This window comes from Ambystoma mexicanum, chromosome 1q (genome assembly GCF_040938575.1).
Source record: "Ambystoma mexicanum isolate Mex_15411 chromosome 1q, UKY_AmexF1_1, whole genome shotgun sequence".
NCBI classification, from domain to species: Eukaryota; Metazoa; Chordata; class Amphibia; order Caudata; family Ambystomatidae; genus Ambystoma; species Ambystoma mexicanum.
Window position 1 is genome coordinate 658,043,543 of NC_090922.1, and position 288,358 is coordinate 658,331,900.

Here is a 288,358-nt window from a genome sequence, read left to right on the forward strand (position 1 = left end):
TTTAGGGAATATATACTCCACAAGACAGACTCTTCTTTCCACCTCATCCATTATGTTTCAAAGCCCTTCCATCTGTCATCTAATGGTTGTAATTTTAAATTTGTGGTCTCAGTGAAGGGTTTAAGTGAGCTCATTTTTGATAGTATGGCTTCAATAGCAGGATCGGAGATAATGAGCGGGGTGGTGTCATTTTTGGGTGTCTTAAGGTTAGTAGATGAGATATTAGATTCTTTTGGAGAAGGCCCACATTGTTTAGTGTTTTTATTGGTGGCCATGGTGGTAGCAGAAGGAATATGTTGAAGGTGAAGATACTAATATGATAGTATACAAACTTGAGAGCAGAGCAGAATGCATATCAACGAGAGAAAAAGGCACTGTTCAGCAATAGTGTGGTTCCGCCTCAATTAGTTGTAAGGAGTAAACTTCCAGATAGCATAGAAGTCTCTTTCTGGTTCAGTTCTGACTCTGGTAGTTGGTAAAGTTACGTTATTTCTGATAGTTTACAACTTTTATGTCCATATTATGCAAACTGCCTTTCCCCTGTTAAAAGGAGATCAAATGAAAATGACAGCGGATAATAAGATGTAAACTAAGGGGCTGAGATTTAAGGCGCTGCAAGTAACGTCTTACCAGTGACACGTTGAGCCTCTGCACTCAGATATTTAAATTGGAGTCAGCGTAGGTTTATATTTACCACGGTGAGGGAGCATAGAAAAATAGTCCAGGTATATTCAATAATGCTCCAAAACAAAATGTAAAAAGTAGCGCAGGTATGTTCAGTGGTGGTCAGAGGATAATTCAAGAAGTCCACACATGTTCAGATATGTTCAGAAATAGTCAAAAGATAGTAGGAAAAAAGGCTGTACATTTTCGTATCATGTAATGCCACTATGCAACTGGCAGCAGAGTTAGAATGCTGAAGTACAGGTTGCCACGCAGTAAAACAAAATCCTTAATAAGCAGTGAGGAAGTGCATAAATAGAGAGGAATAGATGACTTTAATATATATTATGAAGAGATGAAGTGCTATGGGCAATGCAACACTTCTGCCAGAGGTGCCGTAAGGAGAGATGGCGCTGAAGACGTTAGCAATAAAAATGTTTAATTTTCACTAGAGTCTTCGCATACATTAAATTAAAATGAGGAGCCGTGTATCACGAAGAAATCTCACTTGTGTTGCCGCATATGCAATGTTACCCTGGCACCAGAGGCGGCGATGCTGCAGAGGAGGGTCCACCAGGCAACAACCGGCACGTCACTGTGGGTGTGACGCCGGTTGTCTCCACAGGAAGGCCGGATCTCTGAGGAGGCTGTAGTCGGAGTTGAAGCGCCAGAACGACAACTGACTCGGAATACAAGGCAGAGCGGCACCAGAGCTTAGGCGAGAGCCAGTGAACTCAAAATAGTTTGTAAGGTAAGGGAAATGAGCTGCAGAAATGGAAAATAATGCCTTATATCATAGTAGATGGGACGGAGCTAAGCGGCCATCTTCGTAGGAGTTCGACCACGCCCCCACTGCACCTTTTTTAAAGGCTGGCATGGCTCCATTAGCAGCAGTTAGGTCCAGGGAAGAAAGGAAGAATGCACTTACCTCCTACCCACATACCTCCAGGGCACATGAAGGGGTAAAGGACATGCTGCTCGAAAAATGGGGGATAAAAGCACCCTCTATGTGCTACTGGCCTCTATTGACGTGCTCCACATGAAGGTTGATGAAGCTGAAAACACTGCAACATATATGGAGGTCAGCATAGAGAAAATGGAGGTCTGGGTTTTGGGGGTGGAGATAGGAATCTGAATAGGGGAAACTCGAATGCAAATGCTGGAGAGCCAACTGGATATTGCTGAAGCAAAATTGGCAGGTTGTAGTGCTTTTCAAAACAAGATGGCCGAAGCTTTGGTACTAGTGGACACTTAGCTGGAGCAATGTCAAAATCATGGAAGGGCAGGCAATGAGAGGGTCCTTTTTGCCCCCCAATTGGGGAAAGGCACGGATTTACATCAGACCATGCAGACCTTCCTTGATAACCTCCTTCAAAGGGCGAGAGGAACATGCATCATAAAAAAAGCTTTTTTAACTACACTTGAAGGGAGCTCATGACACTGAAAAATGCAGCTTAGAAAACGGTGGTGATGTCCCTTTGTATTCCTGAGGACCGAGATGAGCTCCTTCATAAAGATGCTGAGAACAGACATTTTGCCTACAATGGTAGCAAGCTTCTCTTGTTACCAGATCTCAGTTTGTGTACTATGTGCAAGGGGGAAAAGAAGTAAGAATCGGTGTCTCTTGGGATGGTGGCCTCGGTTTGGTACCCAGCTTAGCTTAACTTGGTTGTGTTTGTTGACCATGAAGCGGCGAAAGATTTTGTTGAAAGGTCACAGGATGACTAGGGTTGATATTCAACTGTAGGATTATCTTGCCTGGACACTTACGTTGTTGCTGTTTTACCACGACAACCTCAATATTCTCCACCTATATGTGAGCAGGATGTGGTATGTTTGTACTCAAACACATTTGGTGATTGCTTTTAGGGTCGACTGTTTCTTCCTGTTGATATCATGGATGCTCTTACATGCATACCAATACTCCCTAGCACTTCCTTCTTTGGTACACCTAGCGATTACCCCCCCTTCCCGACTCCCCCACAATCCCTTCTCTCTCTCTGCACTTGAAGGTTCCGAATGATCATAAGTCCTAGTAGGTCGGCCTCTATCTTTCATTGTTATATTTGCTTTATTTCCCATGTTCCCTCGCTGTTGTCCTGTGGGCGCTTTGAAACACAATTTACTTGATGTATAAGCGCAAAAAAGCACAATAAAATAAATAAATAAATACCCCGATCTCGCATTTTTTGGTGTTTATTTTCGTGATGTTCTTTAGAAAATCTATGGACCTATTTACTAAACATAGAAAAGAGTGTTATGTAGATATGGATGTGTTCTCTTTTGTGATCATTTAATTTTTGTATGGCCAAATCTGTACCTTTTGCCAACACAAATTGTTAAACTCAAAAAAGATTTGCGCAGTCATGCCACTGTAAATACACTGATGTCGTCTGCAGCCACTGGTGGACACTGGGAGCAGGCATCACTAACTAATAGCCCAAAAGGCTGGGGGCTAAGGGTTTGGTATGTGGTCCCTTTGCCCATGACAGCCACAGCTAAAACTAATCAGGCATTGGACAAATATGCAAGGGAGATGGGAGGATTGTAGTAGGGTTCACTGGGAATGGAGGAATTGAGTATTTTTCTTGATGAAGTTTCCTCTTTAATTTTGTTTGCTTTAAGTAGTTCAAACTTTTCATTTGCCAACATGTAATACAATTATTACTTAGTACATTAGCTTCCAAGACCACACAGGCCTCTTCTTCAGACAAAAGGCAAGTTGCTAAATAAACCTTAACCAAGATCGGTTAGCAACTCACACACTTTTCATAAATCCTGAAGGGATGCAAAGAGGTGCATATTTGGATATTTTGACTGGGCCATGGAAACGTCTTCCAGTGATCTATATGCCGCCATGGGCTTTGCTTCCTGCCCGCCCTTCTAATCTCGAATTACTGCCAAATTCATTTACCATTACTTCCACGCAGTCCAGTGGAATGACCACTGGATTAAGAGTATGTAACAGCAGTGTTTGTTCCCCTTTTTCGGGATCCAAAGGACTCCATGAGGATTTTGGAGTATTCACTGCGAGCGAGAATTCTGCTGTGAAAAATCCTCCAAATCGCCAAAGTCAGAATACGACAGTGCAGTAAATCTAGTGGTAATTATGTTACCACCAATAAGTCACCACACTGCAAAACTCTTAACGAGGCCCAGAATAGGCTAGCATATTATTAGCTGGACCCATTAGTGTGTGATGAAATATGTTTCTTAAATTAGGCCCAGCGCTGACTGCGATGTGGCCCCCAGCAGGAGTGGGATTTAGCTGTGGCTACCTGGAAAGACCAGGCAGCCAGCATGTGGGGGGCAGGGGCGGTTCAGAGACTTTGGGGCGGGGGGGGGAGGGACTTGCTTAATGTGGTGTTTGAGGCTGCCAACTCTGATAAACCAGCAGCAGGCGGGGCCTGTTGGACAGGCTAGCTGTGAGTGGAGATTTTAGGGATTTGAACCGAACTATCTCCATTTAAACCAATACGAAAACAGTGCCAAGAAGAATGGGGAAAACATTGTCTATATGATGTAACAGAAAATGTATATCAGCCTCATCTTGTTTCTGTTTTTAAAATGTGTGTTTAACATCTGTTGCTTTTGGTGTAGGGATGTGTGCAAGGAGGAATTTATTCTGCAGGCTCATGCTCCATCTTCGTGGTTTGTTAAAACTCGCCTTTTTAAAATGGCGTGGCCATTTCATTTTAGTGTACGATCGGTTTTAAATCAGACAACAGAACTCTTAAATCTACCTTCAGTTGATCATGTGATGCTATCAGCGGTCTGCTAAAGACTGCGTATAGCAGATCAATCCCAACATCGGGTTGGACACTAGGGTTCCTCTTTTTCCAGAGCAATGTACCTCACTTATATTTACAGGCGTTGCTGTGGGTGGGGGGCCACGGGGGCGGGGGGCTGTAGGCCCGGGTATTTCGGTTATAGCCCCAGATAGAAGCTCAGGGGCTATAACTAAAGGCTAGCTAGCCCCAAGTACCGACAGTCCCGACATTAGAGTAGCCCCGGATATTTTCCAGACCTGGCAACACCCCTTCTCATATTGCCAATGAAATGGGGCTCCTAAGTGACACAATGTGACCAGAGTCGTCACATTTCCCCTTGCCATGTGGGAAGGCAATGATTTCTGGTTTTTCTTGGAATTCTGGCACTTGTAGTATACCTACATTTTAAAGAGGAAAGCGAAAAAACAGAACTGTATGCCCTTCTTACGCATGGCAAGGAGAAACTTGAGACACAAGTAAATACGTGCTGTCCTGGAAAATGTTATCGGCACCCTCCCATAGCTGCGAGGCTGGAAACGTTTCTGTAACTATTCAGATACCTGTGAAAAACTTCAAAAGGCTTTTACAATTCTGTTTCCAAGATAAAATCACGAGGAAGCAGAGGTCTGCGATGTTTGACAGATAACTCGCGGAATATCATGATGAGACAGGTCGGGCACATTAGATAACCAATCAGGGCACAGGCATTCTCAACATTCCAGACCTCATTACTGTACAGGGAGAGTGAAGGCGCCTCACGAGCCCTGCGCGCGATGCAGTGTTCAGAGAAATAAAGGTATTGCTTCAAAAATTCTGTTCACGTTCCACCATTGGACTGGCCGCTCTATTAATTAGTAAGAAAAGAAACCAGTTTTAAATACAAATTTATTTATTTATATATATATATATATATATATATATATATATATATATATAAAATTGTATTTTTTATTTATTGTTCTCAATTCAAGTACAGAATTATATACAATAAAACAAAAACAGGATTGCATATAAAATTCACAGTACAATTATCATCACACAATTCATTCTATCTGTAGAGAATTAAAAAAAAAACCTGTAACTGCTAATACTACTGAGGTAGTACCTGCCAAACAAAATTTCATGAAAGAATCACTCTGCAGTGTAGCTAACATTGTTAAAAAGCATCTAAAATGTGTCTCGCGATTACCCCTTAAGAAAGGACAGGCTGTTATCAAGTGTTCTATTGTTTCTCCACAGAACCTACATTCCCCAGATCGACCGATAGCATCTTATACTGTATTAATAATCGCCTCACTATCTTATGTGGATACACAGTTAAATAAGGGGCTTCCTTACCATTTAACATTAACCTGTTATGTTCCTCATAGGGATTGCGTGCAAGGGGGACACCAACATTTTCAATAGCTATTTATTAAATGAATATACATGAAGCTGAAAAGGCTTTGTATATACAACATACAGCAACACTTTATAAAATGACAATAAAACAATGAAACAATATAACGTAACATGCATCACCAATTAAAATCAGCATTTGAGAAACTAAAACCTGAATAAAAACAACAGTTCATAGTATATCAAAAATCTCTACACACGTCCAGTAAAATTTCGACATAAAATACATTAACTTTAGATAATTTCCCTCCATAACAGCTTGCCAAAGCATTGATGTATCAGTACAGTCCATTTGATTGTTATATGATTTCATAAATTTAGCTCTGATAAAATTAAGGCTCTCACATTTTGCCATCACGTGTTCAAGTGATTCTATTGCGATCTCGCTGCATAATCTACAATTTCGTTCAGAGCGAGGAAAACCTAATTTTGCACTGTTCATTTCCAGCACGTCACACTGATTGAATTTAAGTAATAAGTACTGTTTTATAATCCCGAACTCGGGAAAAGCATCCATATATGTTGGATTACTGCTGCTGCGATTTCTGTATAGAATAAATGGGCCACTACTGGCTTTGGTTGATAGTTGAACTACATGGTTATCAAGACTGAAACTGGTTATCCACTGCTTTAGCCAACATTTGGTCCTATACAAATGAATTGATACCGAGTGAAGGTCACATCCAATCTGCCTTCGGTTAAAAAAAAGTTTGTATTTTACCCAAAGTACCCATCCAATTCCAATTCTCAAGACACATAAAAGCCTTTACATAGTCAACCATTGCTGTACCATTATTCAGAGCTTGTAATTTCACAAAGCACATATATGTTCTTGATATAAATATTGATACAATTCCAGTAAGATTTAGTTCAAGATATAGATATTCAATGGGAAGTGCTTGCGACATATGGAATAGTTTGCGCAACAGTTTTGCTTCGAATTTAATATGGTCTGTCGTGAACGCATGGCCCCAGATCTCAATCCCATAGGTCAGTACAGGAACAATTGGGGAATATAAAAGTACGACGTTCTTAACCGAATAGCCACCATTACTCCCAGTAAAGGCACTAATAGCGTTTGCCATTTTCAGACATTTGCTTTTAGTTTCCTCCCAGTGCAATTTCCAATTAAGCGTATCCTCCACATGAAGACCTAAATATTTATGTGATTTAACACATTCAAATCTTATTTCATCAAGGAGCCAGTTAGTTCTCGCCTTCGGTCTCATTATACCAGCAAATACCATGACTTTACTCTTAGCACTATTCCCCATAAGGTTATTTTAATTCGCAAATACACCAAGTCCGTTGACCAAAGACTGCAGCCCCTTAGATGTATGATTTAATAAAATAGGTCGTCGGCGTATGCTAGACAGCTGAGACGGTGAGTGCCAACTGTGACTGGACACATTTCTGAGTTATTAAATGACAATTGCAAGTCAGCTAGATACAGATTGAATAAGGTGACAGCTACAATAAAGCCTTGCTTCACCCCCCCCTACCAGTGGGGATAGAAGTGGACGAATGAACTACACCATCAAGGCAACTCTGACAGTAGTATCAGAGGGAAGCAGCATGATCATTGTAAGCAGCCCTGGTGGGATGTTCAAGGCCACAAGTTTCCACCATAAATTATTGCTTAGAACAGTATCAAAGGCAGCACTGAAATCTATATAGGCTCAGTATACTGGTGTCCGCCTTCGTAGCCAAGAATATTACAGGACACTAGCATGAGAATATTGTGAAAAGCTGAGGAGTTAGTTCTAAAACCAGTTTGGTATGCATTTGATATAGCATTTGCATTAATACATAAGTTTGCTTGATCAGGTAGCACCCTTGCAAACTTTTTTACTGGGATGTCCAGCATTGCAAGCATGCAATAATTTCTTGGGTCAGCTTGCTGCCCTTTCTTGTATGTGGATAGGATGTGACTCTCATGCCATGTAGTAGGTAATATGCCTGACCTTCCGATATCAGAAAATAATAAATGTAAAGCTCAAGCCCATAAAACAGAAGACATTTTCAGTAAACCATTGCTTATACCATCTGGTCCCACTGCACGTGACCTATTTAATGTCTCAATTATGAATATAATGACAGGTATGGTTACTTTGCAGAACCATGTCATACAGGGTATAGACATTACTTCATCAGATGAATCACATGACCCCAAGGTGGAATTAATGTGAGTGACCCACCTCTCCTCCGGGACACAATTTATAGAGAGGTCACTCTTGGATGCTTCCTTTATTACTCTCCAAATTTCTGTATTAATGTTTGATCTAGCCAACTGAGCAATGCATAACCACCATTCTTTTTTCGCATCTAGATGTATTGTCCTTAAGCCATTGGCAACAGTTCTTTTTAACACCTTTAATCTGAGTGTTAATTTCGACAGCACTATAGACGCATGATGGGGGAAGCAGCAAGGCCACAGTATCCGCCCGTAGTTGTTTTTTAGCAGCATTGATTTTTGGGTCATAGTTATTAGGCTTAGTATAATTTTCATTGGTACACTCATAAGGGCTTTAATAGATCTTTGCTTATTTATTGTGTTCTTTATACTGCAATCAGGGAAGAAAACGCTTCACCTTTACCGATAGGTGAAGTCGCCCACCACTCGAAAATGTCTCCAGAAAGACAGGTATAAGTTTTTCAGAAGCTAATTTTTCTTTATCCAAATTGTGAGGGTGCCATTGAATACGGTTACCCCCACTATTAACAAATATGTTGCCATTTCGGTGCTATGACCTTCCAATTTTCAGTGTATCAAAAGGCTTAAAAAGAACACATAAAGGTAAATGATTGCTTTTGTCACGTGATGTTATTGCCATATCTTCCACCAGAGCTAGGCCAAGTTGGTTCACGAAAACATAATCAAGAGTCGACACACTCTTGCCACACACCTGCATGAATGCCCTCTGTGCATCACCTGCACTGTGACCAAATACAGTGATAGGCACTTCCACTGAGCCCGGCCTTTAAGAGAACGTAGACCAAGTTCGTATTGAATTGCTGATACTGGAGTCCCCTGAGACACTTGGAAGTCCTCCACATCCGTCCTTCTATACCTGAAAGCAATTCTAGTGCCTAGAACGGGAGGATCTCAAATCCGCAAATAAAATGTTGGCTACAATCTTCCCCTCATAAACCTTTAATGAGGGTAACATTGAGTATCTCCCATACTTTGTGTCCACACAAAGTAATTGATTGCTCAACGCCATTCCCGTTGAGAATAACCATTCCTTAGCAAATTAAACATTTTCTTTCACTGCAATGGAGAAACCCAAGTACACAAAACCTGTCACTTTTACAATGGTCTAATGTTCAAAATTCCACATAAACGAATTAGGTCTACGTTTTAGGGAAAGTTTTAGATTTGCTAGAATTGGTTTTCAGCTTGTGTTCAGTTGAAAATTTAGAAAAAGCCGACAGTAAATGCTGTAGTCCAATCAAAGTTTGATCCAAGATCAAAAAATCATCAGCATACGCCCGCCAAACTAACTTCAGATATTGTATCTTTGGTGTGGCGAGGGCAGCTGGAGTAAAATAATTGCTGATATTGCTGAGATATAAATTAAATAGGATTGGCGCAAATACACAGCCCTGCCAAACCCCTCTAAAAGTTGGTGTACATCTTGATAGGTTGCCCTCATGATCCAATACAACCGGTATCTTGGACTTTTAGTACAAACCAATTATCAACCGAGGCAAGCCCGGTGGGATTCCCCATTTCAGTAACTTATTCCTCAATAGGCCTCGTTTCACTGTGTCGAACGCTGCTGACAAGTCGATAGTTACTACACATTGAGAGTCAAATTGACGAAGATCGACCTGTCGGGCAGCTACCCTCAGTAAAAATCTGTTAAGTGAGGTGGCATGATGTTGCCTGAACCCTGTCTGCCATAAAGGAATTATATTGCATGATTTCTGCCATGTTTCCAGAAGATCTAAGACTAAGGTAGCAAATAACTTACTACCAGCATCAATTACTGCAATTGGCCGAAAATGTAGGGGATCAGCATGTGAGCCCTTTTTGAACACTGCCAATATGTATGTACTCGACCGGGATCCAGGATACATACCATTAGAAATTATGTTATTAAATAAAACCAGTAGTATCAAGTCCCAGGTTTCAGGATCCCCTTAAATAAGATATTGCACAGATTATTAGGTCTACTGGCTCTCGAAGAGCTGATCCTATTGATAGCTACTAACATTTGAGCCCTTCTTATGGTCATCACCCAAGAGGCATGGATTGGGGCCGGGAGGAGAGGTTCTTCTGGTTCCTTGTCAGAGTGATTCCCAAAGACTGTGGTGAATTGAGAGACCCATTGATGTTCCACAACTGATCAAATTCTATGTGTTCAGGTTGCGAGCATGCAAGGTCATTCATTAAGCGCCAAAAGGATCTATTTTTTTTTTATTTCTAAGGATCAAGAGCATTGTTTCTGCATCTCTCTGGTACCATACATTTTGATTAACCTTAGTCCAATTCTTATATGTTTGCTTAGGCTTTTTTATCTGCTGTTTAAGGTTGCAGGAAAGAATCATGTTGTTCCTTATACTTTTGATCTTAAAGCAGAGAGCCTTCTTTTGACTAACCACTGTTGGATCAAAAACATGGCATTGCTTCTTATGAGTCACAAGTCTGAAAATGTTTACCAAAACTGGCAGACAGTTGCTCTTCCAAGAATTTGCCATCATTTTCCACAATAAACCCTAGTGACCCAGTAATTCCGGAGGCGGAAATCGGTAAATCCCCATTCCCATGGAGTCCGATAGGACTCCATGGGGATGGGGACCATGGGAACACTGGCTCCGTCTATGACAGAGCCGGTGTTTCCATGTCCGCCTGCAGGCGTGTGGTGTTAAACCTCCCGCCTGCAGGACTCGGTATCAGCCGGTCCGGAAACAACAGTGGTGGCGGATTTGCTACCACCGTTGTTTCCAGACCGGCTGACTCGTAATGAGGCCCTGTAACTATTATGGAAATCATGTACAAGGGGGTTAGTGCAGGAGAGGGTGGAGGTGTGGTGGTTCTTTTCTTTAGGTTTGTTGCAGTAAGCAGGAAATATGTGGTAAGTGATGCATGACATGACACCATGGCTGCATGATATCTGTTTGTATTCAGACATAATATGATGTTGTGACTGCACTACTGTTTGGCCTACGCCTTTATTTTTTCTGTTATTGTTATTTTTATTTTATTTTATGGCTTATATGGTTTCCACTTGGAAAACCTTTAGCCCGTTTGTAATATAAGCATACATACAAATCATTAAAGCCCAGCAAATAACATGAGAGAGATAAATAAATAAATAATGACATTATTCACAGAAAGTTGCGAGGAGAGGCAAAAAGAAGAAAAAAAACAAAAGATAAAAGAGAAGAAGATACAGCATAAAAATTCATCGAAATAAAAAAAATCATCTTTTCAGTACTACTTATCAAAAGGACAATGGGCCTCATTACGACCCTGCCGGTCTGGAAACAACAGTGGCGGTAAATCCACTGCCACCGTTGCTTCCGGACCGGCTGATTCTGAGTTCTGCAGGCGGGAGGTGTCACGCCCCGACCTGCAGGCAGAAATGGAAACACTGACTCCATCATAGGTGGAACGGTTGTTTCCATTGTCCCCATCCCCATGGAGTCCTATTGGACTCCATGGGAATGGGGATTTATGGAATTCTGCCTCCAGAATTACCGGGTCACCGGGGTTGTAATGCCCCAGTGATTCTGGCAATCACGGAGGCGGAAGGGTATTTTGTGTTTGGCGGCATCTTGCCGGTTTTTCCAGCACGGCTACCGCCAGACTCGTAATGAGGCCCAATGTCTTCATGGCTCTTGATTACTATAGAGCAACTCTGCAGTTTCTAATTTAGATTAGAAACTGCAGAGATTAATAACAGAAATTTCATCAAAGCAATTATGATATTAGGTTTCTCTCCTTCAACCAATATAGTCCACCATAATATTTCTGAAGACGCCCCGTGTTTAGCAATGGTCTCTCCCATGATATTAAGTCTTTCTGGTCTCAGGAGCACACAATTCATAACTAGATGTTTGATTGGAGGGATGGTGAATTGCTCCTTACAAAGGCTGCAAGCAAATGTTGACTCTTGACCAGTTAGGTTTGTTTTAGGAAATCTAGGTAGGCATATGTTTAAACGAAATCTCAGATATTGCTGACGGAGGAAACAGTTAGGTAAAATGTGTAGATATCGTGGAGAATCATTAAGCTTTCTCGCAGCTGCCCAAAACTCGTCCCGATTTTTATATTGGATTATATCTTCCTGAGTATCGATCCAATCTTTCCGGTAAAGCTTTTTCTTTAAACGACCTGGGTTTTGGAGCAGTGATTTCTCAGATTCATTCAGATATTCAATTATTTTCTGGCAGATATCCCTCCACTCTTTAAAAATAGTTTCTTTTTCAGATCTATCATAGTTTTTTTTAGGATCTTAAAACCTCCCTTTGGGATGTCTTCAAGGCATTTTCTATAGAGGAGATTGAGTTCCATCTAGCAATGGTTTTTAAGGATGTTAACGCCAATTCCCTTCTGACGATCTGAATTGGGATAATTTTCGGTAAACCCAATACAGACTTCTAGAGGATTCCCTCCAAAAGAGACCAAATATCTTCGGTCAACATGAGCAAGGTTTCTGAACCATATGTCAAAATCGGCACGACTTTGGCTCTGTAGAAAGAGATTAGTGGCATTAGTGAAAAATTGCAGAATTTCTTTAACAGAATTATCCCTTGTTCTGCAAGATTTTTAGCTTTTTTGTGCAAGGCAGCTATTCGGGGTGCTTCACATCTACTGGTGTTGATGTTAACTCCCAAGTAGGTCAACTCATTTGCCACTGTAATTGATTCTCCCTTAGAGAACGATGCAAATCTTTTGCCTCTTCTTCACAGATCATGGTCACCAAACACCATTACCCTTGATTTCTCTGGGTTTATTATTAAGTTATTTGCTTCAAGATATCTTTCCACGGCGGATATCTGGCGTTGTAACCCAATGGGCATTTGATCAATGATCACAATATCATCAGCATATAGGAGTCTACAAACACCCTTATTTGCAATCTTTGGTGGATAATAGCGCATATCCTTGAATGTATCTTCAATGTCTGATAGGAACAACTTGAAGAGCTCCAGGGCAAGTGGGCATCCTTGTTTTAGTCCCACGTTTGTGGATATTGCATCTGACAGATGCCCCTCCTGTTCTAACTTCACTCGGATAGAGGTTAACAGGTGCAGATATTTAATGTATTCAAGTAGCAACCTCGGGCATCTCCAGTTCTGCAGCTTTGCCCTGAGTTTCTCTCTTGGTATGGAGTTGAAGGCTTTCGACAGGTCAATAAAAGCCATATAGACCTTACCTCCATTTTTCATTTCGGCTTTAGCTTTCAATAGCTTTCAATAGATTGATTATAAAGATGTTGCATCCTGTTCCAATGCCTTTTACAAAGACTGATTGTCAGGGGTCACAAAGCTTGTTATCCCTACAACATCTAGAGAGCTCCTTTAGCATAATAGAGCCGAAGACTTTGCCAGGGAGATCCAGGAGCACATTTAAAACAAATTGGGACAACTACTGCCGATTTCCACGAGGCCGGGATCTTAGCAGTCTGCGCTATGCCCTTGAATAAATGATGCAAAAACTTCGCCCATAGCTTTCATAAGGGCATTTGTTAGTTCATCTGGGCCTGGAGCTCTTGAATTCATTAAGTTCTTAATAATATCTTCAAGTGTTGAAGTTGTGTCAAGTGTGTAGTCCTCCTGGTCCAGTTCCATATCTCTAATTGCTGATGGTGATTGTGATAGCTCATGTTCTTTCTCAATTTGCAATTTCTGATGATACAATTGCCAGGTCTTTGTCGGGACTGGATTAGGCAGTAGCGCATCTTGTGGTGCGTCTAAAGCGTTTATAATTGACCATATTTCAGCTGTGTTTTTTGTTTTAATATGGTATAGCATTCTTTGAGCGTCTTGATTCAAGATAGTCTTTTTATGGAGCTTCAGTCAATTATGGTATTTCTGTTTTAACTTGTGGATTTCTGATGACTCTTCCACAAGCTTCTGATTTTTCAATCTGCCTATTGCTTTCCTAAGTGCTCTTTTTTTTAAAAGAATCTAGTGGTCGAAAACATGTTGGTGGATCATTTTATGTCTTCCCTTCATCCCACTTTTAGTTACTGCAAATTGTTGTAATAAAGGACCATAATGTATACGCTAGTTTCCTCCTTCGCAGTTTATCAAAATTTCTCTTGCCAAGTTCTTCGTCAAGCAATCCATGTTTTTCGTTTGAATTTGTAGTGCCTTGCCATATGAGTTTACATCGGTTTTATGATCATACTGTGAGGCTAAGTGGGTGGTACTATTATGGCAGAACAATTTTAATTGATTATGATCACTCTTATCAGCAGTAACAACTTCCATGGTTTTTAGGATCCCACTCATATTAGAAGAGACGCATATATAGTCCAATATTTGGTTCGTTGCTGCTCTCCTCCAAGTTGGTTGCACCAGGGAATCCACTTTTATCCTGCCATTCAATACAATGCAATTCCTAGACTGCATGATGGTTCGCCATCTTAATCCCCTCTTTTCTTTGTTATTACTGATAAAAGAGTTACCGAGGATACGGTTATTGGCCAGATCCAAACATGTGCACTTTAAATCACCTACTAGCAAGATCATCGGGTCGTTCTATTTTAATTTTGCTTTGTTAATTAGATCTGCTTTGTTTCTTGGTTCAGCCGGATTCCAATACCGGTTTAAAAGTATCAAAGTTCTTGCTTTAGTTAACTGGGAGGTTGGAAGTTGTATTTCAACCTCCTCGATGAAGGGCGTAGGATTAGCAGAGTCAATCAGCGTCCAGCCAAGATCATTTTTTACAGCCACCAACAAACCACTACTCGGTCTGCCGGTTGAATTTTTGTTAGCCGGATTTAATAAAACCCAATAGCCCTCCATCATGGGGGGGTCCACCAGCCAAACCTCTTGAAGACATATTACATCAACTTTTGGAAGTTGGCTTCAGTTTTTGCAAAACAGGTGTAGATGTATATTCCAACTCACGAGTGACCATTCTGGTTTGTATGGTGGATTATGGCATTATTGGTTAGGTAGTTTATCTGCCAACAAATGTGCTAGCCATTTCCAATTGGCTTCATCCCCCTCCCTACCAGCTTTAGAGTTGCGTTCTGTTTTTTTATGGCGATCTCCTTGAGGTTCATCTTTTTATTCCAGTTGATAATAACGTTTGTTACTCACCCCATCAGCTCTATCGTCCTGCAATTTGGGCTTTGATGGTTTTAAAGGTTTATAATCCTTCATATCAAAACCTAATGGTCTCAACAGATGGGCTTATTTGAGCAGGAGATGTTTGGTCAATTTTGAAATTAGATGAACTATTACTTTATCAGTACACCTCTCCTCAGGAAATTCTATGACCGCAAGATCTTTTGAAGTCACCAGTTCAAGGATTGCGGTATGGTGTAGGAGACGCACTACGTTCACTCTATTGAGCACCAATCCATCATCAAAGAAGCACATTCACTCCAGAGAAATCTTCAGACTGTCGTATTTATTTTCTTCCCCATCTCGCTGCATAACCTCTTCCACCAAGGCGGAGGCTGCTAGAGGTTTTTTCATTTTACATTTTGGTGGAGGGTTAAGCTTCACTTTAGACCATGCTCCCCCATCTTGCCAATTTACGGATTTCTCTGTCTTCTTAGTAGTAGGTTCCACTTCCTTGCCAGTAGATTGGTGTAAATTATTTGCTGGCAAACCACTTAAGCTAGCTGGTTTCCTTAATGATTCTTCATGAACATGAGATTCACTAATGAGATTAATTGCTGGCTGTTGCTCTTTCTGTTTCTGTAGAGCCTTAATCAGCTCTTGGATCTGTTGTTTAATTTCATCCTCGACTACTGGAGGTTGAGGTACATTCAGCTGAATCTTATCCTGTTCCTGCGAGCACTGTCCTCCTTCTATAAGAAGGCGTCCTTATATAAGAAGATGGGTTTTGATTTTTTCATCAGGATTTCATCATCATGGTCAGAGGATTCAGATCCCGACTCTTCAGATGATGTGGACTTGTTTGCTGGTTCGTGTTCCTCGTGTAAGTTATTTTCTTCATCCTAAATACTGTAGGTGGACAAATCCATAAGGTCTGGCTCACTAGGTTCATCGCCCTCTTTGGTCGCGTTATCGTTCCCTTCCCAAGATTCGATTTAATCAATGATGTTTACTACTGCTGGATTTTTGGGTTTATCAGTTGGTGCCTGCTGTGCTGGGGGAAGAGATAAGTTATTTATAAGCAGGTGGCTTCTGTTCGACTTAATTATGACAGGTGTAGCTTGATTTTTGGGTTACTTAGCAGGCGTTAAGATGTCACGATTCCTAGTAAGGTGGGCTGGTCCTTTTTTAATTTTATGTTTCTCTCCTTCCATTGATTCCACATTTTTGTCTTGGCTTCTGTTTCTTACGAAGATTTGGCACAATTTAGGATCCGTGGCTTCAGATGATGAAGGGCGTGGCCTTTCCATCCCATGATCAATAGGAATTGAGGCAGGCTCTTCTTCTGTAGGAAGCACTGTATTTAACTCCTTATTAGCTTCCAATATCGACACCTGTGTACTCCTATCTAGCATTAATTTAGATGTAGTGTTGTTGCCTGGAGTATCGCGGGAAAGATGGTCTCTCGCTTCTGAAGCACCAGTGGGGAGGTCAAAAGGATTAGAAGCTCGATCTCCCTCCGTTGATGGATTACTTATACTCACAGATAGACGTGACAATCTTCTTTCTGTTTTTTCTTTAATAATTGGATCAAGGATATTATGAAGAAGTTGAGTTACAGCAGCACAGAAGTTCTCCATATTTGTTTCAATGGCTGTGACAAAGCCTTCAATGAAGATCATTTTAGAATGTACCATAGCCAGCATGGTTGACTGGTCTTTAATTGTCTCTTTCATTGTTTCATGTAACTTCATGTAAGGGGCTAGTATATTCGTTAGCGTTCAGACTAGGAGGAAATCATTCTTGTTCATGCCAATGTGATCGTTCATATTTTCATTTACATTTTCTACCATAGTCTGAGCTTGAGAAGATGTGGCTATTTTTTCCTTTGGGCTGTGTAGCGTTCTCCCACTGGCATCTCTCAAGTCAATCGACAGTGTTTGGACACTTTGGTCATAAAAGTCAGCTGCAGCAAGGTGTTTCCAAGCCCGAGGGGTAGACCCTCTTGCATCTTGAGATGCTAGTGCTTTATCATTTTCCATCTCCATGTTCAGAGACTTTTCCAATAGTATATCAAAGTCATTAGTAGCGTATTCTGAGGGCGGTGTCTCCGGACCTGTTGTTAGCCCCTTTTGCAAAGAAAAAGCAGTGCCCTCTGGGACGTTCTTCTAGGGCCAAACCAGGGCGTTTCCAAGTGCTATGGCAACAAGCCATAGAATTATTTATAGATACAATTTGCCTCATTTGGCTACCTGTTCTTGTTCCTGGGCCATTTCTGTCACTTTCCAGATTGGGATTAAAGTCAAACAAGTCCCACTTCGATTTCTTCCCAATTACATTGGCTATTTGGGGCAGTGAACCCGCTCCAACCAAGTTTGTCATAGTCCCCTGTTTATGTGTTCCACCATTTTCTAAAAGGAATTCAATGTCCGACTGTGCTTTACTTTTAGCAGTGAATTTCGCGTTATTGCTTATGGCAAGATTTCTCAAAGCCACTGCACCCTTTTGGACGAGGGGGGTTGGTGGGGTCATGTAATTTTTTAACTGGACCAACCGTTCCCTCATCATTATTAGGGCCCAATATTGTTTGGTTCTCATTTTCTTTGTGTTGAGAGTCCAGTTGTTTTTATGCATTGCCACATTGTACTGATTTGTGGATACTGTCGTTGGGAGACAGTGTCAGTGTAGAAACAACGAAAGGTGTTTCCTCAGGTTGGTCTGTCTGTATTGGGGCTAAAGTGTTCAGATGGCTCGTAGTAGAAGCACACACTTCAACTACTATGTTAAACGGGCAAGCTACAGCCCCGTGTAGAAGGGAAGCCTCATCATTTTTAAGCAGCTGAGGCAGGATTACGGGCCCAGGAGGTTGAGGGGTACCCACCTCCTTTGTCTCAGCTAAACATATGCCAGTAGGACCGGTCCTCAGAGAAGTGGGGGAAGCTGCAAAACCCCCATCTAGTACTGAGCTGGTCTCCACCATTGCAGGCAAACAGTGGGCTAGGGTCCTCTTCCCCCTGCAAATCCTGCGCTTACCGTTTGTTTAAGTGTAGCGTTGTCCTTGTTCCTCGCCAAACGCCAGACACTCTGCAAACACTCCGCTACTCTTCGCTCAGGGGGCAGGTTTTGTAGCAAGAGCGAGTGTAGCTGGAGGTGTGTCTTGGTATGCAAGTGGCCAGCCACATTAGATCGGGTTTGTAGTCCTCAATTGTAGTCCTTTACCAAAAGGCATATATTCTCAGGCGTCTGCGGCGCGAAATGCTGCTTTTAATTCCCAGCAGCTTTTTTTACCAGGCGCAGAGTCAATTCTAGCACAGTCCTCGTAGCACACCAGACACTCTGTATGGTTTGAAAATAAAAATAAAAGATTAAGGGGCTGATTCATGGAATTATTTGCGCCGAAAATGGGGATTTGTGCACCATTCTGCCCGCAAACCCCATTTGTTAAACAGGGATTTGCGGGCAGAATGGTGCACAAATCCCCGTTTTTTGGCGCAATTAATTCCATGCATCAGCCCCTAAATCCTCACAAATTTTTACAGAAGGCTACATTTTCCTACTCCCTTACTCCCTTACTTGTGCAGTGACTTTGAAGAACTCACTTGCCAGCACGGAGCATGGGCTGGGTGGGATGTAAGTAGAATTCCTGGCATAATGCCTGCCCACATGGGATTTTGGTGAATTTAGCCCCCAATCAAGTTTTGCACATCTGCAGGGCTTATGCTTATGCCTTAATGCGAACATCCAAGGAGAGAGAAGGAGCTGAAACAAGAGGGAGAGCACTTGGGCTGCGGTGTCAGAATGATTGAGTAAAGAGTTTGATGGGGGGGGGGGGGTTCAGCAGGTGATACTGATGCATATAGTCAGCTGGCCACAAAAGTGATGGGTGGAAGGTTTCGAATGAATCTAAACCACTGGTAATTGCTCTGGGCAACCTTCCACACCACCGTTTTTAAGCCCGTCTGCGCCATTGCCAAAGGGGACCAGCCATGTGCAAATCAGTCAGCAGCTGCCGCCACCGAAGGTAGCAGCCCAGCCCGAACTGCTAGGCCAGGTCCCCTCTGTACAGAAAACCAAGCAACCCCAGACATGTTTCGGCCTTGTTGGACCTCCTCAGTGAGGTGCAGCCTGGTTCCCTGTGGCGCAGCGAGCAAGGGACCCATGTCTGGGCATACCCTCTCTCACAAGGAGAAACAAACTGACCACAAAAGTGATGGGTGGAAGGTTTCGAATGAATCTAAACCACTGGCAACTGCTCTGGGCATATATTCAGCTGGCATGGATGTGGTAAGCAGAGATGGGAGACAAGTGGGGAAAGTGGCACACCATGCTGGTGTAACATTTAGAATGTTCTCAGTGGGGCAGAGGAGTAGAGAGAGGAGTAGAGAGAGAGCGGGCAGAGAGGCCCTGGAGGAGGCTTGAACTGGAGAAGTCGACTGAGCACAGGATTGGGGAAGGGAGTTTATGTGTCATGAATGGTGAGAAAGGAGTGGATTTTCCGGGTGGGCTAAGTATGCATCAGTGGCAGTGGAGGCTGAGATCACTGTTGCACAGCACCCCAATACTGCGGGGCTGAGAAGTTCAGGGGGACATGATATGCAGATTGAAGGAGATTAATAATCCAAACAGAAACTAAATATAGCGTCTCCCTTTCACAGTTATGAACTGAAAAGAAAGAGAAATATTAACTGAAAAGAGAGAAATATACAAGTATAGTGAATGCAATGCGTAGTCACTCAATTCAGCTAAATATATATTTAACTGAATTGAGTGACTATGCATTGCATTCACTATACTTTTATATTTTCCTTTCTTTTCCTTTTCATGTTTTATCGACTCTGTGATTTCGGTCATTAATGTTTCATGACTGGATTCTGGGTCATTTATATTATGATGTGAATTGATATACACGTATTTCTCAATGTATGCGTTACACATGATGGACGTATTTTGGAATTGTTAACGCTGCACAATGAACGTGATTGCGCCGTATGGTGACAAATGCATAACCATGATGGGTAATTTTGTGGAAATTTATGTTTTTGTTGATGTACTTGTACATATATATTTTTGATAACTTGACCGAAGGATATATGTAGATGTATGATCACAGGCCCCGCAGAAGGGCATTATGCCCGAAATGCATAGGCCAAATATGTGATATATCTGCTGCAATAAGCAATTATTTCAATTGATTGAGATTATTGAATTACATCACTAGATTGTGGTTTTAAGGTGTGCAGCCCACACCGCTGGCCTCACGGCCAAGGTCTTTTTCTTGCTTGTCTATACAGTGCCATATCACGGAGGCACGTTTTTTCAGGGGGGTTGCACCCCAAACTTAACAAGTTATATTGATCTAATGGAATGAAACTGTGTTGGAACACTTAAGTAGTGCAAAGCTCACCACCATCGACAGTGTAAAAGTGTCACTTTGCCTTGCAAGGCAGTGGCGAAAATCAGGGTGGCGCCATGCAAAGTGTATTTTTGCAGTGCAAAGTGACTGCACGGTGAAAATACACATTGCACTGTTCCATGAATCAGGGTGTTTGTTGGCAGTGCAAAGTCACTTTGCACCAGTGAAAAGTCACTTTGCACTGTGCAAATAATTCCATGAATCTGGCCCACAGGGTCTGCTGCAAGTACGCAATTCAAGAAGAGTGGTAGCAGCCATTTTAAAAGGTGTGGCGCACAGCCTTTTTCCATCCAAGTCAGGGTATTTATATTGACGGATACTGGCTGTACTGATGTACGTGTGAAGAGGGGGACAGAGCAGGCTCATGGTTTGGGACGAGGTCGATGACAGTGTTTTGGAGATGATCAAAAAAAAGAGACAGACGCAGGTATTTCATGGCCAACACAACAGTGGGGAGGAGTTTACAACAGGAAAATGCTTTCTTCAAACACCCTGGAGCTTCCATGAAATAGAAAAACGATGCACTGACCTCAAAAGGCTGGTCATGAGTACTGTGGCAGGCCATCTCCGGCAGTCCATGGCCACAAGCTTACCAGTGTGACACTGAAGCCAGGGGAGGAGGTGTCAGCTGTGCTCCTGTACAGAGATGGCCTGGATGCACAGGAGCAAACTATCCCAAAGTGTGCACATGACCACAAGGTAAGTGGCGAGCACCACAGCTGTCCTTAACAAAACACCAATGGCGCTGCATGATTTTCCCCATTACCAAACACATATGAGCTGCTAAATGTCCGTAATGGACACCCAAATGATTAAAGACCTCCTATCCCCTTAAAACCTAGATGTTCACCAGCTCACAACCAATCATGTTTATGCGTGCGCAGAGGATACGCATCAATCAGGCCTTGTGTGGGGCCGCGGACCGCTTGACTACGCCCACCTTTGTGCAGAGTGAGCGAGTGGGAGACGCCGCTGGTGAAATAGGTCAGGCCTTAGCGATTATTTCCTGCATTATTGAGTAGCAAAGCCTGATTGCTGCCCAGAAGGCACTTTCCTTGGGGAGGGAGCTGGTCGCTGAGCACTGCCAGGTAGTCATCGCCTGCATATCCAGCTGTGTCGGGCAGCCTGCGTATATATACTGGCGAGTGGCTAAGGCAGCAGGACTCTCCCCCACATCATCAGCGCAGTTTGAAAGACAGAAAACGGCAAAGCCTCCCCGGGTGTGTTTGGTTAAGATGGCAGTAAGATGGGGTTTCTGCGATGCATTGTGTTTCGCTATTGCAGGAGAGAGTTGATGTGCACTTTTCTTTCATATTTATTTTCAAATTAATGTTTTCTTATTCATCACTTTTTTTTGTTTGACAAAGTTTACCTCTACCTTCTCCGAGAAGGTAAAAATCTGAAATATTTGCATAGATTTTCATTTTGTATTTCAGCTCATAGTCATGCTGCATAAGTACCACATGCGGAGGTATCATGCGATGTCGGTGGTCGGTATGCGGCAAATGTAATACTCCATATTTTTACTGTTACTCCCTCACGCATATGGAAGGCCTAAGTCAGATAAAGGGTGACGGATGACACTCAGCTCTACCTCATGATATCCTCCATGGAAGACATCCACAGGCTCAAGGGCTGCCTCTCATTGATCAAGTCCTGGATGTCCTGTGCTTATTCAGAAGCCCAACCACTCCAAGTCTGAATTGCTACTGCTGATCAACAACACAGAACACCTGGACATCCATACCTGGCTCTCTGCTAGACATCTCGCCAGCTTCATATTACAGCTGGCCACCTGATCCAGGTCCCTTTGTTTTGACATCGACAGACAGCTCATCTTCAAACAGTAAAGAGCAAGGAAGACACAAACGGCGTGGTACCAACTTTCAAACCCTTCATCCCAGAAAACAACTTCCATTCTGCTGTCCAAGCATTGGTCCTCTCCCACCTGGATGGTGAAAATGACCTCTTGGAAGGCCTTCTGGCGACTACCTTTGCTCCCCTGAGATGCGTCCTGCATGCTACTGTACTACTCTTCAAAGGACTACGCACCTCATTTGTATTTGTTTATTTATAACGCGCAAAAACCATCAGGCCCGGAGGCATCAGGATGCAATTTGTACAAGGTTGCAGTAAAATACAGACAAAAAATTACAACAGAAAATTTACAGTAACAGCATATTAACCGTCTTTCTAATTACATATATTACATAAGTTACAGTGCCACTGGATTAACAGAAGGTAAGTCCTAGGGTGTGCAGACATAGTAACAGAGGTAGCGGCCCAGGAATGGTATCAGAGGAGGCAGGCCAAAGTATGTCAGGTAGAGATGCAGAGCATGTCTTAATGCTGGTCAAAGAGCCAAGATTTGGTTTTGGTCTTGAAGGTGTTGAAAGAGTCTTCAGCTCTGATAGTAGCAGGAAGGGTGTTCCATAGTTTGGAGGCTAGGACAGGGAAGCTGGTGCCCCCCGCTTTTTGAAGCTTAAACCTGGGGATCGAGAGACAATGGGCATCATTACACGGATGGCGGTAGGGATTTACCGGTACCGGTAAAATACCGGTACCGGTAAATCCCTCCCGCCTTACTACGAGGTCCCTTAGCGGGTTGGTGCTTTAACGCCTGCTTTTTGCAGGCGTTAAAAACCAACCCGCTAAGGGACCTTGGTGCTAATTACGGCACCGCAAAATTGCGGTGCCGTAATTAGCGCCTTCCCCATTCCCATAGAGCCCTATGGGGCAGAAATGGGAATGGGGAAGGGCAATGGCGGAAGGGGGATTTACCGCCCCACCAACCTTGGAATGGGGCGGTAAATCCCCTTTCCGCCAAGGCGGTGCCGGTATTTTACCGGCATGAGCCATGGCGCTAATAGCGCCATGGCTCACCGCCTTCCGTGTAATGAGGCCTAATGAGTCTGGACAGTTCTAAGTGGTCGAGTGGTAGAGTGGCGGGATAGCCGACTGCAGAGGTAGATTGGGGCTTTGTTAGCCAAGCATTTGTGTGTGAGGGCGAGTGTTTTTAAGGAAATTCTCTGCTTGACAGGTAACCACTTTAGGTTGGTTCTGGATTCTGAGATGTGGTGGTTGCGGGGGATGTTTAAGGCCGCTCAAATGGCATTATTCTGGGTGGTTTGGAGTTTGTTCAGGTTCTCTTGGCTAGTACCTAAGTAAAGAGCACTGCAGTAATCAATTTTTGCCATAATGAGGGTTCTAGCCAGTGTGACACTGTTGGGGGTGGTGAGAAACGGTCTGCAGGCTGCAATGAGTTTGCACGTGTAAGCAGAGGCAGACCTGACAGCATTTATTTGTTTCGATAGGGATAGATGGCGTTTTGGTGTCTTTCGAGACTCGAATGACATTACCGTCTATGGTGAATGACTGATAAAATGGCTCAAGTTTGCTCAGGCGTTGTGAGGTACCCAAGATAAGGAGCTCCGTCTTATCGTCATTTAGACATAGCTGGTGTTGGGCCATCCAGGCTTGGATGACCAGGTAGACGTCATTGAGGGCCTTGGTGTCAGCAAGATAATCACCTGAGATTGGAATGAGTATCTGGGTGTCATCCGCATAGTTAGTGTAGGAAACACCCAGACAGTCAAGCACATCAAAAAGTGGTTTCGTAAAAATATTGTAAAGTGTAGGTGACACGCAGGATCCCTGAGGTAGGCCGCAATGAATAGGGGAGGGGTCCGCGGCTGCGGATGGTGCAAAGACCCTCATGGATCTGTTACTCAGGAAGGATTTGATCCATGCCGCAGCGGAAGATGAGAAGTTTGCAGCTGAGTGAAGGGGCCTGCAAAGGATCTGGTGGTTGACCAAATCAAATGCGGCGGAGAGGTCAAGGAGTAATAGAATTGCTAGTTTTCCCTTGTCCTTCAATACTTCAATCTGGGTTTTTAGGTCTATTAGAGCAGTTCCGGTCCCGTGTCTGGGCCGGAAACCGGATTGTCGTAGGCCTGGCAGATTGTTAGATTCCAAATAGTTTTGGATCTGAAGGTAAGCTGTGCGGTCCAGAATCTTGAGCAGAAACGGTACTGTAGTGATATGTCGGAAGTTCGTAGGTATGCTTGGGTCTAGGGAAGGTTTATTGAGTAGCGGGAATACCCACGCGTCCTTAAGGTTATCCGGGACAATACCTGTTTTAAAGGAGGAGTTGATGAAGGCCGTAATGAATGGGGCTAGATCATGGGCAGAGTCCTTAATAATGGGAGCGGGGCAAGGGTCACCTTGGCAGTTGGATGGTTTAATTCTCCGAATGATATTTTCAACCTCAGTAACGGTGAGCGGTGAGAAGGCGAAAGGTTTAGTGTTGGTAGTGTCTAAAGGGGGGGACCTAGCAGGGGAGAGTGAGCGGTTGTCAGACTTCAGGCTGTCCTGCTTGTCTTTAATTTTGGATTGAAGCGTGGAGATTTTGTTTAGTAAGGCTGCTTGAATGTTAGCACACCATTTACTATCTTTCGTGCATGTGTCTGGAGGGGAGACTGGAGTTTCGAGCTCTTTTAGAATTCTAAAGCGTTCCTTAGAGTTTGAGTCAGCTTGCAAAATACGATTGTTGAGCGACTCTTTTTTAGCAGTGATGATGGCATCTTTGTAGGTAAGGGAAGCAAGAAGGAAGCCATCTTTATGCCCATCAGACGGGTAGCTTTTCCAGCGATTTTCCGCACAGCGTTTAACTTTGCGGAGGATTCTTAACTGAGGGGTGAACCATGAGTTAAGATGTGCTTGTGGTTTGGCATTAGCTCCCACTGCAAGCCTGCATCTTCAAATCCTGCTGCTTTATCTAAAAAGCTTTCACCCTGAAGTCCCCAAGCTACTTCTGAGAAACTCGGCATCTCCGGAGGCTCATGATCCAGCAGAAGTAAGGACATGTGTAGGCTTTGAACTCTGCTGGTGCGGGAAGGAAAACAATAGAATACAGGCCTTCTCTGCCTATGCCCCAAGACTCTGGAACCTCCTTCCCATCAACATCCAACTCGCCCCTCGCTTCTACTGCTCAGGATGGACCAAAGACTCACCGTCTTGTGGCCAATGTTGGACTTGACTTTTATGGACTTCATTAATTCACTGTGCATCATCCTTTCTCAACTCTCATGCTGACTTCCTTTGCATCTTGTTCTCATGGTGGCCATGAATAATGCTGTTCCCATCTTCATCGTGTCACCTTGTATCCTGGCTTGCAACATTGTGTTACTACTGACTTATGCAATTGTATTTGTTCTCCCCTCTTGCTTCTCCACTCTTTTTGACTGCTTATTCTCTGTTCTATCTTCCTCCCCTTCTCCCTTTTCCTAGCTCTCCCCCTTACTTGTTTTTTTCCTCCCCATTACCCCTCCAGCACTATCTGAAATGTTGTCAGGCCTAGTACGATAGTCGCTTGTTTTGTTCCTCCCCACCCTTTCTGCAACCCTCTCCCTCACCTTGTGTTTTTCTCCAGCTCTACCAGAAATGTCGTCAGGCCTAGTACCGTAGTCGTCTGTCTGTTTCCATTCCTTCCAACTCTCCCCCTCCCTTGCTTATCTATGTCTTACCTCTTGCACTATCTGAAATATCGTCAGGCCGAGTACAATAGTTAATTTCACATCCTTACTGTTCATGGCCTGTAAGAATGTCATTGGGCCTCATTACAAGGGTGGCGCTCCCGGAATGAAGGGTGCTGGTACGGGACCGGTACCCTTCATTATGGGAGCGCCTATTACGAGGTTCCCTTTGCGGGACCTGGAAAAAACGTCTGGTAAAACCAGACGTCCTTTCCGGGTCCCGCGAGGGGAAGAGGGAGCTAATAACGGGCCATTTGTAATGTGCCCGTTATTAACTCCCTCCCCATTCCCATTGAGCCCTATGGGGGCTCAATGGGAATGGGGAATGGTTCCTTCAAGGAGGAATTACCGGGTCCTCCAATGTTCGAATGACCTGGTAATTCCCCATTGAAGGAACCCGGTATAGTCGTCTGTCTGTTTCCATTCCTTCCAACTCTCCCCCTCCCTTGCTTATCTATGTCTTACCTCTTGCACTATCTGAAATATCGTCAGGCCGAGTACAATAGTTAATTTCACATCCTTACTGTTCATGGCCTGTAAGAATGTCATTGGGCCTCATTACAAGGGTGGCGCTCCCGGAATGAAGGGTGCTGGTACGGGACCGGTACCCTTCATTATGGGAGCGCCTATTACGAGGTTCCCTTTGCGGGACCTGGAAAAAACGTCTGGTAAAACCAGACGTCCTTTCCGGGTCCCGTGAGGGGAAGAGGGAGCTAATAACGGGCCATTTGTAATGTGCCCGTTATTAACTCCCTCCCCATTCCCATTGAGCCCTATGGGGGCTCAATGGGAATGGGGAATGGTTCCTTCAAGGAGGAATTACCGGGTCCTCCAATGTTCGAATGACCTGGTAATTCCCCATTGAAGGAACCCGGTATTGGAGCCAGGTATGGAGGCAGCCATGGCGCTAATAGCACCATGGCTACCTCCATACTCGTAATGAGGCCCATTGTGTATAAGCGCTATATAAATAAACTATCATATCATATCCTCTTCAATGAATGGCTCCTCCCTAACACCAAGGCCCATAAAGCATCCATTCTCCACTGTTCCTGAGACTGGTTGATCTGATCCCCACTGTTTCGTCCCCTGGTTACTTGTAGACCCATTACTGACAATAGCCCCCCCCACCTCTCTTTTGTTAGATCCTCACTTCTTTGTTTCTCTGCTCCCTAACCTTGTTCTTTCACATATGATTGTAAAGCGCTCTGTTGTTTCCTGAAGCTAGGTTCGCGCTCAATAAATACTTTAATAATAAAAGGGAGGAGACAGAGTCCAAACACACAAAACTCTCATGTTAGTGAGCAATAAAGGTATCAGTGTGATTAAAAGGAAAACTTTCCAACATCAAACTATAAAGACAGGAAATTGGGCTGATTACCTCTAGACGTGGTATGCAATGGGACATGCTCCACCAATGAATGCCACATGCCACATGACTAAATATGGTATTACCCAATTTGATCGAATATTATTGATCGAATGGTACATCTGACCGAATTCGGTCAGTACCACTCGATCGATTTGATTCAATCAAATTGGGTCATAAATACCAAATATGGGGAGCAGGGGTTGCGGGGGTGTCCCCCACTCCTCAGTTCGGTATTTTTGGCCTTGGGGGTTTGCAGGGCTGTCCCCCAGTTTCCTGAAGATTGGAGGCAGGGGACAAAAAAAAAGAAAAGGGGACCCTGCGGCATCGAATTCAACCCGCGTTAGAGGGACGGAACTGATGCTGCAGGGTCGGGAGAGGCAGCAGATGTGGAAACGGTAAGTGGGGGATGAGGGGATGTATTGGGGGTGTGGGGGTACATATATTTGGGGAGTTTGGCTGCAGTAAAATTTTATTCATGGTGGAATTGACTACTGTCAATTCCGCCGCAAGCAATTCTGCCACGGCCAAATAACCTAGACCCCTAAATCTAGCTTCAAAGACATTGCTGATCCATCCAAAGTAAACAGTGCACATTCACCATGCAAACACTTCCCATAAGTCCCATGGGCAAGTATGGCGTCCTGAATTTCCATAAGGAATCATTGTAATCTCTGCCTACTTCAGATGTTGCGTGTTAAGAAAATTGACGGGGCAGAAAACCCTAGGCCCCTGAAAAGAGGTGATCACACCCACTCTCAGAAAATGTTAGAGCCTTTAAACCTACATTGGAAATATAGTTTGCATACAGCCAGCTCTGTACGTTCAGACATTCAGCACACTTCAACATGCGTATCACAAAATGTTTTTGTTGGCAAGCATATCCAACAATAGCAATGCAACCAGGTCACACAGGCATTTGCATCTTGCTTTAATATGAGATTAAGACGAATCTGCATTACGTAGGCAATCCAGAGATGATATCCAGAAGGGGTCATTTAGAAGATGGAATTCGCAATCAGTGATAACCTTCCTGGGGACAGCTGGCGTGCAATTAAATAATTGCAGGCTTCTGCCCCTTTGCAAGGAAACCACCATCACGTGTGTCGCAATATTTCTGGATGTGCAACAGGGATTAGATTACTTCAACTTTGTACTAATGCAAAAGAAATGGCGCAGATGATTCACTGTGTTGCACTCACAATCACAACAAAATGTTTAATTTGCTTAATCTGTGCACTAGTGCAAGCATCTGTATGTAATACGGATCTGACACAACATGGTTGCCCCATTGACCATGACGTAAGCAGCAACACTGGGTCCTCGGTATTAAAGCATCCCCGTGCGTAATGCTTCCTTTATGACAATTTCTCTGCAACCTTTCTCTTCTTGATATGTTTAGTTCTTCTTAGGCAGATTTTTACTTGACTTGTGTTGTGCACAGGTTTTGTGTGCTAGTTTTCTTAGTTTAAAGATCTGTGGATATGCAAACCGAAGTGGCACACGGGCAGGATCCTGCTTGGCATGATCGTAGTGGTGTGGTGAAGGTCTCTATTCCAAAGTTGCCTTTTATTTCCAATTGGCATCACTAAAGCAGACCCCCGCCCCCTTCACTCCCTAGACCTAGCTACCCGTCGCGACGCCCCACTGCTGCCATGACCAGGTCACCCCAAACCACAGAATCCTGATTTTAAGTACCTATCTCAAGAGATCTGGAAGCAGCCGATCTGAAAGATAGGGATGGACAGAATTTGGACACCATTCCGTGGAGATACCCCAGTAGGGATATGATAGGTTATTTATAACGTGCTTAATACGCAGAGGCTTCTAAGCTCGGACCCGGGGATCGAACCTGTGGTGCTCCGTGTCCTCTTGCTTCCAAGGCGAGCACATTGCCAATGAGCTATCTTCTAGGGACAAATGCAGAATGCAGTGAGATCTGATCCATGCCTAAACTGGGAGCCAGTAAGAGACTTCTGAGCGGGAACAATGCATCAGCAGGTGCTAGCATATTTTAGAAACACTCTTAAAACGAGCTGTGATTTAGATTATCTGCACTATCCTTACATCACAATCAATCAGCACCTTCATTTGTTCGACTTGAAAGTCATTACATACACAATTCAACACGAGTTAAACACATATAGATGTATGTACAAAAGGCCAAGGAACACTTGAAAGCAAAATACAAAGTACAATCAGGTTATTACAAATCATATTACAGTTCTGTATGTAAAAGAGAGAAGTATGCAGGAGGAGGGACGTATGCATGTTACTGATTCCTTGCAGTCCCCCTAAGATGGCTTGTGAGTACCGCTAAACAAAAGAAATGCCTGCCCATTCCAAGCCTTGCAGATGTAAGTAGTAGCTATGCCAAAGCCCACAACAGAACTCACAGTGCAATAGGCGGAAACCCTGACCATCTTGAGTAGGCTAATTCTAGCTTTAAGCAAGAGAGGCCTGAGAAGGCTGCACCTGAGATAACACTAGTGGGCGCACGAACAAAAGAAAATGGGTTACAGATTCCTGGCCTGGCCACATTAGCAGAGTCACTCATTGGGCTCACATCTTGCCACCCTCCCGTTCTGTCAAATTCAGGGGGAGGACGCCCAGATGATATATTGCATGAAGAGAGCAGATGTCTGAGGGCCAAATGATGTCCAAATAGACTGCCTGTCCCTTAAAACATTTCAGTTTGTAATATAAGCTTAGCCTATTGTTAGAGAGCGCCTCCTCAGGTGTAGCAGCAGTTTCTGCCGCCCAATGCAATTCCTTGATAGGTTTTATGGGGAAAGGGTTGGAGGAATCTCCCATTAGTCAGTAAGACCCAATGAGCCTAACAGCCTTTTACTGTGACTGAACAAGGGCTATGGCACCTCTCAGACCGAGCATCTTCTGCAAATTAACTTTGGAGACTGTACCATCCTCGGCAGCCCAGACCCGAGCCTGTAGAAGGATGGGCCTTTATGCCGCCTCTTTACATATCATATTTAGGCCCATTTCTTCAAGCACCTAAATTGACGGAGAATGTTAATGGATTTTTAATAACTTTTGCACAAATCCATTTTCGGCTGTTTGTAAAATATCAGCTTTAGTGTGTCCTTAAGGCTCACTAGCAGATAAGGCACTTGCCACAGCCTGGGCTTTGTATGCTTTAAAGGGGGCAAGTCATTGCATGGCCCCAAACCTTTGGCTAAAATGTAGGATACCCCCTTCTGCCGGTTTCAGAGCTAACTCACTCTTCTTCAACTGAGGCTACCAAGAGCCACAGCAAGAGAAGCATGTTCCCAAATATCCATAATGGTGGACAACTTCCAGTGGTGACCCTGCAACTGCTATTCTGCACATAGGGGATAATTCCTTCCCCATGGCCATCACCTTAGTCCTGGAGCTGTTTATCTCAAGTCCCCTTTGTGCACAGTACTGCTCAAAGCTGCTTGTTAGCTTGGAAGACTGTTCCATGTTTGAGGCAGGAACATGGCATTGTCTATAAATGGAAGGACAGGAACCTTCAAGGTCCCTAACCTGGGGATATCAATACCCACCCCCTGCAGCCATGCATCCAGGTCACTAATGAAGACAATTAACTGGGTAGGAGCCAAAACGCATCCTTGCCCCACACCTTTCTCAACTGAAGATTCCAGTGTGACTTTCCCACTTAGGATCTACCTGACCCACCCCTTAGTCTTATCCTGTAGAGCATGAATGACTGGGCTCAGAGAACAGAACATCCCTTCCATTAGGAGGGTATCCCACAGGAGATCCCGATTGATTGAATTAAAGGGGGCCCGCAGGTGAAAAAAGGAACTGGATGTAACCATCTCCTTAAGCACAAGACCTGTTATGAACCGTAACTGTAACTCCATTCAGTATTTGACTAAGTATGAAATGTAACCCAATGAAATAATTTGCCTGAAGCTCAAGACCTGTTATGGACTATGTAAAAAAAAGAAAAACATAACTGGCTGCAACCATTTTCTTAAGCACGAGTGCCAAGATGCCCGAGGATGAGGCGCGCTTTATAAATGTAATAAATAAATAAATAAAGCAACCCTTAATTTATAACAACATACTTGGCCCTAAGGAGTATATGCCTCAAATCCTGCTTCACTGTCTCAGCTCCCTTCCAAAATCCCCCCTGCAACTGTGAAGGAACAGAGGCATCTGTCATTCAACATAATGTCCTAGACCAGAAGATCTTCCTAAACATCTTGATTACAGCGTCAAGAAGTGAAATGGCCTGGAATTTCCTTGCTGGCTCCTGTCCCCCTTTTGGACATGGGAAACACTTCTGCAACTTTCTAGGAGACATGAAATCAACACAGAAGCATATAACGGCACTAAACCGACAGCAGGGTACTGAGACTCCAAGCCCATACTGCATCCCCAGGCTTCAAAAGATCTATAGGCACTGCATCGGGGCCCAGGCCCTTTCCAGATCTTTGGGAATTCAACCTTGAGATCATATCCGAAAGGGGGAATTCAGCAAATTGAAATCTCTGACCACTGTGGGCCCCAATGTTCTATGAGGGAGTCTCATTGAACCTCTCAGAGTCAGCACTGGAATGTTCCACTAGGCCATAAAGGTACCCAAAGTGAGCCTCCCTTTCTGCTGCTGCTGGAGAGAAATCTCTCGGCAACCCGTGGCAACATGAGACCAGAAGGTTTTTGCATGTTAGGTCTTTGCCCCCACCTCTAGATCCTCCCGAGCCCTAGTCCATACTTGGGCTATTTTCCTGTTGACAGGTTTGTGATGAAGACGCCTTGCTGATCTAATATAACATGCTCAATTGAGCGTCTGCCATGAAGCTTTATTTTCTTACCACCTGGGTTACAGCCTTATCGTGTAAGAGCAAAGAAATATCGATGTTGAGTACCACAAATGAAATACACCAAACACGGGCTGAAAAGATTCACAGATCTTTTATTCTACACAGTTTACAAAGAAACACAGGTACAAATACAGACAGCTATCTGGCTCTCAACACCCCGCAATGTATACCACCCTGACAATGAGAGGTGAGAGAGTGCTGGACATCTAAACATTCATACTTTTATACAATTTCGAATAATATTGTCCAGCCTCTCCTCACGTCAATAATTCATGGTCTAGAGTTCATGCCTAGTTCACATACAGCTTATACAATAATATGCAGAAGGATTACATGAGTTTGCATTTCCATCAAGTTACAACGGTGGTGTATATTCTCGGATCCCGCGGTAAGCATAAGTCTATATTCCTACACAATATAGTTTGGCCTGTGTCTATGCTTGATGTTTACTTTACATTGTTCCAACGTTTATACAAGGGAGAGTCTTATGTGCACAGACATTACTCAGATGGCTGTTCATATGGAGCGCAAGGTCTCTTTACCTAGTCGAAACAGTCGGCTCTCGGACAACCTAAACATTAACAGGACTCAAAGGTCGGGAGGCTTGATTGCAAGTTGAAAACACAGTCCACCATTTTAGAACAGAGAATCGTACGAACAGAAATAAAAATGGCGGATGAATCTTAAAATGGCGGCGAAGTCGATCCAAAAATCGGAACTTTGCAACGCGGTTTTCTTCGTAGAGCACTAGGCTTAGGCCAACATTGATCACAAAGGAGGCATTTTATATTTACCGTTTCACAATCGAATCATGGGCATCGTGACCTTGGAATGACCTGAGCAGTGAGCTCTCAGGAAGAGACTTTGGGCTGCAATAAGGTGCACTCACTTGTAGCAGCAGCATTCTTCCCACAGGCGGCAGCCATTGAGTCAAGAAGGACCCCCAACCAGTTATCAATTAAAGACTTCCCTTGATGAGATTTAAATGTAAATGTTGCGTGTAAATCATCTTGTGTCAGGCCAATAATGGCTCGTACATCATTGGTCACTGCCCATGATTTAATTTTTAGCCCTGGTATACTGCTTTTCCGATGTCCCTGGAGATGACACATAGGTGGACATGTCCCTGGAGATGACACATAGGTGGAACCCCTCTTTCCTGTTCCTATCGAAGAATCAAGTAAGGGTCGTAACTGATGAGCCTTATATCCCTGGTTCCACCTTATAGGCATTAAACAGTATCATAATCAGTGAACTTTGATGTAAGGCATATTACGCTAGGGGAAGCTGTATCAATTTGCTCGATAGTAACTTTAAAGCGATACAAAAAAGCAACCTCACTTTGGGGCGAACCTTTCTTAGAGCGACTTGCTGGAACATGCAAGGAAGCCTAATTCACCTTGAATACCAGGCCAAAGGACCAGGTTTCTTGGGGCACAATTATATCAGACCTCTCATTATTGGATTGCTAATCCATCTCGCCAAGACTGGATGCCAACCCCCGAATATTACAACTAATAATGAGTGAAGTCTGCCTATCGTCCAATGGGGACAACCCCCCCCATGTCTAATTTGTGAATACAAGCTACAAATCCTATAGGGCTTCATCCGGTCAGCCCTGAGACAAGAGCAACAACATTTTCAAAAGTACTTCTAAAATATATACAAAACAGTCTTTATATGGTGCACTGTAAACTGTGCATGAAAAAAAGTACTTGTGAGACAGCCTGGCCAGGGCTGTCTCAAGGTCCTTTCCTGGCTGCAGTTCTTTCTTTCTTCTGCACCTTAGTGGCCACTAAGGCTGGGCTGCGTATATGTAAGAAGCTGCACAGCACCCCACAACAGGGGGTGGGGGAATTCTTTATAAGTTTGTATGGATGGACTGCGTTTGTCAGGTACAGCCCGGCTTTAATTACAACATGGGGGGCCCCAAACCAATGCTCCACCTGGGCCACATATGCTAGTTGCAGACTGGGGAGTCTCTGTGGCTTACATTGGTAGGGGGCGAGTCCTGAAGATTGATGTGGTGCTCCCACACTGTGCAATTCTGGAGCAGCGCAGGCAGGGTGGCAGTGACTGTTGGCTCGCAAGGGTGCTGAGCGGTGTACCGATCCCACCCTTCTCATGGAGAGTTGTTAAACTCTATTTGTATAATACTGTCTTGTTATGAATATTGGCGTTGCACAGAAAACCGGAATTTAAATGCTCCGATTTCTGATCAACTTTGCCGCCATTTTAAGAATCATCCGCCATTTTAATTTTAACGCTTGCTTTGTGTCCTAAAATGGTGGACTGTGTTTTCAACTACAGCTGAGCCGAACGACCTTTGAGTTATGTCAACATTTAGGCTGACCGAGAGCAGACTGTTTGTTCTGTACAAAGAAACCTTGTGACTCATATAAACTGCAATCCAAGTGTTGTCTCTGTTCACAAGCCTCATCCTCATCTAAAAAATGGAACAATGTAGAGCAAACTCAAACCGTGTGCTTTGGTTGTAATATATTATGTTCTTTCTTGAAACTAGGCTTACTATGAGCCGGAGACCCAATACTGCCATTGTATCTTCATGGACAAGTAAACTTGTTTAATCTGTTCAATAATATTGTCATATTTGTCATGTGAACAGGGCACGAACCCTAGCATGTAAATGATTAGTTTGGAGAGGGGCTGGACAATGATTGGGAAAATGTATAAAACAGCTTGCATTAAGATGTCCAGCACTCTCACCCCTCACTGTGTCTGCTGGTACACCCTGCAAGGCGTTGGGAGCCAGATAGCTATCTGTTTTACTTTGAATTCTGTACAGAAATAAAGATACTTGTATCTTTCAACCCGTGATATGCATATTTAATTTTGTGGTACTAAGCCTCAATATTTTTTTGGTCTTTCAGAGTCTGGTTAACGGCGCTCCACTCACATAGCTGGCAATGTTTTGTTCTTTCTTTTAAAGCATCTCCTGTGAGCATCACATGCTGGTATTCCTTTCTTTCCCGTTCTTCTCCTTTTTTTGTTCCCTTTCCCCTGCAGGGAGTTGCAACAGCACCATGCAATCACCACCATTGACCTTTGAAACAACCAGCTGATTGTGTTTTATTGTTTTTATCTGGGCATTGGGTGAGAGGTTTTCATAATTCCAGCATGACTTCCCTCTTAGGAGATCCTTTGTGGAGTGCCGCAGGACTCCTGCATCTCACCCACCCTTTTTAATCTTTTTAATTAAGCCACTATTTGACATTTTAAACAAACAGGATATTTCATACACCAATTATGTCGATGATATGCAGATTTTAATTCAGCTTTCTGGTGATTATACCACTGATGCAGGGAGAGTCAATGGAGTTTTTAGTCTCATTCATTGTTGGATGATTCACAACTCACTAAATGATGCCAAAACAGAGTTATTTCTTGTTGGAACTCAGCAAAAGCTGTCCAAATTGCCGGCTTCATAAAACATTTCTCTACAGCTAACTGTGGGATTCCAGTATCGTCCAAAGTAAAAACTTTAGCTGTCACTCTTGACTCCAAACTATCCATGAGTGATCATGTTAACTATATTACCTCCAAATCAGTGTTCTATCGGAAACTACTTTATCATATCAAACCTTATCTTTCTAAAGAGAACTTGGAAATTGTGGCTTGCGCCATTATAGGAGCTAAGCTTGACTATTGTGGAAGTCTCTTAGTGGGTATTGCACAGCAATATAGAGTAAAGTTGCAAGTTCTACAAAATGTTGCTGTCTGCATTGTGGCCAACATTAGTCAGAGGGCGCATATTACTGCTGACCGTAGGGACCTTCACAGGCTCCCAGTGAGAGAACGTCTACATTTTCGGATTCTCTCTCACTCCTAAATGAGTTTATGGTAAGAGCCCTGCTTATTGGAAGACCAGGATTTAGGAGAAATGCCACAGCCGAACATTGAGATTGTGTGATGGCAACTTGCTCGACATACCTTGAGCCAAACCGGAGAGAGCAGGCAGACGCTTATTTCATTTTCTCGCTCCCACCTTATGGAACAAGCAACCTAGTTCCATGAGACTGGAAACAACCTTACAGTTATTTAAGAACGCCTTGAAGTCCTACTAGGCCTTGTGAGCATTCGGAACATGCAAGCGCAGAGCGAGGGAGAAGGTACAGGGCAGGGTGGTAGCGGGTAAGTGCTGGAGGTTCCACAAAGGGGGGGAAGTGCCAGAGAACCTGTTGCTGAGCAACTGGTAACTGCCAGGCAGTGACCACTTGGAAGGACAGTGGTCACCGGCAAGTACAATAAGTACAGGTCGGTGGGTAGCCCAAAGGCAAGTGCAGGGGAGGGCAGAGGCTGCAGGCAATTGGACAGACGACCAGGAGCCAGAAGGACAGATGAGGGCCCAGGCCACCAATCTGAGTGACTGTGGGGATTAGCACAGGGAAGAGGGGGAAGGAGGAGGAGAAGAGGAAAGTCTTGAGGAGCTTGCGGAATTTGAGGAGATCTGGCTCAAGATGGAGATGAAGGGGGAGGCTGTTCAAGAGGAGGGAGCCAGCTGAGGAAAGAGTCTGGCCACCCAATTGCTGCTTATAGAAGCAAGTGACAAGCAGAGAGTTGGAGCCGGAGAATCAGAGGGATCTGGAGGGCAAGTATTTGGTGAGAGCAAGTTGCAGATAGCATGGTCCCTGGCTCCATACAGCCTTATGGATGATGCAGAGGGATTTTAATTTGATTCTTGCAGCAACCAGGAGCCAGTGGAGAGGTTTTAGGGCTGGACAGATGCGGTCCCTGGGTTGAGGCCAAGGATAAATCTTGCAGTCTTATTCTGGATTAGCTGGAGTGGCAGAGAGAGGAAGAGGGTAGATTAAGGAAGAGGCTGTTGCAATAGCCCAGACTAGAAAGTACCAGAGCTCTAGTGACATTGAGTTTCTGGGGAAAGTGAGGAAAGAGAGGGTACTTCTGAGGAGGTGGAGTTGGAAATGGGCCTTCTTGGCTAAGTCCAGGATGTGAGGAAGGAAGTAGCGAGAGGAGTCAAAGATGACTTCAATGTATCTGGCTTCAGAGGAAGGGGAGGCGGAGAGCCCGCAGAGGGTGGCCAGAGTGGAGGGAGAAAAGAAAGAACAGCCGTCCCAATAGGAAGAATCTCAATCTTGCATGCATTGGGACAGAGATCAATAGAGGCGCACCAAGATTGGATAGCAGACAGGCAGGCAATAATGGTAGAGGAAGAGGTTCAGAGGGAAGTTTGAAAAAGAGTTGGGTGTCATCTGCATAACACTGGAAGTGCAGTGAGAAAGTGCCAGCGAAGTCAAGATAGATGTTAAGGAGCCAGGGCGATAGGACAGAGCCCTGGGGAATTCCACAAGTGGAGATAGTGGTGAGGGAGGAGAAATAACCCAGGATAACCTGGGAGGGACGCTCAGTGAGGAAGGAGGTCAGCCGGTCTAGTGCCCACTCCGAGATACCCAGATTATCATGGAGCCGCTTTATGAGGGTGGAGTGGTTGACCGTGTCGAAACCAGAGGAGAGATTGAGTAGAATGAGAACAGCTGCTGAATTAGAGTCAAAAGATGCAAGCACGGGTGTTCAGGAGAGCTGTTTCCGTGCCCCTGGTGCTCGGAAACCAGGTTGATGGTCGTGTAGGCAACCAACAAGCTCAGTATGATGGGTTACAATATGGTGGTTATATCATGGTTATACCATGCCAAAATAGGGCACACTTTTCCCTAGTGCTAATACCGTGCCGTTTTGCACTTGCACCGGTGCAATGTTTCTGTAATCTGGCCCCTGTACTGTTAACATGCGGACACATTTCAACACAATATTAGTACCTTTGTGTTCAAAACACCCACATAGACATGCCTTTTAAAAAACCATCCAAACTCAGTAAAACAGCCTGATGAACAGCAAAGATGTCTTGTAACCTGAGATGTCTGGAATAACGTTTGTTATATTCTCAACAGATAATGCAAGTGAGCAACAGAACGGTCAGGCATGTGAAGTAGAATAGAAAACCAAATGTGTTTCCTTGTGCAGTTTTTGAATCTACATTGAAGCTAAAATTAAATAAACAATGCTAGCTGCCTACTTTCATTTATGCTGTAGTCTAAAAATTGATATGAGTGGCAATCCAAAACTATAAACAGTTCTTAAATGTATTGGCAATTTAAGCTTTCACGAAGGTTAAATTAAATTAAAATAAACAAAGGTTGAAAGTTGTTAAATACAATGGGCCTCATCACGAGTTGGGCGGTTCCCTGGCGGTTTTATTGCTGGGGCTATCAGCGTTACTGCCAAACCCCTCTGGGGCAATTAGCGCTGAATCACGGGTTTGGTGGAACAGTAAGACCCCATTCCCCATTGGGCCCATTCAGGAATTCCCCATTGGGGCCAATGGGGAATTTTCGATGCTATTACCGCAGGCAGTATTAGCGCAGTGGTAATAGCGCTGAAAATTGGCAAAATCGCAGCGATTTAAATCCTGCCAAAACCGTGATTTGGCAGACCCTTAAATGCAGCGATAATAGTGTTACCGCCGCATTTAAGGGTTACCGCCAAACTCGTGATGAGGAAGAATGTAGAAGAAAGAGCTGTTAAAATTATCAAAATGTCATTTGAAGCATATTCTTTAATATTGAAAACAGTGCTAATATGTTAATAGGTCATAAACTTCTAGTAAATTTGATTTGGATTCCATAACCCAGTACGGGACAGTTCTTTAGTGACGTGGCCTATTTACATTGTTCAGGCCTCAAGTTATATCTGCGAGATTCGAAAAATAAGAGGATGCTCTAATAATTACTTGGTAACTCCAAGTATTGACATTTTTGATAATGATACAAACATTCTGTGGTGGGCATGCATGCATTCATTAGTATATAAATCTCATTCAACATCACACTTTGTTGGAGGGCAATTGTTTGTCTGAATTACATTTTTGCGCAGTTTTAATCCTCAAAGATAAATCCAATATGCCTATATCTAGATGCCTGTAAACAAGCAAAAGGCTGGCGCCATCTTGGAGTGAATGAGCTAATTTAATTAATCCAACAACCATTAAGAAAATATTACTCTTTGTTTTAAGAGGATACAAATGCCTGATCCCTACTATTATCCCTACTAAATCAGGAGTCAACAGAAATAATAGGCCTTTCTTATTTGCACACTGGACATTCTTTAAAAAAAATATATAGATTTATGCATACCCCCCTCTCGTCATATATATATATATATATATACATATATATATATATATATATATGTATATATATATATATATATATATATATTCAGTGAAAAAACGTTGTTAAAGAGACGTTATGGTTAAGTTGCGCTGCTAAAAACCTTTCAAATTCAGTGAAAAAACTTTGTTAAAGGGACGTTATGGTTAAGTTGCGCTGCTAAAAACCTTTCAAATTCTGTGAAAAAACTTTGTTAAAGGGACGTTATGGTTCCAAGTAAAACCGAAAAACCCTTGAAATTCGCCAGTTATGGTAAGCTAAGCAACCATAACTTGCGCCACCACCGTGCACTGCTAAGCCTAACACCCAGGACATCAAAGATGACATCACAAATGTCATTGATGGCCTCACTGATGACATCACATGTGCATTTACCTTTCATGAAAAGTCTGCACAAGGGATTCTTAGTGTAATGTTAATAAAAAAAAGTGTCAAAGATTATTGGAATACATATTAAGTGCTAATCAGTGTATTAAGCAATGCATTGATATAAATAGAATTCTATTATGAAGTTCCATCCAGTATACTAAGGTACTCATGTAGAAACATAGGCATTGTGTGCAGCATACATGATGGAGGTGCAATATTCATAAGCTTGCCATGTTGAATAGTGAAATGATAACTGTTTTCATATTACAGTTTTGCATACAGTGAAACTTGTGATAAGTAGGTAATAAAACCAACTTACTACATAATTGCATTATTATAGACAAATCACAAAGAGACAACACCACATACAAATATGAATATATACAAGGGAATTGAAGTAAGAAAAAAAAAACAGCAATAGTAGCAGAAAGTGTTCATAACCTAACTGATTACCTTTATGCAAAGAAATGATTGCTCTGTTTCAAAGCTGTTACTTACCCATCTATATATATCACATGATGTGTCTGGACCCCAAGAAAAATAGTGTGAGTACAGCATATAAAAATATGATTATGTACAGGTACAGTAATAAATAAACATCAAAACTAACAGAAAGTGCTGATAAATCTACTGATAATTTTAATGCACAAAAAGGATTGCTGTCTTTCAAGGTTGTGTCTTCCCCTATGTATATGTTTCATATGATATGACTGGACCATAAGGGAATTATTGTAAGAACATACTTGAAGGATAAGTCTATGAATATAGTACATTTACAATGTTTAGTTCCTGACTGTTACTGAAGAAAATCATGTGGCCTAGATATGTCAAGAAAGGAAAAAAGGGGGAGTCAGACATGTGATGTCATCAGTGAGGTCATCAATGACATTTGTGATGTCATCTTTGATGTCCTGGGTGTTAGGCTTAGCAGTGCAAGGTGGTGGCGCGAGTTATGGTTGCTTAGCTTACCATAACTGGCGAATTTCAAGGGTTTTTCCGTTTTACTTGGAACCATAGCGTCCCTTTAACAAAGTTTTTTCACTGAATTTGAAAGGTTTTTAGTAGTGCAACTTAACCATAACGTCCATTTAACAAAGTTTTTTCACTGAATTTCATAGGTTTTTAGTAGTGCAACTTAACAATAATGACTTTGATTTTATATACATGTCATATGGAACTGACTGAATCTCTTCTACTGTACTTTATGTCCGCGAACTCATTTAATGTTCGCGGACATGTTCGAAGAACAGTACCACTACCTAAAAACTCTGGGGGGTATGTTTGATTGTTATATCATAACATAGGAAGATTTAACAAATTCAAAAAGGAGCACACAAACACATTATATGTACTAATACATAAGAAATGTAACCCATATATGCAACACACTAACCATTCATTTAAATGCACTATGTTCTAAAATGGAATATACCACAAGAAGATAAATTGGCTTCCAACATAATTAAATCACAAACACGACAGAACTGAGAACAAGAGCAGATCCACTGAGTACATAGAACATATCTTACCTGAAATAGTAAGTGTACTTAATTTTATTCATATATTTATTAACTTTCTGTATTAGATAAAAAAAATATTATCTTTTTTTTTTTCTCACAGAAATGTCTAGTACTCTGGAATGGCTAGAGGAGCATTTCCCACATGAAGAAATGTCACAAGATAGTGAAACTAATGGAAAACACTTTATAATATAAACCATTTAATTATTATTATTTTGTATACATTTAACATATATATATATATATATTTTTGTACAGAGCATACCAAAATAGAAAATACTTCAGAAAAACCTGTTATGGATAACACTTTTCACAGTATAGAAGAAAAAATTGATTTATTGTTGACTAATTTTAATAAATTGAAAACTTTTGTGGAAGATCATTTTAAACCAAAAACCTCGTACCATTGCCCCACATGTACTTGTCCCTCCTCACCATATCCCAGTCAATTATGCCCAAACCCTCTCCATAACCCAAAACATTTTGATGAGACTTCCATCCCTTCTTCACCTAATAACAATCATGTTGAAACCCCTAATTCTCCTGTTTTTGTTTCTGTTTCTGCCTCACCTTCTCTGTCATAAATTATTAATATATGTTAAATAAAGTTTAATTTTTATATTGTGTTGTAAATAGTTTCATTTTTTTTTAAAAAAAAGCAATGTAGGTGTCCGCGGACAGTGCAGGTGTTCTGAAATGTTCGTAAATAAACGAAAATGGAGGTGTCCTGAAGAACACTATACCTGTTCGTACTGTTCTCTAGCAAGTTGAAACTGTTCTAAGAACACATGTGGTGTCCTGAAATGTTCGTAAAGAAACTAAAATTAAAGTGTTCTAAAGAACACTATATCTGTCCTTAATGTTCGCTATCAACTTGAAACTGTTCTAAGAACACAATTGGTGTCCTCAAATGTTCGTAAATAAACGAAAATGGAGGTGTCCTGAAGAACACTACACCTGTTCGTAGTGTTCGCTAGCAAGATGAAACTATTCTAAGAACACACGCGGTGTCCTGAAATGTTCGTAAAAAAAAAAAATTAAAGTGTCCTAAAGAACACTATATCTGTCCGTAGTGTTCGCTATCAAGTTTAAACTGTTCTAAGAACACAATTGGTGTCCTGAAATGTTTGTACGTAAACGAAAATGGAGGTGTCCTGAAGAACACTATACCTGTTCGTAGTGTTCGCTAGCAAGTTCAAACTGTTCTAAGAACACACGCGGTGTCCTGAATTGTCCGTAATTAAACGAAAATGGAGGTGTCTTAAAGAACACTATACCTGTCCGTACTGTTCGCTAGGAAGTTGAAACTGTTCTAAGAACACAATTGGTGTCCTGAAATGTTCGTACATAACAAAATTGAACGTGTCCTGAAGAACACTATATCTGTCCTTACTGTTCGCTAGCAAGTTTAAACTGTTCTAAGAACACACGCAGTGTCCTGAAATGTTCGTTTCACGTGTGACACTTTTTTAAATACTTCAGGACCCGAACAGTGTCCGTAGAACATCAACGCACATGCGCTAACCAATCTCTGTGCATTTGGTGTCCTGTGGACATGCGCTTCCTTCGCGGACTTGTTCGCGAATGGATCATATGACCGTGCCCACGCTGATCGCGTGTTCTGAATGCGGCCACTGTTCGTGTCCCCGAACAATTTAAAAGTACATTTTCAATTAATCCATAATATTTTTCAATAAAATCTCACCATGGCACAAGTCCCACATAGTAATCCTGAGTTTCTACATACCTTTTGAAACTTTTCAAACTTTTTTTTGTGTTCGATATGTCCGCGGACAGAGCACATGTCCGCGGACCGCGCACAAGCACCCCTATAAAAGACCACGCCCTAGAGCTTATTCTCATTGTGTTTCTGGCTATTCTTCAGAACACAGCGATTTTTGCTGCCACCTGCAGATTACACCATCATCGAGATGGCATCCATGGCTGAACTACTGCCACCTGGTGCTGCACCTGCTTCAGCCCAACCCCACCCCACTCCCTCCACCTCCACCACCTCCCCAAGGGCCTGAAGAGGGGAACAGGAATGAGGATGCAGAGGAGGAGGAAGAAGAAGAGGATGATGACAATGAGGTAGAGGAAATCCCTACTACCCGCACTAGGCGTGAGTCTTGGGTGTGGCGTTTATTTACCATTCATGGGAATGGCCCTAAGGCTCGTGCGAACCGGGTTACCTGCAATGAGTGCAAAATGATACTCAGTCACGGGAAGCACGGTAAGTACAGCTTTGGAACCACTACTATGAAGCGACACCTGAGGTCATTTCACTCTGGGGCTATTCGCAGGGTTGTGCCTTGCGAAGAACGTAGCAGGTTGATTTCCTCTACTTCATCCTCTGTTTCTGATCCTGTCACCACAAGGACCACCTCTGTGGGACAGCGTCTTCCTCAAGCTGCCTCACAGGCCATACAGAATGCTGATGACCCTTACCTTTCGAGGGTCACAGTTGTATGTTTGTACTGTGACACAGTACTCTGCAGGGGGAAGCGACTTCGTAGTGCTTTTGAGACTATCGTCTCAGAGCACGAGAAGATCTGCTCACTACCCAAATAAAACCCCCTCTACATCTTCCTCTCTTAGCTCGCCCTTTCTTATCCCTGTGGTTGGTGTCCCCCCTCTACCTGCCTTTCCCCTCCTCTCCTAGTGTGTCGTGTATAAAAAACCAAAAAAATACAAAATAACAAAAATCAAAAATAAAATAAGGCTCTTTTCAGAGCCGCCTTTCACAGTTAAAAAATAGAAGTGAAAATAAATGAAGCAGGGCCATTTGTATTTTTTAGAAGTCCGCGGGCAGTTCGCGAACATTTAAAAAATTGGGTTGCTACCCTATCACAAACATTGCAATTTTCTCTGGGAGGAAGTGGTGGCTCTGAAAAGAGCCTTTGGGAGGTGTTTGTAAGTCAAAAATTATAAATGCTTAATACCTACTTTAAAATGGATGTTGTAATTCCAAAAAAGGTCGCAATGCATTTTGTACATTTCTCAGAAAAATCAGATTGCCACCATAAGTAAGATGGACTCCATCTCTGCGAAAAATGTTTGTACTACGAAACAGAATATTTTCATTGTGAAAAGAAGACATGCCAAAATCTTTTAGAAAGGCACAAACAGCTTTATTAACATTGCGCCTTGCTTTTTCCATTTGTGGACCAAATGAAGAAGAACAAAGCCACATTTGTCTCTGCGCAATCCGTGAAAATATCACTTGAGAATTAGGAAACATGTCCATAACCTTTCCAAGTCTTTCTTTCATAGCAAATAAAAATTCCAGTCACATGTCCTAAACTGTTCCCTCCACAATGAATTACAATTATGTCTGGATGTTGCTCTGTCTCCAAAGTAGCACAGAGATGTAGCAAGTCCAACCACTTCATTCCACGTACTCCATGCCAGTGTACTTCCACATGTGGGAATCCAAGATCTACAGCTACTCCACAGCTATCTGTTGTTCTCTCAGCAACACCAGTATATGAGAAACTCTCTTCTGGCACAACACACCCACTAAACTTTCCTGACCAATCCCTTTCAGTACTCATTCTCATTTGCATGACTTCTGAACCCAAAAATCCCCGCATGTAACTCCCGATGTCCGCGAACTACCGCCATGTCCGTGGACATATCGTAACATGAACAGCCCTTCTACCATTTCCACTTCACTCTCTCTGCCATTCCCTCATTGGATGTAGCTAAGAAGTCACATGACCATGCACCAATCACATTCAAGACCTCTACATCTAACTGCATCATCATAGATCAGCACTGCAAATGTACTGTGAATCTCTCTGAGTACAAGTGTCATATCATTGGCAAGCACCATCTACCAGAAATACTGTACAAGTCTCCAAGATTTCTACTTGCAGCTCCATGCATATCCATATGCATGAACACAAACTTCAGGTATGCATATTTTCTGTACAGTAGATGAACACATTTTCAAACAGACTTTTAGCTTGTGTAATCTGTAAAATGAATTTACTGTATTTTTTCAATTTCCTAAAATCAACTATCACTTATAAACCTTTATACTATTTACTTTATTTATACACACACACTCAAATCATGTTAAAGTAACATTTTTTAAATGAAATATATAGACTACATATATTAAAACAAAATTGCATGCAAGCACAATCTATGTTTAAATCGTTAAAAAAAATACTTATACAATTTAATCTTTTTTTGTTTTTATTTATTTATTTACTTAATTACTTTAATTTAGACATGACATTGAGGCGCTATTACCTAGAACAGCTTAGTTACAGAAATAGTGGTATTCACTGGTATATTATACATTTCACAAGACATAGTAAAGATATTTTTTTTGCTACAGTTAGTCATTCAATACAATTTGTTCATTAAGAACATATCATATGTACTGAACTGATGCAATGTATCTTATGTAAATAAATTAGTTTAATGGTTTTGAAGAAGGCGCTGAGGATTTCAATTAAAAAAATCAATATCTAAATTATAAACAGCACTATATACAAACAAAATTACTAATTTGAATCTTTTACAATTGCAGTGAAGACCAGTCTCCTGAAAAGAAGCGGCCGAATTTGAAGAACAAAGAAGAACTAAGAAGTTACCTGTTAATTTAAGAAAAAAAGTAAGTAGAATATCACCATAATATTTGTATTATTACTCAAACATACTGTAAAGTTAATACAAGCTATTTCTGTGCCTAAAAATAGAGATTGTGTACCATTTTGTCCAAAAATCTTCATGTCTTAAACAGCGATTTACAGCCAGAATGGCCCACAAATTCCTATTTTTGGACACACAAATTACCCAACTGAACCGCTACAATTTTCATATTATAAAACAAACAACTGTTTTAATTGTATACATTATATTTACTATTTGTACTTTTCCACACCACTAGCTTACTTTTTCTTGCCATCTGAACCCCAGTTTAGTAACACATACATACAAGAATACCTATCCCTACTAGTTGTAGTTCCCAATGCACAATCACACACCATTACATACATCTTTATCATCTTACTCAAACACTCATGCACACTGCAGAACACCCCAACCCATACCTTCTTTATTTTTTCAACAGACCTTAAAGAATGCCTACCAAAAGTCAAGTCCGTAGAAAGCAACGCAGAAGTAGAGCAAATGAAAATAAAAGTGTCCAACATAAGCATCCATCTCTAGCAGAATTTGTAAAAAAAAGTTGAAACAAAACAGCTAATACAGTCATTTAGTGAAACACAAGAGGTTTCAAGTACAAAAACATTGCCTCCTATATCAAAATGTAAAACAAACCAAAAAACAATTAACAGAAAATCAGCTATCACTACAGATAAAACTACTTCTTTAAATTTTAATATAGTGCAAAGTAAGCATACCAAGAAAAGTATTTTAGCCAAAATGTACCGTCACAAAGTCCTTCAAAATCTTATAAAAACAGGAGAGAAATCAGGTTCAATGCTTAAAACTTATCGTAGGAAATTAATCTTAGAAGCGTTGATGGACAGTGCAATTCTTCTCAAAAGAAAGTTATTTATTTTAGTGTTAAACAAAATGAAACCACTAACAAAACTAATAACTAAATTACAAAAAAGACTTCTCAATAAGCGAAATGTCAACAGAAAGAACTTCTTAAGTATCTGCGGAGGTGAATGAAATCACACTACGAGCACAGAACCATATTTTAATGAAGAAGTGTACAAACAAAAGCAAACAAATACAATTGCCATACATAGCAGTGGTCGAGGTTATGAAAAAGTGAATAATACCATAATGGAACAAGAAGTACTCCTTACAAAAATATGCCCTGAAAACTTAGAATTACCCCTCCATTCAACTGAATCAGAACGTCTAGTGTACAAATGGCCATGCACGTCAATGTGTAACATTCCCAAATAATGTTTCAAATCTTTACGCCAATTCCTCAAAAAATATGCAAAAAGCAAAGACAAAATCAAAATTAAATTACTGCAAAATATGGATACCTGTCCAGTGCACAAGTACACAGGACTACAAGGACATTCATTGGCCTGCATTACAGGACCTACTTGTAAAACCACTTTCCATGATATCAAAAGGATACCAACACATCATTCAACTATAAGAAATCTAGTCTATAAACTGTAATATGCTAAAAGTCCTGCTTTAGCAGAAGCAAATTTAAATAACATCCTTCTACATGGTACAGCAAAAGACCTACTTGAAGAAATTGACTATATCCAGAAAAAATATTTTGGAAGTGAAAGCCATTTACAGAATGAAATAGCTTTAAACCAATTAAGCAACAATTCTACACACGGCAACCTTTTGCTAAACACATACAAAAAAGAAATACTAAAATTTAAAAGTACATCAGCTGAAGTACCAAACCATGTATGTGTATGTTGCCGTAGAACCTTTTATAAAAGTAACACAAAAACTGTACACCTATCATACAAAATAGAAGACAATGAAGATTCTAAATGGTTTGAATTAGCTCTCTACCTTGTAGCAGAAAACAAATACGAAAAAACTGACCCCTTAATACTTTGCAGTTACTGCACTACAAAACTTGACAACAACCAAACTCCTTCACGTGCTATCACAAATAATTTGGAATTATACCCAGTACCAAAACCCCTACAACAACTTAATTTATATGAGATCATCATAATTCAAACAGTACACCCATTTCAAGCAATAATACGCCTTCAACCAAAAACAGCAAAATTACCTCCCTCTGAATTGGTAAAAGGCATTTGTGGAAAAGTAGTTTATTTACCATTAGATCTAAAAGAAAATGTGCATACTCTAGGAGTGCAACGTCCAATGCAGCAATCTTTAATTATCTTAGTAAATGGAGTACCTACAAAAGACAAAAAAATATGGCAACAGCTGGTAGATTTACATAAAGTTAGACAAGCCTTGCAATATCTTAAAGAGAATAATGAATATTACAAAGAAATTAATATTGAAGAAAACTTGAAAGATACAACTGAAATAATTCAAGAAACACAAGAAGTTGGTCAATACTAGATCCTGCTACAATATCCAATACTTTAGACCATTATACAATTCATCCTTTGCACTCTAATGACACCATAGAAGATGTACTGTAAACATACCAAATGCGTCAAACAAAAGGATCGCCAATCAGCATTTGGGAAAAAAGTATAGAAGCACGTGCTTTTCCTCTACTCTTTCCTACTGGCAAAGGAGGAAGGTATGATGATAGACCTATTTAAATATCAGCTTCAGAATACCGCTCATTACGGATGTATTCTGAAGATCCCAGATTTAGACAAAATGTGGAATACATATTCCACCTACTTTTTGAAAGTGAACTAGCAACTTTATGTTACAGAGTTGCACACATATTAAAATCAGGATCACACTTTCAAAATATGACAGCTACACAATTTTTAGAAAAAGTGCAACAAAAGGATGAGGTTTTACAATCAAATATTACAAATCTATTAGCAAATATGCGTGGTACTAAAGAGTACTGGTTTCGACGTCTGGGAGATGTACGTTGTATGATCAGAAACCTTGGCCCACCCACTTGGTTTCTTACATTAAGTTGTGCAGAATATGCATGGGAAGATTTACATGATTTCCGACGCATATCAAATAAAAACAAAACAAACATAGATATACTAACACCTGGAGAAGTGTTCTTTGGATCCTGTTAATGTTTCAAGATATTTTCACCATCGCTTCATTGCTATGCTACATTTTATTTGTAATAAAACTGTTCCTCCCCTTGGAGAAGTGCAACACTGCTTTTGGAGAAAAGAATACTAAGCCAGAGGAGCACCACATATCCACATGCTTTTATGGATTAAAGATGCTCCTAAATTTGGTCAAGACAGTGATGCCACTGTTTTACAGTTTATTGAAAAATATGTCACTTGTGAAATTCCATCAGAAGCCACAAATAGTGATCTTCATGCACAAATTTTACAATTTCAAAGACACAAATGTGGAAAATATTGTCGTCGCAAATACAAAAACAAAGGGAAATACTACACCAAATGCCGATTCAGTTTCCCTAGACCAGTTACAAAAACAGGTTAAGTGAACAACCTCATGTCTTCAGTTAGACATAGTGTTAAAGGTAAGTCACCTAAAAATACATATTACATAAAAAGAAAAGAAGAAGAAAAATATATCAATGATTATAATGCAATCATTGCCCACTTATGGAATGCAAACATAGATGTGCAGTACATTGCAGACAATTCTACTGCAGTTGCACGATATGTCACAACATACTTAACTAAAGCAGAAAAGACAGAGCTCCAAGACCTCTGGAATGACCTGTCATCAGATAAAACAGTGTCTCAGAAATTATGCAGCTTGGGCATAAAAATGCTCACCCATAGAGAATGTGGATCATATGAAGCAGCTGATCGTTTAACTGGTACTGCATTGTATGGTAAATCTGAAAATATAGTATGGCTAAGTCTTGGTCCAGCTAAATTTAGAAAAAGAGTTCTAAAATCATATGAAGATATAGAAACAATAGCCAAACGTGATCCCAACAGCCAAGACATTTTAAAAAAACAATTTATTGGACACATACTACCCAAACAGAAGTAATACTTTGGAAAACATGTGTCTATACCACATAGTCCAAAACTACACATAAAAAAATAATATGAAACCTGATGAAAAAAGGTAAATATAGAGTGACAAACTGTGAAGGCAGCTTAGTTAAACTCACTAAACCAAATGTAATTAATCATATCAAATTGTCATTAAAGACTCCTCAACATAAAGAAGTATATTACATGTCCCTGCTACAACTCTTCAAACCATGGAGAAAAGAAGAACAAATACTAGATAACTATGACTCATATGAGGAGGCTTTCAAAGCAAATGAAAGCACTATAACTGATGTAAACTTTACACAGTACATAACAATGTTGCACAATGAACAGCAACATGAAGAAGAACTCCACACCCAACTAGATAAGGACACTCCTGACAGTAGTCAACCTTCTGTAACAGGAAGCCGAGAACCACTGGGAGAACCACTAATAATAAATGAGGCAGAATTAGCTATGATAGAAGTAGAAAACACCATGTGTCAGTATGAAGATAAAGAAGACTTAACTATACTACAATCAAAACTAAACAATGAGCAACGTAGCATTTTTCAAGAAGTAACAAAACAAATTGCACATGGTGTAAAACATGAAAATAAAGAATGTTCCTGCCATAATTATAAACCTATACTACTGTACGTCAGTGGTGAAGCTGGTTCTGGCAAAACGTTCCTAATCAAAATCATTAGTAAGTTCCTTCAACAATTGACAAACTACAAACTGTCAGCTGTTGTCACTGACCCCACAGGTTTAGCTGCCTACAAAATAGGTGGTGTTACATTACACCGATTACTACTATTACCAGTAGAACACCAGAACAAATTAGACTATTACAAACTTTCTGCAGAAGCTGAAATGGAACTACGCAGAGTATTGAAACAAATGAAAATGCTACTAATAGATGAAGTGAGCATGGTCTCCAATCTGATGTTAGCTTTGATTCACCTCAGATTACACGAAGTACTCAAAACAGACTATGAAGAGCTCTTTGCAGGAAAACACATTATTGTTTTTGGAGATCTGCTTCAATTAACACCAGTAAAAGGTGAGCCTATTTTTAAAACATTAGGACACAAACTCTGCCGTAAAACTGTTGGCAGCATTGGAAATGTCAACCATTGGCAACATTTCCAATACAGAGAATTAACAGAAAACATGCAGCAATCTGCAGATCTCACTTCTGCCAACATTTTAAAAAGTATCAGAGTTGGTATGCTTTCTAAAGAAGCAGAAGCAATATTGAAAACCCGGCACATTAATGCACTTTATGGCGATAATGCATGTGCTACAGATGTTATGGACCAATTGGCCCACAAAAATGTCAATTGTATGGCCTTAATGCCAACTCTTGCAAGCTGTTTCAATGAATTCATGCTAAGTAAAGAAATGTAACCAATCATGGAAATTAGCGCCACAGACAGACTAGATGTACATGGTATGACACTACCCATGTGTGACCAAGCCACAACAAGACTAAATAGTTTAGAAAAATCAATCTCAAACACAGCAGGGTTAGAAAAGATATTAAAATGATCCTTAAATTGCAGAGTAATGCTTAAACGTAACCTTGACGTGGACCAAGGACTAGTTAATGGAGCACTGGGTACAGTTGTTGGCTTTCAAGCATACCCACACGACAACAAAATTCAGTTTGTCAATATACTCTTTGACAAACTTTCAGAAGTAAAAAGGATAGGACGCGCAACAGCTAGATTCCTTCTCTTCAAAGATATGTATGTACGCAGAGAACAATTTTCTCTAACTCTTGCATACGCAGTCACGATTCATAAATCACAAGGTCTTACCCTAGACAAAGCAATGATAGATATTGGTAACACAGTCTTTAAAGAAGGCATGAGCTACGTAGCACTATCACGCTTACGTACACTTGACGGTCTATTTCTAATCAACTTTGATGCAAGTAAAATAAACGCTGATATTCCTTGCATTTTAGAATACAATAGACTTCGCCCACTATACACCCCCCACCTAAACACATATTCTGTTCCACAAAAAGTAAAATGTTATAAAAGAAATATAAATCAAACAGAAATGCAACAGGATGTCACTGCAAATCCTCCAAAGAGAGTAAAAGAAACTAATACTTCATCAAGTACCACAAGTAAAAAAGAATCAATTAGGGAAAGTAAACCAGGTACTTCTTTAAAGAAGGAAGACAAACTCCAAAAAAAGCAGTTAGATACAGAACTACCTGGACCATTTAAATTCCCAAATATAGTTGGTGTAAGTTTCTACGCAAATGCAGCAATGAATATTCTATTTCAATTACCACCAATTGTTGACAACATTTACTTACACAGTACAGACCCATTGTGTATGCAAATGTTAGTACTTCACAGAAATGCAGCAAACAATCCTGATAACACATTTACAGGCCGATTCATGGAATAATTAGCGCGGCGCAAGTGGGCAAAAACGTGCGAATCGCAGTGGAATAGCGAAAATCGCAGTGCAAGTGCGAAAATCGCACGAAAAGCAGCGCACGTCGATTCATGGAAGTCCGTGCGCGAGAAAACCAGCGGATGTGCGATAAAAAGTGCGCCGCGCACGTTGGCGCACAGGCCATCTTACAGCGTGCGCCAGGTCACAGCGAAAATCGCACAGGCCACAGCGAAATTCGCACATAGCGCGGCGCACGCAACAAAAGTAGGCGGAACACGGGCGTAACACTCGGAATGGGGAACAACTTGCAAAAACGTGGGCGTCACGGGGGAAGTACAGGGCACAAGTGCGCGGAACGCCCACACGCTCGCCTACAACACGTATTCATGGAATAGAATAGGGCAAAAAAGCGCACGCTCAAACCAGCGCACAGGCACAAACACGACCGCCACAAGAAAGCAGGCGGTAGCGTCTCTGCGGCTGTAAGAAATGTGCGCCAAAAGGTGCGCCAACAAATAGCACCCATATACTGCCATGATGAATGTCCTATACTGTGGCCCTCCTGGACAAATGACGTGCAAAGGGGTACCCACAAACACGGACACGCTGACAAAAAATACGTGTGCGTGTATACCGGGGTGCGCGGGAAGTCTCACACGCGATTTGGCCGGGTACGTGGATTTCATGGGTGCGCGGGAAGTTCCACACGCGATTCCAACAGGGTAGGTGTATTTCAGGGGTGCGCGGGAAGTTCCACACGCGATTCCATCAGGGTACGTGTATTTCAGGGGTGCGCGGGAAGTCCCACACGCGATTACAGCAGGGTACGTGTATTTCAGGGGTGCGCGGGAAGTTCCACACGCGAATAGCCTGGGCGCGTGTATTTCAGGGGTGCGCGGGAAGTTCCACACGCGAATAGCCTGGGCGCGTGTATTTCAGGGGTGCGCGGGAAGTTCCACACGCGAATAGCCTGGGCGCGTGTATTTCAGGGGTGCGCGGGAAGTTCCACACGCGAATAGCCTGGGCGCGTGTATTTCAGGGGTGCGCGGGAAGTCCCACACGCGATTACAGCAGGGTACGTGTATTTCAGGGGTGCGCGGGAATTTCCACACGCGAATAGCCTGGGCGCGTGTATTTCAGGGGTGCGCAGGAAGTCCCACACGCGATTACAGCAGGGTACGTGTATTTCAGGGGTGCGCGGGAATTTCCACACGCGAATAGCCTGGGTGCGTGTATTTCAGGGGTGCGCGGGAATTATCACACGCGATTTGGCTTGGTACGTGTATTACAGGGGTGCGTGGGAAGTTACACACGCGATTAGGCTGGGTGGGTCCTCACAGGTGTTCCCTGTACACCCTCCACGGCCCCTGCAGGCAGCCCACAAAACAGGGGACTACCCTGCACACCTGCTCATGTCTCCCACCACCCCCACCCCCCACCATCCAGGGGCACCCTCCACCAGGCCCCCACTCATGTCTCCCACCACCCCCACCCCCCCAGTCACCAGGGGCAGCCTCCACCAGGCCCCCACTCATGTCTCCCACCACCCCCACCCCCCAGCAGTGCAGGGGCACCCTCCACCAGGCCCCCACCCATGTCTCCCACCACCCCCACCCCCCAGCAGTGCAGGGGCAGCCCCCACCAGGCCCCCACTCATGTCCCCTATCACCCCCACCCCCCAGTCACCAGGGGCACCCTCCACCAGGCCCCCACTCATGTCTCCCACCACCCCCACCCCCCCAGTCACCAGGGGCACCCTCCACCAGGCCCCCACTCATGTCTCCCACCACCCCCACCCCCCAGCAGTGCAGGGGCAGCCTCCACCAGGCACCCACTCATGCCCCCTATCACCCCCACCCCCCCGCCACCAGGGGCACCCTCCACCAGGCCCCCACTCATGTCTCCCACCACCCCCCAGCAGTGCGGGGGCACCCTCCACCAGGCCCCCACTCATGTCCCCTATCACCCCCACCCTCCCAGTCACCAGGGGCACCCTCCACCAGGCCCCCACTCATGTCTCCCACCACCCCCACCCCCCCAGTCACCAGGGGCACCCTCCACCAGGCCCCCACTCATGTCTCCCACCACCCCCACCCCCCAGCAGTGCAGGGGCAGCCTCCAGCAGGCACCCACTCATGTCCCCTATCACCCCCACCCCCCCGCCACCAGGGGCACCCTCCACCAGGCCCCCACTCATGTCTCCCACCCCCCCCACCCCCCAGCAGTGCAGGGGCACCCTCCACCAGGCCCCCACTCATGTCCCCTATCACCCCCACCCCCCAGTCACCAGGGGCACCCTCCACCAGGCCCCCACTCATGTCTCCCACCACCCCCACCCCCCCAGTCACCAGGGGCACCCTCCACCAGGCCCCCACTCATGTCTCCCACCACCCCCACCCCCCAGCAGTGCAGGGGCAGCCTCCACCAGGCACCCACTCATGCCCCCTATCACCCCCACCCCCCCGCCACCAGGGGCACCCTCCACCAGGCCCCCACTCATGTCTCCCACCACCCCCACCCCCCAGCAGTGCGGGGGCACCCTCCACCAGGCCCCCACTCATGTCCCCTATCACCCCCACCCTCCCAGTCACCAGGGGCACCCTCCACCAGGCCCCCACTCATGTCTCCCACCACCCCCACCCCCCCAGTCACCAGGGGCAGCCTCCACCAGGCCCCCACTCATGTCACCCACCACCCCCACCCCCCAGCACTGTGGGGCACCTGCCAGCAGGCCCCCACCCATGTCACCCACCACCCCCACCCCCCAGCCACCAGGGGCACCCTCCACCAGGCCCCCACCCATGTCACCCACCACTCCCACCCCCCAGCAGTGCAGGGGCAGCCCCCACCAGGCCCCCACTCATGTCCCCTATCACCCCCACCCCCAGCAACCAGGGGCAGCCTCCACCAGGCCCCCACCCATGTCCCCCTGCCCCCAGGTCCTGACGATACACAATCATGGCAGTAATGGGCAGCATACCCAGCACAAACACCCAGGCAAGGATTGCATCCACCCACATAGTGAATGCAATTACATGACACAACCCCAATGGCAAGAATGTAAATGAACACATGTCCGTCACACACACATACACAATGGCTGCAAGTGAATGTCAAAACCCATATCATGACATGTATGAAACCAAAGACAAAATAACACAAGTGGAAGTAAAAATAAAAAATGTATTAAAGATTAAAAATAAGTAAACAAATCAAACATACAACTATGTGGATAACAAAATAAATGGTCCATGTCGGAGAACAAAAGTAAAAATAAAAAAAAGAAAAAGGAATACAAAAACTAATGTTGACCAAAGCAATATCAAGTAGAAGGAAAAGAATGAAAAACCATTTCCACATGGTGAACACAATAATGAAAAAAAGAAAATGTTCCTTCAAAAAACAAACTAAATACAGGAATGTACCAGGGTCCATGAGCCCAACACCATAAAGGAAACCTACTACTACCTAATGAAAAAAATATATACAAAAAAGTGGCCATTGTCCGAGCGGTCCAAAATAATAAAAACAAATAAAGGAAACCTAACACTAACTAACTATATAACTATATACAAAGGCAGCGGGCAAGTCCTGCGGCTCACTTGTTGATGTTGCTGGCCAGGGCATCATCGAACTCCATGTCGATGTCCTGGAGGCGGGACTCTGTCCTGGCCCCGAGGTCTCGCAGGGATAACCCCATGTTCAGCTCAAACTCCCTGCGAGCTTCCTCGAGGCACTCAGCCCACCTCAATGCCCGACGCATGGAGAACTCCGCCCTGACCATGGCGAGCCGCTCCTCTTCCGCCCGCTGCCGCTCCGCACCTATCCGCTGGACCAACTGCTCCCACACGGAAGACACCACCATCCCAGGGTTGCCCTGCCCTCCGGCCGATGCCTGCCCCTCTGATCTTGATGGCCCCGAGCCATGATGCCTCCCACGTCGAGCGCGCTGCTGCCCCCGACGCCACTGCCTCTGCCAGCACGACGGCATCCAGGCTGATGGAAACCACCGACGTCGTCGTGCACGTGCCCTGCCTGATGATGCTGTCACATCTTCCATCTGCTGGGGTCCAGTTGCTGTGTTGTCCACCCCTGCTGGACCTCCGACTCCCAACTGTGGCAGGGATGGGATCCCCACCGAGCTGGCTGCATTGGTCGGGGCAGGTCCACAGGGGGCCCTGGTGGCATCTGGGCTGGAAGACGGCAAGGAGAACGACTGGTGTATAGCCTGCACAGAGGAGGAGAGGGCCGCCACATTGGCCAACACATGCAGGAAACCCCCGAACATGGCCGATCCCAATTGGGCCACGTCGGCACGGTGCACTTCGTGATGACGTGCGTGCTCCTCCCGGGAAGCACGCACGGCATCACGAATCACAGCCGTGCGCATCGCGACCCCAATCAGGACCTTCTCCGCACGGCCAGGGGTTCCCACGTCCGCAGGTGGAGGGGAGTCAGGTGACATGGACATCCCCTCTACCTGCGGACGGGCCTGGGACGGGGCATCCCTGCTGGTGCATGGTGGTGCACTCACAGGGTCAGGGACAGCGACATGCACAGGCCCCTCCACGGTGACCTGTGCTGCCTCCTGCCCCTGGCCCTGGACTGCACCACTTGCACCAGCAGGGATGCCCCCACCAGGCCCCATGTGTGCCCCAGTGGGGGCCTCCTCCTCCTCCTCTGTGCAAACCACCAACCTGGATGGCTCCTCACCGTCTCCCACCGTAGCAGGCCCCTGTGGGGGCTCACCCACCCCTTCCGCTGCAGCCGTGGGGGCATCCCCGCCGCCTTGCTCCACAGCGCCGTCTCCGCCCTCTTCTTCACTAGCCGCTGCGTAGAGGGAGACAAAGAACACAAGCATCAGGGTACTGTACAATGGTCCCCTAGACAGGAAGCAATAGCAGATGACCACCACTGTCAAAGTACACTTCCATCATGTCCCTCCACAACACATGGGTCAGTCCAGGCAAAACACACACAGTAACAGGCATGCTGCATGCCATGGACATTTCCATGCATGTCCAATGGATTCTTGAAACATTCAATGATATGGAACTCACATGCATCATGGCTCATGCCTTTCACATGCACACACTTCACCTCAGTCACATCCATCTGGCCCCAAACACAACAAACACAGCGGATACAAGGGCAATTTGGCTGCTTCACTGAATCTGTGCATTGTCACACACATGTGTCATGCATCCATGGCATGCACAAGTCACAGACACGCAGGTCAGCCACACAGACATGGCTACCACATATGTACCTGGCATCAGCACCCATCCCTCACCCCCACCCATGTCCCGGTACAGAGACTGGCATGCTCTCATGTTCAAAATCTGCATAGGGGTCCCCATGCGGCATTTGAACACATGCAACAACCATGTGGGTCACACATCACTGGTTGCACATGCATTACCATGATGTCCATGCACACATACATGCATACATGGCCTATGGCACACATACAGGCAAGTATCATAGACCCAGCACACAGCAACATGCCCTGTGTCACACAGTAATGCTTGGACACTTACCGCTCAACTCCAGACGGGCCTCCCTCTCAAGGATCTGGGCGTGGAGCGCTGGGCGTACGCGTTCCAGGACCCTCATCTGGATGGAACTCATGCGGCCCCGGCCCCCCTCCACGAGGCGCCGGGCCTTCACAAGGGTCCTGGACCTCAAGTCCTCCCAGCGCTTCTTGATCTTCTGGACTTTGCGGGTTGCCACCCCCTCCGCGTTGATGGCAACCACACAGTCGGCCCAGATCCTCTCCCGTCCATCCTTGCTGGCGCGGGACGATCCAAAGAGGGCATCATACTGCCCCAGGACATGCTCCACCAGGACACCAACTTCGGTGGCAGTGAAGCTGGTGCCCCTCTGCCCCTCTGGCCTGGGGTTGCCACTGGTGCCAGATGTGGAAGTGCCCGACATGGCAACCCCAGAGGCAGGTGTGGGTGGGCAACTGGGTCCTGGGGCTGGGCTGTGGAGCGATGTAATCCCAGTCGGGAGTCTTCAGTTCCAGCAGGGGTGGACACAGCAACTGGACCCCTGCAGATGGCTGATGTGCAGGCACCAAATGGCAGGGCACGGTGGCAGCAGGCAGGCAGGCAGGCAGGCAGCAGCAGATGGCACGTGGGAGGCTGCTCGGGGCACGGGGGGCAGTAACTCTGCCTTCTGGGCAGGAGCGTGGTCTTCCGTGTGTTTTCGCGTGGCCAGCTTGATACGGAGTGATTTGGCACGTGAAAATTCGGCACGTCAGCGTGAAATCCGAGGAAAGGCCCTTAGCGCGTAAGCACGCATACGCGATTCTATTGGTCCAGAGTCCCTCAGCGCGTAAGCGCGTATGTGACGTGACCTGCACGGGTGTTCCCCACCCAGCACGTGATGACGGAGCACACGTGTAAATACTGCACGTCAGAGTGTCATCGCGTGTAATTGGACAAAAGTGCGCGTACACGCGATTGGCCTATGTACGTGTATTTCAGGGGTGCGCGGGCACTTACACACGCAAGTACGTCAGCGCACCTGTATCCCGTTGTGCGTGTGAATTTCCACACGCTATTGGACTGGGAACTGGATTCCAGGGGTGCGCGGGTCACGCGCTTGCCTAGAACACGCGCAAAGCATGAATTTGCGCACTTTAACAATAACAAGCCAGACGCCAGGATGAACATACCGTTCCTAGCAGCAGTGGCAGTGGGCTACCAAAGGAGGAGGAGGAGGATAGTCAGGGCCAGAATATTCACACCCAGAACCAGCCTTTTCGGGATGCCTGATGACCAGGTGTATGGAAGGTACAGGTTTCCACCACACATAATACTGGACCTGGTGAGTGAGTGGGAGGATGACCTCACATCACCCACCCTGTGCTCCCAAGCACTCAGCCCCCTGGAGAAGGTCCTCAATGTACTGCACTTCTTAGCCACTGGATCATTTCAGCGGACAAGTGCCATAGTGGGTGGGGTGTCACAGGCCACCCAGTCACGCTGCCTACACCAGGTCTTGAACATCATCACTGCACGCCCATCAGTCCGCAGGCACATATACCTGCCCAGAACACCTGGTAGGTGCCATCGACTGCACCCATGTGGCTCTACGTCCCCCCAGGGCATCTGAGCACATCCATAGGAACCGCAAGCACTGGCATTCCATCAACGTGCAGGTAGTATGTAATGCCAAGGGAATCATCACCTCAGTATATGCCAACTATCCCGGCTCCACCCACGACAGCTTCATTTACCGAATGTCCACCCTATGCCGGGACCTAGATGCTGGGCGGCATGGCGATACATGGCTGCTTGGTGAGTATGTATGCCACTGCACATGCATGCATGTTGGATACTGAGCAAGGTCACAACCCCACCAATGATACCAATCACCACCTCCACAGGGGACAGTGCCTACCCTCTCAGCCCCCACATGATGACGCCAATTCGGAACCCCACCACGCCACCCGAGGTAAGATATAACACAGCCCACATTACAACCCGGGGCATAGTGGAGCGCACATTCGGAGTGCTAAAGTCACGCTTTTGCTCCCTTGACCGTTCTGGCGGGCAGCTGTTATACGCTCCCCCAGTAGTGTGCAGGATCATAGTGGCAGCATGTGTCCTGCACAACGTTGCAACACGCCGGGGCCTGGCCGTGGACATGGTGGTGGCCCCACATCCCCAACCACATGCACAGCCGCTGCGCATGGGAGGGGAAAGGGCACGTGGGGAGGCAGCCCGTACACAGCTAGTGGCTAATTATTTCACATAGAAATCACACCCCTGTGGAGTGCACACTGCCCTGGCACATTCCATCTGACAATCAATGATGACTCAACCTGACACTGATCCTGAATGTCTGGAGAATGAACCGTGAATACCATATCAGCCTGAGATTGTTCACCTGGAAGTGTCACAATGTGTGCATCCCTACCCACACAGACACCACCAATGCAGTTTTGTGGAGTTACACATTCAAGCAGCTAAAAAGAATACCCACTTGCAAAATGCAACAAGAGGACAGTGCCATGTCAGCCAACCCAACCCCAGCACCGCCACACGACACACCGTGCCATGTCATGCTATTTGCAGGTAAACAAAGTAATCCCCACAACATGACACTAGTGTCACTATGTACAGTGTCCCTATTAGAAACCTGCAACACCTGAAATGCTCACAGCAATGCCGGACCAACAACATACTTGAGCACGTACTACCATTAACATGACATCACAAATTTTACATATTAGTAGTCTCACCACCTGGAAATGCCTGCACTCCCACCACCACCAACTGTGCAGTGTTGGCGCCATGTAGAGTTGTAGGTGCACTGCTGCCAAAATGGACCCCATCTCCAGACTAGAGGTCCTTGTGTAGACATGAGGAAGGGACCTGCAAATTGGGAGGTAGACACAGAAGATGAGTTACACATCAATGCAACATGCAGTGTACAACACAACAGCAATATGCACTAGGAATGTATACACAGTATTGACTACAGACTGCCCACACAGCTCATGGGAGTCCAACGTCACTGTGTAATTCACTGTCACTTGGGCACACCCTTTGCAAGCCCATGGAAACGGGAAGCAGGAGGGGTGTGTGTGACTCAAACCCAAGCATCTGAACCAAATACATTACTAGCCTGCATGTGCCCAGCCACAATGCAGCGTATGCCCACAGGAACCACGGAAGCCAACAAATCGTCCCAAAAAAATAGGGAATAAAATAAATAACAATAAAAATAAAAATAAGAAACAATCAAAAATGGCCATTGATGGGCCCGGGGGGGTTTTGGAGGCCACCCAGGAGGTCCGAGGACAGGATGCACACCAGAACCCACCTGCGTGGATCCTGGGAAAATAAAACACCTCCATGGGCTCATGGCCCACACGGCTACCCTGTTGTGGGAGTATCACTGCTGTCGCTATTATCACCCTGTGCAGCTGCATCCGGAGGTGGTTGCACTATGGGAGGCAGCCCACGCAAGGCCCTAGTCTGCTCCTCCATGGCTGCAAGCATGCGGGTGTGGTAGGTCTGGTCCTGGAGGATGAGTGTGCGGAGGTCCCCATGCAACAACTCAGGGGATGCCCGGACCTCCGCCCTCGTTGCCTGCATCTCAGCTGAGAGCGTACGGGTGAGACGCTCCAGCTGCTGTTCTGTCCTTTGGTGTGTTGAAGCCTCAAGCTCAACAAGAGTCGCCCTGAGGTGAAGGAGCTCCTGCCTCAGGGCTTCCCTGTGGCCCTGGGACTCAATGGAGATGGCCTCCTGCAGAGTCGCCAGTGCCGCCCGCCTGTCCCTGTTGGACCCCAACATGTCCTCCCTGTGTGACTGGCAGATGGAGTCGGTTGCCTGCTCTAGTCGCTCCATCAGCCTTTCTGGGGGGACAATGGAAGTGGCCACCCTATCCATGGCCTGAGCCATCATCTCAGATGATGCAGCCTGTTGGGTTGCCATACCGTAAATGGATTGCTCCCATGCGGTATTGCCAGGTGGCGTACGGCCACCACGTCGGCGGGCACCACACCTGTCTGGGGCAAGGCGAACTGCGCCTTGCTGTGCCGGCACTGCCTGAGGCTGCAGGACTGTATTCCCCCTCTGATCTGCTGGCCCAGGAACAGGATCAGATGTCGCGGAGTGTGACCCTGCATCCGTAACCACCAAAGGCGTAGCTGCCAACACTGACATCCCCATGGAGGGTTCTGACCCTGGTGCAGGTGGGTGAGACAGAACAGAATCCCTCCCTGGAACACTCACCTGCGACGGCACGTAGGTCTCATCCGAATCAACACCTGAGTACAGCTCGGGGGAGGTGCAGCCAGAGACACCCCTTGAGAGCACGACCTGCAGCACTTGTGGGTTCTCCCCCACCACCACACCACGTCCCTCACTGGTGGTTGGTCGGCCCTCGGACCCCTCCTGGGTCTGCACCATCTCCACAACCCCAGCAGTATCAGGTGCGTCTTCCCCTGCAAAGACATGAAAACAAAGAAATGGAAACAGGCATTAGCACCATGGCACACAATGAGGGCTGAGAAGCAAGAGAACCAGTACTTGATTGACAAATGTCCCACATGACTAAAACCCTCCCATGCATGCACCCTCACTGCGTATGAAGTGCAGGCAAATGGCACACACTGATGACACCAAGATGGAAAATGAACACATTTTCTGCATGCTGCCTGGCAGTGGCATCACACATTGGCCTGTGATTGGCAGGTGAAACACACATGCCATCACACAGATGGCATGTGCCATTGCTATTGAGTGAAGATGGAGAGGAGGGCAGCACCTATTCATTCAGTCCAGTTCCCGCATGTAATTGCTTTTCTAATTCTAACAGGTCAGATTTTTCACCTGGAGCTGCCAGTCTGAAATGGTCCAATTGCACAGGGACATGTGTGTACAAATGATATCCAGGTAACAAAGTCACTCCACTTCACCATAGCCATGTCAGACATGTGACTAGTGGACAGCGACATGGCTAGTAAAAGTGGGGGAATGCAAACAATCTGACTGAATGAACAGTGAAAAATAAGCAACAATGTTGTGGCAAGGTGACACTTCAAGGGCAACTGGCGTGCAGTTGGGCTAGATGTCTACTGTTGGCAGAAGGGATACTGCTATGGCCAAATGCAGCTGCGCAGGAAGTATTGCATGAAGCACATGGCTGACCCATACGACTCAGGCGCACACACTCTCACCTGGCACACAAACAGAAGCCCTCACACACACACCATGCACATGGATGACACACACATGCATGTGCACTCACCGGACAATGCCTCATTGTAATCAGCCAGATCTCCCACGCCTTGGATCTGTTCCTCCGTGACGTAGGTCCCAGCGACTGACTCATGTGGAGTGAGTTCCATGTCTACTACTGGAGACCCACCTCCAGTCACTAGAGTTGCGGCATGACTTGAGGCCAGCTTACTCTTTGCCCTGCGCTCTAGGTCATTCCAGCGCTTATAGCAATCATTGGCTGTGCGCCTCACGATTCCAAGGGCACTTACAATGTCCGCAACGGTCTGCCAGTGTGCCTGGCGTTGTGCAGGTGTGGTCTTGGATCCTGCAACAATGACCATCTCGTTGTCATGTCCGGACACATACTCGACAAGTGCATTCAGTTCGTCATCCGTGAAGCTGGGCTTCCTGGACGGGCCTGACTGTGTAGCCGTGTCTGGGGCATCAGCCTGTGCCGGACGAGCACTCTTCCTCTTCCGCTTGGAAGGTGGTGGTGATCCTGAGTGTCCTGCGCCGCTCTGGACACTAGGGGCAGGGGCCCTGGTGGACTCTGTATCAGGAGTGTGGGATTGCACACTCAGCATGGGAGTTGGTGCAGGCATTGGCTCTAGTGTGATGGTGTCAGGGGGAATGTCAGCAGCATGGACTAGGACCGACACTGTCCTGGCTGGGTGTGTGAGGGCTGGGGTGGATGGAGCCGCAGCTGCCCCTGCAGCCTCTCCGCCCTGCCTCCTTGGTGCAGCAGATGACCTTGCTGCCCCAGATCCACGTGGCATGATGGCATCAACGTGCACCAGCGCACGTGTCGTAGCCCTGCTGACCTGGAAGTCAGCCATGGAGTCAGCCAGGTCTGGTGCCACAATGGGCTGGTCCAACAAGGGCTGAGCATGGATGGTGTCAGCCACATCAGCCTCAACGGGGGGGGGGGGGGGATTATGGGTGCCCGTGACTGGTCCTCCACACATGGGGGGACAGGCTCACCCTGCAAGTTACGACCACGTCCCCTACCGGATCCACCACGGCCACCACTTGTGGCTCTTCCACCTTTGCCACCGTTACGGAATCCTCGCCTCCCAGCCATGGCACTGATGTTAATGTGCGTATGGGAGTGGATGTAGACTATTGTCCTGGGCAATTGGGGGTCAAAGGGGTTGGGTACCAGATGGTAATTGTACCCTAGTGCTCTAGCAAGGCTGAATGTAACCCCTGGGGAAAGATGACGGGTCACGCAACGCACAGGAGGCCCAAAAAAGGGAGATGACGTGCACGCAACCCCTCCTAGACCACGTGTGCAGAAAGAAAAACCTGCACTACGCTGTGGCACCCAGTAACACAAGAATGAACGTATGCGTGTCACACACAGCCTAGAATGACCTCTGAAGGGGTAGGCTACACACGGGGCAAGCACAGATGTTAGATACGTGCGTGACTCACCGTCTGCCTGGTAAACGAGCGTGTAAAAGGAGCACGTTTGGTTGGCAACACCCCCGCCAAAAGAAGATTTGTACGCTGTCTGAGGAGACAGGACAACAGTAGAAGGGAACACTGTTTGAGGGAACAGGCCCAGGTAAACCAGTAAAAGAGAAAAAAGAGAAAAAGCTGTCAGAGGTAACAGGGAATACGAACTTGAAACGCCGTGAAGTAAATCGCGTGTGAAACGACAAGAAGTACAGAATTCACCCACTCGCTCTCCACGAAAAGCACGTACAAGGAAAACGTGTTCTACACGTACCTTTTATACAGGCCCACACGTCCAGCGTCACTTACGCGGCGTGTACGCGCTAGGGCCATTTCCACCAATTACATGCTTTGTCACTTCTGCGTGTAGGGCCATTTCCACCAATCACACGCTTTGTCACTTCTGCGTGTAGGGCCATTTCCACCAATCACACGCGATTACACTCTGACGTGCAGTCTTTCCACGTGTGCTCTGTCATCACGTGCTGTGTGGGAAACACCTGTGCGGGTCACGTCACAGACGCGCTTACGCGCTGAGGGCCTTTCCTCAGTTTTCACGCTGACGTGCAGGATTTTCACGTGCCAAATCACTCTGTACCAAGCTGGCCACGCGTACGCACACGGAATACCACGCTCCTGCCCGGAAGGCCGAACTACTGCCCCCCAGAGCCCCGAGCACGCTCCCACCTGCTGCTGCCTGACTGCCTGCTGCCCCTGCACTGCTGGGGGGTGGGGGTGGTGGGTGACATGGGTGGGGGCCTGCTGGCAGGTGCCCAACAGTGCTGGGGGGTGGGGGTGGTGGGAGACATGAGTCGGGCATGAGTGGGGGCCTGGTGGAGGCTGCCCCTGGTGGCTGGGGGGTGGGGGTGGTGGGTGACATGGGTGGGGGCCTGCTGGCAGGTGCCCCACAGTGCTGGGGGGTGGGGGTGGTGGGAGACATGAGTCGGGCATGAGTGGGGGCCTGGTGGAGGCTGCCCCTGGTGGCTGGGGGGTGGGGGTGGTGGGAGACATGAGTGGGGGCCTGGTGGAGGCTGCCCCTGCACTGCTGGGGGGTGGGGTTGGTGGGTGACATGGGTGGGGGCCTGCTGGCAGGTGCCCCACAGTGCTGGGGGGTGGGGTAGGGGTGTAACGGTACACCGGTATACCGGTATAATTACCGTGACCCTCCTCATTTAATCACAATAACCTTGACCTTCTACATACCGGTTTACCGTGTGTGTTCAGCATCAAAGCAGTTTTGTTTTCAGTGGCTTCCCCTTACACAGATGAACACGTGGGCGACAGGCAAGGCAGCAAAGCAGATTTGTTCAGGGCTGCACACGCAGACAGTGAAGTTCGGACCACTTTACTATTTTGTTTAAATTGCATGCAGCTGCCTGTCACTTTCAAGTAAGCTAACACCCCCACTGAGCACAACACATAAGCTGATGTCAACGAGGCGAAGCTGCATTCTGCACAAGGCTCCAGTGAAGAATGGAATTGGAATCTTGTGCCACAGCTGTATTGCTTGGGCCCTTTAGTAATACATTTTTTTTATTTTCCACACAAAAATAAACACTTCCTGCATGACAAAAAGCCTTTCATGTGCAATGCGAAAAGGGCTGTTGTCCATGTTCAGAGCCTGTGTGTGTAAAGAAAGCTTTGTATTTTTTTCCATTTTGTTTTGCTTTCGTTACTTATTGAAACAGAAAGTTATTTGAGAGAGACAGGCAAATCAGCAGGCCCGTTGCAAAGCAACCACCCTGCCAGCAGGATCATAAAGCTATCAATTTGGTCCAGGCCCTTTGAACACTCCACAGAAGAACACATTAACCCCTGTCCTGCAGCACACTTTGCGCAAGCTGAGTGGTGGTCTGGGGCCAAGCTGCTTTGTTTGGGCAAATACCATTTCAGTGAGCCACTGTCTCCAAGGTTTGGAGTGTGGACACTGCAGAGTAAAGTGCTAAATATAGGTTAGGAGAGGCCTGTGGTCAACAAACTTAAGGATAGTCTTTGCTTCTGCTCGCCCAACTACGTGGAGGGCCCAGACCTGCATGCTATCAGTTTACACCCATCAGAAAAGTCCAATCGTACTGAAAAAGGCTGCTTTATACGCGAACATGAGCTATGTTGTTTGTTCCTTTTACATGGCAACCGTCTGCATTTTGAAAACATTTCTGAAGTGCCGTTAAGCCTATAGGCTACTTTCGTGGCATGCAGACTGTTCCAAAAAGAGAAGTATGCAATTGCACGAGGTCCCGAACCATTTTAGTAAATAGAATATGTCCCATGTCCTGGTTTTCACAGGGGCTTGGCGGTGACTGAGCATGAACCAAATATTTAAAATGTTTGCACGTGTTCATGGTTTCTTTGGCCCCACTTTTGGGATACGGAGTGATTGCCAGGAAATATCCATTAACCAGCTGTTAAGGGTACCTCTAGATCTGGTTGAAGATGCATGCTTACCCATTTCAAAATGTTATTTGGGGAGCCACATTCCCTAAAGCTGGAGAAAGCAGCCTGCATATGTTAACAAACGCAGTGTTAGTTTATGATTTTCAAATTCAAAGGGGCAGTGAGAAAATGTTAACTATGTTTTTTGGGTACAAACAGTTTCTGGTGGGGCAGTTTTGTATCCCTGAAGGACATCCCTGATGACAAAAACAATACATTGTAAGGAATGAGAAGGAACTAGTTCATTCAGTGCAACATAAGGATTATGGATTATATAAATGACATTTTAGATTGTAACAGATTATAATGGAGAACGTGTTTTCTAATGCATACTACAATGGGTGAAGTCCCTGGTTTTATCATTGAATTTGAATAATCTCCAAATATATCACTGCCGCACCACACCCACTAGCTGAAAGCAGGGCGAAAATGGTCTGTGATTATTGATCACCTTTTGGAGCAATTTATCTTTGGCCATCAAATATACATTTGAAGTGACACAGCTCAGCCTGTGCCTTAATTTTGTGGTGTGTAGATTATCAAGGGGCATTAACTGCAGAACAAAGAAAAGCAGCCTAGTTGTGGAGCTGAAACCCTAAATGACCCCTTAAACAATGCTATTGGCTTAAAAGGGCCCACAAAGGCTTTAGGGTCTACTTCAATAGAAAGGGTTGAAGTTCATGGCTACCTATACCCTCATCCAGACATTTGTCCAGCGTGGGAACAGGGCTTCTTTACCCTGGTGATATGCGCAGTCAGTTTTTGCTATGCACTCAGTGCAGCCAAAGTGCATTCAGTAAACGAAGAAGGGAGTTTGGTTTTCCCAATTAGCAATTGCCCACTTTTGTCACTTCTACTAGAACATTTATATACAAAAGATAACTTTTTGTTGGGTAAGTCTGTTAAGAAAAGTCAAAAATGGTCACAAAGTATTAATTAAGGTTACTTTAACATGTGTGCTATACCGCGATAACCGTGGTATACCGTTACTTGGCAAGAAGGTTATCATACCGTCCATAAATCCATACCGTAACACCCCTAGGGTGGGGGTGGTGGGAGACATGGGTGGGGGCCTGGTGGAGGCTGCCCCTGGTGGCTGGGGGGTGGGGGTGGTGGGAGACATGAGTGGGGGCCTGGTGGAGGCTGCCCCTGCACTGCTGGGGGGTGGGGGTGGTGGGAGACATGGGTGGGGGCCTGGTGGAGGATGCCCCTGCACTGCTGGGGGGTGGGGGTGGTGGGAGACATGAGTGGGGGCCTGGTGGAGGCTGCCCCTGCACTGCTGGGGGGTGGGGGTGGTAGGAGACATGGGTGGGGGCCTGGTGGTGGGTGCCCCTGGTGGCTGGGGGGTGGGGGTGCAGGGGGGACATGAGCAGGTGTGCAGGGTAGTCCCCTGTTTTGTGGGCTGCCTGCAGGGGCCGTGGAGGGTGTACAGGGAACACCTGTGAGGACCCACCCAGCCTAATCGCGTGTGATAATTCCCACGCACCCCTGTAATACACGTACCCAGCAAAATGGCGTGTGATAATTCCCACGCACCCCTGTAATTCACGTACCCTGCCAAATCGCGTGTGATAATTCCCGCGTACCCCTGTATTACACGTGCCCTGGCTAATCGCATGTAAGACTTCCCGCGTACCCCTGTAATACACGTTCCCTGGACAATCGCGTGTTGAACTTCCCGCGTACCCCTGTAATACACGTTCCCTGGCTAATCGCGTGTAAAACTTCCCGCGTACTCCTGATATGAAGGTTGACCGCTTTGCGTTCCTTGTTTGGCAGCCCTGTAAACTGGTCCAGGGTTAGCGCAGCCCTTTGCGATGATTTAGCGATGTTGATGGCTTTTCCTTGCGCGAGGGCGTTCTTGGGGGCGTTACTGGCGCTGCTGCAGGGTCGCTGCGATTCTCTGCGCCACGGCTGGTTTGGGAGCATGGAATCCATGAATACGCTGTGCGCGGAAATCGGTTTTAGCGCACGTGCCTGGCGCACACAATCGCACGCGGACACTCTGCGCCAGCCGCTTGCGACACTTTTCTGCGAAATTCTATGAATTACCCTCATAGTGTTTATGGAATAAGACAAAAATTGGACTACTGTGCTGGAATGGTGAAATTCACTATAAACTCACAGGAAGATCCACAAGAATTTCTAATGTACTTACTACAAGTACTGGAAAACAAAGCATACCTATAAATGAAATCTTCCAGATTTCATACATGTGGAAACATACATGCACTCTCTGCAACAATGTGACACAAGAAGAAATCCCCAATGAACGCTTCATATATATATCAATACCAAATTGTGAATCCATTCCATTTCAGCGACTTGTACAAAATGCAAACCATGGTAGATTATGCTCTACCTGCAATTCAGAGAATCGCTCCACGTTAGTAATACAAACACACATAGTAAATACATAATACTAATGCTTCTACGTTAGAATGCAGATGGTACCAAAAACAACTGCAAGCTGACTGGATTCACACATGGTCAAATATCACTTGGTAAGAAAACCTTCACAACAATAGGCATAATCTACCACGCAGGAGCCACAACCAATTCAGGGCACTACACTGCATATATAAAAAAGAAATGTGGATGGTTTGAATGTAATGATAGTACCATTACTCTAAAGCAGAGATTACCAGCAAATCTTACAAACGCTTATTTGATGTTCTTAACACCAAAATTTGATAACTAAACTGTATTTAAACCCTAAGTAAACTTGTGTTAAAAAAATATAAACTGTTAGAATACTCCAAAAGCTATCTAACTGCTCAAAGATTCTACAACAACTAATCAGATAAATCAATACCACTAAATTAGACCAAAAAATACACAGTTAGAATACGCCAATTGGTAACTAACTGTCCCAAAATTTAACAATATCCAAATAGATAAATCAATACCACTAAAATATATCAAAAGAATAGACAGTTAGAATACGCCAATTGGTATCCAACTGCTCCAAAATTTTATAATATCCAAACAAATAAATAATATGTTACTGCTCCAAAAAAATGCAACAAGCCAAAGTATAAAGCATTAGCCAGAAACAACAAGTGAACACAGAAAACAAACAAACAAATAAACTATAGCATAACAGAAAAAGTTTTTTTTTTAATCCAACATGGATTTTTTTTTCTCCCACAGACCCAATGATTTTAGCAACAAACACAGAAACTCAGCAAATTGCACAGTACTCTGATTTGTAATCTACTAAATATGAGGGTCCAAAAAAAAAAGTATTAGTATTTTGTAATGACTTATTACATTGTATAATCAACATACTAACATGCTATTTTCTTTTATCACAGAAATTAACAAGAAATACATGTACTCCGGTTACTAGACCAAACAGTAAGTATACAATAATAAGGAGAACCATCGCAGCATATCACATCCATAGTATCTAATACCTTTTGTTTTTCACCCAAAGTTATAAGCAAATATTAATGTGATATGCTGTGGTGGTTGTTTCAACTTGACAACGAACAGTGTCCTCAGAACAACCCCATTTCGTTTATTTGCGAACATTTCAGGACACCGCGAGTGTTCGAAGAACACATTCAACTTGCCATCGAACAATACAAACCGCATCTTTAGGACACCCCCTACGAACATTTCAGAACAACGCGATAGTTCATTCAACTTGACAGAGAACAATACGGACAGCGTCCTCAGGACACCCCCATTTTGTTTATTTGCGAACATTTCAATACACCGCGAGTGTTCTTAGAACACATTCAACTTGCCAGCCACTACCCCCATTCATATTTGCGAACATTTCAGGACACCGCGAGTGTTCATAGAACACATTCAACTTGCCAGCCACAACCACCCATTCATATTTGCGAACATTTCAGGACACAACGAGTGTTCGACAACGTCTTCAGAACACCCCCATTTTGTGTATTTGCGAACATTTCAGGACACCGCGAGTGTTCTCAGAACACATTGAACTTGACAGAGAACAATACGGACAGCGTCCTCATCACACCCCCATTTTGTTTATTTGCGAACATTCCAGGACACCCCGAGTGTTCTTAGAACACATTCAACTTGCCAGCAAACAATACGGACTACGCCTTCAGGACACCCCCTACGAAGATTCCAGGACACCGCAAGTGTTCATAGAACACATTCAACTTGCCAGCCACAACCCCCCATTCATATTTGCGAACATTTCAGGACACAGCGAGTGTTCGACAACGTCTTCAGAACACCCCCATTTTGTGTATTTGCGAACATTTCAGGACACCGCGAGTGTTCTTAGAACACATTCAACGTGACAGAGAACAATACAGACCGCGTCCTCAGAACACCCCCATTTTGTTTATTTGCGAACATTTCAGGACACCGCAAGTGTTCTTAGAAGCGTCTTCAGAACACCACCATCTTGTTTATTCACGAACATTTCAGGACACGCGAGTGTTCTTAGAACACATTCAACTTGACAGAGAACAATACGGACAGCGTCCTCAGGAAACCCCCATTTTGTTTATTTGCGAACATTTCAGGACACCGCGAGTGTTCTTTGAACACATTGAACTTGACAGCCACAACCCCCCATTCATATTTGCGAACATTTCAGGACACAGCGAGTGTTTGCCAACGTCTTCAGAACACCCCCATTTTGTGTATTTGCGAACATTTCAGGACACCGCGAGTGTTCTTAGAACACATTCAACTTGACAGAGAACAATGCGGACAGCGTCCTCAGGACACCCCCTACGAACATTCCCCGGACACCACGGGTGTTCTTCGAAACGTCTTCAGAACACCGCCATTTTGTTTATTTGCGAACATTTCAGGACACCGCGAGTGTTCTTAGAACACATTCAACGTGACAGAGAACAATACGGACAGCGTCCTTAGGACACCCCTTTTTGTTTATTTGCGAACATTTCAGGACACCGCGAGTGTTCTTAGAACACATTCAACTTGCCAGCCACAACCCCCCATTCATATTTGCGAACATTTCAGGACACAGCGAGTGTTCGACAACGTCTTCAGAACACCCCCATTTTGTGTATTTGCGAACATTTCAGGACACCGCGAGTGTTCTTAGAACACATTCAACTTGACAGAGAACAATACGGACAGCGTCCTCAGGACACCCCCATTTTGTTTATTTGCGAACATTTCAGGACACCGCAAGTGTTCTTAGAACAGTTTCAGCTTGCTTGCGAACAAAACGGACACATATTGAGTCCTCAGAACACCGCCCATTCAGTTTATTTAGAACATTTCAGAAAACCCGTGATGTCAGCAGACAAATCGAACACAAAAAGAACGTCTAACACATAAAAAAACACAACTTTCATCCTATCTCATACACTCCCACCCTCCCCAAACACTCCTACACACAAACACACTCTACTAAATACAAATTTTGAACAAAATTTCACTGCGCTGTCCGCGGACATCCGCAAATCCAAGATGGCGGGCGCTACCGAAAATCTGACGCGCTTTACGCTCCACGCCGTCCAATCAGCGAACACGTCGCATGTCCACGGACATCACGCAAGTCAATGGACCAATGAGGACACTGTCCGCGGACCGAACAGGGAAGTGTGTCCGCGAAGCGGACACAGATAGCACTAATTTATTTTGACCTACTTTTTGGTCATTTTTTAAAAAACTACTGGACGGATTGTCACCAAATTTGCAAAAGCACGCTTTCGGGACCAAGCCGCTGCTCCTGGTCCAAATTTGGTGAAAATCCGTCCAGCGGTTTGGGCTGTAGACGCGAGCAAAACAATTTTCCCATTCAGTCTATGGGGAAAAAAAGTTTTGGGACCCCCCCTATAACTTTGCCCCCCCTGGACGAATCCTCACCAAAAAAAGATTCAGAGTGACCCAAATACTTTATTTGCAAAGTTTGGTGAGGATTCGTCCAGGGAGAGCGAAGTTATAAGCTGCCCAAAAAGTGCTCTTCCTATGTAAACACCAACTTAACCATAACTACATGGCCACTACCGTGGCAATGTAATATATATATATATTTAAGAAAAGAAAGGGACTGGAATCCAATCCTGGACGCAACGGCACTCAGGCTGTGTTCGTGAGAAAAAACATCAATCTTCTTCACAAATCCACACGCAGTCAGTGTTTTTTTTGCAGCCAAAAACGTCCTTTATTAGTTAAAAAGTACATGGACAAACGAAGGCAGCAGCAGTTTAAAACAAAAAAGAACGACGCGTTTCACCCTACTCGGGCTCCGTCTGGTACATAACATGGAGCGAGGACTGCAGTATTATAGATAATCATGCATAAATCCATCTTCAGCGTTTTGCACTTAAGCAGGTTAACTGAAAATCACACAGCAAACAAACAAAACAGGCAGCCATGTTGGAACATAGTGAGCATTACTTCTGTTCTCTGTCAATGTCTGTGTTTGTATAGAGTACTTGCAGTTCACTATTATAGCTGTGCATGAAATCGACCCAGAATTAGATTATCCCAAGTAGGTTTGAACAGGATGATATGTAAAAAACTATTTCATAATTTCTTAGTTTTTAATTAATTAATTTTATATTTTTTTTAATTAGTAATGTGTATATCATCCTTTCAAATGTTTGGCATTTTGAAAATAGCACGGCAGGGTGGTTATTCTGCATTTTCTATTATGCGGACCTAGATAATGTTCGTCTTCCCAAATGGGTAAATTTATAACTAGGTACTGCATAGTACAACAAAGTGATGTGTGCTTTTCAAAAATGCATATTTTGAGACTATGGGTCTCATTACACGGAAGGCGGTAATGGTTAACGGCCACCGTTAATGGTAAAGGTGGCCGTTAACCATTACCGCCTTACTACGAGGTCCCTTAGCGGGTTGGTGTTTTAACGCCTGCTTTTTGCAGGCGTTAAAAACCAACCCGCTAAGGGACCTCGGAGCTAATTACGGCACCGCAAAATTGCGGTGCCGTAATTAGCGCCTTCCCCATTCCCATAGAGCCCTATGGGGCAGAAATGGGAATGGGGAAGGGCAATGGCGGAAGGGGGATTTACCGCCCCACCAACCTTGGAATGGGGCGGTAAATCCCCTTTCCGCCAAGGCGGTGCCGGTAATTTACCGGCATGGTCCAGGGTGCTAATAGCACCCTGGACCACCGCCTTCCGTGTAATGAGGCCCTATGAGTAATTCATATATATTGATATATCCCAATACATATTAAAGTGCTGCGTGCTATGTAAACATAGATGAACTGTTCAATAGTAAAGTGCTGTGTGCTGTATAAACATAGATGAACTATTCAATGATAAAGTGCTGTGTGCTATCAAAGTGCATGTTTGAAAAATATATATGATTAATATTTTGGCATAGGAGGCTGTGTGTTACGCTTGCGGGTGCCCCTATAGTCTAAGTGTATGCTGTGTGAACTTAAAAATATTCAAAATACTGAGAGATACTAAAAGATCCTGGGGCCCAGATGATTCTAATAGCACTAATGGAGGCTGTATGTTGCCCTCACAGGTGCCTCTAAAAAATAAATTGACCTGCCTAAGTGATTGCTTTTAAACAAGGACAGGGAGATATGTGATTTCATGCCATAACCAGAATATGAGTTATTTATAAGGTCCAAGTAGTTCTGTTGGGACAATGGAGGCTGTATATTGCCCTCGCGGGTGCCTCTGCAGTGTAACTTAACCCACCTAATAGGGCTTTCTAAGCAAAACAAGAACGAGAAGGGATTTAAGATAATATGCCATAATCAGAGCTTGGGCAGTTTGTTGCCCTTGCGGGTGTCCAGCTATGATCAAACACTGAAATGAGATCACACTTGTGATTTATAGGAAGGGGCAACCATAATGGGTACTGTGACCATATGTTACCTACTCCTATTGTTGGAGTGTTAACTCAAGTATATTAAAGTGCATAATGCTATATATAAGAAAATCACATTTCATAGTAAACCAGCAAACATGTTAAAATGGATAGCCCACAGTTTTACAAATGGAATCATTAGATGGTTAAAAACAACTGAGGGCGACAGATTAAGATACAAAATATTAAATAATACAATCATATATTAAAATCTGCATGTTTGAAGCATTAAAGTAACAGTGTTTATGCATTAAGATTTTGTATCACATTGTCCCCTTCTTGGTCTCATTAGTCATTGTGGTGGGCTCCCTACCAAGTTGTTCTATTCTTAAGAAATTTTCACAAAGATCACCTATTTAAAAATGACACATATTGTGCACTATTGACAGCAAAGCACTTAATCTATAAATGCTTGCCAATCTCTCCTATTTTCCACCAAAAAGTGCATGTAAAAACTGTGATTAAAATATACTTATTGGAAAAATCAATAAAATATAAATGCAAAAAACTGCATTCTGCTGAATAGGCGTCCAACTCGTACATAATGTACTGAGAAACTTCACCTTTCATGTTATGGCACACTATGTACAGAGAATAGGAAAATGATCGGGAAATTTTTACACTAAAAAAACCTGGCAAAAACGGAGATACATACACAACAGAGTATAACAATCATGACAAACATAGGATTTAAGATCCCAGGAATACATATAATTCTTCGTCACGATTGTGACCTCCCGGGTGTGTAGTGTTAAAATCTACTATGTATCTTGATTCCATTTGTCTCAGAGTCCGCAATCTGTCCCCTCCTCTTGGATGGATTCCCACTGAATCAATGATGAAATACTTAAATGTGCTAATGTCATTCTGGTGGAACTCTTCAAAATGTTTGGCAAGTGGGTAGGACATATCGTGATTCTTGATTGCACGTAAATGTTGTAGTATTCATAGTCTGGCTTCCAGTTTGGTGCTACCAATGTACCATAAATTGCATGCACAAGTAATCACATAAATGACAAATTGAGTGGAACACCTCAGATCTTGTTTAACCTTAACTTCTTTCCTAGTTCGAGGATGTAAGAAAGCTTTGGTGTTCATTCCATAACGGCATGCTTTGCATTTGGCACAGGTATAGAAACCTGATGGTTTGGTAGTCAACCAGGTATTAATGCTTGGTTTAGGCGATTGAAACATACTGGGAGATAAGATGGTGGTTTCCTATATGTTACAGTAGCATGGGACGATAAGTGTGGACTAATGTCAGAATCTCGCTTCAAAAGATACCAATGTTTATTCAAGATCTGTTTGGTTTCTTTAGCTCCAGAATTGAATGTAGTAATAAACCTAAGTGAGCAATCTTCATTCAGTTGATCTTTGGTCTGTTCTTTAGACACACTGTTTTTGGCCAAAATCATCTCCCGGGTTTTATTACAGCTGCGGTCATAGGCTTTGTTTATAATTCTTTTCTTGTAACCTCTCATTACAAATCTGGTCGTGGTCTTTTTAGCATTGGTCTCCCATACTTCATTTTCACTGCAGTTTCTCTTAATACGTAAGAATTCACCATACGGGATACTGTTTTTGAGACACTGTGGATGTGCACTTGTAGCATGTAACAGTGCATTAGTACTTGTTTCTTTTCTGTGTAATTCTGTACTGATATTGTTTTCAATAACTTTCACCTTAATGTCTAAATAGACTATTTCCGTCTTGCTATGATGTTCTGTAAATTGCAAATTCTGTTGATTTAGATTCAGAGTGTGAAAGAAACTTGTCCATTCCATAGCCGTCCCGTTCCAGATGATAAATAGATCATCAATATACCTTTGCCACATGATGACTTTGTCTGTGTATTCTTTCTGACTGTCATCTGAGAAAAGTTCTTCCTCCCATGCACCCATATATAGATTTGCAAAAGTAGGAGCTACTGCTGTGCCATTGCCGTTCCACAAATTTGGTTGTAGTACTTGGAATCAAACATAAAAGTGTTGTGGGTCAAAATGAACGAAAGCATGTCCAAAAGCATGAGTGAATGTTCTCGATAACTTACAGATCTGGTTGACAAAAACCTTTTTACCGCTTGTATGCCCTTAGAATGTGTGATACAGGTGTAGAGAGACACTACATCCAGCGTAACTAAAAGAAAATTAGGTTGCCAAGGGATGTGTGCTATTTGATAAAAAAAATGCAGTTGTGTCTTTGGTATAAGATGGTAGGTGTTTCCACAAAAGGGAAAAGAAAGTTGTCTACAAATTTCGAGGTATTCTCCAATAAGGAATCTATCGATGCCACAATAGGCCTGCCCGGGGGTCTGGACATTGATTTATAGATTTTAGGTATGAAGTGTATAATTGGAGTTTTAAGGTGGTTTTTGGTTAAATATTGTTTCTCTTTCATTGAGATGAGTTCCAAAGTATACCACTTGTCCAACATTGTGTCGTATTGTACATTGTATTCCGGATACGGGTCACAGGATAATTTGACGTAATTGCTGATGTCATTTAGTTGTCTTTCCGCTTCTCTTTGATAGTCCTTGGTGTTAAGGACTACAACATTGCCACCTTTGTCTGATGATCTTATTATGACAGATGTCTGCTTGTAGATTTTCCATAGCTGTATTTTGTAATTTGGTTAGATTGTGAACTGTTCCAGGTTTAATCGCCAATTTTTTGAGTTCGTCCGTGACAAGATCCTCAAACAGATCTATTATTGGACAAAAGACATTCGAGGGATTGAATTTAGATTTGTTCTTCATTCCGCTAGGAGCCGCCATGCCGGTGTCTATTTCTTTTGGTAGTTCTATTGCCCACTCATCTTGGGCCGCATGGGACAAAATCTGGCTGACTTCACTTTGTCCTATATTTGCTAAATCCCTTAATGCTGTTATATCACTGATGTGCAAAGGTGAAGGGGTTATCTTCAAGCTCTGCATTTGTGTATTGTCCGAATTGGCATGAAATTTAGTTAGTCTTAATTTACGAATGAAACAGTAATTCTTGCTTGGGAATAATCGAATTTAGCAGTGGGGCAGAAAAAGAAGCCCTTTTCCAATACTTTATATTCATATTGAGTTAGGTTCCTATCTGACAAATTGATTACTTGCATTGCGTCTTTGACTAAATGTTCTTCTTGCTTTTTCCAGAGCGTGTCTGACGGCCTGTTGATTGATCCCGTTTTCTTCCTCTGTCCTCGACGCCCCCTTGTTGACCCCCTTTTGCTGGCATTGATTTTTGGGACTGCTTGCCTTTGTTTGTGTTTCGCACTTGTGTTGTTTTTCCCACCTGATGTAATAGTCTCATTTCCTCTAAAAAATTCCACCTGATATATATATATGTCCTGTCTCGACTGAACACAAAGTATTAACAAAATAAAAATATGTTTTTAATTTTAGAATCAAAAGAATTGGAATGTTCAAATATTAATATGTGTTCACTTCTTTTTCTGTTTATTTTATTGTCACAGCCTTGAAAAGCACCTTGCGGCGCAAACACATGCCCGCTGACTCTTTGATTTGCATCTGCCCAGTTATGTATGGTTGTCTCAAATGTTAGTAATCAATATTATTTCTTGCTGTGTTATATTGTTTTTATGTGCACAACGGTAGGCCATTTCCAGGTGTTACTTTGGGCCTCATTAGGACCCAGGCGGATTTCGCGGTGCTAAATGCACCGCGAAGCACGGCGGAAAGCCGTCGATAGCGCCATGGGGGTTGGCGGATTTACCGCCCCATTCCGACCTCGGCGGAGCGGTAAATCCCCAATCCCCATTCTGCCCTTCCCCATTCCCATTCTTGCCCCATAGGGTATAATGGGAGTGGGGAAGGAGTTAATTACGCCACCGTAAAATACGGTGGCGTAATTAACAACGAGGTCCCGTAGCGCCATGGTTTTCTCCGCCTGGTAAAACCAGGCGGAGAAAACCTCCATGGCGCTAAGGGAACTCGTAGTACGGCGGACGGGTCCGCCGCGATTAGCGCTGGCGGAAACCCACTCCGCCTGGGTCCTAATGAGGCCCTTTGTCTTTATTGTCACAGTTCTGTGGTTTTAAAGACCCTTGTTCTCCTCACCAACTCTTTCCTCTTCCATAGACATTTCTGTTGCCCGCACCTCCCTATAGAAGAGCTTCAATATGTCTGCAACTCCCCATGAGAAACCAACACCTTTTCTCTCATGAAATGTCATCTTTTGCTTTCCTCCTTACCTCAGCCTCTCCCTTAACTTTCAGGCCCTTCGCCCGTTCACTTCCCAATGGCCAGCCATCACGGCTACACCTCTCTAGCAACCCCACTTTGCCTCTTGACAGAGTGAGGCTCTTTCAATTCAATTATCTCCCCCGCTTTAAGACACTCGTCATTCTCCTTCACATTCTCCTTCACAACTACAAGAGAGAAAGGGGTAATTTTATAACCACGGGAACTGACCTCAAAAACCACTTCGAAACAAGAAAAGTTCCAATGGTTAATTGTCATTCCCTTGCCAGTATATTTTACTAGCCAGGACACTCTCACCAACTTACACCAGAGGCAACTCGTCTTTTCCAAACAAATATAAAGACGTTGGGCCTCATTACGCAGTAGGCGGTAGCCATGGCTCTATTAGCGCCATGGCTACTCCCTTACCGCATTCCGGGTCCGGGTTCCCGAAATAGGGACTTACTGGGTCATTCCAACCTTGGAAGACCCGGTAAATCCCCATTCCCCATTCCCATTCGAGCCCCCATAGGGCTCAATGGGAATGGGGATGGAGCTAATAACGGTACCGCAATCTGCGGTACTGTTATTAGCTCTGAAGTCCCTTAAAACCAGGCGTTAAGGAAGGGACCTGCTAAGGGACCTCGGAATAGGGTGGTGATGGATTACCAGCACCGGTGCCCTTACCGGTGCCGGTAATACCTTACCGCCTACCGCGTAATGAGGCCCGTTGTGTTTCGAAAAATACAAACTTACTTTTATTTTAAACTTACTTCACAACTACAAGAGAGAAAGGGGTAATTTTATAACCACGGGAACTGACCTCAAAAACCACTTCGAAACAAGAAAAGTTCCAATGGTTAATTGTCATTCCCTTGCCAGTATATTTTACTAGCCAGGACACTCTCACCAACTTACACCAGAGGCAACTCGTCTTTTCCAAACAAATATAAAGACGTTGGGCCTCATTACGCAGTAGGCGGTAGCCATGGCTCTATTAGCGCCATGGCTACTCCCTTACCGCATTCCGGGTCCGGGTTCCCGAAATAGGGACTTACTGGGCCATTCCAACCTTGGAGGACCCGGTAAATCCCCATTCCCCATTCCCATTCGAGCCCCCATAGGGCTCGAATGGGAATGGGGATGGAGCTAATAACGGTACCGCAATTTGCGGTACCGTTATTAGCTCTGAAGTCCCTTAAAACCAGGCGTTAAGGAAGGGACCTGCTAAGGGACCTCGGAATAGGGTGGTGATGGATTACCAGCACCGGTGCCCTTACCGGTGCCGGTAATACCTTACCGCCTACCGCGTAATGAGGCCCGTTGTGTTTCGAAAAATACAAACTTACTTTTATTTATTGTTATACAAATCAATTTTTTCAAAAAGGTTCTTCTTATTAGACATCACATTCTAATACTACTATAAAACCTCAATCCAGTGGTCTGTACCACAGGGCCACAAGACTCAAATATCACTGTTAAAAACAATGTGTATATTCAACTCCTTACTACCCACTTACAACCACTATGGGTCTCATTACGACCCTGACGGTATGGGTTTAATGGTGCCGGTAAAGGTGCCGGCGCCATTGAACCCATACCGCCTCATTATGAGGTTCCCACGCGGGACCCGCTCTGGACGTCTGGTCAGCATGGACAACTGGACGTTGTTAGCATGCTGATTCCGCGAGGGGACCAGCATAACAACGGGCCTGTTACTAACAGGCCCGTTGTTAGCATCATCCCTATTCCCATTGAGCCCTATGGGGGCTCAAATGGGAATGGGGATGGTCCAGGTTCCCTGAATGGGGAAATACTGGGCCCTGCTAGGTCGAATGGCCCGGTAATTCCCCATTCAAGGAACCCGGACCCGAGTTTGGCATGGCTGCCTCCAAACTCGTAATGAGACCCTATCACTCTCAATTAATTTATACTCATACTTAATCCAACACTCGTCATTCTCTGCCACCTGTAGAGGAGACCCCAGACGTGGCCTACACCCCTGCCCCTCGCTTTGTGGTGCCAGTAAAGTACTCACCAAGGTATGTGACGTACGAGGAGCAGCTGAACCAACAAAGGGCTGCAATGGGCCTCTGCCCTGTGTACATTAGAAGATCAATACCTGTTGAAATGCCCATAACCAGGCAACCCTGGGCAGCACGGTACCCAATCAGACAACCATACCAGCTGTTGATACGGAACGAGGAGGAATGCTTACACACGGTCCATGAAGAGACTCCAAAAGCCATAATGGAAGGCCAGCGGAGATGAAACCAGGACCAGAGCAGCTCCAAGAACGAACTGAAGGAGCACTGCAAGCATGCATACCAGTACTGACAACTGCAAGGATAATTGTAAAGGACAAAGGGGAGAGACACTGTGAAAAACGTATGAGAATGGTGCCATGAGACAAGATGGAAGCAACCGCCTTATTGAACATGTGTAAATAAGCTTGAAATGCAAGATGCTAGGTAATCAATTCTGCTTGCAATGCTTAGTAGAAGTTAGACCGGCAAGCGCCGACTGTATACATCTACCTCAATACAGCACAATGTACACGTGCGACTCCATTTTGTATAAACAGAAGTACTCCCAGGCGGCCAAGGCCCGATTGGCCAAGTGTCATATCCAGGCCCAAGCTGAGGAAAGGAGCGGGATCGAAACTTAACAAAGGATGGCTCATGCCGGGGAAATCGAGGTCAACCAGAGAAGGGGAGGAGAGCATGAGCTCACGAGGCTCCAACTTCAGAGCATGCCAGCCGCCCGTGAAGGTCAAGATAAGAGAGGCCCATGCAGGTGGCTAAGCGCATACAGAATTAAATGCACAAAATGTTGGAAACTGAAGCAGATTCACGGTGGACCAACACGTGACCAGACAGGCGTGAAGATGTACCACCGTCTGATGCCATCCAGAACCAGAGGGTGCCATAACTTTTCCTGATAAGAGACTGCAGACCCGAGGCCATACCCAGCCAACTAATTGACACATAGCCCTAAACCACTGATTGATGGAAGGGAGGCAGGGTGAATCTTGGGACACTAGGCACCTGGGTGTCTATTCTGCATGCTGCTAATTAAAATGGAGATTTATGGTTAGGGGTGTAACTTGCCGAATCACAAGGGACCATGTAATCTAGGGTCCTATAGACATTGTAACCAATGAGACGTCGTACTTGTAGTGACGTCAATCACGTGTGGTGTAGAGGGAAGGGCGTAGACGCCCACCCGATAAGAGTTATCCAACCCACTTGCATTATTTCCATATACAGTTATAGCACCTATACTTAGGTTACCTTTCCCAACCAATTGTATTGCATGATGATTTTTTGTAGAATTAGACGTCAATGATGATGAAGTTTGCCCATAAAAGAGGCTGTTGTACTGAAGTTCGAGGAAGTCGGGGTGAGGTAGGTGTTCGTGATGCTGCTGATTTCCATAAACTGATGTATGTATCATTAAACGGACTTCCCTTTGACAATTTACTGAGTCCTGATTATTGATCCTTGCCGGAGTATGTGAATCCTGCACTCTGTCCTCGCATGGTGCAGCTATCTTGTATTACTATATTCAAAGAAACTGCACACATCTGTTTACTGCGCCACAATTGGATTTAAAAGACTTGAACTTGTTCCCATGTTGAAAAAAATGATTTCAAGATTCATGCATCACGCGTCGGGTTTCCTGACGCGTGATGCATGAATCTTGAAATTTTCAGAAGACGTACAGAGTCTGATGGGAATCATTTAATAACCACGTTAATGTGTAGCTGACAAATCAGTTGATGGACATTGCCCTGATCTGAGGAGGGCACAGGGAATGTGCCGAAACACGTGTCATCGAATAAAGGGCTATCAATAAATCATTTTTTTCAACATTGGAACAAGTTCAAGTCTTTTAAATCCAATTGTGGCGCAGTAAACAGATGTGTGCCGTTTCTTTGAATATTGTTACAATCGGAGTGGGGGAACTCAGTGTCTCTGGTCTTCCTGCACGCACCATTGCGACACCACCTAAACGGTGATCAGAGCTTAAGTCGCGGAGGTTTAAGAGTGATTCTTCCAAAAAGTTCCCCGTGTTCTTATATCTTGTATTACTAGTTTGCGAGGGTGAGTGCTGACCAATGGGCCCGTCAGTAATTACCTCTCCTCGTCAACACTTGGTAGCGTGAGGATGGTTACGGCCATCGATTATTGATAATCGATTAATATAGTTATAAGACACCTTTAAACCAACGGCACAAAGTAACTCTGGGCCTTCGGTTACATCACGAGTCCTTTAGCCATTCCAGCTGAGTAGGCTGAGAAGCTCCCCGTGGACAATGATAGTGTAACCATGCCCAAAAAATCTGCAGTGGGTCTGAAGGAATCCGCCTTTCCAAGCATAACCCTTCTCATTCCCACAGGCAGCGGATCGGACGAAAAACCTTAAAAGCAGGAAGAGGAAGGGGCGGTGATCCTGAAGTTCCAGAGAGGAAAAGAGTCGATTGGTGAGTGAAACAATGAAACTCGTTATCCTGGCAAAGGTCTTATAGGCCTTAGAGTAAGAAGGGAAAGGTAACGGTGGGTGGCGGAGAAACAATAATACAGCTAGAAGCAGAAAAGACTGTATATATATAGGGGGTAAAAGAGCTGGTAACCTGGAGGAACTGGGGTAAGGAATACCAGGGGGGGGCACCCGAGACTAAAACCTGTAAGGAATACCGGGGGGGCACCCAAGATTAAAAACTGTAAGGAATACCGGGGGAAGCACCCAAGAGAAAACTGTAAATTTGCCTTGTTCCTGCGCTTTAAAGAGTGGTCAGAAGGAACTTGAACCCAGAGCCCACAGAGAGGGGGACGCTAGGCTACGATGACGTTTAAAGACGTCATAAAGGGGTAGTTCAAATCCCATGTCGGGGTATTAATTAGAAGGCAGGTATATGTATGACCAGCTGGTGTCTGTCTAGTCTGTCAAGCGTCTGTCCTACATGTTCTGTGTATGCTGAATGTGGAATTATTGTGATATTAAATGATGGCAATGCATTTTGGTTTTCGCGATTGTGAAAATGAGAGGGAATCGGCACTGAATTGATGTGTCTCGAGTAAAACTGTTGGTGTAAAAAGTTTGCGGAAAAGTTGGATTGGAGCTTGCGTATTTGGTGTTCGCTCATAATAGTGTTGAAACACTGTGTGATCATTGTTGGTGACAAAATTAAGAATGGAAGAAGTTACCCCACTTGCACACTTGTGCAAGCAATTGCCAAAACATGCAGCAAAGCTGAAGAAATACAGCCAGGAGTGGGTTAAGGGCACCGCAAATAAAATGTTTATGCCGTGGCCCCAGAATGGGTCATTGTCTAAGGCTGTCTTACAGCACATGACCACGTTCCTACATGCCACATATAGTGGGAAGAAACTCGAGAAACGCCTTGCCGTTCTCGAGCTTTGGAAAATGTTTGAAAAAGTAAAGGAAGAAGAACCTCCCGCTGACTGGATATTAAATGTATGTACGGAGGGGGGTGAGACGCCTACCGCGCCACCTGCCCCGCCGGAACCAGTTGTTGAGGTAAGTAAGTCGGAAGGCCTTTACCCACTACGAGAACTTAAGGCAACCACAGGTTATAGCAACCCTGCATACGAGTCACCTGCATGTAGCAGGGACGAGACGGAAGAGAAGGAACAGGAAATTGACTCAGCCTCCACGATCCCATGGGACAAAGAGAGGGGGGATGAAGAAAGAAAGGGCCAGGCACAAACAAGTGCACCTCGCGATAGAGAGAGAGAGAGAAAGAAGCGGAAAGGAACCGATGAGGTAACATTTGCAAAGGACGAATGGATGGGAGGGCAGATACTATTGAAATTAGATGGAAAAGGAAGTGATGACGCAAGGCCGAGTGAACGGTCTGTTGAGGCGCAAAGTAAGGAAAGGAAGAAAGAAATGGTCGAGAGGGCAGGAAAAAAGGATAGATTGAGGCGAGACCAAATATATCACGAAGAGCAAGGAATACCGCTCAGTCGCACACAATTCGCTGCCTATGAAAAGTACAGGCAGAACATGCTAAAGTTGGAGGAAGAAAGGAGGGTGCATGAAAGGAAAGTGAAGAAGAGAGAAGATGAGGAAAGTAGAAGGGCAAAAGAACGTAGAAGCGAACAGATGAGGGAAGTAGATAAGGCTAGATGGGAGGCGAAGAAGCGAAGAGAAATGGATGAGGAAGCAGAGCGTAAGCGCAGGCAAAGGGCGCGAGATTTAGAATATTTGCAGCGGTAAGTGAAAAAACCCAATCCTATTGTAGACTGGGAAGACATAGAAGAGTTCTTTCCAGCAAATGATGCAGTACCAGGTACAAGCGGGACAATTATTGATAATGACTTCGACACCAGAAGCATCGGGGAAGCGATTGATAAAATATATGATGAAATGGGACTGGAACGAATCTTCCAAGAGGGAAGGGAAGATGAGCGCTTAGAGAGCACTCAGTTATATGACACTGAGGATGTCACCCAAAATAGTGGAAGTAGGGGACGTTCCCTAGATAGACTCGAAGTCGAGCAGAACTAAGATGATACAAGAAGCTGTGTGAACTGGGAGTATTCAGAGTCTGACTCTGAAGGGGAAACGGAAGAAACTGTGTATGACGAGGGGAGACGGTGCGAAAAGCAGCACCCAGGAAACCGAGAGGTACGATGGTCAGATGCTAGCGGGTCCACAAGTAGGACACCGAAGTCCGCTGGACAGTCCAGTCGACACAAAGAGACACCCCACAGTCAGAGTGGGGCGTCAGCCCCTGCCTATGCGGACAGGCTAAGAGCATTACCAGGCAGGCGGCAAGGCGGAAATGCCACCCTGGCAAAAGACCAGAAAGATAGAGAGGACTGCACATTCCAATTCCAGCTATTAGAGAAAGAGGGAGCAAGACCGCAGTATATTCCTTGGCCGCACATGGACCGCGAGAATCTTAAAAGTAAACTTCCCATGGTGACGTGGGGGCTGGGAAGTGGATACATGAGTTAGAGAAAATGACAGGGGGTGTCACTCTAGCCATAGAGGACATCAAGGGTCTCCTAATTGCTATACTCGGAGAAAGAGCAGACCATGTGTGGAAAAGGGCAGGCTACCCTAGGGTAACCATAACTAACACCTCTCATGACGGAGCACCATTTAATAACTGTGGAGCAGCAGTATGGAAAGCGCTACGTACGCTATATCCAGACACATCTGATATGGGAGCTATAATGACTCGAAAAATGAAGGAGTCGGAGGAACCATTGCTTTATATCCAGAATTTTCAAGATGCGTGGGTGCTTGAAACGCATGAGTCTTGGGCGAAATCTATCCCTGTATTCTATCATATACTGTGCTAAGGGTTACCAGAACCGGTGCAAAAACAACCAAAAAAATTGGTAGGAATAGAAGCTAAACCGTGGGCCGAAATCCAGTTGACAATTGCCCATTATTGTAGGCTGTTGCAAGAAAAGAATTGAAAGAAGGAGGCAACGCGTAAGGGAGAAGAGGCGAAGCTAGTGCAAAGGAAGCTCTCAAAATACGCTCTCGAGAGAGAGCCATGTTGACAAGCCCAGTCGATTTGAGTGCACAACGTGCAACTGAACCGCCACAAACCAATCAGGGTAACGTGAGATTTTACCCAAGAGGGAGAGGTTTTGGAGGAAGAGGATGGCAGAGTAATCAGGGAGGCTTTAGGGGTAACCAAGGAGGTTTTCAAAATGTTCAATGTGGTATCCAGAGCGCACCAATGGGCAGTCCAGCTATGCCAGATGGACAGATGGCCCGACCACCACCAGTGTGTTGGCTGTGTGGAGTGACAGGACATGTGGCACGCATGTGCAGAAGCCAAGGCATGTGGCAGAACAATCACGGGATGGGGGCAGGCACGGTGAATCAACCTGCTACCCTACAACAGGGCAATGCCCAAAACTATACCGTGCAGCAGCAGGCAGCTGGCTTGCAGCAAGGTGCACAGCAAGTGGTCCAACCACTGAACATGGGGAATGTACCACAGGGACAACCCCAGCAGACACTGACACAAGTGGCTCAGAGCACTAACACTAGTGGGGGAAACCCACAGGTATACAGTGGACCGAACCTATACATGAAATAGGACGGCTCACAGGGATCTCTGATGTGTTCTATCCTATCAGTGACACCAGACCCTAACAGGGAACCTAGGGTAAATGTCACCATAGGGGGGAAAGAATATTCCTTCTTAGTTGACACAGGAGCAACGCGCTCGTGCATACGAGAAGGCAAGTTCTCCTTGTCCGGCGAGGCAATAGACACCCAGAGTTTTACTGGAGCTCATAGCAGAGTTCCCTTTACTGATGCACTCACAGTCTCAATGGGAGAGTGCGACATGAATGTACCTTTATTGTATTCGCGTCAGTCCCCGGTGAATATCATGGGTCAGCATTTGATGACGAAGTTGAATATGACCATCTCGTTCACTGAGGATGGCATAGTGTGCTCCACCCCAGGAATGCATTATTCAAACATATGCGAAATGATCAGAGCATACTCTGGACGTGCAGCCATGAGAGCTGTACCGTTGGAACCAGATGTTTTCGCATATGGAGTGCGAGTTCTCATGGCAGGATTGCCAGGCCTCGCAGACAAGACTATGAGAACCCCTGATGAGTTTCTATTCAGGCCAAGATTACCCATACACGAAGAGGAGGGACAGGTGTTTCCCTTAATGATACAATCCGCTGCGGTGCGAGGAAAGGTAGTATTGGTTGAAGGATGTGACGACGAGGGTAGACCTTGGTGTGCGATTGTCGCCATCGAAGAAGGATATCGAGTGACTGACGTCACCGATGACGATCTGTTCGAAGAACACCCTGACCTACAAGAGACACGGGTGCAAGTTAGTCTCCACTTGGGTCAAAATGATCAGGCGAGAGGTACCACAGAGGATGATGTTAGCGTTAGTATGTCCAGAGTACTTTGATAACGACATGGCCCTAGTGCTGGCCAAAGTATGGACTACAGGGCCCTATGACGTAGGTCTCCTGAAGGGAACCGGCAAAGTAAAAATTAAATTGAAACCAGGAGCAATTCTGCCACGGGCACGACAAAATCCCATGTCCACAGAAACGGATGAAGGGATTGCAAAGACAATCTCCGCCATGATGGAGCAGGGCATTCTGGTGACATCGGAATCACCCTGCAACACAGTGATTTATCCTGTCAAGAAATCAAAGGGAGGGTCCTGGTATTTAATCCAGGATTTACGAGCCCTAAACGACATAGTCGAAGCCGAGTTCCCTTTAGTCCCGAATCCATCCACAATTTTGTGCAACATACCCACTCAGGCAAAATGATTCACGGTGATCGATTTGAAAAATGCATTCTTCTCGATTCCATTGCACCGTGACTCACAAGACCTGACGTCATTTACTTTCAGACAAATGCGCCTGAAAAGTACCAGGCTGCTACAGGGGTATTGCGAGTCTCCATCTATTTTCAACAGAGTCCTGCAAATGGACCTAAGCAATATTGCGGTGGACAGTGTTGTTTTGCAGTATGTAGATGACATTCTAATCTGCAGCATCACTGAAGAGCAATGCCGACATGACTCAATCCAGCAATTAACTATACTGGCTGAGAAGGGATACAAAGTGGACAAGGACAAGTTGCAGTACTTCCAACGGGAGGTGTTGTACATAGGGCAACTAATCTCACATGAGGGGAAAAGGGTAACCCCAGAAAGGGCCGAGGCTATCATGAACACGGCCAAGCCGCGCACGATAAAACAAATGCAAAGCTTCCCAGGCCTGTGCAACTATGTCAGAGCATGGATCTTTGACTACAGCTCATATACCAAGCCTTTGTTGCAGGCCCTTAAAAAGGCCCAGGCCACGTGAGAAGAGATTGAATGGAATGAAGGAATGGAGAAAGGATTCACAGAACTTAAGGGGGCAATTTGTAAGGCCCCAGTCCTCGGGATTCCTAATTATGCTGAGGAATTCTATCTGTTTTCTCATACCGATGGCAATTTTATGACGGCAGTGCTCGCGCAGCGAACCTCACTGGGGTATAAACCCCTAGCATATTACAGTGGGAGTCTGGACCCGGTCATGAAGGGCCACTTCCCATGCAAACAGAATCTAGCTGCCACCACGTTTGCCATTGATAAGGAGTCATCCATTGTGATGGGGTGCTCCATGACACTATATGTTGAGCACTTGATATTCGCCATACTGGGAAAGCCAAAGGGCACGCTGACTTCTCAGAGAGCATCAGCCTACGAGGTGATTATCTCTAATCCATCGATCAAAATTGTGCATTGCAAAACTGTGAACCCTGCCATGTTTATAGCTGAGCCAGTCACAGGGGGAGAACCTGTGCATGACTGTGTGAACTATGAGGAATTTTATGACGAAATCCCTAGGCTAAAGGAAAATGCCCTGGCAGGTGGGGAGATCGTCTTCATTGACGGGTCTTCTAGAATCAACCAAGAAGACGGACAAAGCTATACAGGCGTGGACGTGATCAAACACATAGCGAGTGGAGAGTTCCGAGTACTTGTCAGTGCACGAATACCATCCCATTATTCGCCACAGGCTGCAGAGCTAGTGGCGCTGATACTCGCCATTGAGAATCATGCTGACCAGGAAGTAACAGTATATAGCGACTCCGCCTATGTGACGTCAACAGTGCACGCAGGATTAGTGCGCTGGAAAAGGAGGGGCTACCTCCGAGTAGACGGCACGCCAGTGCAACACGCAGCCTTATTGGACAGGCTGATAAAAGCACTACAGCTCCCAGTGGGCATAGCGGTCGTGAAATGTGCCGCTCATACCAAAGGGACAGATTTCGTGTCACGTGGAATTCATGAAGCGGACATGGAAGTCAAGCGCATGGAATCCAAAACTGAAACAATAATGGACGTGGATGCGGCATGTACCCATGAGCGTTTGATGGTAGCGCGAGCTATTCCAGAAGCCTACAGCAATATGGGGCAGACTCAGCTAATGGAGCTCCAGGGGGAGGTACCTCAGGAGGAGAAAAATCTATGGAAGCGTCGAGGGTGTTCCTTAAACCCCTCAGACGGATTGTGGAGACAAGACATCACTGGTAAACCAGTAATGCCTGTCGCCCTCCTAAAAATAGCTCTAGAACAGCTCCATTACCCAATGCATATGACTAAGGAAAATCTTGCCGCAACACTTGCCGAAGACTGGTTTACACCGATTTAGCAGAGCGTGTTGCATTCTTTATAGTAAACTGTATTATCTGCCAGCAATTCACTTCTGGGCACACATTGAAAGTAGTGAGAGGAGTCATCCCCAGACCTAATGGACCTTTCCAGAACCTACATATTGATTATGTCGGTATGATCCAGGTGTGTAATGGGTACAGGTATTATTTACTTGTGGTGGTGTATCCCTTCTCCAGGTGGATAGAAGCAGGTGCCTGTACACACCCCGATGCCGCCTGTGCTGCCAAATTCTTGGTGAGAGAGGTCTTCCCTAGATGGGGGTGTGTGAGGTTATGAGATCAGACAATGGGCCTCATTTTGTGAACGCAGTGTTCGAACAGATTAGCTTGTTGCTGGGTATAAAGCATAGGTTTGCGTCGGCGTATAACCCAGAGGGAAATGGGATAAGTGAACGAATCAACGGCTTGCTTAAGGAAAGGATTGCCAAGTTGAAACTCACATTAAGAAAGGGATGGATGCACTGCCTACCACTGGCATTGTATGCGCTTCAGAACCAACCAGGCTCCGACCATCATCTTACGCCGTGCAAAATAGTCACTGGGAGAAGAATGAGGACCCCTCTTACCCCCGCGTGACAGAACTAGATGTGATGCCCAGTCAACTATGGTGGTTCTGGGAGATGAGATGAAAGCGTACCTAGACTGTCTCATAGCCAGCACCTCTATCATTTCAGGACACCTGCAGCGACGGTGGAAAGGGGACAGCACAGCACAAACCACAACAGACAATGCTGATGCAGGCGCAGCTCTCAGCCGTGGCGCACACCTTGTCTTCGCGGGAGACAGAGTTCTAGTGAAGAACTTTACGAGAAAGAAATGGGACAAACCGAGGTTTAACGGCCCCTTCATCGGAGAGGACTGCACCCCGTCCGCTGTCAAGCTCGTGGGCTGAAGAGCCTGGGTTTTCATGAACGTCATCAAGCTATTCATAGGAGAGGGCACTCCTGCTGCACCCAGCGACGAAGAACCTACAGATAAGGAGGGAGAAACTCAGGACGTGCAGACAAGATCGATGGCGAGGAAGAAGGACGCATGAGCAGACAAGTAACGAGAACGTTAGGAAAGCGAGACTCGTAAAACAAGACATTTCCTCGAGCCAAGTGAAACGTGTTAAAAGAACAATTACACGAGCAAGTCAGTATAGCCAACAAAAGAACTATTGTGAAACCTGCCTGCGACTGAACTTTTTCGTATACACTAAAAGAGACAATAGTAAGCAAGCAAACACTCTGTGCAGCCAAAGGTGCAGGGTAAAGGAAGAAAATCACAAACTCATATCAGCAAAAGTGCTAATCTCATGAACATTGAAAGCCACACAAAGCATTTAAAACCTAAGACTCTGATAAGAAGTAAAAGTAAGATCAAGACTTTGTTCATGGACGTATGGTTCATCCCAGCAGAAGCCTCACGTGGGATGTGCTAACCTACTTCCAACTGGTGGCACTGTCCTACCCTTCACTTATAGGCAGAGAACCCAGCGTTACTGAATTCATTTAAGAACCTGCAAACAAGAAGGTAATCTGGCAACTATTGACTGTCATCGCAGAGGTCTTCGCCGAGTTGCACAGTGACTCAAAGACCAATGCTCCCGCCTCAAGTAATCCTTGACGAGATCACATATACTTTGTTCTTCCGCATCATCGAAGAATGTCCAGGACTTATCGGGAGAACTACAGATACATTGACATTCATTAGAGATCCAAAAAACAATTACTTCCTCAACCAAGTGTGGAACAAGCTGAACCACGTGGTTGCAACTCACGCAGCAGGAAAGTCCAAAACTTGTTCGCATCAAAAGAAAGGACTGTGATTAGGACCCAGCAAACAAGGCAAATGTCCCTATCACCTGAGGATACACGGCTGGCACACAACGTTTTATTTCGATTAGTCAGACTATCCGAAATGGTGGGGAGACCTGCAGATGTTGACGTCATCACCTTTCTTAGGAATCCAGCCAACGCCCCACACATGGGCGCACTCCTCCAAGACATCATGCTCCAGGTGGAGCTGTCCAATTTCCAGCGAGAATTCCTGAGGAGATTTCAGTGAGACTAGCCGACGAGGGACAGATCGAAGAGGAAAAGAAAAAAAAAAACTGAAAGCACACTGCGAGAGAAGTCCTGTGACTCTAGAGCCAAAGAACCAGACAAATGTCATTAACACCGGAAGACAGTCGGTACGCTTTTCGCGTTTTCTTTCATCTCATTGAAAACTTTCCAGAACTAGTGGGCAGACCCCGCAACATTGATGTGCCCACTTTTCTTAATGATCCAGCAAAGAATGCCCAACTAAACAGGCTCCTAAGAGCTATTGCATCACAATTAAGAAGCAATTATGGACATCCGCTGCTGAGGCGAGCCTTAGAAAGGAGAGATCCAAGATAAAACCCTTTAGAATCCCCAGCCGGGGGCAGAGCAAGGAAACAAAGACACAGTTCTTCATGCTTCCAACGTCGAATGAATCGAAAGGGGATAACTACATCGTGAACTTCTTTTCCTATTTTTCTTATTTTTTCCTATTTTGTGCATTATCATTCCGCAATGCAGTAAATGGGGAAGAGAGAGACTGTTCCTCAACTCGACCTCGAACGACCAAGTGAAAGGAACAGCGACATGAACTTCACTGCCGTGTTTACCGTTTTCAACCTTTTTCTTATTTTTTCCTACCTCCTCATATGTTCACTTTTATTTTTATTTTTGTTTTTATTTTTTCAATGGTTTATCTATGCGTGATGTGTAACGAATCCATTTTTATGGTGTCACTGTGAACAAATTCCTGCATGTCCTCAGGGCCAAGACGAATTGGGAAGGTGCCATGGGAATGCGTTGTATACACAAATGCAGGAAGAATGTGATGTGCTAAAAACGGTAGTCTAACCTTTTTCCATAGTCTAGCAAAGGATCTGTACTCCATAACTAGAGACTTCCGTCATCACTCGCAAGAGGGGAGACATTAAACTGCACCTGTCACTTTAGTGTTTGCTGAACTTTTTAAGTAACGAAATCAAGATAAGAAAAGAAATAAACTATTGACTATGGACTTGTTCGAGATGGGGGCCCAAAACAGTAATTTAGTCGTGCCACCAGCAGAAGGGCGCCCCTGGTTTCCTGGAAGGAGATGCCGCAAACTGTCTTTTAAAGCCGTGATATGTATATGCATAGTGATTATTGTAGTATTTTTGTCTCTAACTATCAGAACTGCATATATTATTGGTGCACGAAGCATCCCAATGTCTGTGCATCCACCAGGTAATGAACGTCTTGGGCCCACAAAAGCACCCAGACCTTATATTGTTATCCCTGTTCCAAGAAAAACTGATGATAAAACAACGGTTTACAGTTGAATGTAATTAGTAGTAATACATATACCCTTGAAGTAATGCATGGTGAGAAAGGCTGGAAACAAGGACAGCATGGAATGAATGATAACATAGCACTGTCCACAGCAGGCACCCATACACTGAGTGCACACGAACAAAGGCAAGTGTCAATGGCTACGCAACCTCAGGCCAAAGCAGCTGGAAGAGAAAAGATGCCTGTGAAACGAACAGCTCCAGAGAACAGAGAACCAAGCGAGCAACAAGACAGAGATGGCATGACAAAATCCCTCAAGAGAACAGAAGAGGCCACAAAAGAACTCATGGGGAAGACACATGCGGTAGTCAAGTATATGTTTCCACTCATACTAAGAGCAAATAAACCACATGAAGAGCTGATCAAGACAACAACCACAACTGTGATAACAAGTACGCCAGCTCCGACGCCAGAAGTAACCGCCAAGTCTACGACACAGCCACGTGTCGGAAGAATGGTAAGCCAAATGTGGTGGGAGGAAATCTACAAAAGAATGCACGAGGGAAGGAAAAGAAACACAAAACCTCCCCCTGTTACTGCAGGGCAGGAAATTAAACCTGCCCCTCCAAGGATAATACCTGAGAAACTACCTGAACGAAAGAGCAGTACACACGCAATCAGAGACATAGTGATGGCCAACTACAGAAAAACGTTCAGAATCAAGAGAAGCCCATATGAAATGGACAATGAACTAAACAACTACTTGGACAGCACAGCCCATCTTGGAAACAACATATGGTACCAGCACATGAAGGAAGTTGGACAAAGTCAATCAGAAGGAGAATGTTTTGTCTGTGCACTCCTGTCATACAGCATGGGAAAATCCAAGATCTTCGTGGCTGTAGAAGTAGATGTCCCTACAGCACACTGTATGTCACACGTAGCTATGTGCAACACCAGAGGACAATTCATGGGAAGAGATGCCTCATTGATATGGGCCAACGAAAAGGACTACCCTGATGAAGACGGGTTTGTCCAGGACATCAAAACAAGAAACAGGGCGCACACCAAGAATCACGTTATTAGATATGAAAACCCTGACGTCAAAGGATCAGGAATAAGGTGGGAAATAAACTCAAGACTGAACGTCCAAGGAAAAACGGCAGAAGAAGCTCAAATATGGAGGAACCCGGGACAAATGCAGATCTGGGGATCAGTAGTTTCCCCTAACGGATGGGAGGAAGGAGTCGCAATCTGCCGAGCTTGGATGGTGCTTGGAGCCTGCAAGGAAGCAATAGAAAACTCACAGAGGTTATGTAAACCTCTATGGCCGAAGTTGGTGAAACTGTTAACATGGGTCGAAGACAGGGGAGGGCCCCTGCAAATAGTACCGTTGGAGAACCCTAAACTGTGCTTCAGAAGTAATGGCACAAGGAAAATGGGGGAGAATCAAAACTGTGGACGAATATATGAGGCACCAGGAATAGCACAAGGAACCGCAGTCCTGATGGACCACTATTGGGCATGTGGATCCAAAGCATACATAAGACTGCCAAAAAATTGGGGGGGGCATATCTACATTGGTCAATGTCCATGTTCCTGCACTGGTGATTCCAAAAAACGATCTGAATCTGGACAGCTTCCCGAAAGCAGTTGCTCATCTAAGAAGGAGGAGATCCGCAGAGCTGATATCCAGAATGAAGAGCGAAAACTACTTTTCTGCCAAATCAGAAGAAGCATTCTATGCGATTCCATACAAACACAGGCTGTTCAGCCTCACTTCAACAGTATTCACCACAATGCTCCTGCCACACATCCAAATTGGAGTGAATGCTAAATGGTTGCAGATAACCAGATGGGAGTTACTGCAGACCATCAACACCACAATAAAAGGATTCAATGTGATCAAAGAAGAGTTGAGAGCGGTTAGACTGATGACCCTCCAGAACAGATGTGTTCTTGACATGATCACAGCAATGGATGGAGGTGTTTGTGCAAAAATCAGAGAATCATGTTGCACATTTTTATACCATCACATGATGAGGAAAATGGAACCCTCACAGAGGCCATAAGCATGTTGACAGCTTTAAAAAACCAGATGACTGATGAAATGGACGAAGTGGATGATGACAGTTGGTTTGGGAACCTATTCTCATGGGTCCCGCAATGGATGGCCGATATATTCAAGTTTCTGGGAGCCTTGCTAGCAATGGTGCTGCTAGGATTCTGTGTTATCAAGATAATCATCACACAGTGCCAGAAAACTGCAAAGAAGGCCATTGGGATGAAAATGATGGTCGATGTCGAACCAGGCTGGAAGCCCAGAGACCTGACAGATGAGGAGATAAAGGACTTCTTGAAGGCCGGTGAATTGGCACCAGAGGGAACAAAATTCACTTATCCCAAGAAACAAAGAAGGTATGAAGGCAAATGGATTTACTGCAGTCCAAATGGACAATGCCAATTGATGACCTGGAACAAAGATGAGCATGTGAGAACAGCAGGAAGTTTGAAAGGAGTGATAAAGATATGGACACCCAAATTGCATACATTCACGCCATCTTGTGTAAACCCAGGAGACGATGAGCAAGAAGCTGAGGAATCAAAGAAAATGAATATAAAGGAGGAAGCAGGAGTGGTCGATGAACCGACCAGAGGGGGGAGTGTAGAGGAGACCCCAGACGTGGCCTGCACCCCTGCCCCTCGCTTCGAGGTGCCAGTAAAGTACTCGCCAAGGTATGTGACGTACGAGGAGCAGCTGAACCAACAAAGGGCTGCAATGGGCCTCTGCTCTGTGTACATTAGAAGATCAATACCTGTTGAAATGCCCATAACCAGGCAACCCTGGGCAGCACGGTACCCAATCAGACAACCATACCAGCCGTTGATACGGAACGAGGAGGAATGCCCTACACACGGTCCATGAAGAGACTCCAAAAGCCATAATGGAAGGCCAGTGGAGATGAAACGAGGACCAGAGCAGCTCCGAGAACGAACTGAAGGAGCACTGAAAGCATGCATGCCAGTACTGACAACTGCGTGGATAATTGTAAAGGACAAAGGGGAGAGACACTGTGAAAAACGTATGAGAATGTTGCCATGAGACAAGATGGAAGCAACCGCCTTATTGAACGTGTGTAAATAAGCTTGAAACGCAAGATGCTAAGTAATCAATTTTGCTTGCAATGCTTAGTAGAAGTTAGAGCGGTAAGCGCAGACTGTATACATCTACCTCAATACAGCACAATTTACACGTGCGACTCCATTTTGTATAAACAGAAGTACTCCCAGGCGGCCAAGGCCTGACTGGCCAAGTTTCATATCCAGGCCCAAGCTGAGGAAAGGAGCGGGATCGAAACTTAACAAAGGATGGCTCATGCCGGGGAAATCGAGGTCAACCAGAGAAGGGGAGGTGAGCATGAGCTCACGAGGCTCCAACTTCAGAGCATGCCTGCCCGCCCGTGAAGGTCAAGATAAGAGCGGCTTATGCAGGTGGCTAAGCGCATACAGAATTAAATGCACAAAAGGTTGGAAACTGAAGCAGATTCACGGTGGACCAACACGTGAACAGACAGGCGCAAAGATGTACCACTGCCTGATGTCATCCAGAACCAGAGGGTGCCATAACTTTTCCTGATAAGAGACTACAGACCCGAGGCCATACCCAGCCAACTAATTGACACACAGCCTTAAACCACTGATTGATGGAAGGGAGGCAGGGTGAATCTTGGGACACTAGGCAGCTGGGTGTCTATTCTGCATGCTGCTAATTAAAGTGGATATTTATGAGTAGGGGTGTAACTTGCCCAATCACAAGGGACCATGTAATCTAGGGTCCTATAGACATTGTAACCAATGAGACATCGTACTTGTAGTGACGTCAATCACATGTGGTGTAGAAGGAAGGGCGTAGACGCCCACCCGATAAGAGTTATCCAATCCACTTGCATTATTTCCATATACAGTTATAGCATCTATACTTAACCCTCCTCTTGCTCCAATCCGTCTGCGGGAAGGCTTTCCCAGAGTCTCTCTTGTCCCACATCATGCTGAGTTGAGGCATCAGGCTCTGTAGCCCTGACCCATTCTCTCTGATCAGAGGGGGAGAGGTAGTAAGAGACCTTCTCCTTCCTCCTGTGGTGCTCGTTTGAGGCACTGTGTCAGCTGACCTTGCTGCCCTTTTCCAGTTCTGCCTTTCTTCCTCGTCTTTGGGGGAGGCTGAACTAAACCTCTACCATCCCTCTTTTTCCCCCCATGATTCCGACTCCCGTCCTATCAATGACCTGTGCCCACTCCTCCCCTTATCTAATTAGTATCCTTTCCCACTGTTGCACTCCCTAAGCCCTGCCCCCTGCTCGGTGCACACCTGTCCTCTCCGCCGCTGTGGCTGCCCCTTTTTCAAATTCTGTGCTGGGACAGCCATTTTCCACACCTCTTTCTCCCCCTCTCTCTTATTTGGCTCAGCCCTCTTTTAGACTTGTCTCCCTTCTTAGCTCACCCATGGTTAGAACCTGAGAGAACAGTGCAGTACAGTCACACTTGATGGTTTCTCTCCTTTTGTTGCAGCACTGCCCTAGGCCCTTCTACATCATTCCCCCCCCCTCGTTTCTGCCCCTGGCCTCCTGGTGGTTGCATGCCATCTCAGCCATTTCATTTCATTTCATTAGATTTATAAAGAGCTTTCCGCCCAAAGTGCCAAACAAAAACTTACAAAAAGAGGTACAATTACATGATAGTGCCATGTCAGTTAAAAACAGAAGATGGGAGAAAACACAGGATTCATTGGAAAGGGAAGACAAAAGATGAGCTTTCAAATGAGATTGAAAATTGTGAAGAGATGTAGAAGAGCAGACAGAGAGAGGAATAGAATTCGAGTATTTAGGGTCTAGAAGAGCAAATGAACGGAAACGAGATGAAGCACAAGGGGGTTACGGAACAGTGAGAAGGAATAGTTTCTGTGATCGGATCGACCAAGAAGGAAAGTAGAACGACACTAGTGAAGAAAGAGAGGGGGGAGCCAGACCATGTGTACACTTAAAAACAATTCAGAGGAAATGATAAAGAAGATGTGATTTGAAAGGAAGCAATGAGATGGAGAGTAAGGAAGTACTAATGGAGGAACAAATGGGTAAAGAAAAAAGGAGATGAACCAAGGAATTATAAACAGAGCGAAGAGGAAGAAGATGTGATGTAAGGGGACCAAGCAGGAGGGATGAACAGTAGCCAATGCGAGAAGAAAACGGGAAAGAGAAGACGTTTAGTAGCATGGGAAGAACGAGCATGGCGAATGTTGAAAAGGGCACAGCAACAGGAACAGGCAATAGAAGAGATATGGAGTGAGAAAGAGAGCTAAGGATAAAAAATAACGCCCCAGTTAAGCACAGATGAGGAAAAAGGCAAAGAAGATGGAGGAAAGGAGAGAGACTGCGGAGGAAGAGAAGGAGAAATAGGTGAAACAGGAAAGAATAGAACCTCTGTCTTAGAGGGGTTGTGGTGAAGAAAATGGGAAGACATCCAGTTCTGGATGGAAGAAAGACAGTTCAACACAGTAGAGTGAAGCGTAGACTCAAAGGAAGAAAAGGAGACAAAGGGCCTCATTACACGGTAGGCGGTGAAATACCGTCACCGCCTTGGTGGAAAGGGGAATTACTGCCCCATTCCAATGTTGGAGGGGCGGTAATTCCCCCTTCCACCATTGCCCTTCCCCATTCCCATTTTTGCCCCATAGGGCATAATGGGAATGGGGAAGGCGCTAATTACGGCACCGCAAATTGCGGTACCGTAATTAGCTCTCTGGGTCCCTTTGCGGGTTGGTTTTTAACGCCTCCCTAACCCGCAAAGGGACCTCGTAGTAAGGCGGTAAGGATTTACCGGTACCGATAAAATACCGGTACCGGTAAACCCTTACCGCCTACCGTGTAATGAGGTCCAAAGATTTGTGTGTCATCTGCATGCAGATGAAAGTAATAATAATAATAATTAGGCATTTATTTAGCACTACGAGAGTGCAGCTTATTATTACCCAGGATGAAAGGCTGAGTTTAGCCCCGCCAGGATTCGAACCTGCCACTTGACCGGCTTGTAGTGATGTAGAAGATTAAATGAGGAAATGAGAGCTGAAAGGGGGCAGTATGAATAGAAAAAGGAGAGGACCAAGTACAGAGCCTTGATGGACGCCACAGAGGGAGAGGAAATGAAGAAGAGGTGTGTCCAGCCCAAGAAACAGAGTAGGACTGCTGAGAAAGATAGGAGCAAAACCATTCAAGAACAGGACCAAAGATGCCCAAAGTGGAAAGAGAAGAGACGATAAGAGAATGATCGACAGTACTGAACGCTGCAGAAAGATCAAGAAGAATAAGGATATATGAAAGCTTGGAATGACGAGCAGACAGAAGGCAGTTAGAGACATACACGAGGGCAGTCTCCGTGGAATGAAAAGGACAAAAACGAGATTGAAGAGGTGGTAGAAGAGAATAAAGATTTAGATAACTAGCAACCTGAGCGTAGGCGGTCCACTCGAGGATTTTAGAGAGGAAAGGAAGAAGCGAGGTGGGATGACAATTGGCAGAAATAGAGGGATTGAGAGGTTTTTTCATGCTTAAAAGTAGTGGGAAAGCAGGAATTTGAGAAAGAAGAATTAAAAAGAGGAGCAAGATACGGAAGATGAGGACAGACCTGGGCAATAAGAGACGATGGAAGAGGATCAGAGGGGGAAGCAGTAGGCTGAGTGTGAGCAAGAAGAGCAGAGGTATTAGTCAGCAAGAGAAGGAAATGAGGAAAGAGAGTGTGGAGATAAACTAGGAGAGGAGGAATGGGGAGGAGTACCAGGGAGAGTAAGCGAAGATTAGCTACTTTAGAAGTAAGGTAGTTGGCAAAATCAGAGGAGGGAAGGGATGAAAGAGTGTATAGGTCAGGATATTTAGGAGAAAGGATATTGTGGAGTTGTTGAAAGAGACGACTACAGTGATGGGAGAGGGAAACTGGAAGTTCCGAAAAGTGTGCTTTTTTTGCAGCAAGTAAAGCAGAGTCAAAAGAGGAATGTAGAGATGAAAGCACGATGAGGTCAGAGGGAGAACGACATTTTTTCCAGTGCCGCTCTGTTTTACACAGACAGCAGCGGACAGAGATGAGGTGAGGAGAAAGCCAAAACTGGGAACCTTTTCGGGTAAGAGAAAAAGACTGTAGAGGGGAGGCAGAATCAATACATCCAAGAACTAGAATGCAGACTGTTAGTAGCCGCATCAGGAGCGAGAGAGAGAAGAAAAGGTGGGAGTAGATGGAAGAGAAAATTACAATGAAGAAAGAAAAGAGCCAGAGTCATGAGGGTCCCCTCAGAGGCAGCCCACCTCTGTGGCTGTCCCTCCCCCCTGACAGCCCCCTTTGCTCACTGTCTTCTACTCCTACTATGTTCCACTCTGTTTCTTGTGCAGTGCTCCATTGCTTTCTAGTTAAGTTTGTTCTATATTAATCACCTACCTACATACATACTGTTGATACCACCGAATCCTCAGTGCCTCCCTCAGGACCGCTGGTGCAATAATCACGCCCTCTGTGATGGAAACACCTGTGCCCTCAGTAGGTCCCTGGCCTGCCGCACCCGCCCGCTCTACTAATGCCCCTCCACCATGGGAGTTTGCTTTTTCCTTCCCTGGTCCAGCCCAATGCCCATTTTGCCCATAGGCCCCTTTCCAAGTCACTGTTCCCTATTAAAACCACACCTTCGTGACCGGCTCTGGTGGTCTCAATAGAACACCACCGGATATAGGGCTGTGTGCTGTGCCACTGCCCTAAATGGCCCTAAAGGTCCACCAAATGCAACCAGCCATCACCTGGCAATCTCCTGCATGGGCAGACCGCTACCTGTGCTCCACTGCGCTCTGAGCTCTGCACAAAGCTACCAGCAACAATCACGTGTCCTCTGTCCAGCTGATCCCCAAACTTCCTCTTCTGCCCAGCCAGGCATTTGGGGGCCGCTCTCCACCACAGGCCAGCTCTGACCGGTGAGCAATGACTTTGCACCCGCCATTCTACCATTTGGAGCGCTAGCCTACTCCGACGATAACCAGTGGACTGGCAAATGCTACCTGCATACGGGGTACTATTGAGACCCACTCCATCCGTTGGCAGGATGACAGGTAGACCCCTTTCCTCCACCCTACAACTGCTGGATACTCACCCACCCCAGAGACCTGCCTCCCATACCTCAATGGTGCATGCTGTCTGTCTGGGTAAACCCGGGTCCTTTCTTAGCTCCACGCCTTCGCTTCACAACATGATCAACCACCTGCCTTGCAGCACCTACTGATTTCGGGCCTAGATAAAACTCAAGGGGCCCAGTAGTCCCGCCCTCCTTGCACAAACAGCGACAAAACATTATAAACTTTCCACCACAGATGGTAAAATACTGTTAGCTCTAGACCATTGCCACTCCTGCACTAAACTCCCACTCGCTGCCCATCCCCCTATCGCTGGGAGGCCTATACCCATCCCTCTTATGACCGCGGGGGAGGAGACCAATGCTTCACCCCCCCACCACCCCCGTGTGCCCCCTTGGGGGTGCAGTGGTCTCCTAAAGTAGTGAGCTTTCATCTCCATTGTCATGTGTTTGGAAGAAAACTCAGTGCAGGATATTCCTGCGCTTTTCCAGCATCTAGATTGGTGTGAAGTGCACAATAACTAAATGACCTGCAAAGAAATGTGTGCAATGCCTAGAGCAGGGATGCCTAAACAAAATGTTCTATGTAATATGCATTGTTATTAATTCAGTATTAATGGAACGTGTTAATTTAAAGGTGTACAAGGTTTCATTGTTAACCAAACATACACAATAATAAAAAATAAAATAAAAAAGAAAACAATGGGCCAACTCAGCCAAACCATTAATAATACATATATATATATTGCGCATGCGTAAAACTTTTTTTTAAAATGATCTGGTTATGACCTTCGAAATAAAAGAAAAAGCAATAATAAGCGCTAAAAACTATTCCTTGCATAGGTAATCCGGCCTCTGGTGCAAAATGCATTTACTCCCCTATACGTAACCTGGCTCAAGATGCTTTTTATAATGGACTGCAAGGGGATTTAATGTGGGTTACATGTCTTTTCCTTCATTCTAAAGTATGCCTTTATTAATGTAGTGAGGAAAATCCCAAATTACACAGAGTATGATGAGCCAGAAAAAACCCGGGCTCAATAATGGAAATAGTCAAAGTGAAAGGCAAAACCCAGCGTTATTAACATCTACAATGAAGTGGGGACAGAATGTATGCAAATGGGTCGCAGCTCTCAGCGAGCTTATTTATTTATTTATTTATTTATATTTATTTATAAGGCACCAATCCCAATCACAGGCATAATAGTGTCAACAAGAACAAACAAGCAAAAAACAAAAACAAGAATTCACAAATGAATCAGAAGAGTCAGAAAAACCATGCAAAAAGTCAACAGAACAACAGCATTTTTAATCCAGCCTTGACTCCACTAAAGGGTTGACGCAGTCTTAGGCCCAGAGGAAGAGTGTTCCAATTTCTAGGTGCAGCATAAACAAAAGATCGCTGGTCAAAATGTCAAACTTTGCCCGTGGACTGTGAAAGAGTCCCACATTATTGGACCTCAGTGTTCTTTGAACCGGTAATCAAGAGATACGGGTAGCGAGATAGGACGGGCTGAATCTATACAGACATTTGTGTGTGATGCAAAGAAGACGAAAGGAGACCCTGCTAGCCATGGCAAGCCAATGCAATGCTTTCCTAGCTTCCGCAACATGGTCATTCCTTTTCAATCCTTCAACTGCTCTCACTGCATTATTTTGAGTGATCTAGAGGCGCAAAATCTCTCTCTTGCTTACTCCATGTAACAAACTGGAGCCATAATCAAGTTTGGCTCCAATGATTGCCCTTACAATTGTTGCACGATTCTCATGTGACAGCAAAGGTCTCAGCTGTATGAGCAGTTTAAGATAATAGAAGGTGGGCGACACCAGATTACTCACATGAGCCTTCATGTTAAGCTCCTGGTCAAGCACCATGCCCAGAGTCTTCACTTTGGGAAGGGTGGGGATAACACACCGACTATGTGAAAATCACTATAGTCCGGATCTAGGGCCTCATTATAACCTGTGCGGAATGGGTTTAACGGCGCCGGTAATGGTGCCAGCGCTGTTAAACCCACTCCGCACTATTACGAGGTCCCCTCGCGGGACCCGCTCTGGACGTCTGGTCTTTCCAGACGTCCATAGTGGGTCCCGTGAGGGGACCAGGGAGCTAACAACGGGCCCTTTCGTAATGGGCCCGTTATTAGCTCCCACCCCATTGAGCCCTATGAGGGCTCGAATGGGAATGGGGAAGGACCGGGCCCCCATACTCGGAATGGCCCGGTATTTCCCCATTTAGGGAACCCGGACACGATTTTGGAGGCAGCCATGCCCTTATAAAGGGCATGGCTGCCTCCAAAGTCGTAATGAGGCCCCTAGTTTCTGCAAAAATGTAGCAGTGCCCACAATTATAATCTCAGTCTTCCCATCATTCAATGGCAAATCATTTTCCATCATCCAGGTTGGTATCAAGGAATAAACCACGTTGACTGCCTCAGTGTCCCTGATATCATTTCCAGAGAGGGGCATTAGGCACTGAGTATCATCAGCGTAGCTTGAATATAGCACATCTTTGTCACTGAGCAACTCAAACAAGGTGCAGTAAACAAATTAAAAGGTGCTGGAAACAGGCACAAGCCCTGCAGGACACCACAAGAAATTTCAAAGTTGTCTGCTCTGTGAATATCGGCAAAGATTCTGGCAGTACGTTAGGACAGAATGGACTCGACCCATTTTGCTGCAGCTATAGAGAGGTGGGACGAGTGAGTAAGCCTTGATACCAACATGGAGTGATCTACCAAGTCGAAAGCCGTGGAAAGATCAATGAGCATGAGAAGGACCGTACCTCCTTTCTCGACTATCTCCAACATGTTCGCGCTAAGGTCCAGTAGGGCGGATTCCATACTGTGGGCCCTCTGAAACCCTGACTACCTTTGACTCAAAATCTGGATTTCCTCCAGATAGGCTTGGACCTGCGCATAAGCAGCCCGTTCCAGGATTTTAAGCAGAAAAGGCACATTAGAAATCGGCCTATAATTAGTAGGCACTTTTGGGTCAAGAGGTGATTCCTTTAGCAGTGGTGAGATCCATGTCTGTTTAATGCAAGTTGGCACATGACATTCCCTAAATGACGAGTTCACACATTTAGTAACAAGGGGTATTCATTGTTCAGCACAAGCTTTCACCACTCTCGATGGCCAAGCATCACCTTTACAAAAAGTCGGACTCAATTGTCTCAACAAGGCAGACATTTCACTTTCCGTGAATGGTACAAACTCAAAAGGAGTAAAATGTGCCTCCCCCTCCAATGGAATATCATGGCAGATCACTTTGCCATATACATCCCATGTAGCCTAGGTATCGGGCTGAATCTTTTTTATTTTATTGATCAGTGCATCTTGAATAGAATTGCACCAGTTTTTCTCTCTATTAATCATTGGTGTAACAGGCAGCGGATCCTCAAGTTCCCTCAAGATTTTAAACAGTTCTTTAGTATCCAAATTGGCATTTTTGATCTTTTGATCAAAGGCCAATTTCTTTGCAGAAGCAATAGCATCTCTGCAGGCTTTGCGGCTTGTAGATATTTTTTTCTATTGTCTTCAGTGTTGGACATCTTCCAGCAGTCAAAAGCTGTATGCTTGACCGTTTTATGATGTTGAATTTCATCTGAGTCCCAGCAGTCCGGTTCCCTTTTTTTGGCACATGGCATGATTTTTCTGGTGCCTTTATGTTCATAGCATTCTCAAGTATATTTTGATAAGCCATCACTATTTTATTGCCAGATTCCAGCTGGGGTAATTTGGTAAGAGTATCTTCAAAGAGAGGAGCTAGAATCAAGGCTTAAAGCTGGCGAGTGTTTCTCGATCTAACCACCACTCTTTCCAGTTTAGGTTTCTTGGGATGAGATGGACAGGCAAGGTCAAAGTGAATCAACTTATGGTCCGACTAGGGACATGGCCTCACATCCACCCTATCAACAGGGACGTCATTGAGGGGTTGCCAGGGGGTCGCAATTGCGACCTCCAAGGTCCCCCCTGCTACCCCTGTGGTCTCCCTTGCTACCCCTAAAAAAAATAAAAATAATAAATGTGTTATTGTGCACCATGTGGATTTTTGTTTCTGAAGTGGCTGGCATTCTTGTTCAGGCCTCTTAAAAAACAGGGGGTTCCACAAGTGTATCACTTTGAGCAGTGACCCTGAATAAGAAAGTATAGGAATAAAAAATACTTTTTCTTTCTGGAATTTTATACAATAATTGCTAGACTTATTAAATGTTTATTTCAGGCATAAGGGGTGAGTCACTGATTTAGTCTGTCTTAAACACCTCAAATTCACAATGCAGACAAAAACATCCTAAAAGGATTTAGAGTCGAAAAAGCCTCAATTTTGGACTATGTATTTTGCTTTTCGCAAGTTGCAGTTATAGCATGTTTTTTCTGCTGTTGTCTCTGTTACGATCATCACAACATAGTCCATCTTGGGGTGTACTCGGCCACTTGACAACATTTTTCTGCCTAAAAGCTTGTGTACAGTGTAGAAATATTTAACCCTGGCACATCAAGTGGCCATTGATTTCATTGTGCCACAATTAATGCTTTGTTTTAAAGTGTCTATCTTTCCCATCTCCCTAGCATGCTATTCAGGATGTTTGTTTGCATGTATGAAGTAATGAGTGCCCAGAGTATGGGATGTCCTGTGAGGACGCTGCTTTCCCTATTTTGCCAACCTCTGAAGCCTGAAAAGTAGATCCACGCAGGCTTGACAGGCGGTCAACTTTTCACTAGACCTGCAGATGAATTGGCCTGCTGTTAAATCTCAGTTACCAATTTAATGGTATCCACTACAGAGTATAATTTGCTTTCTGACCTTGAGAACATTCAGACAAGTAATTGCTCATTTTACTATAGCCGGTAAGATAGCTCAGTGGGTTGAGCGCTCGCTGCTGCAATGTGTGTGTTTGAGATGCAGGTTGAAGGTTCGAATCCCGGCCAGGCCAACTCAGCCTTTCATCCTTCTGACATCGATAGATGAGTACCAACACAGGTTGGGTGATATTGTATGTATATCTGTTCTATATAAAGCGCTTAAGTGTAAGTGCTATATAATAACACATCATTATCATTTGGCCTTGAACGTCTGCTTGCATTCACAGTAATTTGGTAATATGGGCCTACACACATTGATATTAACGATACATATGATGGTCCATTCTTGTATGAAATACATATCACATTAGCAATATCCTAACCGTATTTTTTGTAGTGTGAGGGACAATGCTATAGGATGCCACTTCCTGTTTGGTCAAGGGGTAAAAGGTCACATTTAATTGCTTCCCGTGATGTCGCTTCAGGGTGGGGTCAAATGCCATCACTTCCTATGATGTCATCAGAGGTCAATGGTCATGTCATATCACTTCTGCTATCCCACGCATTTTGGTGAAATGAGGTCCCTGCCTATCAATGGTGACTTTCAAGCTGGTTTCCCAGTCCAGAACCCGCCCCTCAACCTTAGCTGCCAGTAGATTGTGCTAATACCCCAGATTGCACAGTGTAATTTTCAGTAGTCGCTGCCGCCAAACCAGATTCATCATGAAGCCCTAGAATGAAATCGCCCAAAAGTATCACCCTTGAGGAAGGTTTCAGAAAAGTAGAGAATATGTGTCCCGGTACTTCTGGAAAATCAGGCATAGCAATAGGCGGGCGATAAACAAGCACAATATCAACAGTTGTGTTTGGGTCAATCAGCACCTTAGCGTGCAATATATCCCATGCATTCTGTGCTTCAAAAAATGACTCTGGGGGGACGATCTATAAATCAGTGCGACCCACCTACCCTGTCCTGAGGTAGGTCCACTTGGAGAATGGTATAGTTGCTAGGCACTGCTAATAACACCACAAGACCTGCTGCTTCATGTAACCAAGTCGCTGTAATAGCACAAATGTCCACTCATTCAGCTATCAAATAATTTGCGATATCCATTGTGTGCTTTATCAGAGAGCAGATATTTATCAGTAAACAAGTGAGTGGCGCCACCAAGAATCCACACCACGCATAATATCACAATTAATATTGTATTATAACAAAAACCAGCGGTCAGCAAGCTGGTGGCATCGGGAAATTTGAAGGTGTTAAAGTACCTAATTCTTGGTCAAAAGTCTCAGGAAGCAGATCAACGATCATATATGGCTTCCTACCCATCCGGGATGTGAACCAGCAATAACCGGCTTCCCAAATGTGCTGTTGCAAATGCACTGCGGACATATCTATCAGGAACAACAGGGTTTAAGGTGAACTTTCATCATAATTAACGTCATACTGTATTAACACCTACGATGTGAGGGTATTCATTAATAGGGATATCTATATGCACATTCTACAGGGGCTGCATTTCTGATTGGTGAATACTTATCTACTGGCTTCTCCTGAGGCCACCTCTAGATTGCAAAAATACTTCATCAATACAATAATTAATTGGCTGGCACAATACATACTGGACAGCCTAACATTGGGGGATTTCGATTGGTTGGCTTCTACTAACCAACCTTGGCAAACCGACGGGTCGTGAAGACGTGAGCCAAATGGGAGTAGGGGAAGAGAGGTCCACGGGCTGCTTTCCTTAGTTCAAGAAAATACCATCCCTCCTCTCCTAGGCCATGAGCCAGGGTAATTGCCTTTGTAGTTAAGCTTGTGCGGCGCCACATGTCTGGGAATATGTGTGAGGGGTGAAGGAGGAGTCTTATCTGTGTCCATTGCTAATGAATAGAAGCGTTCTTGAATTATGGGTCATGGGTGAGAGGACCACATTTGGAATTGTTTCACCCTGCAATTATGAGTATTTTAGCTAATATTAATACACTTGTTGTGGTCTCCTCTACCACTGGAGGCACTCAAGCTTTTTCTTCACTGAGTCTTCTGACTTATAATTATCCTGTCCTTGGCCCACGATGGCCTGTTGTACTTTTCCAGACTTTAGTTAATTTGGAGTATACTTCTCGCATCCTGGCAATCCTTATTGCATGCTTTCTCTGTAGTATGCAGACCCTCCCTAAGTTCTCGGTAACCTTGGCTTGTGCTTCAAGCTACTTCCTGAGCTTTTCACAAATCTGTATTATATTAATTCAGCATTCTGTGCTTTCTAAAAGTCTTAAGACTCATATATTTAAGAGGCCTGTTACGACTTCCATTTTAAAAAAGATGGCTACCCAGTATTCTTGCATTTTTATTTTAGTGAGCTATACTCGTGTGTCGTTCATGTTGCATTCAGCTTATATATTGCATATGTTAGTATTCTTCATGCCAATATGGTTGCAATGTTAATATTCTTCATGTATAAATGCATTTTGAGTGCATATGTATTTCATGCCTAGTGGATGCATAGGTATGGTTCTATGATCAGTTTTAGTTATAGTGGCCGTCTTCAGCTTAGATCGTGTTCAGCCCTTGCTGTACCTGCCTGGCATAGGGGCGGTATGGTTGTCTTAAGGAGTAGCGTTTCTCACCTTTACGATATAGGCCAGGGGAGGGGCAATAACTATGGATGCCACTCATCTGTCTCTCAACAATGCATTTCGACCAACAAGGATTATTTTCCAAGCCTTTGTTCTTAGTTTGTTTTTAGTAAATGCTCAGAATATCTTTAGATAAGTAAATGCACTCCCAAGGTAATTAATTAGAGGCGTATACCCTTGGTTATGCGTTGCACAGGGTGACTTATTTATGAGTCTCAGAATTCACTGGCATTTGATGCAGGCACAAGCTGGCGCTTTTTTTCAAACGATACACTGGGCAGGCTGCTTGGGCCCACTGGTCTCCCAACACGTCATACGGATCGGATTCCACCGGCTGATGCTTCCGCAGACTGGTCATCGACCCAAGTGAGAGTCTCTGAGTTAAAGGTGTTTGGCTGCCAAGATCTCTTTATAACCCTGGCCAGCCGAGCCGCCTAACCGTAAATGGATTGTCTCATCGCAAAACACTGCCGGGTTTATGAGAAGTGCCAGTCATAATCCTGCAGCAGATACGCGCCACAGGGCACCTGCATTCAGCGGCGTGCCAGTCAGTGGGGCATGTGCAGCTGCAAAGAGGATGGGTGCTCATGAGTACCCGTCTTACAACCCTGATCACACATGTCTCCAATGAGAGTACCTTTGTAACCCACACCCAGACATTGGGAATGTGACAATCCAAGGGAGGAAGATGCACACAAACACGGGAAATACCTACCACATTTCTAACAATCAAATAAAATAGGCAACTTGGTAGAGCGCATACATGATCTGCTGTTCTCTTTGGCACCACTGCTGTGTTTGTAAGCTGGGCCCTGGCAACTCTTTCTCTGCATATCGCAAAATGGGGGGGGGTTGGGGGGGGATGCGTGCGTGCACACATTATCGGGCAACATCCATAGCCCAACGTTTAAAGTGAAACCTAAGAACCTTTGAGTGTGTTAAAATTCCGTGGCTTTTCACTTTTGACCCCTTTGACGTATCTGTATGAACTTTTCCAAAGATGGTTTCTGTCCCTGGTCCCCCCAAAAATGGAAAATTTGGTGGAAATGTGTGTATAAAGCGCTGAAAAAAGGGTGCGTTGTACTTTTGTTTTGGATTTCCTATAGGAAAAATGAGCATCCGTTTAACAAGTGCATAATCTGGACCTGCTGGAAGGATTTGCTTCAAATTCAGAACAAGTTTCACACAAAGAAGGGCAGCGCTGTGCTTTTTGGCGGTCCAGTATTTTGCAAACTCGTTGATACATTTCACATGCTGCATTGCAGCAAGTAAGAATTTTCAGAATTGAAAACTTGCAGTTATTTTCACCGCCAAAGCTATTAGGTGTTCTTGTGGGAATTTCCATGAGAATACAAAAACTAACTCTCTCAAAATGATATTAGGAAGGAGAGAAGGGGATGTTTGTCTTCAGTGGGAATGTGTGAGGGTGAAACAGGAGCAATGTGGTATTATGAGTGTTTGGAGAGGTCTAGGGAAGTCTGTGCGCCTCATCACGAGTTGGCCAGTATCCCAGCTGTAATACCAGCCAACGTTAATTGCATTACTGCCACCTTGTCACGGGTTGGCCAATAACGGTAAATCCCCATTCCCATTGAGGCTAAGGGCACTATTTCCGCCAGCGATAGCACCGAAAACCTGACGCTAAATGGGATTTTCACCTCCAGCAAAAAGCTGAGGTAACACAGCCCATTTAGCGCCCAACTCGTGATCGGGCCAGCCCTAAATGCGGCAGTAACAGTGTTACCGCCGTATTTAAGAGTTACCACCCAACTCGTGATGAGGCCCAGTATTTTTTTTTTCTTTTTTTCTCGTAAGAACAGGTACTTCTTTTCACAAAACAGTGACGTTCCCATGAGAAGGCAATTGAATATTGGAAGCACGTCATGGGAGTAACAATGTGGTAAAATGATATGCAGAGGAGGGTGATGGTCACTTTGGCTTCATGGTGGATGTGGGGAGACAAACAAGTGAGATTGGGCAGGCTTAAACCTTTTACTCAAGTGAAGAACGTCCAGGAATACAGGCAGGTTTTTTGTAAGTATTTATTTCCATAAATGAAGGCCCTTCCGTCCAAGCTGGATCTGATGACAGAACAGGTTGCTTACTTATATATATATTTATATGGAACCTTTGTAGGTTCCATGACTCAGAGGAGACAAATTAACATGTTGATATAACTTGGCACATGACTGGCAACAACATAACCAAACAAGTTTGAGCGTGGCATTTGACCAAAACATGTTTATGAATGCTGTTAACTGGTAACAAAACATGTTTATTTACTACAGTTACTTGTCAGTTTCTCTAAAGATGCAACTGATGTTTATTTCCTTATATGGTAACTATACTATAACCTATGATGCAAGAGTGAATATCAATAATAACATAATGACAACTTCAAAAGAGTAAAGATGTGGTGAATACATATAACAATTATATATTCACGAAAAGTCTAGCCCTGGGGTGCTGTGCTGACAATGGGAAGTTCTTGCAAGTGGTATTCTAGTGATAAGCGGGCTAACCATCATGTTCCCACGAGATTTTCTCACGGGAAAAAAAGCTTTTTACAATGTCTGCTAAAACATAGAGCAGTCCCTTTTTGACCAAGTCCCTAATTATTGCAAAATGGACAAATGCCATGGTGGGTGGGTGGGCCACATGCTTGTAATGGGGCCTGGGGGGAATGCCATGGTGCATTGCTTATAAACATATCAAAACATTTTTGGTCGGATGGCAGAGATTTTCACGGGCAGAGGGGATTCATTTGAATTAGGTTTGGTCCCCTCATGCTAACAAGGGAGGGATGACCGAGTTAAAGTTTGAGGCATGATGGTGTTAAGCGTGTAGAGTGCTTTGGTGTTATCACAGGAGCTAGCATGATATTCGATCGGGATGCGGGGACGAAATAGCTCAAATGGAACTCATGGACAGCATCTACTCCCATCTCACGAAATGTCACTTCTGAACATTGAGCGATTGAAAGTATTCCACTTCACCCGCATAGGCTACTAATAAATAACACTGAGGTAGTTCCTCTGCGCATTCACGTGAATGTAGCAGAGTGGGATTCATGGTCTGTCCCTTAAACATCAGTGGTGTGAACACCCTCAAAAAAAGGGTCCAACTGTTAATGGAATTAAAGGCAGTTGGATCAATGGTGGTATCTCTCCAACAATCTCATCTAAAGAAGCAGGATTAGAAATTACTAAAACAGTGAGACTACCCTCAGCAGGGACAACCGCCTTGAACTGAGACAAAAGGGTAGGATAGCACTGCTCTAGAAGAATGTGCACTTTATGCCACTGGTTCCATGTCATAATGTCCCCACAAAAATGTCTCCCGACTAAAAGGTCACAGTTTCTTGCATAGGCATCAGTACATAAAACATGTGGGGAACACCCCCGCAACCCCAAATTTTGTTTGTATACAATGGGAGCAGGGGGACATCCCCGCAACCCATCCCCATACATAATGTCACCATATATAATGTTGCCAATGGCTTTTCCCAGCGACATTACGTATGGGGACATTATCTATTGGGACCTTATAACCTGATACCGTGCCACCATACTCCAAGACAGACAACGCATGTAGGTTTGTAATGGCCAGTGGACTCCTAGGATTGGAATAAGTGACTCTTGCCTCATTTTACTCCATCTAAATCTGACGGGTGAGATTCATGAACAAGTCTTTCGGTGAGCTGCAGGAGTTTTCTCTGGATGAAATAATAGGGGCAGGCGGCATGAATTTGGTTCTGAAGGCAGAATTAGACAGAACAGCCCACTCTAGATGTGATGAATCAACTTCTGTGGTACCAGTGGTCCAGGGGTGAATATCGGCTTCTAAACCATCAATCAGCCCCACACCTCCAACACACCAGAAAGGATCTGAACAGATTGGAATAACAAGCAAATTATCAATCTCCTCGTGCAATTTTGGTAACGTGGACGGAATGACAGGCTTATCTCTGAAAGGTCGTGGATCATTGGTTAGTTGAAACACAGCAATGATATAATTATTAGCCAATGATAAAAGGGAACTGTGCAGTCAAAGGTCTATAACAAATATCTACTTTATTATTATCACAACAGACAGTTCTAGCAACACTACGAATACAACCCAACCTGTAAAGAAATGTAGAGGACAGACAGTTTCAAAGAAGGAAAAGGGATGCACTTTGGATACTGATAGGAGGGTAGTCGGTATGGTTAATAACCACAATAGTTCAAGGTTACTTGGCTTCAGCACTAAGGGAGCAATGGGTCTTAAAATGTCTCTAGGGGCCTTCTGGAAAGGACCAAGGGGACAGAACCGCAATGTAACTTGTGCTGTTTGTGTTCTTGATGCTTGACAATCAGCTTCAGGGTGCTTTGCAGGCTTCCGGCACAGAGTTGAAGATGGAAGTCAGCTGTGGTTATCAGGTGGCAAGACAGTGCAGCGAGTGAAGCTGGATGAACGCTGCAGGCTAGCCTACACGCTGGCTCTGGGTCAGGCATCATCTCAGTGCTGGTCAGCGGTTCTGAAGCAGTGCTCCAGATGTCTTGGATGTCTTTAAGCGACTGCGGCATAACAACGGTAAGCATTGCAGTCGGTTGCACCTCCAGGAACTCGACTGGCTCGAAACTTTCCTTTAAGGCGGACGTCGGTAGATGCTCGTCAAGGCACTTCTCCCAGCTTCTTCACTGGGCTTGTGTGATCCTTTAAGGCGGACATCCCAAAGATGGGGAGTGTGTTGCAGGCAGCGGCCTTGTCCTTGGTTTCAGGTTCAGGGACTCTCTGGTACTTACCACCTAGGAAGCTTGCTGCAGAGCCTAGCAGGGCATGCCTTGTGCTGGCTGGGTAGTGGTTCTGGAGCTGCTGGAGGGCCCTCTGTTTTTGGTCTCTCCCTCTGTTCCATGGGAGATGTTTAGGGTAGAGATACTGCTTCCCTCTTAGAGGTCCTGACCTTCCTTCACTGGTGGAAGATGTAAGGCAGACTGTACCTTCACAGGGTCCTGTGATGAGCTCTTCTTGCTACTCCTTGTGAAGTCTTCAGATGATCTGCCAAAAGAGGGTCTCAGCCCTCTTTTAAAGCCAAATGGGCCACACCTTCAAGAACCAATCCTAGGGTCCCCACCAACAACCTCCTGTATGCATGAGGTCATAACCAGAGTACTTTGCAACAGGAAAGGTAAAGGGATGAAAACATGTGATACTAAATCCCAACCATCTTCCTGTCTGCTGTGGATCAAAGAGTCTCTCTGGTTAATGGATATGTCTGTGGTTCTGGAAAAAAGCGGAAGGTCTCCTTTGAAGCTGCAGCGAGACCTGACTCTCTGGCTACTGCAAACCTCATTCCTGTACCTTATGAATGGGGTACCCCTGCGGGACGAACTACTGTAAACACGCAGTCCCAGACATGACAGCTCACTGTCATAGATACTGAGGGCGGGAGCTGGCTTTAGGTTGACACAGTTGTATATGAAAGGTTGTTAGGGTTTCCTGTCTCATTTGTTAACCTCTGCAGCCAAGACCCATGTTGGCCTGTTTGAAGTAATCTCTATTAGTATGTTAATTATGTTAATCGCTGCCACAAGCTGCAAGTCCCAACAAAAGAGCAGGGCAGATCCATGGAGCCTTTGTTAGTTAATCAGGCTGACGATGGCAGGGGGAAAATGTGACCCTCCCCCTTCTGGAGATGCATCATGTACCCCTGGCTGTCATATCCCAACTAAATATGACAGGGCAGACTGTGCCTGTAGTCTGTGTCCACCCAGAGTACCCAGGTCTATGCATTTGTCGTGCTGTTAGCATATGAAAATGTGTGATTTAGCCCCACACATTTTCTTGAGGTTGGTCTACCACCATTACTCACCGTGCGGTGGCTCGAATTCCTCAGACTACATCCCCTGTGATTGGCACAGCCGTCATATCCCTACAAAGCATAATTTTAGATTAAAAACAGAAAGATGATAGCTGGATGAATCATAACCTTTTGCATTGCTTTGGGATGCTCTCAAGACCATGGTTATGGTTATGATTGAATCAAAAATGTCCAGCCATCAAACTTCAGTTTTGATTTGTCACATGGAGTGGGGTAGATATGCCCAGACATCTGTCCGAGCTTGCTCTGGTAAGATACCGGCTAGATACCGAATATACATCTGATTGACAATGCGCATTGCGGCTGAAAAATGCTGAGGTTTGTTTTTGGTCTCATGCAGAATGTATATGACCTTGCAGTTCCGGTTAGACTGGCCCTATTGGGGTGAGAAAAAAGCATGATTTGCATATGGCCTTTACTCTTACTCTACGGAGGCGGCCTCTTACAACGCATTGCATTGTATCGCATTGCAATGAGGTGCGGCTTGACACGCAGCGTCCTTACACCGCAGGGTCCTTTCCTCTGATGGGCTAACGGGTTAACGGATCGAACGCGGCTCTGTTTTCGTGCCGCAAGCCAGTGTTCACTCCTAGCTGGCGCGTCCCCCAGTGTTCCTGGACGCCCCACGGGGGGGCTGCCGTGGTGTGGGACCTGCCTTGGGGGTGATTGTATCGGCGCTTGCGGGACTGTCTGTTGCGGTGCCGGCACTGGCTGTCAATGTTGAAGCGTGGCTCTTTTTGCGGTATTTGTGACCGCTTGCTGCGGACACGGCCTCGGAGGTGAGTGCCCTTGAGCCGTTTTTCACCTTCTCGGCTTTGTCTCTGTGCTTCTGCCCCGAGTGCCTGGTGGCTCTGTGGACTATGCTTTTAGGGCATTGTTGACATTGTCGGCGCTGTGCATGCACAGTGTTGAGTCTTGTGGGATTGCACACTTACCAGGAGTGCCTATTGCTTGTTGACCTTTCGCTGTGTGTGGCCTCTTTGGATGTGTGATTTGGGAGGAGTGTGAGTCCCAGTATTGTCACCACGGTCCCGGTCTGCACCGTTTGTGCTAATTAGAGGTAGCGTGGTTCACCTGCCAAAGTCAAACGGATTTGCAGGCAAAATGCCCAGGAGACTGCGGGCTTAGGCCTTTGATCCTGGGCACCTTGGTACTTTGTTTCCTCATCAATCCTTTGGTCTTTAGGCGAGAGGAACTACCTGGACAGTTCCCAAGGATTGTGGTTTATTAATCCACTTCTCTTCATCTTTGAAGTGTATAACCTCCACTGGACAACCTCCATACTTGCCATTTAACATTGCATTGGAGAGCGCTTTTGTTCTTGAATAGACAATCCTGGTTGACCTTATCATACACCTTTTATAGATATGCAGCCGGGTAAAAGGTCCTCTTGTTCGACTTACAATCTGCGTAAAACGAAGACCTTACCCTTTAAGGAAGCTATGGAGACTCATACGAAGGTTGCTAAACCTAAGAAGAATGCGAAATATGCCAAGCCCGTGTACCATGGTGCTATCACTGAGGTTTTTCCAGTAAATCCACCTCCGGATATTAACTCAACAATCATTGAGGAAACGGTAGTCCCCGGCCCGAGTGGCAGTACTTCATTGAATACCACCAATTTTGATGATATTGACAACAATTCTCTCTTGGATATATGTTTAAATATCCAGAGAGGGATGTCATCACAACCGCCACTGACGATAGCTAGCGGCTCTTCACCTCACAACATTAGCAACATGAGTACTCCGCCTGGTCAACATAACTCCATTAGAAGCAGTGGACGATTGTCTGCTTCACCTAATTTAGCAATGGCATCAATGGAGGATGCACCAGACGCACAGGACAATGACTTGGACTGCCAATACCCCGGCTCAACCGAGGTTGCCGAGCTCCAATCATCAGTTGCCGCTCTTAAATTTGCGCTCAAGATCCTTCTGCAAATGTCAGGCCGCATTTTGACCAATACTAACATTCTTACCTTGGCATTAGAACAGAAGGATCACCTCCGTGAAGAGGCAGAGGTTAACTTATCTGACGCCTTGTGCAATGTGAAATAAAGCACTGACCGGGACAATATGGAAGAAGCTGAAGTTGTACCATCAGAACCTGTCAACGGCGCTGATAGCCAAGAAGTAACTCAGGAGAATGGCTGTGAACGTGAGAAGGCACAAAGCCCCTTCATCTTCTTTTCACGGAAGCAACGTAGGTTGGCAAGGAAGGCGCTCAAAAATAATAAATCCAAAACTAGTGCCCAACCGCCTACTATTATGCCACAGACAGGGCTGGATACATGCTCGAAAAAAGCCAAAAAGAGATTTGCTAAATCAGCGGCACTGGAGCCTATGATTAAAGGATCCCTCTCTGGCTGGCTTGTGCCGGAAGAAAAAGCCATCAGCTCGGTTTCTGATGAGGATCTTTTGAAAGATGTGGTATTAGACTTAGAACTTAGTCCACCTGTATGTTCTGAGCAACCAGCAGTGACTGCACACGAGAGCAATCCACTTTTACCTGTGCTTCCGGAATTGGGGTACGACTCTAAAGACATTAATGAAAATCGCATCTGCTTCATCAAGAACTTATATCGGAGCGGAAAAATACTTGGCTAGCGCGTTCAGAGCTACTAGTCAGACTTTACTCCATTCCACAACTCCGAGTATTGAAATCAGATGATTTTCTGTTTGTTGAGCATTTGATAGGACCAAATCCTTGTGTCTCTGCCCTACATTGCACCTTCCTGTCTACAGCGCGGCTGATCAGGAAATACAAAGAGGAATTTAGGACTGTTAATGTCGCCATCGATGTGGATCTGAATGAAATCGATCCTAACATCGGCCCTGTTGTTGCAGCCCCAGACCTTGTGTCCATTTGTCCCAAGCTAGCAGAAGTAAAAACATCTTGAACTTACTGAAGTACAACAAGTTCTAAAATGGGTCTCGGAATCCCTTCTGGGGGTTTTACACAACCACTGATCCTTTTCCCTTCTTTCTTGGAACTGTAGAGGTTTTGCCCATTTACTGAGAACCGAGGGTTCTGTCGACCTTTTGTCTAAACACAGTTGTATTTGTCTCCAAAGACTTGGGCAACGGGCCCTCTGCTCTGGGATGGTTTTGTGGTATATCAATCTTTTGCAAAACAGGGTATAAGGGGGCGCCCCTTTGGTGGTTTACTCATTGGGGTTGTAAATACGTCAGTCTCTCGTAGAGTGCATTGTGAGGTCGATGACTACCTTATGGCAGTAGAGGTTGAATATCAAGAGGAAAGTTGTTCCCTTAGGTTCCTCCTTGTTAACCTTTACAATCCACCAGGAGCAGTCATGGCAGAACATTTACAAGAAGCACTGCAGGATTTAATGGCATCTTGGACATTGAAACCTGGTAATGCGGCAGTGGTGGTCATGGGGGACTTCAACTGCCACATGACGGGCGAGGGTTATACATCATCTAACCTGAAGCTTAATACAACATGCCTGATGATGCACGAGAAAAGAGAGGCTGAGGGACTGGGCTGGTTACAATTGTTCGCTCATTGGGATCTTGAGATGATCAACGGCCGTACGCCTGGTGATAGGCCAGGGAAATATACCTGGACTAACGGTAAAGCTTCCAGTATCCTGGATTATATATTCATGTGCCCCGAAATTCAATCAAAAGTTACTGATATGAAAGTGATAAATAACTCGAGTGACCACTCGATGCTCCAATGTTTTCTTCAATTACCTAGCCATACTATTCCTACACTTAATATTGGTACTATTAACATCAATAGTGCAGGGTCTAGAATTATATGGTCGGAAAAAAACATTCGATCAGCTACGGAAGCCCTCAATTACACCTCTTCTGTAGGCTCCCTAGATTTTAATACTATGACCATTAATGCCATTGAAGAATGGATTCTGACATTCTCAGAAAAACATGCTGTTACTAAAATGTCCCACATGATAAGAACTGAGGGTGTTAGTCGCCCCTACAGCAAAGGAATTAGAGATGCCAAGAGAGGGCTGAGAGCTGAAATGCGTAGCATTAAGACCTTGAACTTACCAGCAGCTCTTCGTAGTGAGAGAGTTAGAGAAGCCAAAAATTGTTTCAGAACTAGTGTCAAGCATATATAAAATATTGAGAGAAACTGCACCTATCAAAGGCTAGTGCAGACCATCTGCACTAGAGATTCCCGCAGTGTCTGGTCCCTATTGAATGAGACTAGGAAGAAGGGTAAAGCCCAACTAGCCAACCCTATTAGTGAGGATACTTGGATAAAATTCTTAGAAGGACGTAATGTAGGGGTAACCAATTTGCATAACTCATCTTTGCATATGGCCCCCTTATTTCCACCATTTGAAGTATCCCCTGGGATTATTATGAATAAAATTTAAACTCTTAAGTCCTCAAGAGCCCCTGGTCCCAATGGGCTGGCTAATGTGGTTATCATGAACTATCCTGAATTTTGGGCGGAGGTACTCTCCATACTTTTTGAAAAGATCTTAGTTCAGGGGAGAATCCCTCTATCTTGGCACAGAGCCATCCTTATTCCCATTTTTAAAAAGGGCAACCCTGTTGATCCTAATAATTACAGGCTTCTGTCCATGCTGGATTTTACAGGTAAACTTTTCGCTTCATTATTGTTAAGCGAAGTACAGAAATGGGTCGATGAGACTAGTGTGGATTTCGGCAGGACTTTTCTACATCACATAATCTTATGGTGATGGATGTATTTCGTACACGGGCACTCACTAAGGGGCATCCTCCTCTATATGCCCTTTACATTGATTTCAAGGCTGCCTTCGATTCCATCCCTAGAGATAGACTGTGGCTGAAACTTGAATCAATGGGATGTCCGGGAGGGCTTTTGTACTATCTGAGACTTCTGCACCAAAATACCACGGCTCGCCTTAGGTTAAACCAAGAAGGCAACATGACTAAAAAGGTGTACCAAAATAGAGGGGTTAAGCAGGGATGTGTTACCGCACCCCTGATTTACAACCTCTATGTATATGATATCCCTGCAGTTCTAGCTGAAAGTGATAATTGTCCCCCAAAAATTGGTGAAGTGCCTTGCACTGTACTAGCATACGCCGATGACTTGGTAGTGTTTTATAACACCATCAGTGGACTCCGGCGCTCCGCTACCACTTTATGGGAATATGCTAGTCTTAATGGTCTGACTATCAACTTAGACAAGACCAAAGTTCTTAGATTCACAGGGAAAAGAGCATCCCGTGCTAACTTGATGGTGGGTAAAATCATCATACCCTTTGCGCCCTCCTATCGTTATCTTGGAATTGAAATCTAGCCCAAGGGCGATTATCGCTACTGCAGGCAGAGACGCAAAATCCGAGCAGCACAAGTTACTGCACTGATTGCTGCATTCTCAAACAAGCAGGGCGGCTACACGCTTTGGGGGACACGGCACCTTTACATCCAAGTGTTCGTACCCATGATCACTTATGGTCTGGAGGCTCTTCTCTCTTTTGATTTGGCTTGTCTCCAAGTAATGGAGCGCACATTTTGGCGTAGGATATTGGGATTGCCCCCAGGAGTGCCTATGGCCTTGATTAGACTTCAAATGGGTCTCCCATCACTAAAAGCAATTGTCCCTAAAAAGAGAGCCAGACTTTTTCTCAAGATGATTAGCGGCTCCTCAAATCCCCTATTGTCTGTGATACACCAGGAAGTGATCAAAAAATACACCACCTCACCCCTTTTCAAATTAATGTCAACATTTCTTACTGACATAGGTTGGATACATAGAGGGGCAGCTTATACTAAGGAAGTTCAAAACGCACTTGGGAAAAGGGTGGATCTTTGGGATTGGCTCGAGAACTTCGCACCTCTGAGTACTCTAAGGAGCTGCCAATTTATCAAATACAGACTGTACACCTACATGAAGCCCCAAGCATATTTGAACCTCTGTCCGACGAAAAGGCTCAGACGTTTTATCATCCTGTTCAGATTGGAACAATTACCCACTCTGAGGAATATGGGAGCCAGGGAAAATATTCCTGTGCTTGAGCGAATTTGTCGCCTTTGTAAATTACCTGAATGCTTGGAGACAGCCAAACATCTCCTTACGGAATGCCAGTCATTAATTAGTACAACAACATTGCATCTTGCAGAGTTTGTTCATAATCTTCAAACCATTAGTGAAATGTCATTTTGGCTTTATTGCACAAACACCTGCAACATGCATTTGTTCATAGCCCTCTATAACATATGGTAAAACATTGAATTAAAGCTGGGCCGGTTCATTTGAATAATTTGTGCCCTGTAAGGTGAAGTAAATGTATGCCATTGTGGGACTGGTTATCGGCATACTACACACATCTGCCTAACTCATGATTCTGATGCAAGTAGATCTGTAAATATGTATATCAGCCCTTAATATGTATAAGTATGCTCAGCATATCGGGGTAAAGATGGTTATAATAATATTTCATTTTTGATTTTTAAGCCACATTTGATACATTATTAACTGTTCATTCGATGTTTAATTCATTTGATTTGATTATTATCTGTTTATTGTTCTTATTGTTATTAATGTATAATTGTTTATCATGTGTAAAGTTTGAATTTATTTTCATACTATATCACATTAAAGTTTATATATAATAAGGGCAGGAATTATACCAATGACTGCACAGACCTAGAATGACATGGGGTGACCTATTATTTCACTGCACGCAACAGACTTATAGAGCAAACTGCAAACATGCATAGCTTAACCATAGTGCTTAGATCAGATTGAATATATTAATTAGAAAGAGGAATGGATTTATAAGTTTGCAATTAGCATTACAGTTATGTGCCTTTTTTTGGATTGTATCCAGGAAACGTACATTTAGGATTATTTCCCATTATTCAATAATGTAATTGTAAATTGATTAACCTTAATATTAATACTATTCTACAATATGTGTTTCCAATGCAAGAATTTGAAGTCCACTCCTGAAGAAGGGTTGTTGACTTAAAATGCGTTGAGATTAAATTCCGACCTCAAACGTGAGGCAAATTTATACTCATATGAAGAACAATTCATTTTGAAACTGCCCCTCTAAATCAATGAATTACATTTTTTTTTTTTTAGAAGAATGCATTGTTTCGTTGACTATATTTACGTGGTAGGTGTTTCTACTAGGAATATAATGTTTCCATGTGTAAGTAATTGTATCCAATCACTGTGTCAAATATATTTTGAGCATGAATACATTTATCAAACTTTTTGGGGAATAGTGTCTTGATTGGACACATTACAAGGGTGCAGGCGGGTTGACTTTCGAAGTTTCTCCAAGGCATTTATTCAACATAAATTGGTGAAAAAAGCTCCCTGGCCACCCCTGGCCACCCCCACACACAAGACAACACTGAGTTCACTTTGCAGTGGAGGCGATGGATTTTTGAAGAAGTAAAAAAGCCGGGATCTGTAAGATCGATTCTCAAACAACATGAACATCAAATAACTCCCGCGGTGCACAGTGGATTAGGGAACGCGATAGGTTGGCCTCCTTCCAGGTGAGACATTGCTGTCCATATAAAGGGGCGAAGCCAGGCGCGTGCAGGAGACCAATCCTAGAAGCCTCACCCTCAAGGGGCCTGATCAGCAATACGCACAACTGCAGGGGGAAGCCTCCTTCCAGGTGAGACATTGCTGTCCATATAAAGGGGCGAAGCCAGGCGCGTGCAGGAGACCAATCCTAGAAGCCTCACCCTCAAGGGGCCTGATCAGCAATACGCACAACTGCAGGGGGAAGCCACCCACTGAGAGAACTGGCAGCACAAATGGGGTCATGAGATAGATGGTGACACTTGGGAAGGGGACATGGGTCGCTGACTAGAACAAGCAACATGCAGAAGGCAGTTAAAAATCGTGTACTGACCAAGGCCAAATTAAATCGCGTTTACCAAAATAAGGTAATACTTGTTGGAGAGGCTGCTTGCAAATGGGAGCCATGATGGACGTTTGGTGGGAATGTTCAAAAAGATAAAACTTTTAGTTGAGAGTCTGATCCAAAATAGTTCACATTACAGGAATGGAGATACAAGATGGTCCCATTGACATGCTACTGGGATGCCCATGACAGAAAGAATGTCCTCTTTTTCCGGCTTTAGGCCACCTCCGACAGGGGGAACGCTACACTATGACTGGGCGTGTGGTATTATAGGGCATGAAACATTCTTTTTTTTCTGAAATTAAAGAATGCCCTCAAATATATAGGAGGGTATGGACTTTCTGGAGTACAAGAGATCTGAGAACAGAGACCTTTCATGCCCAGTGAAGCTCACAGCGTTGACCCTTGTTAGCTTATATGAGCCACAGAACTGATGTAATGATGCTGAAAGTGATGCATTAGGATGGCTGCGGCAGGGAGGGGGATAGGGGGGGTAAGCTGAAACTTGCATTTGGGTACAGCTAGGGAGAAATGGCATATGAGGAGGGACACACAGCTTGTAGGTGGTGTTCTTTGGTTATTTGCCGTGCCATCCACTTCCCATAGCCAGGCTAAACACTATGGACATTTCCACCCAGTTCCTGCCCCTCCCAGCCTAAAACACCTCATCAGTGGAACTCTTTGAGCTCACTTAGTTCAAGCATTACCATCAAACGTTGCACTCAAAGTGCCTGGCAGTGTTTTTTCAAAGCAGTCTTCTGAGAGTTAATGACTGAGGGGTCGATTCATGGAGCAAACGTGCGCCGAAAATCCCAGCGCAAGCGTGAGAAACCCAGCGCACGCGCACGCATGCGATTCAAGGAAGACGCTGCGTGCTTGTTTCCCGCTGTCCGTGCGCCAAATCCTGCCATGGCGCATGCGGGCACACACGGTGTGCGCTACGCACACAGCAAAAGCGCACATAGCGCGGCGCACACAACCAAAGTGGGCGGAACAGTGGGCGTAACATGCGGAATGGGGAATAACGCGTGAAAAAGAAGGCATAACTGGGGAAGTACTGCAGGGAACTACACGGAAAACGCCCACACGCACGCGAACAACCCGTATTCATGGATTCTAATACGGGAAACCCGCGCACGGCAAAAGACGCACACAGTCTTCAATGCATCCGCCACACGAAGGCAAGCGGAAGCGTCCCCGCGCACAGTATAAAAGTGCGCACAACCAACAAACACATATATACAGCTACGATGAATGCCCCATTTGTCGCAGCACTGATCGTGGGACACCGCAGGAGGAGGAGAATAGCCAGGGCACGCATTTTCGCACCACGGACAAGCCTTTTTGGGATGCCTGACGACCAGGTCTATGGCAGGTATGGGTTTCCACCCCATATCATCCTAGACCTGGTCAGGGAGTGGGAAGATGACCTTACATCCCCCACCCTTTGCTCCCAAGCATTGAGCCCCTTGGAGAAGGTGCTCAATGTCCTGCATTTCTTGGCCACTGGGTCATTTCAGCGGACTACTGCCATAGTGGGGGGGTCTCACAGGCCACGCAGTCACGCTGCCTACACCAGGTACTGGCAATCATGACAGCGCGCCCCTCAGTCTGCAGGCACATATACATGCCCAGAACAATCGCAGAAAGGCAGGCCGTTGTCCTGGATTTTTACAGGGTGGCACACTTCCCCAAAGTGCTTGGTGCCATAGATTGCACCCATGTGGCCCTACGTCCACCTAGGGCCACTGAGCACATCTACCGAAACCGCAAGCACTGGCGTTCCATCAATGTACAGGTGGTATGCGATGCAAAGGGAATCATCACCTCTGTCTATGTAAACTACCCTGGCTCCACCCATGACAGTTTCATATACAGAATGTCCGCCCTGAGCCGGGCCCTGGAAGCTGGGCAGCATGGCGACACCTGGCTCCTAGGTGAGTACAAATGCCCTTGCACATGCATGCATGTCACACACACACAAATACACAAACCCCAATAATCACAACCATTTACACCTCCGCAGGGGACAGTGCCTACCCTCTGAGCAACCACATGATGACGCCAATCCGGAACCCCACCACACCACCCCAGGTAAGATACAACGCCGCCCATATTGCAACCAGGGCCATAGTGGAGCGCACATTCGGAGTGCTCAAGTCACGTTTCCGCTCCCTTGACCGCTCTGGCGGGCAGCTACTCTATGCACCCCCAGTAGTGTGCAGAATCATTGTGGCAGCATGTGTCCTGCACAATGTTGCAACACGGCAGGGCGTACCGGTGGACATGGTGGTGCCCCCACATCCCCAACCACAGGCACAGGCGCTGCCCATGGGAGGGGACAGGGCACGTGGCGAGGAAGCCCGGACCCAGCTTGTGGCCACATTTTTCACCTAAACTCCCACCCCTGCGGAGTGCACACAGGCCTGGCACATACCAGGTGACAATCGATAATGACAAAGAGACAGTCAACTGTCACAACCCTACCACCCTGAGATAGTTGCCATGGAAGTGCCACATTGTCTGAATCCCTAGCTACTTAAACACAAGCTATCCTGTGTGACCAAAAGGCACACATATGACATATGACATGACATGATATGGCATTTGTAACGTGCCTATACACAAGTGTTTCAAGGTGCGACGAGGCAGGGAGGGGGGAACAAGGGAAGACAGACAACGATACTACTAGGCCAGGTGTCATTTAGATTGTGCAAGTGCAGGGGTAGGGGGAAGGGAAAAGTGCAAGGGGAAGGGGGGAGTGCAGTACAGGGTAAGTAGAATAACAAACAAATAAATAGGCCAGCTGGTGGCAACTGCAAAGGTAAGTGCATACAAGTGCTGGGAAGAGGGGGCATGTAGGTTCGACAGACAGTCCTGCAGTGCAGGGGTTGCCAGGGAGGCAGTGCAAGTGGAGAGTGGCTGGGCCAGGGACCGAGGTCGGTGAGAGTGGCCCAGTTGCAGATCCAGTGCAGTTCCAGTGAAGAATTTAGCAAGGGAGAGGGAGAGAGAAAGCAGAAGCAAAGAGGAAGGTCTTGAGGTGCTTCCGGAATCGGAGATGGTTCTCCTCAAGTTCCAGGGAGGCAGGAAGGCTGTTCCAGAGGGAGGCCCCTGCCGCGGAGAGAGATCTACCCCCAGCTAGTTGCTTTGAGAAGTGGATGACCCTGACATGCAAGGTGTGAATCACACATACCTGAAAAACAGACCATGACCATCACTGTTATGTCACTCAAACCCTCCCAAACCACAACATGACATGGCAAGCAATAGCCATACACCAACATAGTACCATCAAGGTACACATTGCCATGTCAAAAATGTACAGTGGCATCAGACAATGATGCCTGACATGGAATCAGATGAAATGACTGACCAACAACCTCCCACCCAAAATAAGTAATTCCCAAATGCATTACAAAAGTTGTACGTAACATAACAATGAATGCCTGTCTACATGCACATTGTGCATTGTCCAACTCCTGCAACACAACACACTGCTCAGCGCACAGCACAGTGAACAGCTATTGTGTGTGATGCACACCCTGAGCATCACATCTAAGCGACAAACCACATCAAAAAGCAAATTAGGCATGTACAGGATCCATAATTGGCCACAGAACATGTGCTGCAGGGACACAGTGGGCACCAGAAGGCAAACAGAGTGTACACGTGGATATCCAAGGGTGGTTGTACATGTAGTGCATCATAGTGCAAGTGTGTGGGTCAGTAAGGACATCCACTCAACATATGCATGTGCAATCAAGTGACCATCAGTGTCCTCTACACATCACATGTGAACATTCACCATGTGTACACCCCAGCATGTCAAACCACAACTATCCTCTCACACCTGAAAAGTAAACACAACACATGAACAGGCATTGATCAGCAGAACACAACATGTACATAGGATACCACAATTACAATGTCAGGGTTCCCATCACACTGCAGGGCAAGGCAACTATCAACAACAAAACACCCCCCTCCCTCACAAATGACCATGACCCACTGAACAACTGCACCTGGGTCATGGAGCCTTCAACCCTCAATTTCACCTGGCCACAGGATCACCCTTCCCCTTCGTCACCATCTCCCACCTTGTGTGTAAAAAGGTGCCTGCACCCTCAGAGTCCACCCTCATTTGCAAAATCACAAAATCCAAGCCAGAAAAACGAACCAGAACACCCTCCAGTAGATGACTTGACGTATCAGTACCTCACAAAGGCCAAGTACTACCACAATGATGTAACAACCAAGGTAGCACAGTAAAACAATGTCACAACAGGATGTGAACCATGTGTGGTACATAACATAGAATGATGCACCATGAACGGATGTGTACTGTCACAGGTCCCGTGTACAGGCGCAGGAGTGGCACGAAACAACCACCCCCACCGTGGCCCGGGTGCCTGCAAGGTCAAACTCACACAGGCCTCTGAGACCCTGGTGGGGAAGGAGGGTCAGGGATATGCAGTCGGGACAGGTGTTGGCACACTGGATAACTGGAATGAGTGGCAGGAGAGGGGAGGAGGAATGACACATGAAAGTAGGGAATGCACGAAAATGTACTACCTGAATGAACACATACACAATCCGAACAAACTTGGACATCATTGTCATGGCCTTCTGTAGTCCAGGCTTAGGAGTGGCACGAACCAACCACCCCCTCTAGGGTTTTGGCACCTGCAAGTTTGGGGCTTACACAGGCATCCGCAACCCCAGCGGGGAAAGAGGGTTAGGGAACGTTGCTTGGATAGGTACGGGAAGCAGGAACACCGGGTAGAGGGTACAGGGTTTAAAATTGGATAGGACTCCGGGTGATTAGGGGAAAACAAACATACCAAATTGAATTACACATTCATCCATGCATTAGTGCACCCCCCAGCAAGCCTATGCAGAGCAGTTTGAAAGTAAAACAACAAGACACTTAGCTCTGGTTTTGAGTGCTGGCCTCCTGCCTGCGCACTCTCAGGTCCGGTTACAGGAGCACTTCAATGCTGCAAAGAGAGCCACAGTTAATAATATGTCCGTGCCCATAACACAAAACACACCACCAAATATGCCCCATAGCAAAAAACTACTCTACAAACAGACAATCTGGTGTAGATGCTTCGTACCCATATGTAACATTACCCCTGTGATGGGTCATACACAGTCAATGCAGTAAGTCAGCCGCCGGTGGGTGCGTGGCAAATGGAACACCAATGTGTCACAATTCACACAACATGCAATGTTCCCTGGGTAAGCAAACAGACCCATATAGCAAGGCATGACTTCAGAACAAGTCGTGTTCCACCATGACCAAAACAAAGTAGGCAGTGCATGTTTCAAAATGTACATGGAAATGAAATGCGCTGCACCCGAATATGTGCCTTGCTGTATGTCCCTGTGAGCTGCCCCTTTCCATGTCTCGGAAGGCTACATGGTTGATACAAGTGCCTCATTAGACCTTGGTGTACCGGAGGGTATGTGCCACTGCCCCTGCAGGTGCCCCAGACAACCTTACAATCAATAGCCATCAGTCCACCAACACATCTGAGCTGTATTGTGTGCTTCAACACCAATATTCGTCCAAGCTCACCCTCAGTGCTGTTACTAAGCCTGCATGTGCAACTCGCCTGGTGCAAGCTTTGCTGTGTTGTGGCCCCCCTGTGCTGCTCACCTTGCCTGGAGTTCCTTGGAACACGTCAGCAGTTCTAGGATGTAGGTCTGCAATCCCTGTGCCTCTGCTTGTGCACACATGTGCATGTGGGCACCAACAAACGTGTCCAGAATTCAGACGTCCAATGGGCCATGTCTGCTGGCAAAGGTGGTCTGGAGGCTCATCCCCCTGCAGAAAGGGCATGAAACACATGATTAATGCTTTAAAGTCATCTGTGTGTGTCTCTTCAGGCATCTCATTACTGGACCATGTCAGAGACTTACATCGGAAATCACACCATCAGTCCGTCCTTCACATCCAAAGTGTGGAACACACTATCTACGGCATGAATTGCAACAAGCACGTGTACAGTAAAGATAAGAAACATACTACACAATGCATATCAATGAATGTACACATTAATCATGAAACACCCCATCTAGCAAAAGCAGAACAGTGGACAATAACACCGCAATCATCCCCACTAGGGGTGTCAACACAAGTTACACAGCACCAGACATGCCACAGATATGACAGTCCAAAGCCCTTGTGTAATAGGCTGTCACACCGAACCATCCTTGCGAGCCCATGGATAAGGGAGGCAGGAGTGGCATATGTGAGTCAAGGACCCCAAGCAGCAAACACATACACAAGACAAGCCTGAAGGGCCCAGCTGGAACAGACAGTGGATGCCTTCAAAAGCCACAAAGCACCGCACCGTCACATGAAAGCACAATAGAAAAGCAATTTTAAACTATATTAACTAATTACACTAACCATGAAAAACCTACATTACCTAATTAAACTAACTATCAAACAGAAACTTAACTAACTAAACTAAAAGAAAAATCAAAAATGGCGACATACGACCCGGGGGGAGGGGAGGCACCCAGGAGGGAGGAGGTACAGGGTGCTGCTCAACACCCACATGCAATGATGCTGAGCCAAAAAAAAAAACTCCATGGGCTCAACGCCTGCACAGCCCGACCTATGTGGGAGATAGATGGTCGTCCGAGTCTGGCTCATCCTGGAAAGGAGGACGTGGCACAGTAGCCTGGCCACGCCTAGCCGCAGCTTGCCCCTCATCGTCAGCAAGTCTGCCGGACGGGTGAGCCTGGTTCTGTGTGGCGATGTGACGTGGGTCTGCATGCAGAACCTCACGTGATACACGTGCTTCCTCTTGCAAGGTAGCACGTGTAACATGGCGTTCCTCCTGCAAGGCCTGGCTGGACAACTGCTGCACCTCCCGGCAAGCCTGTAGCTCAGCCGAGATGGTACGCTCAAGCTGTGCAAACCTCTCCTCTGCCCGCTGCCTCTGGGACATCATAAGGACACCCAGAGTGGATTTGAGGGAAGCATACTCCTCCCTCAGGGCATCCATGTGCGCCTCTGCGTGAGCAGCAATTGCTTTACGCAGAGACGACATTTCAACCTGGCATGCCCTGTCTGAGGCTGCCATGCCCAGCCTGAGCGAGCGGGCCGTGGACCGTGCCGCCTGCTGCTGGAGAAGCACCTGCCTAGCAGGGGGGAGCACAGATCGGGCCACACGCTCCATGCTCTCAGCGATGTTCTCCATTGCTGCCCCCTGCTGTTCTGAATTGGCAGTCATGTCTTGATCCCACTCAGTATACTGCGGTTGCGCGCGGCGACCGCGTTGCTGGGCTTGACCCCTGCGGGACCCAAGGACCGGGTGTCCTCGCTGTGTTGGCACCGCCCGCGGCTGCATGACTACATGCCCCTGTCGACGTGATGTCCCAGGCACATCAGTGACTGGTGTGGAGGGTGACCCTGCGTCCCGATCCACCACGGGCAGAGGAACCAAGACTGTCTGATCCCTCAGTGCAGGTGTCGCGGACAGAGGAGTGTCCACATCAGAATCACTTACCCCTGACACATGGACTTGATGCTCATCCAACTCGACATGGACGTCGGAGTCGTCATCAAGGCTGGACTCATAGGCAGCCAGAGACAAGATGGACTGTAGCACTTGGGGGTTTTCGTGGCCTACCACCCCACGACCCCCACCTGTGCCGGGTTGATGTAGTGGTAACAACCCTGTGTCTGGCATGACAACACCATCCTCCGGCTCCATTACGTCATCATCTGAAAAATAGAGAGAAAAAAGGTCATTACATATGTCAGAAGCACACAACACACACACACACCGACAACAAACACACATCAGGCAGACATGTGACACACAACATATAACCTGGCATGCATGCTGGGTCAACTTTGAATTGCTTCTGTGATCAGACCTGTTGAAAGGTGGCAGTTTCCATGGAAGTGGGTCTATGCAGTGCAGAAAATGTGTACGCCACTCACTACCTACATGTACAAGGACTCCATGGTGTGTGTCAGGAAATGTGAAGGCAGTGCAAGGTCAAATCCAGTCATCACATGCATTGTGCATTCAATGTGTAGCATATCTAGAAGCCAAGCAACCCTCCACACAAGTACAAAAGCAGGGATGCCTAGCATGGTATCAAAAGGCTGACCATAGACCTGTGTATTGACAGGCAGTGTTGACTAGCATCAACAGCTTAATGTGATTCAAGTGACAACACTGCAAATGATGATGGGACAGTAAGCAGGACACATGATGAAAACTCTGGAGGCCGCCCACGTGTGAAGAAGATACTACAACAGTTGGACATAGTCATTGGCCATTAAACAGGCTGAGGCCTGTGAGCCACACAGATTGTCAGACCCTAAACATGTGTGCAATGCAGTACTGACCCACAGTTGACATGGGAAGGCTGATGAGATGCCATGCAATGTATGTCACCGAGGACTTGTATTACAGTGATCATCCAGTCAAGGACACATAGGGGCATGCATGCAATGCACATGGAGCATGAATGGGCACTCATGTCCCTGCGGGACATTTGACCTATGCACAGTACAAGTGAGATACCCTGCATCAAGTGCTAAGGCTGTACCACACGGCATATGTCTGGCAGATTGTACGCTGGAAGTTAGCATCTACACAGGACGCATGAACAGGAAAGTACACATTTGTAAGATTGAAGCAGACCAGTGCAAAGGTGGAACTGGGGTGCAGAGTGGCAGAGGAGGGGCAAGGGAGCATGCCTACATGGAGTCCCCGCATGCAGGCAGAGGAGACATGCACGTCAGTCATGCAATGACATTGTGCCTGGGCTGAGAGGAAGGTCACCCCACGCCACATGCAGAAGGGCCAGTGAGCTGGAACATGGACCGGAGGGGCATACTTGTAACCAGCATGTCAGTAGGGTGCAATAGTGGTGATGCAGACAGTCCCCGTCTGCTCCACATGTCCACCATCCAGCAGAGCAGACATGCATCACGGAAGCATTGCATTACTTACACATCAGAACCACGTACACGTCACATGTAGTGGCAATCATGCACAACACATCCCACAAGTGAAACACACACATCCTCAACAAACACGCATCAACACTCACTGGACTGGGCATCAAAGTCCAGCATCTCTCCCACTCCTTCGACCAATTCAGGTGGTATGAACTCCGCAACGAGTGCCTCATGCGGAGTGAGCTCTTCCTCCTCTGGTGCAGGCCCACCGCCAGTCACCAGAGTCAAGTTGTAATTAGAGGCACGCTTAGCCTTAGTGCTGCGTTTGATGTCATTCCAACGCTTTTTGCACTCTTGCGCCGTGCGCACCTCATGGCCGAATTAACTGACATGTTCCGCAACATGCTTTCAGTGGGAGTCACGGTGGGCAGCCGTAGTCTGACTATTGGCACCCACTAGCATGTCACGGCTGTGGCCACGCACGTAGCCCACGAGGAAGTCCAGTTCCTGCTTGCAGAAAGGCTTCTTCCTCGACGTGCAGGAGGTCGTGGCTGTGTGTGGGGTCCCAGCCTGTGCTGCAGGTGCAACCTTCCTCCTCTTGGACTGTGGCGCAGACCCTGGATGGCTAATGCCGCCCTGACCAGTATGGCCAGTGGGTTCGGTGGATTGAGCCAAGGGAGTGGCAGGTGGAGGGACGAACAAAGGCCTGACTTGTGTCAGTGGCATCTGGGTGCCCTCTAATGGACCCTGCGCAGCAACATCCGCTGTGGCAGGGTCATTGACCGCAATGGTCCTGGTTGGCAGACTCACAACCGGGGTGTTGTTGGGTGCATCTGCCCCTGCACTTGCCAACACCCGGCTGTTCGGGGCAGCAGATGACATAACTGCCCCAGGGACACGTGTCTTGGTCTGAGCAGCCCTGCCTGCCCCTATGGTTTCCCTGCTGGCCTGTTGGAAATCTACCAAGGGCTCCTCAAGTGCCAACGCAGCCTGCGCTGGCAGACCCTGAGCCTGGGTGGCGGTGTCCACAGCTGCACCTGCAGCTACCACTACCCTTGGGCCCGTGGCAGTCGATGGAACGGACTGCCGGGTCACACGGGCGCCAGTGCCAGATGCAGAAGCTGCATCCCCTGGAACCACAGGGGGTGGTGGCATGACTGCACCGACACATGACACAACATTGTGCTCAAGTGGCGCACCCCTGCCTCTTCCCCCTCTGTGGCCGCCCTGGACACCCTGGAGTCCCCCTACTCCCTGGTCATCACGGCCACGTACCCGACCACGCCCGCCACGAGGAGTACGCCCAGCTGAGGCGCCCCTCACCTTTGGTGTCCCCCCAACCATGGCACAGATGTAGTAGTGCCGGCACAGATGGAGTAGTGCCAATGGGAGGTGTACACCACAATTGACCTGGGCAATTGGGGTCAAGGGGGTGGGAAGCAAGATGTTAACAGCCCCCCTGCACCTGCAAGGCTGTATGTGACCCCGGTGATGTAGTGACGGGTCACGCAACGCTCAGGCACCCCAAAACTGCAGTAAAACCGTGCACGCAACCCTGCAGCCTACGTGCGTGGAATCAACCTCCCGCCGTACGCGGTGGCACCCAGTAACACGAATAACGCGTACGCGTGGGACACGCAGGCTACTATGACCTCGAAAATGGGTGCGATACACAGGGGCACCCGCAGTGGGAAAAATAGCGTGTGCGACTCACCGTCTGACTAGCGCGATTCAGAAAAACACGCGTAGCCAATACCCCCGCCAAAAGAAGAGATACGTCCTTGATAGCTGTGAAGTTGTGATGGCGCGTGAAACAACAGGAAGCAGCAACACACGCTGGTCTCCACGAAAGGCACGTACAGCGAACTGCTGCCCCCGCTCACCTTTAACTCGTGCTGAGGGAAACACCCGTGCGCGTCACGTCACATACGCGCATGGGCCCTTTCCTCGGATTACACGCATTCCCACGTGGACGTGCAGTTTTTCACGCGCGCTAAAACGCCCATGCACGCCTGCGCACGTCACGTCACAGAGGCGCTTGCGCTTTAAGGGCCTTCTGTCCAATGAAATCGTGTATGCGTGCAGACGCGCTTACGCGCTAAGGGCCTTTCCTCGAATTACACGCTGACGTGCAGAATTTTCACGTGCCAAATCACTCAGTATCAAGCTGGCCACGCGTAAGCACACGGAAGACCACGCTCCTGCCCAAAAGGCCGAATTACTGCCCCCCAGAGCCCCAAGCAGCCTCCCACGAGCCATCTGCTGCTGCCTGCCTGCCTGCTGCCACCGTGCCCTGCCATTTGGTGCCTGCACATCAGCCATCTGCAGGGGTCCAGTTGCTGTGTCCACCCCTGCTGGAACAGAAGACTCCCGACTGGGATACCATCGCTCCACAGCCCAGCCCCAGGACCCAGTTGCCCACCCACGCCTGCCTCGGGGGTCGCCATGTCGGAGCAAATACCATCCGAGACCACTGGCGACCCCCAGCCAGAGGGCCAGAGGGCCACCAGCTTCAGTCAGAAGGAAGTTGGTGTCCTGGTGGAGCATGTCCTGGGGCATTATGATGCCCTCTTCGGATCATCACGCGCCGACAAGGATGGACGGGACAGGATCTGGACGGACATCGTGACTGCCATCAACGCGGAGGGGGTGGCAGTCCGACTATTACATCATGTCAAGAAGCGCTGGGAGGACTTCAGGTCCAGGACCCTCAACAAGGCCCAGCGCCTCTTGAAGGCAGCGGATGCTAAGGGGCGCCGGGGCCACTTGTCAGAAGATCAGATGAGGGTCCTGGAAAGCATATCCCCAGTGCTCCATGTCCAGGTCCTTGAGAGGCAGACCCGTCTGGAGTCGAGCGGTAAGTGGCCAGGCATTGCTGTGTGAGACAGGGCATGTTGCAGTGTGCTGGTTGTCTGATACTTGCCTGTATGTGTGACATGGGCCATGTACGCGTGTGTGTGTGCAGGGACATCATGGTCATGCATGTGAGACCAGTAATGTGTGAAGCACACGGTTGGTGTATGTGTTTAAATGCTACATGGGGAGCCCTATGCGGAATGGACACATGAGAGCATGCCAGTCTCTGTTCCTGGACATGGGTGGGGCTGAGGGATGGGTGATGATGCCATGTACATGTATGGTTTCCATGTCTGTGTGTCTGACCTGCGTGTCTGGGACTTGTGAATGCCATGGATGCATGACACATGTCTGTGTCAATGTTCAGATCCACTGATGCAGCCTAGCTATCCTTGCATCCACTGTGTCTGGGGTGTACGAGTCCAGATGGATGAAAGTACGGTGAAGTGTGTGAATGTGATAGGCATGACCCATGATGCATGTGAGTTCAAAAACAACATTGTATGTTTCAAGAGTCCCTTGGACATGTTTGCTTATGTCCATAGCATGCGCCATGCCTGTTACTGCATGTGTTTTGCCTGCACTGACCCATGTGTTGTGGAGGGACAGTGCCACTCATCTGCTATTGCTTCCTGTCTAGGGGACCATTGTACAGTACCCTGATGCTTGTGTTCTATGTCTCCCTCTACACAGCGCAAAGTGAAGAAAAGGGCGGAGACGGCGCTGTGGAGCAAAGCGGCGGGGATGCCCCCACGGCTGCAGCGGAAGGGGTGGGTGAGCCCCCACAGGGGCTTGCAACAGTGGAAGACGGTGTGGAGCCATCCAGGTTGGTGGTTTCCACAGAGGAGGAGGAGGCCGCTACTGAGCCGCACATGGGGCCTGGTGGGGGCATCCCTGCTGGTGCAAGTGGTGCAGTCCAGGGGTAGGGGCAGGAGGCAGCACAGGTCGCAGTGGAGGTCCCTGTGCATGTCACTGTCCCTGACACTGTCACTGCACCACCATGCACCAGCAGGGATGCCCCATCCCAGGCCCGTCCGCAGGTAGGGGGGATGTCCATGTCATCTGACGAGGGGACCCCTGGCCGTATGGAGAAGGTCCTGATTGGTGTCGCGTTGCGCACGGGTGTCATTCGTGATGAGGTGCGAGCTTCCCGGGGGGAGCACGCACGTCATCATGAAGAGCACCATGCCAACGTGGCCCAGTTGGGAGCGGTCGTGGTCGGGGGTCTCATACATGTGTCGGGCACTTTGGCGACCCTCTCCTCCTCTGTGGAGGCTATGCGCCAGTCGTTCTCCATGCCGTCTTCCGGCCCAGATGCCACCAGGGCCCCCTGTGGACCTGCCCCGACCAATGCAGCCAACTCGGTGGGGATCCCATCCCTGCCACAGTCGGGAGTCAGAGGTCCAGCAGGGGTGGACACACCAGCAACTGGATCCCAGCAGATGGAGGATGTGACGGCATGATCGGGCAGGGCACGTGCACGACGGCGTCAGTGGATTCCATCAGCCTGGATGCCGTCGTGCTGGCACAGGCAGTTGCGTCGGAGGCAGCGGCAGGCTCGACGTGGGAGGCATCATGGCTCGGGGCCATCAACATCAGGGGCGAAGGCATCGGCCGGAGGGCAGGAGAACCCTGGAATGGGAGTGGCTTCCGTGTGGGAGCGGTTGGGCCAGCAGATAGGTGCGGAGCGGCAGCGGGCAGAGGAGGAACGGGTCACAATGGTCAGGGCGGAGAACTCCATGCGGAGGGCGCTGAGGCGGGCTGAGTGCCTCGAGGGTCTTCGCAGGGAGTTGGAGCTGGACACTGCTTTATCCCTGCGAGACCTCGGGGCCAGGGAACATGCCCGCCTCCAAGCCATTGAACAGGAGTTCGATGATGCACTGGCCCATGACAACATCCAGTGAGCCATTGGACTAGCCCGCTGCCCTTGTAAATAGTTATGTAGTTAGTGTTATGTTTCCTTTGCTTTTTTCTTGATTTTGGACCTTTTGGACAATGGCCAACATTTTTGTATATAGTTTTTTTATTACGTAGTATTTTTAGATAGGTTTCATTTCTTCAGTTGGGATCATGGACCCTGGATTGTTTATCTGTATGTAGTTGACTGTTGGATTATGTTTTTTTTTTTGGTTTACCCATGGAGCAATGGTTTTTGGTTTTGTTTTTCCCTTGGATGTACTTTTTTGAACTGTGACTTTGGACACCTTTCCTTTGGATTATGATTTGTGGTTTTTCATTATTTTACGGACATGCTGCTTTTTTGTTTTTAATTCCCATTGTCGTTTATTTTTAATCCCATTTATGTTGCTTTTAATACATTTTTTCATCAAACTTCAATGTGTAGTATCATATCATTGGTTTCATGCATGTCATCATATGGGTTTTGACATTCACTTACACCCATTGTGTGTATGTGAGGGACATGTGTTCATTTACATACTTGCCATTAGGGTTGTATCATGTAATTGGCAATTCTGAGTGGGTGGATGCAATACTTGGGTGGGTGTTTGGCATGTGGAGAGTGCCCATAAGGGCCAGGGATCTAGATTGTGATGACGTGTTGGCTGGGGGACATGTGTCAGGGCCTGCTGGCAGGTGCCTCGCAATGCTGGGGGGTGGGAGTGCAGGGGGACATGATTGGGACATGAGTGGGGGCCTGCTGGCAGGTGCCTCGCAATGCTGGGGGGTGGGGGTGCAGGGGGACATGAGTGGGACATGAGTGGGGGCCTGCTGGCAGGTGCCTCGCAATGCTGGGGGGTGGGAGTGCAGGGGGACATGAGTGGGACATGAGTGGGGGCCTGCTGGCAGGTGCCTCGGAATGCTGGGAGGTGGGGGTGCAGGGGGACATGAGTGGGACATGAGTGGGGGCCTGCTGGCAGGTGCCTCGCAATGCTGGGGGGTGGGGGTGCAGGGGGACATGAGTGGGACATGAGTGGGGGCCTGCTGGCAGGTGCCTCGCAATGCTGGGGGGTGGGAGTGCAGGGGGACATGATTGGGACATGAGTGGGGGCCTGCTGGCAGGTGCCTCACAATGCTGGGGGTGGGGGTGCAGGGGGATATGAGTGGGACATGAGTGGGGGCCTGCTGGCAGGTGCCTCGCAATGCTGGGGGGTGGGGGTGCAGGGGGACATGAGTGGGACATGAGTGGGGGCCTGCTGGCAGGTGCCTCGCAATGCTGGGGGGTGGGGGTGCAGGGTGACATGAGTGGGACATGAGTGGGGGGCCTGCTGGCAGGTGCCTCGCAATGCTGGGCGGTGGGGGTGCAAGGGGACATGAGTTGGTGTTCAGTAGTGCAAGGAGACATGTGCCTTTGCTGGGGGGCATGGCCATGTTGGGTGGGCTGCCTGCGGGACATGACCAGGGATGCAGGGTAGTCCCCTGTGGTGTGGGCTGCCTGCAGGGGCCGTGGAGGGTGTACAGGGAACCCCTGGGAGGGCCCACACTGCCAAATCACGTGTGGGACTCCCCGGCACCCCAGTAATACACGTACCCAGCTGAAATCGCGTGTGAAACTTCCCGCGCACCCCAGTAATACACGTACCCCGCTCGCACAGGGCCAATCGCGTGTGGAACTTCCCGCGCACCCCAGTAATAAACGTACCCCGCTCGCACAGAGCCAATCGCGCGTGAAACTTCCCATGCACCCCAGTAATACACGTATCCAGCTGAAATCGCGTGTGAAACTTCCCGCACACCCCAGTAATACACGTACCCCGCTCGCACAGGGCCAATCGCGTGTGAAACTTCCCGCGCACCCCAGTAATACACGTACCCAGCTGAAATCGTGTGTGAAACTTCCCGCGCACCCCAGTAATACAGGTACCCCGCTCGCACAGGGCCAATCGCGTGTGGAACTTCCCGCGCACCCCAGTAATACACGTACCCCGCTCGCACAGGGCCAATCGCGTGTGAAACTTCCCGCGCACCCCAGTAATACACGTACCCAGCTGAAATTGCGTGTGAAACTTTCCGCGCACCCCAGTAATACACGTACCCCGCTCGCACAGGGCCAATCGCGTGTGGAACTTCCCGCGCACCCCAGTAATACACGTACCCAGCTGAAATCGCGTGTGAAACTTCCCGCGCACCCCAGTAATACACGTACCCAGCTCGCACAGGGCCAATCGCGTGTGAAACTTCCCGCGCTCCCCAGTAATACACGTACCCAGCTGAAATCGCGTGCGAAACTTCCCGCGCACCCCAGTAATACACGTACCCAGCTGAAATCGCGTGTGAAACTTCCCGCGCACCCCAGTATTACACGTACCCCGCTCGCACAGGGCCAATCGCGTGTGGAACTTCCCGCGCACCCCAGTAATACATGTACCCCGCTCGCACAGGGCCAATCGCGTGTGAAACTTTCCGCGCACCCCAGTAATACACGTACCCAGCTGAAATCGCGTGTGAAACTTCCTGCGCACCCCAGTAATACACGTACCCCGCTCGCACAGGGCCAATCGCGTGTGAAACTTCCCGCGCACCCCAGTAATACACGTACCCAGCTGAAATCGCGTGTGAAACTTCCCGCGCACCCCAGTAATACACGTACCCAGCTGAAATCGCGTGTGAAACTTCCCGCGCACCCCAGTAATACACGTACCCCGCTCGCACAGGGCCAATCGCGTGTGAAACTTCCCGCGCTCCCCAGTAATACACGTACCCAGCTGAAATCGCGTGCGAAACTTCCTGCGCACCCCAGTAATACACGTACCCAGCTGAAATCGCGTGTGAAACTTCCCGCGCACCCCAGTAATACACGTACCCCGCTCGCACAGGGCCAATCGCGTGTGGAACTTCCCGCGCACCCCAGTAATACATGTACCCCGCTAGCACAGGGCCAATCGCGTGTGAAACTTCCCACGCACCCCAGTAACACACGTACCCAGCTGAAATCGCGTGTGAAACTTCCCACGCACCCCAGTAATACACGTACCCCGCTATTACAGGGCCAATCGCGTGTGAAACTTCCCACGGACCCCAGTAATACACGTACCCAGCTGAAATCACGTGAGAAACTTCCCGCGCACCCCAGTGATACACGTACCCCGCTTGCCGTGCTGGTACAGGGTTAGCGCAGCCCTTTGCGCTGGATTGGGGATTTTGATGGCTTTTCCCTGCGCAAGGGACGTTCTTGGGGGTGTAACTGGCGCTGCTGCAGGGTCGCTGCGCCACTGTGCGCCACGGCTGGTTTTGGTGGCTGGAATCCATGAATACGCTGTGCGCGGAAATGTATTTTTTATGCATGGAGAAGCGCGAAGCCCATTGGTGGAGTTAACGTGCCATAACCACTGAAGAACCAAACCATTTGTCCCTTTGGCCCTAGTAACATGGCCCTTAACACATTGGGCCTCATCATATCCGGCACGATACCACCAAACGGTAATAACGTTCCCGCCACTGGCAGGAAGGGTAGTTAGTCCCCATTCCATAGGACTCCATAGGGGGGATTGACGGTATTACCAGCACTGGGGTGCGTTAGTTACCTCCGGCCCTGGCTGGAAGTTAATCAGGCCCCCTCCCACTGGTAAACTTGCGGTGCAGAAAAGTGACGGTAAACATTATGACCAGCACGTTATTTCTACACCGGCAAACTAGTAGTGAGGCCCATTGTGTATATTACGGCCTGCATGCAGTGTGCACTAGAGCGAGAGAGAGATAGGTAGAGAGAGAGCGCAACTTTGCATCTCGGTATCAATGATACATACATCATTATATGTTGTTTGTTAGTAGCTGTGTAAAAGAGATTGCATCCTTTGGCATTTGAAACAAACAAAAAACTATCATGGATACGGATTTTGTATTTTCAGAACACTTCTGATTGGTCAACAGTGAGAGTGGGAATGTAAACAGTGAGTGGCAAAAAAGGGAGCCACTTGCGAAAAGGATTGGAAGTGATGGGGAATGTGGGAGACCATGTAAAATATAGCAGAGGGCAAGGCAGAGAGACGCAGAGGGATGGAGAAAAGAAGACACTGGGGTCATTTTCCAAATCCTCAGATCAGTAAAAAGTGGCAGTAAAATTGCTGCTAACGATTACTGCCACTTTTTCTGATAAATGTTATTTTGTAGGATTTGTCAGACAAAGTTGGGGAGCCGTGCAGACTTTAGATGTCCGCTCTTTTCCCACTCAATTTGACAAATCTGCATGGGTCACTGCCATCACGAGATGTCCATGCTGCCACCAGGGACGTCATTTCACCAAAATGCCAGGGGTAGCGCAAGTAACATCACACGACCCTTGACCTCGGATGACATCACAGGAAGTGACTTCATTTGACCCAACCCCGAAGTGACATCACAGAAAGCAAAGGCACACAACCTTTCATCCCTTGATAAAACAGGAAGGGGCATCACATAACATCGTTCATTAGTACACAACGAAAAATGTGGTTACAGTATCGTTATACTGTGATATACATTTCATACAAGAATAGATCACCATATGTATCGTTAATATGAGAGTGCATAGGCCCATATTACCAAAATTTACTGTGAATACAAGCAGGCATCCAAGGCCAAATGATAATGATGTGTTATTATAAAGCACTTACGCTTACGCGCTTTATATAGAACAAATATAGATACAATATCAACCAACCTGTGTTGGTACTCATTTATCGACCTCAGAAGGTTGACAGGCTGAGTTGAGATGTTTAAGAACAGACTAAATCAGGGACTCGCCCCCTGAAGTGTGCCTGAAATAAACCTTTGATGAGTCTAGCAATTATTGTATAGAATTCCAGCAAGACAAATTATTTGTTATTCCTATTCTTTCTTATTTAGGGTCACTGCTCAAAGTGTTACACTAGTACAACTCCCTGTGTTTTTTTTAGTTTTTTTTTTAAGAGGCCTGAACAAGAAAGAAGCCACTCCAGAAACAAAGTGCCACATGGCACTGGCCACAGCCAGGCAAGGAGCTTACATTAAAAAAAATAATACAATAATAAACATTGTTTTTTAGGGGTAGCAAGCAAGAGACCACAGGGGTAGCAAGGGAGACCACAGGGGTCGCAGTTGCGACCACTGCCTACGGCCAAATGGCGTCCCTGGCTGCCACCATACCAATGGATTCATGTGGAATTTGCCTGAATTTACCAAATCCGTTTTAAATGCCTCCCATAGTCATTAATTGTGCGTAGCATTTGCACTTTTCCAAACAATTTTCCCAACAAATAATGGAAAAGTGAAAAGTAAAGGGAATTTCCCCTGTGATTTAATCTTTACTTTTCCACTATGTTGTGGAAAGGATTAAAATTGCCTCAAGGGGACATTTTTGCACAAAAGTGCAAACCAGGCCCACCCCCCCAACCCTCCGTGCAATTTCCATTTTGGGGAACAGGGAATTTGAGAGGTAGAAGTGGAGTACGGTAGTTATGTATGAATGTGTATGTGCTGCTTTACACATTGTGCACACCGAGCTGTGAAGCAACAGAGCGCTGTACAACACAGGGGTAATGTAATAGGGTGCCGTTCCTTACAGCACTATTGAGAAACTGGGTGTCAGTATTTTGCATTTGTATTTTACTGGGATTTATTTACTGCTTTCCCCAAAGCCGAACAGTACAAAATAATGAAATACTGAATAAATAACAATGAACAACCCGGTAATTTTAGGAAAGCAAAGAAAGAAGGTGGGCTTTTAGGCGAGAGTGAAGGATGTGGCGAGATAGTGGGGAGCGAATATCAGGAGGAAGAGAGTTACAAAGTTTAGGGTCAAAAAGGGAGAAGGAGCGGAAACGGGAAGGAGCACTGGGAGGATTATGGGAAGATAATAGATGGAGAAATTGTGATAGGAGGGTTCTGGAAGGAGAGTATGGTGAGACCGGGGCAGCGAGGCATGGAGGGGCAAGTCCATCGTAGAATTTGAAGACAAAACAGAGAAAATGGAACAAGAGAGGGGAATTACACTGAAGGAGCGAGATAGACAGTAGAGAGGGGGAAAGAAGACCAATAGTAGAGTGAAGAGGGGTAACGCGGGAAGAGGAAAGGCCCAATAGCAGAGTGAAGAGGGGTAATGCGGGAAGAGGAAAGGCCCAACAGCAGAGTGAAGAGGGGTAATGCGGGAAGAGGAAAGGCCCAATAGCAGAGTGAAGAGGGGTAACGCGGGAAGAGGAAAGGCCCAATAGCAGATTGAAGAGGGGTAACGCGGGAAGAGGGAAGGCCCAATAGCCGAGACAAGAGGGGTAACACAGGAAGAGGAAAGGCCCAATAGCAGAGTGAAGAGGGATAACGCGTGAAAAAGAAAGGCCCAATAGCCGAGTCAAGAGGGGTAACGCGGGAAGAGGAAAGGCCCAATAGCAGAGTGAAGAGGGGTAACGCGGGAAGAGGAAAGGCCCAATAGCAGAGTGAAGAGGGGTAACGCGGGAAGAGGAAAGGCCGTTGAAGAGAGCAGAGCAGTAGTCGAGGTGGGAGAAGATAGAAGAGGCCATGAGAAGTTTAGCGGCATGGAAAGACAGAAAGGTGCGAATAATACGGATGTTGAAGAGGTGAAAGCAACAGATATGAGTAGAATATGAACTGAGAAAGAAAGGGATGTATCAAAGTTGCCACAAAGATTATATGCAGAGAATGAGAAAGACAGGCTCAGAGGAGGAAAAAAGAGTCCAGGAGGGAGTTGGAGAGGGGATGGAAAAGATGAGGGAAAAAGAGGATTTCTGCTATCTAGGGACTGGGATCCAGGTAATGGGATGACGTCCAGGATTTAACAGCACAGAGGCACGCAGACGAAGCACCAGCAGTTCAATCCCTTGCCCTCGTCTCTTATGACAGAGAAAGCAAAGCGTGTTCCCAATGAATCACCCCAAAGACTCCAAAGTAGACGAGTCATTGAGCAACTCTTCCCACATGTTTCCATCCATACCAGCGTTTGTGTTTCTCTGCAGAATTCCACGCCTCTGATTTTAGTCACATACTTTGATTTTCAGTACATATTCATTGCATGTACCTAGGGAAAATATCCTCCAAAAAAGCACAGGAGTCATGTATAGGGGGCGGGGACTACTGCTGAACAACATTGGTGTCCACTGTTCATGCTACAATGGTAAACTGTGACTTAACTGGGCTAGATTAGGGCTCCAAACACCGAACAAAGAAAGGCATTATATGTGTTAGAAAGGGGAGGGGCATGAATAAAATGTACATAAGAGACCCCAGCAAAACCGGAAGGATAGCTCAGGGGAAAGGTGTTTGTCTTGGAAACAAGACAACGCAGAGTAACACAGGTTCAAAACCTGGCCCACACTTAGAGACTGGTTTCTGGTATTAAGTGTGTTATGAAAGTTTCATTCATTATGAAAGATTAATTTATTGGCACAGTCCTTACAGATGTGTTTTATTGCAGCAGAAAACACAGAAAGACCTACTCATTCCTGACAGGCCTAATAACACGATGCAACACCGTTAAGGTCACGACAGGCCCAAAAAACATCAGTACCAGCCACGTGGATCTTAAATAGAGATTGACTCCTTGGAGGGACACAGACATCACCAGCAGTGGGATGCCTAGTATAGCAACTCACCAACCGGATGTTAGCATATCTGTTTACAGCCACCTGAAACTCCAAGGCCTAGCAAATCTCTCCTTAGAGGGAACTAGTGCTCCCTCAGCACCAACAAAGTTATAGCCATTGCCACCTGAAAAGGATGTCCTTTGCTAGCAAATAGAGTTGACAATTCAAGAAAGTACAATGGGCTTGATTCCAAGTTTGCCAGTGCAGTCAAATTTTGATGGTAATTTGTTTTTTTGGGCTGTTGACTTCACGCTCCCAAACACTCCCTTATTCAACAATAACGAAGCGCACCAAAGTGCACGAAGAATCAGCTTTAAATACTTTATTCATAAAGTAATTGGGAGGTAGAAGGTACAAGACGTTCTCAAAAAACCTCTGCCACATCAGGGGTTATAAACCAAACACAATACATTATCATCATTCTAAAAAAACAATAATACAGCCTGCTGATTTAATATTAGCAAGCAAATACCTACCTTATTCTATATATTAAAAATACTCATTAGTATATGTGCTTCCGAAGCCGAATACTCATTGGCCAGTCCCTAATTTCTGGACCCACCCGTGGTCTATCCCACTTGACGAGATGTCACTTCATGAGATTCATCAGAAAACCCTTTGATTGGCTGGCAGCACAATGTGCAGACACTATTACTGAAATGGTGCCTGTTGTTACTCCTACAGCCTTGGATGTTGCACTTATCCTCAACAAACCAATTATATTTTAATGTGCAGGGCGGGATCAAAAGGTTGCCGTGGTCAGAAATAACAAAACGTACTCCCATCTCGCTTTCTCACACCGGACCCCAATCTTCCAGGCAGTTTGCTAACCTTGGACAGTTTGTCATGTACTCCCTCACTGTACACACTGTTGCTTGCAGGTGCATAATATAATTGAATCAAATGGTTACTTTATCGTGGTGTGGGGCCAATGTGCAGGGCCCATTTCTTCCATTTATTCATCTTGCTACTGTATTCTTCATGTGCACCCTAAACCTCTACTACCGTGGTCGAGGAGGGGCGGGGGGGGGGGCTATGTATTCATCTTGCTATAATATCTTTGCCAATGTGACTTTGCACCTGGCGATTACAGCTTTGCGTGTTTCTCTCTTCCATCAACAGAAACAAACTAATTGTTGCATATCTAGGCTGACACCATTTTCAGCTCCTTATCGCATCCTCCCTCCTTTCTCAACCTTGGCTTCCTCAGCCTTCCAAACACTGCCGTGAACCATCTATCATCTGCTAAAGCACCTATAGATCAGGATGCCAGTGCTCTCTCGGGTGCCCAGGCCCTAGCGTTGACCTTGGTGAGAAGGACGGGCGGCAGGGAATGGGCAAGGCAGGAGAGCAGGAAAAGAAGAAAGGTACAGGGGAATGAGGTTGAAGAGCATCATAGGAAAGGGGAAATAAAATAGATATGGGCAGTTGGGAGCCAGGCGATCGAAAAGTGGTGAATGAAACACAGAGGGCCACAAGATGGAGCAGACTAATGGGAACATGAAAAACTGAAAGACAAAAATGTGAGAGGCATGGTGGAAGAGGCGAGTTAAATGGGACACATCATGGAAGAGAAAGGTAAGAGTGAAGCAAGGGGAAAAAAGCAAAGTGCAGTGGGACCAGAGAGAGGCTTATTGCAAGTGAGCAGGCAGGCGCTTAGCTTGAGGCGCAGTTTCCTGCCGGACACCAAAGCGAATTTCTCGTTTGCCCGAGTGCTAGTGCTAGTGTGAAAAGCAGATATTTTCCAGACCTTTCCGTTTGTTCCTGCCTGGGAGGCCGCAGCAACTTTTCGATCAGAGAGCACCTAAATCATGCTGCCCTGTTTAGCTGCCAGCAGCATCCCACTCAGGCCAAGACATGTGAAAGCTGTTAGCAGAAGCATGTCCGTGGAAGCGTGCATGTATCTGGCCTTCCGGGGTCCTTTCAGGGTCCTAAAGCGTGCTAAGAGACGCCTACTGCACAGGCCCTCACATGGCTGTGGAGTGGTAGCGTTGGACAGGCAGATAGATAGCTCGGACGAAGGATTGATGGAGGGATAAGTGAAAGGAAGGATTTTTCTCTGAGAATGTTTAGGGTGTCGAGCATGTGCGTCTCCATAGCTGCCGCTAATGAATAGACACTGTTCGCTATTTATGAGTCAAGTGTGAGGAGACCATGTTTCAAATGATCTTGCTCAGATTGTACCATGAATTTAGCTCTTATTGATTAACACCCACTCCCCACCCCTTGCACAGACCCTAATGCTAGCCCACCCCCTACCTAAGTAACAAACTCTTCCAACATATTCTCTATTTATAAGTCAAGCGTGAAGAGACTACGTTTCAAAATATCCTGCTTAGATCGTACCATGCATTTAGCTCTTATTGATTAGCCCCCCCTTGCACAGACCCTAAGGCTACCCCACCCGCTACCTAAGTAACACATTCTTCCAGCATACTCCTGGCAAAACCAACAAGCCCATGCTACCAGGGTGCTATTGCTTTCTCTGGCCTCTGGAGACTTGGTCCAGTTACTCTACATGTGCTTTTAAACTTTTGATTAACTGGCACCTGGCATCCAAATGTTTTTTGTTCTTTTACCTAATCTAAGAGAAAGATGTCTTGCTCTTGGGAACTGTTATCTTTTGTTCTGCTTTACAGCTAGCCGACCCTCTGTTTCCTGCACTAACTTTAGAAGGGGGCCACATAGCCTCTGATTGGCCTGCACAAGTCTTTGTTTCAGCAGCTTCAGCACACCAAATTCCTTCTGCAGCTTTGAGGCGTCCTTGGGTTCTCCATTCACTCTAGCGTGGCTGCGCCGTACATTTTCTCCAAAATGACCACTTGTCATGGTTACCTTTCTGCATTGATCAAGCACTATGTACATTCTTATACGTTTTGCATTTCATCATATATATTGAATATATGTACCCTAGTGTCTATTGAATAGAGGTAACATTTCGTCATGTCTAGGTGCAGTTTGACCTAGTGTCTCTGTGACTTCATGGTGAGTGTGTATTTGCTTCATGTCTGATGCGTCTACGTGTGTCAGTTTTGGCGCTAGTGCCATTTTGCTCTTGTCAATTTTGGTTACAACATATCCATTTTTGCTAGGGCTTGCAGATTCATCTCTTCTTCATTCGTTCCGGGGTGAGGTCAGTAGGATTGTCTAAGGATTGTCTAAGTGAATACCGTCTCCCGTGCTTGCGATACGGGGGCAGAGAGGGTACAGTTTCCATAAATGGTGCGTGACTTCCATTCCTACAATATTGAGGCGGGGAGGGGCCTTCATCTGCCTCTCGACATAGATCTTGAGCACTACCTATTGCTGGCCCATTGCATTGTAGGAGACACAAGGTAAATCTTCCAAGTGCTATTTCAATGAGTCCTGATGTGAGTAACTTGAATGTGCTCAGTGAGTCAAGAGAAGGGATAACTGGTGTCGTTGAATGTGTTCCTATAGTGAGATCTGGTGTGTGGAGGTTCTAGCAGTACTTCGCAATCTGATTGTGAAGTGCAGGAGCCAAGTCCTCATCTCTTTTTCAGGTGCTTTGGGACAAGTACCAGTGTTTGACCAGGTTATGGTCCAGATAACCATATTCCTATACAACTCTTCGGGGCTGGATGCGCATCCACCCTACAATCAGCCCCATTGCACCAATTAAATGAGGGATGTTCTCTACATTCAAATCCCCCTGTGCTTCGGATGTTGAACCAAGATGGCAGACGAGTAGCCTTAACCCTCCATTTGAGGAAAGAGGCCAGAATACTGTAAAGCACTTAGGATAACAGGGTGAAGCCAACAGGAGTCTACACCAACATTGAACTAGCCCACAGTCCACTCACCGTGCATCAACATGGCTAACAAGTAGAAGGCTGGAGATGGAGTGTCCGATGGGCAGAAAGGGTCCATCACAGAAAGCTTTGCACGAGGAACTCAGTGACCACCCAATTTAGCCCTCACCCAGCCAAAGCAAGGCAGTATGGAGGATATAGAGGCTGAAAAGACAATACTGGCAGAACTCAAGCAACTAATATTCGGATGCAACAATTGGATTGAGGGCAAGATAGACACGCTGGTGATCACTGTATCACAAATTGGAAGCAACATGGAGAAGATTAGGGTACATACAATAGAAGTAGACCACGGCACCTCTGCATTGGAAGACACAAAAGAGGGACATACTCGAGCGCTGCAATGCTACAGGCAACCGTCATGCAACATGCAGCTAAAGTGGGAGACCTGGAGTACCGCTCACAATTTAACAATGTGTGTATCACGGGCACCCAGAGGGGTGTGATAAAGGACCTACGGAGACCTTCCTAGAGGGCTTCATACCTAAAATACTGTAAGAAGCAGAGTCCCTCCATGATACATAAATAGTGCACAGAACCCCATTGCATCGACCAATTCCCAGTGCATTGCCCAGAATGGTGATGATACAGCTAATGTGGTACCAGGACATACTCAGGATCCTATCTGCAACCAGAAAGCTGGGAGGGATCACCTTTGACTGCAACAAGATCGCTTTCTAGTCAGACTTTGGGGTTGGGATCCAAACATGCAGGAACATTTTCAAATAGGTCAAGAAGCTTCTTAGGCAATGGGTTCTCATGCGCGCTTCCAACCTGGCTAGTCTCTCCATAGATGTCAAGGGCAAACAACAGTTTTTTGATGAGCCACAGATGGCGATTCACTACATTGAGTCCCTGGCCTAAGCACATGAAGCAGATAAACCATCCAATAACATGGACATACCCGTAGTGTACTCGACAACATGAAGGCAGCAACATAGAACTCTGTTGCTTAGAATTTCTATCATTGGCAGAAAAAAGAATAGGAAGTGACACACATATAGAAGTGTGACGGCAAATAACAAGTGCTAATTTGAATTCTGATAGGAAGGAACATGGCTGACCTCCGATTTCGTAACTCCAGGTTCCTTTACCTCAACAGTTGGGTCAGTGGAGGCCAACGGGTGTGGTGGCTCTGGATGGGGCTCGGGCCCCACCGCCTCTTCTTGGCGGTGGCGTTCAGGGTTGGCTGCCATGTAGATCCACTTAGATGTACCTGGAACAACTACTAACTTAGGGGCAGGCATTCCGTTTGTTTCTCGATAGTAGTTATTACTTTGGTTCTTGCAGCTGAGATAACTGCACCTTTAACAAAAATACCATCAAGAGAAGCCCACAACAATAAAGCATGATAATCTGGCATCAGTACAAGGCCCGTCAAATGTGTTGCACAGGAACAAACTGTTAGGTACACACAAGCGACGGTGGGAGGTGATGGGGAACACAAAAAGAAGGAATCCTAGTCTTTCTACCAAAATCTGAGTTCTGCAGAAGCCCTAGACAGTGATGACCAGGTAGACTGTCATAATTCAATAACCCTTCTGTGACTGTCTACAGCAAAAGAAGGGTAATTTGGAGGGACAAAGCCAGAGAACTGGTGCTGAGCCCCACAGCACGTTGCGTCCAAGTTGTTCGTCATATCACTGCATGTGGGGTTGGAGGGGGTGGTTTACTGTTGATCTAGTTATGGGAGTTAATGTGTTAAAGCCTGCAAGCAACATTTTCAGACACGGGGGAATTGATAGCATGGGTCACCACTCAGAACACTGCAGATTAACATCAGTTATTAGTATGGCGACTGATGAGCTAAGCATTATACCCTAGAACGTCAAAGTCATGCATGGAGTGGTTGAGAGACAAAGAATTCGAGCCTACCCATCCAGGAAGCAGGCAGACATTTGCATATTGCAAGAAACGCACTTTACAACACCGGAGCAAGATAATTTAGCAAAGAGGGGCGACTGTGCTATTTTGCCGTCACAGCTTTGGCAAGGGGGTGTATTGATTAGTATTAGCCATAAATCCCCCTTCTCATTTCACTGATCATTCTCTGACAATGGGGACAGACGCGTAGGGCTGGGAGGTACACTAAATGTTAAGCCAATACTACTATTCTGCACGCCCCAAACATGGATGTTGGCTCATTTGTTAGGAACCTGGCCACATCATTGGGGGAATACTTACATCATGACTGGATATGGGCAGGTGACTTTGATGGCATACTTCACAATGCACTTGACACACCCAGACCAGTACCCAGATCCCTGGGTGCCTCCTCCAGGTGCTAAACGCTACAATTGGTGAATACACCCTGCCAGAATTATGGCCCACTTCCATGCGAAGGAGAGGGGCTACTCCTTCTACTTTGAAGCACAGAGCTCACACACCCGTATAAAGTTTGTCCTCACACAAAGAAAAACGTGGCCATGCTCCCCTCAGTGGAATATCTCGACGGATCACTCTTCAGCCATGCCACCCTCAGTGTTGGCATGGCGGGGCCCCAACAGCACCTTCAGAAGCTGGAGGGAGGCTCTCCACAGATATGATGCGTGAAACAGTATTAATGCAGACCATACTACACAAAATCAGGGAATATTGTGCACGCCATGAACTAGCAACAGGATCCCAAGTAATTCTATGGGAATCATTCAAAGCTTTGATTAGAGGCTAGTGCACATCATTGTATTGTGGGGCGCAGAGACTATTGACAAGGGGGATCACAGACAGGCAGACACTGCTAGAGGAAATGGACAAGAAGATGATCAGTGACATAGCACAAAAGATGTCAACTGACAAATAAGAGGAGGGAACAAATGAAGTTATATGGTAGACTGGGAAGGTATGACTATAAGCAATATACCATCAAACATCAAGATGAAGGGGACACATTCAGTTGTGTACTCATAGCCGGTGCTCAGGGAGAATGTCGAGAACACAATAGACAAGATTACAAATATGAAGGGCGAAAAAACATATAAGCAAACAGATCAACAAAGCATTTGAAGTATATTATCAATCAATCAAATATGTTTATTTCAGATAACGATAAATCGATGAAAACATATGAATTACATTCTGAAATACACATAACATCATAAGAAATAAAACAATCAATAAATTAGCAGAGTTTGGATAAAAAGCAGGTAATATATGACAATGGACTAGACAATTGATTATAAGCACCTGGATAGTGGTTGTCTTAAAAAAGTAAGAAAGCACCATGCGGTTCGCTGGGCCTCAGCCCATAATAAAAACGATAAAGGAGGGCGACAATGTCTAAAATCAAGTGAATTAAGAATGGGTTTCAGAGTCCGTGCACGTATGTCTCCGTGAGCCGGACAAAAAAACAAAATGTGCATTAACTTCTCTCTTATGGTTGGGCATACTGGGCAAAAGCTTCCAGCCGATTCACCAGACCAGACGGCTGTTAATCCTCTAAGTGGTAAGCAGTTGAATCTGGCTCTCTTTATAATGTTGTGTTCAGAAAACATATTAGTCCATAAAAGAGCGTTTTTTAGCAAGCCAGAGGAAATAATGACATGATTCCGCTTGTATGACTTCACTAGTTCAGTTGATTCTCGACACTCTCTGTTGTAGGACATTAGGCAGGCCTTTATTTGGGTTGCCAAGGTTTGGTTCAGATCAACAGGTGCTGTAAAGGCATTCAGAGCATTCATTTTCCTTGGATATGATTTAACATGTTGTAACCACAGGACCCACCTATTCCTCGTTTAATTAATAGAGCTTGCAAGATAGGGTGGGTAAGTTCAACTTCAGGATTGTAGTGTATTGTATTGTATATGGATTTGTAGAGCGCTGCTAAGGCCAAAGGGTATGAATGCGCTAACAGCCACTGTTAGGGGAGGAGAAAACTACTCACTCAGAAGTCCAAAAGATATGCCTTCAGACTATTTTGAAACTGCAGATGGTCAGCAATGTCTCGAAGATTCGTCGGCAGGGAATTCCACATTGTGGGGGCAAGCACAGACAAAGATCGTCCTCAAGCTAACTCAGAATGCTAAGTGAGATTTAAGAGGTGGATTGAAGCAATCTGTCCGGCTTATATAAAGTACGTTTAGAGCAAACATATTCCGCAGCCAATACCGTGAATGGTGCGGTGTAACCAGAAGAGTGTTTAAAACTTAATTCAGCTACCAATTCGGAGCCAGTGAAGCTGACAAAGCATGACAAGAGAATGTGAGAGCCTTCGGGCTCCGAGCGCCAGTCGTGCTGCCGAGTTCTGTCAAATCTGCAAGTGCTGGAGCAGTCCTGCAGGTTTGACCAGGTAGACGCTGTTGCAGTAATCAGTGGAGCCCATAATCGAGGAGGTAACCACCTTAGTCCGTATAGGATTGCACCATAAACAAAGCTAGTAGAGAATTGGTTGTAGAATCAAGTCGTCTAGTACGAAGGTCAAACCCAGATGAGTGCCGTAAGTGCAGGCCAACCATAGCAATCCAAGCTCTTGGTCTCTACCACTTGCAGGTCTGACAGATTCGTGAAACTCCTCAATGAGGAACCATTTTTGGCAACAGTGGCTGCATTGATTTTATAAACTTGAAGAATTCAATTTATCAGCTGTTTCTTATACATTCATCTAAATCTATCTACTCCACCCAATGCTTGAGTAAAGCGGTTAGTTTGTTTATTGTCAACAACAGTAGGAGATAATATCACTGAATACCTAAGACAAACCCTCCTGATGAACCACTGATATTTAAGAAACACTTCTCAAGGCTTTCCACAATTAGAAAGTATTCTAGCAGAAAACATACTTTTTCTTTCAATTGACAAGGAACAGCAATATAGCAACTTGTATCTTGTATACTTCTAACAACAAGTGATGAACCTATGAACTGAGCATTTATTAAATAAAACATCAATTAAAAACAAATGAATGACATTAACCACCCTTTTTAATTCAACATGTGTCCAAGGACAAATGGTGAATCCCAATAGTCCCCAAAGAACCTTGGTGCCACACAAAATCAGAGCCATAAGCAAAGGAGGGACCACGCAGCTAGGCAACAACCAAGACCTCACCATTCTACTGAAGTACTTTGCCTCACACAAGTGTACATGTAATTCACCTTGTGTAGGTGCAACTGTAGAAAATTAGTGTTGAATGATCACCTAAAACGAGATTATTACAAGGCACATCATTCACAACCCCTTAAACAGGGTCAAAAGAAGAGGGAAGACCCCAATCGCGTGGATTTTCAAAAGTGTGCTAACACTACTTATACTCACCGGGGATTTCTTAGTGTGGAGTAAATTGTGTTAAACGGGCAAGCTGCATCTTCCACTTGTTTATGTTGGCAACCCATTTCATAACTGTACATGGTTCACATTGAGCAATACCCGGTGAGTATAAGTAGTGTTAGCACACTTTTAAAAATGTGAGTGATGTGCCTTGTAATAATCTTGTTATAGGTGATCATTCAACAGCAATTTACTCCTTCCGCTAAGGAAGTGAGTACAGAATATCAGGTAAAATGCATTTGCACCCACGCAAGGTGGACAACCTCCTGTTCCATATGAGAGGACAACATCACCTTGGATCAAAATGATGGGGGAGGTGCCGAATGACCCTATCTCTAAAAAAGTGGAGGTAAGGTGTTTCCCGCACAAAAGCCCTAATCTCCCTCGTTCTCTGACCCAAAGTAATGTCAAGCAGAAAAGTCCCTTGGGTCATGAGGAGGCTAAGCGGGACCGCAGAGAGTGGCTCACATGCACCTGCCGGAGATCCCAAGGTGGACCCCAGGATGAACGGGCGGCCTCCTGCGCTGAAGACTCAGCAGAAACTTTGAGCTCGTTTCTCAACGGCAGCCACATGTACAACATAAATGTAGGTACCATTCACTGACGAAAGGTCTGCAGTTCACTGCCACAGATTAAGACCCAAAAAGTCTGAATCCTAAAATCAACATGGGATTAACGAATCTGAAGCACTAAAAACAGCAGGGGTACTAAAAGACATATAGGTCATACTTGAAGATAATGGCTTAAATGAGGCTTGACCCCAGGTCATCTGAAATAATAACAAGTGTCAAATGGCAAAAACACCAGATCGCTCTCACTACGAAGTTGCCGGTAGGCTGCCGGTAGTACCAGCGGTCTACCGGCAACCTCGCCTTACTGTTACAGCCGCCTGAAATCCCGGGGCTACTGGGATATCACAGGCAGTGGAGGAACGGTAAGTTCCGTTTCCCATGGGGTCCAGAAGGACTCCATGGAAATGGGAACCCTGAAGCACCGGCATTGTTAAAAACGGTGCCGGTGCTTCAGTGAAAAAGCTGCCAGTAGGGGCCTGAACTACAGGCAGGTCAGGCCTGCCGGTAGTTCACAGTCCCTACCGGCAGACTCAAAGTAAGCCGGTCCAGAAAGGTTGCCGGTAACGTTCTTACTGGCACCTTTATTTCCGGACCGGCTCACTTCTAGTGTCCTTGGTCCTGCTTGTGGCCAATCCTCCAGCACATTATTGGTGCAGTTACAATGTAAGAAGGACTGCAGCTTTGATTCTGTAAGGTAAAAAAGCCCAAACTTAACCCTTAAGAGGAAACATTCAGCAAGAAGCTTGTTTTAATGAATAGCATCATGGGAAGATATGGTCAGATACATTATGCATGAAACACAACTATTCATCTGTTTGGAAAAAGAAAAAAAAAACCTGGACAACTTGATAGCCATCTGTTGACATTTATCAGTGGCATCTAAACACATGTGCAATGGCATAACAGAAAACACATTGTATTACATGATAAACCAAACCTCCCATTAGCCTTGTGCTTCGCCGCGCTACAACAAATGGTTTGACTACTCTCCCTTAAGGAAAACGGCTTTACATGTTTACATGACATTCAAGAAAAGTAGCAAGGGGGCTTGACCATTGTAAAGGGCTACAGAGACAGTCCTCTATGTTTGATTGGGAAGGGTGTTAAGGAAGGTCTGTTTCACAAGGCGGAGCCTCATATGATTAGGATTGTGACGAGGGAGAAAGACAAGGAGGCAATGAGGGGTTGAGGTGTTCCTAACACTCACAACTACTTTAGGGTCACAATTATGCAGCAAGTTGTAATGCCCTTTTAATTGGACGAAGATTACTCCCTGTGGTTGACACTCCAAATGAGAGGCATTTTTCATCACTTGTACCACTAGGTCTTTATTTGCAAGAGTGCTATAGGCCTGGTTTTAGCATGCATGTGCCAGCCCAAATTTAAAGTTAATTCAAGCTTTAAAGTTTAAAACAGACTATGGTGATGATAGTGCTGATAGTGCTGAGCAATAGCAAGGCTTATATATTAAGAAACCCCATGATCAAAGGTAATTATAACACAGTCAGCTTGATTGGTTAGATGCCAGTGGGGCTCTGGCAAATTGGTCAAGTCTGGAACAGAACAATAGTTTATTTCCATGACCTTCAATTGAAAGATTGTTTGGTGAGGGAGAATACTTCAGACCTGATCAGCCAAGGAAGGTCTTTTGAGGGATTCGATCATAATTTGTCTCTGAGGCTTCTTTCTTCTCTGAATTGCCTGTTTTATAGAGATGGAAATAAAAAAAACAAAAATAGTTTTGGTTGGGGTTGGAGGAGATGAGATGGTTATACCTTGTCACTGTATAGATTTAAAGTGTGCTGTTAAACGGCAAGGTCTGCTAATCAAAGTACTTCTGCCTGGTGCTCAAGTTGTATAGAATTTGCATTTGTATTTGAGGTTTTATGTAGTGCAAGCCTAGCTAGGAAGCAACAGAGCACTGTTGTGTCCTATAGAGAAACATATGAGCTAAGGGTCAGGGGTTGCAATATGTGGCATGGGATGGTTTGGCCATGGGGGAGGAATGTGATGTGGGAGTACAAAGCGTCTAGGCGGCCATCATGTATTGACTGAAGCATAAGGCCTTGCATTCATTCCTGAACTGCAAGAGCATTTTTGCGGTCTGAATTGCCACCAGGATGGTGTTCTGGCAGGCAGGGATGTGGTAAGCGAATGTCTGTTTCCTGCTTTGTTTCCTTCAGCACCAGTTTTGTCTCAAGCCTAGTGATAGCCTGGCTCCTGGAGGAGCGTGACCCATTTGAACTGCAGAATTTTGCCACTAGGTAGTGTGACATATCTGGACAATTTGTCCCTTCCCCCCAGTACACAAGACACTCCCTAGGGATCTGGGCAAGTGAGTGACTCCCCTCCTCGGACAAGGACTCTCATTCAAGAGCTGAACTCCCAGTTCAAACTACCTGCATAAATGGATGTGGAAAAAACTTTAATATCTCCTGCAATGACTATATTTCACAAAGATCCTTCTTTTCATGTGTTGGCCACAGGCAATTTTGAACACAGCCTGAATGCCACGATCAGCAAAGAAGGAAACTGTTCTGTTTATTCCTGTGACATGTATAAGAGAGGAAACTCCTTCAGAGAAAGTAGAAGCGCTACGCAGAGGCAAACCTTTGCATTGTTGACGTCCTGGAAGGGTGAGGCCATGATGGGCCGCAGAGCCAGTGGCAGTAAGGAGGGCGAGCCAATGGTGAGCTGAATGCCTGAGAGTTGGCATCCTACCTGACAGAGGAACCGAGGTTGGAGAGGGAGCAGAGACAGGAATACCCAGGTCTCATCTGGTGGCGTGACAACAAACAAATCACCGCTCGTAGGTTGGTAACGGTCCAAAGGCCAGATCATTAGAGTGAGCGTGAGTCCCTGAGCTCTGCACATGTCGGACCTTAGCTATGGAGACAAGTAGTAACGGGAACAGCTGGAGAGGTTACAGGAGCCTGAGAAACCCAACAGAGAGTCTACCGTTACAAGGTACGTACATTGTGATTAACGACTGTGAAGGCTATCAAGGTTGCGGGAGCCTGAGAAACCCAAGTGTGCAAATATCCTATGGAAGGGGGATTGAGAAAATAATTAGTATTGCGACTGATGGCTGGGAAAGCTATCAAGGTTACAGGAGCCTGATGACAGGTCTTTGCATGGTGTAGTTTCGATGGATTGTTGGGGCCACTCTCTTTTTCACATTCTACATTCTGGGCTTTCCAACTGTGTGTGCCTTTCATGGGTGTTTGGTAGTTGGTAGCATGGCTAGATGTTTGTGGCCTGTGACATGTCTTGTTGGTTGTGAAGCTGTATGTCTCATGGCTCTTTTATCATGTGTAATGAGTGACACTTCACTTCACTTGCAATGTTTGTGGGTTTTTGGATCAACGGCACATTTGGGCTGTCTTGATTATGGAGGAACAAAGACGGCGTGCAGCACCAGTTGAAAGACACACACGTGGGTCTTTATGCACATTTCTGGGATGCTATGTTGTGCACCAGCACATTAGGTTTAGTGGTGTTGGTGCTTTCTCATGCATGTACATGCATGCTGCGCCATGGTGTTCACCACAACTGGGTGCATGGTACTGCTGCATTCGATGGAATGCAGTATTTGACCATTTGTATGCTGTGACAATGAAGTCTGCATTCACCATGCTGTTTTGGTTCTTACATTTATCAAGCATTTATTATTGGTTACTGTATCACATTGCTTTGTGTTGTCTGCTTATGTCTTCCATAGCTGTTCCCTTGGTGGCCAGAATTCCATTTGGACATTGGCCTCTGTGCATTTATGCATCAAGCCTGGTCCTGCTGGGAGTGCAAGAGGGGATCATTTGTGTATGTGCATTCTAGTGGTTTGCATCACGGCTGCACTCTACAAAACTTTCCAACCCATCCACTGTATCTTCTGCACCTAAACCTTCAAAGTCCCTTTGTAATGCACTCACATCTCATTTATTTTCAAAAAGCCAGGACCTACTAAACCTTGTTGTGACAGGCTCTTCCAACACAAACCTCCTCCCGCTGCTCGCCTACCACTCAACCTCCTTATTCCTCCTTCTCCTCCTTCGCTCCTGTCTCCCCTGAAGAAGTCACCAGAGTTGTCAACTCCATGAAGCTCTCATCCAAACAGGTGGGCCCATGCTCACCCATAAACATCAAGGGCAACATCTCCTCTCTGGACCCTGCTCTTGCTGATCTCTGCAACAACTAATTTGCTGCTATTTCATTTCCATCCTCCCTCAAGCACTCCCTTGTGCGCCCCATCCTTAAAATACCATCTGCAGAGCCTTCCTGCACAGCCAACTACTGCCCCTTTTCTATCACCACCTTCCTCAGGAAATTGCTTGAGAAGGTTGGCCTCACCCAAATGGACGCCCATGACGTACTTGTTGGCTGTGTACATGTACACCAGTGTGAATTCCAACCTTCCTTTTGCCACGGACACTGTAATTCTGAACACTCATTAAGAACTGGTAGCATCTCTCAATTCATAATCCCCATGCTGTCCTCATCCTCCTTGATATCTCTTCTGCATTTGACGCAGTGAAGCATTCCATCCTCATTAATATGCTCCATGAGCAGACAGGGGACTGGCTTTGCTCATTCCTAACAAACCATTCCTACTAAACCATTCTGTGCACTTTCTCCTATCATGCTTCCTCCTCCACCTGTGGTGTCCCGCAGGCCTCCATTCTTTTGCCCTGCGTCTTTAACATATACATTTCCCTGCTGCAATACTTCATTGCCTCATTCTCCCACAAATTCCAGTCCTATGATGACGGCACACAACTCTTCAGCAAAGTTCCTACTGACACACTTGCACCTTGCTGGATCCCTGACTGCCTCTTCGCCATACTGGCATGGTGCACTGCAAATTACCTCGGCATGTACGCCATCTGAAGTGCGAAGTGGAAGTCTCCCTATTGGATCACCTGCAGCCTACCTCTTCCAATCACTGTGTCCTTCTTCCATGGGCTCACCCCCTGCACCCTCATCCGAAGCAGTGAATCTTAGAGTCATCTTCGACTCCCCCCTTTCCTTCAGCCCTCATATTCCACACATTGTCAAGAAGTCCCACTTTCAGCTATTCCTTCTCATAGAAACGGTACCCTTCCACACCTTAGCACAGAGAATCAATGTTACCCGTACTCTGGTTCTCTCCATGCTACACTACTGCAACAGGCTCCTCCTTATTGTTCCTTGGTCCACCCTGCGATCCCTCCAGCGTACACAGATTTGGGCAGCAAGACTAAGCATTGGCCTCAGGCCCAGGTACCTCATCTCTCATGCACTGCAAAGCCTTCAATGGCTCACAGTCTCAGCGCGGATTACATTGTAATCCCTGTGTATTATCCACAGGTCTATCTGGGGTCGGATACCACTCTATCTTCAAAGCTTCCTGATCAAACACTGACCTTCTAGACTCCTGCATTCCCCTGGCAACAACTACGTGCACACGGTATAGAAAGGGCTGTTGGTGTATCCATTTCCTCTGTGTGCTGTCGTCTGTGATATAGCCTTGCTCTTGCTCTGCTTCTTGAGCAGGACCTCCTTTAATTCCCAATAAGCCTCAGGTCCTTTGTCTTCTCTTCTTCATTCTCCCCCTCTCTTCCATGCTAATCATACAGTAGCGTGCCTTATGTGCAGGGCCCTTATGTGTCCTCGGGGCCCTGACCTCACACATGTATCATCAAAACAACTGTGTATATACTGCCCCTGCTCACGCTCAGCATCACCATGGAAGGTTGCACTTACGTTTATCTTTTAATTTCTGAGCACTTCACCGCAAGCTTTTCTCCATGAACAAAGTCGACACTTTTCCCTTGCCTCCCTCTCCTCTACACTTGCACGCTGTGAAAACTCACAAGATATAGTGGGTCTGTCTCCCCTCCCAGTTATTGACATGATTTGTTTGTAATATTGATTTATTATTTATCTCTGTTAATAATTTATCTCTGTTAATATTTGATTGTCTAACTTACCCTGTCCCCGCCCAGTTGCCCTGAGTTCACTTAGAAACAATTTTGGTAATTGTGTGAGTGCCTAAGAAATTACCAATACATTAGTGTATTAATAATGTGCTCCCATGACTGTGTTCAGTGCACTGTCCCAATGCTACACAGGTGATGACATGCCTTATCATGTAATTGATAGTGTTCCAGGGGGGTACCAGCTTTTTGATGTGATCAGTTATCATCTGCATATGAGATGTCTTCACATTTTCATGCAGCATGTTTCCTGATGCATGCATTGTGTATGTGCCATCGTCTACTGAATGTGGATATGTGACATGCAAATTTGCTGCATGTCATTAGGGTGACAGGCAGTGTGGGGGTGTTGTTGTTTCTCAGTGTGTGTGTGTTTTGTGTGTTTGATTTTCCTTCAGTGTGCAGGTGTTTGTGCATGGTTGCTGGGACACATGTTGATGGTTGTCTTGTGAGTTGTTGTTTTCATGTGTTGTATGCCCCTGAGGGGTGCACGTTGGTCTTCAGTTTTTTGGGGCATGTATGTGTTTGCTGCACTATGTTTCAGTTTGTTATTTGTCTGCAGATCCTTCCATCAGGGAATGATATGATATGATATGATATGATATGATATGGTATTTGTAACGCGCCTATGCACAGGTGTTTCAAGGCGCGACGAGGCAGGGAGGGGAGGAACAAGGGGAGACAAAACAAACGATCCTACTAGGCCAGGTGTCATTCAGATCGCGCAAGTGCAGGGGTAGGGGAGGGGGGAAAAGTGCAAGGGGAAGGGGAGGGGGGGAAGTGCAGTAAATGTAAGTGGCGTAAGTAATAAATAAAAAAGGGCCAGCTAGTGGCAAGTGCAAGGTAAGTGCAGAACAAGTGCTGGGGAAGGGGGGGCTGTAGGGATACAGAGACAGTCCCGTAGTGCAGAGGGGTTCCAGGGGATCAGTGACTGGGACCAGGACCGAAGGCAGTTTAGAGTGGTCCAGTTGCAGGATCAGTGCAGTTTAGTGAAGAATTTAATTAGCTGTTCAGCAGGGGAGAGGGAGAGAGAAAGCAGAAGCAAAGAGGAAGGTTTTGAGGTGCTTCCGGAACCGGAGGTGGTTCTCCTCAAGTTTCAGGGAGGCAGGAAGGCTGTTCCAGAGGGAGGCCCCTGCCGCGGAGAGAGATCTACCCCCAGCTCGTTGCTTCGAGAAGCGGCTGACCATGAGGGAGTTGGAGGCGGATGAGCGAAGGGCTCGGGGAGGAAGATATTTGGGAAGAGAGAGTTGAAGGTATTTAGGACCCAGGCCCCAGAAGGCCTTGTGGACAATGCAGAGGGTTTTGAACTTTATCCTCGCAGCCACTGGGAGCCAGTGTAGAGATTTCAGTCCTGGAGAGATACGGTCCCTGGGCTTGAGGCCAAGGACAAGTCTCGCAGTTCTGTTCTGGATGAGTTGCAGAGGGCGGAGAGTGGAGGCAGGCAGATTAAGATAGAGGCTGTTACAGTAATCCAGCTTCGAGAGAACCAGGGCTCGGGAGACAGTGAGCTTCTGGGGGAAGGAGAGGAAGGGAAGAATACCTCTGAGGAGGTGCAGCTGGTAGTGTGACCTCTTGGCGACGTCAGAAATATGAGGAGAGAAGGAGAGTGTGGAGTCGAAGATGACCCCAAGGGCTGTTTTTTGGGATGGAATTTGACTGTCAACTGCATGCCGGGGGGACAGGTAAGATGTTGATTTATATTGTTCGTTATGGAAGGTTCAAGAACTTGTGGGTCAATACTGCACTTCTTTTCCTACCCCCACAATAGGGACATGTTTGTGAGCATCATGCACAATCTGGGACATGTGTGCATATATTACCAATTGTGCTTGTTGCAGTTTGTGTACATGGGAATGGCTGAGGCCATGTATGGATTGCAGCTCATACATGTTTCTGGATGTATCAATGCTTACATATTTGACCGGTATGTTACTTACTCAGATCCACCAGAGCAGAAGGGGACCACTGCAGAGAGTATGGTGCACAGTATGATTATCCTTTCACATTACATATGGGATGGTTTGGGAGAAACAGAGGTGATGTAATTGAATGGTTGGTATGGTGGTGTGGGGTACTCCTTCTTTTCTAAGTGTTTCTTTTGGAAACACAATCTGAAATGTGTTTTAGTTCTAAGGGATGCACACAATTGAGCACTTCCAAGGACACCTTCTCAGGGTGGGTTTGTGGGCACCGTGGATTGGCCCAGTGTCATCATTGAATGGCACCTCGGATGTAGCAGCCTGGTGTGCACTCCACAGGGGGCGGGAGTAGGTGAAATATGCTTGCACAAGTTGGGCACATGCAGCCTCTCCACATGCCCTTTGTAAGTGATTTCAATCCGGGACTTCACCTAAGTCAACGCCTTAGGAACAATGTACCACTCATATCACACCCCTCTCTTGGACCCCCTCTCCCTCCCGTCACACTGAACCAGGAATCAGGCTGGTTTGCAAAGTTAGAATATTTATTTATGTATTCACAATATAATCACACTATGTTAAATGGGTATGCAATAATCACCAATGGGGTGATGTTACACTAAGCGTTACACTAAGCAATCTCTTTAATCACAAGGAGTATTATTGAGCAAAACAATTCAGCACAGAAATAGTACTTTGGTGTGAGTGCAGATCAAATAGCAAAGTGGTTACTATTTCCCCCTGCACACCCCTCAGCCCCCCAACAGGCAATGTAAAGAGATAGGAGGAGAGAGAGCAGGTATTCAGGAATGCAGAGTTCAAACAAAATATCAATCCCAATTTCCCTCCAGTAAACACAGGAGAAAAACGGAATTGATTGGCAAGCTGTCAAAATGGTTTTAAAGTTATCTAGAGAATGGATTGGGTAAAACACTAAAATGGGCTAAATTGCTGAAATTGTTTAACTTCTTATGGGAGCCGCTTTGGTTAGTTGCACATACACACTAGCAATGGTTAGATACTAAGAAACAATGTGAAATCTTAAAATTAAGGTCGGAATCTGGCAAAAATTGGAAAAACAAAGAAGGTCCAATCTCAGCATGCTGGTGGGTCAAGATCTGGGGGGTGAAGGCTATGGAGCAGATATGCGCCATCAGCACCGGCAAATACCTAAGATTCCTAACTATATGGAATCCATTTCATGAACACGTACGGGACAGAGAAGCCCATTTCTTCAAACCCCGCCTGTTCCGAAACACACATGTAACCTGAACTCTCTCAAAAATAAAGATAAAGAGACGCTGTGGTTGAGAAAGGTAAGAAAATGGTAAAAGCCTGGAATCTGAAATATAAAATAATACTTGCAGGGGGGTTGAGGATTGTATAGAGGTGGGGGGATTAATAAAATGAAATGGGGGTAAGAGAGGAGGGATGAGGGAGGGAAGGAGAGAATTGGGGAATCTCAGGAGGTAATGCGAACTATAACGTTCTGTAAGACAAGAACATGAGTAAAATGTAGAACATAAGAGTTCAAGGTGCTCAAAAGCTATGCTGTAATAGCTTATATGCCCTGGAACCAAAAATAGACATGGAAGCTAGACCGAAATGGTAATGTCGGACTGAAAAACAGCCTTAGAATGGACTGTCACTAAGACACAACTCGATCCTATATAACGTATGTAAGTGAAATTGATTTTGTACATATAAAGCTGGTTAAAAGCACAATTTCTTTTCGGAACAATACCAAAAGAGCATGGCCTAAGCACTGGTGGTAATTAATTGAGTTGAACAGAGTTGTCATTTGCAATGCCTTCAGAGGTAGTCCGAATTTATTAACGCTTCAGTAAAACATTGACGGGGAGACAAAGCAGGGAAAGCAATGTATTGCAAAGTTTCACAACGGGAACCTTAAGTTAGAATCCATTGTTGCGGGAAAAATACTTCCCGAATGTACCCCTATATGTTCCATATTTGATCCCAAGCCAAATCGGACTATGTAATAAGGTTGCTAAATGTAGTGGGGAGGATAATCGATTTTTGTTTATTAACTGTTCAATGGCTTTAGGAGATGACCTACTGTTGCGCTTATTCTTGTTGAATGTACTTAGGAAGAATTCTATCGAACTGTTTTATCATTACTGCTCTATGTGTTATAAATTGAAAATCTAATAAAATATTTGTTTTAAAAAAAGAAATTAAGGTCGGAAGCAATCAAAAGCTATTTTACACATGTCAGAATTTCCCTAAAACAAAATTTGCTGCAAACTTTTCCGTGCACAGTAATCGTGATTGCGTGAGAACTATATGTTCAAGAAGAAGTTGACATTTTGTTTCTAGAATAAAAACTGAGGAAGTTATGGACGTTTTAGTGGAGGTCGTTTTTCTGAGATAGGCACAAGAATGGGAAAACAGGGATGCGCTTTTAAAAGACAAATGGGATTTCTTATACTAGATTATGACTATAGAAAAAGAGAATGCCACACATGAATCTCCATCAGTCCTGGCCAGGGACCCTTCATGTGGTGGATAATCAATTACCTTCTGGGATTCAATTTATTTATTCACAATACTAATGATTTATGGTTTTAGAAAACAAATGAGAGAAACTTAGCGCAAGAAAATGCTCTGACAATTCAAAAATATCTATAGATACTCACTATATGTGTTTCAAACGGAACCGTCAGGGATTCTGGTCAGCCATTCTGGTTCTGGGACAGACTGCTGGGCACACCGGATTGGACTGGGTCTGCAATGGTTCTGGTCACCGCTCTGCATAGGACTGGATCGGGTCTGCAATGGTTCTCTGGTCACAGCACTGCAAAACTGGATTGGATCATTTGGTTCTGGTAATAATTCTTTTAGCAGGAAAGCAGTTACAGCACAGCCCGGCTGTTTCTTTTGTTCCCCTTAGGTTTTGTGGGATTCTTTCTGGTTCTGGAAATTCAAGGCCTAGCAGACAATGGTTCAACTAATGGAATGGGCCTTTCTGCTTGCCAAGTTTCTGGAGTCAGGAGCAAGGAAAATAAATGGTTCTCTCGCAGGGTGCTCCGCCAGCAATCGGTTAGTGGGTGAATCCGTGTGTCCCCTTTAAGTCCTCAGCTGTCTCTATTTATGCTCATGATAAAGGGGTGTGTGCTGGTTTATCCTAAGCGCACCCCTTAGGCAGGCGATTGGCTGGAGTCTCTTCTCTCCCTTGATTGGAGAAGAAAACAGGGTGTCACCATGATGATGTGGGTTTATGAGTCAGAGAATCCTCCCCTTGTCCCTTTGAACACAAAATCTACTTTTGGTACAATACATATTTACATGTGTGCAATCTTTATAACAATAACATATATAGATTACATAACGTTTCATACTTCTGGCATAAATACATTGGGTGTAAAACCACCTTTTCCGCCATTTCCTTCTAGAACATGTCACACGGTTTTGCTGCCTCTTAAAATGTACAGTCAGAATTTAGATACACAAATATGTGATTTTTGTAACTTAAACAATTTTAAGTGGTGAGTTATATGTATTTAAACAAAATCTTTCTTTGTGAATGTCCAGCCCCAAATGGCTGTTTGTCTCAGCCTCCTTCTGGCTCTCTGCAGTTCAGAAGCAGTCTCCTCCCATTTCCTCCAGAGGCCCAGGCCATTTTACGACTCTTCACACTTAGCCTTCCTTTGACTGGAGGAAGTCCATTGTCATCTTCCCCTGGTAGACCAAATTCTTCCCCCACTCTATAATCATCACATAGGTGTGATATCTTGTTGGAGAGAGAGAGGCCTGGCCTCTGTGGGGGAAGCTGTTATACTGGTGTAGTGGCTTTGAGTCAAGCTTAAATTCAAATGTCATTCTGTTACATTTTTTTCTTGGTTTAAAACACACTTGCAATTTCAAAACAAGCAGCTAGAACACTTGTTCCAGCTTCTAAACCATGGGATTAAACAGTTACAACCTAGGTTACTCTCAATAACAGGCCACTTAGTTTTCAGACATTAGATTTCAGTTGTACAAGTTTAAATTCTATCATGCAATCTACTGTTGGCTGTCATACAGGCGGCCACGGGTGCTGCACCCAGATTCTGACAGATTTCACAGGCAGGCACATTTTTGCTGTGAATGTTTTTGATGACAAATTCCGCTTTTCAGGACATTGTATGTTCATAATGATTTCTTGAACTAAGTGACTTGTAGCACCCAGCAAGAATATGGGATGTTTGCAGGTGTTTTGTGCCAGCATTCTGCAGTTTCAGCAACCAAGAAAAAGATTTAAACGCAAGATTTTTGGTTTCTTTCAGCAAAGCTCTGCTTTTCCCTCGGTGCTCCATTTTTACTCGTTGTGAAGCCCAGTTACATGTTTCAGGAGTGAGACCTCCGTTCCAGCACTGACAACATGCATGGTAGATTTGGCAGCCATCTTTTCGTGTTACAAAGCGCAATTTCCATAGATTTTGGCACGCACAGGGGTTTTGCGGCCATTTTGATCATTCTGGCACCACCAGAACACAGTGATGCCGCAGGGCAGAGCATAAGTGGGTTAATACATCCCACACCTTGCCCAGCCATATGCTATGGTGGGCCTGTGGGTGTGGATGGGGTGCACCTCCATGTCCACCGGGACGCCACGCCTTGTTACAACATTGTGCATGACACATGCTGCCACAATGATCCTGCAGACTAGTGATGGTGCATATAGCAACACACCACCAGAATGGTCAAGGGAGCAGAACCGTGACTTGAGCACTCCGAATGTGCACTCCACTATGCCCTGAGTTGCAATATGGTTAGTGTTGTATCTTACCTGGGCAGGTGTGTTGGGGTTGCATATTGGTGTCATCATATATGCTCAGAGGGTATGCACTGCCCCTGTAGAGGTAAGAATGGTTGTCATTGTCATTTGTTGGCAGTGTCTATTTGTGTGCAATGTGCATGACCATTCCTGCTCACCAATGAGCCATGTGTTGCCATGCTTCCCAGCTTCCAGGGCCTGGTGTAGGGGGAACATCCTGAAGATGTAACTATCATGGGTGCAGCCAGGATAGTTGGCATAGACTGAAGTAATGATGCCCTGGGCATCACACACAACCTGAACATTGATGAGTGCCAGTGTTTTCAGTTGCAGTAGATGTGCTCTGTTGCTCGAGGTGGACGTAGTGCAACATGGGTGCAATCAATGGCACCTAGCACTTAGGGGAAATGCGCCACCCCATACAAATCCTGGACCAGTGCTTGCCTTTCGGCAGGTTTTATGGTCATATAGATATGCCAGCGCACAGGAACACGTGCTGTCATTATTGCCAACACCTGCTGTAGGCAGCGTGTCTGTGTGGCCTGTGAAATGCCTCCCACTATGGCGGTGGTCCGCTGGAATGAGTCAGTGGCCACAAAATGCAGGATAGTGAGCACCTTTTGCAAGGGGCTCAGTGTTTGGGAGCACAGGGTGAGTGGTGTGAGGTCATCTTCCCACTCTGTGACCAGATCTAGGATGATATGGGGGGACCTATACCTGCCATAGACCTGGTCATCAGGCATCCCAAAAAGGCTGGTCCTTGGGTGGAAGATCTGGGCCCTGGCAATCCTCCTCCTCCTGCGGTTTCCCAGGATGACTGCTGCAACAAATGGTGCATTCATCATGGCTGTATACGTGCGTTTGTTGATCACGCGTACCTTTTATCCATTTGTTTGTGTGCGCATTGAAATTTACGCCTGCTAATGCTTGGCGTAGGTGTCTCGGGATTTGTGCATACTTTTTTGCGTGCCGGAAATCCCTGTTCTTTTCCATGAATACGGTTGTTTTGCGTGCGTATGGGCGGTGCAATTGTTTGACTGTGGAACGTCCCACATAAACGCCAAATTTTCGCTTGTTCTTCGTCATTCCACGTGTTTTGGCCCCTTTTTAGGTGGATGCGCAGGCCCGGCTGGCCCTTCGCTTGGAGTCTAGCACACAGCCTTCACAGTGTCGCAGTGACGTGTTAGACCGCGCAGATTCCTCCAAGGTCCGACGTAAGCCCTGCGCATTGTGTTCCATGAATCGACAAACGGGGACTTATGCATGAATTTAAGCGCAAATATCTCCATGAATCGGCCCCTAAAAGGAATGTCAATGTGGAAGATTTACAAATAATGTAGGATTACTATGCTTAGAATATGCATCAGGTATTTTCAGCAGGAGGAACATGGGGATTGGGAAGGGAAATAACACAATTCAAGTCATCCTTCAGGAGGGAGTAGGTGCCCTTTCTGGGCAAATGTGACGCGAGCTACAGTGGGGATAGACTTGAAATCATGGGGTAGAGAGTTCCACTTTTCAGCGAGTAGAGTGAAGGGGCATATAATGGTGGCCAGTTGAAATATACTGTGGCCACTATAAAGAAAACTGGCGTGTGCTTGGTTTCTAAAACATACCCGCAATTTCTTCAATTAGTAAAATGGTATTGAGGCACACGTCCAGCAGCAGAGCCTGACTCGGCACTGGCACGAGTCTAGTGGTGAGGGAATGCACGCTGATCAAGAGAGACATGTGGCAAAGAGACACTGTCATAACAGGGGCCCCCGCAGCCCCCGCGGTGCGGGGGGCCCCACCATCACATGTCCTAGGAGGGGGCCCCACTTGGAGAAAAAAAAGAAAAATATATATATATTTTTTTTAATATTTTTTTTTCTTTTTGGTTTCACTGTGCATTCATAAAGAAATTATTTTTGTACAGAAATAATGTCTTTATGAAGGCAAAGTGACTACAAAAAGAAACCTTCTTTTTGAATTCCGAGGGATCACCACACCCCATGCAATGCAAGACCCTAGGCTGGAGCCCTCCATGTCATGGGGTGGGGAAGCCCTATGACTTCAAAAAGAAACAGTGGGCCTCATTATGAGTTTGCTGGTCCAGAAACAACGGTACCGGTAAGCCTGCCAGTACCGTTATTTCCGGACCTACGAGTTCTGCAAGCGGGTGCCTTTCAGCCCACCAGGTCTGACCTGGCGGGTGGAACATCCCCGGCGCGCAGAACTCGACGGAGGCACTGGCACAATTCATGAATGGTGCTGGTGCATCCAGCCTCCCCATTCCCACTCAAATGGGAATGGGGAGTAATATTTTCCAGTGTCCGGGAATGGGCAATTACTGGGTCCGCCGGGGCTGTAATGCACAGGTAATTGCCCATTCGCAGGCACCAAAAATTCATGACTCCGGCGGCAGCCGTGCCAGTATTTTCTGGCATGGCTACCTCTAGGGTCATATTAACCCCAAGTATCTTTTTGAAGTCACTATGCATTCATAAAGAAATTATTTCCATTATGGTTCAGTCCTTAAAGGAAATCATTTCTTTATGAAGTCAACGTGACTTAAAAAAAAAAAAAAAAAAAACATTGGGCCTCATTACGAGTCCGGCGGTAGCCGTGCCGGAAAAACTGGCAGGCTGCCGCCAGACCAGTAATTCCATTCCGCCTCTGTGATTGCCGGAATCACTGGGGCATTACAACCCCGGTGACCCGGTAATTCTGGAGGCGGAATTCTGTTAAGCCCCATTCCCATGGAGTCCCATGGGACTCCATGGGGATGGGGATCATGGAAACACTGATTCCGTCTATGACAGAGCCGGTGTTTCCATGTCCCACCTGGAGGGAGTGACACCTCCCGCCTGTAGGACTCGGAATCAGACGCTCTGGAAACAACGGTGGCAGCGGATTAACCACCACCGTTGTTTCCGTACCGGCTGACTTGTAATGAGGCCCAATTTCTTTTTGAAGTAATAGGGCTCCCCTTAACCCCATGACTGGTGTGGGTGTGAGTGTATGTTGAAAAAGTGCACACTTAAATGTACGGGTGACTGCCTGGGTGTGCCTGCATGGTGAAAGGGTGCACACTTAAATGTATAGTTGGCTGCCTGTGTGAGTGTATGGTGAAAGGGTGCACACCTAAATGTACGGGTGGCTGCCTAGGTGTGCCTGTATGGTGAAAGAGTGCACACTTAAATGTATGGATGGCTGGGTGTGCATGTGTGTATATATGGTGAATGGTGTGTTCTTGTGTTCAGGGGTGCAACAAAGCTACATTCCGGGGGGGCTAACCCTTCAAATGTTGGGAGAGGCGCTAACTTCATGGGAGGTGGGGGGGCAAACTTATTTGTGTAGGGGCATCCAATTTCTTAACGCATTTTAATTAGACTATTCTAGTGCAGCTTCAATTTTACAAGCAGTTAACTCTCTCCTTTAAGGTTTAAAGCTCCCACTTATGGACTGCTGCGAGAATCGAGTGGTCTCCTGTTCCCTCTCTAAGGGTTAGACAATTCCCCTGGCAGAGAGTGATGGGGAGTGGGGTAGATCTCTCTCCCATGCAGGTGCTTCCCTCTGGAAAGGCCTCCCTGCCCCTCTCAAACTTGAGCCGGACCACCTGAAGATCGGGAAGCAGCTCAAAACTTTCCTCTTCTCCTCTGCTCTCTCTCTCTCCCTCCCCTCCTGGTGTACCTGACCTACCTGTCTGCTGTACCGACTGGTTGCTGGGCTACCCTCAGAGTCTCACTATGTCTAGACTCTTTCTTGATCAGTCACCCTTGCACTGCCTCCGGGCCTACCACGCACTTAGAAGCTGTATCTGTAACCCTAAAGTCCCTTGTTCTCCTTGCACTACCCAGAGCTGCACTGCCCTGGCTGCACTTACTCAAAGAATTGCTGCCCTGTTTTCCCTCTCCTCTCCCTGAGCGAAGGGCTTGAGAAGGAAGGTATTTTGGAAGAGAGTGATAGATGTAGTGTGGGCCCGGGCCCAGAAAGCTTTGTGGACAATGCAAAGGGTCTTGAACTTGATCCTTGCTGCAACCAGGAGCCAGTGGAGAGATTTCAGTGCTGGAGAGATATGATGCCTGGGCTTGAGGCCAAGGGTAAGTCTTGCAGTCCTGTTCTGGATTAGTTGCAGAGGGTAGAGAGTAGAGGAAGGCAGGTTGAGAAAGAGGCTGTTGCAGTAGTCCAGCCTAGAGAGAACCAGGGCTCTAGAGACAGTGAGCTTCTGGGGGAAAGTGAGAAAGGGAAGAGTCCCTTTGAGGAGGAGCAGCTGGTAGTGGGACTTCTTGGCGATGTCCGAGATGTGAGGAGAGAAAGAGAGAGTGGAGTCAAAGATGACAACCAAGTTTTTTGCCTCACAGGAAGATGAAGGAAGAGGGCCCAAGGTGGGCAGAGACAGTGCGAGAGGGAAAGAAGGGGCAGAGGTCCTAACGAGAAGGATCTCCATTTTACTGGCATTAAGGGAGAGATCAGTGGATGCGCACCAAACCTGAATCACGGATAGACAGTCAGGAATGAGAGAGGAGAGGAGTATGAGGGGAGCCTGAAGGAAAGCTGAGTGTCATCTGCATAAGAGGGGAAGGTAGAGATCAGGTGGGCCAAAGGGGCCAAGAGGTTGAAAAACCAGGGTGAGAGGATGGAGCCCTAGGGAACGCCACAGGTATGGAGAGATGTGGTGGAGAGAAAGGGACCAAGTTGCACCTGGGAAGGGAAGTCCAAGAAGGAGGAGGTCAGCCACTCAAGGGCCTGATCTGTGATGCCCAGGTTCTCATGGACTCGATTAATCAGGATGGCGTGGTTGACTGTGTCGAAAGCAGAGGAAATATCAAGGAGGATGAGGACAGAAGGAATGCTGTAATCAAGGTTAGAGAGCGGATCTTCACAGGTGTTTCAGTAGAACAGTTTCCATGCCTCTGGCAGCTCTAAAGCCAGACTGACGGTCATGGAGACAACCAACAGATTCAATGTGGAAGGTAAGCTGGAAGATGGCCAGTTTTTTCCAACAGTTTGCCCAGGTAGGTGTGATGGATATTGGGCGATAGTTTGCCAGGCAGGCAGGAAAGGTAGACGGCTTCTTGAGGAGTAGGTGCACAAGGGAGTGCTTAAGAGGAGAGGGGAACATTCCAGTGGTGAAAGAGTGATTACAGAAATCGGCCAAGGCTCGAGTGAGGGTGTCAATATGGTCCTTGATGGTTCTAGAGGAGCAGAGGACCACCTATTTGGACAACACTTTCAAAGATCGGACTTGTCTAGAAACCTCATCAGGTATTGTCAGAGAGAAAGAGGAGAAAGGAAGAAGGGAAGTAGAGCTGGCCAATGGGGGGCCTAGAGAGGAAGAGGGAGAGGAAGAGGATATGGGGGACTGGATGTCCTGAATTTTAGCACAGATGTGAGAGAACAGAGCCATGCAGAGGTCCTGAGAGGGAACAGGAGAGGTAAAGAGCACAACAGGATTGACCAGTTACTTACAGATTTGAAAGAGTTTGGCCGTGTTGTTAGAGGCCACAGAGACGCAGGCTTGAATGTGTGTTCTCTTCTTGATGAGTGTTATTGCTTCGACTGGCATTTCAGTGCAACCAGTCTAGGTATCTCTAAATGTGGCCTGGCATGCTTCACTGTAATGTTGTTACACTGGTCTACATTGTGCAGCCAGTTTGACATGTTTTCATTGTGGTATGGTATTTTTAATAGCAAAGCATTAATGTTCCTGTGCACTGTTGGTGACTTGTGTGTATTGGATTGGTGTTTTCCTACAGAACCATTGCAAACACTCTGGCTTTTTAGCCAATTTTTCTCAGAAAGTGTGCTGTATATTGCATTAAAACACATATTTATAACTTTCTCCTAGTGCAGTGTGTGGCATACCCCTTCAACAGCACATGTGTGCATATTGCACAAGCGTGATAACCTGGGCCGGCCCAGAGTGTGGCGCGACCCGTGATTTGTTGATGATTTGGGGGGGCCCCCCTCAGCATTGCTCGCAGGGGGGCCCCCACATTTTGTGTTACGCCACTGCAAAGAGCGAGTTCCCACTGAAACTCTAGGGGGTGAGGGGGTCATACTTTCTGTGTCATGTCACATGGTGAACACGTGTGCCTGCATGATCCAGCACTCGGTGCCATTGATTGCGATGCAGCCAGGCCTCCTCATTGAGGGCAGGTCTATCTATTTAGGCATTTTCTAATTCGTGTTATGGGGAAAGTGGGCGCTGCCGATCCCCCCAGCCGAGGACTGAACATACTTGACTTGTATCCCAAGAAGAGCGCTGAGATGCTTTGCCAGCGTCACTCCCTCTCCATGCTCCTGCCCAGGGGACGCTGCGGAAAGGCTGTTATGTTAGCCCCTTGCCAAACATGTGTGCATAATCACAAGCGATCATTAGCCCGGGGATCCTTGCCAATGCCCCCACCCAACTCACCCCCCCCTCCCACTCCCCACCACCACAGAACTAATGGCTCTCACATGAGAGGCATTTATCACTACTCAGTGGAGATCCCAGCGCTAAGGACTTTAACAGGTGGTATAGATCGAGGCTAAGGTCCTAGCAGGAAATCTGGGGCGAGCATAGGGTGTGTTATTGCAAGGGATGGGCCCTGTGCCCCCGAAGAGCAAAGGTTAAGTGTGGGACTTGCATGAACGCAGTATTGAAACAATGGCTACCGCTGCTTGTGACATAGCTCAGTGGGTTCCCATCTGACATCTGTTTGTAGCCTGTGGGCCACGGGCTTGAATTGCTTGTCTGCAGTGCCAGCCTTTTATCATCCAAGTAGCCTGTCAGCTAGACCAAGGTACGGCTTGGCAAGGTTGCTCATCCAATCCTGTTTCTGTCCTTTGCCCTCTGGAAGTTGCAGTTTTATTTTTTCCATTACAAACGTAGGACTTTAGGCCCCAGAATGTAAAGAAACAACAGGATTGAACGGGCTGTACCTGCCTAGCATGGGTCGTCATGGAGAGATTTGCACTCTCAGGGTCATAAAATGAGAACCATTGATTAAGATCGTTCTCGCTTTTGTACTTAAAGCACTTGTATAACCAGTAAATGAACACTTGTATTACTATTGCACACACCATAAAGTAAATGCTCTCTTAACGGGTAATAACAACACATGTTTAAACAAAATGCAGTGCAAGCACACTGTCCCACAGATCGCCTCACCTGACTGTAACAATAATGATAACTTCAATCTAAAGATCTGCACATTATGTTATATATGTGTCAAACAAACACAAGTAGTAATTAAATGCACCATGAATCAAATTCAGTAAATGTTGAACAGAAAAACTGGCATGTCACATCTGTTCAACATTTACTGAATTTGTTTCAAAGTTCATTTAACTACTACTTGTGTTTGGGGCTTAACACATCCCAGTTTTTCGGTTCAACATTTACTGAATTTGGTTCAAAGTGCATTTAATTACTACTTGTGTTTGTTTGACACATATATAAAATAATTTACACATCTTTATATTGAAGTTATTATTTGTGTTACAGTCACCTCAGGCGCTCGGTGCGACAGTTTGCTTGCACTACATTTTCCTATTAATTGGTGTGCCAGGGAGACCCATCCTTTTTCTGTCCCGAGTGCGACTTACTGCGTCGTTTTCCACTTTCCAACTTGTTGCGCAGTAGACTGGGACACTCCCAACGTCCCAGATTAAGGGCCTGATTCATGGAAAAGTGTGAAGAAATCCTGCAACGCCCACGCACCGAGAACGTCACTGCGTGAGCCTGCGCATATACGTTTTTCTGCACACTCCGCGGATTCATGGAATTGCGCAAAGTAACCGTATACGCATGTCGTGGCCAGAACACCCCGACACAGCCCCGCGCAAATCAAAAACAGCCAGAAATAACTATCATTATGTGCTCCAGGGCGCGAATTCATGCAGCCTCAAAACAGTGCGTAGTGTCCCCCGCAAGCTGGCCTGGATCTTGGAGACCCTGCGCAGGGTCCCCAGTAACTGTAACCAGCACCCCAACAACATGAATACAATTGATCGTAACTCAGGTAAAACGCAGAAAATCTACATGGGAAACCCTGTAAACCATTCCTGCACCCAGCTACACTGTGTACAAGCACCCCTAAGTTAGATCGGAACCCCAGCTCTGTGCATGAACCCCTACATCCGATACCCTATCTTACCTCTGCGCAGTAATTCCTATGCGCAAGCGTCTACGCCTGCCTTCAGGTGGCGAATAGTATGAGGGATTTGCATGGCCATTTCTCTGCCGGGAGGTTGCACGGTTGGGTCCCTGAATATGTATTGTTCCGAGCAATAGTGGGCGTAGGATGGACTGCCCGTGGGCCGTCCCTCGTGACGTCCACTTTTCTGCATGTTCTTCCCCATGTTCAGTGTTCTGGCCCCTACCCCGCCCTCTGCACAAGTCATACCCACGCTCTGCGTGGTGTCTTGTGCAAGGCACTCGTCCACTCACAGAGAGGTGCCGGGACTGCGCGGAATCCTCGCAAGTTCCGATAAAGTCCAGCACATTCGGGTTCCATGAATTGCCAAATCAGGATTTGTGTGCAGATTGGCAAGCAAATCCCTGATTTTCCACGCAAATATTTCCATAAATCTGGCCCTAAATGTTTAAACAACTCAATACTGCCCATTTTATCGACTTCCAAACAGTGACAGTCTTCGTCTGTATGGTGGTCATTCAAGCATGTAAGTTGCAATTACCCAAAGTTCTCTGCAGCCTGCAAGAGTGCCTGTATGTGTATGTTGTCCTGCCTATGTATGTGCTTATCTGGGTGTGTGAGCCTTCCTTGGTGCACCTGCCTCTGAATGGATGTGCCTTTCTGTGCGTATACCTACATGTGTGCCAGAATGTTTGCCCATCAGTAACTTTTCCTTTTGACCTGCTGTGTTCTGGACATTCTGTCATATGTGCAGTGATATGGTGTTGCTCTCGTCTGGAGCCATGACAGGCGTATGGAGCCCACCCCAGCCACGTTTTGTCTTTGAATTCTGGGACATGTTACCTTGCATTCTGGGATGTGTAGTCTTGCATTGATAATAAAAAACGAGAAGAATGCAAATAATAAAAACAGCAGTGGGTTATACCTGCCAGACAATTGTCTAGTTCATGGTCTACGACATGGTAGACAATGGGTAGAAAATGTACAACTGTTACATTCTGTAAAATAAACTGAAGGTTGATCCTGGTAAGGCTATGGCTGGCAATATCGCTGAGCAATGAATGGTACTTAAGTGGGCACCGCTATTTGTAATCAATAGTATCCAACTCTCAAGAAATGTTAGGAGGATAAAATGGTTGCAAACCCTCTAGTAGAGCCTCCGCAAGAGACACTAAGTAGCAATCTTGGGAAAAGGCATTGGCAGGCCAATAATGGCTTGGCAGGCTAATAAAGAACGATGGTCTGGAGGGTGCCAGAGATGTTCTGGGGAAAGGACTTCTGCGGTGAGGGCTGCACACCCCACAACTAACTAATTAGACAATTTAACGACAACATTCATAATGCAATCATGAAGGCATATGCAAAAACTGCATTACACAATTCATGTAGGTACAACTAAAGGTGATTTGTTGAATAAATGATACTGTTAGCAGATGCCAGGGGCCAATGCATTTCAGATCAACCGGTCTTTCATCAGGGCAAGATCTGCTGTTATCTCAAAACCACATACTGATCACACTCAAAGGAGATCATCCAAGGACTGAATCCAAAACCTGCTGGAAAGCAGAAACACGGCTGGCATAACGAACTCTGTGTGCGAGAAAGCAAATTCAGCTCGCTCCACAATATATCTGCCTGTATTAAAGTACGTGAACATTACGCTTCACGAACAGAAGGTAACCCATGTAACAAAACAGGACTCGTGTGAATGTTCACGTACATAGTTGACTTGAGACTTTAGAGATGTTAGTCTTTTGTGGCTATCACTAAAAACTTGAAAATCTTCCCACTTCCAAAAGCTCTTCAACAATTTAACTTAACTTGTAATCCAAACAGTAAACCCATTTCAAGCCATAAAACACCTTCAAACTAAAACTGCTAAATTGCCAAATTGCCTCCATCTGAGTTACTAAAGACATTCATGGCAAAGTAGTATATTTGCCATTAGATCTTAAAGAAAATGTAGACACTCTAGGAGTACGGCAGTCAATAGATCAATCTTTGATTGTACTAGTTAATGGTGTACCAACTGTGAAGGCATCATGAAGTAAGACACAGACAACAGACTTAAAGTTCAAAATAAGATAATTTATTAAATAAAATGTCAGAAGGCCCAGCTTGCCCTATGCTAAAGGGGGATTTCTCTACCTGAACAAAACTAAGGACAGTCTGAGTCAAAGTGTTCAACTGAAAAGTCTGTCTGTGTACAAAACCTATCCTTGCCCTCACAAATAAAGCTAAAAAGTGTGTAAGGATGTCAAGGTTAAAGGAAATAGTGTTCAACTCAAAGCTCTGAGCTTCTTCCAGTTTACAGCCTACATTCAGCTCCCTTTCTGCTAGCATAAGAGAGTTCCATGAAAAAGTTGTCGAAGTTGACCTTTCTCCAGTTCCAGGTGATACAGTTCGGAACCAAATTCTTGGGGTTCTCTTCCCCAGGTTTCAAGTAACACAATCCAAAACAAAAGGGTCTTAAGACTCCATTCCTAAGACAACAAGTATAGTCCTTTACGTCTCAGGGTTACCTACCCCAAGGCTTCAATGTCATTATTCACACTTGCTTCAGTCTTTTTAAAAGTCTTAACAAAAACACTAGGTCAACCTGACCCTCTTTCTGGCTTACCTCGCCAGTTCCTTTACAATGGGTTTAGTGGGCTGTTTCACTGTGTCCTTATCTTTCACCATTCATAGCTCTCTGGTCTAGGCGCAGTTGTCACACCATACGGTCCACCCATCACAGGTTGCGCTACCAGGATTCCTGGACTACTCAGCCCACATAGATTCCTTGGCACTTGCTTCTGCCCACCAAGTGACCCTTAGTTAGTTCCTTTTTTTGGCCTCTTGGTTTAGTGTGTAATCTTCCACTCCTCTGGATTATCCTTGATAGGCTTGTGGTTCTGCCACAACATGTCACACACCTCTTGCCAAACCGTGGCCTTGCCACACTGCATTCGCTCATAAATGTTTACTGTTTTGCTTCCTTCATCCTTTAATGTACTTGACTTCAAAGTTTGAGTTAAATCGTTGTGCAACATATATTCAATATTGTTCACTTTCAGTTTGGTAGTCAATAGGCGCTTATGTTGCTTGATTATGTCCGGTTTTCAATATGCACTTATTGGCTTTAATGTTAAGTTTCCATTTAGTTTGGTATTCAATATGCATTTGTTTGATTCAACGTTATGTCTCCATTTAGTTTGGTATTCCAGGTGCATTTGTTTGCTTCAATGTTAAGTTTCCACTTAGTTTGGTATTCAATGTATATTTGTTGGCTTACTTTCATGGACCAGTACTTACTCGAGGTCCTATAGGAGTGCCCTGGTGCTTGAACGCCCATCTGACACTCACCAGCCTTCTGTGTTTCTTCCCAGTGGTTCCCGCAACTTCCTCTCAGCTTCCAAAGCCCTGCTCGTTTGCTGTGCGTTTTCTTCCACACTGCGGCACCGCCAATATTTCTTCCTGGATGCGGACGGGTTCCCTCTTGGCTCCTCAGCAGCTCCTCCGCAGAGGCTTCCAGACTCCCAGACACAGCCCACTCACATTGGGCCCCCAAGTCCTTTGGGATACCTGCCAGCGTCCAGGCTTGTTCTCCAGTCCCACTGCGGCTGCCTCCTCACAAGGGTCTCCTGCTGTTCTCCCTGTTGCTCTCTTCCCTACTGGACTGGTCTAATTTTATACACCTGCAGCCCCTTAACTGGCTGCAGGTGTGGCTGTTTGATTAGACCTGCCTGACCACAATCAAAGGGACATGCCTGACCCTCACCCTCACAGCTCCTAGCAGGCATCTTCCTCATCCCAATACCAGAGTGGTGAAAGTGTGCAGTCTTCATTATTCTCAGTTGCCCCTTCTTCGTCTCAGGACCGTCAAGGTTTACATGTAGGAAAATGAGGAGTGCTGGCTTATCAGTCCATAAAGGTTGGGGGAGGTTTAGGTTGGTCGTAAATAGGAAAAGGGGGATACCATGTCTCGCCCTGGGGCACCCCATTCCTAATCCTCAAGGATCTTCCCACACTTCTCCACCCCTATGTTCAGGATCTAAGATCTATGGCCTTTCCCTGGCCACCTGTGCAGAGGATCCAAGGGGAGTAGGAGTGAGAATACCCCCAGGTTTCTCACACAACAAAAGATAAAACAATTTGGCAACAACTAGTGGACTTAAACAAAGTTAGACAAGCCCTACAATATCTTAAAGAAAACAATGAATACTACAGAGAAATAAACATAGAAGAAAATTTAAGAGAAACCACCCAAATAATTGAAGATTCCCCACAAACTGGCCAACTGGAATGTGTGAATCCTGTTACTGCAGCTAACATTTTGGATCAGTATACAATTCACCCTCTACATTCCAAAGACACCATAGAAAATGCATTAGAAACATATCAAATGTGTCAGGCCAAAGGATCTCCAATGAACATATGGAAGAAAAGTGTAGATGCACGTTCTTTTCCTCTTCTCGATCCTACAGGAAAAGGAGGAAGATATGATTAAAGATCCACACAAATTAATGTATCAAAATATAATATATATAATTGACATTGGCAGCAAAGTCTTCCAAGAACGTATGAGTTACATAGCACTTTCACATCTCTGTGCGATCAATGGTCTATTCCTATTCAACGTTGATGCAAACAAAGTCAACACTGACATTCCTTGCATCCTAGAATACAACAGTGTATGTGCACTGCATACCCCCATCTAGATATGTATCCTGTACCTAAAAAAAAAAAACTTTTAAGAAGAAAAGTAATAAAAACAGAAACTATACCAGATATCCCTCCAATACAAAAACAAAGAACAACTGCAAGTCCATCAAAAGACACATAGAGATTAATGTCTCTTGTCGAAAAACAATGGCAATCCCATCAAAGGATACAGAGGCACAACTCTCTGGTCCATTTAAATTCAGCAACACAACTGGAGTAAATTGCTATGCAAATGTAGCAATCAATATTCTCTTCCAATTGCCACCAATCGTTGACAACATTTACTTAAACAGCTCAGACCAGTTGTGTTTGTCTACCTTATAATATTACAACCCAAATTTACTCACTAAAGTACAGTACAGTACACCGTTAGAATACGCCAACGGGTATTTAACTACTTTAAACATACCGTTCATTACAACTCACTTCAAACATATGCAGCTCCCTCATAGTGAGCCTTGTCCGCTCGCCCTGCATCTTGCTTCCCATTTGCCTGCCTTGCCGCTCCTTATGCCACCACCAAGAAGCCTCCTATTAGACTTTGTATGTCTATTCATGCTGGGGCTGGTTGCTGTACCATGACTGTGTTTCTTCAAATCATCATGTTTCTAGCCACACAGCGTTTGATCCTGATCACTCAGAACATTTGCACTATACTACCAGTCCCCCTTATCGTCCGTCCTACCAGTATCCTCTGGCCACAAAACTTCCTGACTAGCCCTTGTGCGCATTCTTTTGACTTATCATTGTAAGGCCCACATCATGTGGTGTTGCTGGACTCACATCTACCTCTACACCGCATTTTACCGTCCTGCACCTGAACACCATAGGGTGAGGCAGTCCAATGTTGCTTTTTACCTACTTGTTCCTGCATATTTTGATGTAGTCCCCCTCCCCATGAGGTGTGGCGGTCCAATGTTGCTTTTTACCTACTTGTTCCGGCATAGTTAATGTAGCCCCCCTCACAATCAGATGAGGCAGTCCAATGTTGTTTTTTACCGACTTGTTCCTGCATAGTTAATGTAGCCCCCTTCACCATCAGGTAAGGCAGTCCAATGTTGCTTTTTACCTACTTATTCCTGCATATTTTGATGTAGTCCCTCACCGTGAGTTGTGGCAGCCCAATGTTGCTTTTTACCTACTTGTTCTGGCATAGTTAATGTAGCCCCCCTCATCATCAGGTGAGGCAGTCCAATGTTGCTTTTTACCTACTTGTTCCTGCATAGTTAATGTAGCCCCCTTCACCATCAGGTGAGGCAGTCCAATGTTGCTTTTTACCTACTTATTCCTGCATATTTTGATGTAGCCCCTCACCGTGAGTTGTGGCAGCCCAATGTTGCTTTTTACCTAGTTGTTCCTGCTTAGCTGATGTAGCCCCCTACACCATGAGGTGAGGCTTTCCCAATGTGTGCACCCATTCAATTTGTTTCTTCATTACCAGCCTTGTGCTGTGTTTGAACCTGTTCACTTTGCACTTATGTACCATTCTACTCCCTCCACCCTCCTTAGCATTGCCCCTTCCTCATTGACCCGCACTTCCCCATCTCCCCCTCTTCCCTGAATTTCATGATACAGCACTAGCATGATCCAAAGGCCTCAAGGACTAGTAGGAATATTTTGGTTTTGCTTTCTTCATCCCTGTTCCCCTCCCCCCACCCCTCTGTCTTGATGCGCTTTGAAACACCATTTCCTGAATAGGAGCATTATAAATACCCAATAAATAAAATATATAAATAAATGCCATCACAATTATGCTCACATAATACATCCATAGTACAACAACAGTACTTTCACATCCAATAGAGTTAGAATATGCCAACCGGTATCAAACTACTTTAAACATACCCTTCATTACAATACACTTCAAACATGCTCTCACAAAACCATGTAAATGCCACAAACAGTATCTCTATACAGTAGGGTTTTTTTCAATCCACTATGGATTGCTTTTCCCAATGACCGAAAGATTACTACATGCTAATACAACACGGTGTACCAGGCACAAATGTTGTACCAAGCATAACATATACAATGGATTCTATTTCAAAGAAGGGGTGTAATCATTCATTTATCGAATAGCAAAATCCGGTCAAGTTTTCTCTTTTTCCAGCATGAACATGCATGATAAAAAAAGAGCAGAACATTAATCTCCGTGGACATTCTTTGCATATGTGCTGATTATTCTGTGAACCAGTCTGCGCTTCATGGCCTTCAGTGGCTGGATAATTTAAGCTATTTCATATGTGTTCTGATATTTGCATGTCCCTTAAACCCATGATAAAGAGTGCGGAAGATATGTCAACTATCTAGTTCAATTCATGTTATATACTCCTCCAGCGCACAGAGTAGGAAACCCGCAGCCAGGAGGTGGCTCCCCTTTGAGTTTTGGCACCGAACCCTGCCAAAGGTATTAATGTCAGGGAAGGCGGCGATGAGCTGCCAGCAGCATACGACACGCTCACTGATCTGGAAAGCAGGAGGGCTCCGTCTCATGCTCTGGCATGCCCCCACTGGAGGCCGTCATAAATAGCACTGCACCCAGTGGGGTGGGGGGGAGCTCAAGTGACAGTAAGCACTGCTGGAAAGGAACAGGGCAGAGTGGAAAGGGGAGACTTTCTGGCCCATGTGGCAGTCTAACGAAATCTCTGTATTGAACCGTTTACCTAGGATATCGCCGTGCAGTGGCTCAACATGCTAGTGTAGTCTGTATATTTTTGGCCACAGTGGGCCAGTTTGTGCTACTGCCCTATGCAACTTCTTGTTCTGGCCAGTGTTAATGAACAGTGGTGTGGCCAGGATGTCTTGATAGAGCGGGGTTGTACCTTACCACGCAAGCCCAGGGCAGGCGTCCATGCCACTAAACTAAATATCATTATCTTTTGGGGTGTCTTCTGTGGCATGTTCCTACAGACAAGGCCAAAGTTCCAACTGTTCTAGAAAATGGTAAACTTTCGGCTATTAAAATGGCACAATTGAACCCACTTCCATTGTCCTAATCCCGATCCCCTCTGAGTTTTACGAAACAAAAGAAAAGAAACTGTGTGATAAGTGTACCTGCTTGTAGGCATAGCTTGACAAGGGCATGCGGTTGTTGTGTGTGAGGAAACATTTGGAATGTGATGAGAAATTAAAGGGGGTTTACTTTGTGATTCACTTTGATGTTTTGGAAGATGAGAATGCAAACTGGAGTACTGTAGCTTCACAACATTTAAAAAAATAAATGTAATATTACTCAACTAAATGGTATTCAGTTTATCAACTTTGTAAAGGCAAAAAGGAAGAATTGATCCTGACGGTATTTAGGCACATATATGTGTTTACTTATTGTCTCAGCAGGATAGCTTAGGGGCAACGTGCTTGCCTTGGAAGCAAGATGACAGCAACACAGGTTCGATCCGTGTCCGCGCTTAGGTATTAAGCACTTTATAAATAACCTATCATATCTATCATCATATGATGCAGCAGTAGTAAAATGCAGGCACATTAACTGCTGAATATAGACATTCATTAGCCTTCTGAAGGTAGAAATGCAGAAAAAACACAATCCACGTTTCTCAACCAACCACACTCTTACCTACACACTCCTGCTACTTAAGATATATCAAGAGGGAGGAAGGATAGGTACGGGGCAATACGTTTGTCTTGGAAGGAAGACAACACAGAGCAACTCAGTTTGGAATCCCAGTCCCATGCATAGAGTTTGAGATTGGTCTCTGGTATTAAGCGTGTTATGAAGATTCATTAAAAGAGTGCTCTTAAAATTGTGTTCTATGAGTCCTGGCATTTGTATTGCATGCCTGTACATATTACAAAGTTAGGACTAGATGCACCAGAATGTAATGTTATGTCACCGGAAAAGCCAGAACTCTGCCATAGCAAAACCTGGCATCTCTACACACTTCCCTACATATGGCTGTACTTCTTTCAGAAGAGTTTATATGATAGTAATTTGCTTGTAATCATCTTTTGCCACATGCAAGTATCTTCATGCTATACATAGGGCCTCACTATGAGTATGGTGGTGCGGGAAAAGCAGAAGCAACGTGGCAGGAATTCAGTTACCGCAGAGTTACCACTGCATACCGCACTGTCGTACTATGAGTTCGGTGGTAAGGGGATGGATTAACCTGCAGCAAAAAGCTTAAGGTGAATACTCCACATTCAAGTGACGGTACCGTAATGGAGAATTGCAGTATTGCTGCAGTTTTATCACCAAACTCATAATGAAGCCCTATAATATGTATAATATTTGTGAATCCTAAATTAAAGGTGTTAAATCCCTTCCAACAGATGGGCAGTCAAAGCCTCCTCTTTGAATCAAAGCTTAGAATATCACAAGTATTTCTGTGCTTTATTTGTGTTTTCTCTAAGCACAGGATCTTTCTGCAAAGGCTACCAGGGCTTTGTTTTATAGAATAGGTCTCCATGTGGGGGAAAAGCTATTAATGTAGACCCACATCTCCTGTGCACGTTCACATTGTAGTATGAACATCCAACAGCCTGTAGTGAGAGAAGGCAAATCATTCTGAATAAGATGTGTCTTTCCTCCTGTAACCAGGCTCCATATGCACTCAGGGAAGGCACTGAAATTGCTGAAACAATTTTTTTAATCTAATGGAGTAAACAAAACTGCAGAGTCCTAGTGCAGATGATGCTCTGGTGGTTTATTTCTCTCTTGGTATGTCCTTTGTTCCCTGTGAGTTTGTGTATGACCCTTTTATGTCAGGTCCATCTCATTGTATATTGGGGTATAGGGAATGACAACTTTGGGGCTTCTCAGACCAGGAAAATGAAGGGAACCCAAGTGGCTCTGGTCTCACCCATGCCCCATAGCTTGAAACGTTTCCCTGGTTGCAATTATATCCATGGGAACTCCTTTGAAGTCTCCTTACCCTCTTCATCTGTGATGGGTGCGAATAATAAATAACTGGCAATTTAAGGTTGCTGTCCACGAAGACCGTACTTGTGTTGTAGCATATGTACAGGATAATTTTTTTTAAAAGGAGGCCCAATGAGCTTGATTCATGGAATATTCTGTGTGGAAAAAACGACACTTGCACGCAAAATTGAGCGCAAGTCCCCGTTCATAGAATCATGGAACACAATGGGCAGGGCTTAACCGGGACTTGCAAGGAAGCCGTGCCAGTCCACCACGTCACTGCGACCCGACGAACGCCTTGCTCGAGTCTCCTTCGAGATTCGCCAGCCGGGCCTGCGCAGCCACCTAAAAAGCGGGCGGAACACGTGGAATGAGGAAGAACAAGCGAAAATGTGGGCGTTACAAGGGCGTTCCACCGGCAAACAATTACGCTGCTCATACGGAATTGAACAGGGAACGCCGGCGCAAAAAAGCACACGCAAATCCAGAAACATTTACGCCATGCGATAGCAGGCGTAAACGTCAAGTCGCACACTAACAAATGCTTAAAAAGCATGCACGATCAACAAACGCATGGATACAGCCATGATGAATGCACCATTTATTGCAGCAATCATCCAGGGACACGGTAGGAGGAGGAGGATGGCCAGGGCTTGGATCTTCCACCCAAGGACCAGCCTTTTTTGGGATGCCCGATCAACAGGTCTGTGGTAGGTATAGGATCCCCCCCCTTCCCATATCATCCTCAACCTGGTCACGGAGTGGAAAGATGACCTCACATCACCCACCATGTGCTCCCAAGCACTGATCCCCTTGCAAAAGGTGCTCACTGTTCTGCATTTATTGGCCACTGGCTCATTCCAGCGAACCACCGTCATAGTAGGTGGCATCTCCCAGGCCAAGTAGTCAAGCTGCTTACACCAGGTGTTGGCCATCATAACTGCACATCCGTCTGTCCGCCAGTATTTCTATATGCCCAAAACACCGGCAGAAAGGCAAGCAGTGGTCCAGGATGATTATGGGGTGGCGCACTTCCCAAAAGTGCTAGGTGCCATTCATTGCATCCATGTTGCTCTACGTTCACTTCGAGCAACAGAGCACATCTACTGCAGTGGGAACCTTGGCACTCCATCAATGTTCAAGTTGTGTGTGATACTAAGGTCATCATTACGGAAGTGTATGCCAACTATCCTGGCAGCACACATGATAGTTACATCTTCAGGATGTCCCCACTACACCGTACCCTGGAAGCTGGGAAGCATGGCAACACATGGCTTATTGGTTAGTATGAATGGCCGTGCACATGCATGCATGTTGCACACAGACCAATAGACACTGTCAACAAATGACAATGACAACCATTCTCACCTTTACAGGGGACAGTGCCTACCATCTGAACACATACATGATGACGCCCATACGCAACCCCAACACACCTGCTGAGGTAATGTACAACACTGCCCATATTGCAACTCGGGGCATAATGGAGCGCGCATTCGGAGTGCTCAAGTTACGTTTCCGCTCCCTTGGCCACTCTGGTGGTGTGTTGCTATATGCACCACCAGTAGTCTGCAGGATCATTGTAGCAGCATGCGTCCTGCACAATGTTTCAACATGGCGTGGAGTCCCAGTAGACATGGTGGTGGCACCCCATCCACATCCACAGGCACACTGCTTGCGTATGGCTGGGCAAAGGGCATGTGGAGAGGCTGCACATACCCAGCTTGTGCAATCTTATTTCACCTAAAATCCTTCCCCTGTGGAGTGCACACAATCCCGCCAAATCCCAGGTGTCATTCAATGATGACAATGGGCCAATCCACTGTGTCTACAAAACCGCCCTGAGAAAATGCCCTTGGAAGTACTCATTTGTGTGCATCCCTCAGAACTAACAAGACATTTCTTTTTGTGTTTCCAAAAGAAACACATTGAAGAGGGAGGACACCACTACCACTGAATGAAATCACCCTTTTGGCACCAAAACAGCCCTTGTCACTAACTAACATACCTGTCAAATGTGTAAACAGTGATGAATCCAGAAACATCATGTCTGAGCTGCAAGCCATGCATGGCCCAAAAATTAACATGTACACAAAATACAACAAGCACAATACCATATAGCTGCACACGTGTCCTAGAATGTGATTGATGCGAATACAAACATGTCCCTATTGTGGGGTGTAGAAAAGCAGTGCAGTATCAATCAACAAGTTACCAAATTAGGCAACTTGATCACAATAAACCCCTACTCCAAAAACATTTTTACAAGAGGTAATTTACAATTTTGACAAAGAGGGCGACACACCAGAATTGCCACATCCAGACATGCAGCAACTAAAATAGCCATTCCATAACAATCAAGATAAAATGCACATCGTACCTGTCCCCTTGGCATGCAGTCAACAGTCAAATTTCATCCCATGAAATAGTCATCATTCCCTGACGGAAGGATCTGCAGACAGTGAACAAAATGAAAAAGAGTGCAGCTAACACATCCATGCACCCAAAAACTCAAGGCCCCCTTCAGTGACATACAACACATGCAAACAACAACTCACATGACAACCAACAACGTGTGTCCCATCACACATGCGGCAACACCTGCACACTGCATGCAAATCAAACACACAAAACACACACACTGACAAACAACAACCCCGCACTGCCTGTCCCCCTAAATGACATGCAGCAAATGTGCATGTCACATATCCCCATTCACAAGACGATGGCACAAACTCAACACACGCATCAGTCAACATGCTGCATGAATATGAGAAGACATCACATATGCAGATAATTGAGCACACAAAAAAGCAGAGACACCCCTGGAAGACTACCAATGACATAACAAGGCATGTGATCACCTGTGTAGTATTGGCACAGTGAACTGAACACAGTCATGGGAGACCATTTATTTATTAATTAATGAATGTATTTATTTATTTGTCACTTGTTAGGCGCTTATACAATTAGCAAATCTGTTTCAAAGCGCCCACAGGGCAACAGGGTGGGAACAGGGGAGGTAGACAATAAATTACAACAGTGATAAATAATTGAATTAATAGTACAAATAAATCGTGAGAATAACAAGGAGAGGAGATGAACGTACCATGCCTTGTGAGTGTTCAGAATGTGTAAGTGCAGAGGGGAGGGGGTAAGGGAAAAGGTGCTGAGGTGCTCATGGAGAAGTGCTCGGGGTGAAGTGCTAAGAAAAAGAAAAAGACAAATGTAAGTGCCACTTCCCATGGGGAGGCTGAGTAAGTGCAGTATATAGACAGTGCCTTGGATGAGAGATGTGGGGGGTCAGGGCCCCTAGGATACATAAGGTCCCTGCACAACAGTCATGCTACTGTATGATTAGCAGGGAAGAGAGGAGGAGCAAGAAGAGGAGAAGAGAAAGGTCTTGAGGCTTTTTTCGGAACTTAAGGAGGTCCTGCTCAAGACGCAGAAGAAGAGGGAGGCTATTCCACAGAAGGGAGCCTGCCGAGGAAAGTGATTGACCACCAGCTCTCTGTTTAGCAAACCACTTCACACCCAGGGAGTTGGTGCCAGAGGAACGCGTGAGTATAGAAGGGGGTATTTGGTCAGGAAGAGTTGAAGATAGAGTGGCCCCCGGCCCCAGATAGCCTTGTGGATGATACAGAGGGATTTCAATTTAATCTGTGCTGAGACCAGGAGCCAGTGAAGGCTTTGTAGTGTAGGAGAGATGCGGTCCATGGGCTTGTGGCCAAGGATAAGTCTTGCTTCCCTATTCTGGGTAAGCTGGACGGGTCGCAGGTGAATGAAGGAAGATTAAGGAGGAGGCTGTTTCAATATTCTAGCCTGGAGAGAACCAGAGCATGGGTAACATTGAGTCTCTGGGGGAAGGTGAGGAAGGGTAGAGTTCCTTTGAGAAGGGTTGAGCTGAAAGTGGGACTTCTCGACAATGTCCTGAATATGAGGATGAAGGAAAGGGAGGAGTCGAAGATGACTCCAAGATTCCTGGCTTCAGAGGAGGGCGTGGGGGAGCCCATGGAGGAAGACCAGAGTGAAGGGAAGAAGTAGGGTGTAGGGATCCAATAGGGAGCATCTCTGTTTTGCTGGCATTGAGACAGAGGTCATTAACATTGCACCAGGCCTGGATGGCAGAGAGGCAATCAGGGATGAAGGAAGGTGCAAGGGCATCAGTAGGAAGTTTGAAGAAGAGTTGTGTGTCGTCAGCGTATCACTGGAAATTGGGGGAGAAGGAGGCAATGAGGCATGCCAGCAGGGAAAGATATATGTTAAAGGGCCAGGGTGAAAGAATGGAGCCCTGGGGGATGCCAAAGGTGGAGGAGGAATTAGGGGAGGAGAAAGGGCCCAGAAAGGTTTTGTAGGAACGGTTGGTTAAGAACGAAGTAAGCCAGTCCAGTGCCCGCTCGGAGATACCAAGGGTATTATGGAGCCTTTTTATGAGGATGGAATGGTTCACTGTGTCAAATTCAGGAGCAAGATCAAGGAGGTTGTGAACAGCAGGGTAGTTGAAATCGTGGGATGTGAGCAGTTCTTCACGGGTGTTCAGGAGTGCACTTTCCATGCCTCTGGAAGCTCGGAATCCAGACTGGTGGTCATGTAGACCGCCAACAAGTTTGGTATGGGTGTTGAGTTGGGGGGGCAACTTCTCAAGCAGTTTCCCCAGGAAGGGAGTGATGGAAGTGCAGCGGTAGTTGGCTGGGCAGGAAGGATCTGCAGATGGATTTTACAGGAGGGGTGCACAATGGAGTGCTTGATGGAGGATGGAAAAGAACCAGTAGCAAAGGAGTGGTTACAGAGATCAGCAAGAGCAGGGGTGAGAGAGGAGATATTGTCCTTAATGGTTCTGGAGGAGCATGGGGCAACATGTTTGGAAGAGACCTTCATGCATTTGACAACCCTGGTGACTTCTTCAGGGGAGACAGGAGCGAAGGAGGAGATGGAGGAAGGAGGAGCGTGAGTGGTGGGGGGCAGAGGAGGGAGGATTGGGTTGGAAGAGTGCATGACAAGGCTGTTCAATATGGACTGGGTTTTGGAAAAGAAGTGAGAAGTGAGTGTATTTCAAAGGACCTGAGAAGGAGTAGGGGCAGAAGATAATGCAGACGGGTTGGCAAGTTCCCTGCAGATTTTGAAGAGTTTAGCTGTGATAGCGAAGCACAAGAATGCAAGTACAGAAATACTCTCCTCTTGCACTCAAGGCAGGATCATGCTTGATGCATCAATTCACAGAGGCCAATGTCAGACTGGAAGGCTGGCCACCGAGGCAACTGCCATGGAAGACATAAGCATACAAGACAAAGCAAAGTGATACTGCAAGCCAGGATAAATGCATGCTAAACATAGGATGCAAACTAAAAGTGCAAGGTCAATGCAGACTTCATTGTGACAGCATACAACGGGTTCAATCTGCATTCAATTGAATGCAGCAGTACCATGCAGCTAGCTGTGGTCAACCTGAAGCTGCAAAGACCATGTTGCAGCATGCATGGGACATGCATGTGAAAACACCAACACTGCTAAACATAATCAGCTGGTACACCACATAGCATCCCAAAAATGTGCATCAATGTTCCCATAGTTGTGGCTTGTAACTGGGGCTGCACACCATAATTGGGGAACCCTAAGCAAGAGAGGCCAAATATGCTGTCGAACCATTACCCCACAAACATTGCAAGGGATGTGAAGTGTCACTTAGTACACATGGTCAAAGTGCAATGAGACATAAAACAGCACAACCATAAACACCTGTCACAGGCCACAAACAGCCGGCACTGCCACCCGCTCCCAAAAACCCAAGAAAGGCCCACACAGTTGGCCCTCCCACAATTTTGAATATGAAACCAGTGGCCCCACCAATCAATAGAAACAACACCATGCCCAGACCTATTACCAGAACCACACGCTGTGAAACATGCACCCATGAAGTAGTACTGGTGCCCCACAAGACAAGTCAATCCCAAGTGATCACACACAGTGCAAGACTCCCAGCCAAGCACCACACAAGCATCTATAAATGCCCTTCACTTACCTGCACAGTGTACCCACCTGCCTTGCATACGATGCAACCCATCGGGAGACGCATCCCCTAAATGCAATGACATGCATAGCAACAACAGAAAGAACAGGCACATCCATGACAACAATATCCAGAGAGCACCCACTTCAGAAGCACCACAGGATGCAAGAGGGTGACAGGACATAGATTGTGATCTGCCCATGAGTGCAGCATACTACAACAGAGAGAGGGTGAGAGAGTGGCAGTGAGAGGAAAGTCCAAGTTAAACATACATCAAGCAGTACACTGCCTGGATTGAAGATGGCCAATGACATTCACTACACCACAGTAGGTGCGGCCATAGATGAATTGAGTGAGGGAGGTAACACAGTGACATGAGTACCACTTAAATAACCATCCCGGCATGGTAGCATGAAAAGCACATATAAGTAAAGTTACACATGCAGCAAACACGGTGACCAATGACGCATTATCAACATGCAAAACAGTGCTCAGGCTTACCTGCTGACTGTGCTGTCATGGTGTGAATCCTGCATCACCTTCACCAGGAACTGTGTCTCCAAATTAGTGACAGGAGGGACAGTGCCTGGTGGAGGGCATGGGGAGCATGGATGTCAAAGGGTGCAGGGTGTCTTTCCTGGGACAGCAGTCACCGCCAAATCACGGATTACTGAAACAACATGAGAGAAGACATTACAACAGGCATAGTGAAGTACCATTCACACAGCATATATGTGCGAGGAAACACTGAACCCATAGTTACCTGCACATGCCATCCTGTGCACCACCATGCAAACATAAAAGTTGACCTTACTATGCATGCCTGCATGTCTACCACTGCAAACGTCATGGCCTTGAGAGGATAACTGCACAACTCAAGGAAAAAACAAATAATACAAATAAAACCTGGAAAGGCCAACTCAAAAATAAAATGCCCACATCCGGGCCTGGGGTCAACTAAAGTATCAAAAAATTAACGAAAATATCAAAAATGTCCATCATGGACCGGGGGTGGGGGAGTCCACCCAGGAGGGGGGAGGGGAAGGGTGCATGTAAAATAAAAAGAAATAAATGTCCCCTCCATGGGCTCACGGACCGCACGGCTAGGGTGGACCGGGAGGCATGTCTCTGCTGGCACCACCCTCCTGCGTTGAATCAGAAGGTGGAAGTAGTGCTGGAGGCTCACCACGCAGTACCCTGGCCTTGTCCTCAGTGGCAGCCGCCATGTGTGACATTGATGAATGCACCAGCAGACTGAGGGCTTGGAGGTCACTATGCACAACCTCATGGGCTGCACAGAGTTCCTGCACAATTGTCTGCCTCAATGATAACATCTCCTGGCGGAAAAGTCTCCTGCTGGCTGCCTCTTCCTCATGGATTGCAACTCTGTGGGCCAACCACTCATGCCTCAGTCCTTCTCTGTGTGCCCGACCCTCTGCAAGCAGGGATGCCTGCAGACACTGCAGATCTGCTCGTCAGTCTCTGATGTTGGCCTCCATGCGCAGCATGTGGGAGCGGCATATGGACTGCATGACCTGCAGCTTTTGCTCCACCTGTGTTGCTGGCGAGATCATGGAACTGGTGAACCTATCCGTGCACTGAGCCAAACTCTCATAGGCAGCACCCTGTTCAGAACACAGCATCTTCTGCTCCCACACTGTCTGCCCAGTTTGCACACGTCCCCCATGTGTGCGGTGCCCATGCCTACCTGATCCAAGGGAGCATGGCCCTTGCTGTGATGCCCCTGTCTCTGGCTGCAGGACTGCAACCCTCCCTTGGACATCTGCCACATGACCAGAAACCAATACATGGGAGTGTAGCCTTGCAGCCATAACCACCACAGATGGGCATGATACCACTGACTGGCCTTGTGAAGGCACCTGACCCCCTGAAGACTCATGGACCGCAACTGCTCCACCCATTCAGCATCAGAGCTACTTGAGTCCAAAGAGTCAGAATTGTCTGCAACATGGCTCAGGATGGTCTGTAGCACCAGTGGATTCTCAAGGCCTGCCACGCCACGTCCTCCACCGATGGTCTGAAGCACCACAGACTGTTCTTCCTCCTCTTTCTCCTCCTCTGCATCTGGTGCTTCCTCACCTGCACATGGACATAAAAAGACATGTGGAGTCATGTGCAACGTGTCTACAGTAAACATGTGCATCACATTGCTGTCATGCAACAAAATGCAGGGCATGCCACCATAAGAAATACAGCATCCACACACTTCGTATAACAAGCCATCTGAGCATGGCATTAGCAGACTGGGAACAACATTCCCTGCTCAGGGCCATTCTGCCAGTGGACACATTGCCAACAAACAGGGTTTTTAAGTAGCACATTATGGCCGATGGCACAGCTAACTGTTACCAGTGAAATGGGCATGGCCATGTGGCTCTGTGATGTGCAATTACATCACATGGCAACAGGCAGACACACATATCCACATGCAAGTCCACATCCATCATATGCCACACCAGTGTTGACCTGGTACAGGGAATGTACACAATGGGAACATGCCGTAAGTGTGTGAAAAAAAAGAAACAGTCCCAGTTGATGTATGGCTGTAAGAGTACCACCTAGGCATGGTATGTGAAGTGCAGAGAGTAAGTCAATGGAGTTGTAGATAGGAACAAGGTACAGTGACCCACAAGAGGGAGAGGGGCATGGGCCCATGAAGTGTGGGCGGAGTGTGGGAGGGTATCAGGGATCAGGCCTCACAACGATTTGCCTCAGGAGTCATTGCCATTGTGGCAGCAGGGATGTGCACAGTCTAGACATATGCACACTCACTCAGGGAATGCAATAAGGTGTGTTGGTTGTCATCTTGAATGTTCTAAGTAGCATGGAAGCACCCACGTACATGTGTGAAAAGAGATTCTATACCCTGCAGGGCATGAAGTGTAACTCGTATTTTGGACACAAGCACATGTCTAGCAAAGCAGAGTCACTGACATCAAGGATGCAGCTAACAAGAGTGCACATTTTGGTATCATGTTGCAGATGTTGAGGGGGTATGCTACTGGGGGATGAGTACTATCACACGGCCATGTTCAACTGGTGTACAACACATGGTTTGTATCCACTCTTGTGTACACTGGACAGGAGTCAGTAAACCACAACATGTTTCACCCGGAGCAGTCATTTAAATGCAGCCAGATGTGCACCACAATTATACATCTTGGTGATGCTTCACTTCACGTACCCATGATGCACAAACTTGGTCACTCACCAGACGTGTCCTTGTAATTTTTCAGGCCTCCCACACATTGCACCTGCTCCAATAGAATGAATTGGCTCATAGCCTCTTCATGCTCGGTCAGCTCTTCCTCCTCTGGTGACCCCCCTCCAGTTGCCAGAGCAGAGGCTAGGTTGACACCCAGCTTGGACATGGTGCGATGGGTGAGGTCATTCCAGCGCTTCACTACCTGTAAACCCTAAGTCATTGATCTCATCCATGACATGCTGCCAATGTACCATAGGATGAGCAGGTGTATGTGTGCTCGCCGGTTGGTGCACATGTCACAGTGGTGAATGGCCACGTAGTCCTTGAGGATCTTGAGTTCTTCATCATGGAAGTTCTTCTTCCTCAACGTGCCAGTGTCCTGTGCCGTGTCATGGGGTTGTGCCTGTTCCTGCTGTGCAGGCTTTGCCTTCTTGCCACAAGGTTTCTGCAGCACGTCCCTTATCCTTGTGGGCAGGGGCAGTTGCTTCTGCAGCATGACCCTTACCCTTGTGGGCTGGGGCAGCTTCTTCCGCAACATGTCCCTTACCCTTGTAGGATGGGGCAGCTGCTTCTGCAGCATGTCCCCGAACCCTTGGGGCTTGGGCTGCTGCTTCTGCAGCATGTCCCTGAACCTTTGGGGATTGGGCAGTTGCTTCCACAGCATGTCCCTGAACCCTTGGGACATGGGCAGTTGCTTTCGCAGTACGTCCCTGAACCTTTGGGGCGTGGGAAGCTGCTTCCGCAGGATGTCCCTGAACCCTTGGGGTTTGGGCAGCTGCTTCCACAGGACATCCCTGACCCCGGCCACATCTGCCCCCTTTCCCTCTTGGGGCCTTTCCACACATGTTCCTGGTGTAAGGGGAAAATGGAAGGCACACCAAGCAATTTTCCTGGGCAATTTGGGTGAGGGGGCAGTCTATGTGATGGAAGATGTAGTTCTGTCTTCCAGCAAGGCTCAAAAGTACCCCAGGTGTGAAAAAGACAGTATGTGTAACGCACAGGCACCTCAAAAAAGAAAATAGATGGGTACGTGAGACCAGGATAGCTTCCAGAAAAAGAAAAAAGCGGTACACAATGCACAGTTGCACCCAGCAACCCGGAAAATGTATACACAAACACCAGAAAGCTACCAGAAAGGTAAGAATAGAGGTACGCAATACACAGGGGCATCCAGAGTTGAGAAGAATGCATACGCGATTCACCATTAGCCTTGCAAAAATCAAACGTAGATGTGTGTGTGCCCGTAGGCAAATCTCCCACCAAAATAAGAAGTTTGTACGGTCCCTGAAGTGAACGGATTGTGTGGCACCCCAAAATATGCAGTACTCCACTCATCCATCTCCTCCCCTTCACACACATGTTCGGAGTTGTTTCTACACGCACTAATGTATCCCCGAATATGGCGTGCAGAACACCTGTGCGCAGCACGTGTCAGGTAAGTTACGCTCTGAGGGTCTTTCCTCGGATTTCACGTGTCCACGCTTTTCCCATTTTTTACGCAGAAAGTCCCTTGACTTTGTTTCCGGTAGCATACATTGCGAGACACGGAAGACCCACGCTCCTTCCTCTATGCCATTTTACCTGCCTCCTGCTGCCCTATGCTACCTCCAACTTAGCCATCTGCTGCTGCCTGTACAGTGTTTGTGTCTGCTGCCTACCTGCACTGCGTTTGGAGTGCCTGCTGTCCAGCCATTGCCTATGCTTCTGTCTTTGGCCCTGTGACCACCTCAGCTGCTTCATTGGACTCCCACTGTGCCATATTACTACCACCGCTCCACAGCCCAGCTCCAGGACCACCTTGCCCACCCACACCTTCCTCGTGGGTTACCGTGTCAGCACCATCAACCGGACCAGAGTGGCAAATTTGTGGCAGCGATGCAGAGGGCTGTCAACTTCACTACCAGGGAAGTTGACATCCTGTTGGAGAAGGTCCTGGAGCATTATGATGCCCTCTTTAACCCTGTTATGCAACATGGCAAGGAAGGACGTCAGCAGATCTGGGACGGGATAATGGATGCCATCAACATGGAGGGGGCGGCACCCCACACCTTCAGGTCCGTGTACAAGGCCTGGGAGGACCTGAAAGCCCAGATCCACAGAAAGGCCCTGTGCTACGTCCAGGCCGGTGCCACCACAGAGGTGCAACGTGCACGCAGGTGTCACGCTCACCTGGTCTCCACGGGGGCATGCTCGTGTGCGTAGGGTGTTGTCTGTCCTGATGCTGCTCTGCTTGGCTGGTGATGCTAGCTTGCATCTCCCCTTAGTCCTTGCTTCAGGAGATGTTGGCCTGCAAGTCGAAACAAGATATTAGCTACCAAAGGGAGCTGGTCAGTGGTTTCACCTCCTTCCGGTCTATCCTTCACTTCTTCTGGCTCACCTCTGTTTTTTGATGGGCAAGCTCTCCATCCTGCACACTCTGGCAGGGGCGCGGTTTTTCCTGGATCGAGTTACATCAATGATCCAATAACTGCTTGGAATGACTGCCTTTAAGTCTTTCTGTTCAAGATAACTAATGTCCGTTATTGCCTTACAGGTGCGGCGCTAAGTGACCTTCGGATGATGGATGACCCTCCAGACAATGATGCTCAGGATTCCTGCCAGTAAGTATAGCGCTGTGCTGGGCACGCAAATGTTTGCCTCTGTAGCTTTCCTTTGCTACGTGCGACTAACCTGTTAGTCCTTTTCTGTTCAGCAGGTACGGCGAGTCCAGGAAGAAAAATAGAAGATCTGTGTGGTGGGGTCGAGCTGCAGCGCGCTGCTGAGTGAAGAACTGTCCGATGAAGTTCCTGGAGCGGGCCGATCAGGTGAGTAGCTACCCGAGAGGGTGCTTTTCATTCTGTTCTGCAGATGCGGCGATTCGTGGGAAAGCAGGAGATGAGATCTGGATGTACTGCAGGTAAGGCCTTCGATGCTTAAATAACCCCTGTTATTATCTGTTCGCAGGTGCCGATGGATGGAAGACTCTGGACGGGCGTGGCAGAAGGAAGCAAGAACTGATCTGACACGGTGAGCATTACGCTGCAGGAGTGCAGAATAATGCGAAGCGTGTTCAGATTGTTGGGTGCGGTTTAAATAGCCTCGCAAGTAGTTCCAAGAAAATAGTCCTCTTCTCCGTATCCCTTCTCTCAGGTAAAGAAGTTCCAGGTCACACCCTGAACTGAATGGCTCAGCCTCTCTGAGCCAAGTTAATGTACCATGTCACTAACACCTCCATGAGCCTGGCGCCAGCGGCGCCAGGACTGCGTCCAGGTGAGCCTGGCTGGGGCCTGATAAGCCCCCAAGGGGGCCAAAGTTCGGGATGGCCCCACCAGTTTCAGGGTTTTGCGTGCCTGCACCATGACAGCAGGTGCTGGATGTCGGCTAACAACTTGCAGGTCCTGGAGAAGTTCTGCCTGGCGCAGCACACCCAGGTCTGCGAGTTACGTGAACGTCTGGAGTCGACTGGTGAGTAGTCATGTGGTGCAATGCTCTACGGTGCATGTGCTCTGTGCATGTACCAGCATGTTGGCAGTGACCACCTTAGGCTTGCAGCAAGTATGTTTCTGATACGGATGTTTGCGTGCATACCCCAGACATTGCTCTTCATGTGTGCATTCAGACCTATATGTATTTTAAATGTGCTATCACTTGCAGTGTGTTGGAGTGCTGGCTTTCAGATCGTGCACATGCAATGTTACTTGTGTCTGAGATGTGCCAGGGTGACAAGTGTGACAGTTGAGGTAGTGTTGCCCGCGTCATGTGCATGCATGATGTTCATGTGTATGTGCCAAAAATGGGAATGTGTGACTGGGCATCTCTCACGCCTGGATGCAACATGTGAATTTGGATGTCTGGCTTAGTCACGTAGAGGCATTGCAGTTCACAGGACTCTGATATTATTGGTCATTGCACTGCTTGGGGTCTCTCAGTTGATATGTGTGCATGACATGTGTATGTGCTTGTTGCTGTGGCATGCTCATATGCGCATGTGCAAATGATGCATGTATGTATAGCACACACACATATGATTGGTTGTGATAGTGGCAAGTAGCTTGATGTGATTGTGTGGAGTGATGGCCAGGCAGGTGTCTGCAAGGATGTGGATTGCATGTCCATGTGTGTGGGTGTGGAGGTTGATGATTGTTCCCTTGACAAGTCAGGTTCATATGAATGTTGGTGATGCCATACCCAATTTGGTGCATTACACCGATGTTTCCATTCTGTGTCTCCTTTTCTACAGTTGCATCTGATGAAGAGGGTGGAACCAGTGCTGTGGAGCATGCCTGCAGGGATGCCTCCACCAGGCAGAGGTGCAGGCCACAGCCACGCCCCTGTGACAGCTCATCTTCGGGGACCAATGTGGCTGTGGCAGCGCCAGTGACATCGGCATGGCTGCTGGGGGTGAGTCCAAGAAGGTGAATCTGGGAGGGGACTCCTCAGCAACAGTGGTGACAGGTGATCCCACACAGGGGCCATCCATGGCGGAAGACGCCCTGGAGTCTTTTAGGTTGGCGCGGGGGGGAGGGAGAAGTGGCTGTTGCAGTCCAGCCCGTGGGGTCAGTTGGGGGTGTTGAGGTGGGCATGCCTACTACAGTCCTGTCCCAGGGGCCACCGTGGAGGTGCCTGTGCAAAATCTAGTCCCTGGGCCATTGGATGCAGCAGTATGCGCCAGCCGGGATGCTTCCACCCAGACCCACCACCCAGTGTCAGCTTATGTGTCCACCCAGAGTGACACCCCTTACCATCTGGTGTTGCCATCCGGAATTATGTGCTACCCTGCTGGCCGGGTTGACGAGGCGGACAGCTGTAATTCGGGATGATGTGCAGGCTACTCATAGTCTGCTTGCACATCATCACAGTGAACTATACCACCTCATCGGCTTGCTTGCAACATGCCTATTCTGTGGGGTCCTCCATGGGATGTTCACTGCTGCAACCACCTTCTTGTCTTCCTCCTAGGTGTGCCAGGCAGCCTCAGGGGTGCCTTCTGGCCTAGATACCACCAGGGCCCCCAGTGCACCAGTCCCAACCACAATGCCCCGTCTGGTGGAGACCACATCCCTGCCCGAGTTGGAAGTCCAAGGCACATCAGCTGAGGTGGTCACCATGTCTACCCAGGCACCGACAGGGGCACCGGGCAATGGAGGGACAGCAGGCACCCATGAGCAGTGTAGGTGCCGTATGCTCCCAGGTGTCATGATCAGCTCGGAGGGCGTACCCACATAGCAGGCACCGGGCACTGTGGCAGCAGGTGGCAGCAAGGAGGAGACTATTTGTTTCAGGGCAGACTACCAAAAGGAGGCAGGTGTGAAGTCTGAGGCAGGAGGCACACGTGAACCTGAGGGATAGGATGTCTTCCGTGTTCCGAGGATATGAAGAACAGATTGGGGCAGAGAGGCAGCAGGCTCTGGAAGCAAGGGTAGTGATGGCCAGGGCTGAAATTGCGCTGTGTCAGGGGGCCACTTGAAGCAACGCCCGAGTGACAGAGACACAAATGCTGGAGAACCTGCAAGCCCTGCAGGCAACAACAGAGGCCCGTGTGAGGGGTGAGGTATGGCACTGGACTCAGGCCTGGTGGAAAGGCTCAGTGAGATTGGAGAGGATGAGGACTAGCCCGCTGCCTTTGTACATAGTTATTTAGGTGTAGGTTTCCTTTTATTATTTATTATTTTCCCCAGACTTTGAAGACTTTCCCAGTTTTTATTGTATATAGTTGTTTAGGCATTGGATATTTGTTTTATTTCATATTTCCCCTGGGCTACTTTGAGCTTGATTCCCCATTTATTTTTGTATATATTTATGTCCAATACATCATTCTATTTTTTACATTCCACGCTCCATGCAGTTCATTTGTGTGTCAGTCTCTTTGATATTTAAATTTTCAGCCAGTACATCTCTCCATTGCAAGTCATGTGTCTTGTGGCGTGCATGCTTGTGTGTTGTTGTTGCAGGGATAGTTGCAGATGGTGGGATGCACATGTGCCTGACATGTGGGGCTGGGTCCATCAGACGACTGGGTCTGCACTGTATGTTTTCATTAGCATGTACCAGTGCAGCATCACTGTATATTTGGCAGCAGTGTGGTTGGGGTGGAGGGAGATGTGCTCACCGCGGAGGAGTTCCATGGTCACGTTAATAGCAGGTTTCTTTGGCATTGCTATGTAAAACCCATGTCATACAGACACGCCCACCAGCATGTGCAATCACACACTGCCTTCTCTCATGTGTCGCTCAACCTCTATCACTGGAATGCAGTAGTGTGCCATGTTTGCTCTTCTGGAGTGGCAGAACAATTCTCCTGTCTCAGTGAGTCATGCTCTCTCTGTCTTCCCTACCATCACCCATGCATGGCCCTGTCATGTCATTGTTCCCTGACAGGTATTTTGCCACCAATTCCACACAGGTCACTGATGCTCAGGCTGTGACATGCCTGGCCATTGTTTGTGTATGTTGCAATATCTTTGGCAGGTTTGCTTCTGTTGTGGACACACATTCAGTTGCTGTGCTTTGATGCCTTGGCATTGTGCCATGGCCAACATGCACATGGATTTGCATTCACTTGTCACATGTGTTTGGGGGTGGATGATTAAGGCCTGGAAGGGTGTGTGGTCAGATGCTCCACTCAAGGATGGACCTCTGGTGCTTTCAGTTGGTCGTATTTGCATTGTACATGTTGGTGTTGCACTTCATGGTGCTGTCAGACAATGGAAGTTCAGGTGAGCTGCAGACATGCATTGCACTGTTATTGTGGAAGACTGTCAGGGGGCTTTCTGGGGTGGTGTCCAGTCTGGACAGGGGCTGCCTGTGGAGGGTGTCCAGTCTGGAGTGGGCTGCCTTGGGGGGCGGGGGAGGTCACAGGTGAGGAGGCTTGGGGGTGGTGCCCAGTCTGGAGAGGGGCTGCCTGTGGGTGGTGTCCAGACTGGGGTGGGCTGCCTGGGCGGTGTCACAGGGAAGGGGGGCTGGGAGGTGGTGCTCAGTCTGGAGGGGCCTACCTGTGGGGGGTGTCCAGTCTGGAGTGGGCTGCCTTGGGGTGTCACAGGGGAGGGGAGTTGGGGGGTGGTGTCCAGTCTGGAGGGGGCTTACCTGTGGGGGGTATCCAGTCTGGAGTGTACTGCCTGGGGGGGGGTGTCACAGGGGAGGGAGGGTTGGAGGGTGGTGCCCAGTCTGGAGGGGTCTGCCTGTGGGGGGTGCCCAGTCTGGAGTGGGCTGCCTGTGGGGGTGTCCAGTTTGGAGTGGGCAGCCTGGGGGGTTTCACAGGGGAGGGGTCAGAAGGGGGTGGTTCCCAGTCTGGACAGGGGCGGCCTGTGGGGGCTGTCCAGTCCAGAGTGGGCTGCCTGCAGGGATGTCACAGGGGAGGGTGGCCGGGGGTGGTGCCCAGTCTGGACAGGGGCTGCCTGTGGGGGGTGTCCAGTCTGGAGTGGGCTGCCTGGGGGGGGGGGGTCACAGGTGAGGGGGCCTGGGGGCTGGTGCCCAGTCTGGAGGAGCCTACCTGTGGGGTGTGTCCAGTCTGGAGTGGGCTGCCTGGGGGGGGGTCACAGGTGAGGGGGCCTGGGGGCTGGTGCCCAGTCTGGAGGAGCCTACCTGTGGGGTGTGTCCAGTCTGGAGTGGGCTGCCTTGGGGGTGTCACAGGTGAGGGGTTTTGGGGGGTGGTGCCCAGTCCGGACAGGGGCTGTCTGTGGGGGGTGTCCAGTCTGGAGTGGGTTGCCTGGGGGGGTGTCCAGTCTGGAGTGGGCTGTCTGAGGGGATGTCCAGTCTAGAGTGGGCTGTCTGGAGGGGGGTTACAAGGGAGGGGGTTGGGGTGGTGCCCGATCTGGACAGGGGCTGCCTGTGGGGGGTCTACAGTCTGGAGTGGACTGCCTGGGGGGCTGTCCAATCTAGAGTGGGCTGCCTGGGGGGAGTCACAGGTGAAGCTCTGGTGGGTGGAGTCCAGTCTGGAGGGGCCTGCTTGTAGGGGGTGTCCAGTCTGGATTGGGCTGCCTGGGGGATGTCACAGGTGAGGGGGGTGGGGGTGGTGTCCAGTCTTGAGGGTCTAGCCTGTGTGTGCAAGGTGAGGTATGCAATTTCGGTGGGGTGCAGTCTGGGCTTGCGAGGAAGGTCCCGCATTTTCACCGGGGTGCAGCCTGGGCTTGCGAGGTGAGGCATGCGATTTCGCTGGGGTGCAGTCTGGGCTTGTGAGGGAGGACCCGTGTTTTCGCTGGGGTGCAGCCAGTGCTTGCGAGGTGAGGCACACGATCTTGCTGTGGTGCAGACTGGGCTTGCGAGGGAGGACCTGCGTTTTCTGTGGGGTGCAGCCTGGGCTTGCATGGGAGGACCTGCGTTTTTACTGGAGTGCAGTCTGGACTTGCGAGAGAGGATCCGCGTTTTCGCTGGGATGCAGCCTGGGCTTGCGAGGTGAGGCATGCGATTTTGCTGGGGTGCAGTCTGGGCTTGCCAGGGAGGACCTGTGTTTTCACTGGGGTTCAGCCTGGGCTTGCGCGGCAGGACCCGCGTTTTCGCTGGGGTGCAGAATGGCCTTGCGAGGGAGGACCCATGTTTTCACTGGGGTGCAGCCTGTGCTTGCGAGGGAGGACCTGCGTTTTTGCTGGGGTAGCCTGGGCTTGCGAGGTGAGGCACGCCTTCTCACAGCGGTACTGGATAGTGGGCCAGGGGTGGCGCGGATGCTTGCACTATGTTTGTCCTTTTGCTTGCTTTTTGGTGTGCTTGGGGGCGTGTTGTGGGCGTTCCTCACAAAGCTTGTTTTTACTTGTGAAGCGGCTAGTAATGCGCCTTTAAATCCATGAATATACGCGTGGCACGCAAATGTTTTTCTGGCCCAAGGCGCACGCTTGGTCCTTCTCAACATGCGAACGTTGCGCCATTTCTGTGCCCCATGTATACAAGTTCTAGTATATCCGCAGGACACAGATGAGTAGCCGTATAAGGTACGCATACCACAGCATAGTTAGAAAACTAAGATTAACAGTCTCAGAGAACATACAACTGCTGAAGCATGGGCAAAGGAAACATACTGCATGTGACAAGTAATGTACACAAGCCACAGCATAGACAGAGGATATAGATTAGAAATTAACATCTTATAGGTACCCAAACAGACTAAGAATAGAAGAGGCCATGGTTTTTTTAAGTGGTGCTGCCATGAGTGTGCCAAGATATAAACTGTGGTGTGTAATATACCAATAGACAATGACATTATAAATGAAGCAACACTGTAGCCATTAAACTAGGAGTGTGGATTCATGAAGATCGCCAACTTAAAACTTAATTATTTTTAGGGGCTAACAATTTTGAAGTTAGAGACAGCGGCGATGTTGACAGGTTAGGCACTGTGAGATTACATAACTTGCCAAGGCTCACACAATTTTGGCCCAGTGTGCAATTCTGGCACTTGACAGCATTGTTTCCCAATTCTCGTCATACAGCTGGGTGGAATTATTTATGAATGTTTTGCTTTTATGCAGTAAAAATAAAAACCCTAGACTGGCTTGGAAAATGCGCAAATCACACAATAAACCAAAATGGCAATTTTGTTTTTAAAAATCCATGTAGAAACATGTATCCAAAAGCAGAATGTTTGCAGCTGTGTTTTTCCATCATATTGGAAGTCTATAAGTATCAGAATACTAATAACAATCTGTGTTGGCTAGGATATTTTTTTTAAAAAAGTAAATGCACCCAGCAAACGAAAGTTTGTAATAAATGCACCTCAAGGTAGTCATTGTTTGATATCGACTTGCACATTGTTGTTCATGATGTGAAGAAGCACATTTAAAACCGTAGGCAAAAAAGCAAACCGTTTTTGAGTCAAATTGGCAAACCTAAAAATAATCTTGCTACAGGTTTGTGACATTTCATCACTTTTCTCCTGTCTTTGCATTGCTGGTCAAGTGGTGAGTAGAGTGCTTGCTTTGACATCTGTGCAGAGCCTGCTAACGCAGGTTCGAATCCCGGTGGGGGCAAACTCATCCTTTCATCCTTCGAGGTCGATAAATGAGCACCACACACGTGGGTAATAATAAGCAGCGCTCAGATACCTGAGGGTTCATAGCGCTATTAATATTATTATTATTCAAATGGTCTACATGGAAACCAAGAGCAGGCAATGCACTAAACAATAGTATGAGTATATGAGAAGGCAAACCCTTTCACGGGAGACAGCACAGTACTAAATATACACAGTGAGATAAGATTATCTGTCCAGAATCAGAGTTTTGTCTGGTGGCAAACCCGTATACAGGCATTGATATGTTAACGCTACTGTCTCGAATTCTAGCTACCTAATCACGTCTCCAGACTAGTGCATTATGCTGTTTGTTGAGGGTTGTTGAGGCTGCCTGGTTTTTACAAACCTTGTTTGATTGGGACCAGACTCTAGACTTGCACCATGCTGGTGCTTTGCTAGTTTTTATATATAGCATAGTTTTGTGCAGGTACGTTTTTTATAGCACGTTAGGTGTTACATTCACCAAAGTTTATGTACTCAAGATTATCAACCACAATGAGAAGAAAGGCTAACTCTGATTTTCCGGAATTTGACACAGTGATATGGCAAATGAGCACAGCTCTCTCTAACAACTGTTTGACTCACTGAGTTATCTTCTGAAATATCGTGGCCCTCAACTCATCAGCAAGCATTTATTTTTCTATTTATGCATTGGTTTATACAAACCTTATTAAAAAAAAATGAATGTTCCCATATATAAATATTATATGATCTGCACATGATCCACATAAAGTTATATAGAAATTAAGTCCTCCTTATATGTTACATTTTTTTAAAAAATTAAGCAGAGATTATTTCATCCTTTAAAGACAGATTACACTTTACACATTGTCTTGTATACATGCATTTCGAATGTGGTTATGGCATGCGATCAATTTATTCTTCAAAGAATGGTGAAAATGTGACATAAATTGTATGTACTACGGTGAATACAGAATGCACAACAGGATTAATTGATCAATTCAGGCCTTAGTTAATTAAAGCCCGACATCATGCTCAGGTATTCAGTAGGGCAGTATAAAACATTATTTATTTGTATACATATTGTGCGCAGACTTCTTTGTATCATGTTGACAGTTGGGGTGTCTTTTATCAGCGCACCTATTCCAGGTAACTCATGAATCATGCAGTTTCCCAACCAACAATCTTACCCTCGCCTGTATTTTATATTGCAGGTTGGGTCCTGGGGAACAGAGGGCAGGCGTTGCCCTACAGGCCACAGTCGGTCTACGCCATTGGTAATGATCACACATGCTTTAAAATGCACCATTTGCAATACATGTTTCCCAATACAGCCCTCATAAAAAGTACCAAATTGCTTTTTGCAATTGTGAGCCAATTGCCGGGCTGGTATCCACTGTGCCAGTCCGTGGAACGGGGTATGAACACCACAATATTCCCATTAGCATAACACAACATGCTAATGGAAATGTTGGAAAATCTTACTGAGTCTATGGGCTTCATGACAACCCAGGCGTTAAGGGGTTAATGGCGCCGTAAAAGGTGTCGGCGCCGTTAAACCCTTAACGCCTGATTACGAGGTCCCTTTGCGGGTTGCACTTTAACGCCTGTTTTTAGCAGGCGTTAAAAAACCAACCCGCAAAGGGACCTAGGAGCTAATTACGGCACCGTAATTTACGGCGCCGTAATTAGCGCCTTCCCCATTCCCATTGAGCCCTATGGGGGCAAAAATGGGAATGGGGAAGGGCCCATGGTGAATGGGGAATTACCGGCCCGCCAACCTTGGAATGGGGCGGTAATTCCGCCGTTCACCATGGCGGAGTTGGTAATTTACCGGCGTCAACCATGGCGCTAATAGCGCCATGATTAACGCCAGGGTCGAAGTGAGGCCCTATGTACTTTACTGAGAAATGTAAAGTAGATGGAGTCTAAGTGTTTTTTAGTTCTATTTTTTAACTGTGAAAGGTGGTTCCTAAAGGAACTTTTCTTTTGTTGTTTTTTGATGTATTTATTTTTTTGGCAGGAGAGCTTAGAACAAAAGGTGGGGAAGAGGAGGAGGCAACAAGCACTAATATGGAGGGGCAGGTGGACAGGGGAAGATGTTGCACATGTGTTACTTCTAAGGTAGGCAGCAGTGTTTCTCATGCTCCTTGATTACTGCTTCAAAGCACTTCGAAATTGCTTCCCTCTGCAGAATGATGTGTTGTAGTATACACAGAGGACTGTTGTCTTAACAAAATATGGATCAACAGCATCTTTTATTGCTTGCAAGGTAGCCGGTGAGATTTTGTCTCCCACAGAAGTAGGCTGTGCTGTTACAGTATTGGTTGAGAAAGATAATGTGGAGGAAGACAGCCTACTACTTGCTAAGAAAGGAACAATCTTTCTGAGTGCATTGCGGTCATTGGATTTGGCGTGGCAGCACATGGAGGTGGTCCCGTATGAGTACTGTCCGGGGAGTCTGCAGTTGAGTGCAAAATTGCACTCAGTTCATTTCACATTGGCAGCTTTAGCCTTTGGTACATTCCCAACAGTGGTAAAGAACTGCCACACCCATGATTCTCTCTGGGTGCTGGATGTAGGCACTTCCTCTACCTCATCTTCTTGGTCCTCTTCATTGTCATTGGAAGTACAGTGCTTTTTTTGTTGTGTAGACCCTCCAGCTGCTGGTGGTGGTGGCTCTTTGGGAGGAGGGATGGCAATAGGTGATGCAATTTTTAAGATAAATAGCAGTTTTGTTAAAATTCTTCCAAATATGTACTGGGTACTAGGTTGTTAATGGATAATGAGTAAGAATAGGTGTAGGAGCTGTGCAAGGGAAATTTTGAAGTTGAAAGTTCATAGATCAGTTGAAAATGCAGTTCTGAACCGTCCACGAAGCACAGATCTGACTGCAAATTGCAGACGCTTTCTCAGACACGTCATCATGCCGCGCATCAGCATATGGTCAAGTGGCACTGTCCGGAATGTCCACGATGAAGTCAGATGTTCGTGGACGTCTACGAACGCAAAATCAGTTGAAAAAGTTGCAAAAAGTGTTTAGAAGTGTTAATAATGATGCTAGAGGGTGAGAAATGCAGAGTTTTAAGGTGAAACTTTGTAAATTGCACACAAATGTTTCAATATTGGGTAAGTATGATATTAGTAAGTTGTAGAAAAATAACATGCACTGGTAAAAACCCATGAAATTCACTGAAAAAAACTTGTTAAAGGGACGTTATGGTTAAGTTGGACTAATAAAAACCTATGAAGTTCAATGAAAAAACTTTGTTAAAGGGACGTTATGTTTAAGTTGCACTAATAAAAACCTATGAAATTCATTGAAAAGACTTTGTTAAAGGGACATTATGGTTACAAGTAAAACCGAAAAACCCCAGAAATTCGCCAGTTATGGTAAGCTAAGCAACCATAACTCGTGCCACCACCGTGCACTGCTAAGACTAACACCCAGGACATCAAAGATGACATCACAAATGTCATTGATGAAATCACTGATGACATCACATTTGAAATTAATTTTTATGAAAATTCCCTACAAGGGGTTGTGTTTATAATGTTGGTAACAAGATGTCAGGGGTGATCGGGAGACCTATCATGAACTACTTAATATATTAAATAAAGAATGTACTCATCTAAACAACATTGCATTGGAGTATTGTTGTTAATACAGGAACCTAATCATATATAAACATAGGCAATGGCTGCAGCATGCACCATAGAAGTACAATATGCATAATCTTGTACTTTGGAAAGTACAATAATGAATGCTACCTCATTCAAGTTTTGAATAATGTTAAACATGTAATAACTAGCTAACAATTCATGACTTACATTAAAGTTTATCTTCATGTATACAAATGAATTGTGTGTTTGAGGCCTGCTGTTGCCCCATGTATGTGCACCATGAGCTGAGACCAAACCCTAAGGAAAGTACTTTAAGAACATATGATAACGTTAACGTCTATATATATATATATAGCACCTTTTCAATTTTAATATTCTGACTGTCAGTGAACAAAACCACCTGATCTATATATGTCTGTGAACTAAAATAAGTGGTCCTGATATGTGATGTCATCAGTGATGTCATCAATGACATTTGTGATGTCATCTTTGATGCCCTGGGTGTTAGTCTTAGCAGTGCATGGTGGTGGGGCGAGTTATGGTTGCTTAGTTTACCATAACTGGCGAATTTCTGAGGTTTTTTGGTTTTACTTGTAACCATAACGTCCCTTTAACAAAGTTTTTTCAATTAAATCTAATAGGAAAGCATAGCATGCAGTATGTATACTGATGACACAGTTATAGAGAAGAAGTGATTAGCTTTGCCCACAAGACTATACTGAGTGCATGAGGCAACTTGAGCTAAGCACATATTAATGATAAATGTTTAGCTGACGTCTAAGCCATAGTTCCTGCAATATTGTAACTACTTGTACTCATATCCCTCAAAAGAGTAAGGATAGTTTTCTCTGTCTTGGAAGGGGGTATCACATTTTCTTAAACAAGGAAACGCAGTTCAAGATGGGTGCAAGATATCGCCCGCCAGATTCAGAATGCCAAAAAACACATTGAGGTAAAACTATAGAGGTCCACCTTCAGTAAGTGCACCACCCATCTGACTTGCTCCCAACTCTGTAAGGGGAAGGTCTAGAAAGCGGCCCTCACTGAGGCCCACAGCAAAGGCTAATAGCTTCCTCTCTGCCCTAGCTGCCAACAGTGGCGGGTAGTGGAGAGCCTTGGTACCCTCCCAGAACACCAACACTGTTGCTGATGCGGCAGTCATCAAAAGAAGACTGAATGCTCCTGTGGGTAATTCCAACTCGGTCTGGGTTGGCAAGCAAGGCTGGTCCCTGAGAGATTAGGTCTCTGTGGCTGTCAGTGAAAGCTGTAACTTCAGGCTGCGGTGAAGCACTAGAGCTTTGGCACATCAGAAGGTGTGCTGGAACATGCGCTTTGCCAATGGGATCAGAGTCTCCTGGAATCAATAAACCATGTACATATTTTAAAATGTGATCCTCACAGAAGTCTGGGTCAATAGGCCCATCCCTCTCAGATTCTCCTCAGAATCCAATATTCTATTTTCCACGAGGGAAACCATGTACTCCTCTGATGAAGTACATCCTTTAACATGGTAGACAGATGTTTATCAATAAAAACCACGTACACATTAATAGAGTACTACAGCCGGTATGGAACAACAACATGTGGAACAGAACATGTTTGCACCCAATTACAGACAGGCAGGGTTTATAATGTGCTCATAAATATATCTTTCTAAGGTAAACACTCCCCAATTATTTCCTGGGAAATCCTCATCCATCATATTTGTGTGGGATCTGCATTCAGTTAGGGGTGTCTCCCCGGTTCGGGTTTCGTTCAGGGTCTAGTCTGGTGTTACACACTACGTAGATGGTACAAATACTTTTATTGGAAAATCAAATATGTTGCTCTCTTCAGTCTCTCTAGCCAACTGGTCATGAAAACCCAATATTGCCCTTGGGTTTCTATATCCAGCCTGTGATGTGACCCCTTATGTATGACCCTTTACTCTTTGTATTCAGCCTGTCCTGTAGACTCCGTTTGTGTTCTTTAACTCTTTGCATTCGGCCTGCCCTGTAGACTCAGTTCCTGTCCCTTGACTCTGTATCCAGCCTGTCCTGCAGACTCAGTTTGTGTCCCTTGACTCTCTGTAATTGCCCTGTTCTTTAAACTCAGTTTGTGTCCCTTGATTATTTGTATTCACTCTGTCCTGTAGAGTCAGTTCCTCTCCCTTGACTCTTTGTATTCAGCCTGTTTTGTAGACTCAGTTTGTGTCCCTTGAAGCTCTGTAATTGGCCTGTCCTGTACACTCAGTTTGTGTCCCTTGACTCTTTGGATTTAGCCTGTCCTGTATACTCCGTACATGTCCCTTGACTCAGTACATGCCCCTTGACTCTTTGTATTCAGCCTGTCTTGTAGACTCCTTTTCTTGTAAACTTGGTCCCTGAACTAATAATGCATGCAACAAGAGGAGAAAAACATTTGTCTTTGTCCCAAAAGCATATTCTTCACAGCCATCAACATGATCTGTGTACTCATCCTGTTCAATGCAAAATGGGGTCAAATGATTTATCAATCCCTATAGCTGAGAACTCAATTTTAACAGGAAACAGTCAAAGTACATCCGTTATAGTCAAATTATACTTGTATTGTCAAAATGTCACCAATTTCTTGCATTGATGTTTAAATCACAGTCTCAAATCATGTGCTCCAAATCCACAACGTTTCGAAACTCCCACACTCTTAATCAAGCAGTCTAGAATTCAAACATATGAACATAAGCTCCACTATTGAGTCAACCAAGACAATGGGCTTCATTACGGGTCCAGCGGTAAACTCGCCAGTCCTACCGGCAGGTTGCCATTGGACCCGTAAAAATTTACCGGTGCCTGACTTCCCGGGGCCACCGGCTCATTACGAGTCTGGCGACCGGGAAGTCAGGCACCATTAAATTTGTTCATCCCCATTCCCATACAGTCCAATAGGACTTCATGGGAGTGGGGACATGGAAGCACCGGCACCGCTGGCAACGGTGCCTGTGCTTCCGTAACGGGTTTGCTTACCATGAACGCTGCACCCGGCAGGGTCAAACCTGTCAGGCACAGCGGCTCTGGCAGGCAAGCATGTAGTTTGCCGTTCCGGAAACGAGGCTGCCGGTGAGCTTACCTTATTTCTGGATCGGCAAACTTGTCATGAGGACCAATGACAAATATCATCAACATGACAAGCGATCAGCCGCGCCTTTGGATTGCAATTGTATCCAGATTGTGTGTTCTTTCCAAACTCGACTCTCGTCAGTTACACCTGCGGAGGAGTTAAAAGGCTGCAGCGTGCATAAGCTTGGAGTAGGTATAGGAGATGGATGTGAGAATACAAGAATAATAAAACATTGGCGAATTGGAAATAAATATATAGAATACTCAGATCGCATGACTCAAAAAGATTCTGGCACACATACCGGACCTACATTGCTGAGTAAAGTCCAAGGGAAATAAATGTAATCTCGGAGAAAGTAAGTCAAGGCCACATATGCACATTCTATTGGAAAAACGTGCCCTCTGTAGAGGGGGAGGACAGACTAATAAAAGTACCGGCCCCTCTTGAATTCGGTATGGAGGACAATTATTCCAACATAAGTAACCTTAAACCCTCCAGGGCACCTGCGCCTGACTGGCTAGCAGATATAGTAATTTAGAAGAGTCCTATCCTGTGGTTGGCGCTTCTATTCTGTTTATGTGATCATATAATGAGAATAGCAATGATACCGGACAGCTGGCGCCACTCAATTCGTATTCTATTTCACAAAAAGGGCTATTTGACTGAGCTTAGCAATTTACGATTATTGGCGATGCTGGACTCCAACAGTAAAATCTTCGCCACCATATTAATATTATTGAAATTACTAAATAGATGGCCTGAAACGGAGAAGTTTTCAGTTGCCAACAGACGGAATTCAGAAACGGAAGTGGCACGTACATAGCACATATGCTGTTCCATTGCTGACTGCAAAGATGACTAGGCATTCAAACAACTGCCTCTATCTCTGTTTTATTGATTTCACCTCAGCATTCGACTGCATTTTGCAGAGACGACTGTGGAGCAAGTTGGAAAAATGGGGGGCTAGATCCCTCACTTCTGTACTCTATTAAATTGCTATACACTAGCACTAGCGTGACTGTGCGAGTTTCTCAGGAAGGCGCCCTAACGGAAAATATTAACAACCATACAGACCTGAAGCAAGGCTGTGCCCTTGCCCTTGCACTGTATAATTTATAGGTAGCTGACTTCAACTCTTGCCTTGAGGAATGTCACAACTTCCCCCCTAAGTTAGAAAGAAGACCAATACGATGGATATCATTCGATACGCTGGATATCATTCGCAGACTATATGGTTTTGATAGACCGCACGCCAATAGGTCTGCAAAGATCCACTGATGCTCTGTACCCTTATGCGACAGAGAATGGTTTATGAATAAATCAATATAAAACCAAAGTGATGACCTTGGGTAGGCATAAGCATAAAGTACTGCCGTATGTATGGCATATCGGTGGGGAAATCTTAGAGGTAGTCAAATCCTATGTTTATTTAGGGTGACCAATTAGATCAGTTCCTTCAATTACCTTTCACAGAGAGACATTGCAGGCCAAGATAATGTGGTGATGGCAAGTAATAAAGAACTTTGTGAATAGGAAGTGTGAAGGTTCAATAGAGGGACTTCTGGACCTATACTAGAAAGATATAACCCCCTGCAGCCTGTATGGCTTAGAAACTTTGCCACAGGAGAAAATATTTTGCCTGGAGGGGTTAGAAGGAAACATTTTAAGATAAATGCTTGACCTACCGAAAAAAAAAAATCTTTTATTTATTGGATATTAGTAAGGCACCTATGCAACAAATGGTGTTTTAAGGCGCCACAAGACAAAAAAAGGGGGGGCAAGGGAGAAAGATACAATAACAGCACTACTAGGCCTTGTGGCATTCAAATCGTGCAAGTGCAGAACAAGAAGTGCAAGGGGGAGTGGTGGTCTGCGCAAAAAGCAAAGTGCTAAGGTGGGAAGGGAAGAGGGCCAAGGGGTGAAGTGCAAGGGGAGGCCAGAGGGCAAGTGCCTGGGAATGCTGGTAAAGGGGGGGTTAGACTGGGTGCGGGCCCTGGAGCCCCGTAGTACTCAGAGGGAACCAGGCATCCCATCACTGGGCAGAAGAAAGGTCTTAGCAGTGGAGAGTGAAGGAGGAGGAGACAAGGAGGATCTTGAGGAGCTTCCGGAACTTAAGGAGATCCAGCTCAAGCATGAGAGGGGTAGGGAGACCATTCCAGAGGGAGGCTCCTTCGGAGGAGAGACTATCAGAATTAAGGGAAGTACGGAGCGCACTGATCAGACAGTTCGAGCAGGAAGCGCGGGAAAGAAAAGAAGAAAGGAAAGCATATAAAGTTGAACGGGTGAGGGTGAAGGAACAAGAGGAAGAAAGGAAAAAGGAGGAAGCGTGGATAAAAGCGATTGCGGAAAGAGTGGCACGGATGGAGCAAAGGGAGATGAGAAGAAAGGAGGGGGAGCGGGAGGAGAATGTCAGGGAAATGGGACTATGGAAAAAGAAAATAATATCAGAAAGCGCACAAAAATATGAAGAAGGGAAGGTTATAGAAATAATTTTGAAAAGGGAGGGAGAATATGGGGGAGCAAGGAAGAGGAGGAAAAGATATTAGTAAAGGTGAGCGACGCAATAATGGATGAACTATGCAGAGCACGAGCAGAGATAGGTGGTGAGGTAGTAAAGAAAAAGGATGAAGAAAGAGGAGAAGGGAGGATGGTTAGAAAGTATTCACGTCAAGATAAGGAAGTTGCGACAACCTCGACACAAAGGGCCGCAGAGAAGGGAGGTGAGTACACGGACATAGACTTGATAGATGATTTAGAAACAGTAACGGTGGGGGGAAAACGCACAGAGTGGGGATTGACATTTTCAGATGGATTTAGCAGTGAAGAGGCGGAAGGGTTGGGCAGAGGATAAATCGAGGAAAATAGGGACAGTTTAGGTAAACTATACATAACACGCACTGACTGGAGGTCTCCCTGGGAATGTGGTACACGAGGAGAACAAAACACAGACGAAATGAAAAATAGACCACTAAACAGAAAAATGCCACAGCCACTAACACCAACCCCAGCAAGCACGCCATATGTCAACCGACTTAGGGACCTCCCGGGACGCAAGCAAGAGGAGCTTGACACACATAGAATGGGGCAGGAAGGTAACAGGAGGGGGAACAAGAACATAGGAAGTGATAGAACAACATACTGTACCATTGACAGTATAGAAGAGTTACCTAACATGGAAGAAGATGACGAACACACTAAAATATCCCCACACAGATGAATGCCAGGGGAAATGAGGGAGTACAATTTAATGCCACTCCTGGAGAGAGGGGGATCCAGACCACAATATGTCCCATGGAAACATGCAGATAAAGAAAATATTAAATGTAGACTTCCATCTCTGAGTGGAGGAGCTGGGAAATGGATATATGAAATGGAAAAACACACTGCGCGTCAAAGGTTAGCGGTGGGTGATGTTAAAAGGTTACTAATTTCAATACTGAGGGATGCATCAGACAACATATGGAGGAGGGCGAGATTCCCAGGGGTAACAATAAATGACACGTCACATGATGGAGCGCCATTTGCTAACTGTAGGCGCGCTCTATGGCAGGCTTTGAGGGTCCAATACCCAGACTTCTCGGACATAGGAGCAATAACGTCTTGCAAGATGCCTGAGACTGAGGACCCCGTTGATTACATCCAGGAGATACAGGAGAAGTGGCGCCTAGAAATGCGGGAACCGTGGGACAAGACACTAGCAATATTTTACCGCATACTAGTACAAGGGCTCCCGGAACAAGTGCAGAGGCAGTTAAAGAAATTAGTGGGAATGGAAGCAAAGGCATGGCCAGAAATACAACTGACAATAGTGCACCACTGCAGGATGTGGAAAGAAAAGATGAAACAAAAAGAGGAAGATAGAAAGACAGAGGAAGCGAAATTGAGGCAAAAGAAGCTATCTAAATATGCTATGGAAGGGGCACTGATAACAGCACCCACGCCCACACAGGTCACAGTAACGCAACATACAACACAACAACAGATAGCACCATTACAGCAAGCACAAATAATGACACAGCAGATGGCTCCACCCCCACCATACACAGCACACGCGGGAGGGGGTTAAATGCATATGGGAAATGGGTACTAAAACAACTACAGAGGGAGGGGCGGACAAATGAGAATGAGAGGATTTGGCCCACCTGCACAACAACAAGGGGGAGGGTTCCGGGGTTACAACCAATATGGACACCAAGGGTACTAAGATAACACAGGGGGATATCCATGGCAAGCCCGGGAACCACCAATATGCTAGATATGTGGAATGGTCGGACACATGTCACGCACTTGCAGAATGAGACCGGCACAAGCAGCTTGGGGAGAACAAGGACAGTAGGGGCCTAATGGGGAACAACAATATTATCAACAACAGCAAGAAACACATCAACCACTACGACAACAACAAGCACCACTGCAACAGCCCCAGCTATAACTTCAAGCGTACACACAACAACCACCAATACAACAACAACCACAACAACAGGTACAGCAAGCACCGCCGCAACCCCAGCTACAAATACAAACATACACACCACAACAACCTCAGCAACAGGCAATTACCACACAACAACAACAGGTCCAAACAGTACAGCAGCTCACACAAATACAGGAAAATGCAATATCATCTACAGGCACACCTACAAAACAAACACAGCTGGGGAGGGTGACAATATTGGGTCACAACCCTTACACAGGGAACGGACAATCACTATACCCACAATAGGACAGCCCACAGACGTCTTTGATGTGTCCCATCCTATCGGTAACACGTAACCCTGCGGAGGAACCACGCATACAGGTGGTGATTGGTGACAAAAAAATGTCCTTCCTAGTTGACACAGGGGCCACTAGGTCTTGTATCAGGGAGGGAAAGTTCAACTTGTCAGGTGAAGCTATGCACACTCAAGGATTTTCTGGGGCTCGAGGGTTGGTTCCCTTCACTGATAACATCTCCTTATCTGTAGGAGATCACGGCATGTCCCTCCCACTGCTGTATTCAAAACAATCACCAGTAAACATACTAGGGCGAGACATCATGAGCAGGTTGAACATGACCATCTCCTTTACTGAGAAGGCAATAGTATGCTTCACACTAGGTATTACCATGCTCACAGCATGCCAAATAGTGCAGGCTTATTGTGGAAAGACAGTGGCCAGGGCAGAACCAATAGATGGGGACATCTTCCAATATGGAACAGACATGGCAATAGCCTGGCTACCAGGAATTGAAGGAAAAATATGGAGGAGACCAGCAGCATACCTTTTCAGACCTGAAACACCAGCTAGTGAAAAGGAAGGGGCCATGATGTCAGTGAGCATTGAGAGCATTGTGGCAACAACTGACTACATTGCAGTACATATCCAGGATGGGGAGGGGAGAGCATGGAGGGCAGTCATAGCACTATCTGAGGGGTGCCGACTAACACAGGTATCAGATGAGGAGCTTTTCTCATATGATAATTGTTAGGGAGAATTCTCTGTTTAGGCTGAATTTCCTAACCTAGTGAGTCCCCCAGCAGCTTTGCTGGATTTCTGGAGTTTGTTTTTTTTCCATCCTGCCAAGAGTGAGACTCTTTTTCTCCCACTCTTGGACGTGAATGTGTGTAATTCCTTGAAATGTCAATGCGTTCTCTGGGCTGTGGGGTCTTTTACTCCATAGGGTCTCATATGTTTTGCTATGTGTGTTACACCGCACCCTCCGTGCCGTAGCACTGGGGCGTCCTAGCGGACCTCCGTCATAGACTCCATACCCGGGGACTGACTTCTGTCTCCCCGGGCATGTAAAGTCACCATTGGCTTTACTAGACCTAAATTTACTAACAGAACTAGTACAAACCATCCTATTGTGGACGTACTAGTAGGGGTGATTCGATTACTCCTGGGTCTGTTATTCGAGGGGGCACTGTCCCATCCCCCCTCGTCGAGTTTTGGCTGGTGGCAGTGGAAACTACTTGTTATATTCGACCCCGAATATAACCCTATGGGATTCTTCCCATTGTTGGAGATTAATACTTTTTCTCGTTAATCTCTAAAATACCACCGGTTTACTTATCTTAAATAAGTCTATCGGATGGTATTTTCTGCCAGAACTCGTTTTTTAAAATGGCGTCTGTGTTCGTCTCTGTGACTCCTAAACCAAAGGTTGAGCCCTTTGTTCCACTTTTGGCGGGCTTCTGTACAGAGACCCTCCAAAGTGGTGCTATTCTGTCTGGGTTATCACAGGGGTGTGGGAGGGGGTTTAGGCACCCTGGACTGAGTTGCCTTGCCAACTCCGGTCGCACTCTGGTGTGATTGGCCCAAGTGGTGAGCCTCCCCGCTCACCACTTAGCGTGTTTTGATTGACAGCTAGGCTGAATGAATGGGGGTTTTCTGCATAAAAGCAGGGCTTTTGGGACTGGATCTTCAGAAGTCGCCACAGGACCTAAGAATCCAACGAGGGTAAAGCTGAGCCGACCTGCAACGACGACACCTCCGGTGGAGCCCTGCTGAACCGACTCACCACTTCCCGACGACAGAGGAGATCTCCCTGCCGGAGAGTCTCTTCCGCTAACTGGTGGGAACAACCAGTCACCTTTGCTTTTTCTTCGCTTCAGGACGCAGTGGTCGAATTGCCCGTGCAGAGCACCTCGGCAACCGGATAGCCACTACCCCTGTACCGCAACCAAAAGGTGGTGCCTTGTGACGGAGCACTCCGCGGCTGGTCTCTTCCCAGGTGGTGCAACGATCTTCAACTTTCCTTCGACGACGAGATCATCTCTTCTCTTGGCAAAGACCCGACGTGCATCCACCACCAGGAACAACTGCCCCCGCCGGAGCTGTCTCTCCACAAACAAGGTACCGTGTCCGCCTGGCTTCCCTTTCTGCCGGATCGAGTGAGGTGTCTTAATCCTCGCCTTTCCATTGGGTTGCCTCCAAGCGTTCTTTAACTTTCTGTTCTGAACTGAACCAATCTTTCCATAACAATTTGCGATAAAGACTCGAAGCGCATTTCCACTGAGACACTTTTGGGACATATCGCCTTGCCTCTCTCCGAGTGGGCCTGGCCTCTGAACTTTGTGATCTGCAGTAGACCCTGCCTTATTTGCCTTGCATTTGTACGTAAAGTATTGGTACCGAGTTGATTTCATAACCTGCCTTATTTTTCTCTCCCGACCTAACGAATACTAGAGTGCCATCTAGGTTAAAGCATACACCTCTGTCTGCAAATAAGTGATGCCGGTGAACCTAGACTTGTCAAACTATTGTTAGGGGGATTGATCTTTTTCTGCGTATAGTAATTGTGATTGAAGTTGTTTGCCGCATTAGTGCCAGAGTGTTTTCCATAGATCGTGTTGTTATAAATAAATACCTTTATAGCTTTACACCGAAGCCTTGTAGCGTGTTTGCTTGTCTTACTGTGTAGAATTGCCCTATGTTGTATACTCCACATACTGTCTAACTCTTCTTGAGAGAAGTCTGACTGCTCAGCCACAGCTACCAAGTGAATCTGTGTGGTACAGACTGCTACCAAGTGGGTTTACTGCCAAACACATGTAGTCCTAAATATTTTGCAGTGGTCCCAGAGGGAACTGCACAGGATTCCGCCTAACAATAATGGAGAGGGGGAGATGGTGTTTCAGATGAGCATAAACATTTGGTTGAAAGTGACATACAAGGAGGTAGCACAAAAGATGGCAATGGCACTAGAGGCGCCGGCAACTACAGGAGTGCCATTTTACGACGACTTAGCAGCAGTACCAGCATCAGTATGAACCACCGGTCCCTATGACGTAGGATGCATAAAAAGCATTGGAGGAGTACAAATAAAGTTGAAAAAAGGAGCAATTCTGCCCAGAGTAAAACAGTCCCCACTCACAAGATCTGACAAGTTTCACATACCGCAACACAAAATGGAAAAACCCAAGGCTGCCACAATCCATTTTTAACAGAGTGATACAAATGGATTTGGGTAACATTGACATGGAAAACATGGTGCTACAATATGTAGATGACATCATCATCTGCAGCACCAAAGAAGAAAAGTGCAGGAACGACTCTGTAAGGATGCTCACAGTGCTAGCAGAGAGAGGGTACAAGGTAGACAAGGAAAAATTGCAGTACTGCCAAGAACAAGTGCTCTACATAGGCCAACTAATTTCACAAAACGGAAGGAACATTGCACCACAAAGAGGGCAGGCCATAACAAACACACCCCAGCCACAGACAGTGAGAGAATTGCAGCAATTTGTGGGCCTATGCAACTACTGCAGGGCATGGGTTTTTGACTATAGCTCGTACATAGGACCACTGCTTGAGGCCCTCAGAGAAGCACAGAGGGGGGAGAAGAAGTTGGGATGGACAAGAGAAATGACAGAGGCATTTAATGAATTAAAACATGCCATCTCGACAGCACCAGTACTAGCCACCCCAAACTATGAAGAAGAATTTTACATATTTTCACACTGTGACTCAACAGTAATGAAGGCAGTACTGACACAAAAACAAGCATTGGACACAAGCCAGTAGCATTTTACAGTGGACATTTGGACACAGTAATGCTGGGTCACTTCCTGTGCGAACAGAGCCTGGCCACAGCAGCTTTTGCAGTAGATAAATCATCCTCAATAACAATGGGCTGCCCCACCACACTGTACGTGGAACACGCCCTTTTTGCAATACTGAACAAACCAAAATCAATATTGACCACCCAAAGGGCATCAGGTTATGAAATAATATTGTCCAGACCAGAATTAAAAATTGTGAGGTGCAGTAAAGTAAATCCAGCAAGGTTTATAGCAGAGGTAGTAGAAGATGGCAACTAAGCTCATGATTGCACACAGGCCATTGAAATTTACTCAAGCACAAGAAAAGATGAGGAAAATGCCCTAGAGGGGGGTAGATAATGTACATTGATGGGTCCTCAACAATTGATCAGAGCGATGGGGTGAGGAGAACAGGCGCAGCAGAAGTACAACTGAGAGATGATTGGATCTATGTCCCAGTAAAATGCGTTCAGTTTCCACAACACTATTCAGCTCAAGCAGCAGAACTAGTGGCCCTAATTTTAGCACTATGCTTCCTATGTTATGGCATCACCTTCTACTAACATCCCCCCACCACGGCTGCAACAGGTACGGTGTCAGGTGGTACAGGTAGCCCAAGAGAAAACAGGAAGAGGGACAAACGTAGTGTTTCTATTGATAACCACGGGGTAGACACATGTCTTACAGAGTCCGCACATTTCTCAAATAACATGTGGTACCAGCACATGTCCAAAATTGGTAAGGGGACAACTAAGGAGAACTGCTATGTGTGCTCGTTGATCCCATACGCCATGAGCGCATCTAGAACATTTGTGGCAACTGAGGTACCTGCAACATCAGTGGAGTGCCCGCTATACCTGGCCCTGTTCCAGACAAGAGGGCAATTTCAAGGGAGACTAGCAACACTGAAATGGAAATCGAGGGATACGTACCCGTATGAAAATAACTTCATCAAAACACTACCCATGTACGACAATTACTGGCAGCACACACAAGGACTCCAATATGTAAAGGATGGACCTGACAAAGGAGACACAAAGGAAGTAACATTGAACTACCTACCATGCGAATGGCATGCAAGAGAAGTTGCTGGGATACCAGGGTGTGGGGAAAGACCACTGATATTAATATATGGAAAGGTAAACACAAAAGAAGGATAGGTGGATGGGTTGGGGAAGCAATATGGTGACATTGGCAAGGACAACTGCGGTAACGGTAAATGAAGAGAACAATAAATGTTGCAATGGATATACAAGGAGTGCAGCCCCACTAACACATTAAAGATGCACAATTTATCTTGAAACTAAATGGACTATTAATGACTAACATTCAGGGATAATAATCAAAGTACGTTAACGTGCACCATGTATACTGTGCTCGGTTTCAAGGCAAACCGAGTACAGTACAACATGGCTGCCATGTTGTCCCTCACTAAAACAGAGACAAAGGACTTCATCAGAGGTCCGCTACCATAGTAACACTGAGCTAACCAATATATACAGAGAGGACGACTACATGGCGCCCCCTCGAGATTTTTGCGGTACGCGATCAGACGCGGAGACTTAGCCAAGGTAAGAGACCGTCTAACAATTCAAGGCTCATATATGAACTAGGCAAAAAGGTACCTGGCACGGGTACGCGTGTAGTTACCTTTTGGCGGAGCCCGCACCGCGATATGACGTATTTTTGGAGATCTATCATTTGTCTGCTATTCAAAGCGTAATATTAGTGACTCTAACATTAATAGTTCATCTATTTATAGAAGAAAATCTGAAAGATTATTTTGAACTTCACAGTCTGATAGGAGAATATGATGGAAGCACGTATATATCTTCTTCTAATACAAATGGGTCACAGAAATGGCATTTAAAAATTTTCCTATCCGTAGGGATCTAACCCAACTCAATATGGAATAAACTTGCCAAAACTATACAGGGGCATTAGAGGACTTCGAAGGTAAAATGTTGAACACTAATTCATAGTTTTAATGGATACATACTAATTAGCACAAACCTAATTAACTGTTTGCATATACTTTTGTATCCCTTACTTATCCATCCCCTTCCCCCACCCTTTTTGTGTCTGGCTTTTTATTTCTATTTTTATATTTTTTTTACTCTTACCATTATTTATTTTCTTGGTATCATTGCTTTTTGTTCTTGGATCTTCGAAATGGATTGCACTTTAAATGTACATTTGTGAACCATTGTATAGTTTGTTCTTTTCATGTATATTTATCGTTACTATCAATATATGGCGCTATGATAGGATAATAGCCCTGATTTGAAAAAGGTCTTATGGTAGACCGAAACACGTGTCATCATAAAAGGGCACTTTGTATAACAATAAATATATTTCAACTTTGAATATTGGGCGCAGTCTCCTTCCGGGTTACCTAACCTTACCTACATTCCTTTTTTTGGTTTTTTTTTCTTGGAAAAACCCTAATACCCGGTGAGACGCGACCGTCTGCACACAACACAGCTACTTTCTAATATAAGGATAAAAACCAGCAAGAATATGTCGCCAAGTTAGACCAAACCGCCATAGCCAAGAGTTTTTTGGAAAACAACTCGATTAGATAGCAACCACAAACACCATCATCGTTAGAGATGCCATAACGACATAGCCAACAGACAAGAACACAGGTGCCACCATCCACACTGGTCACTCACACACCAACCCACACGAAGAACATACTCAGTGCTATGACGCAGAGGACTGATACACCCACGGACACGCATCGTTGTTATTTTCCACATAAGCCTCCTACAGCACCGCAGAAACGCAAGACGCCTGAAGAGCTTGCATATATATGCTTGCAGGTGCTTTCTCGCCTACCTATCCCTATGAAGACGCCACCTTATATATCTACTGCTGCTTGTGACGCTCTGTCGCCCCTCACAACCCCCATATTATGTATTATGTACCGCCACCGAGAAACTAGGCCAAGGTAGGCCGCAAAGCAAGAGTCCCCAGGCAGGAGCCTCTCAGACGAAAATCCTCTCAGACGAAAATGCAAAGTGCTGATCATGCAGAACAAGCCCCAACGAGAGCTTGCAACCAAGGCCACGATGTTGCCATCTACATGCCGCGCACCCCGCGCCAAGGTTACACCTGCTAATACCAAACGCTCCTCAGAGCCGAAATACAAATCAAATTCTCATAATTCTGCTCCAGCCACGGTCTCTCCACACGTGACCCAGCCGAACTGACAAGATGCCAAGCTTATGAGACAGAAAGTCGCCGGGGTCCCACTTCTGGGACACGGTCTGCAACAACGAAGTGACAAGCTGGACACCTACAGCGATGAGAAAGACATGCACATCAGCCACTAGTCAGACCTGTCCATTGTCTGCCACTGACACATAGTTGCACATTGTTGCCAGCACCAGGTACACCGCAAGCTGGGAACAGCGATGGTCCCAGGCTTGGGGGCTCGCGGGTGAACCAATCAGAATACAGAGGGCTCATCACTGACGCCATTCTAGATAGCCAATCACCAAGTATCCCATTGTAACAAATTTGGTGTAGCAACTGCTAGGGACAGCCCAAGTGTACCACCTGACCGGTCCTTATCCAATGACCCTTTCTCATATAGGTAACCATACTGACCCTACCACTCGGGGAGCCAACCCGAAGTGGCATTAGGTTTTGGGACAGTTTTCCCAGGTGACGCAAGTAGCGCATCATACCACAGTAAAAGGGGCCTGCGAGCCCTACTAACGCTGAGAGCCTCTCCAAATGCATGCAGTCTGAGAGTTGTCCCTGCCGTTACTATAATAAAAAGCAGTATCTACCTTGCTCTTGTGTGTGCCTTATACTCCTTTTGGGACGCAGGAGGAGTTGGGGCCTCCCCAGCCATCCGCGGGCAGCTCTGCCGGCCCCCGGGAAATCACCCCGACAGGAGACTGCCGAAGGATTGGCAAGTTCCTTGCAGATTTTAAACAGTTTGCCAAAGTTGCTAGTTGCCCCGGAGCTGCAGGCTTGGATGTGAGCCCTCTTCTTTGAGCGAATGAAGTGTCTGTATTGCCCATGGAGCAGGCGACAGGCCAGTTTGTCAGAGGGTGCATTTGATGCCAGCCACTTCCGCTCAGTCACTCTGCACTTGCATTTCAGAGAGGATAGGTCAGAATCATACAAGGTGTGGCGATTGGAGGGAGGCTTCATTTGGATCCTCATGACAGGGCAAGGATATCCAGGGTGTTGGTGATAGAAAGGTGAAGATTTGCAAGGTGTGAGAAACCTGAAGGCACTCTCACAACTACTCCCCAGGGATCTTCTGTTCAGGTAGCCAGGGAAGGGCCATTGCGTTTGGATCCCGACGCTGGAGGTGGACTAGCAAGGGAGGATCCCCTGAGCGGAGGGTCCATGAGAATCATGCAGAGGGTGCCAGAAGGTGAGACATGGTATCCCCCCTTTCCGAAAATGACTTACCCTACCCTCCATCAGACTTTGTAGGATATTGCTGTCCATATGCTTAGTTCCCCCTGACATTATCCAAAGTACTGAGAGGAGGAAGATGCCGCAAAGAGTAATACAGATTAACTATAGGAAACACCACTATAGTACTGGGACGAAGAAGACTGATCCTGAAAACTACAAAGCTGAAGGTCAGGCATGTTTCAGTAATTGGCCTAATTGGAGTCAGGCAAACCACGCAAGTGAATCTTTATGGGGTCCAGGCGTATAAAAGGTTCAAAACCAGTGAACAGAGGAAGAGAGTAGCAGGAAGGCCAAACCAACCCGCAAGAAGCCAGAGGTGAACAACCCGCTGAGATGCTGAACGACTGCAGAGACAAGCCGAGTGTCTTTGTATGGCGAGGGAGCCGTGTCTCCAGGAAGCCCGAGAAGGCGGGAGAAGGGAGCCATGTAAAGGGGCAGTGCCTTTGCTATGGCCAAGAAATGCTTGTTCCCTTGAATGTAAGTATGAATTCAGGGGCGTGCGAGGGGCAGGCGATGAGACCCTGACCTCAAATCCTAGAAATCATTGTAACAAGGAAACGGAGGAAAAGAACTCTGCAAGTAGTGAGGTCCAAAGGAATGCAAGAAACCCCTTGAGCGTATGAAAGAGAATGAATTACATTGTATCAGATTGGTCGCGTGCAATCAGCACGTTCTTGAAACCCTCCGATTGAAGAAGTGGGAAAAACTGAAACAACTGAAATGTTTGAAAGGGATTCTTGTAGAAACACTATATCAGAGTGGTCATGTGATTAACTGAGAACATTGGGAAAGTAACACAGAGTGGAATACTGTGAATAAGTGAATGAAAACTGTGGATGAGCAGCCAAGGTGAGCCAGTGCAGTGTGAGCAAAATACAGAACGGGCAAAAGTAAACTGAACAAAAGTGAAGGCTCTAATGAAAGCCAACAAAGTAAAGAAGTAGCAGAAGGTAAAATCATCAATGAACTTGTGAGTCTTTGTGAACCGCCAATGTGGCTGAAAGCTGGACATGCGCAACTGGTTACTTGATCTGTAATGGGTAGGCGTGCAGCCTGTGAACTGCGCCTGGACCAGAAATCCCCAACAAATCCAGGAGCAGGGTGAAAGAAATCCTGAAACAAGATAAAGCTGAAAAGTGTGAGCTTACTTTCTGAACCAATGCCTGAATCTTGGGGAAGGGAACCCCAAGCTCCTTTGGAACGTTGTTTTGTGAATCAGTGCTTGAAGCTTGGGGAAGGGAACCACAAGCTCCTTTGGAATATTGTTTTATGACTCCGTGCTTGAAGCTTGGGGAAGGGATCCGCAAGCTCCTTTGGACCATTGTTTAGTGACTCAGTGCTTGAAGCTTGGGGCAGGGAACCCTGAGCTCCTTTGGAACATTGTTTTGTAAATCAGTGCTTGAAGCTTGGGGAAGGGAACCCTGAGCTCCTTTGGAATATTGTTTTGTGAACCATTACTTTAACCTTAGGGAAAGAGATCCCTAAGTCCTGAAGGAACATTTGAAACCTATAATTTTTGGAACGGTAGCCTGAACTTGCAAAGGGAGCTAGATGCTGCTCCAGACTTTAATATGAACACTGTTTGAGTTAGAATAAACCTACACTACATTTCTGCATTAGACGTGAGGGCAATAGGTTTTGACACAGACAGACTCTTGATTTGGACTTATGGTCATAGACTTTCCTTATTTTCTTAAGGTAGGGCAATCCCTGCCATACTTCAAGGGCAAGCTAGGCATTACACCCATCCTGAAATGTATTATAAATGTGTTGTCTGTGTCATCTCTTGATACCATGCCTGGCTCACAAAGGACATAGGCAGTGTGGGCGTCTGCGGTGAGCGGGTGAGTGAAGGTGGCAGCAAAGGCAGTAACTGACACTTGCTTAATCGGTCTAATGGCAGCGAAGGAGACAGGCAGTGTAGGCAGAGGCTTAGCAGGGGAACCTAAGAGATCCAGATGAGAAGACAGGAGGGAATGGTACTTGTGGAGGCAATGTGCCTCGAGTTGGGCCTACCCTCGCTCCATACAATTTGGAAAATGCTCTGCTGCAAATTATTTGTTAAATTAACATGTAACGAAAGGGCTGAGGATACTCTGATGTCCCTAATGGCAAAACATGTCAGGTGTAGTGAAAATAATCTCTCATATTGTTATCTAGCGAAATTGGCAAAAAAGCATTTTGAAGATATTGAAATGTCATTGCTGGCAGAAAACTAGATTGCACTATTCGATAAATCATTGAGGAAGAAATCGCTGTACTGGGATAGATCCCATTGTATTAATGTATTGGCTCAAAAGAAACGATATGACATTGATGCCAAGCAGGGACATGTACCTGAAACGCCTCAAACATATCTCTCTAAGTATAGTGATATACTTCTGAGAAGTTTCATTATGTACTTAGGATTTAATATACTCCGTGTCTGTGAGTACACAGGGGCGTGGACTGGGATAATTTATGAAAAATGTGAATTAAATATTGAGTCAGCAAGACATGTATTAACTGGTTGCCCAAAATTAACAGACCTATACCTGATGGGATATGGTGAGTTATGTAGTAGTTGGTTAAATATGCAATCTGACCAATTTTGGACTCCAAAATCTACTCCACAGAATCATTGGTAATTACGGCCGTAACTCATCATATCTGGACAGTGATTAAAAAGAAATTAAATATTTAGGGGAAGAAGTTTAACTATTAATGTATGGTTTTTATTTGCATATGATCATAATTACCTTTTAAAGAGATTATTGTACATCACTATGATTATGTTGTTTATGATGTTTTATGTAAAACTTGATGTAATGATTGATTATTTGTATAAAAGTGCAAAAGGCAAATTAGCCATAAGCAGGTAATAAAACACCATTTAAAAAAAACAAGCAATCCCCTATGGTATCTGAGAAGGCTCTAAACAATAACCCATGAAATACCGCTCAACACTGATTGTAAGTCCTGACAAGCTGCACATGTCACTCTCCTCAGACAGCCAAATAACCAGACTCTGCACCAGAGACCACACTGCCATGACTAATGTCTCCGCCTGTAAGCACTCTGGTTGGCTCAATGCTCATTCCATCATCTGTATGAAAAACAGACTATCACAGAGAAGGGGATTCTGGCAAATATAGTTCTTTAGAAACAACTATAGCGTATGCACTGAAATCAAAATTCCTGTGAGATCTGAGCTATTTAGCTACCTCTTGTAGCCAACAGAGCCTGGTTAGCTTGTCAGCAACAGTCACTAGGAGCTACTTTTGCATCCCTTGACTAACTGGTGCTGTACAAACATTTCTATGTGGCATTAGCAGCTCCTTGGTTTGGGGAATACGTATAAGTAACCATTAGGATACATCTAGAAGACTTTTAAAGCATCATGGATCATGTATGATGGACAAAACTTTATAGTTTGTACCTCATGTTGAAGTTAGATTTGGAGCAAGCTACCTAATAGCCCCTTGATCGCCAGAGGTAGCTCCTCCTTACTTGGAGGGCAGCTGATACCCAGAAGCTGCTTTTAGATACCACTTAAAAAATCTTCATTTCAATGTCTGCATGCCCTTGGGATTTTGGCCTTTCAAAAATCATAGTATTCCCTCCTCCATGCAATCCTGGCTCCATTAACCTGCAGCTCTAAAATGTCTTTCCACCGGTGATTTACTTACATGGTTACGAATAATATCTTGTGCTCAATTACCCGTTCCCTCTGGGTTCTTGCGGATTCACTCAAATAAATCTTTGTGCAGAGACAAATGTCAACTCTCCAGGTATGCCCGCCTAATGGGAGTGGCTCTACCCTGACTAGGTAAACTTCAATCTAGGAATAATAAAATGAGCCAGCCACCAACAAGATTAACCGCACTCACAACTAATCCCAAGATTATCATTACAGGCAAAAAGAATTCCAGGGATCTAAGATCGAGGGTGGCATAAAACAAACAAACATATAAATCTTCCAGTATATCCAGCACTTCCTGAAACTCACATGCATAAACGCTCCCATTTCAATTTTTCCAAAAATCTTTTAACTAAATCTGACAATATCTGTACCGACACACTCTCTCGGGTTTATAGAAACATACCCCTTTAACTTAACTCTGTACAACCACCCTCCCCAATAAAAACCTCCCACAAAACCCCAATTGCCACCTCCTTTTCGTCCATGCTTCCAAAGCACAGTGCAAGGCCATCGTTTCTTCCTAAGTCACTCTCACAATCCGGCGGAACTCATCCCCACAACTGAAGCCTGAGAATGGGACAACTTCTTTTTTTCCCTTTGCCATACTCAAACAAATCCCTCTTCACAGTAATCATCCCAATGTGTTTGAAGCAATCAACCTCCATCTTCTTGCTGAGAAAGCCCACCCTAGACTGTGCGTTTTACAGTAATTACAGTCCCATGAGAGGCTGGTTTGAGTCTTTCAATGAATAGAAAGTTAGTGGTATCTCATCTTTAAGACCTCCTAGAATTACCCATATGCTTCATTCATTCCGTTATGGCTTCTGTCATGACATGGCACACTGATCGCATACCAACGGCCTCTGCCTTAACAGGGACAAAACAGAACTCTTAATTGTAGGCCCCAAGGAAACCCTAAAAATACTTGACACCAAATACAGTAATTTCAACATCGAGAACACTGTTATCACAGTCTCAGCTGCAGTAAAAACCCTCAGAGTCTTTCTGGACTCCACCCTCTCCATGAGTAGACAAGTTAGCTATATTTCCTCATCAGCAGCCCATACCATTAAAATCATCAATGCGGTAAAACCCTACATCTCCACCAAGAACTGTCTCAACATTGCCAGTGCCACCATAGGCACTAAATTGGACTACTGCAAAGTCCTCCTGCTAGGCATGTCCGCCAAGAACATCAATAGACTTTACATTGCGCAAAATAATGCTCTCAGAGCTGCTCTCAGTATAACCAGGAGAGAGCATATCTCCCAGGCCAGACAAAATGCACACTGGCTCCCTATCAGAGAACGCATATTGTTCAAAGTGCTCACAATCACACACAGATGCCTCTCCCTAACTGTGCCCCGATACCTAACGGATCGAATACACCGTTTACAATAACTTAGACCCAAGTGAGAACTCTACTCTGACTAACTCTCGATCCCCGTCTTTAACATAGCCAAAGCCGGCGGGGTAAGCTTCGAAGTGTTAGCACCAAAATCTTGGAATTCACTACCACCCAAATTCAGGAAGGAAACATCGCTCTTAGCCTTTAGAAAGGCTTTGAAAACTATACTTTTCAAATAACTACTGTTCCACTGTAACCAATAACTGCTGTTCCACTGTAACCAAGGAACCTGATTACTGCCTGAACTGATATGATCCAAAACCTGAAAACCGTACACTGTTCTAATGTACCCAAGTGAATATGCTCTAACAGCGCGACGATGCCCCAGGGCAGTTGTGCGCTTTATAAATGGAAATAAATAAAATACTGGGGTGACAATCTTGTCCATGGTTGACACCAACTCTAAGTGCACACTGAACTTCCATGATATGACAACATTTGGTATATCCACAATGATATATCTGAAATTCACATACAATCAATTTCAATAGTGATTGTGTTAACAGTTTCTTGGTCATTTTTTTTGGTCATTCTGAAAATTCATCTGAATTTGACTTTTCAGTGGATTGATGGCTCAAATCCTTCCTACATAAGCAGTCGACCTGGGCCACTTCCTCTCCAAGCCTGCCTGAGTCAATGTGTGATTCCCTCAAAGATCTGCTCTCTCCATCTTCTTCATTGTTTACTTCCTGCCCCTCGTGTCACCCCTTGGTATCCCACGCCTTTTCTTCTGTGTGAGCAAGACCAAGATGTATTTGGGCTTGCTACATCTGGCCTGTTCTATAGACCCAGTTTGTCCATTAACTTCACTGTCAAAACATTTCAGGCTTGCCTGCTCTCTTATAGGAAAATAGAAGTCAAAAGGTAGTGGCTTCAGTATTACACTCATCTGCACCTCGGGCGAGTGAATAGAGTGGCACAATTGAAATATAAAGAGCCTTGAAGTTATACCTCCTGAAGGAGTCACATTTAGCATAAATAAAGTATTTGCTTTGGGAATACATAAACATTCCTGGTTTATGCTGCTTACCTTCCCCTCAGAAATTACAACTCTGCAGTTTGACCCTGGTTCTCAGAAGATTGATTAACATATGATGAAGGTCCTGAAGAAGGCAACAGATTTCTATGAGGTTGCAGAAACCGGTAGACCATTCCTGGGGATATCCTTTTTGTGGTTGGGATACCCTGCTTCAACAGCTAAAGTTTTGTTTGAAATGTCATATGTATTCAGTTGAGGGTGGGATCAAATATGTGTTGTTGCCCCTGCCTGAATGAATCACCTTTTTAAAAATAGGTTGACTTTTTCACTTCAGCAGCAGGTCAAACTGAAGTAGATTATTATTAAGGTGGCCTCACTACTTTTTAATAAAAAATATGTTGGAAGAATAAGGTCTTCGAACACAATGTGGGCATGAAAAGCCATTGTTTGTAGGTTCACATTGAGAATGTTTCTCTATCCCTTTTAGATTGGTGGCATATCAATGCTCTCCAAGGTGAGCTTTCTCACTGAGCAGGGACAGCTTAGAGCTTCTATAGACTAAGTGGTAGTGACTCATGCACTTGCAACCACCAAAATGAGTCTTCCCATCTTTTGTGATATGAGGTATCTTGCAATATAGGAAAGTATCATTTATCGACTGTGCCTTTAATTGTCCAGATATTATTTTTTTCCAAATATGTATTTATTAATAAGGAAATGATACAAGTACAGAGCATGTATACTCACAACTTTTCAAAGCTCAAACGTAAAAGCAAAGACCCTCTCAAAAATCATTCCTTCTTCAAATGGCATTACCAGCTCTATTTGAGATAGTCCGTTTGTTTACGCACCTAAAGACATTGAGTATTTTAAGGCCAGGTAGACATTCTGTTGTCTCGACATGTGTTGTTTCGTATGTGGCACAGAACATATTGGTTGCACTGTTACACGGATATAACAAATAGCCGAGGCTCATTCGCTTTCAAGAATGTCCTCATCTGCCCAGTTGGCTATGGGCAGCATAAACACATTTCTCAGTATGCACCCAGTGGTCATTGGGTATATTTTTGCAGATCCAGCAAAGAATGTCTCCCCGGGGTCGGATCCACGAAAACTATGGGTGCCCATCAATGTTACCCATCTGCTTTTGTTTGCGAGATCGAGATTTTAATTCGGATCAAAGTCAAGTTACTTAACCCCTACACTATGGGTACTTCTGGTTAGAATACTTGTGAATATACCTGTCAGGATTGTACTCTACAGAAAATATTGAATATTGAAGAACAGCTTTGTACATTTGAAAGGGGTGCGGCTTTTATAATGTGCTTGCAACATTACAGGAAACTCCTCCTTTCTTTAATAATGTATTAATAAATCTCCTGAAATGTAAATGTTTATTTATGGGAGGGGGGCTGAGAAAAATCGAGTGAGTTCCCCCTCACCTTAACTTACAACCCCTGTACATGCTCCTAACCACCTCCCTAACCCTCCACCCCAACCTTTCCCTTCCCCGCCACCGTGAATCCCGAAGTTAGTCATTTCCATTTCCAGCACGTGTGTGCATTCTATTAAAGTTAAGGCAGTAAATAAACATTGTTCTGAAAGCCAACGTTTATAATTGACCTGAAATGAGGAAACCTTAGACCTCCTACTGACCCCAAAGCTATGCTCACTGGGTGTTCCTATATATGACACCAAGCCACCAGAAATACTGAAGGGGTTTCTGCTGCGTGAGACTGACTGCCAAACCCCAAAATACTACAAAAGTGCCAGCCTAGATCCCCAGCACAGAGTGTTCTGTGCCTTTGTTTATCCATCTCAAATGAAGCAGTGCATGCCATCACAATGAGAAACTTGCAGTGGCTGCCTGAGGTCTGGGAAAAGCACTGTGGGCAGGCCAAAAAGTGATCTCTCTCAGGGAAGCTCAGGGTACGAATGAGGGGTGGGTGAAAAGGACGAAATTCACTCTGCAGTGAAGTTGACAAATCGTGGGCAAAATCAGCCAGAGGCGTTGCTGGGGGTGGGTGCTAAGGGGGCTATAGCCCCAGGTCATTTGGTTGTAGTCCTGGATAGAAGCTCAGGGGCTACAAACAAAAGGCTAGCTAGCCCCAAGTCCCGACAATCCCGACACTAGCATAGCCCCAGATCTTTTCCAGACGTAGTAGCAACCCCCAATCAGCCCATTTTGACAATTTTCCGCCAGGAGAGCAAAATTAGGCATTTTGGTTATTTTCCTGCCCAAATTTAATTTTCTGCCTCAAATTTCAGATGCTTTCCAAACATTTCAGACAATTAAGCAGCTGTGAAACGGTTCAGTAGAAAACGAAATTCGGCCAAAAGTTAGCTGCTAATTGTGGAAAATATCTGCTCCACCTACAAAGTGAAATGAAGACTAATTTCGTCAATTTCACTGTAATATCGCCCAGCGCTCTGGTGTGAATAGCCAGCATAGCCTGCTCGCACTCCACACCCCCACCTTCGTAACAGACATGTGCAGGCCATGCGGTGACCTCGAAACCCCTGCGCTCCTCTCCCAATTCCCAATAACTGGTTATCGACTTAAACTCGATTTCACCTGACCTCCCTCACCTCGGAGCAGTGGGCACTATCAGAAGTTTCCTCCCATTCGACAGTCAACAGACATGGGGCTTCATTGCATACCCCGCTCTCACGGCTCGATTTCATTCCTGCAGTAATGAGCATGTTATGAAATGGCTTAGCACGACTTTCAGGATTCCCGAGCGAAATCTGGTGCTGGCCGAATTTGGGGTTTATTTCTTTATGTGGTGTTCATTTTTTACCACTGCACTCCCGAGTATGGCTTTTCTGAGCATGGAAATGTTAGCTTCCTTAGTTAACAAAGAATTAGCTAAGAAGCGGATTGTAATTTAATTGTGTGACATTTTGGTAGATTGTGGCGTTGTGACAAGTCTCCTACGAGGGGAGGTTAATTGGGGACGGGCAGTGGTCGAAGTGCAACTATGTTCCCTGCTGCCTGCCCTGCTCCCCACAAACCCCATCACCGCAACTTTCACACGCACAATCCAAACCCCCAAACAAACACACCTGCAGTTTAAGGGTACCTTCAGCACTGAAGTGCAAGTTTCAACTTCTTCCTCACTTTTATTTAAAACATAACAGTCCGGAACGGTTACCTTTTAAAATAAAAGTATTTGTCTGGGCACATATCTTGTATTGAGAGCATACCATTTTTGGCGTGAGGCAGCATTTTAAGTAAATACCTCGATATTACCCTAATAGTCACGTTCAGTCCGCGCTGACGATTGGGCCGTCTCTTGTCGGATCCGAGATCTGGCACCAGATGTGTAGCCGGATCTCGGGATCCAACCAGAGTCAGCATTGGAGAATTAAGAAAGCGCCCGTGAGCAAACTGTAACTTCCTCTGGTGACACGTGCAAGCGGTCACAAGAGGAAGTTCCGGTCCTCAGTCTCGACCCAGGTTATTTATTTATGCAATGTTTGTCGGATACATGGACCCGGATTATTTGTTTATTCATGCAATGTTTGTCGGATACCTTTATCCGACAAATATTGCATAAGTAAATAAATATACAGGTATGCGTCAAACATTGCATGAATAATTACCCCTGATATTTACATTGAAACTATCACACACGATGCAGCCACCCAACTGCTTTCAGAGGGAAGCTCCAGAAGCTGTGCCGGGTGTGGTTCAAGTAAAAGAAAACGTTTGAATAGTACACAAGGGGGAGCTTTTTTTATAAAATGGGATGCAAATTGTGCATTTTAAAGAATATTTACTCAGCAACACTGGTCAAAACTATTATCCGCACAGAGAAGTAACTCATCACCAGTGCCACAGAAGTGGTTTCAAGTGGAACTGATATATAGTTTAGAAAAGAAGCTGCATGAAAGAAATAGCGCTGTTATAAACTATTATTATGGACATTTCCTTTGATCGGATGTCAACTGCCAGCTCTGCCCCCCTAATCCCTGCCTCCTTAGGGCACCGCCCCCCCAAACTCTGCCCCCGCCCCGGCCCTTGTGGGATCCCCCACCAATTTTTTTCCACTTCCACCACTGCATTCAGTCACACACAAGAAAATGTGCCAAACATCTGACACTTGTTCCCCAAATCATCTGCTGGTCTCAGGCAAGTTGAATAGCCTGCCGTGAGGTGCACCACGTGACTGCTATGCGCATGTAACACTACTGCATGGAAAACAGACCGCTATAAAGACAAACATCACAACAGGAGTGCAACGAAAACGTATCTTTAGAGGGGTGCGGGGGGTGGAGGGGTAATGCGTCACATGGTAGATGAGGGGCTATTTTCAGAGACTTTGGGCCTCATTACATGGAAGGAGGTAATGCCGCTATTAGCGGCATGGCTACTCCCTTACCGCATACCGGGTCCGGGTAGGCGGTATGGGGACTTACCGGGTCATTCCGACACTGGAGGACCCGTAAGTCCCCATGCCAAATACCATTCCTCATTCCCATTCGAGCCCCCATAGGGCTCAATGGGAATGGGGAAGGAGCTAATAACGGTACCGCAAATTGTAGTTTCAGACCAGGCGTTAAGGACGGGACCCGCTGAGGGACCTCATAGTAGGGCGTTAAGGGATTACCGGCACCGGTGACCTTACCGGTACCGGTAATCCCTTAGTGCCTACCGTGTAATGAGGCCCATTGTATTTTTAAAGATGACTCCTGATAAAAGTGGGCACAATAACCAGTACCACTGCAACAGGTAGACAACACAGACTGGAGTAGCAGCAGTAAAGTCTGGTATCTGATCAATGGAGGTATAGAATTTTTGACTAGTCCACAACTGATCTGATTAGGTGCCTTCACTAAATTTTAATTTATACTGATCGGGGTAGGGAAGTGGTCTGGTGTAGTCAGACCAGCCCCCTGTTTTATATTCATTTTGTGTGTCTGTTCTGTTGTGTGAATGAAGTGACTTAGTGCTAGCAGGAATGTGATTACGTTTTCCAATAAGCAATTAACGAATACTGTGCAATGTTGGTCCTATTCCTCTGCTATGCACTTTTAGATAGGAGGCACACCAGTGCAGCCCAAGGATATTTTGAGTTAGGCAGGGACAGTTAGACAATCTCTCTGTCTCCCTTTGGACACTTTTGTCCAGCACGTAGGACCATTGTACGCTGGCCACAAGCTGCTCACTTCATTCTGAATGGAGAATGTGTTGCACTAGATGCATATTTTTGGTGGTTTAGCACCTTATTGTGTTATAGTATCTTTGCTTGAGCTTCCCTGCCCGTAACTTATATAAGCCTCCCCTGTACTTTTTCTGCCAGTGGAAGATGGCCAGGTTCTCATAAATGGAAGCAGGGATCTCCTGGGCCCACTGTACTTTCAATCTGGCCTGCAGAGTCAGTGTGTGAAGGTCTAGACCACCAGTATTCAAACTGTGGGGCGCGCCCTGGCAGGGGGCTGGAGGTGCATTCCTGGGGGGCTGGGAAGCTGTGAGAGCTCAGCATGAAATGTAAAAAAAAGAAAACTTTTTTTTTTTAGATTGGTAGAAATGGGCAGGGGCAGCTCATATGGTCGGGCTGAAGCATGAAAGTGTCTCAGGCACCAATGAAAAAGTTGCCCGCAGTTGTAAATGGATATTCATTCCTTTAGTCAGACCATTTCAATAGTACCAAGGGGTGCTTTGTGTTAAAATGTAAGTAAATTGTGCTATTTAATGAATATTTATTCAGCAACAATGGTCACAATTACTAACTGCATAGTGAAGTAACTCATCAAACTGGCTCACATTGGCCAAAACGGTGGGCCATTTTGACTGGCCCACACTAGCATTTTGCAATGTTGGTACAGGCATTGCCCTATTACCCTATAGGCTAGTCTGAACCTGGCGGCTCATCCATAATGGTGAGGGGGCACCCACCCAGTGGCCCCCTCACCAATTATGGAGGAGCCAGCCCAGTGAAACAGTGAGCACTCCCTCAGCTGATTTGTTCAGTTGAGGGAGTGCCCCTGGGCTGGCTGAACTGTCAAAGGGAAACACTATTTCCCTTTGACAGTTCAGTTCAGTTCCACAGCCGCACATGTTCACTGAGACATGCAAGGCTGAGGCGTTTTGCTTCGCCAGCATTGCATAGCTAATTGGAAATGCTGGCTGGGGAACTGCATGACTGTATGTGCAAGGGGGAGCTCCTGCGCCTCCTTGCACATACGGACAGGGCAGCCTGGAGCAGGGTGTTTCAGAACCCATACGCAGGCCAATGCAGAAGGTAAGTTTATGTTTTTATTTAAACATGTGTATGGATGCGTGTATGCTTGTGTTATGAGTGAGTGTATGGTGATGGATGCTCATGTGAATAATAGAGTGATTGCTGTATGAATGTGAGTGTGTTAGTTTGTTTTGGTCACTTGAGCTGATTTTGGCAAGTGGTGGATAGAGGGGGAAGGAGGGTTTTACATCAAAGGCATTTTAAAAATGCCGAAATGCCTTTGTTGCACAATCCCCCTACCCACCTGCCAAAATCAGCTCTCTTTCTGAGGCGCTGTGGAGTCTAGGGGACAGGGATTGTATTTTCTTACTGGATTTCTATCATAGATGTCCAGTAAAAAATGTCATGCCTGCCCCCTGGGCCCCCGAGCACCAATTACAAACTGTTTGGCTATTTACCCATTTTTTTTAAGTATGCTTTACAATGCAACATTTTAACCCATTATTTAAACAATAAATTCACAGGGAAAAAGCTCCCTGAACCCCCCCTTGATTGGTTTGTGCTCCCACACTTTGCTCGGTCGCTATGCCATTTTTGGGGGAAATCGTTATGCCCCTCCACTTAAAAGATTCACCAGCCACCACTGCCCCTCGGACTGTGTTGGGAACGGGATGGGGGGAGCCCAGGGACTGTGGTGGGAGCAGGATGGGCAGGAGCCATGGGATAGTGGTGGGAGCAGGGTGGGGTGAGCCTGGGGTGTGTGATGGGGTGGGGAGAGCCCAGGGACTGGGTAGGAGTGGGATGAGGGAGCCCAGCGACTGTGATGGGAGCAGGTGATGGCGCGCAATGCATACTGTCCATTTCATATTTTTAGGGGGGCGTGGCCTGCCCAAATTTTTCTTGGGGGGGGCCGGCCAAAAAAGTTTGAAGACCACTGGTCTAGACGGACATCAGGGTCGCCATAACCTATGTAAATTGAGAGGGAGGAGGAATCGGTCTACCTCATTGAACAGATTGGCCATGGGGAGTGGCTTAAGTGTGGTGGCTTATGTATCGACACTATCAGCGATTCACATCTGAGTGGTGGAGGACAATCAATAAGCAGATTCCTTGAGTCGAATTTGTCCCTCGCTGTAGACTCTGTCCCAGTCTTTGCAGATTTTCCAGATAATATGTGGCAGGTGTGTACCTGAGCCAAATCAGGTAGGTATCACATGTTCACCCCCCTGATGCTCACACGAGTGCTTCCAGAAACTTGACGACACAACACCTTCCTGATGAGGCGAACATGTTTCTCTTTGGCTGCTCTGTCGCACTGGCTCCTGGCAAAGTCACTGACTCGCTGCACACTCTCCCTTGCGAACATCAGTGAACATTCTCTTCCTGGAACGCGCAATGGAGGAAAGGACCTCTGATGCGTGCACCATCGGACCGGCACGCTGAGCTGTGGAGCCACTGACTTGTGATGTCATCACTTCACCCCAGGTCTCAGCAGGAACAGAGCTCTCCACTTACAACAATCAACAGGGACCAGAGCCCAGATGTCAGTCCAGACCCAAGACAGAACCACTCACACTGGCGTGACCTTGCCACCGGCGAGCTCCAAGCTCACACGCCCCTCTGCAGATGCCACACACTGCCTCTTCAGCAACGGCCAAACGGCAGAAAATGGAAAGGACCAAAAATCGCCCTTAATTGGTCTGGCTGTCTCCTGCAGCCTCCGGTGGGGCAGTGCAGTCCCCCACAGCCCTGCACTTCCTTGGTCTGCGCTGCACCTTGCAGCAATGTTACTCTGGATCACTGCTGCAGCCACTGCTGGCACAACACTCAGTTGAGCTGACACTTGATCATCTGGAATAGCTGCCTCTCGCAGCGATGCTCTGTCTGACCCTGTTGGCCCTTGGCACTGTTAGCTGCCACTTAAAGCACTGGCTGGCAGTCCTTGCCCAGCATTTCTTCAGGCTGACACTTCAGCCTGAGAGAGAGGTTCCTCTAGGGTTGGGTGGCAGTGGATGTCCCTTTTTCCTTGCTGTCCATCTCGTCCGCAGCACAGCCCACGCAGTTTATTGAAATTCGTCGCGAGCACTGTAATGAGGTATTTGGGCAGAGATGACTCTTGTTATGGGTGGCCCAATGTTCATGTGTTTGTGTGTGCTAGTGTTTTGTACAGGAAGCGTCATGACAACGTCCTGACGCTCCTCTAATAAAAGGATCTCGGCTGGCATGTTAGAGTCAGTGCAGTAGAGCCCCAGGAAGCGGCAACTCGTGTCTGTGTCTTCTTATTGTGGTGTGTCGTGCCACGTGATCATGGCCTGTCCTAGCCGGCCCAGCCTGGGTGTCCCCAAAGCTGAAGCCGCCAAGTGCTTGGTGCCCCCAGCGGAAGTAATCCGTACGGTGATCCGGACCACGCAGGGTGATCCCTGCATCAGGCGTGCTGCATGCTCGCAGTCCAAGTACCTGTGTCGGTTGATCCCGACACCTAGTGTGGTCCGCCCCGGTGACTTGAGGTGGGCCACCACATTAGCAACAAGGCGGTCTGGGTCCCGCTCGCTTTGGGGTGTGCAGGCCGCCAGGTGCCTCCCTGACGGAGGCAGAAGAAGAAGCCACGTGGGCGAGAGCAGCGTCGGCCGCTGAAGGTGGCCCAGGGCCTGTGCCGCGCCTGGTGTCTGAGGCGGTGGACATATGGAGGATTTAGCAGCGGCATCAGCCGCATGTGTGGAGGCAGTGAAATCTGCGCCATTGGCTGCGTGTGGGGAGAGCCGCCGCCGAACAAAGGCAATGGGCTGAGCCTGGGTGGACCCGGGCCCGGAGCGGTGACCATGTGGAGCACTACAGCTGGTCCTCGCGCGCCCCCTACATCATTGGAAGAGTCTGGTGAGGGGTCCGAGGAGGAGGAGGGCCCATAGGTACCCGGGCCCAGCAGAGAGAAAAAAACAACGTTCTAGGCCTTTACCCGTGGAGCAGCCCGAAAAGGGGGTGTGGCCTCCAGTGCGCTACAGCCCGCACATGATCCGACCAACAGGGGACAAATGAAGGGGGCCCATAACACCAGGCCACAGCAGTGAATCTGAAAGTTCTACAGAACCCCACACGAGGCAGCCGGCCCCGGCGTAGAGAAGAGGAAGCCCAAGAACAACGGGCCAACAACAGCAAAGTAAGGGAACGAGGAGGTTAACGCTGTTGTCATTTCTCGTCCCTTCTACCACAAAAGGTCCTGGCTTGGAGGCTACAGGTCCTCCCCTGGAGAGGGCTGCCGGGACCAGGCAGGTGCCCGGTGCTCTGGGGGCATAGGTTGTCACCAACTGCTCCGTGTGGTCTGCCTTTGCCCCAGACTCCCCCAAGGGTAGCGGCTACCCGAGGAGTGCTTGTGCGCCCTGTGGGACCTGGGCTTGGTGGGGTCAAGAAGCAGTTGTTTGTATCACAGATACCAAACACTCACCAACAGAGGGTAGCGGCTCCTCAAGGAGTGCTTGTGCACCCTCAAGAACTTTCACTCAGTCCAGCCACCCAGGGACCCATCAGAAGTGAACGCAGACTGCGCCACACCCTGTACACATCATGGGGGACGAGGAGAATGAGGTAGTGTGCAGACAGGGTGGTCAGCTCGTGCCCCTATATCCCTTTGATGTCGTGGGTGCACCTGCCAGCCTGGGGCCCCGGTGGACGGCGTGTGTGCAGAACCTGGAGCTGTGTTTTGAGACAGTGGAAGTTAAGGACCGAGCAAAACGCCCAACTCTCCTGTACTCTTCTGGACTGGCCGTCCAGAGGCTGTTTAGGACCCTACGGCCCAGAGACCAGTCCTATGATGCTGCCATCGACGTCCTGAACGAGTACTTTAGGCCCATGGTCAACAGGGACTATGAACGGTTCAGGATGAGTTGCGCGAGGCAAGAGGAAGGAGAGAGCCTTGATGTATTTCATGGAAAGCTGCATGGCATCGCGCTGTCCTGTGCGCTGGGCAACTTCAAGGAGGACGAGATCAGGGCGCAGATCATCTACAGCTGCAGTTCATCAAATCTGCGCAAACAAGTCCTGAGGGACCCAGCGCTGACCCTCGAATGTATTTTAGAACTTGGCCGTGCCCAGGAGTTGGCAGAGGTGCGGGTGTCGGCCATGGACTCTTCCAGACAACACCTCAAGCTGGAGGCCCTCATGCAACGGGTCAAGCTGGAGGAGGTGTCAGCCGTCGGCAAGTGGCAGGGAGGTAGGCCGATGAGGAGAGGGGACTGGCCACGGAGAGACCCCAGTGCCACCATATGCCATCAGTACGGGTGGGATCTTCCACATCCGCAAGGCTGCCCAGCTAAGGGACATGTCTGTGGGAGGTGCAGAAAGGTAGATCGCTTCGCACGGGTGTATCTCGCCCCAACACCAGCCAGTATGGTGGGGACACCGGGGGGAGGGAGTGGACCAAAGGAGAGGGCTGGGAGAAAACCCCCCAGAGTGGCAGCGATCCAAGTGGCTCAAGATCAAAGCTCAGGCAGTATGACTTTCCCGAAGAAGAAGATGAGGAAAATGTGTTCTTCTTGTCCTGCAGCAGCGCCGGCGGCCGGTTCGATCCAGGCATTTTCTGAGTCTGAGGGCCCGTTGTCAGGCCCCCTGGGTGTGAGGACTGGGACACACCCGTCTAGTTGCTGTGTTGAAATAGATGAGGTGGTGCCAGGACTGGAATGCCCTCTTGTTGCAGTGTTTGTGTAAGATAGCATGGGTGCGCAGACTGGAATGCACCATAGTTCTAGATCCTGTAGTGAGGCATGGCTACACACAGGAAAGCTTCTTTACTTAAGTTCAGCTTCCCTCAGAGTACAGGTTACAGATACATATGGGAATGTAAGGTAAGATGCAAGGAACAACAACCATCGGCACCCTCTTTCTCTGTCAACCACAATTCAACTGTCACTCTCAGAACATTCAGGAGGGAACATTCACTCACTCAACACTTCATGTCAGTCACTCATAACATTCCATGCATACAGAGCAGGCTGCAAGGGAAGGGCAAGTCATAACACTCTCCCAAGCCCTGGGCTGGTGCCGTCCATGAGGCAGAGCTGTGTATCAGTCACACAACTGTAATATTCGGGTAATAGTATGTACGGGGAGCACGTGGACTAACATAGAGCTTTCTCCTGCCCAGGCTCGACTCAACCCCTCCAGGTTTGGGCTGCTCTGGCTGCAACTATAGTGCATTCGGCTCTGGAGGAACCTTTAAAAAACAATAGTAACATTAACTCAATCTAAAGGTGGTTGTTCACTGCTACGTGCTGTCGCAGTAGTACGTTCCCTTCACTGTGATGGCGATAGTAAAAGAAAATGAACTGTGCCCAATCCTTCCTCACTGCTCAATCCTTCAGCCTGGCCTCTGGGACCAATCCTGTTCACTACCCTCTGCAACACCAGCTTGCCTAGTAAAGGAACCACAGGCACTCCAGCAACAAAGACACCCGCCTGCCCTGAAAGAAAGGATTGACAAAGCCAGTCGGGGTGCCTTTCAGTTTAAAAGTAAACACTGGTGGTGACGTCTGAGGCTGGGACTGTGCCCCAGCAGTTTCTTGTGGGGATGGATTAGAACGAATACACCATCTCTTTCTTCAGCAGAGTTCATCAACACAACGTTCATTAAAACATCAAACTCCTGTACAAGAACCAGGTGGATCATTAAAAAAAATGCAATTGCACTGGAGGGGTTCACGTACCTTCAGTGCAACTTTCAACTTTTCCACCACATCTTACTTTCCCACTACGATTGTGAAAAAATTGTAAATGCCCCCTAAACTTAACGATTGCCAGTGCAAAGGCATTTTCAATGGATTTTACCAGGTTTCAAAGTCAGACCGCTCTATCAGAATCCATTGGTTTAATGCCAGCATGAAAATACGCGTTGCGTTAAACCATGTGTTCTTTTGAGGTGGAGCAGGGAAGCATGGCAAAAACAAAACGAAAATCCTGTGGACAGAGCCGGCCTTAGAGGGGGGGGAGCCGGGGGACCGCCCGGGGCGCCACGCCCCGCAGGGCGCCATTAGCCCCCGCCACACCAGCTCGGGGGAGTCTTTCAAGGGCTCCCCCGAGCTGGCGTTGTGGGAGAAGGCACAGCAGACAGCCTTTTACTGTAAAATGTGCCTGCGGCGGCGGGTGCATTTAAATGCGCCCCTCCGCCTCGGGGACTTTTCATAATAAAAGGCGCCATTACCACCACACCACGCCAGCTCAGGGGAGTCTTTCAAGGGCTCCCCCGAGCTGGAGTGGTGGCATGTGCCTCATTGTCATTGAATGAACCCACGGTGGGTTTTTAAAAGTGCCCCATCCTGGCCCCGCCCCCTTCCGGCTCGACCCCAGTTAACTAGGGGCGCGCGGTGGGCGAAGGGGGGTGCCAATTCGCCCAGGGCGCTGCTTCCCTTAAGGCCGGCCCTGCCTGTGGATGCTCAAAGGTGGTGTTAAGGCAAGCATACTACATATATTCTTGTCTCAACAACTACTTTAACACTCATGGGCTTTTAACAAATGACCAACCACCCCCCCCTCACCACAGGTATTTTAAGTGACTCTTAATAACTGCCATGGTCCGCCCCCCAGTGCCAAGGCCTTTTTTAGTGATTTCAGTATTTCACCATGCAAAGCCTTCTAACATTTTCTCCTTCATTAAAACCTTTCTAGAAATCTACATCTGTTGTTTTGAGGTCTAGAAGGCAATGAGTCTTTCAGTATAAGCCAGCAGTTCAAGCATTCGCTGAAGGGATGAATGGGTAGACAGTGGGTCACAGATTCAAATCCTGGAAGGACTAAATAAACATATATTAGGGCTTTTCAGTGGAACCCATTTCGTCCCCTTTCCCAGGATGAAAGTCTAAGTCATCCCTGTCCAGATTGTAACGAGTGACATTTAGGTCACACACACACACAGCTCTCTGCAGCAGACAAAACAGCCCACCAAGCCATTTTAGCAAAAGGACGTCACAGGGATAAAAAAGAGAAAGTGATGTATTGATCATTTGAATTGCACATCCGCAATCAGAATTACCTCTGTCCCTGCTCTGCCGCGTTTCCAGAGGCATACAGAGGCATCCGCATGTCAAATTATTCTCACCATTTAATCTTATGTATCTCAATCATACTCATTTGCGTGCAATTCTCAGGATATAAAGCTGTCACTAGCATGTCACTACACTGCCCCAACTGTATCGGCCTTTTCAGAGGTACCAGACTATTATGAACTATCCCCATTTATAAGTATGTATAACAATTGCACACATGCTATAAAAGTCTGAGTAAGGTGTTGGGCCCACACAGAGCTGCAGCCTGTAATTCCAGCAGCGCACGCTTCCCTCACAATCACAGATGAAGTACAGCACTGGCAGCAGCAGTCCCAGCCTCCATCACACAGAGAGGGAGAAAGGCGCGTCCCTGCCACGCACATGCACACTTGGGATTTGACTAATTCTGCCCAGCTCTATTTTCTTTTCAGAGGTACCAGCAATTCCTGGGATTCCAGTGTTTAATAATATACAGCTCGTGTGGCCTCTACTAGACAATTGGTTGGCATTTAAATAGGTTTTCTCCGCAATCAATATTACAACTGGTCTAGTCTTGAGGTTACTGTCTCAAGAACACTCATCTGAAGCTTGAATGCTGTCTCTGCTAGAAGCACCCATCCACTTGGAAATATTAGCTAGAAAGAGGCAAACGTTCTTCTCGGAAGGGGTACTAAGCTCATCCTGGAAATCCTTCACTTCAAGGGCAGTATCGATGTCCTCTCGTGAGCTGATTGATCTGGTCGAGACATTGGTCCGAAGAGGTTATGTTGTAAATGGCTGAACCAGGGCCTGAGCATCCGGTATAGATGTGAAGTAACCTGACAGATGGCAGTGTGACTGGGTGGAGGAGGATCTGCTATTCCCTGGTCCTGCTGCAAGATGGGAGGGCAGCTTCATGGATTCACTTGTGGGACCACTTGCTGGATAATCCCAGCCAGAAAGGACCTCATCATGGCGGTAGGCGTAGCCCTGTGGAAGGTCATCAACAGTGGCAATTCCGAGATCTGAGGTTCAGCCTAAGGTGCAGGAAGAATCTAAAGGCCCGCTGGGTTCTGATGTGTGACAGATCTTCAGTGGCCCTAATCTCTTGCTGCCTAGGAGAGGGCAATATGGTCATGGAGGTCAAATCATAAGATGCCTAGGGGAGAAGGGGTCAAACCTGCCTTCACTACCCACAGGTAGAGGCCGAACTGAACCACAGGACCTGATCTTGGCAAAGCCAGAATCTCTGCTCAAGGTCATGTTGGATGGTGGAGGTTTGGTCTCCAGAACTTTCACTGATGGAAATTCTCGATGAAGAAAGTGCCCCCTGCAGGAGCAGCAGTGCCAGAGGTCCCCCCAATGGAGGAGAAGAATGGGCTAACCATCAAATGGATGGCTTGTATGGACGAGGTTTGTCTACATTGTTTCTCGTTCTTTTCTGAATGTTGCTTCGAAGATATGCTTGTCATGCCCGGTCTTCATCTACCTTTTTTGTACACCAATGCCAGTGAACCTTATTCCCAGGGGATCCTGCTATAATAATACCAAGAATTGTGGACCCATGCATTACACTGTTGTGAACACTGTTGGTTTTAGGCCTGAGAGAGGACTCGGCATGGGCACCAGTTGATTTAGTGCCTGTTGGCACCTCGGTGTGTGAGCTGGTAGACATGGTAGATGACTGCTCGTCGGCACAGTCACCTGCAAATGTAGCACTGCTTGCAGACTGTCACGCACATTAGCAGTGACTTTAGTAGAAGGAGTTGTATTGCCCCTCCTAGCACAGATGATGTGTGGATTTATGAGAGGAGAAAAACATAATCATCTACCGACAATTTATGACTGGAGGTCATTGGGAGAGGTGGAGTGCATCAATCAAACAGAGAAGGCACTGATAAAATACAATGGGGCTATGCTTAATCATGCCCCAATCAGCTCAGGCAAAAGTCGGTGCCGATCAACCCCCGAAAAGAGCTTTCTGTGGACGGTGAACAGTTTGAAACCTGGAACCTTTAGCAAAAGATGAAATCCAAAAGTGGGGGCAAACCCAAGTCTCTGTAGTGTTGGTTTATAAGAACGCTCACAACTAGGGGGGCATGTGTAGAACCTTGCTCCAGTCTGTTGTGAAGAAGGAGGGGCCAAATTACTCCCATCACTCGTTTTTATTGACTTTCTTGAGTTTAGAAGCGGGCGCTATGGGTGAGATGGAGATGGGTTTAAGTCGCACAAGCAATGTTTTTGTGAATCCTTCCCCGCATCACAGGGTTCAGTCCCCAAAGAGGAGGTCGAACCCAAGCATCTTTGCAATCTGTACCATGGCAGTTCATTGAGGGCACTACATCTTGTGCTGGTGAAATTGTTTACAAATTATCAAACGGAGTGGTGACTAATCCCCAATTATTGGGATCCATTAGATTGCAAATTAAGATAGATTATCATCCCGATAAAAAATGTAAACTATGGAGAAGTCTCTCACACGGAAGGTAATGAGATGGTTGAGCCAATGGATGATAAAGCTGTTGCTTCACTAATCGAAGTAGCAGAAGCAGTGTCTCAACAGTCATCAACAGTCATCTATTGGATGGCATGTCTCAGTGGATCTGCTAGAGGTGGCTGATGTGCCCAGGTGCTTCCGTTCTACGTTAAATAGGGGCGCTACCAGTGGATGGCCAATATCCAGGGAGCTCTAAAATGAAAAAGGGGAAAGTAAATCAAGGTCAGTCCAAAGCTGGCAGGAAAGAGAAGAGAGGTAAAGTGGAGGAAAAGGGTGCCCGAAAAAAAGATTAATTGAAACTTGCCACAAAACAATATCTCGAAAGATAATGACCTGGCTTTTGTAACCAATGCAGATGGGCATTACGACTTGCTTGATCAGCAACTTAGCAAACAGAGGAAAAGAAAGAGGTGTTACGTGAAGGGTAATGATAAAGCTAAGAGTGTGCCCCTATTAAAATCACAGGATTTGGGTATTATTTGGACCAGAGGTCAGAAGGCTGGCCTGGAAGACAGAAAGTAGGTTGCAGTAAAGATATTGCACATTTGCACCTGAGGAAGGGCGCTCAGCCAATCAAGGCAAGAATGCAGTGTACCTCATAGTGTTTCCAGCCACCCGAGGCCCTTTCCCGGGTGGCACCATATATATATATTTGTTTTAATGTGCAGAAGCAACAGGGAGCCTCTTGAATCTGTTATAAGAAATTCCAATTCCCAGCTTCTTCCCTACCAGTGACATTAACCCAATTGAATTCTGTTAGAAAAACAATGATGGTTTGATACATGTATATATCAGGTCGGTCTCAGAATAGTGATTCATCACAAAGAAGAGTTCCACATTGTGGCTACAATATCATGATGGATCAGGAGACAACCCCAAATTGCTTGGAAGGTAAAAACAATCGTTACAAACAAAAGACAAATTTAGAGGAAAGTTGTGGATTGAAAGATAGTGGCTAGAACCCGGATTGGCCTCCAACGATCATTATATGTTCTCCAGCAATATGCCAAAATAAACGGTTTTGTGATTAACGCCCACAAAACAAAGATTGTTCTTTTTGGGAAGAAGGTCTTAAAAAATAAAAACTTAACATGGCGAGTGGGTGACTGCCCGATTGATTTTACTAGTGAGTATAAATACCTGGGCGTATACCTGTGAAATAATCGCTCCCCCACACACTTGGCAAGTAGCATCCCGCCTAGGACCTGGAAAAAGTGGTTGGCTTTGAGAAGGATAATAAATAAGTTTGGGGGAGGCTCCATAAAGAACAAGATCTGTGCATATAGGATTTCCATTGTACCTACCACCGTCTATGTCCTGGAGGTTTACCCTGAATGATCCATTAAGTTCCTGGTGTCCCTAGAGGCTAACATTTTACGATCTCTTCTGGGCTTGCCCAGTGCCACACCAGTGGAGGTTATCAGATTGGAGTTGGGCCTACCATCTATAATGGCTTGCTGGAAAATAGCCGTGTGCAGACTTTGGGCCAGCATCACATCCTCGGAGGAGACCAGTAATTCATTGTTGAAACTAGTTACGGGCCACCAGGTAAGGTGATCCCGTAGTTGCTGGTTTATCAAGATGGACAGTATGTTTACCTACTCAGAATTGGGGTAGGTAACCTCCCGATGACCCTCATTGAGTTCCATTTGTCTCGTCACGCTAAAAGAAACATGGTGCCGGTAAGCTTACTGGCACCGTTTTCTCTGGAACGGCACACTTATAATGAGGCCCATTGTAACTGCCAGACATGTGCTTACCAACTGTAGCCCCCTGACTTACTTGCGCATTAAAGGCTATGCAGAATTCAGGGATTATGGTTCGGACCAATTTTGGAGCTCCATATATTGCGCCGAATCTGTGGTAATCACCGCAGCAGCATTCCATATTTGGAACCAGATCAAGAACAGGCTGACTTAATCGAGTAATTATTCCTCTGATGAATTTCCTTTGATGTACTCTATATTCTGAGTTTTCATAACTATTCTTTTTAACACTGTATTTTAACCTTGATGATTTTCATCTCTGTTTTTTATTTTTACATAACAAGCTGTGTTTTATTGATGGTTGATCTTTTATGAATTATACTTCTCGAAGTTGTAAAATGTGTGTGTGTTTAAATAGTTGTATTACCAAATTCACATATGCCCTCAAATAGATTGTGATTATAACAGCCAAAGGGGCAGGTGGGTACAAAAGGTGGATAAGAAGTTTGGAAAAGAGAATACATATACGCATGATTGGGAATGGCTCCCTTCCGTGATACAACCAGAGATTTTGGTGAGGCCCTAACAATGATGTAGACACATTGAAAGTTATTTTCTTTTAATTCATTGGCTTACAGATATTGGACAACAGGTGGGCCATATTGAAGTTTACTATTATTGCATGATTTAATACTTTTGCAAAAAAACATGACTACGTTCGATGCCCATCTTGAATGGGTATGTCTTGGTTTGTGAAGAAGCAACAAAATCCCCAAATGGTTGATCCAAAGCAGGCCTAATTATTCGGGTAAAGAAGGGTCTATCAATCCAAAAATGAAAGGTAGTTGTGGAATAGTTAATTTCCTGGTGGCCCATGTATTATATCAGAATGGGTATGGCAAGGAAGAGGAAATGTTAATCATACATATTTACGACTCACCAGGTTATCTCAATTTCAATTGGATAGTGGTTTTCTTGACCCTATATTGGAGACGTTGTTGGTAAACAGGGCACAAGGTTTGGTGATTGTTAATGGGGATTTGAATACCAAATGTCATCCTTCATGCTCAGCTGGAGACCTGGTTGTGTTTAATTGTGATGTGGAGCCCTGTAGGGCCTTATTAAAACAAATTAAGTCTTATAGAAGGGATAACACATGGGTTTCTGGAAACAATGATCAGGACTTGTCATGAATGGTAGAGATCTGGGCGATACATAAACTAAAACTTCTGGGTCAACATTGGACTGCTTCTTCTTGTCTGTTTTGCAGAAATAAGGCATTTAAACATCACACAAAATGACAGATGTGATCATGTTTGTAAGTGGAAATAGCAATAAATTAATGAAGAGTTATCCTTTAAGGGAAAATGCTTGGCTTGGTGTATATAATGAATTATGGAGAGACATTGAATGGATTAATGATCTGATGGACTTCTCACACCTGACAAGGGCTTTAATGAATTCTGAAAATCTGAAACTTCTGGATCCAGTTTTCTTAATGTCTCTTAATGTCAGTGGCTAATACATCCTTTTATCTGATCATTGCCCAAAAATAAAAAGACCTTCAATATGAGTTACTGATCTTAGAAGACAGGATGGATTTACATGCACTAGATTTAGGTCATGGAAGATGGGAAATCAAACGGAAATATAAAAATTGTCAAATATATTATAAGCTCACAAAAACAATCAGAGATTGCCCTCGAATGATTGAAACCATAATAACTGTAATGTCAGAGAATTTGGGTTTACTATAAATAATACTAAATCAGAAATGGTGATGCTCTTAATTAATCCAATTGATGAAAAACGTGGGTAGTTTATAAAAAGCGAGAAATACTCAGGAAGTGAAGCCCACCTTGATCTAGTCCCACAAAAAGAGGGCATTTTAAACATTATTAGAACAATAAAACACTGCAGGGCTCCGGTATCCGATGGAATACCCCCTGTGATGCTGAAACAACATCCAGAAAAATGGGCATCAATGTTATCAACTATATTAAAGAAATTGATAAAATTGGGAAAACTACATGAAAGCTGGACCAAAAGTATCTTAATGTCAATTCACAGAATGGGGGGCAAGGAAGATCCATGAAATTGTTGTTTAATCGCGCATTTGAATTCTTCAAATAAAATCTTTGCAACTCTGTTATACAAAGACCTTAACTCTTGAGTCTAGAGGAACGACATTATACCAACATTTCAATCCGTGTTTAGAAAAGGAATGGAAACCACCAAAAACTACTTTATTTTAAGATCTTTAATAGATAGAGCTGTTGGCCCTGCCGAGTCACCACTGTATGTGGTAGTCTTAGACTAAGAATGAAGGCTCGGGAGGGGAGAGGAAGAGGTGAGGAGGGAGAGGTGGCATCGAGGCAAGCAAGTGACTGGTTGTGTATTTCTTTTCTTAGCTCACAGAAGATGCCAGAGGGAGGTGGGGGCACAGGCCAATGGGATGCAGAGTTAATAGGCCCACAAGCAGCCATCTGCTTGCATGGAGTGTGGGTTTATGCCAGCAGATAAAACCCACATTTCAAACAACTTAATAGATCATGCGTGTCCAGCCGGATGCATATAATCATCACCTTGCTGCACAGTCATCTGATGTGCAACTATACGTATACTAGGCAAAGGCAATCCTGGGAGCCTAATATGTCGCTGAAATTTGAGGTTTTGCCTTTTCTCCTCCAGGGAAAGAGAAAACGCCTTTTTAAGATTTTCAGTTAAAGTAAGAAAGGGAAATCCAATGGCTGCATTTAGAGTGAAACTTGGATTCAAATCTGTTAAACCATTGTTGACCTCTACCCCTCAACCTACTAGGCAAGTCTTTGAGCAAAACCTCAGGTCAGGGGTTTTTCAGGATCATCTTAGAAGAGTGGTAATGCTAGACTTGGTGGGCACTCATCTGTGGTTGAACTCATTACTGTTGGTTTACTAAACTGGGGCTTTGAAGTATGTCGGAGGGTTTGAGCGATACACATGATGAAACTCTCTTCTAAAGCGATTAAGACCAGAAGAACTCAGGGGATTCTCACAGGGGTTGCATGATGAGGTTGTATCTCAAAGTGCAAGTACCCTATAGTATAGAACCCTATCTAGATTCAGACAAGGCTGTCCCCAGGTGGCGGCCTATGCAAGTAGGTGGAAAAAAGAGAGCAGGCCAGCTTCCTCTCTTTTTGCTGCAGGTTTAGGCAATTGTAGAAGTAGTGACTTATCTCTACTTTCTTCAGTTTGGAGGTAGGACAATTCGAACAGTGCTCAAGGTAGTACATTCCACACCTTCTATACAAGATGAGGTGACGGTGGCTGCATATTTTGTACATGGATGACTCAACAGTAGGATCCAATCTTGATAAGTTGCCTGAATGCTTGGTTAGGTGGGCTTGTGAGTGATGGGAAGCAGACATGCATTGGGCAGCAGGCTAGTAGATACATAATTGAGTCTGAGCTATCAAAGGTCCCTGTGTCATTGTGCTGTAGACTTGATAGGGTGTGTGTTGTATGCAATTAGGTGGATGTTTACCCGTTTAATCTGAAATAATATATTTTGATTCATGTAACATGTTCATAGGGTTTGGAATGGATTTTATATTGGGATGAGCATGCCCATGTTAAATGAATTGGTGATGACGTTTGAGCACTTTCATGTAGAGACTTGAGGATTTAAGAAAAGAGTGCTGCTTTTACCTTTATTTTATGAACCTAACTACATCCAAAATATAAGAGGCGCAAAAAAGTAATATATATTTAAAAGTAAAAATAACCCCTGGTAAGCAGCCATATGGTTAGAGCAAGTGAGGAGTGTAGAGGTGGGCTGGAAGATTGCTTCGGGGGTACAGGGAGTTTCCCCTGTTTTGAAAGTATTCCTTCACAGATGGAAATAGCTCATAGCTGTAGAAGTATTTAGGAGTTGAGGTGGGGTGATTGGGGGCTTCCCGGTGCTACTAAATACTTTTTCTTTTAATTTACAACCATATATTTCGTCAGAATTTCCTTTTTAGAAAAAACAAGAAAATAGGTTGTGCTAATTTTTACTTTTTACATATAAAATATTTTCGTTTTTACTGTTTTCATTACTTTAAATTAGAAATGAGCAATTCATACCTATTCACTTTTCAGTTTGGGTATTATTTGCCAAATACTATGATATAGAACATTTTACTAAGTCTGATAAATTATTATGCTCCTGAGAGCTCGGCCAAGGGATCTCGGACAAGGTTGGCCGGTAGGTTGGGCTCAACCCTTAGTCATTAGATGCTTGGATAGACATGTTTTATAAAGAAAAGAGGTATGTTTAAATTTCTTTTCGAAATGTCTCTTATTCCTGACCTGTGCAACTAGGGAGCAGAGTTTGTTCTGGATCTGAACTGACTTGACGGCAAAGCAGCAGCCACTGACCTGCTGATTTTAAAGTATTATTGCTGGAGTTAGATAAAAGGATGTGTGTAATAAACATTGATTTAATGATCACTCTTATCGAAACCAGCAGCCAATGTAAAGATGCGAGGATTGGTGAAATATGCTCACCACTAATGGGAGCCTTAGTAACCCTCTTGGCAGGGACATGGTGTTTGTTGATGGCAACAGGACATCCTTAAGTATTATGCATTTGAATTGTACCTAAGGGATTGGACCGAGGAGGGCAAGAACACTTGAATCTGGGTAAATGTTACGTATGGGATTAGTCATAATTCTTGTAAGAAAAATTCAGTTTGGTTGCATACAACTGAAAAATGTGTTTTCATCCAAATAGTTGTACAAACCAAGCCGACCCATTTTATTAAGCTAGTAAGTAGGCTGACATACACATTAAACAGTAGGAGGGGGGGGAAGAAATTCACAGTGCAGGAGAGTCGGTACAGATAAAAATGTGAGGAGTCTCAATAATTGTGAGCAACTAGTTGAGCAGGACTCTAACCATCTCAAAGCATGCCCTGAATGCCTACTTCCTGTAGTTGTTGGATAAGGAAGCAACACTGGACAGTATTAGATGCGGCCGGAAGTTCCAATAGGACCAGTACGGCCATTTCATCTTTGTCCACTGATGGATGTAGACCATCCTACATTGCTATTAAAACTGCCATGCTGCTGTGAACGGGACAGTAGCTGTCTTGCGATGGATCCACCAGGGCGTGTTGTTCTAGGTACGTCTGGGTTTGTCATACTCCCTTTCTTTGCAGAATCGGTGCCTTAAATGAAAATGTTGGATATGAGATGGTCATTGCTTCCATCCTCGGGATCAGCTGTCGGGGCTTCTGGATGAGAGTAACCAGCAGAGCAGAAAAAAACATGTCCCTCCCCTGCAGAGGAGCTAAGGCGAGCATTCAGGACTTGCAACACTTTGGGATCAAGTGGCAGCTCTTTCTAAAATAATGTTACTATAAATGGCTCGTCTGGCTACATTTGAATAATTTCTAATGTACTTTGTATATATGGATGGCCTCAGGCTCTCAATGTTAAATATATTGCTATGTCCTCCGGTCCCTGTTTCGAGTACATGTCCCTACTCTTACCCCTTTGCTACCCTGTATACGTCATTCACTAGAACAATGCTAGTCACCTCGACCCAGGACTGCCTGTGCTCTCTAATTCAGCTGTTTGTCGAGACGATAGTAGAGTCAATGTCTACAAAAGGCCCCCTGAAGGCCTCACATTGTGTGATCTCTTCTGATCATTATTATTGTTACGTTTTTTTGTACTTAGCTTTTCCAATGGACTGGATTTTAAAAATGACAAACAAATAGTAGTCTGCATTTCTTGTAAAGAGATTTGTCCCAAACCTAGAGAATTTCGTCTAATATTCAGAAGCTGAATATAAGTGTGTCCGGCTATTGTGCCAGGATGCTGTTAACAAACACTGAAACAACTAACACTTTAACTTTAACTGACACTTTAAGGTATGGCGCCATGTAAATGAAGTTATGAACTTAAATTGTAAGACGAGTGGGAATTTTCCAAAGATTAGCGGAAATTAAAAAAAATAATACACCATCAACATGATTTATATGAGGACTCTGCATTAAGAAATTAAATACCTTTTATCAAATGGACCCTGTCTCAGATGAATGGACAAGCAGTTTGTGTTTGCAACTTGCACTTTATTGATCAGAGAAATCTTTACAAGGAAAGTTTCAAAACTATTGCAAAAGAACAGCGGGAATCTAGAGAGGTGTCAAGTAATGCAAATAGGAGGCTTGCAATTGATAGTAGTGTTGACTGTACACAAACATATCTTACCTTGAGCCATACAAAATCTAACCGTCGGCTGATCACCAGAGCTCGTTTTGATTTCCTCCAGCTAAGAGTTAACACGGCTAAATGGCAATATTAGCTGCCCTCTGTGCAGCGCTGTGCTGGACGATCTATCACCCTTGGGTCTTCTTTTGCCCCGCATAGTCACATATTCGAACACCGGCCATTTTACAGGTTTTAAAACCATACTCTTGGACAATGTCTTTCAAAAAAGGTAGCAGACGTGGAGTCCCTGCTCACTGTGCTCAGAGAGGCACAGCTTCACCTCACTGATGAGGCCCAACAAGGCTGAAACACGTGTATGGGGTTGCTGTTGGTACTCTTGTTCAGAAGGGAATTGCCATAGCATTTCGGTGCTGGACTGCCCACGTGGGCGGGACAAAGAGTGTTATGCAAATGGAAATTTACCATCTGTGAAAGGTACAGTGAGCAAAAAGCGATGTCTGAGAACTGTGGGAAAAAACCCACAGAAAAGGTTATCATGCCTTGTTCTTTCTGGAGAGGGGCGTCTGCTACCTTTTTTTGGAATCTTGTGCAATGTCAACCAGCTTTATAATTTCTCCTGATGGCCAATTCATGCTATGTTGCCTGGGCATTATTGTCATTTCTCAGGGCGCCAAACAAAGTGAGGAGATCATTGTAGACTAATTGTCCGATGTTTTATTTTTTCCTATGCTGCTCTGGTAAGAAAGTGTTATTAGAGGAGGAAGACATGGATTTGCATAATGCTTGCGATGTAGTGGGATGCTTATCAGGGCTGAAGGTTCCTCACCTCAACACAGGTGTGCAATATCTACTTTTGAGGGAGGGAAGGTAGCTTCCGGGATTCTGTGGGGGGAAGAACCTGTGGGAGGCAGAGTGCATTGGGGCCCCAATAGCGACAACTCTGAGTAAGGAGGAGTGGTTAGAGCAGAGTGCCAGGGACCAAGAGGAGAGGAGGACAGGAAAGGGCTGGTTTAGGGCTGGCAGGCAGTTATGTCTGTCCTTCAGGTTACCAACAAATCCTTCTGGGGCTGACAGGTTCCCATTGCTACATCATGCACATACGCAGGTTGAATCCCTGTGCCATTTTGAGGAAAAAGATCAATGAATCGCCTCCTTAAGGTCAATTAGACCACTTCCTCGTGAAGCACACATTAGGAGAACCGTACTGGTAGCCAAGGATGCACGCCCATTTGGAGGAGGTAGCAAGAGGTTGTTTGCTATATGAGTCTTCCGCCGACAAATCGATAAAAAGTACTAGAGCTGCCTGTTATTAATGTGGTGGTTGCTGAGTAACTTTGGTTTATTTTAGATGTTGATATAAAGGCTCCCTTTAAAGTGTTACGCACATGCCGAGTGTATTTTGTAGTGCTGGTGGACCATACATTCAAATGGTTGGAGTGGGATGCGATGGCAGCTGTAATCACACAGACGAGGTCATTTTGTTCCCGGGGAAGGTATTCTCAAGGCAGGGAATGCTGCATGTCCTGGCCATGTACACTAGAGTTACATGTTATTCAAAGGAGATAAAATGATTCTTATCAAGTATGTCCATATCACGTGACTGCACAGCGTTATATCATCCTGGAGGGTGAATCCCATTATCAAGAGTGCAGTTCAGTTCGCCATTTGCTAGTGACCCGGAGTGCAGAGCAGTGTTGATTTGGATAGTTGTTGCATATAGGTTCACTCCACACACTGGCACTGGAGTACAGCCCTTCACCCCAATGCGTGGAAAGAATGCTACCTGCAAATTGGCTCCTGTCTGGGTTCCCATACGTGGGGTGGAAAGGCGGTAACCAGGGTTCCCGAGAATCAGACATCTAGCAAAGGACACCGTGACCGCATCGGCGGGCACATTCGGTTTTATGGAACTGATATGGTGCAGGTTAAAGATCCCAGACATGTTTTAAAGGGTCTTCTCTGGTTTATGCCTTGCAGGAAAGTTTCCCGGGTGAGTCTAGGGACCGTAACCCTGGACGATGGCAGAACCTTGAGAAAGAGTAGGGTATTGAAACGCCAGGACCCCAGTGTCTTGCCAAAAGAGGGGTTGGGTGGAGTTCCCTTGCGGGTATTGAGCCCCGGTAGTACACAGGCCAATGGTTCTGTAGAAAGCTCCAGATGTCTTCCAATATGCAGCAGTCTCAATACCTGCAAGGTGCTGCTACGGTTCCTTGATCAGGTGTGGCCTCACTTTCCCCGCATTTTCTCTTGAGTTTTCCTCATGTTGGAGCATACATACTATGGGATGGGAGATGCTATTTCTTAAGCAAAGAGGGCCATCCTCATTCATCATGTCTGGTCTAGTTTATTGCGTTTCATCACAGGGTGCGTTCCTTGTGTTGACCCCGAGTTTTCTGTTCTGGGCAGTTGCCCTGAGGAGCTCTGGGGGGTCCAAGGCTAATGAGCGCAGTCCTTTTTCTCATATGGCGTCAGGGTTCCCCCTTTCAGATACTCAGCACAAAACTCCCCCCACCTCTGCCCCTCAGCACATGAAAAGCACAGGTAGCAGCAACGCAAGTTTCCTTCCCACAGGATAGGAGCAGCCGAGACAGCAAGAGTTAGGGTGACCAGACGTCCCAGTTGTTTTGCCGGGACTGTCCCAGAATTTGGTGCTCTGTCCCCCTTTCTCAAGATCATGTTCCCATTGGAAAGTGCAGTGGTCCCTTTTTTTGTAGCATGTCTTCATAACTGGCAGACAGGAATGCACAATCTCACACAGAAAATATGCTGCATTTTACAACTTAAGACAGTGGCCCTCATTACGACCCTGGCGGTAAGGGGTTTACGCCAGCGTTAGCTGCGCCGACCCCTTACCGCCAACTACGAGTTCCCAAAGCGCCATGGTCACTTTTCCGCCCGCTTTTTGCGGGCGTAGAAATCCATGGCGCTATGGGACCTTGGTGTTAATTACGCCACCGTAATGTACGGTGGCGTAATTAACGCCTTCCCCACTCCCATTGAGCCCTATGGGGCCGAAATGGGAATGGGGAAGGGTAAATGGGTCAATGGGGACTTACCACCCCGCCGACCTCGGAATGGGGCGGTAAATCCGCCATCCGCCATGGCGTAAACGGACTTTACGCCATGGCGGAAGAGTCCGTCGATGGCGGAAAAAATCCGCCAGGGTCGTAATGAGGGCCAGTGTTAGTTTGTGCTAAATTCATTACAATATGTGTTTATTTGAACAGTAACACTTAAACCCCCTTCTCCTCCAAACACTACTGAAGTGTAGTGCCTTGACAGCCACTTTCAAGAGTTAGTCCAACTTTTATGTTAGTTGCTGTTAGCGGTGTTCCGCTACGGCCGTCCGTGAGCCCCCTACCCCGTTGCACAGAGACACGGAGACAAAGGTGATACTCGTGTGGGCTCCACGGTGGTTCTGACGCCACCGGGAACGCCCCGTTTATTTATATGAGGTGCGCGACAGAGTGAACGTCACCCCGTCGCGTGCGCGCCCTTAAAGGGCTAGCGCCACACTCCTCCTTTTCCATAACAACAAAACTTGAAAAAGAGAGGATCTAACTATCACACATTTCACAGCACACAATACAATCCTAATAATCCCCATTTATTGACAGCCACCCTGGATCCCCCGATGATGCTTTCAACAGCATGAACACGTCCATCAGCCAACCTTCCAGCTCAGTCGGTCACATAGTCAGTGAGACGGGCAAGTTTCCCACGCCCTGCCAACGTCTCTGGCCGGTGTGCCATCGCCTGGCCCTCCACGACCACTATTGCGGGGGCTTGACCCCCACCTTCGTCCAGTGCCTCTTCCCCCTCTCTGTTGTCAGTGCTGTCCGCCCTCGGCTCACCCAGTCTCTTGTAGAAGCTGGCATTTCTGGTCACTGATGATGTCCCATCAGAGGCGGTCACCATGGATCCCTTCACTGCCACGACATCCAGGGGAGCGGCTTCATACGTGAGGGACAGTTTGCCCTGTGGGTGGCGATTCCTCACTAGCACCTCACCCCCCAGGGCGATGTTTGGGGATCTCAGACCTCTTTGGATATTTTCCGTCTGCGTTCTTGCCCGTCTCTCCTCCTCCACTTGTTTATTGTCAATGACAGCCGGCTCTCGATCCCCCACCTCAAGTATGACGTCTCTCGGACATCGTTGGAATAGAGCCTCCGCAGGTGCCACACCAGTTGATGAGTGGGGTGTGGTCCGGTATCCCCACAGACACACATACAGTGCCCTCTGTAAACACTCGCCTTTCCCTTGGGCGATCCTGAATACTTTGTTAAGTGTGCGCATCATGCGCTCCGCCACTCCATTGGCCCGAGGCCAGAGCGGGGTAACCCTTCTGTGTTGAATGCCATAGTCCTTCATGAGATCAGCGAAACTCTCACCTTGGAATGGTGCCCCATTGTCAGAACACAGAACAGAGGGTAGGCCATGAGTGGCAAAAATCGCGGCCTGGCACCACACGCATGATGCCACAAACTCCTCCACTCTCCGCTCCAGCTCCAGGAACCACACCTTCTGGCGGAGACGAGCCATTGTCTTGGGTGCTCCTTGATGACCCAGGTGCGCCAGGGCGATGACCTGTTGGATTTTGGTCTGGGGCACCACGATCCTTTCTCCTCTCAGTAAGAGCCCCGACTCCGAGAATGTCAGTTCTTCACGCACTCGCCATAGTTGCTCCAGAGCCACTCTGGTCTCACTCGTTCTTCGGTCCAAAGCTTAAAACACCGTCTTCCAGGCACCTTGTTCCATGGCCGCCTTCTGTATGGCGAAGCACTCGTCCTTCTTTAACGCCAGCTCCAGCTCCTCCACCTGCATGGAGTTAGGGGTGGCCGTTTCTACGACCAGGCGAACGTGTTCGTCGGCCTCTTCTGCTGACGCGGATTCATGAGGTCCCCCTCTTGGATGTCTGGAGAGGTAGTCCGCAGCGTTGTTGGCCCCGGGACGATATATTAACGATACACCATACTCGAGTAGTGCGAGCATCCAGCACCCTATTCTCACTGGTGGTCTGGAGGAAGAACCAGTCATGATTGGCAACAGAGGTTTGTGGTCCGTGACCACGGTTACAGGTCACCCCAGGATGTAAAGGTGAAAGTGTCTACAGCCCCACAGAACCGCCAAAGCCTCCCTCTCGATTTGAGAATATCGTTGCTCGGTATCGGAGAGCACCTTGCTTGCATAGGCTATGGGGTGGACCTCCTGGTCACTCCCCACTTGAGTGAGCACCGCCCCCAGGCCATAGGGGCTAGCATCCACGACAATTTCTGTCTGTAGGCTCGGATCGAAAAATGCCATGTTGTCCTCTGCCGCGAAAGCACTTTTAATGTCATTGAACGCCGCTTGCTCAAGGGGCCCCCACTGCCATGCAGTGTCCTTCTTTGTCAAAGTTCTCAACGGCTCCGAGGGGGACGCCAAGTTCCGGATGAAGCGGCCACAATTAGTGACCATGCCTAAGAAGCTCCTCACCTCAGCGACATTTTCTGGCGGTTGAGCCTCTTTTATGTCCCTCACTTTGCGGGGATCAGGCGACACCCCATCCACCTTGAAAACAAATCCGAAAACCTCAATACTGGTTTTGAGAAATTTGCATTTATCCTTGTGTAGGGTGAGCCCCAGCGATCGAAGGCGCTCGAAGGTCTTGGCCAGACGTGCCAGGTGTTCCTTTTCTGACTTGGCGTACACCAGGATGTCATTGCTGATGTTAAGGACTCCATCCAAGTCCGCCAATGCCCCTCTAATAATGTTCTGGAACACCTCTGCCGCAGAAGATACCCCAAAACTCAGTCTCTTATACCTGTACAAACCCCGATGAGTGGTGAAAGTCGTTATGTAGCGGGACTCGAGGTGTAGGACCACCTGATGATACCCTGCTCTTAGGTCCAGTTTAGAGAAGAACTTCGCCCCCGGCAGTTCCGCTATAATGTCATCGATGGTGGGGGTTAAATGCTGCTCTCTCTTTATTGCCTTGTTGGGGAGTCGCATGTCCATGCAGATCCTCGCTGCGTCGGGCTGTTTGGGCTTGCGTGCAATGAAAATGGGCGAGACCCATGGAGTGGGGCCTTCAACCTTCTCAATGGTGCCCAAACCTACGAGGTTGTCTAGCTCTCGATCCACCAGATCCCTGAGATGAAAAGGTACTCGCCGATGCTTCAGCACCACTGGTTGGATCGACTCATCTATGTGTAGCCGTACAGGCTCACCCACCAATTGTCCAATGCCTTCAAACAGGGATATGTGTTTGGCGAAGAGCACTTGTATGTCATCCAGGTACACCGAATAAGCGAATGTCACAATGCCAAGGGCCTCTGCAGCTGCACAGCACAGCAGCGTGTTATTGCTCACCGGTGTGACATAGAATCTGGCACGGATGAACGACTCGCCGTACTGAACTTCTGCCACGAACACACCATCCAGGGGAATGGGCTGGTCGCCTCCAAAGGTGAAGATGCGTGCCCTCGGTGGAGCCAGCATTGGCGGGGCCTGTATCGCGTTGTAATGCTGTCTGGCCATCACATTTACTAATGCACCAGTGTCTACTAGCATTGGTATAGAGTCCCTATTGACCAACACGTTGTACCTGGGCTGTCTCTTGGAGTGGGTTCTCAGCATGCCCACACTGGACAAAAAGAAAACATTTTCTTCGTCCTCTTCTTCCTCCTCACCCTCCTGAGGTGCCCCTTCATCACCCTGGCCCACCTGGGCAACGTTAGACGCCCTCTGGGGGTGGAAGAAACCAGCCCGGACAGGCCCCCTGGGAACTACCTTCGGAGCTGTCGTCCTGCACATCCTGGCGAAATGGTCCGCACCCCGCACCGGCCGCACTTCACTCCTGTAGCTGGGCACTCCGCCGGGTGCGGGAGATCGTACCCGCATTTTAGGCATGAGGAGTGTGCTGCTTGTGGTCGTGGACCTTGGGTATTCATGGGGCGTCTAGATCCACGGCCTCTGCTGACTGCGCAAACCTCCTCCACCTTGCCGGGGCGCACACCCGCTTCCATTCGAGTTGCCCGCAGCTCGGACACTTCATGGAACCTTCCAAGTTCCAGAATGCAGGGAAGGGTGATGCCGGGCTCTCGCAGTATCTGGCGCTGCAGTTTGCCAGAGACACACCTCTGTATGAGCTGATTACGAATCATGACATTCGGGTCGTTCCACGCATATGGCGCCGCCAATCTGCGCAGCCGCCCATAGAAAACATCAAGAGTCTCATCGTCCTTTTGTCGAGCAGCCCCCATAAGGAAATGCTCATAATCTGCATCTGCCATTGGCAGAAAATGGTTGTGGAGCGCATCCTTCGCTGCAGCAAACGACCCATCCGCTGGTTGCAGGGACAGAAATATCTCATGTACCGCCGGGCCTGCAGAATACAGGAGAGTGGCTAACTTGCTGTCATTGCTAGTCTCCATCGTGGCCCTGAAGTACATCTCAAGTCTGTCCATCCACATCTTCCACCTCTGTCCCAGACTTGATGGTGTGCCCGAGACATCAAACTCAGGCATTGGTTGTAGGGAGCCAGGTGGCTTGAGCAGAGGTCTTGGCGGCAGGATGGGCGGAGGCTGAACTGCGGGAGCAGCCTGTTGTTGTGCCGCAGCCGCCACTGTAGCAGCTTGGCTCATGGTGGTAAGCGCACAGGCACCCCAACGATATCCGAGTGAAGGGGCCGCAACTCACCACCAGACACAGCCAAACACCTTCTTCAGTAGATAGTCTCTTGACATCACAGATGGCACTGATCTTCCAATGTAGCCAGGCAAACAGGCAAAATGGAGAGCCCAAAAACTGAGCAGGGTAGGCCCCCAATCTGCATCCAGCAGGCCTCCTTGGGAGTCTCACCCACAGACTTGGTGAAAAACAGTGAAACTGTCAATAAATCATTCTGAAATTACACGTGCTGCTTCCAGTGACTATCCGCCACTGGATTGTCCAATAATTGGGCTTGGATGGCTCACGGGTACTTCGTTATGAAGCCGTGATCATCCGAGGCCTATTCAACAAAATGGCCACCAGCCGCGTGTGTCTCTCCCCTCTCCGCGGTCAGATTTCGCCTGATGCGCTCACATTAGATCATTTGCGCACCGAGCAAACTTTGCCGCCTGTCCCAGGGAGTGATCCGGTCTTCGTCGCCACTGTTAGCGGTGTTCCGCTACCGCCGTCCGTGAGCCCCCCCACGCCCCGTTGCACAGAGACACGGAGACAGAGGTGATACTCGTGTGAGCTCCACGGTGGTTCTGACGCCACCGGGAACGCCCCGTTTATTTATATGAGGCGCGCGACGGAGTGAACGTCACCCCGTCGCGTGCGCGGCCTTAAAGGGCCAGCGCCACAGTTGCCCTGTCCCGGTTTTTTACTTTTTAAATCTGGTCACACTAGCAAGAGTGCAAGCTCCCCTTCCACAGAGTAGATACAGCAACCACACAGCAGTGCAAGCTACATTTCAACACCACAGGTACATAACAAGCAGTGCAAGGGTCCTTATTTCATAACCTCTACAATACAGAGAGCAATTATCCTTTGTACAGCGCTTTGGTGAAAGCGCTATTTAAATTCAAACAAAAAAAATAAATACAACCTTTCAGCACAGAACAGGTCCAGTATGGGCATCAGCATTGTAGGTTTCCCACCCACAGGGGAATGGATGCACATGAAAAAGCAACGCAAGCTTCCCCCACACAACATGTCCAACACAGACAGCAGGTAGTGCAATTCTTTGTCCCACAGAACAGCTACAGTGCATGCAGTGAAGTAACTTTGTTGAAAATGTTGTTGGGGGACATGACATCTAAAGGAATGAGGCCCCTGCCAGATGAGTGGGATAAAATGGTGTGCCACGAAAGTTGGGGGGTTGGGGAAAAACACGCCCCCCTCCCACCCCCCCCACTGAGGCAGCAGGCTCCTCTTGACGCTTAGCTGGGTCTCAGAAGGCAAGAAGCTGTCACATTTCACACCTCGTAGAGCAGTGTGTTTACTCGAGGTGAGAGAAGAGAAAAGTCATTAATGTGTTTGCCCAGGGGATATTGGTCCCCACCCCAACATGTTGAAGCAGAAGGCTTAGTGCTGGGTTCAACTTTTGCATGGCGCCTACCGCCAATAATTAGCATTAACTAAAAAAAGCAGGTGTGTTTGTGTGTATGCGAGGAATGTATGCGTGCGTGCATGCATGTGGAGGAGTGTGTAAGCGGGTTCCTCTTTACATCTGCAGACCCGTTTTGTTCTTGTGCCTAGTGTTATGTTCTAGTGGAGGGCCACTCTGCCGTGTGCATAGGACTGGTGCCATGGATGTAGGCTGCAGGCCGGTAGCGCAGCGCTAAATGAGACGCGTCACACAAGTTCCACTCGCGCCCCGAACTGCCAGGTTTCTGGCTTTCGGGGTACTTTATTGTCACGTCCCGCTGTGCGCAATGACGTGATATGCATATAACACCTAGTATGCCTCTCCCTGCCACCCCTCCTCTCCTACTACATGTCTCATTCACTTATCACTATCAGAAACAGTGTTGGGCAGGTATGATGGAGTCATTGCCCAATTAGTCGTACCCCAGCTACCCCCGTCCCCCCTCTCCTTTTTTTATGTATAGCTCTTGCATTATTGAAACAACGGTCAAGCATGTACAATAATTATCTCATATGTTCTAATTCAGTCTGTATTCCTCTTTGTTCTATATTGTACTTCTGAATACAAAGCACTTGCCCATTCAGAATGTTCCAATGCCTATTGAGAATGTCAATTCTGTTTACTTATCTATTCTCCCTCCCTTGGAACGCTTTGAAATGCTAGTTAAGTGTATAGACGCTATATAAAGGACCAGGGGAGTTGCTAGGTCTGGAAAAGACCCGGGGCTCTGCTGATGTCGGAACTATTGGGACTGGGGGCTAGCTAGTCTTTTGGCTGTAGCTCCTGAGATTCTATCCGGGGCTTCAACCAAAAGACCAGGGGCTATAGCCCCCTGAGCCCCCCCTAGCAACGCCCCTGTAAATTACCAATAAATAAATAAATGTATGCAAGGGGGTGTCTGTAACTGTATATGAATGAATGCAGTGTGAATGGTGTACATGAGTGACTGTGCGTGTGAATGAGAGTGCAGTGTAAATGTTCTGGACGCTTAAGTGAATGACAGATATGCTGCATGGGTGCATCACTGGTCGGTGATTGTGTATGAATATGTGTATATCTGTGTGTGTTTATGTGTATCTGTGTGTGTATTCGAGGCTGGGCACTGGAGCATGACATTTTTTGACAGGAGCATGGCATGTTTTACTGGCGTTTTTGGGTAAAACAAAACCAACCAGAGTGTTAATATGTGATGGTAGGGTTGGAGTCGGGGGAGGGGGGAGGTTACTACAGTGGGGATGGCTGAGTCCTACTATGGCATGGAATTTTGTACTTGCATTAAGGGCAAAGACAGTATGATGAATGTTCTTACATGGGGGAGGGCATCTTTCCTTACTGTGGCCTGGCATGTTTTTTTACTGGTGTTAATGGCAAAGCCAACATAAGTGTTCTTACATGGAAAGGTGGAGGGGCATTTGTGCAGCCCACCAGGCAATGTGTTCTTAATGTGGCATCAAATATTTTACTGGTGTTACAGGTTAAATACAACATGATGAGTACAGCATGAGTGTTCTTAAATGGGGGTGAATTGTGTAATGATAGTGATATTTTATTTAAATGGCACTTTTGCCACCACACTGTACAGAGAATATATTTAACAACAATTATATCCCAACCAAAGTATCTACCTCGGCCAGGATTTGAACCTGCGCATCACACTCAGATCGCAACAGCGAGCACTCAAACCGCTGAGTTCTCTTACCGGCTTGAAAGTGTTGGGGGAGAGGTGGTCTTTTCCGCCCCTCTCACCATTCCCGAATGGACGGATCTCGCTTATGCTGGAGGGTGGAGACGTCCCCCCTCTCACTTACGCGTACTCTGTATTAATGACCCTCTAATTACTAACCAGGGAAACAAGTAACCAAGCTTTATTGAAGCTCAGGCTACATTTTTGTAACACACCAGACGCCATCCTTTACTAGGCCCGAAAAAGATCTCTAGAAACCTGTCTCTCCCCTGCCAGAGCCTCGCACAAACAGCCCAGGCCACCCCCACCTCCTGCCAGCTCCGCACAAGTTTTGTTCTCACGGAAGTCTGGCCATTCATTGTTGCAATAATTAGTATCGCCCAGAGGGAAGATGAGCTCACTGCACTGTGTGAGACCAGAGCAGGCCCCTGCCCTTGTGCACATCCATCTCCACTAACCTGCCTGTGCTCCCTCGACCCCACCCCGCTTAGCCATAACCTACTGGGTTCAAGCCCCTTTGCTCTTTGATACAGATACACATCTGACCCCTCACAGTGACCAGATGAGGACACCCGCCATAGCCCTAATCCCAAACACCAATATATTCTTGCTAAAAGAACACATGTCTATTTGCATCATGAGGCATCAGGTAGATCAAAACCCCCAAGACGGGCACCTGGGCCGGGGCACTGGGTTTATGGGTACCGAGGTGCAAAGGGTACAATGTATATATATATACAACCTTTTAGTGAACCCTGAAAGTATCCCCAATTATGCCAAACTTTTATAATTGTCATTTGTCTCAAGCCCTCAGATCCTGTTATTGTAGCTTAGGCAGTCAGGGAATGTATCACTTTGCCAACACGACCTTCACCCCACGGAGATGAGCCCAGCTGACCTACGTGCTGCAGGCGTGACACCCAAGCAACCACCAATCCAACATGGTCATCACCTAAAGATACATAATGTACTAATGTATCTCACCAATTGTATTGTAGAATTGTGTACTTGTAGCGTGGCGTCACTAGTGATGCGATTTCATCTTATTATGTGCTGCCTGTGTAATGTTGGGCAGAGCGCTCTCTGAGCAACAGTTCTCTGCGTGCACAATTTATCTTATATAAAACTTTGTTGTACTTGCAATCTATCTCCTGGTCTCATTCCCTAGCGGGGTGTGTCCATTATTCGAGGTTTCGGATATTGTGTCGTGGAATGGGCGCCTTCACAAGCAAGGACATGTTTTTTACTGTGGGGACATTTGGGGTGGGGACATTTGTATAGCCAGTGTCATTATGTAGGATATAAACCGAACACTGTTCACATTGGTTGCTAACTTAACTAGATCAGCTTCGTAACCATGAGACCTCGTTTTCAGTTTCATCCATCCTTTACCTGGGCAGGAGTTATTCCCACTTCTCTCTTTCCTGAAGCCTTTAAACCAAGTTGTGTGGATCTTCTTGATTTTAGCGATAATTCCCATATGTTCAAATAATTCTATTAATGTGAAGGGTTTTAAATAACTCACTATAATATTATTTAACAATTGTAGCTTTTCATACCATAGGCTGACTCTCGAAATGTATACCGCCTTTATATTCTTAATATTGAACTGCAAACAAAGGCATTCGACTGGCAAGCTTTTTGGCATTCGAAACAATATTCTCAGATCTCTGCTGCGTAGAGCAACAGGACTGTTTGACTAGAAATTCCACCTTGGCGACCAATGAATGCACTCATTGCATTGATTATTTTCATGCATTTATTTTTGGTCTTAAGCCAGTGCGGCTTCCAAGTTAGGGTTTCGTCTATGGTTACACCTAGGTATTTATATAGTTTTACACATTCTACTGGTCTAGAGTCATACCCCCATAGATACTTGGGGCCAGCCTTTTGGCGTGTGCCTCTAAAGGACATGGCTTTGGATTGATTAACATTGACTTTAAGGCCGTTGACTTTCGCATAGTTGTTAAGACAGTGTAACAGATTCTGCAAACTAATTTGCGTTTGGTCTAAATAACAGCAGGTCGCCCACGTAACCTAACCAGTTTATAAACTGGTTGCCTATCTTGATTGGATGGGACCTAGAGTTTAAAAATGCTCTTGGGAAGTCAGCTAAATATAGTTTAAACAAGGTTGCAGCCAGAATGCAACCCTGCTTAGCTCAATCAATATATTCCCAGCAGTCTGGGGCCATGGGAGTTTGGGGGCAGCGGCACACAAAGGGTTAAGTAGGGATGCACTTTGTACTGTGGCATCTCTTGGAGCAATGCCATGGACGGGGCTGCATGGATGTTCTTGAGGCCTGCTTTGAGCTCTATGGGGTTCAACGGAATGGAGATAGCAATAGCAATGAGGGGAGCAAGAAGCGAGGCACCCATTAAAAGGGTGATGGGAGCCGAGGGGAACATTTTACATATGGTGCAGCAAGTGACTGCTATGACAAGTGTCAGCCTCCTAGCAAGACACCTCACCACATCGCACACGCCCCACCATCATGTCTTCTCTCTCACTAGAGTTGCTGCCAGCGGATGCATCGGATCTCCCAGAAAGAAAGGCAGCATATCCTTGTTCCTAAGTCCTCCTTCAATTTGTAAGTCATAAAGGCCAACACGTTTCAGTCGTGATCCCACCATTCGTAAGGCAGCAAATACAATAGCATCAACTGAGTGATCCAACTCAAAGTCAAATCTGGGTGGCTTTTATGCATATTTATTCAAGCTATGCGGGTTACATGATAATGGGCCTCATTACGACCCAGGCGGTAAGTTACCGCCTGGGCCATGACTTTACCACCATGGCGTAAACTACGTTTACGCCATGGTGGTTGGCGGACTTACCACCCCATTCCCAGTTTGGCGGGGCGGTAAGTCCCCAATCCCCATTTACCCTTCCCCATTCCCATTTTTGCCCCATAGGGCATAATGGGAGTGGGGAAGGCGTTAATTACGCCACCGTAAATTACGGTGGCGTAATTAACTCCATGGTCCCTTAGCGCCATGGATTTTAACACCTGCTAAAAGCAGGTGTTAAATCCGCCATGGCGCTAAGGGACCTCGTACTCAGGCGGTAAGGGTCGGCGCTGTTTACGCCGCCGTAAAACCCTTACCGCCTGAGTCGTAATGAGGCCCAATGACTATTTAAGCAGGAACTGAACTTTCCACACTTAGAATTACAAAGTTTCAAATCCAGGTCTTTGACGTTGAAAAGTGCACTAGAGGAGCTGCAATTATTCATTAGCCCCTTACATCTAAGACCCAAATGACATCTCATCAATAAGTAATTAACCTAGTCAGACCTAAACCTATGATTAACCCTTTAGTAGTAGTGTAAGAAAAAAGATCTTCGAATCCATCCTCTTTCTGATGCAAAATGGATCAGTTGGTTTCTAACAACAGGGCTTTTCTTCATGGAAAAAATATGCGAAGAGGAAGAAGCACCTGGCCTTGGACGGTAGACAATCAATCACTGTTAGATTCTGTGGCAACTCTCACTTGCCAATTCCCGCTATCACACAAGAACTCAGCAACTTTCCTTCTCATCTACAGACCACCTCACAGGTGGGTACCTTCCTAGATGATTTAACAGACTTACTTTCTAAGCATCAGTCTCTCACGTGACCAACAACTTCCATGGAGACTTCAACCTCCCCATGACGCAAACAACTGCAAACACCAGAGATGCACACTCCTGTCCCTTGCAGAAATGCTGGACATAACCTAACGCACACTAGACCCTGCACACATTAGGGATAATACCCTAGACCTCACCTAATCCTCTCCCCCTCCTAAACTGTGTGCACCCTATCACAGACAATTAGACAGGCCTTGACAGCCAGAAGAGTCATGATAAAAACCCCATGGTGGCACGTCGCTCCTTAAAAAACATTCCAGTAGAGCCACTTGGTAACAGCTTCTTCAGCTTTCCCCACCTCTGGAAATGTTACCTCACTGTTAGAAACCTTTAGCCAAACCTTATAGGAATTGGCAGATACTTTCGCTCTGGAAAGATTGGGCCACACCAGAACCAAACCATCCACTCCCTCGTATACTGAAGAGCTCACTAACAACAGATGGTCCATTAGAGCCTTTGAGAAATACTTGTGCAAGGCTCACAAACTTGAGGACCTTCGATTCCTCAATACCTTATGCTCCAAATGGCAGACCCTCATGTTCAAAGTCAAGGCTACTCATTTAACCACTACTATTATGGAAGCCTCTATTAGGAGCAAAGCCCTTTGTTCGTAGCAATCAAAGACTGCTCAAACCCCACACTAAACCCAGGGGTTCCAGAATCCCCGGAGAAGTGTGAGCCTATCAATAGGTTCTTTATCAACAAGAGCAATACAGTCATGCTCCACATCGAGGGTGCCAAATCCTCTGACCCCCTTAAAATCCTCCCCATATGGGCTGTTCAACTCTGGACCAACTTCTGTCCCATCTGACCAAAGACCTCCCAAGTACATGCTGGTCTTGTCCTTTACGATAGTCAATGCTTCCCTCAGCGATGATACATTCCCAAAACTCCTAAAAATAGGGCTTATATGCACACTCCTGAAAAAACCCATCCTCAACATAGAAGAACTCCTGAACTACTGGTCTATAACAAGCATCCTTTTTATCGACAGAGTCGTCAAGATATTAGGAACTAATTAACTACTTCCAAAAATGGAGCAACTCGGTCTGCTCCAGGATCACCAATCTGAGTTCCACTCAAATGGAGCACTAAAACAGTCACCATCCAGGTGGTTGACGACATCCTTTACATTATGGATGATGGGGACTAGTACCTGCTTGTCATCCTGGACCTCTCTGCTGCGTTTAATGCGGTCAACTGTCACATACTACTCCCGCTCCTTACACACAGGATGAAAATCTCTGGCACTGAAATGGTTCACATCCTACCTATCTGGCAGGCACCAGGGTGTCCAGATACCCGCCCTCTGGTTCAAACTCAGCCTGTCACCTGTGGGCTCCATTCTCTCCCTGGTCATCTTTAAACTCTATATGGAAACACGGGGCTCACTCCTCGATAACCACAAACAATGCCATACAACTCTACGCAAATACAGAGCTGTATCTAAAGGCCAAGAGCCCACAAGATATTGCTTGCATTCACTCGTTCCTTGAAATCATTTAAACGTGGTTGACTAGTGACGCCAGCAAGACCGAATTCGTAATCCTGGGCCACCCCTCCAAGAAAGAACCCACTTATAGGTGGCTGAACGAAATGCGCTTGGACATGTTCAACCCTAAACTCACCTACTAAACAAAATCCCAAGGCTTCATTGTGAAGAGCAATCTATACTTCCAACAAAACATTGAAAAAAGGCTCATCATAGCTTGGTACCAAGTCTCTCTACTCTACAAGATCAAGCCCTTCCTCCAGTCCCAGGAACTCCGAATGGTGGTGCAGGCCCAGTGATTTTGCCTATCAATGAGGTTAACGCCCTCCTCGCAGGCTCCTGGAATCTCACCTGGACCCCCTCAAAGCAGCCCACCATGCTCCATTTCAACTCATCACCGGCTAGGAAATTCGACCACATTGGCCCCACCTAGCACGAATTACACTTAATCCCCATCCCGGCTAGAATCTTGTTCAAAACTGTGTGCATCACCTACAAGGCAACAACTGCCAGTACTCAGGTCTACTTGATGGCTAAACTAAAAACATCTGGAGGCACATGGTCATCTTGCTGTAAGACCCTCTCCAGAATAAAACTAGGAATCAGTCCTTCTCATGCTCTGCTCCAGTCCTCTGGAACTCCATCATAGTGCCAATCCACACTTCTCCAAGTCTCTTTCAGTTCAGGGAAAAACAACAACTTGGTGTAACTGTGATCATTATAACAAATATTTATTTGATGAATTGTTAAATTATCGCTGCTAATGTCTTGCACTATGACCTAACACTCTGTTTCTTCCCAGTTAAATTTGCACTATAACAATATAAGATAGCAATCACCTGGAAAGAGGCAGCGTGTTGGTTATACTAATTAGGCAACCTCCGGTGTGTTTATGATGTGAATGACTAACCTTTGTAGATCATCCAAAGTGCTGCAATATGTGATGACCTCACAGCGAGCTTGACTTACATGTCCCTTAAATCATGATTAGTTTGCTTGCCAGTTTTGCCAACCCTGCTACAAGGATTGTTGATTTAGTTTTAGTGATTGTCATCTACGCTTTAATTGAAGTGGCCACCATATTCCTGGAATTTACATACTTTAAGGGCCTTAGTCAAGTTTGGTGGTATTTACCTTTGGTAATTCAGCCAAATTGTTACCACGTACATTAATAATGCTGAAATAATCCACATGATTTAGAGTTGGTGTGTTGTTCATCTCAACTGCACAGTTCTGAGAATCCCAACGTAGTGGAGAGTTCAATGAACTCCTCAAGAAACATAGGCTAACACTAGTTATCACCCATTTTGAAGAGCTATTGGACTCCATTGTGGACACACAATATTACCGAATGTTTTAATTCCGCCACTATTACTGTCTTTTTGTGGCGGTAATTACCTCCACTTAAATGCAGTTCTCACCTGTTGTCACATTATTTCCCGTGTATGTGATGCAGAATTGATTTCATGTACACCTGGCACTGGCTTTTTTGAAATCTCCTGTAGGTTATGCGCCATCCACCGGAAGACATCACACACGTTGGGCCTTATTTTGCAAGTCTCCAGAGTGCAAAAACAGGTGTAAAACCTGACGTACAAGCCTGTCAAAAACATGAACCAACAAAAGGATGTAATTTTCCTGCTTGCATTAATGGGTTGGATCCCGTGGAATCTGCCTGTGTTTAGCACCCCCTAAAAGCAAATGAATGGAGTAAACTCCCATTGTAAATCCCTCCTGTGTGAATACATTGCTGGAGGCCTTTGCACTACTTTACATCATGAAGCACTAGGCATGGTAACCTGTTTTCACCAGGTTTAATATGCTTGTTTTGCACTTCGTACTGCAAATGACAAACGACTGGAAAAAAAACATGGTTTGGAAGGTTGCCCAACCAGCAACCATCAGTTTTGCTGATGTCACTCGAAGTGGGACCGGTACGCCTAGACCTGGGTCCCAAAGCCCCCTGTGCCTTGAGACCCAAGCTACGCTTCACTGACGATATGAGGATGCTGGCGGTCTCGTGATGAAGGGATGTGACTTACTAGTTTGGGAATGACATATCATTGCGGGGATGGTGGAAGGGGGTGGCCCGATTAGCAGATGGTGTTTCCACTTCTGTAACTGCATGACAGGGTAAATGATCTGGAGGGTTGCCCAGAGCAATGTCAACGCTTATGATTAATTCAAATCCTTCCAGCCATAAATAATCCTCAAGTTTTGCATATAAATATAAGCAGTGGATCCCTCAGCTCCTCTGTGGCACAACGCATGCAATCCTAATAAACAGTCTTATTACAGGGCGCCCATTTCCTGTCTTTCTCTACTTACGGGAATTGTGCAGGATGTAACCTTTGTTAAGAGCCTTTCTGGAATATCCTAATAATGCAACTATATATTCTGGAAGCTTTTGGTGAGAAAGCATCCTTTCTCGCGGCAAGCTTTTGTTGTGGAGTGAGGTGCATTAGTCTTGCCTCAGACCCACGTGGTTACCCTATTATTTTCCTTGGATATACTCAGATGTTCAGGTACGGTACATGGTGCCCCTCTACCAGAATCACTTCTCATTCACTTTATGGAGAGCATCTGCTATTCCTCTTTCCGCAGAGCCTGATGTCTTTCTCCGCCACATATTCCTCCCTGTAGCTAATCTAACTATTTGCCCACATTGCAATTTTTTTCTCATGCTCACTAAACGGAATATTTTTATCTTGTTTTTTACCTTTGTTTATACGGATATTTCGCTATAAGGAAAACACATTATGTTTTGTCTATTGGAATCTATCATTTCCTGAAAAGGGCTGATTCGATTATTCGTTAAACTCTGTGTTTCTGTCCTAGAATGTTCATTAGGATTCAACAAGGTTATGATTTATCGATCAATGAAAAATAGTTCACATTGACCATTACCCACCATGCATGCTTATGTCTTCGTTTTTCTTCCTGCACTTGGATGATAAACCTTCTATTTTGAGTCCACTTTTAAAATTTTGTAATGTACCAGATGGATTTGAGGTGTGTGAAAAAATACCTTTCTGGTAATTCAAGTTTTTTTTTCTTCTCATTGCTCTACTTTATTCACAACTGGTTGGGATTGCCTTCGTCTGCAGGCCCTGGAAAAGCTGGTCCTGAAAGAAACGGACACTTTGATAATTTATGAAGTTAATTTGCATAAGGTGGGGCTGGCACGTGTATGTGCCACTGCAAACCGCAACGCCGCCTCTATCCGCCTGGCACCACCTTCCACACCCCAGTTCTAGCGCCGGAGGGTCCCTGGAGGCATGGGATAGGCCTTGGCGTGAGGTGTTGCGAAGGACAGAGAGCAACAAACCTGAAGCACAATAAAGGTAATTTTTCATTTCTCTCTCGTCTTGCTCCCTTTTTCCCCAAGTGGTTGTCATCAGACTATAAAGACTAACATAGAGAAGATATGGCTGAAGGAAGCACCACGTTGCAAAACACTTCAAAATGTCACAGCCTTTCCAGATGACGTGTCTAAGGAATCCTGCTTAATAAAAGCCAAAGAAGGGGCCCAAGCCAAGTGGCAGTTTTGCAAATATCAGGAATTGGAACATGCCTCAGAAAAGCCACAATTATTGCCTTAAACCTGTTGGAATTAGCTTGAAAACATTGTAGGGTCTGTTCTCCTTTTAGATCTTAAGGATTAGAAGTAGGAAAATATCCACTCGGATATTGAAGCCTTGGACACTTATTGCCAGTGGAAAGGTCATCATGGCATATGAAAAGATCAGATCATCTTACAGTCCTGTATTCTTTATGAAGTTGTAGTGCCCTTGAAGCATTTAATTTCATTTCAGTTATTTCTATCATGCTAATTCTTCATAGAGGAAAAGCGAACAGAGACTGTATCTGGGCACAGATGATCTAATTAAAGGAGAACATGAAGCCTATTTATTGGAAGGATTTGGAGAATGAGATGTGTTTTAAGCTGCTTCCTGAATACGGGAAAAGAGTCCAGTTTCCAAACGTCAGGAGGTAGAGAATTCCGTACATGAGCACTGAATACAGAAAAGCACATATCACTGTGGTGGACAAAGTGGGAAGTAGATACCAACAACAGATTTTGAGATGACGATCGTAGAGGTTGTGCTGGGAGATAGGGGCTGGTCTTGGAGACAAGGTAGCTTGAGGCCAGGCCATGGAGGCAATTAAAGACAAGACAGTGGATCTTAAAAAGCATCCCCTGGTGTACTGGTAACCAGTGAAGTGATCTTCAGTAAAAGGACAAAAAGACAGACCTAGAGAGATTAAAAAGAAGTCTGGCAGCAGAATTTTGGGCAACTTGATGATGATGGATTTTTACTTGACGGGTTTCTGGCAAGGATAGCATTGCAAGTTTCAAGTTTGGAATTTATCAGTGCACTAACGACCGCTGGGTGATTTTCCTCAGCAATGAGAGGAAGAATGGTTCGCAAGAGTCATAGTCAAAAATACGTTGACCTGAGAATCTCGTTAAACTGCAAATTGTAATTCAGCATTGACTACCATCCAATTCATGCAAGACTTCTCTGCTATACAAGGTGATGGTCTGGTCTGGGAAAAGGATTGGAAGATTAATAATTGTCTGTTTAAGATGAAACTCAGTAAGTATTAGGAAGGAATGAACAAAGAGTTTGTAAGACAACTGTGTCTTAATGAAAGATGAAATAAGACTCTTTACAAGACAATGGGCCTCATTACGACCCATGCGGAATGGGTTAACGGGTTCCGCTAATGGATGCCGACCCGTTAACACCATTCGACACGATTACGAGGTGCCCTCGTGGGACTCGTTAAGGGCGCCTTGTAAAACCAGGCGTCATTACCTGGTCCCGCGATGGGACCAGGGAGCTAACAACGGGCCGGTCGTAATCGGCCCGTTGTTAGCTCCCTCTCCCATTCACATTGAACCCTATGGGGGCTGAAATGGGAATGGGGAAGGTCCGGGTCCGGGTTCCCAGAGGGAGGAATTACCGGGCCCTCCGAACTCAGAATGGCCCAGTAATTCCCCATTCAGGGAACCCGGACACGGTTTTGGTGGCAGCCATGCCGCCAATAGCGGCATGGCTACCGCCAAACCCGTAATGAGGCCCAATGCCTGAATTCTCCAATTAGTCCGGCAGATGAGATGATGTGGATCAAAAATGTAGTTTTCCACATGAGAAGATATAGGTAACAAGAAGCTATAGGCTTAAACGTCCTGCCCACTAGAGAACCGAGGACCAAATTCAAATCCCATCAAGGAAAAACTCCCTGACAGAAGGATGGTGCTGCAACAACAGACCCTGGAAGTGGTGTTTGATTGCTTCTTTAAAATGAGAAAAGGAAACTAGTTCTTGTTAAGATATGCACCAAAGCAGATAATTAATGTTTGAAGGTGTCAATGAAACACCTGTGGGTGATAACTAGGATATGAAATACATGACAGCATCAATGGATGCATTAATAGGATTTAAAGCATTTTCCAAAGACCAATGATAGGAACTTAACCATTTACACTTGTACTGATTTTTGGTGGATTCTTTCATGGCCGTAGATACCATACGTATATTTTCTCCAGAAAAAAAGAGATGGCCAGTGACTAGTTTTTCTGGTACCAAACTTACAAGTTAAATGATGGTAGGGAGGGATGAAGAACCATCCCATTTTCTTGGGTTAAGAATGTAGAACCTGAAGAAGATGATAAAGATACTTGACTTTTAAGAGGAGAAGATTTGAGAATCAAACTTGTTGTGACCAGAAGGGTGCTATTAGAATCATTGTCGCAGACTGGCTCTGTTTAAATTTGAACTGAGTTCTCTGAATTGGAGGAAGAGGCAGAAAGGCATAGAGGGTTTAGAAAGAGCAGAAAAAGAGAATTGCTCTGATTTGCAAAGCGATCTACCTGAGGGTGAGCCTATCTTTTGAAAATGTCCCTGGCCACCAAAGACCTCCACTCCCATTCGTAAGGATACATGCAACAGTCTGCTTAAAGTATCTGGCCTTTCATTTTCCTTAGACTCAAGTTGGGACACTATCAGAAAAGTTGGTTGATGAACCCAGCTCGAGCTATATAGAGGTCAGAAATGAGTTCCTCTCTGTGTGTGGCCATCAAACACTGTTGTAGCATTTTCTGTAAACATTTGAACCACCATTCAGGGGAGAAGTGCAGGAAAGGCAGAAGTGCAGTCAGGGCAGCAGGGCTCTGAGTAAGTGTGAGGACGGCAGAGGACTACACAAGTGCGGTCCCAGGCCGGGAGTGCTGGGTATGCCAGCAGGCAGTGCACAGTGAGTGTTCAAGGGGTGGGGGGATGTGGCACCCTGTGTGAATCTGAGGGCAACCATCATTCAGGATGAGCAGACAGGTAGATTAGCAGAAGAGAAGGAGAGATAAGGAAGAAGAGAAGAGGAAGGCCTTGATCAGCTTCCCAAACTTCAGGTGATCTGGCTCAAATCTGAGAGGGGCAGGGAGGCCATTCCAGAGGGAGGCACCTGCAAAGGAGAGAGATATAACCCCCCCCCACTCTCTGTTTGGAGAAGCGTCTGACCCGCAGAGAGTTTCTTGCCAAGGTCTGTGATGTGTGGAGAGAAGGAGAGAGTGGAATCAAATATCGGGCAAAGGTTTTTTGCCTCACAGGAGGGTGGGGGTAGGGGGCCCAAGGAGGGCAGCCAGAGGGAGAGAGGAAAGGCAGGAGCAGGGGTCCCAATGAAAGGTTTCTCTGTCTTTCTGGCATTAAGGCAGAGGTCATTATAGGCCCACCATACTTGAATAACATATAGACAGTCAGGAATGAGTGAGGAGGGAGAAAAGCCTCAGGTTAGTCGGAAAGATAGCTGTGTGTCATCTGCATAACACTGAAAGTTAGAGGACAAAGTAGAGATCAGGCAGGTGGGCCAGGGGGGCCAGATAGACATTGAAGAGCCAAGGTGAGAGGATAGAGCCGTGGGAAACACCACTTGTGAAAAGAGAGGTGGTGGAGAGAAAGGACCCAAGTTGGACCTGGGAGGGTCGGTCCAAGAGGAAGGAAGTCAGCCATGCCAGAACCTGACCAGTGATGCCAAGTGTGAGAAACCTGATGGTGTCTCACCCGCTAGTCCCCGGGGATCTGTCATTCAGGTGGCTAGGACACCGCCATCGCTTTTGGATCCAGTTCCTGGGGGTGGACCAGTGTGAAAGGATCACCTGGGTGAGGGGTCTTCGGGAACTGGAAGTGGGACACTGGATGGCGAGATGTAGTATCCCCTTCCCTGTAACACCTTTACCCCATCCTACCAGGTAGGATACTTAGGAACTCAACCCCCCCTCCTTTGACAACACAAACACTTTCTCACGAACAGCTTGCTTTGAGATAAAACTGACTAACACCGGAGCCATATACCTGACATGTCCCAATATAATGGTCAGGCAATTACTCACTATCACACACACCTGACTTCCATTACACTTCCCCCACACAGATAAAAGGCGGAGCACAAGAGCAGACTTTGAGCGAGGCAGAGCACACAAGGAAAGAGCAGTTACAAGATGGCAGTTTAACACAAGGAGAAAGATGGCGAAACAGAAGGGGATTGCGAGGAGGGAAGTGCCCTTGACCTTTTCGACAAGGGACTGTTACTCTCATGAAACCTCAAGAATAGAAAGCGTAAGACCAAGAAACCCATCTGAAGAATTCTGCATTGTGTGTCAGAGGTACCCGTGGCCCTCCCGTGTAAATAGTCAAGGCGGGGAGAGTCGCCTGCTACCGTGGTACTGTCCTTGGCTCCCACAACAAAGCAGCAACAGTGAAATCAACACAGCTGGTGAGCTGGCATGGCAGATACCAGACCAGCCTGCGTTGAAGCCAAGGTTGCAAGCAGCAACCTTGTATGGGGAGCGATCAAGCGAACAATGTATGAAACACATGTGATAACCACAGCTAGTAAAACTGAACAACAGATGAGTGATTGAAGTTTGATACCGAGATACGATACCTTTTGAAAGAGTGGTCCAGCACATTGGGCCTCATTACGAGGTTGAAGGTAGCCATGGCGCTACTAGCGCCATGGCTGCCTCCAAAATCGTTCCGACTCCGGTCTGGTGGATGGAGCAATTACCGGTCCATTCTGAGGTCGGCGGAACCGGTAATTCCCCATTCACCAGAGCCATTCCCCATTACCATTTGAGCCCCCATAGGGCTCAATGGGAAGGGGGAAGGCGGCAATAACGGTACCGCAAATTGCGGTACCATTATTGACCCTGGTATCCCTTTGCGGGTCCCGTCCTTAACGGGAAGGACCCGCAAAGGGAACTCATAGTAGGGCGGTAAGGGATTTCCTTACCGCCCACCTTGTAATGAGGCCCATTGTGCCTGCGTGCTCATTCGCAGATCTCAGAAGCTATCCAACTGAGACGTCACAAAAGCTAAAGACTTGAAAAGGACTGTGAATCAAAGTGGTCCTGCAAAGGGTCAAGCAAAATCCTGTGCACAATCGAAAGTCTTCAATGTTGATACAGTAAAGAACATGTATGACAACGTAGATAAAGTTGGTCCAAGCCTGCACGAGGGAGACTAATTGAACATTGTTTTAACAGCTGAAGGGGATCGGGGGTGAACAATGAATCACCCGAGAAATTGGATACATCGACATTCCACAAGCATTGTCTTAAGAGGGATCTGAGCCCGTCTGAGGGGGATCCAAGGTGAATAGTGAATCACCTGAGAAATCAAGTGCGTGTGAAATCCTAAGAGGAAAGGAACGTATAATTTGTTTGTCGCATTAGGCCCTCTGAGAGAAGAGACTTTGAAAGGCAAAGAGACTTGGGCATGGAAGGCCCTGTTGCTAATGTTTTAACTGAACCCTTGTGCTAGAGATGCCAGAGACTGTGCTAAACTCAAGTGTACCGCCTTGTCCCGTGCTGAAAACATGGGGAAGGGAGGTCAATGGCCTGAATATCCTGACATATTTCTTGAACACTTCTTTCTTTTACATAACATTGGGCCTCATTATGAGTATGCCGTCCGGTAACAACGGCGCCGTTGTTACCGGACCAGCATGCTCTGATTTCTGCAAGTAGGTGCCTTTCAGCCCACCAGGTCTGACCTGGTGGGTAGGACGGCACCCGCTCGCACACCTTGACGGTAGCACCGGCACCATTCATAATGAGGCCCACTGTTTCCCCACACTTTTTGTATTTAGAGGTAAGGATTTGCAATAGGTTTTTTGGTATAAGCCCTTTTATTTTGACAAGACACCACTAGGACTGCATTATTATTATTTGATGGTTGTAGCTTGCTCCCATCTTTAGATTTCGGATGAGTTAGACGTGTTTCACACCCTTTTTGAAGTTCAATAAACACCCTCGAACTGTGGTCACTTGCGTCTTTCTTACTGTTAATACCATGCTTTCCTTACAGAAGGATCACACTGAGACAGTTGATCAGGGTGGAGTGATTGATTGTGTCAAAGGCAGAGGAGAGGCCAAGGAGGATGAGGACAGAGTGAGAGCTGGAGTCAAGGTTGGAGAACAGATCTTCATGGGAGTTGAGGAGAGAAGTTCCGTGCCTCTGGCCGATCTGAAGCCAGACTGATGGTCATGGAGACAACCAGCAGATTTGGTGTGGCTGAGAGATGGACATTTTCTCTAGGAGTTTGCCCAGGAAAGGATTGATAGTTGGCGGGGCAGGAACGATCAGCAGAAGGCTTTTTCAGGAGGGGGTGCACAAGGGAGTGCTTGAGAAGAGAGGGGAAAGATCCAGTGGCAAAGGAATGATTGCAGAAATCAGCCAAGGCTGGAGTGAGGGAAACCACATTTCCCTTAATAGTCCTGGAGGAGCAGGGAAGCACCTGTTTGGGTGAAACTTTCATAGCCCGGACTTGTCTAGAAACATCATCAGGTGTTATAGGAGAGAGATAGGAGAGTAGGAGAGAGAAAGGAAAGGTGGCCGGAGGGGTGTTGGGGGAGAGGCGGTATATCCTGCCCCGCCTGCACCATTCTCATACCAGGTAAATGGTGTATGAGCTAAGGGGGGGGTGCATTCTCCACCCCTCCTGTACCTTCCATTCTAACAGAAGTTCATAAATGTCATGTTATGGCATGTAGTCTCTACTCCATTTTGTGTCTGTCCAAACGCCATCTTTTTCCAGGCACTCTGCTGAAATGTCCACTCTCCCTTCCCCAGTGCTGCGCACAGCCAACCCCCACCACATCCTCCCTCTGGCAGCTCAGCACGACTCTTGTTCTCACGGAAACGCAGCCATTCATTGTTACCATTAGCAAGTATCAAGTACCGACAAGCTGCACTCATCCTCAAGCGTGAGACCAAGACCTGCCCCAGTCCCAGTGCCCCATCCATCTCTGATTGAACGACTCATGCCCTCTCCACCCTCTCCCTGCCAAGCCACGGTCCACTGAACCCATGCCCCCTATTCCCTTTGAATGCATCTGGTCACCAGACCCTTCCCCTGGATCCTACCATATATCTAATGCAGAGTGGTCCTATATTCTGGTAACACAAACACCTCAGAGATTGAGATCAGAGCAGGCCTCTGTGCCAGGGCCCATCCATCTCCACTACACTGCCTGTGTCCCTCGACCCCCACCCAGTCGGACCCCTTAAATTTTTTTCATACAGATACCTATCTGACCTGGCCTCACCCTGGCCTCCCAGAGCCCCCCTTCAAGTCATAATCCTGTGTGGCAAAATATTTTCCAGAACTAACATATATCCCCCGGTACCAGAAAGACAGATGGCAAATCGAACCTTCGGGTGGGTACCTGAGTGCCGTGCATGGAGTCATCAAAAGCATTGTGGAGGGAAAGGGTTGGAATGTCAATAAATTAGCTCATCTGACCTAAGTACCCCCATTCTTACAAGATTATATGTGCACCATGATTCTCATATTGTCAGTTCCTGTTGTTTAGTTTAGATAGATGTGTGTCATGCTATGCCATGACCTTCACCACGAAGATAAGCCCAGCCGGCCCAAGTGCTATGGGAACGACACCAGAGAAGCAGCCAATCCAACTTGGCCATCCCGTATGGAATTGACGGTATCATTCTGTTTCCCCAATTATTATCCAGATTTGTGTACCTATAGCCCCTCGTCACAAATGACTTAATATCTCCTTATAATGTGCTGCCCATGTATCTTTTGGCAGAGCACTCTGGGGCAGCACAGTTCTTTGCTTGCATTTATTTTACTTATATAAAATGTGGTTTCCTTGCAACTACTCTCCTGGTCTCATTCCCTAGTGGGGTGTGTACCTTATTCTGTCTATTGGGGCACATGCATGATAAAGTGCCAGCCTTCAGGGGCCTGAGAGAGTTAGAGGGAGAGAGATGAGGAGAGGTTGATAGTTTGGACAGGGTGCCCTGAGTTTTAGCGGTGAAATGGAAAGCCAGGGCCGTACAGAGGGCCCGGGAAGGAACAGGAGAGGTGGAGACTGCAGTCAGATTGGACAGCTCCTTGCAGATATTAAAAGTTTGGCCCTGCTGTTAGAGGCCGCTGAGACGCAGGCTTGAATGTGGACCCTCTTCTTGGAGAAGATGAAGAGCCTATATTGCCTTTGGAGCAGGCAGCAGGCCAGTTTGTCAGAGGGTGTGCCCGAACCCCTCCACTTCTGCTTGGCAGCTCTGCACTTGAAATTTGAGATTCAAAGCAGCCTGATCAGAGTTATACCAAGAATTGCACTTGGAGGCAGGCTTAAGACGGATCCTTGTGACAGGGGCAAGGATATCGAGAGCATTGGAGATAGAGAGATGAAGGTTGGAGAGGGCTGTGACAGAATGGGAGTTAGCTGCAGGGGCAGGAGGAGGAGAGAAAGAAGATGCAAAAGTGGTGACTGACACCCGCGTTATAGGTCGAATGACCGCAAAGAAAAGTGGCAGTGTTGGGGTAGGTTTTGCCATGGGGACAGATAGCTTCAGGTGAGAGGAGGGGAAAAAAGTCAGTCCAAGAGAGTGGAGTAGTGAGAGGGTTAGAAAGGGGGATGTCTGAGGAGATGAGAACATCCAAGGTGCGTCCGGCTGAGTGTGTCTGCCCAGAGGGAAGAATACAGAGGGAGAGAGAGTTGCAAAGGTTGCAGAAAGGCCCTGAGTGGTCCGATGAGTCCAAGTCGATGTTGAAATCCCTGAGGAAGAGAAGCTAAGACGCACAGGAAAGGAGAGATCAGTCCATTCAGAGAGGAAGAGGGAGACCTGGCCAGGTGGCCTTTAGATGGTGGCCACAGTCCGAGAGAGGCCAGGAGAGATAGAGAGCCTACATACCAGGCATTCAAAGGAGGAGTAACCTTGGGTGGGAATGATAGAGGCAGGGACCCACTCAGGAAAGATCAGGGCCACTGCACCTCTGGACCGATTGGTCCTGGGTTCGGAGAGGATCTTGTATCCCTCAGGGAGGAGAATATCAAAACCTGGTACAGAGCTGGCCGTGAACCAAGTCTCAAAGAGAGCGAGACCATCCAGATCAAGGTCTTCGAGGAGGAGGTAGATGTCAGAGGAGTGTTTGACAGCAGAGCAAGCATTGAGCTATCTATTGAAGCCATCCAGTCACATTCCTGAAAGGGATTTCCTTTTTTCCCTCATATCCACCTGAACTGTAGCATGACGTCGGGCATTTGCCTTACCAGGTCACCAGAAGAAGTCAGGCATCCAGATCGTGGATTCCGAGGTGCTTCAGTATGGAGCCGAACAAGCACAGGTCCAGGGAATCCCTTGAAGCAGTTAAATATATTTGATCAATTGCATTCATTGTTTGTGATATAGTAACGGTACTGTCGCAATAATGGAGATCCTAGCCATAGACCAATCAAATCATGTGGGAACAATCTCTCAGATTCATATGACTCATCTGTAAATGAGACTTTAATAAATTAGTGATGACCACTAGACTATTTACTCATTTACTTTATGATATCCAATTTTTTAGACTGATTCAATTATTTTCTAAACCACAAGAATGAGGCAGCTTTTGCAATCAATCTAGCTTGCAATTACTTGTACATGTTTCGAGCTATGAGCAACTATCTCATGTGGCTGTAAAAAGATTACCAGAATAAAAGTGGTGATTCGCTCCATCCTAGACACTTAGTGAGCAGTTTACCTTATTTGCAGTTTTGAAGATCTCAGAGAATCTGCTCCAACATCGATGAGTTTCATTTGGAAACAGCCAGGCTGAAATAGAAATTATTATCTCGATGATGCCCCAATTCAGTAGTTGAGCAAGCGCATTCAAGAGGCGTACAGAAATCCTTGAGTGATGTATTACAATGGAAGCTATGAACATTTACTTCCATATAACAACTGGTGTACCCCATAAAGAACGGTCATGTGGGCTACAAGGCCATCAAATTAATTCAAACCCATTGGCCAATGTTGCACACTGAACCCAATTTACAGAAAGTGTGCGCAGATTTCCCAAAAATCACATACAAAAAAGACCAAGGAATTTATGTGATCATTTAGTTCCAGCAGGCACTTTACTTTCAAGAGATAATAAACCCTTCCTTCGACAGCCCAAAACTGGAACATTTGCATGTTTGAATTGCATACTCTGCAATAATACCATCCGAGCAGACACATTGGACCTCATCCGGAGTTGGATGGTATTCCAGTGGTAAATCCGCTGGAATATCACTCAATGCAATAATCGTTACTGCCACTTGGTCAGGCGGCATTATGGCGGTGTAAATCCCCATTTAGTTTGATAGGACATTTTCGTTGCAATTACGACAGCGGTAATTGTGCTGAAAATGGGCGGGAAGTAGGCGCATTAACCTCTAGCTTGGAGGTGGAGGTGAATCCTCCGACTTTCCACAATCTCGTGATTGGGCAGTGTGGTAAGGAGGTGGTAACGCTATTACCGCAGCATTTTTCCTGAACCACTCAACTTCTCATGAGGTCCATTATGTCATCCACTGACAGGTCAAAAAATTGCTTTACAACATTTTGTGACGAAATACACTGTTTATTGCCTGAAATGTCTGTGTGGCAAAGTCTATGCTGGAGAAACCATTGTCTCGGGAGGATAGCTCAGTGGCAAAGTGCTGACGTTGGAGGCAAGACAACACGGAGCCGCGCTTAGAAACCTCTGAGTATTAAGCACGTTATAAATATCATATTATATCAGTAGATCTAATATCTAACATCAAATCATTGATGTCATCTCAAAACGCGATTAGGGGACAGAAAGAAAAGACTCATGGATGGAACGTAGGTTGTTTTCTTTAATGTTATATCTTTTTACACAAGTTTTTTAAAAAAGTGTTTGGTAACTGCTGTTACTGCGTGTATGGGCTTCATTTACCCCACTTTAAATCATCTCTGTTACTATGAAGCAGATAGATTTTTGGATTGTAGCATGTGCCATAATATTGGCCCTCATTAGGACTCCGGCGGAAAACCATGGTGCTATTAGCACCATGGTCGATACCGGAGTCCGCCATGGCGGAATGGGGAATTACCACCCCATTCCAAGGTTGGCGGGGCAGTAATTCCCCATGCCACCATGGCCCTTCCCCGTTCCCATTTTTGCCCCATAGGGCATAATGGGAATGTGGAAGGCGGTAAGTACGGTACCGCAAATTGCGGTACCGTACTTACCTCGAGAGTTCCTTTGCAGGCCCCTACTTTAACAGCTGGTCTAGACCAGCCGTTAAGGTCGGGTCCCGCAAAGGGACCTCGTAATCAGGCGTTAAGGGTTTAACGGCGCCGGCACCTTTCACGGCGCCGTTAACCCTTTAACGCCAGGGTCCTAATGAGGGCCATTGTGTGTTATGCCGCTTCACTATCTTTCAGTGGTGTTACTTTGCGCATTTCCCGTTGCTTTCATGTGTATAATATGGAGCTGGTGACAATCCACATGAATTAGTGTATTGTTGTGCAGTGCATTATAGATTTGGCTAAGATGGAGTATGTGTTTGTAGTAACACGAAACACAGCACAGCAGTCCTTTTGTGATTTCCAAACATCAGCCTTATTTCTATGTCGCGCATGCAAGTCCTGCAATACGTAGAACATATACTTGTTTACATTGCGGCTTCGCCGCTTACTGAGGATTTCGCACGGCAAATAACAGGTACGAAGGATTTTTCTGCTTTTCATCTCACTTGTATTGGCCCCATAAATCACCATGGTATAGATTGCGTGGTGCTTATTGAGATTCGGTTTGAAACATTTGATATTAAGAAACGCGGTGCCTTCAGAACTTGTAAGACTGTTTTGTTTTGTACTTGAACGAGCTATGCCAGGAAGTTTTCTAGGAGCATGTTTGGATGTTTCAATGTAGTGCATACATGTGCACAACATCACCTTTTGTTCTGTTAATCTTTTTACAGCCACCTGAGGAAGATCCTTGTGAATCGAAACATGTACATGTTGTGGCAAGCTAGATTCTAATAGCCGCTAAGCAATTATTGAATCTTTCGAAATCATTGGATATCAAGTGGTCATCATTAATTTGTTGCAGACCACTTCATTTACCAAGGAGTCATAGGAATCTCGGAGATTGAAGCCCTTCCAGCACCCTGTAAAGTAACAAATTGCCCCACCAAGACTTCCACTCCAGCAGTCGCTTATCATAGTCGTCAATGCCAGGAGTCCTCTCTACGGGTGAGCCCATTTTACTGAGGGGAGTGGAGGTAGCATCAAGGGGGAGTTGGTAGTTTGGAGACAACAATAAAATACAAATAAAATGTCTGCCTCTCAGAGCTGTCCAGCCAACAGAGTTTCCTTCAGAGGTGTTGCTGGTAACGCCTTTGCCTTCTTGTTTCCCTTCTGTGTCTTCTGCTTCTTACATGGTGGGGGTGGTGGTGCTGCAACAGACAGTCTTAGGGATATGTACTTCCCTAGTTCCTGGGGACATCTTGCATTCTAAACTAAGGTAGGCGAGAGCAAGTTGCCATCCAGTGGTGGCTAGCCAAGAGGGAACTGGAGATACAAAGGTAGTGACCCGAGTTAAAAGTAGGAACGAAGAAGGTCATCTGGGTATCATTAGCAAACGGGTGGTAGGAGAAACCGAAAGATGGTGATGAGCTTACCCAGGGAGACTCAGTGGATGATGAAAAGTGGCGGGCCTAGGAAAGAGCACTGGGACACACCCACTGGAAGGAGGGCCCGGTAAGTGGGTTTCAAGTACCAGGAGATGTAGAAAGATTGGTCAGAGATGTATGATGCTATCTAGGAAAGTGCAGCGTATTCGATGCTGAGGTCACAGAGATTTCAGAGGAAAGAGAGTTGGTTGACAGTCCGAAAGGCTACAGAGAGAGAGCTTGAGATGGAGGAGAGCTTGGAGTGGAGGCCATTGTTCTGGAAGGTGGATACGTGGGTCGATGCCATTTGGTTTGAGTGGTGGCTATGGAAGCCAGATTGTGGGGTTGAGGGGCACAGTGAGATAGTTGACTTCTAGGTAGTTGGTGATCCGGCTGAAACCTATGCGTTCAAGGTCATTGGAGTAATAGGGAAGGAGGGAGACTGGTTGATAATTAGCAGAGTATTATGTCAGCAGGGGCTTTGTTTGATGGGTGGCAGCATGGCCACTTTGAAGTAGGCAGGAAGATGCAGGTTTCAAGTAAGAGGTTTAAAGAATGAGAAGAGGTAGTGCAGGTCAGTGGGGCCGGTGCCTTTACAGTTTGAGGAGCAAACGGGTGTATGGGGGCACAGGGTGAGTCTCCTATTAGATGAAGATGTGCTTGTTCAGTGGGGGCCAGGGATAGAGGTGAAGAAGCCACAGAAGAAGGGAACGTGTGTGGGTGAAGCAATAAAGGAAATGGGAGGAAAGGGGAGACAGAGAGACAGCAAGAGAGAGACAGTTAGTATTGGCAGAAAGGAAAGAGGAGATGCTGCACATAGAGGGGGCAGCATGGCCTGGTGTCATAGAGTTTACGGGGTTGGGAACAGAGAGACGTGATCAGGTTGGTGAAATAGATGGATTTTACTTTGTCAAGGGCATTACTTACTAGTCAGGGTGAGGAGAGCAGCTTTCTATGAGACATTAATAGGGAAGAGTGGTTGTTGCTCCTGTGTCATGGATAGAAATGCATGGTGTTTCTTAGTCAGCAAATCTGATGGAATAATTATTTATTTATTGTGCATTTCTAAGGCGCTTATACATCAATTAAATTGTGTTTCAAAGCTTCCACAGGGGAACAGGGAGGGAACATTGGAAAGAAAGCAAATATGACAACGAAAGATAGAGGCGGACCCACTAGACCCTGTGAACATTCAGACCGTGCAAGCGTAGAGAGAGAGAAGGCATGAGGGAGTGGAGGGTAAGTGCTAGGTTATCAAATGTACTTATTTTAATTTAATGTTATTGTTCATTTATAACGCGCTTAATACCAGTGAGTGGTTTTTAAGCACAGGATTGGGATTCAAACCTGTGTTGTGCCGCTTCCACAAACGCGTTGCCCCTGAGCCAAAGAGGGAAGAGCTAGGGAGTAGGCAGCTGTTAAGTGAGTTGGTGGGAGTGGTGCGCTACCAATCAATAAGTGCAGGCCTATGGTGGCATAGGCCAGTGGGTGCCAAGGCAAGTGCTGGAAGCGGGCGGATGCTGAAGGCGATTGGGTGTGAGAGGTAAGGACCCAGGAGGACACATAAGGCCAACCTTATGGCCTCCCTATCGCCGACACCTACATCAGTGCCTCCTCTAAGGAAACTCTCACCGACATCCTCTTTGTCGTTCCTTCACCAGATCTATGGACCCCTCATATGGTCTCTGTTCTCTCTCCTATCTCCTCTTCTCCCATTAATGGTGGTACCCGTTGGGATGCACTCCTGGCCTCCTTCCTATCCTCTAAGGTCATCATTAATGTCTACTCTAATGGGACCGTCTTGGTCCAAGGTCCTCAGGCCAACCTTCATCTCTTTGATAGATGCTTTCCGCGCCTCATCAACTTCCTTTCTTCACCTGTTGTCCCCTCCCCCTTTCCTTGGCTACCTTGCCTTCCCCCTCCCTCTCTGCCCCCTCTGGGGCGCTCTCTACACTTCCGCAGGGCGTACCTCTGATCTGTACCCCTCCCCGGAAGTCCTTCAAGGAGGGCAACCTTATCCACATTGCCACTCTTAACTCCCGCTCTGCTGTCAAACACTCCTCTGATATCTGCTGCCTTCTTGAAGAACTTGACCTCGATGTCCTCGGTCTCACTGAGACATGGTTTACGGCCAGCTCTGTCACCAGCTTTGACACACTCCTACCTGATGGCTACAAGATCCTCTCTGAGCCCAGGCCCAACCGCTCTGGTGGTGGCGTAGCCCTTATCTTCCCTGAGTGGATTCCTGCCTCTGTCATTCCTACGCAGGCCTACTCTTCTTTTGAATGCCTCGTCTGCAGGCTCTCTCTCTCGCCTAGCCATTCCCTTACTGTGGCTACTATCTATCGGCCACCTGGTCAGATTTCCTCCTTCCTCTCTGAGTGGGCGGACCTCTCCTCCTCACTCCTGACCTCAACCAGTCAACTCCTCCTGCTTGGAGACTTCTACATCCACCTGGATGCCTCCTGTCCCCCCTCTGAACTCTTTTGCGACCTCTGTAACTCTCTCTCACTCACTATTTTACCCTCTGGCCCGACTCATTCTGCAGGGCACACTCTCGATGTTCTGATCTCTTCAGACCTTCCCCTCTCTGTCCCTCTCGCCACTCCTCTCTCCTGGAGTGATCACTTTCTCCTATGCTCCCGCCTCACCCTCCCTACCCCGCAGGCCAAGCCACCTCCATCACTGCCCCCCACCTTCTCGGTCACCCGACCCATGAAGCACGTGTCAGCTGAGGGTTTCGCCGCCACCTTCTCACCCCCTCCTCCCACCCTGGCTGACTCTCACCCTGACACAGCCCTCTCTATGCTCCACTCTTCTATATCTGATACTCTCTATATCCTTGCCCCTGTCATGAGAATCCGCCTGAAGCCTAAAGCCAAGTGTAACTCCTGGTATGACTCAGACCTCGTCACCCTAAAACGCAAGTGTAGAGTTGCCGAGAGGAAATGGCGTGCTTCAAGTTCATCCTCTGACAAACTGGCCTGCCGCCTGCTGCAATACCGGCTCTCCGTCCTCACCAAGAAGAGAGCTCATATCCAAGCCTGCGTCTCTGCAGCATCTAACAACTCAGCTGAACTCTTTAAAATCTTCAAGGAACTGGCCAATCCTGCCGCAGTCTCTACCTCTCCTGTACCTTCCCAGGCCCTCAGCACAGCACTGGCTTCTCACTTCAATTAAAAAACACAGGACATCCTGTCCTCACTCTCCTCCTCTCTCTCCCCTCCCACTATTCCCTGCTCTTCCTCTGGACTTTCTGCAGCCACCCCTCCTCCCTCCTTCTCGGCCTTTCCCCTTTTCTCTCCAGACAAGGGGGGTCATTACGAGGTTGGAGGTAAGGGATTACCGGCACCGGTAAGGGTGCCGATGCCGGTAATCCCTTACCTCTGTATTCTGAGTTCCCTTTGCGGGTCCTTCCTTATCTCCTGCTTTTAGCAGGAGTTAAGTACAGGACCCGCAAAGGTACCTCGGAAGTAATTACGGTACTGTAATTTACAGTGCCGTAATTACCTCCTTCCCCATTCCCATTGAGCCCTATGGGGCAGAAATGGGAATGGGGAAGGACAAAAGGTGAATGGGGAATTACCGGTCCCTCCAACCCTGGAATGGACCGGTAATTACTCCATTCACCATGCCGGATTTGGGACGGTTTCGGAGGCAACCATGGAGCTAATTACTCCATGGTTAGCTCCAAACCTGGAATGAGGCCCAAGGTTTCTAGACAAGTCCGATCTATGAAAGTTTACCCCTGTTCCTCCAAAACTA

At 46.3% G+C, this 288,358-nt stretch overlaps 1 protein-coding gene across 3 annotated transcripts; it reads left to right on the forward strand.

Moving 5' to 3' along the window:
• The first annotated feature begins 987 nt into the window (after positions 1–987).
• On the forward strand, positions 988–204,627 carry LOC138534787 (uncharacterized). Of its 3 annotated transcripts, none has more exons than XM_069641246.1 (3): positions 988–1,414; positions 83,374–83,457; positions 90,860–102,344. In XM_069641246.1, the coding sequence occupies exon 3, from the start codon at positions 93,564–93,566 to the stop codon at positions 95,313–95,315; it is 1,752 nt and encodes a 583-aa protein (XP_069497347.1). In that variant the 5' UTR covers positions 988–1,414; positions 83,374–83,457; positions 90,860–93,563; the 3' UTR covers positions 95,316–102,344. The 3 variants fall into 2 exon arrangements, 2 of the variants coding, with proteins under 2 accessions (XP_069497347.1, XP_069497348.1); XR_011284881.1 differs by lacking the exon at positions 90,860–102,344 and adding an exon at positions 204,564–204,627.
• The last annotated feature ends 83,731 nt before the right edge of the window (positions 204,628–288,358 follow it).

What these genes read in the sequence shown, in the direction of transcription:
- LOC138534787 (XM_069641246.1), top strand. Translation starts at nt 93,564, where the DNA reads ATGCATGGTGAGAAAGGCTGGAAACAAGGACAGCATGGAATGAATGAT.